This window comes from Callithrix jacchus, chromosome 4, assembly GCF_049354715.1.
Source record: "Callithrix jacchus isolate 240 chromosome 4, calJac240_pri, whole genome shotgun sequence".
NCBI classification, from domain to species: domain Eukaryota; kingdom Metazoa; phylum Chordata; class Mammalia; order Primates; family Cebidae; genus Callithrix; species Callithrix jacchus.
This window is the reverse complement of record NC_133505.1, coordinates 101,928,896-102,217,253: the sequence shown is the minus strand read 5'-3', so window position 1 is coordinate 102,217,253 and position 288,358 is coordinate 101,928,896. Positions and strand designations below refer to the sequence as shown.

General features: G+C 35.1%; 1 protein-coding gene and 1 pseudogene across 8 annotated transcripts; one reads left to right on the top strand and one right to left on the bottom strand.

The window, feature by feature from the left end:
• Window positions 1–50,988: 50,988 nt before the first annotated feature.
• FUT9 (fucosyltransferase 9) lies at window positions 50,989–238,863 on the bottom strand. Of its 8 annotated transcripts, XM_054254274.2 has the most exons (6): window positions 238,646–238,863; window positions 150,656–150,871; window positions 144,903–144,982; window positions 144,427–144,515; window positions 73,375–73,561; window positions 50,989–54,124 (listed from the first exon to the last, which is right to left on the bottom strand). In XM_054254274.2, the coding sequence occupies exon 6, from the start codon at window positions 54,114–54,116 to the stop codon at window positions 53,037–53,039; it is 1,080 nt and encodes a 359-aa protein (XP_054110249.1). In that variant the 5' UTR covers window positions 54,117–54,124; window positions 73,375–73,561; window positions 144,427–144,515; window positions 144,903–144,982; window positions 150,656–150,871; window positions 238,646–238,863; the 3' UTR covers window positions 50,989–53,036. The 8 variants fall into 8 exon arrangements, 7 of the variants coding, with proteins under 7 accessions (XP_054110249.1, XP_054110247.1, XP_054110248.1 ...); XM_054254272.2 differs by lacking the exon at window positions 150,656–150,871; XM_054254273.2 differs by lacking the exons at window positions 73,375–73,561; window positions 150,656–150,871.
• Window positions 238,864–267,531: 28,668 nt separating this feature from the next.
• LOC100405344 (small nuclear ribonucleoprotein D2 polypeptide 16.5kDa pseudogene) lies at window positions 267,532–267,907 on the top strand (annotated as a pseudogene).
• Window positions 267,908–288,358: the final 20,451 nt, after the last annotated feature.

Genomic DNA, 288,358 nt, shown 5'->3' with positions numbered 1-288,358 from the left:
AAACTTTATTTCTAGATCAACTGTCTACCATCTAGTAGTCAGATGGCTAGTGTCAGATGGCTGACCACTAGCAGCTCAGGCTTGTAGCTCCCAGTGAAAGCACAGAGAACGAGAAGACGCCACACTTTCAGACGAATTTTTGTTGCTCAAGGACCAGGAGATTCCCAGTGGAGGAGCCCCACAGGTCGCCAGTGCGACTCTTGCAGCGGGTGCTGTGGTTTTTCTGGTGCCCTGGCGCAGCAGTTCTTGGTGCAGAGTAAACAGGACTGGTTCTCCTTTTGGCCAACGTTTAGAGCTGATTGAAGAAGGGATTCAACCGGGCACGGTGGCTCAAGCCTGTAATCCCAGCACTTTGGGAGGCTGAGGCGGGTGGATCATGAGGTCAGGATATCAAGACCATCATGGTCAAAATGGTGAAACCCCATCTCTGCTAAAGATACAAAAAATTAGCTGGGCATGGTGGCGTGTGCCTGTAGTCCCAGCTACTCAGGAGGCTGAGGCAGGAGAATTGCCTGAACCCAGGAGGCAGAGGTTGCTGTGAGCCAAGATTGCACCATTGCACTCCAGCCTGGGTAACAAGAGCGAAACTCTGTCTCAAAAAAAAAAAAAGAAAGAAAGAAAGAATGAAGAAGGGATTCAGGAGGGAAGCCAGACGGGAGACTCCCAGACAGAAAAGCACCAAGAATCTTAATGCCGCTGCTTTAGCCGGAGCATTGGGTTGCTCAGATTTCAGCCCTGGGATTTAACAAGTTGGACATCCACTAAGAGACCTAATTTCAAAGCTGGTAATTACAAAGATGACAGGTGGATAAATTTACCATGATGGGAAGAAACCAGCATAAAAAGGCTGAGAATACTCAAAATCAGAATGCCTCTCCTTCTACAGAGGATCACAGTTCCTCATCAACAGGGGAACAAGGCCTGATGGAGAACAAATGCATTCCATTAACAGAATCAGGCTTCAGAAGGTAGACAATAAGAAACTTCTGTGAGTTTAAAGAACATGTTCTAGCCCAATGTAAAGAAACTAAGAACTTTGAAAAAAGATTTGATGAAATCCTAACAAGAATAGACAATTTAGAGAGGAATATAAGTGAATTAATGGAAATGAAGAATACTGTACGAGAACTCCGAGAAGTATGCACAGGTTTTAACACTCGAATTGATCAAGCAGAAGAAAGGATATCAGAGGTCGAAGACCAACTTAATGAAATGAGAAGACAAGATTAGAGAAGAAAAAGTAAAAAGGAATGAGCAAAGTCTCCGAGAAATATGAGACTATGTGAAAAGACCTAATTTACATTTGATAGGTGTACCTGAATGTCATGAAGAGAATGAATCCAAGCTGGAAAATATTCTTCAGGATATTATTCAGGAAAACTTTCCTAACCTAGTAAGGTGGGACAATACTCATCTCCAGGTAATACAGAGAACACCACAAAGATATTCCTCAAGTAGAGCAACTCCAAGACACATAATTGTTAGATTCACCAGGGTTGAAATAAAGGAGAAAATTCTAAGGGCAGCTAGAGAGAAAGGTCTGGTTATCCATAAAGGGAAGCCTATCAGACTTACAGCAGATCTCTCAGTAGAAACCCTACAAGCTAGAAGAGAGTGGGGGTTAATATTCAATATCCTCAAAGAAAAGAATTTTCAACCCAGAATCTCATATCCAGCCATACTAAGCTTTATAAATGAAGGAAAAATACAATTTTTTACGAACAAGCAAGCACTCAGAGATTTCATCACCACCAGGCATGCTTTACAAGAGCTTCTGAAAGAAGCACTACACACAGAAAGGAACAACCAGTATCAGTCATCCCAAAAACTTACCAAAACATAAAGAGTATCTCCATAATGAAGTATTTATATCAACTAATGGGCAAAATAGCCAGCCAGCATTAAATGACAATATTAAACTCACAAATATCAATATTAATCTTGAATTTAAATGGATTAAGTGCCCCAATCAAAGACACAGACAAGCAAACTGAATAAAAAGTCAAAACACAGTGGCACTCTGTATCCAGATCCATCTCATAAGCAAGGACACACAAAGACTAAAAACAAAAGGTTGGAGGAAGACTCACCAATTAAATGGAGAGGAAAGAAAAACAAAACAAACAACAACAACAACAACAAAAAAAACCAGGAGTTGTAACTTTCATCTCTGACAAAATAGACTACAATAGTAACCAAGACTAAAAGAAACAAAGAAGGATATTACATAATGATAAAAAAAATCAATGCAACAATAGGAGTCAATGATCATAAATATATATGTACCCAATATAGGGGCACCCAGATATATAAGACAAGTTTTCAATGACTTATAAAGAGGCTTGGACTCCCACACTAATAGTGGGAGACTTTGACACCACATTGTTAATATTCGACGGATCAACGAGATAGAAAATTAACAGACATTTATGATTTGTTCCAAGTTATGGAGCAACTGTGATCTGCACTCTAGTTGAATAAATCAGAAACTTTTTTTTTTGAGACGCAGTTTGCTCAGTGAATAATGATAGAATTCTTCACCCCAGGTCCACAGAACATACATTTTTTTTAGTATCACATTATACCTATTTTGAAAGTGACCACATAAATGGAAGCAAATCACTCTTCACCACTTGCACAGCATTTCACAGATTTAAACGAAATATTGGTTGGCTGTTTGTTTGTTATTTTCTTTCCCTATTCCTTCCTGTCTCCACTGTTAAGCACAATCATCACCATAAAAGAAGTTTTTAATACCTATTTCTAGATTGCATTCCAGTCTGGGCAATAGAGCAAGACTTCTGTTCTCTCTCCCTCTTTTCTCTTTCTCTTTCTTTCTTTCTTTAAAAAAAAAAAAAAGATAACTTTGCTGGGCACGGTGGCTCTTGCCTGTAATCCTAGCAGTTTGGGAGGCTGAGGTGGGTGGATCACCTGATGTCAGGAGTTCAAGACCAGCCTGGCCATCATGGAGAAACCCCATCTTTTTTTTTTTTTTTTTAAAGATATTAAAAACAAAACAAAAAAGAACTGACTATTAGTTAATTTTACATGATTTGCTTTCTATTCCTTCAAGTACAATATGTCTAATGGCAAGTACCATCTCCTTTTTCCAAACCTGACCCTCAACTAGCCTTACATTTCAACTCATGCCTTGCTTGCTTCATGATTTTCTCTGACCTGTGTCCTAGCTCCACTATCTAATTCTGGGACCATATTTGACTTCTACCTGAATCTTGGGACTTATTCTCTACTTTAAATCACACTGAGAGAAATTTAATGCTTCATTTGTTTCCAGTGCCCATCTCATCTTGCTCTTCCTATTACCCCATATCCTTGGAGAATGAAGTTCTGTCTTAATGGCTGAAATCTGGCAGTTTACAGATAGTCTTCCGTGGTCCATCTGATCTGCCTGGGTCTCTGAAGAGACCTATTCTTAAAGCCTCAACTGTCTTGCTCTGCCTATCTTTTAGAGCACCTTCTGGGTGGGATTTTCCCCATGTCGAATCCGTGTCAGGGTGCCTTCTGGGTTAGTATTAGTCTCCAGATTTAGTGTTGTGTTTGCTAGACTAATATGCAAATCTGTGATCCCTAGTGCCTGCCTCTTCTTACAGGCAAGTATAATTCTAGGTGCTAGTCCTTCCCATGTGGAAGAGTTAACTGTGTTGTTCCAAGTTATGGAGCAACTGTGATCTGCACTCTAGTTGAATAAATCAGAAACTTTTTTTTTTGAGACGCAGTTTTGCTTTTGTTGCCTGGGCTAGAGTGCAGCGGCATGATCTAGGCTTGCTGCAACCTCCGCCTCTCAGGTTCAAGTGATTCTCCTGCCTCAGCCTTCTGAGTAGCTGGGATTACAAGCACCTACCACCATGCCTGACTAATTTTTGTAATTTTAGTAGAGAAGGGGTTTCACCATGTTGGCCAGGCTGGTCTCAAGCTCCGGACCTCAGGGGATCCACCTGCCTCGATCTCTCAAAGTACTGGGATTACAGGTGTGAGCCACTGTACTCGGCCCTTTTCAACTATATTTTTCCTATCTAAAAAACACGCTGCCATATATATATATATATATATATATATATATATATATATATATATACATACATATATATATATATATGTATATATGTCATATATACATACATATATATGATATCTTCAAGGTATATATATATGATATCTTCAAGATATATATATATATATATACGCATATGTACATCACATATTATAAGAACCCTTGTTCCAAAAGTTTTTGTATCACAGTATCTATGAAAAGGATTTAGAACAAAGATTCCATATAGTTAGCATATAGTAATTCAAAACTTAACTGTGAAGTGATTCTGATGTATCTAGCACATCAAAGTTTTGAATTACTATATGCTAACTGTATAGAATCTTTGTTCTAAATCCTTTTCATAGACATTGTGATACAGAAACTTTTGGAACAAGCGTTCTTATAATAAAAGGGTTCTTATAATATGTCATATAAGTATGAGTGGATTGTTATTTCATTATATTGAAAACAATGAATCTTTCATGTGAGAATTTATAAGGTAAGATATTTGTCACCATGACAAATCAAAGTTAAGACAAAGCACTAAATATTTATCTTAGTCTAAATAAGAGCTCAAAAATATATTCTTCTTGTGTTGTTAATTCCCATTTTTCTCTGTCATTAGCTTTGTACTACTTCTTATCAATTTCACACTGGGAAGTAGTGCAAAACAAGTGGAGAATAGTTTCTGGCCTCCCCTCTCTTTTAAAAAACATTAAAAAGGAAAAGAGAAATACCAACTGAAAATAACATTTAAATCAAGCTTACACCTTTTGATATTAAAAAATATTTGCTAGTTGGAGACTGAAAACATGGATCTAATCAAAAGCTTCTTTTCTCATTAATTTCAATTTTCTTTTAGAGGCATTTGCCCCTTTTCAAAGGTGAGCTAATAATTTCCTTTATGTCCGAGAACTTTTATCTTGAACAAAAATATCTTAGAAAGAATCTATACCTAACACTTTAATCTTTTTTATCAGTTTTTCTGTACCAAGTCTGAGAACCCTTATCTTGAACAAAAATATCTTAGAAAAAATCTATACCTAACACTTAAATCCTTTCAATCAGTTTTTTTTTGTACCATGTGTAGTGAATTTTGTCCTTCTTGAATTCCTAATTAGAGAAGGGAGCACATGGCTGAGACTTAATGTAAAATTATGTACCTATTAAACAGTAACTTATGCATTCTCAGTGACTATTCTCTGTAGTGAGGTAAGCCAGATATTTAAATGATTTTTAAAGGATGAAACAAAATACACTTTCTTTTACAGATTAATGTGCTCAATACATTAGAATCACTTTACAGTTGAGTTTTGAATAACTATGCTTACTGTATGGAATCTTTGTTCTAAATCTTTTTCATAGATATTGTGATACAGAAACTTTTGGAACAAGGGTTCTTATAATACAACCAGAAATTTTATCCCTTTCCACTAGATTTTCAAACCCTTCCTTTATGATGATTGTATTCAAAGGTATTTGACCTACATCAAAGCTATTTTACTGTTTCTTTTTATGAAGATACATTTGAGCATGGGGGTTATGGATGAAGAGAGATGATTCAGCCCATCATTTTCTGATTTTGTTCTAATTGTACCCAGAAGAGGTGCTGAGAGTGGTAGCTGTCAGAGGTGTTCCTATATATCCTAGTGTTATCCACACATTCACAACCCCAGCCCAGTGATACACACACTCATTCTTTCTTACAGCACACACACATCACACACACTACTTGAACACCTGTGTTTACCAAGGACTTTCTGCTTTCTATGTAAATTTTGATTACCTCCTGCTAGCTGTAGCTGAAAAAAGCATTTTAATTTTATGAGAAATAAAATGTAAGAATAGTCAAGTACAATGCTTTTGAGGACAACATGATTATACCTTAAACATTTAACTGTCAATTGGCAGAATTGTTAAACTTAAAACATAGCAGTGGCATTAGAGAGGCTATACTGTTGGAAGAAAGTTTTTGGATTGACTTCTATTCTGTCTAAACATGTTTTTATTGGTATTTTAGCTTCCTTTTTTTCTGATTAAAATATTCTTTCAGACAAACTATAGGACCACACTTGGTGACTGAGTAAGGCAGGAATTAAATGAATACATTTATTTTTTCATTTCTGCTTTGTGTTTCATGTTTTGTAATGAATAATTATACTTTTTGTCTAAAATTACATGGAAATTTGGGAAATCTCTGCCTTGGCATTTGGTAAAATATATATACAGACACATAATCTTATGTAAAACATGTATGAATCTGGAAACCATCATTCTCAGTAAACTGACACAAGAACAGAAAATCAATCACTGCATGTTCTCACTCATGGGTGGGTGTTGAACAATGAGAACACATGGACACAGGGAGGGGAGCATCACACACTGGGATCTGTTGGGGGAGACTAGGGGAGGGACAGCGGGTGGTAGGGAGTTGGGGAGGGATAATATGGGGAGAAATGCCAGATATAGGTGACGGGGGGATGGAGGCAGCAAACCACATTGCCATGTATATACCTAAGCAACAATCCTGCATATGTACCCCAGAACCTAAAGTGCAATAAAATATATATATACAAAAGGAAAAAAAAGAATCCAGAGAGAGAGAGAAAAAAATCATGTTAACAAAAAGAGGTACTCAAAATGATGGTGGGTATAATTAATATTTTCTTGACCAAGAAACCATACCTTGTTTGCAAAGATTTTAAAAATATGTTACATGTGTTTTATTGAGAAAAAGGTATTTCCAGGTACCTGGAGATACCAGGCAGATGATGAAAGAAATACAGAAAATGGAGTGATATTATGTTTTCAATGAAGCCTGGCTGCGCCTCACTGGTATTCTTAGTTGTAACAATTGTTGTATTTTTAGGGTTAACTCTTTAACAGATTGGCTCTGAAACCAGATATACCTGGAGGGCCTCCAAACTGGTCTCACTTCAGACCTCATTGGGCTGTCTTATTCTAGACCTTTTTTATTATCTTTGAGAATTCCAGTGTTTAAAGAACAACCAAAAAGTCTAAGAGCTATGGACTCTAGTAGGGTTAGGATCCTGCTATATATTTAATTCAGGTTCAGAATCCTAAACTTTGACCAAAGGTTTTTCTTCTACAGTCTCAGACATCTGGGTTGACCATACCATGCACATAGGACTTGGGTTGCTCCTAGGGAGTATTTTAGGATTTTAGATCAGGATTCTTTGCTCCTATATTTCTGTGGGTCCCCATTTTAATAAAGTATGTAATGAGAAATTTTAGTAGAAATGGCACATCTTTTTCTTGCTTGATCTAATTGGTTACTTTTATTATGGGAAGTATATACCTCAGAATGATACAGCTTTTGCTGTATTTGATATGTAGGATTTGGTCCATGAGTTAAAAGCGTCCTTGAATGCCATGAAGAATGAGGGTGGCACATTGCAGACCAGCAACAGTGACTGGTGTCCAGGAGGACATGTGAATAAGTTGTGTTGACTTTGTATAGGCATATACTTTTCATTAGTTATTTCAGTATGTGAAAGTACTACATATATTTGTGTTTGTGTGTGTATATATATGCACCGATATAATAATAATATAGACTCTTCAATTCTAATCACCCTTGCCACTCATGCACTGTAATCAGAATATTGCATGCCTTACGATAGTGATGTATTATTTTGGACTTTTAAATTTGACTCACTATTCTTCGTTAAGATTCTGTGATTTTTCTCTTTGGTTTTTATATGTATATGTATATGTATATATATATATGGAGATATACATAGATACACACACAGACACACACACACACTCTCTCTCTCTCTCTCTCTTTCTCTCTCTCTCTGTCATTCCAGATAGTTCATGGAGAAATGGAATGAAAAAATAAAAGTAAAAAATATAAACTTTATTTTTCAACATAAGTTCCATCAAGTTTAAGACCTTTTGTAAGCAGTGATGTCAATTATTTAGTCTATCCCTAAAGAACTGAAGGTCTTTGGAATTTAACCATGTTGATGCAGTCTTTTAAACATTATTAAATGAAGAAAAATAGGTAACCTTTACAGATTTTTTAAGAATAATGATATAATTTGGATATGACCCACCCAAATCTCATCTTGAATTGTAGTTCCCATAATCCCTACACGTCTTGGGAGGAACCCAGTGAGAAATGATTGGAGCATGAGGATGGTTTTCCCCATTCTGCTCTCATGATAGTGAGTGAGTGCTCATGAGATCTGATGGTTTTATAACTGTCTGGCAATTCCCCTGCTTCACCTTCCTGCTGCCCTGTGAAGAAACTGCCTTTCTTCCCCTTCATCTTCCACCTTGACAGTGTTTCCTGAGGCCTTCCCAGCCATAAAACTTGTGAGTCAATTAAACCTATTTTCTTTATAAATTACCAGTCTCGGGTACCTCTTCATAGCAGTGTGAGAATGGACTAATATAATTAGGAGACAAAAAGGAGCCAGAAGGAGCCAATTCAGGATCAAAAGTGGATGCCTAATAAGTTTCCATTGAAATTCTCACAGAATTATGCTTGTTTAATGAAATAAATGACCAGGAGCATTATGGTGGTGAAAGACTCCCTGTTAAAGCTTTCTGGGATATTTTTATGCTACAGCTTTGGCTTTCTTAAAATAAACAAACAAAAACAAATAAACCGAGACCCGCAGGTGGGGTCCAAGGTAGGGCTGGGCACAAGTCACCTTAGCGAAACCTTGGATCTGGCAGCCCAGAGGAGGACTGCAGCAAGGGAGTGTAGTAAGGATGGGGCCAAGGATTGAGGCCTGCCCTTGTGTGAACCTTATCTGCACTCACCTTGGAGAAGCTCAGAGCAAGAACCCTGGCTACATCAAACTTCGCAAGATCCGGGCAGCCCAGAATAGCTCCAAGATGATCACCACATCACAGAATTGCATCTATCTCACTGCTGACAACCTTGTGCTGAACCTACAGGATGAAAATTTCACCCGAGAAAGTGACAGCCTCATTAAGGGTAAGAAATGAGCCTAGTCACCAAGAACTCCATCCCCAGAGGAAGTGGATCTGCCTCTCCTGTTTTTGAGGAGCCAACCTGGGGTACAGCACAGCCCTACCCCACCCCAGTATCATGCGATCCCCCACACCAGTCCCCTGAGCCCCTCTTGTCTTAAGGAAGACTGAAGACCAGCCCCTTTTCTGGGGAATTACTTTCCTCCTCCCTGTGTCAGCCAGGGATGTTGGAACAGTGTGTGATTTCTCACTGATTTCCTACAGTGTTGTTCTCTCCCTCAAGGCTGGGAAGAGATAACCACCAACCCAGGAATTCTCAATAAATTTTTATTACTTAAGCTCAATAAACAAACAAACAAACCAAGAGATGTGACTGTTCTTTGGCCCTCCAGAAAGATAACAAGCAAAAAACCTTACCTTGAGCACCACAAAAACTGTTCCAAATGATTCGCTCTTGACTGGTCTGCTTTTGCTTTGACTGGACCACCTCCACCTAGTGGTAGCCATTGCTTTGATTGTGTTTTGTTTTCAGGATGATACTTAGCAAAACCATGTTTCATCTCCTGTTACAATTGCTTGAAGAAATGCTTCAAGATCTTGATCCCATTTGTGTAAAATTTTCACTTAAAGCTCTGCTCTTTCCTGCAGCCGATCTGGGCACAAGAGTTTTGTCACCCATCAAGCAGAAAGTTTGCTCAACCTTAACTTTTCAGTGAGAAGTGTGCAAGTTGAACCAATTGAGATGTCTATGGTTTTGACTGTTGTTTCTGTGGTTAATCATTGTTCCTCCTTAATTATGGCATGGACAAGATTACTTTTTCTCAAAAATTGATGTGAATAACCTGTAGGCTTCTTCTTCAACATACTCTTGTCCCTTCTTTTTTTTTTTTTTTTTTTTGAGATGGAGTTTCGCTCTTGTTACCCAGGCTGGAGTGAAATGGCGTGAATCACCGCAACCTCCGCCTCCTGCGTTCAGGCAATTCTCCTGCCTCAGCCTCCTGAATAGCTTGGATTACAGGCATGCTCCACCGTGCCCAGCTAATTTTTTGTATTTTTAGTAGAGATGGGGTTTCACCATGTTGACTAGGATGGTCTCGATCTCTTGACTTCGTGATCCCCCCGCCTCTGCCTCCCAAAGTGCTGGGATTACAGGCTTGAGTCACCGCGCCCGGCCTACTCTTGTCCCTTCTTAAAGTGAGTTATCTCTTTGTAAACTGTTGATTTCTTATGGAGCATTTTTCCCCACAAACTTTTCATAAAGCATCACTGATCTCACTATTCTTCACCTAAGCTTCACCAAAAACTTGATGTTTTTGCTTCAATGTTACCAGAATTTATGTTGCTCTGATAGGAACTCCTTTTGAACTGATGTCTTATCCTTCATAGTGCCTCAGTCTGGATTCTGTTCAGATATTTTATAAGAAGTTAGGAAGAGTTTATTTTGGCACAAACTATTTTTAAAATTCATGGATTTTTTTATAATATGCATTTTCCATTATTATTTTTACGAGACAGTGTCTTATCTGTGGCTCAAGCTGGAGTGCAGTGGCATGATCATGACTCATTGCAGCCTCCAGTTCCTGGGCTCGAATGATCCTTCCACCTCAGCTTCCTGTGTATCTAGGACTATAGGTGCACACCACCATACCTGGCTAATTATTTACATTTTATTTTGTAGAGACAGGTTATTGCTGTGTTGCCCAAGCTGGTCTTGAACTCCTGGCCTCAAGCTATTTTTCCAAAGAGCTGAGATTACAGACATGAGCTACCATGCCAAGCCTCCATGAACATTTTTAAAACCTCTTTGGTATCTCCAAAAATTTTTCTTAAATCCTTCAGAAATTGATACTATCTTTTCCTCATTTCATTGCCTCTAATAGACTACAACTATTACAGTAAGTTAGCCAATATATAATTAGATTTTATCTTCCCTTTTTAATTCTTTTCAAATTTCTATGGGAATTCATGAAAAATTGAATCTAGGTTAAATAGTATACAGTAAAAACATTCAGTGTGAAGTATGTTATTGAGGAGTTTTTCTCTCCCGGTAGTGTAAATGTGAAATTTGTCTGAAATAGTGTTGAATACTGGGGAAGGTAATTTGATACTAGTTTCATGGGAAGTAACATGGAATTTAGACATCATTTAAATCACCTTCCAGCAGAAGCAACTTAGAATGTTCAGCTAAAACAAACAAACAAAAAATACTTTATCTAGAGATTGATTTTTAAAATAGTAGCATAGGTATTATCATTTATCAGTGCTATGTCCTCAGTTGGAGTATTCATCATATGAACTTGTTTCTGTTAAATATGTCATTAGTGCATGATTTTCTAGTAAACACCAGACTAAGCGATAAGGTAAGAGATTATCCACTTCCATTGTGCTTGAAAATATGGATTTCAAGAAAATGTTTATTAAAAAAAAGTCTCTATTAGATACAAACTATTAAAAATAACTGCCTAAACAAAGATTTTGCTTTCTCCCTGGGAATTCCTGACTTTCTGGATTTCTCAGAATTCAGCAGAATTCCCATTTCTGGGTTCTCTCCTTGTGCTGGGCACTATAATAATGAGAAGTGTATCTTAGATTCCCCAACTTGATGTCCAGATCCAAAAGTGGGGTTCAAAGCCTGTTTTCTCAGTCTTGGTTTCAGTTTCAGAACTTATTCCTTCTCTATATAATGTTTATTCAAGTATTAATGAGCATCAAGTTACTCATTAATTTTTTTCTTTTTTTTTAAGACAGAGTCTCACTTTGTTGCCCAGGCTGGAGTGCAGTAGCACAATCTCTGTTTATGGCAACCTCCACTTCCTGGGTTCAAGCGATTCTCCTGCCACAGCCTACCTAGTAGTTGGAATTATAGGCACATGGCATAAAGCCCGGCTAATAGTTGTATTTTTAGTAAAGATGTGTTGGCCAGTCTGGTCTTGAACTCCTGACCTCAAGTAATCCACCTGCCTTAGCCTCCCAACGGGCTGGGATTACTGATATGAGCCACCACACCTGGCCTTTTAGAAAATATATAGATGAAATCCAGAGGAAATTTACAAAATACATGCAAAATTTTAAAAAATTGAAAAAAATTCAATCACTTTGTGTGATTATATATAGTAACATAGATATAACACCCAAATTAGAAAAGTATTTACTCTCATGCAATCACCTGTTCTGCTCTCTGAGTCCCTGCCCTACTTCATTCACCCTCAGATATAACCATTATAATGAGTTTTGAATTTATTATTTTTTTTGCTTTTCTATATAGCTTAATTTTACATTTGTATGCTAAATAATATGTAGATTAATAAATTGTTGAAGTGCATGTGATTAAATTTGAATTATAATTATACTGTATGTATTCTGAAACTTTTTGTCACTTAAAATTATTTTCTTAAGATCCATTCATGTTGTTATATCTAGCTGTAATTCATCTATTTTCTCTGCTGTATCCGATTTCATTTACAACCATTTGCAACCATTTATTTGCAAATTCAACTGTTGATAAATGCATGCCATTTTTACCAGGTAATTTTGATGTCTACTTTTCTATATAGGAAATTTTTTCATTTTCATTTTGTGTATCTTCAAACACAAAGTGATTGAATTTTGAACGTTAAAAAAATTTCAATTTAACTGCCATCTCTAACATCACACCTTCCCTGATTCCTTTCTGGTCTGAGCTTTTTCCATTCCAGGCATACACTTTATCTCACCTCTCTATGTAGTGCTGTGAGCAATGATGTAAAAGAAGATTGAATGTAAAGAAAAGATTCGTAGTCAGGAATGAGTCTGGACAATTAATTGATAACTTTTAAGAGAGTAAAATGTTCTGCTTTTTTATTTTCATAACATGTGTTCAAGGAAATAAAATGCCTTGGTAATAAACCATTACAATTCACTTAGGCTGATGTCCTTTTCATATATAAACACACAAATCTTAGATATTACCATTTGATTTACTATATAATTTCCTGTAGGTTGATATGCCTGGCTGTTAGTATGTGAATTTTGTTCTTCGTATCACTCCTATTTAATGGAAAAAAATTGCTATTGCCACCAAAAGAGGAAAATCAACAGCCTTTTCCTTCTCTATTTTCAATGATTTTCTGAAAAGGGAGTTAATTCCCCTAGGATGATAATACTTTATAAAATGTGTAAGAGCTTATTGTGGTTCAGGGAAATGCAGTCTTGGGAAGAAAGTGATGGAAATTTATGTAGGAGATTAGAAGAGGAGCTGAGATTGTAGCCAAAAAGTAATTAACTTCACAGGAGAGATAGCATGGCTCATATCTTAAGGCCTTATTAGGAATTTATTATTTTTACTCTTTGGTTGATTTAGTGCATTGTGTATGTCAGAAATAAATACAACCAAACTTAAAATGAAACTTTCTTACGTTGCACATTGAGTAATTTTAATTAACACTTTTATACTACTCACGTTTTAAAAGCACAAGTTAAAACTTATATTAGGGAATCAAAGGCCATCAAACCGCACTCAATGAATCTGTAGCATATACGCTTTACTTCTGCAGTTATTCACATTTCATTGTAAGAAGATAAACAAGGCAACATTTTGATGATTTTCATGAGAAACACTAGCCTGCTTTCCCCATCCAATTCCGATATCTTCCTTTTATAGCATTGCATCTGTTAAAATTTAATAACTTATAATTTTAAGAGTATATATATTTTTTTACTTCTAGCTTTCTTTCTGACATACTGGCAAATTTCTCTCTCTTTGAAATTTAGAATGTGGTATTGGAAAGTATAAACTTGAAAATAGAGTTAATGTATTAACTTTTCACAAATGAAGAACTTAAAATTAATAAATATTCAAACTGAAGTGCAATCCATGTTATAAATTTAAGTTTGCTAAATTTATACACAAGTGGGCAATGGAGCTCATTCACATTCTCAGGAGGGAACTAAAGCTGAACAGGAAAGAGACATTTATCTTTGGTGAAAATTCCTTTGGCTAGACAAATAGGCCTGAGCAACATGCAGAGGGACAGTTTTGTGCAAACCAGATTGGTAAGGCATGTGTTTATAGAAATGCCCTGGTCCTATGGCTATGCCACTCTATTGACTAGGTTACATTGACCTTGGATTAATAATAACCTCTTTCTTTTATTTCCTCATCTGAAAAATGCTGAAAGCTATACCTAGCTACTTCACAGTATTATTATAATAATTAAATAGAGAAATATATATATGAAACATGCATGAATTTCTAACATTGTACTCATTTAAAAAATGATAATAGTGTTTGTGTTCACTTGCTCTTCACAATGGTAGAAAGTATGGTTCATATGTTTTTTAGTTGGAAGCAAAGCTTAGAAAGTTTCTAACTTGTCAAATGCCACCTGCAATAATGCTATTAATATATATGGAATTCCATTATAGGATACCATATGGCCATTATTTTAAAGATGTTTAAAAATAGAGCAGGTTTTATGCTTTGTTTTGTTTTCATGTAGAGGACTTCGTTGGTGATTATATTTTAGGTTAAACTTGACTTTGGCTGACAGTGACAGAGTGTAAAACGTATTAGTTTATGAGATAAAATTAAAAGGATTGTATATATGTTAATACAACTGCAGCAGTCAATGTCAAATGACTATCCCAATGTTCCCCTGCTCATTATGTTTTTCTAAATGGTGCACATTTTTTCTTGATCATTTCTTCCTTCTTAAGTAGATTTTTTAGAATATTTTTTATAAAGATATTGTAGTAAAATCCCTTTTTAAGAGGGTCTGAAAATATTTACATTTCAATCTTGCTATTGAAAGGTTGTTTTTCAGTATACAGAATTCTAGTTAGACAATTAGTTTCTTTCATATCTTAAAATAGCATTCTTTCATTTTCTCTTATAGGCATTGATAAATCATCTATGTCTAATTATATTTGCTTTGTTTATGATACATGTAAAAATTGATAGCTGCTCATAATACCCTTTTCCTTTTGTGTTTTGCATTTTGGCTTGTCTCCTACGTCTTAGTAAATAGTCATTGTGAACTCACTTTTTTTGAAATTCTATGGAAATTATTTGAATTCTGAGTTCTATGTGTTTTCATTTATTTGTTTCAGCCTGGTGCATGGAAAAAGCTAGAAACATGGTGATAAATTTTCAGCTTGTGCTTTTTTGGGGACGGTTTGACTAGTATGAAATCAGAGTCAAACCTGTGTGAATGTGAACTTGTCATTTCAATGAGTACTTTCTTTTTCTTTGTTGCCACAACACCCAGAGTCAAATTCAGGTCTTCGTCTTGACTCCATAGTCTCTTTTATTTGAGGGTTCATTTCCTGGCTGAGGCATTGAGTGAGTTGCACTACTGTGCCTCCATGTTATCAGTGATCTCCAAGTAGGCTTCCTCAGTTTTTTGGTCCTGTCATCAGTGCACTCAGCTGGTTAAAGCCCAAGCTCTAATCTACTAGATAGGCAGGCAATTCAAGAGTAAGGGCAGCACCAAAGCACAGAATACAGATTTTTATTATTTCTGACATTTGCAATTTCTTTTACTTTGCACCTAGCTTTCTTTCAAAAAGTGTATTGTACCTGAATGTACTTCTCTTTATGTTTTTTTCTGCCATTATGTTAGAAATGAAAGAACACTAGTGATTCTGTAAAAAAGTAATTAGGTCATGTCACTCTCCTGCTGAAGACACTTCATTATGACCCATAATACTTTCAATGAAATTTAAAACTTTTCATCTCATCTGTATTTTACATTGCTGGGCCTCTGGTTACTTCTCCTTCACATTATGACTGTCACCCTTGTTCTCTTTACTTCAGCCTGTATTTCTCTTCTACAATAGGACTTCTTGATTTTTCTCCAAAATACTGAACTAACACCAGCCTTGGGGTTTTAATCTGCTTTTCTTGAATTTGAATGCTTTCAGAAAACCATGATTTGCTTCCTTAATTCATTCTGGACAGACATTTAGTGTGTAAATGTCACCTTACATAATTTTCTCTGTATAATGTAATATAGCATCCTCTACTGCTGTCTCTTTAACCTGGTTGCTGTATTTTTCTTCATTGTATTCATGACACACACACACACACACACACACACACATGCGCACATATTTTCAGTTTCATATTAGAATGTAAATTTTGTAGAGCCAATATGGAATGCCTCACACCAATTTCTGGCACAAAACAGTCATTCAATAATTACATGTTGAATTAATAAGTGAGTGCTTTCAATTCTGTTAGTTTTATCTTATGTGAATTCTTAGTCTCTCATGTCAAGTTGGTCTGCTGTATTTTCTTCTTATTTATTTTATAATTTTATTCAGCAAACTTTTATTGAGTTCTTACTCTAAGTTAAACATGCACATGCATTATCTCAATCTGAAAACCAACTCTGCATTGTGGATTATCATTGTTATTTCACAAATGAGGAATCTAAAGCTCATGGAAGTCAATAAATTCTTTAAAGTCACACACAGCCAGTATGAATAAAAATTAATGCCAGTTTGAATTATACTTTTCTGACTCTAAAATTTTTTTCTTCCCAATTGATCGCTAGAGTGGTCAGTTGATTTTAATGAAAAACTTGTGAAATTCAAATAAAGCCTGACATTTTGCTAATTTTCAAAAAATTAACTACTAATATAAGCAATGTCATAGATTAATCTCACAAGAAATTCTATGTGAAAAAAGTCAAAGTACATTCAAATAATTCCATTTATTTGAAATTCATAAATAAGCAAAAACTATTCTACAATGACAGAAGACAGATGAGTGTCACTTGAACTCAAAAAGTGGAGTGGGTATTGACTGAAAAGGGGTCTGATGAAAGGTTTTGGTGAGAGCAAAATGCTCTATATCATCTTACGGTAGCTACACAGCTGCTTACATTTTCAAAACATTTAGAAATTTATAATCACATTGGATGTAAGTTACATCACATAAATTATACCTCAATAAAGTTGTGGGGTTTCTTTCCCAGAAAAAGAAATATGGGTTGGGCACAGTGGCTCATGCCTATAATCCAGGCACTTTTGGAGGCCAAGGCAGGCAGCTCGCTTGAGTCTAGGAATTGAGACCAGCCTAGGTAACATAGTGAAACCCCATCTCTACTAGAAATACAAAAAATTAGCCTGGCATGCTGGTATACGCCTGTAGTCCTAGCTAGGGAGTTGTGGCCACAGTGAGCCCTGACTGTGCTACTGTACTCCAGCCTGGGCTACAGAGTAAGACACTGTCCTCAAAAAAAAGTGTGCATATATGTGTGTGTGTGTGTGTGTGTGTGTGTGTAAAACCAAATATTTCTGATTTGTGGAACTATTTTCCTGAGTTATTGAAATCAACATGGTATATTTTATAAATATCAGACATTTTAGGGCAGCAGATTGGAAGTCAGGATTCCTGATTTCATCATCGAATAACAGGCACTTCTTTATGTTCTGGCTTTGGTTATATCATCTACAAACCTAAGAGGTTGTCACACAGTTCCCAAGGTTCCTATCGGTTCTGAAGTATTTGAATACAGTGTTTCAAGTACTTTTAGATAATTGTTGGGTTTCTAATCTCTATTCCGCAATTAATCAAACAACTTAGTCAACAATCCAGAAGGTGAACAGAAGTATGAACATGTCAGAGGGGGGAGGGCCAATAATCTAGACAGCAGTCTAGCTTGACTACAGCTTAATGTTCTGAATGTTTTTTGAGGTGTGTGTGTGCACGTGCGTGCGCATGTGTGTGTGGATATTCAGAATTTAGGGTGGGCTAAATTCACTACTGTAGGCACTATGTGAAGACAATAAAGAATTTAGCTATCCTCAAAATAACTATATTGTCATTTTCATTATAGACTGTTTTTCCAAAGTCATATAGATAAGTCATACAGTTATAAACAAGAAGACAAATGTGTGGCTGTATAGAATTAGATCCTTAAGATAGAAGTTCTACAAGTCAATAAATATTGTCTTAGTACACTGTAGTCTCATCACAGTATAGTCTTAGTACACTAATTACACTTCCCTGTGTTGGGGGAAGGTGGCAAAGTACCTTTGTGACCTTCAGGAATTTTGTTATACAGTGAATAGAGGAGACAGGACACATTTCTAATATGTCACTCTGGAATAAGTATAATAGTAGAGAGAAAAGTTTCATGGGAGGATAGGGAGAAAAAATCATTCTAAGTAGGACATCTGGGAAGCTTCCTAAAATATTTATTATTTACACTGGACCTTAAGGAATGAGGAAACCTTTCAGAAATATCTATAAGAAAGAAGGTCATTTTAGTGAAAGCATTAATCTGGAGACTGAGAGGTAGTAGGAGAGTCTCCAGAGGAGTTCAAACAATGAGTCTGAAGCACCTTAGGTCATGATCCCAACACTCCTGTGCTGCACTTTAGAAGACATTTAACATTTCTTTCAAGGAATTTTTATATAAGTTAGGATATGGGTCTTTTATAAACACTTTTATGTTAGTTTTGTGAGATATTAGAAATCTCCATATAAATGAGCCACATTTCCTAGATCAAACTTATTTGTATTGCAAGGATAAATGAATGTATTCTAGCAGGTGCACAGTTGCACTATCTCACTTGGAATATTTGCAGCTACATCTACTTTTACTGACATAGTTACTTGGCATTTGTTTGGGTTTCTAGTCTGCAAGAATTTGAGAGAATGCCAATGAAACTGTCAGCATTCCCTGGGACTCAGGTGATTTGAATGAACCTTTCAAAGGTGTGCATTGAGTTGGAGTTTAGAATGAAAAAAGAAGAGACAAGGCTTGATATGTTTATCAAATTCACATCCAAGGGTTATTTCACATCAGTGATACTGTTGAAAAATGATTTGTACTTTTAATAGATTCTTCATCTTTTGGCTCCTGTCATTTCAAGAAAATTTTCAGTGGAGCCCTGTCACAAAGTTCGTAATCAGTTTTGAAAAGTTTTAGATGATGGTCACCTGAGTATGATTTTCTAAAACAGCTTGCCTAAAAGGCAAATTCTGAGGCAGCGCAGTGTGGTGACAACATGCTTACTTTCAGATGAAGCAGTCTCCAATTCAACTCAGCCCTTCTGCTTCCTGGTTCAGGGACTGGACAGTCATTGTAATTTCCATCTCCACATGGCTAAGATGAGACCAATAATTTATCCTTCTAAACACACTCGTGAGGGTTGATGGTGTGGGTTAATGTCAGCAGCCTGAATTCCTGATTCATAGCAGGGCTCTGTTTGCTCCTGTGGCACGTCCTTCTCTATTCCTGACTGCATGCATGCTTTTGCTCTGCCTCATCTTGTCCCAGAATAGCCTTGGTCACCGAGCGTTTTCCATTCATTGAAGATACATTTCACCCCACTGCACCAGGGATGTTGCAAATACCTATCTTCCTGAAAAACACATACTCTCTTTGCATAGCACTTGTCCCAGCTGGCAATTTCTATTTATTTGTGTGATTATGGGTTGGTGAACTTCACTAGGGTAGGAATCAGGTCTGTTTTTCTCTTCATTGCACCACCTGTCTCTACTTCTTGCCTGGCACTTAGGAATCTCAGAAAATACTTGAATTTATAATTAAATGAAGTGGAGAAACAGAGTTCTCAAATCCTAATATAAGAGACTCCAAAACTTTTGTGGACAGATTCAGCATTGCTCAATAAATAGGATGCCGTCTTTGGAGTCAGGTGAAGCTGGGTTCTATTCTGTCAGTCAATCAACCAATTTTCTTTAGACAACCTCTCTGAAACTCAGTTTCTAACTCTGAAAAATGGGGCTAAAATATTCAGCACAGAGTTTTGACTTTTGACTATTAATTAGGATACCATAAATGAAAGACCTACTCTAGTACATGTATGTGATAGTCACAGAATAAATGATAGTGTTAAATACAGATAGTAATTATAATAATACATTAAATAATTTTCCATATTATGTATAAAATCTTCATTCTATGTTAAAGTTAAATGAAATCTTCTTATACTCATTAAAATTTAATACAAGGCAATGGCACATTTTTCCTCTAGAGCATCTAGAAAGAAAGACAGCAGTGTTTATATCTGAATAATTCAAGAGAATGCAGCCTAGGAGTACACTTTGAACCAGTTACCAGTAGAGCCAACAAGTAAAATACTTTAGTAGTTGACAAAGCATGATGTCTTAAGCATTTTGGAGTAAAGAGTATTTGAAGAAAATAGCTGAGTTATGAATTTATGGTGAAAGATACAAGTATTAATTCCATTTTACCAAAGATGCTTCTGAGAAATGGAAAGGCAGATTGCAAATGCATTTGAGAGCTGAAGACAGACCTGTTTCTTCTCTATATGACCCTGCTTTATATAGGTTTATGAAGGTTCAAGTGCATAGAAAGGATTAATCTACTTGATGCTTTTGTCCCTATATCAGAGCCTCTTGTATAAGAAGGCGCCGTTGTTCAATTCTCTCCTTCTGCTGACTTCTATCATCACAGGTGAAGTGCTGTGAGTGACAAAGAAGGCCTTTGAAATTTATAAATAAGTCCATGAGAATTTTTAATAACAGAAAGGCTTGTGGTCTGGGCAAGATGTCGCTAGCCGAAAACGTCACTTAAAAGCTACATGGGAATTGCTTCTTGGCGTTTTGGCTAAGATCAAGTGTAAAAGATACATGGGAAATGTTTGATCATGTTGTGGCTTGGGTTACCCATACCAGAGGCGGAACATGCATGGTACACGAGTTAGTGGCCAACTCCCTAATGAAGAGAAAACATTTATTGTGGAAAAGCTGCAGGCAAGAGAACACTTTAATACTTCTTGGTATGCAGCATGCCTTGCAGTCTTCCAATGGCAGAGGAGACACTTTAGAATTTATTATATACGTTAATTTGATTGCATAGTGATGTATTTGTTAGACAAATTACCACAGGTCTAATTATAGGCGGTCCTAAAGCCACCTGATTACTGATTTACATTACATTTATTTGATTTCAATGTATTTGTGGAGATAAATTAGATGTAATTTCCAGGTAATAAAACTTAAGTGGTGTAAAATCTCAAGGTTACTAGATCAAAAACAAATGGAGAAACTCAGCCATGTCACTGAACAACGTGAGCCACTGAATGAAGTATTGTGTACCAGTATTACTATATGCAATGTAGAGGAATCAGAAGACTGTTTCTTTTTTCCTTTTATATTTAGTCGACACATAATAATTGTACATATTTATGGAATTTATTGTATGTAAATGTACATATTTATGGGATTTATTGTATTTAAAAGGCTAGAAAAAAAGATTTTGAATGTCCACAACACAAAGAAGATTGTTTTCAATTTATTTATGTTGTTGACTTGTGCGGGCCTCTAGTTAGAGGTCACAGTTTCTCATCTGAAAATCAGTTGTTTGGATTTACTCACCATGGTTGCTTTTAGGAAAACTAATAAGATGGGAAGACATTCAATTTTCAATGATGTGCAATGAATGATAGATGATGAAAGCTATTTCTTGTGAATGATGTTGTGTACTGTAGGCTATCCTGAGCCCAAGAAGAAGCAATCCACTACATCAGAATGTAGGTGTTTCCATGTTGTTTATCCTGTAACCTTAATGTGAAGACAATATGTATGTATATGAATTATAATTTAATTCACCATAATATCATTGAACATCTGGCTGAAATATGTTTATTAACTCCAGGCCAATGATTAAACTTAGTAGGAAAAATCCTTACTACTTATATATCTGAAAACAAATTAATTTCCAGTCATTCCAAATTTAATAATCCTTAGATTCTGATATTAAATACTCTTTTTTTTTTTTTTTCGAGACGGAGTTTCGCTCTTGTTACCCAGACTGGAATGCAATGGTGCAATCTTGGCTCACTGCAACCTCTGCCTCCTGGGTTCAAGCAATTCTCCTGTCTCAGCCTCCCAAGTAGCTGGGACTACAGGCACGCGCCACCATGCCCAGATAATTTTTGTATTTTTAGTAGAGATGGGGTTTCACCATGTTGACCAGGATGGTCTTGATCTCTTGACCTCGTAATCTACCCACCTCGGCCTCCCAATTAAATACTCTTTATTTGGAGTTAGAAAGATAACTTTGGTGGATGTATGGATATCTCTCAATATTTGCTATGTTTTTTTTTTTTTTCATTTTGGCCCGTTAGTGAAGTTTCTCTTCACTTCTTTTAATTCTGTGACACTGACAGTTTTAAACTAATCTACTGGAAAAGGACAGATTTTTAGAATCCTAAACCACTAGTCCATGAAGGAGTGGATGGAAATGGAATCAGGAAGAAGCCTGGATTAGAAGAAGGTAGATGATGACTGTTGGGAGCTCTAGAAACAGGAGACCATCCTAGGGAACTAATTCATTGTTAGTAATGGGAATGTGTACAATGTCTCTGTCTATGACTCTCCTCTGCCTTTCAAATTGTGTATGCATGTGTGGGAGGGTGTGCATGTGTGCACCTATGCTTGTGCATGTGTATGTACGTGTGTGTGTGAGTCACTAACCCAAGTTGCTTATAGAGGACTTTTTCCCTCATCTTACTCTACCTACGGTGGTGGGAGCCCTAGGTGTATGGGAAGTTCTATGCTTGCTGATTTTGCAATCTGGCATTTAAGCAAAAAAATGACTTTCCTTATCTTTTATTAAAGATGTATTTTTATGCTTATATCTCTTTCCCACCAGAACCTCCATGCTAATTATATGCATGAAAAAAGATTCTTCTTCTGTCAGTGGTTAAATATGTCTTTGTGTTTTGTTTCTAGTAAATTATGCTTCTTGAGTTTCTTTTTAATCCATTATAACCACCCACCTTCATAATATATTTATTCGTTCTCAAATGACACTTCTATTTTTGCACATTAAGCTTCTTTTAAAATAATTATTTTTTCCTATCCTCCTATTTTTATTATTGCTTTCTGTTTTATTTCAATCATTGGGTATGTTTTTTCTTCTTGGATGGGACCTGGCTTTTGACATATATTAGCAAATTCAGTAAATGCAGTTTAAGGTGGAAAGCTGAGATAAGCTTGGCTGCAAGTGTCTAAGATCCTATTTTATTTGGTACTAATAATTTATTTTTATTTCTAAAGATAGATTAGAATTGAAAACACTGTCAATAGAATTATTCTGGGCTTATAGTCTTGCAGTTATCAACTTGAGAACCCAATCCTGGGGCTTTAAATTTTTAGATACTTATCTTAAGATATATTCAACCATCTCTAGAAAGAATAAGGAAGACATAAGAAGTGTATTTCTGTTCTTGCCATAATGGCCCTACAATTGTGCATAATCTCTGTGTTATAGTGCCAGATGTAGGTGATGGGGAGGAAGGCAGAAAATCACACTGCCATGTGTGTACCTATGCAACAATCTTGCATGTTCTTCACATGTACCCCAAAACCTAAAATGCAATTAAAAAAAGAAAAAAAAGACACTGAAACTCAATAATTCATATAATCTCTTCTAATTCTGAAAAAAAGATAGTTGGATTAATACTTTGAGCTTATCACTTTATTTTTCAGTTTCTGCTGAAGATATTTTTGCAATGAAGAATTAAATAATATTTCCTAATTAAATAAAAGTGTAATTTTTACCCATACTACCATATGTAATACAAATGTAAGACCTACTGCTTTAATAACCAAAACATGGAAGATGAATGAAGATGAATTAAAACATTGTGTTGATTGAAATGGCAAATGCTTAAAAATAATTGCTGTAGTTTGGATATTTGTTGCATACAATTCTAATGTGAATTGTAATCCCCAATGCTAGAGGTGGGGCCTGGTGGGAGGTATTTGGATTATGGAGGCAAAGCCCTCATGGCTTGGTGCCATCTTCACAATAGTGAGTGAGTTCTCGTGAGATCTGGCCCTTTAAAAGTGTGTGCCCATCATCCCTTTGCTTGCTCCTGCATTTGCCAAGTAACATGCCTGTTCCTCTTTTGCCTTATGCCATGATTAGAATCTTTCTGAGGCTTCTCCAGAAGCAGATGCTGCTCTGGTTTCTGTACAGCCTGCAATACCATGAGCCAACTAAATCTATTTTCTCATAAATTACTCAGAGTCTCAGGTATTTCTTTACAGTAATTATTTACAGTGTTAGTTTCTTGTTACAATTACATTCACGTGAAGGGCAAGAATAATAATGGTGGTTAACATTTAATAAATCAGATATTTTAATTTGCCTCTAGTTACTTATAAGTAAGTGATGTCCTAACTAATGAAGGGGAGAAAAAATTTTAAAATACCTTTTTTGCTTTGGTATATAAGTGACATTTTAGTCTTGATTATTGCATATATGTTTGTAGCATGTTTCTTTGAGTGCTTTTTTTTAATTGGACATAATATAGAAGCATGCTATCACAGATGGATGGATACAACATTGGGAATTAAGATTCTGCCAATCATGAGCTGTGTAAACTTGAGAATGTCATTTGACTTCTATGAACTCCAATTTATTTATAAAATGAAGGAATTCAATTAGATGGCTGAAACTATGTCTTGCTTTTTGAAGCAGTAAATCTACTTCTCTTTGAATGTAACCATTCAATATTGTTTACTCGGTTCGTCTCTGCTTGCATGTTTGTTTCATGATAACTTTTGAAGGAGATGAATTAGTGAACATCGAAGTATTCCTTAAGTGTGCCAAGAATTTCCCTAGATTCCATGGTAGTACAGACTCTATTCTTGGCTCCAAATTAAAGTTGAGCAATTTTTTTCTGTTTTTGTTTTGTATATTTGAAATGGTTTTTAGCTTATTTGAATAATAATTTTTGAATCATAACTTTGTGTCAGGCGCTAAAAGATAAGCAATCGTGTTAGCATTAGTTTAGGGTCGACACATTCCCCTCAAAAGTAGACTTCTTTCAAATACTGAAACAAATGATTTAGTGTTAAATATTATATTTCATACAAAGGCAAACTAATAATGTTGGTGATGAAAACATAAATTCATGATACAATGTTTTCCATCATGTTTCCAGAGCAACATGTGTTTAAAGTAGCTACTTACATGTGACAGGTTTGGTTTACCTAGAAATCTGTCTTTCCATTACAGAAGTTAATGATTATTATAATAAATATTTTACTAAATTTATTGTAAACATCTGTACTCACTTAATTCTCATAGTAATTATCACTTATCCTCTTAGGTAACTTCTAAAATGTTTCTACATTTACAAATGGGGAGATTTAAGAAACGCATGAAATCTGCAAAAAGAATCATGGACTTATAATGTAGTATAGTATAGGATGTTGAGATAGATAACCTAACAAATAGCTGAAGGGATTTAAATATGTATTTCTATAATGCCAGTTAGGTTATAAATGATGAGAAAATAAGAAAATTATGTCAAAATATAAATAGAAAAGTAGAGTTGGTTCCTAAGTGTTTTTGCCTAATGTAGAAACATGTTTGAAATATGCAGAAGCAAACTTTTATGCAGTTAAAGAGAGAATTTTAGGAATATGTAGAGGTAATGGATATTTTGTGGTTTCCTGATTTATCAAGTTTTCTCCAAAGTTAAGCTATTTGGTGAAGCTGCTATGAGTGTAGCTCATAAAAACTCTGAAGAGAAAGAGAGAGAGAAATGAAAAATAAAAGCTACAACTTGAGACCAGTTTTCACCTTTACCCAAGCATGATTGTATCTGAAGCAAATGCATTCAAGGATCTGTATCTCCAAGAAGGATCAACTGACCAAGATGCAGGAGGCAAATTTCTGTGAATATTTGTGCAAATATTTTTTAGTATTGTTACTGCTTTTGTTAGTATTTGTCATAAGCCTTATTAGTTTTAGTGCACAATATAGAATCACAACAGAAATGTCCTTACTCAGTCTCTCCGTTACGTTCATATTCATAACCACTTAGCTCAGCTATGAATGTCTGAGGTTATGAACTGCTTTAGAGCTTCACACTATTCCATGACTGTAGTCTGTACTTCGGTTCTCTGATGAAATCAGGAGGAAAAAAAAAGAAGAATATAGACAAATTAGTACAAATTAGTTATTACTAATAGGAAACTATTTTAAGAATTAGTAACTTGGAAGATAATCTACATTGGAAGAAACATTTAGATCAAGTCAAGTGCCTTTTGTTCCCGTTAAAACTAATGTAAGAACATGATTTTGATTCTTTTTTTACAGAGTCGACAATATTGTCCCCACCATAATAAAACTATTTTTACTTTGAAGTATTACATCCAGACTTTGTTGTCTCACTCATTCAAAAACACACACTTAAAAATGGTTGTAGTTATGACATATGCATAATATTGACATCTGTGTTTTCAGTTGTTTGACCATTTACTCTTTTTTTTTCACTTACAAGGAGTTTCACAATGTATCAGCAACATAATTTATAAAACCTCTTTTACTCTTTAGTATTTGGAATGTTTCCATGTTTGTTTTTTCCAGTTTGGTTGCCGTTTATTTTTTAATTTTTAAAATTTTTAAATTGTATTAGGTTCTGGAGTACATGTGCAGATCATGCAGGATTGTTGTATGGGTAAATACATGACAAGGTGGTTTGCTGCCTCCATTCCTCTGTCACCTATATCTGGCATTTCTCCCTGTGTTATCCCTCCCCAACCACCCCACCACCCGCTGTCCCTCCCCCAACCCTTTCCCAACAGACCCCAGTGTTTGGTGCTCCCCTCCCTGTGTCCATGTGTTCTCATTGTTCAACACCCACCTATGAGTGAAAACATGCAGTGTTTGATTTTCTGTTCTTGTGTCAGTTTGCTGATAATGATAGTTTCCAGATTCATCCATGTCCCTACAAAGGACATGAATTCATCATTTTTTATAGCTGCATAGTATTCCACAGTGTATATGTGCCACATTTTCCTTGTCCAGTCTATCATCGATGGGCATTTGGGTTGGTTCCAAGTCTTTGCTATTGTAAACAGTGCCGCAATGAACATATGTGTGCATGTGTCTTCATAATGGAAGGATTTATAATCCTTTGGGTACATAACCAGTAATGGGATTGCTGGGACAAATGGAATTTATATTTCTAGGTCCTTGAGGAATCACCACACTGTCTTCTACAATGGTTGAACTAATTTACACTCCCCAAAACAGGGTAAAAGTGTTCCTATTTCTCTATATCCTCTCCAGCATCTGTTGTCTCCATATTTTTTAATGATCTCCCTTCTAACTGGTGTGAGATGGTAACTCAATGTGGTTTTGATTTGCATTTATCTAATGACCAGGAATGATGAGCATCTTTTCATTCATTTGTTGGCCTCATATATGTCTTCTTTTGAAAAGTGTCTGTTCATGTCCTTCACTGACTTTTGAATGAGTTTGTTTGTTTGTTTTTTTCTTGTGAATCTGTTTTAGTTCTTTGTAGATTCTGGATATTAGTCCTTTATCAGATGGGTAGATTGCAAAACTTTTTTCCCATTCTGTTGGTTGCTGGTTCACTCTCATGATTGTTTCTTTTGCGGTATAGAAGCTCTGGAGTTTAATTAGATCCCATTCATCTATTTTGGCTTTTGTTGCCAATGCTTTTGGTGTTTTAGTCATGAAGTTCTTGCCTATGCCTATGTCCTGAATGGTTCTGCCTCGGTTTTCTTCTTGGGTTTTATGGTGTTAGGTCTTAAGTTTAAGTCTTTTTAATTCATACCACCCTGAACGCACCTGATCTCATCTGTTTCCATTTTTTAAATATTCTATATAATGAAGTAAACATCTTGATCCAGTTAAAATCATTTTCTTAAAATATAACAAAAGCAAGTTTATTGGAAAAATGAGTATCAAATTATTTACAACAGCTGAAATACATACATACACATATACACACATATATCTCATACATTACTACATTCCTCACTTTGTAGATAAGTTCTTGAAAATTATGGCTTTAAGCAAAATGACATATAGCAGGTTCTAGAATAAAGTTGTTTCATTCAATGTACTTTTGTTATAATCTAGATGAGAAACCAAATGTTCTTGTTATATGTCATTTTACTTAACGTTGCAATTTCCAAGAAACTATTGATGAATATATTTCTATATTACTTTTTGTATGGGTAAAAAAAGCTTATAATTCCACCAGCAGTATCTTAATATGCCAGTGCTATCACAACTTTCGGAGCATTTATTTGATTTTTTAAAAATTGGTGAGAGGGGCTGTGTGCAGTGGCTCATGCCTGTAATCCCAGCACTTTGGGAGGTCAAGGCTGGCAGATCACAAGGTCAGGAGATCAAGACCATCCTGACTAGCATGGTGAAACCCCATCTCTGCTAAAAATAAAAAAGATAAGCTGGATGTGGTAGTACATTCCTGTAGTTCCAGCTACTCCAGAGGTTGAGGCAGGAGAATCCCTTGAACCCAGGAAGTGGAGGTTGCAGTGAGCCGAGATTATGCCACTGCACTCCAGCCTGGGTGACAGAGTGAGACTCCATTAAAAAAAAAAAAACATGGTGAGAGCTATAAAATAATTTTTCAATATTATTTTATTTGCATTTTCTTAATAAATGTTGGCTATATTTTTATGGAAATTATCCATTGCTCATTTACTGGAAACATTTTTTTAAAACCTTTATAAACAGATTATTGAGGTATAACTGACATTTTTACAGTGTTTAATTTCATATGTTCTGATGTATGTATACACGTGTGAAGCCTTCATTGCAATAAAGGCAGTAAACATATCCTTTGTAATTTCTGAAAATGTTTGCTTAGTTTGCCAGTAAGCCATCAGGTCTGGAAATGCCTTTGTGGGAAGGTTTTAAACGACAAACTTAAAATTTGAAAACAGATATTGGCTTATTATTTTTTTCTTTTGAATGAGCCTTGGTGGTTTGTGTCTTTGAAAAATATTTTTCTATTTCATCTAAGTTGGCAAGTTTATTGGCTTAGAATTGTCCATAATATTCCCTCATTAGCCTTTTAATACCCCTAGAATATGTAATCCTATAATTTCCCTCATTTCTGGTGTCGTAAATTTATGTCTTCTTTCCTTTTCCATGGCCATTCTAGCCAAAAATCTATTAATTTTATTAATCATCTCTAAGAATCTGTTTTTGTTTTCATTGATTTTCTCTACAAATTTTCCATTTTCTGTTTCTTTTATTCTCGTTTTTATTATTTATTTTCTCTTGCTTAATTTGAATTTAATTCTTGACTTGATGCCAGAGATTAAATATTTTATCTTGTTGAATAATATATACATTTTAAGCCTGTCAATATTTTTGAACTTTAGTTTGGACACAGTTAAAGTACTTGGAAATGCTTTCGTTCTGTTAATTGTTTTTAAGCTTTAGGCAGAATCAGAGCAGCCTGTACTCTAGGGCTAATGTTTCTTCCTACCAAGGCAATATGTTTTGAAACCTTTACTGAAAGTCCAGTTAATTTCAAGGTTTTTCCTTACTGACTAGTAGGAACGCAAACTAGTCCCAGCCCTGTATTATTTCCACCGATTGTACCTATGTACCCATGAATCCTTTGAGGTTGTTCTTTCCCTACCTCAGGTGATTTCCCCACATACATGTTTTAAAGAGCCTCAACCAATTCCTCAGCCGAATACTGGGAACCCCCTCCAGATCTTCAGATCTCAGTCTCTCTCTCCCCCTTTTTCTCTCTGTCTCTGTTTGTCTCTGTCTCTCCTGCTATTTGGTGCTGTGCTTTGCAAATATGGCTGGTTGCCTTTTCCTCTCCAGACTACCAACTCTGTGTCTTCAATGCAGTGATCTTTTGAATCTATTTCTGTGGACTTTTCAGAAGTGGTTTTACTTGCTTTTCACTAATGATTAGTTTCCTCATTTATCTGTTTATTTTTGCATAATAGACAATGTTTCAAGAAGATAATTTACAGAAAATAATCAGGACCTCAGGATTACTTATCATTTAAAGAAGGTTTGTATTGCTTCTACTGGGTACCTGAGGTCACTGTTAGGCTACATACTCCAAGCTGTGTTCCGGGATGGGGTTTCCTGGTCTACTCAGATGATCTGATTGCAGCCTGTACAAGGAAGTTCCTTCTTTCCTCCTAACACTGCTGTGTGGCTCTTTGGATTCCGCCTCAAAGCAGACAGTGAAGTGTAGCAGGTTTACATTGCTTATTGGTCCTGAATGCTGACTTTTGCCACCCAAGACTAGTCATAATGGTAAAAATTCACAAAATAAGAACTCAGCCTTTAGTGGTGACCAGTTATGATTAGATAACGTAACAGAGCAAAATATTTCCAATCGTCATGTTAAAATCACTGGATTCACATTCTTTCCAGTGCCTTGGCCTTTTAATTCTTTTTCATTAAGCTATTTGTTTTCAGAAGATGATAGTTACAGTTCACTCAGCTTCTTAACGTTCAACAGAAAAGTTTTTCTGAACCATTTAGTTCATTGAATTCAGAAATGAAAGTTATGGTATTTTTTCCTTTAAATGTCAGTAAGCAGTGTGTCGTAGCTATAATGTCACTGTCTTAAATGTTAAATGTAGTATTACTTTGGATCTTCTAAATTATCTCACTATTAAATATTAAGTAGTACATTAAATAGTTATGACAACTAAAAAATGTCTCCAGAATTTGCCAGATGTCCCATGGAAAGCAAAATTACTCCTAGTGAGAACCATTGCTACTGAAAGCAGAAAGGCATTTTCCAGGCTTTGCAGCCCATGCTGGTAAGCATGATATGGCCCTGTCTACTTGGTACGTTCTGCCCTAAAGAATACAGTAGTTTCCACTCACTCTGTATCTCACTGCTTATTTCTCATTTTACAGACAAAATTCTATAATTAAACTGAATTACTTCTTTTTCTTCTCTGTATTTTACCTTTTCTTTTTTTTTTTTTTTCCTAGAATCTTGCCCTGTTGCCAGGCTGGAGTGCAGTGGCGAGATCTTGGCTCACTGCAACCTCCACCTTCTGGGTTCAAATGATTCCCCTGCCTCAGCCTCCCGAGTAGCTGGGACTACAGGTGTGCACCAGAATGCTCAGCTAATTTTTGTATTTTGAGTAGAGAAGGGATTTCACCGTGTTGGCCAGGATGGTCTTGATCTCTTGGCTTTGTGATGCACCCACCTCGGCTTCCCAAAGTGCTGGAGTTACAGGCGTGATCCACTGCACCCAGCCCTGTATTTTACCTTTTCTACATGTCACTTTCCTTACAAGTCACTTATTTCTTGTCTTAACACCTGCCTTGTCCATTCTGTTCAGTTTAAATGCCATGTACTTCCTGTAATCTTTCCTCATCATCTCATGTGCATTTCTCCCTCCTTTGAATGTGGTTACTGCCCTGCATGTGTGAATTAAATATATCAAGATATATCATGAAAGGCGTGAGGACAGAATTTATATTGTACTAATCTATTGCCTTCTAAAAATACAGGAGAGTTCCCTGCGTTCAGTAGGGACTAACTAAATGTTAGTTAAATGAGTTAATTGCTTTGTGAGAGGAGAAACTGATTGTCTTTCCTAAACTACTTCTAGAAAGAAACTGCTTCTTTAGATTCAACTTTGGATTCATTATCAATTTATTATCCATGAATTTAACTAAATTGTACCCTTCGTAAGTTACTATTTCTGTGAACCACAAATTCATATAGCATTATGCCCCGTATATGGACTAGTTAACATTTTGCTTCCAGTTATTTGTCTGAAAAATGAGCTGCTTTCTTTCTTCATTCTTGACTTTTTGAATAATTTTAGGAGTTGGGTTGTTTGCACAAAATTTGATTTTGTCTGCCAATGTTGACATATTTGTTAATTTTAGAATCTATGAGAAGAGAATTTCATAACTAATTAAAATTAAACCTGAAAATAAATATACTTAATTTTTGTTCAGTTTTTCTTATGACACATATTTTATGTATTATTTTATTAACTCAGAAAAAAAAGTAAATTATAGCCATATTTCCCAAGGAATCATCTACTAGTGCCTTTCAGTAGTCCATAAAAATGATTTTTAAAATGATTATATAAGTTTTGGAGACTTTATGGTATATCCTGCTCTGGGAAAGTCATAATTCACTGTATCATATTAAATGTCAGAAGAAATCCTACAACAAATTAATCAATTACTTAATGAAATATTGATTCAACCTCATTTAATCCAGTGTTTCCAAACAGTAGAGTTCAGTGGTTGAGCATTGAGATCCTGGAGCCGGATGACATGCTCCAACACTCCAGTTCTCCCACTTTGTACCTGTGTAAAGCTGGATGAGGTTCCAAACTTTTTGGTTGGGGAAAAATAGAGGTAGTGCTAGAAATGTAGTGTTGTGAGGATTAAATGAAATAATACTTGTGAAGTACTTAGAATACAGCCTTGCCCTCTGAAAACCCTCAGTGTATATTTGCTATTATAATCATTTGCATATGACCAGGATTTATTTCTTTATTCTGGAGAAAGAACTACTGGTATCACTATGGTATACAAACTTGGGGAGGACTGTTACAGGGATTTTGATCCAGTAGCCAATAGAAGGAAGTCTGCCCAGACAAACTACTTTCTGTCTCTGAGTACTTACTTGGGGGAAAGATAACTGACCTAAGCAGGAAACAGTTAATGCCCATATATGGCTGGAAGCAAGTTGTAAACTCAGGACTGCAGAGCTGAGTTTTCATTGCTCTCCATGTACACTGAGAAACATAACAATTATATGTCCAGAGAGAAGAATAAGGTGTGAAGATAAGAAAAAGTAAAGAAGCTAACACCCCTCACCCATGCACAACACAGATACACACAATAACACAAGAGCATGTGCAAGTCCACACACACACACACACACACACAGATGCACCACCCCACACATCAAAACACATTATGCAGACATCCACACTTGTTCACTTAATTCATACCCACACCTGTAGAGCACTGTGGTTATTTCTGCAGGCTTCCCTGTTCCAAGTCTAGAACTCTCAGAAAGCTTCCATGTTCTAAGTCCAGAACTCTCAGAAGGCTTCCATGTTACAAGTCTAGAACTCTCAGAAGTCTTCCATGTTCCAAGTCTATAACTCTCAGAAGGCCTGGCAGCTTGAGTTCTCTAAGTCACTTAAGAATAATTTCACTAAGCCCCTTTTTGCTTATTTTAGTTTATCTTGATTTATCTTATTAGCATTTATTCAGCAATATCTCAATCACAAATTTTATTACAACAAAAGAACTTGGTAAAATCTCACATTCTCATATTTCAAAAGTAGAAACCAATAAATCAATATGAACTTGAGATTTCTTATAACTGGATTAAACAAATGGCTTTTAGTTTAGAAAAACTTATCTTCACCCCACAAGCACAGGCAACCAAAGCAAAAATGGACAAATAGAATCACATTAAGTTAAAAGTGTCTGCACAGTAAACACTTTATGAAACAATAAAGTGAAGGTACAATCCACAGAGTGGGGGAAAATATTTACAAACTACCCAGCTGACAAGGGATTAGAAACTAGAATATATAAGAAACTCAAACAACTCTGTAGGAAAAAATATCTATAAAAATGGGCAAAAGATTTGAATGGACATTTCTCAAAAGAAGACGTACAAATGGTGAACAGGCATATGAAAAGGTGCCATCAGAGAAATGCAAATCAAAACTACAATGAGATATCATTTCACCCCAGTTAAATGGCTTTTATCCAAAAGACAGGCAATAACAAATGCTGATGAGAATATGGAGAAAAGGAAACCCTCATGGACTGTTGGTGTGAGTGTAATATAGTAACGACTATAGAGAACACTTTGAAGGCTCCTCAAAAAAACTAAACATAGAGCTACCCTATGATCCCTCTCCTAAGTATATACCCCAAAGAAAGGAAATCAATATACCAAAGAGATACCTACTCCCATGTTTATTATAGCACTATTCACAATACACAAGATTTTTTTTTTCTTCTTTCTGTTTTTGAGAAAGGGTCACATTCTGTCACCAAGGCTGGAGTGCTGTGGCATGAACACGTCTCACTGCAGCCTTGACCTCTCAACCTGATCCACCCTCCTTAGCCTCTTGAGTAGCTGGATACAGGTGTGCACCACTATGCCTGGCTAATTTTTTTTTTTTTTTGGACAGATGAGGTTTGCCATGTTGCCCAGGATGGTCTCAAACTCCTGAGGGAGTGAGCCACCGTGCCAAATTTGGAAGCAACCTAAGCATTCATCAACAGATGAATGGATAAAGAAAATGGGATACGTATACACAATGAACTACTATTCAACCATAAGAAAGAATGGGATCCTGTTATTTGCAAAAACATGGGTGGAACTGGAGGTCATTAACCGAAATAAGCTAGGCACAGAAGATAAACTTTGCATATTCTTACTTATTTGAAGGAGCTAAAAATTTGAACTCATGGAGATTGTGGAAGGATTGTTATCAGACGCTGGGAAGAGTGGGGGCAGGGCCTGGGGAGGGCACTTAGGGATGGTTAATGGGTACAAACTATAGAAAGAATAAGACCTAGTATTTGCTAACACAACAGGATGGCTATAGTAAAAATAATTTAATGGTACATTTAAAAATAACTAAAATATTACAATCGGATTGTTTGTAACACAAATATAAACACCTGAGGTGATGCATACCCTGTTTGCCTTGATGTGATTATTACACATTGCATGCCTGTATCAAAATATCTCACATATTCCATAAATACATACACCTACTATGTAAAAATAGAAATTTAAAAATTTAAAAATCCTTTATTTAGACATTTAGCTAGAAACACGACACACTTACGTATCATGTTTAAAAGTTGTAAATCAGAAAATAGCTTTAGTCACAAAACCAGAGATAGTGTCAACAGAGATTATTAATGTGCTTGCTTAACCTATTTTAATGAAATGGTAATTTTTTATTTTATCTTAAAATTTTATAAATAAATTAATGATATGGCTGATAATGACATAATTAGAAAATTTTAACTGACTGATAAAAATTAAATAAGATGATTCTGAGGTGAATTTTTTGAGTTAGAAAATTCACGTGATATCACATTGCCAGCCAAACTGGAAATATTTTGCCATCAAATTAAGTGACTGTAAATAAAGCATCTCTTATGAAATTATCTAGACATGAATCCATAGTGATTAATTACAAAAATCTGTATAAAGTGTTCTGAATAATTCAGGTGAAATAAATGTTATAACATAAAATCAATGTCTACTCTTACTTTTAGGTAGAATAAAGATTTTCATCTGCATGTTTCCAGTTACTAAGAAACTATTGATGGTCTAGGGTGGCAATATTGGGGAATTTTAAGTTTCAGACTTACTAAAAATTATCTTACTGTGTCTTAATCCATTGGAAACTCTAAACAATGATTCTATAGGCTTCCAAGACACCCAGTGAAAAGTATATTAACATTTGTATTTCTAGATCTGATGGAAGATACAGCATTTTCTCATTGACCACTTTAGAAAGTAGACTTAAATGAGGCCAGGCATGGTCCTGCACTCCTATAGTCCCAGCTATTCATTAGGTTGAGGTGGGACTATCCCTTGAGCCCAGGTGTTAAGGTCAGCCTGGGCAAAAGAGCAAGACCTCATTTATAATAAATGAATGAATGAATGAATAAATAAATAAATAAATAGATTTGAATGACTACCTTACAAGCTACAAAATTCCTTACCATTTAAATGTGGATCCTCTCCAGCATCTGTTGCTTCCTGACTTTGTGTAATGATCGCTATTCTAACTGGCATGAGATGGTATCTCATTGTGGTTTTGATTTGCATTTCTTTAATGACCAGTGATAATGAGCCTTTTAAATGTTTGTTGGCCACGCGAATGTCTTGTTTTGAGAGGTGTCTATTCATATACTTTGCCAACTTTTTGATGGGGTTGTTTTCTTCTTGTAAATTTGTTTAACTTCCTTGTAGATTCTGGATATTAGCCCTTTGTCAGATGGATAGATTGCAAAAATTTTCTCCCTTTCTGTGGGTTGCCTCTTCACTCTGATGATTTTGCTGTGCAGAAGCTAAGTAGGAATGCTTTTACACTGTTTGTGGGAGTGTAAATTAGTTCAACCATTGTTGAAGACAGTGTGGCAACTCCTTAAGGATCTAGAACCAGAAATACCATTTGACCCAGCAATCCCATTACTGGGTATGTCCCCAGAGGATTATAAATTATTCAAGACACATGCACACATATGTTTATTGCAGCACTATTTACAATAACAAAGACTTGGAACCAACCCAAATGCCCATCAATGATAAACTGAATAAAGAAAATGTGGCACATATACATCATGGAATACTGTACAGCCACAAAAAAGATTGAGTTCATGTTCTTGACAGGGACATGGATGAAACTAGAAACCATCATTCTCAGCAAGTTAATACAGGAATAGAAAATCAAATACTGCATGTTCTTACTCATAAGTGGGAGTTGCATAATGAGAACGCATGAACACAGGGAGGGGAATATCATATAATGGTACCTGTTGGGAAATGGAGGGAAAGGAGGGGGAGAACATTAGGAAAAATACCTAATGCATGCAGGGCTTTAAAACATAGATGATGGGTTGATGGGTGCAGCAAACCACCATGGCACATGTATACTTATGTAACAAATCTGCACATTCTGCACATGCATCACAGAACTTTAAGTATAATAAAAAGAAGAACAAAAAGGAATATTCTACAAAATAACTTGCCAATGCGCTTCTAAATTATCAGCCATAAAAGACGGTTTGTGGAACTGTCTCAGAATGGAAGAAACTAGAAGGAATGACAACCAAATGCAGTGTGAACTTGGTTTAGATCCTGATCCCAATAAAGGCCATTTGTGGGGCAATTGGTTAAAATTCAGGTTAAACCTATATATTAATGATATTGAATGAAGGTTTTGTTTCTGATCTTTATACTATGTTAACATTTAACAAGATGTTAACAGTTAAAGAAACTTGGATGAGGGTTATAGCAGAACCCTGAAAAAATTTTTAATTTTTTAAATAATTCTAAATTTCTTATAAAATGAAAAGTTAAAACATTTTTTTAAAATGTGGAACTGAATTTCTTAAAGACAGAATTAAGAAATTAGCAATATCTTGTGTCATTTTAGTTCTAACCTGACACATACACACATTCACACATACACACAGACATGCACACAGAACAGATATAGTCTGATTTTATGTCCACAGTTCATTTTTACACTAAAATGATCATGGCTATTTTGATCATGGTAAGGATCAAAATGTTACTTTTTCTTATTCATGAAGTAAGAGAAACAGTTATCTTTTTTTTTTAATTGTTCAGTCTGAGGAAATCTTTTATTTATTTCTTTCTTTTTTGAGGCAGTCTCACTCTGTCACCCAGGATGGAGTGCAGTGGCCCAATCTTAGCTCACTGCAACCTCCATCTCCCGGGGTCAAGTGATTCTTCTACTTCAGCCTCCCAAGTATCTGGGATTACAGGTGCCTGTCACCACATCAAGCTAATTTTTGTATTTTTAGTAGAAGTGTGGTCTCACCATGTTGGTCTGGCTGATCTTGAACTCCTGACCTCAAATAATTCACCTGCCTTGGTCTCACAAAGTGCTGGGATTACAGGCATGAGCCACTGTGCCTGGCCTGAGGTAATCTTTTAAAAATAGACATCCGAAAGTGCATTTAGCACAGAATATAAAACTTATATGTCAGTAGCATCCACAACTGCACTTGATGAACCTTCTTTCAGATGAATGTGATCCCAGCCACTCACTCTCCCCTTCTTCTCTTCTTTCTGCCATCTACTCCTACCTTTTCTGCCATGTTCCGTTACCCTTTTCTGCTACTGCATTTACATGTATGCATGTGTGTGTGTATGTATTTGCTTCTCTGTTATCCTTTTCTCCTACTGCATTTCATATATATGTGTGTGTATGTATGTATGTATGTATGTATGTATTTGTTTCTCTTTTCCACTTTTATTTGTTGCCTATTGCCCTAACTTGTGGAAATCACATTAATATTTACCTTTGTAGAATGAACTTTCTTTTAGCACCTATAGCTTGGGTCTACTTCTCTACTACCTGCCCTGCTTCACTTGGCAGAACTAATTCTAGGTCACAGTTTCTTCTATTTTTGTCCTGTTTCATTACACTGAACTAGACCATATTGGAAAGACATTTGAGCCTGGAGATGATTAGGTTGAGGGCAAGGAGAAAGAAGTAAGATCAAAAACTTTGGCACTAGTGTAATTTGGGACATAGACTTAAGGGACAGCATTTGATGCAGTGTTAGGTCTGAGTGATCATTTGCAAACACAGTCATTTACGAAAGTAAATAACATGTACTGACATTTAATAGATGGCTAAATGGCCATACATATATATTTTTTGTAATTCTAAACTCATAGACTCTAAAATTAGAATTTAGGCTTTACATAATTGTGCTTTGAATAATGAAAATCCTGAGTTTTAGGTCTGCCTCTAGCTTTTGGGCGTAATATTTAACATTTTGGCAGGATCTGGCAATTAGATGGACACTGAACCTTCAAGAATAATCTATTTGATCTTTTCTTAACAGATTGTATGTTGTACGTATTCATGTCCTTGCTGGTTTTTGGTAATTGGGCATATTTTCCTCCTGAATTATGACAACCTATCCATTGATTAAGGTATTCCAATTTTTAAAAAATCCCTTTTACAGTGTAATATAGAGTGAAAACAAAAGACAAAGAAGGCAAAACTCCATCATCCATCTGGAAAGGAGTTTCAGCTTCTCTCAAGGCAGTTCTATGCTCAAAAAAGTTTGTTGGACTGTTTACAATATGAGAAATTCTGAGTTATCACTATTGTCATCTTACTTCACACGTAATTCCCAATTCAGAGTCTGTTCTGTGTGGAATTTTTTGTTTCAGAGTACCTGACCACTGTGCATAGGCTATCAAAAATTTATATTCTTGTTTGTAGGAGGCATCCAGTCATGTTCTAGGGCTCTTCTCTGTGATGAAAACCACCTTCTGTCTAGAATAGACAGAATAGAGCAGTAATGTGAAGACATATATTTTGTTTGGTTTGATTTGGTTTGGTTTTGTTTTTTTCAGACTGGGTCTTGCTCTATCACTAAGGCTGGAGTACAGTGGTCCAATAATCACAGCCCAGTGCAACCTGGAACTCCTGGACTCAAGCAATCTACCTGCTTCAACCTCCTGAGTAGTTAGTACTGCAGGTACATGCCAGCATGCTAGGCCTGAATATCTACGTTTTTAACAACCAAAAAAAATGTGTTAGAAGACAGTGATTTAATAGTGACTGGGGGAACTGAAGAAAAGATGCATTGTGAAAGTATTTGTGTTGCTTTTAAAATAATAGCTAAGCTATTCGTAAGTGCTTGTAGTGCCAGATAATGTTATAAATAATTTACATGCATTAACTCATTTAACATTTACAACAATTTTAAGTAAGGTGTCATTATTCCTGCTTTTTATACAAGAAAATTAAAATGAAGAGAGGTGAAATAACCTCCACAAGACCGCACCACTGGAAGTGGAAATAACCTCCCTGAGGCCACACCACTGGACTCAGCCTCAGAACCCACACTTAGAGCCACCATATCACATGGTTTCTTTCAGCCAAAGAGAGACACTGTTCACTGAAACACACCGGAACTGGCCATCAGGATGGATAAGATGTTATAATACTAGTTGACATTTTTTAATGATTTAGAGTTTTAAAAAGATGCTTTTCATGGCTTTGCACACTCCGTACATCTGCTCATAATGTTTCAGACTTTAAATCATGCAGCAGTATGAATCAAATCAAATTAACTCATTTCGAATCAACAAACCTAGTTAACATTTATCAGTCTGAGTGTCAAGCTCCCCATATTCTGACCTTTTCATTTTTAAATCACTAATGCCTTATCTAATGCTATTCTTCTTCATGAACATACAATTAAAAGGAGCCATATTTATTAAACATATCCTGTATCCCAGACTTGATCATATCCTCATTGGAAGGTCTATCCACATGCTCTCGCTGCTTGTTTTTTTTTTTTTTGAGATGGAGTTTCGCTCTTGTTACCCAGGCTGGAGTGCAATGGCACGATCTTGGCTTACTGCAACCTCTGCCTCCTGGGTTCAAGTGATTCTCCTGCCTCAGCCTCCCAAGTAGCTGGGACTACAGGCGCGTGCCATCATGCCCAGCCAATTTTTTGTATTTTTAGTAAAGACTGGATTTCACCATGTTGACCAGGGTGGTCTTGATCTTTTGACCTCATGATCCATTCACCTCAGCCTCCCAAGTGCTGGGATTATAGGCATGAGGCACCACGCCCGGCCCTCTCTCTGCTTGTTTAACTAAATTCTTCCTTGAAGGTCTGTCTCACAACTCATTTCTTCCAGGATAATGCTAATAACCTTACTTGCCTCTTGGTCTTTAAACACCTCTGAAATCTTTTACATTTGAAATTTATTTTGTATGATACTGAATATGACCGTTGATTATAATCTTAAGGATGCTGAGAGTTCACTGGACAGAAAAGCTGTCTGAGCTCTTGGTGGTGTGAGAGGTATCACAGATGAGGAAACGGCATAGGGCAATACAAGGGAGCAAAAAGAGAACCTTTAATAGAAGTCAAATGTTAAAGGACAGTACATGATCTGCTATCAAATAAATGATTCATTCTAAAAACTATGAGGAACCAATGAAAAATCCTAATAAGTGTGTGACTTTGGGGAAAAACTACTGGTGAATCAACACTCGAAGCTGAATTGTCTCTGTATCACCTTTCCTCTGTTTTTCCATTGGTGACAGTGTCGCGTGTAGATTTTTGAGACTTTAAGAAGTTATTGCTTTGCTTCAGGTAGGAAATATTGAAGGCTCTACTGACTGAATAAAGCCATGCAATGGACCAGGAGAAAGATGACATATTTAAAAGAAATTTCCCCAACTCAATGTGGGGAAAAGGAAAAAGAAGAATCAAGGATAATTCTAAGTTTTTGACTTAGGCAACATAATTTATAATAGTGCCCTTACGTGAATAAAAGTTTATAGGGAATTAGGTGTTCCATCCCCTTATAGTGAGCTATCCCTGTCAATGGATCTGCGGGAAGTTAGATGACAGTAGGAAATTGGATATAAACATGTGGGATCTTAGCACACTGGTGATTGTTGATTCTATAGGCCTGAGTATAAACAATCAAAAAAGCATGTAAAATAGAAGATAATTTAGAAAGCAAGATCAGACATTTCCAAAGCTAAGATCAAGGCAGAATAGAGAAGGTTGGGTAGATTTCACTATTCCCCATGCATACAAGCCCAAATCATTAACCGATCTAATTGTAGCCCTGAATCCATTAAAGCAATGCAAGAGTAAGGAAACAAAGCAATGTAGAACATTTTATATATGAACACTGACTGTCTCTTTTGATGCAATATTTGTAATGAGTGTCTAATCTGGATAATATATTTATGTAGTTTAAAAATTTTAATTCAACATATATAGAATCTAGATTTGCATCTAAGTAGAAATGAATCTTCTCAAGTGAATAATTTTGAATGTAAGAATTATAAATAACCAGTACTAGCTAGTATACATTTAAGTTGAAGTCTTTTATTTTAAATTTTCACATTACAGGAATTCATTAGGTCAGAATAGAACATCATTATTTACACATTCAAGGAATAACTCCGGTGCTAAATCAGCGAGATGCTTACACTGAATTTAGGAAATATGAGTGAAGAAAGAGTTTCTTCTTACACATACAGGCTCAAATCCTTTATACATTTATTTCTGTCTTGGAATATTAGCACATATTGCTGAAGTAACTATTAATTGCTGAACAAAATTTCACAAAATTATAGCAATCACACCATATATTTATAAGCCTAGAAAGACATTCATGTACAGGAATCCATGTTGTGACAGCATTTTTTAAGGGAAGAAAATTTAAAATGACATCTCCAGTTTAATTTGTGGAAAACATGAGTTCTCCAAATAGCTGAATATACAGATTTACTCTGGCATCTTGCCTTTCATGGCTTATTAAAATATTTGCTTAGCTGCCTTAAAGTGTTATGTTATTTACAGTTTCAATCAATGAAGGGAACAATGTGGTAGCAAACTAAGTGCCCAGATCAATGTCAGCTGAATGTCACACACATACAATATCTTGGTTGGTAAAGCAGGCCTCTACAGTGCTAGGACTGGCTACTCCTCATTTGAATTAATCCTTTACTCCCAGGATGCAGCAAGACTCAGCTGCATGATTTTCAGTTGGAATAACAGCTAGAGTCAATTTTTCTTATCATTATACTAACTTCATGGAAGCTGTTAAAATGAACTGGAAGAAACCAATCTTCTGTAAATAAATAAATAAATAAATAAATGTATAAATAAGATTCCCATCATTTTAATAACATAGCAATGAAATTACCTTCCAACACTGTAAATGCTTATAATAGTGTTTTAAGTCACTAAGAGCTGTGTTCTAGCCTTAATATATTACTTTGAATGATTAATTTCATGGGAGGAGGAATGATTGATTCACACATATTACCTGTTTGGAGTTAAGCCCTTTCAAAAGCACAAGTGTGTTTTCGGAATAAAAGAGAAAAGCTAAACAAAACAAACCCTTCATTAAATGGAGTCATTTTTGTTATTTGCAAAGACTTCTGTAAATTATCTGCATATAACGTCACCTCTGCAGCCAACATTCATATTTTTATACATTTTTTTATTACTTAAGTTACCAAGTAAAGGCTAGGCCTACTTTTTCTTCCTCTAGTGATTACACTGGTTGACTGTCAAGACTGCCTTGCTGTTCTACATTATTGCCCAATTTAGTATTGTGCAGACCTGACCTCAGGTGACTGGCAGTAGTACTGATTTTGGCTGTGTATAAAAAGATATACTATTCTCAGTTATAGAAAAAACTGCCAGAATATTACGTTCATAGAATGAAACTGGTTAAGGTGATATTTTCACATCTTCATGCTTTATAATATTAAGTTGCTATACAGTAAATTGTATCACTAGCCAACAAATAATTTGTTGTATTTATTGCCAACGATAACTCCAAAAATAAAATTTTGGGAGCAAATTTACCACAATATGCTGCAAAGTTAGAAAAAAAGAAATGCAGCATTGTTTATTGGCTCATGAGCACTAAGAATAACATTTTCACTTTACCAAATGTTGAAAAAGGATTTTTGAAAGGACATGAATCATGCCTAAGGATTGAGAAAGAGCCTGTGTGCAAATGGCAGTGTAGATGTCCCCCAAAGCGGCATGATTCACCAATTACATGCATTTTTTCACTTAATATAAACATAACCTTAATATAGTCCTATACTTTCTATCACATCTATTTCAAACATGCATTAGCTACTAAAATAAGATTTTAAAGAAAAGCTGATGTTTGATATAAAATAATCATGTTTTTTTTTCAAGTGTGGAAAAATACTCTACAAAAAAATAAGTAGAAAAATGATTTCTGATCAATGTGTGATTTTATCTATAAAAATCCAAATGACTAATTAGTGTGCTTAAAGTAACCCTATTGGGTCTGCATCGCAATGATACATACACAGAAATTTAGCAATAAACAACTATTAGCACAATGCAATTAAATTCTTATCAGAAAGAACATGAACCTATAAACTGTACATTTGGCATTAAGTTTCAGGGCATTTTTAAGAGTTTGATTAAATATGACAATAAAATAGTGCAAAATTACATTACATTAATAAAACATACAATTACTGTCCAAATAGTTTATGGATTACTGACCCTTACAATGCACATATTGGCTAGAATTGGCACATTTTGTTTCAGCATAATAGTCTTGACCTTCCTTGAGTGTAAGTCATCTCAAAGTTATACTTTAACTACACAAAAAGATATTGGCATATGGGTGTGTCTATGTGCATTCTTGAGGGAATGAGACAAAGAAAAAGCGTGTAAAGTCCTCACTCTTCATTTGCAGAACCTCATTGCAGTTTTTTGCTTCATCAACCTTTTAATCAGAATTCCTAACAAAATTACATGTTAACTTCTTCCCCACCCCTTGTAGAGTAGTGACATAACCACATGGAAAGGAGGAGTAAGAAAAGAAGAAAAAATCTACAAGAATATATGGCAACTTGTACACTGTGCCAGGCTAATTAAATTAGAATTTCTAACCAATTCATCAAGATTTATTAAAAGCTTCTCAGGGACTTCTAATGTATAGAAGTACCTGTCCTCAGGTACTTCTAACATATAGTTCATCACACTCCTTTTACAGATAAAAAAATCTGTGGCCCAGCAATATTAGCGAATTATACAGTAGATTGTGAACACTGGAACTTGGGCTTCGATCTTTAGTTTACTACTCCCTTTCTTGTTTCTCATTGACACTTTTTTCCTTTTTGCTTTGTGAACTTGAATCTAGATACAGCCTTGTTAGCTCTTTACTTTTTTCATTTAAAAATCTCTTCTCTACATTCATGTTGTTTTGGAATCAGAATAAGACACATTATTATAATGAAGATGTTTAATCTCAACAATTGCATTCAAGTGATTTTCTGCAAGCATACATTACTTCCTACCTTCATCTCATACATTATTTACCTCTTAGGAATTTTATAACAATGCTATTCTTTATACTGTCACAATTACTCCCTTAACCCTAATTCCTACCAAACCCAATCTTTTTTTTAAGCACATGAATGTATATTGTTTTGAAAGCTGCCATAATGATGATAGCTCTGAAGATTTGCATTTTTATTTAAAGATAAAAAGGCATCATTCTTTCCATAACTTTCTTCCCATCTACATTTCCAATGACGGGTAGCCTGTTAGACTTCCGGAGCAAGAACTTTCATTGATTTGAATGTAGAGCATGTACAAGCTGAAAGTTCTTTTTTTCCCTTCTAAGTAAAACCTTCTCAAATATGATTGTCTTTGTCGTTTGATTATTTTAAAATCATACATGAAATATTTGAGATAGATTATCTTTTATCTAAAAAGTAGACTACTTCCAGTTTTATATAGACAATCAGAGAATCGTCATTTATTTAAGGACTCTTGAGGAAGAAAACCAGTAAATGAAAAGCCTGATCTCACTGCAGTCCTTGGAGACACGTATTCCACCCTAGATGAGCTCATATCCTCTGGCAGTCTCAGCTTGGATGAGGATGGCATCTTTAGGGTTATCTCATTTGAGGAACTGAAGGTGGCTAATGAGGCCAGTCTGAGACTGGAGATGTGATATTGTCACTCTGGCCCATATTTCTCACATAATGAGTAGTAGTCCCGGGTTGTTGATTTAGTCTTTGGATACTGCTTCTGCAGAGACTACCTTTCTATTTCCTGAACCTCATTAATCAAAATGTAATGCAGCCATGTATAGCGTAGAATGTTAGGACGTTAGCATAACTTTCTGTAGAAATGGCCCCTAAATTTTTCAGATAAAACCTATATTTGTTTTCCACAATAAAATTTCAGCAAGCTATAACTTAACTTACTTTACATGCACAACTAATTCAAAATTATTTGCTTGCCAGAGAACTCAGAAAAATAATCAGTTTTTGGAGTTTTCTAATGTTACTGACATAGCAGACATTTTTAGTGCTCTTTAAAGGAACACAGTTAGAAACTACTTAAAATACTATTTTGAATCTCATTCTCTTTTCACATATGAAAATATAAATTTTCTTTGAGCCTACTTTTTTGTTCTACACAATACAGCTCTGAAATTGTACATATGAACAACTGAGATTATTCATGTCAAAATTATTTATTAGCAATTAAGGTAGCCTTAATCACAATCTGGCTAATCATTGTTTTCTTTCTGTAGCACTAGACAAATATTCCTGTTTGTTGAAGTTATACCCTAACATTTAAAAAGTGACTTTCAGCTTTTTTAAAACCAGTTTTAGGAAAAGTAGATGGAGACTTCCTAACAAATCATTAACTAGTCCTGTGTCAAAACTAGTTGATCAACTGAAGTGATGGATTAAGTCAAATTGTTAAATATTCCTAGGCCTTTTTCTTGACCAGAAAATGATCTCTGAGAACCTTCTTGCTATTCTATTCTGTGAAATGAGCTATACCAACTGATAATAAGCTAAATTGACTGTTAATTTATTGATTGCTCATAACAGGGAGAGAAAATTAGGCCTGCTTGAATTCCAGTTATTTTAAGAAATGGTATATTTGTTTAGCAATGCAAACAATGCCTATTCACCACCACTGCCAGCTCCTCACACCCCTTTCATTACTTAGTAATTACAGGAAACTGAATATATGCTTCTACGCTGTATTTATTTGTTTCCCTTTTGCTGAATGTTGCTCCTTCAGCTTGTATAAAATTTCAACGATTCTTACAAGCTGCCTGTTTAACATCTTCAAATTTTTCAAACTAAAATTGTGAAAATAGTCCTGGATCCTCACAATTATCTTTTATAAAGATAAAAGATAATTGAAAACATATATAAGTCACTTGAATATAATTTCTCAGAAGTATGCTACCTCTACAGGTGCTAAATCTGAGCGTAAAATAAATTGAGTAGCTTGCATATAGCTAGTGAATGGCAGGGCTTGGATCCAATCCTAAATTGATAGTTGTCAAAATTTCATATGCTATACAACTTCTTGCCATATCTCAGTTGCAAATTTCCTTTCTGTCTATCAGGCAAGGAGACTTTGGAACCCAAGAAAGTGCTCTCCTAAACACATATAATAGAAAAGCGGAAAACAGAAGCATATATCCTAGTAATTGTCTAGACCAGTCTTTCCTGTTGCAAATATAAACATTGAGTTAGAAACTAGAAAGAGAATGAGAGACATTTTTTTTTCAAGATATATAATCTTTTATTTTCCTAATAGATCTTCTAGGCCAAGAACTGATGATTTCCTGAGGTATGTCCACATTAGTATTACCTGTGGAGTCTTTACACCTGTTAGACTTCTGGGTTTTTCCTCAAACTAAATAGATCAGCTCTCTGAAGGTAGAGATTGGACATCTGCAATTTTAAAGCCTCTCCAGATTGTTCTAATGTGCATTCAGGTTCGTGAACTACTATAAGCAACTTGCAACTGAGAGAATGTCTGGAGACTATAAATAACCTGCCCTAAATCACAAGACTGGTGAATTCCATGCTCATGTGTGAAATAATTAGGCAAAGAAAATGTCTTGGATCTTGAAGTAGAATACTTTCCCGATGTATTTAAGAAGATTCCAGGTGAACTAACGAATGGTAATACCTCATAAGTAATAGAATACTTTCCATCTAAACAGGTGGGATGCAAACCTCAAAACTAACAGGACATCAGAACCATCTAGGGAGGTTTTTAAAATAAAGATTCCTGGTCCCATCTCATACCCAGATACTCAAAAGCTGTGTATTATGTATTATTAACAATCTTTCAAGGGATTTTTATGAAGATGATCTAGGAAGTTTCAAAGACATATGCATGTTTGAGAATGCTAGTTTAGGACAGGATAGTTCACCAACTATAGCAGAAACAGAATAATTTTGGAAATGTATTGAAAGCATGAACCTTTTTTGGGTGGGAGAAAGGGAGCATGGATTATTTGAAGAAATTCTAATTGCATGTATCAGAGCCCAGAAATTGGTATTGTTAACCCTTCTGGTGATGATTCTAGGTCAGCTGACCTAGGAAACATACTTTGAGTAAAACTGACAGAAAGCAACTGGTGTTGGAGATGTTATTTTTAAATAAAATATTTTTAAAGTAAATCAAGTGCATGAACATATGTTAACTATAAGTTTAAAAATAACTAAATGTTCTAATTGAATTCAATCTAGCTTACTTAAAATTATGTTATTTTATTGTTAGTTGGGTATTGCCTTAGGTATTTCAAGTGACTCCCTAATTTTTTTTGCATCAATAAATATCTTTGGATTTTTGGAATATAATAAGAATTCAAATAGAACAGAAACTCTAAAATATTTTAAATAATGCCCAAAATATGATTGTGTTTTCTTCAGGCAATTAAAGTGTTTGTTTGTAGAGAGTTCAAAAGATATAGACAACTAGGGGGAGGGAGGAAATACAGGAGGAATGTCAGTTAATTGAGCACTTTCTATATTCCAGTCTCTGGATTAGGTTCTTTCCACATGTTATTTAAAATAATCAGTTTCATACTTTAAATATCTACACAGATAAATGAGAATAAAATATGCAATATTCTAAAAAATTATTTTGAGATGGTCATTGAAATTCGATTTGCAATTTCATGCATATATTAACTTTGATCTTAGATAAGAGTAACAGTGCTAGAAGGACCCTTACAAGGAAGGTCCAGAGAGGCTAAGTGACCTTCTCAATATTAGTTTGTGGAACTAAAGACCTAGGGTAGCACTCATATTTCTGGTTTAGCAGGGATCTCTTACTTAGGTTCTGCTGTTTTACAAAATACATATTAATATGGATACATTCAATATGAATTACTAAAGGGAGGAACACTTTGAATAGTAGTGAAGCATGCCCCTTTGCAAAGTTCTACAAAATTTCTAGATGAGAGACATCCAGAAAAAAAAAAATCACCTTAACTGACTGATTGAAATACCGTGGAATGAAGTTAGGAGGAAAATATACCAAACCTAACATGCGATTTGGTAATAAATATCTGCTCTTCACAGTGCTCGCACTTTATACTCTCCTTAAATACTAATTTTCTTTTCTATTAGAAACAGTTGATATGTTATTAATATTTGGGTAGAATGTTAACGTGATGCAAATCCTTTCTAATCTTTCTGGCAACGTGACTTTTGGGACTTTACTATGTGGTAAGATAGGAAGGAGTTAAAATGCTTTCCTTCTGCATCCAGGCAACAAACTGACTAATAAAATAAATATAAAATATCATCTCCAATTGATACCAATAAACACTGTCACTACACTTAAAAAATATTTTACACAGTCACAAATGACATTCATTTATTTACTCAATAGGTGTTTGATATGACCCTCCTGTACATTAGGCACTGTGCTTATCCTTTAGATTCTGTTGTTTGTTACATTTAACAGCTGGATAGTAATTGTTAAGAAGTTTCCCAAAATGAGATCAGAGTTCAAGGGAACTCAAAGATTTGGTCAAACACAAAGTCATAAGATAAAAACCTAAAAATTGTGGTAACTTTAGTTCATGCAAAAAAAATTATTTTCTAGGTGATTACCTTGAGACTCATGGAATCTAGTTTAAAAATAGGCTGACAAAAAATATCAGAGGCATAGTTTCCTATTCTTTTCATATTTAACCTCCAATTGGAGGCAATAATTTAAAGGCTCAGCAAATAATTCCTAAATATTCTGTTGCTTTACACATCAAATGCTCCAAGTTTTTTAAGCTCCTCATAATAAAAACATTTCTGCACAATCTAAGGTTGTCAGGAGTTTTACAGTAAATATAAAAATTTTAAGCATATATTTGTTTCCTACTAAGATGATTTTTTTCAGTTTCTACTTTATATAATGATATACGGCTGTTATAATACATAAGACTGTCCTGACTCTCATGTCTTTCTTCTTCAGGGTGTAATTCTATGGATGTGGACAATTCAGTATATATTCTTACTAGTAAGGCCCATGATGATTAATATTTATATATTCTTACTAATGTCTACAATAACTAATATTTAAATATTTAGAGTATTGAAGGTAATAGCTTTTTGATATTTTGAAATAAAACATTTTAAATGGTCTGTTATCTTTTTGAATCCACAATTTGATTCCAGGCATAATTATTTGTTTTTATAATCAACAGCAATCCCATTTTGTTGAATCAATATATCTTTTCCATGAGTTCCTTACAAGAATTGCAATCCACAGGATTAATTAAAGGAGTGAATGAGAACCATACACTTTCTTGAGGGCTGCATTTCACTTAAATGTAGTGATAGACCATTTTCTTCTGCTAAACTCCACTCCTAAAATATTTAAACCAGAACGAATGCTAACAAGTTTGATGTTTTATTCATTGTATACCTTCAAAACTCAGAGTTCTTTTACATGAGATACACTGTTGTATAGGCCCTAAATAATACCAATAAGACATTCACGTTAATAAAAATTGAGACATAATTCCATATAGAGTAGGAATGTGATTGAAAACAAAGTGGAATTAAGAGAGATAGGATTCTTAAATTTTAGTCTTAACTATTGTCACTAGCTGTGGTGTGTCTGTGCATGTGTGTTTGTGTGTGCATGTGTGAATGTGTGTCTTGAATAAATACCTCTGGATCTAGTTAATTCATAAATAGAAAGAAAATCAATTATAATTTCTATATTATAGTAATTATAAACCACAAAATTATAATTCCTTCTAGCCTTAAAATTCACAGATCAATGGATCCTGAGCTGAAGGGTTCCACTAAGTCATTTAATTCCTGCACTTCAAATGTGGGCGACAGTCTCCTGGGATTTAGTAATGAGGTTTAAAGTCACTTAGTTGCACTGCCTTGACTTGGGTCATATTATCAGTTCTGATTATAGTCATAGTCCAACAAAGAGCCTAAATTTGTAGTCAACAAGAGAGACACTACCTTTAGGTCTTTCAGTTCTTTCAAATCATGAACATCCACTAGAGCCAAGGCAAACTGAAATGATATTGAATGCTTTTCTGCCTTCAAAAAAAAAAAGCAGGTGGGCGGACACCTTGGCTCACACCTGCAATTCCAGCACTTTGGGAGGCTGAGGCAGGTGGATCACTTGAGGTCTGGAGTTTAAGACCAGCCTCGCCAATATGGTGAAATTCGTCTCCACTAAAAACACAAAAAATTAGCCAGTCATGGTGGTACACACCTGTAACCCCAGCTACTCGGAAGGCTGATGGAGGATAATCACTTGAAGCCAGGAGGCCAAGGTTGCAGTGAGCCAAGATTGCATCACTGCACTGCAGCCTGGGCTACAGAGCAAGACTTCATCACATACACACACAAAAGAAGCAGGCACTTTCTAAACGTGTAGCAGTGTATCCTCTTTAGATCCCTATACTTTTTATAGGGCACAAAATTTGACAAAGTAAATGTAAATGTATGAATTTGACTGTCTTATCAATTAATTAAATATGGATGGAGATCTTTGCTTATCGAGGAGGACATCCAGATAAAAATATTATTTCTTAATGTATTGTGGTTAGAAGAGATAATATGGAGAGAATAACATGTTGGGTCAAAAGAGTTGACTAAATGTGTAGCTCAGAAACATGTCAAATAGCTAAGCAATTGGAGAAATTTGCTGCTTTTCTTCCCCATTAAATCAGCATTGACCCATATAAACCTCATTGAGAGTAGCACACGTATATAAACGGTTTCAGTCTGAATTGAAAGGACACTTTCATGTGCCTGTCCACTTAATTGTAAATTCATTTTAGGTAGTGATAATACTTTGTTCATCTTATCTCTGTGGGTGTTAAGGCAGTATCTGACACTGCATTCAATCTTGGCTGAAGAAATATACCTGAGAATCAAACAATCCTCTATTAAATACAGGAATATTCCTCTGCTCAAATATTTCTGGTGCTAGGGTGAGCTTGTTCCCTCACAAGATAGTCTGGATAGTTGGACATATGTCCTTTTTACTGAATTCTATTTGAGTTTGGCTGATGCCAACACGTAATAGGATTACTGGAATAAGTCACAAATAGACCCAAATGGATGTCGTCAGAACATTCTAATTTTTTGACAAAATTTTGCCCTGAATGGAATAAAGACACTAGATATCTATTTTAAGAAATGCTTTCCTTGAAGAATCCTTAGTGTTCCCTCTTTTCTTCACCTACTGTTTCTGCTTTTATCCAGCTCTCCCCTTCTCTGGCCTTACGGAGGAGAATGCTGAAGGCAGCTGCAAGCTCAAGAATATACCCTTCAAAATTTTAATGTAATGGTAGGTTTATTTAGCTCTGTAAAGCCCTGAACATCATGGTCCTATGTGCTATGTATTAATAAGTTCCAAAATGGAATATAGAAGTCATCCCCAATTAGTACTGCTAAAGTAGAACTGTCACTTCCTTGAAACAAACACTTTCCTATGAATTTAATGGCATTTATTTACTCATTCAACAAATATGCATTGAGATCCTACTCTGTGTTAACACTGTGTGTGTTGCTATATATCCCCACTTTATTATATTTAACATATTATATTTAACACCTTGATGATAACTGTATTTAGGCTTTCTTAAATGATAGAACTCAAATCAAATTATAGGCTTTATCATTATGAGCCAAATCTTATATCCATATAATAAAATAAGACCATTTTAAATATTAGGGCTTCAGAGAAATAATCTTAAATTGATAAGTAATTAAACATTGTTCATAAATGATGCCATTTAGAAATATATTTATAGATATTATTTTTCTTTGTTATATGAGAAAATTGTTTTATTATGACAATAAATGTTATCAGTAACAGAAGGAGAACTGCTTTAGATTTGCTAAAGTATTAATGGGATTACTTCCCAGGTGCTGAAAATCACAACAAATTGGATATTTAAAAATACCTGAATAATTTAACTTAAGATGATGAGAATAAGTAGCTGTAAATCAGCTTAATGAAAATAGATGAGAAGTCTAATGGCTTCCTAAACAGAACAGTTCTGCTTCATATCTTTCTTATTCACTCCATGAATAATTCCACCTTCACAAATGTGGTAAATAGGTAAAAAATAGGTCAAATAGAGACAGTTTACACTTTCTTCGACTTTGGAGTCAAAGAGATTAGAATTCAATTGCAATATATTCTAACTTTGTTATAGTATGCAAACTTGGAAGTAGACATTATAACACTTAGTGAAAATTTTTCATACTTTAAGATGTACATCTTCATTTCCCAAATGGATTAAACAGCTGATCAGTGTAGAAACAATAATCAAATCACAAGCTTACACTATGGACAACTACAAAAATGTGAAAAAACAATGTTTACAAATGATAATGAAGAATAAATTACTCTCCAGTGCACATAATTAGGTATATACAGGATAATTTAAAACCAAATTGAATGATTACTCATGCTGAGCTTTTAAAAATCTCCATCAAAATATACATGTTACCCAAGAGAGGGTAATAAAAATAAATTGTGACACAAAAGTAGGATGTTGTTTCTCTTCTAATCCTCAATACTTGGAGATATCTCATCAAAATATTTATCAAGTATGCAAGTGATGCAAGATTTTAATTCCAAAACCATTTCTCTAAATTACCAACAGACTTATATTCTTGATGTCTTTTCACATGATCACAAGCCAAGCATGCATGTGATTCCCAAAATCGTGGAAGATTTACAGTGAAATCCTTCCTCCAGTTAAAGTAACTAAGGTATAACTTATTGTTTTTGTCGACTTCCTTCAGATACTTTGCTAGCTCGCTGGGAGAGTTATAATCTTCCACATGAATGAATGAATCTGCTGGAATATAATTCTCATAGTTTTCCCTAGATGGCCCCAGAACGACAGGTACAGAGCCAGCCAGAAAAGCATTGTAGAGCTTTTCCGTGATGTAATCCTTGTGGATTGAATTTTCAAAGGAAAGATAAAATTTACAAGTAGATATGGTAGGAATTAAATTTTTATCATTGACATATTCTCCAAATGCTTGCCCATAAGTATGGATTTCAATACTTTTGCTTAGCTCATTGTAATACTTGACCCTGGCATGCTCAGGGTTCCAGTTACTCACAACCCAGCACACCAACTTCTCTTTGCTTGGCACTTCAAACACGAAGGGATTTGTGCTCACCGTCAAGAAGCCATAAGGCACTTGGATATCTGAGTCGCGGCGGTAAGTCAGAGTCAGGTTAAACAAGTGCTCAATGCCACTCTTTTGGGGAGTATGAGTTGGTGATTCCAAATTCATCCAAATCCATTTCTGGAAGGGTGGCCTAGCTTGCTGAGGTAAATTTGTCAGATCCCAACTGATGTCTCGGTGATGGATCAAAACTGCATGAGATTTGTTGTACAGTGAACGGTCTGTTGTGAGATGGCATCCTTGGATGTTGAACATTGCTTGGCAGGATGTAAGGTCAAAGGTCTGCCCAAATGGCCACACCCACACCAGAATAGTAGTTTCATTAAAATAATCAGTTTTGGTGGAGAAGAAGTTTTTCATTTTCAGCACAGAGCTGGCTGATTCCATTGGACTGAAGATCCAGCTGTTGGTAGGCTTGATGTAAATGAGAAGACATGCCATGAAACAGCCCAGGATAATGCAGACAATTAAAAATGGGCGAAGAATTCCTTTGGATGTTGATGTCATAATTTTTTCTATGAGACAGAGAAAGACAGAAGAGTAAGTAGGAGCAGGAATGAAGAGATAGTAATAAACATATTTGAGATATATTTAAAATCATAAAAATGACATAAACAGGTAATAATCAACTGCATTTTCCTTTTCAGTGTTATCAAACCATTGAGAGAAATACAACTTTCCTCAAAGCCAAGAAACTGCTTTCAACAGAGTTTACCAAAAACTTCAAACCAAGTAACTTTCTTTTTCAATGCTATCCTTACTTGTTCTATTTTTATTTGCTTGTAGGAAAGTGGCACAACCTAGACAGTCATCACCAAAACCATGACTAAAATTTGCATATTTTTTCTTACAATTTTCTTTGTTTACTTTTAATAATTTGTTAGTACATCCAATGTTTACCAAGATGTAATAATCAAATGTTCTATTTGTATTAGAACAGCATTCTCATGTAGCATAGGGGCTTAAAAAAGTTTTTCTTTATATTAAGATGATACTTATAATAAAAATAAACACAAATGAATTCTCAAAAAAGGGCTATATTTAATGAAGAACAATTTTGATCTCATGAATTTTAGCAGATTGTGGCTAAAAAGATGAGTCAAGTCTTATTTTTTAAAGTGTCTTCAAGTTTTTTTCTTTTTCGGTATTCATGCCTCTTTATGGTTATGAACACAAAAATATATTTGCAAAAAATGTTTCTTGATAAAATTCTCACTGATCCTTTGAAATTCATATTGTTTCTCTTACAAAAATAATATGGCCTATCAATTTCAAGCTCATTAAAGTATTTTGAAATTGTGATAGAAACTAGTATAGAAACATTAGGTGTCTCCTTCTCAAAAAGGGGAGCAATTGTCCTCCATTTAGTTGCCAAAATTTATGTGAACATTAAAAAAAAAACACATTCTTTTGCTATGTGGTTTTTCTTAAAGCATATGATACTCTCTGAGTAACAAAGCTGGACCGTAAGTCCAAAGATTTTGAGCATTGCATTCTAGAGCACTCTCAGAACTACATTCTTGGAATCAAAGACTGCAGTTTGCTGTCAAAGTTAGCTTGAGTTGTACATTCAACAAGAAAATGAAAACAAAAAGTATATATTAAATATATCTAGGAGCTAAATTATTAACCAACCCTTGGAATACAGAGAAAATCAGGAAAGAATTATGAAGCAAATCTCAGTTATTCTTAACTAACATTGAAGTTTCTACATGCCATATTTTGTTGTATATTTAAACAGAAGGAAATTTAAACAGTTAGGTTTGCACATTTTTCAGATTAATTAACAGTCAACTCAAGAAGATAGACAAAGAATAATAATTAAAAAGCTAAAGAAATAAGAAAAAAAATGTTAAGGTAAGGACTAGAAATGTGAAATGAATAATAATATTACAAGCTTTGAACATACTGAAACTTTACCCAAGAATAATTAAGAAAAATTAAATTCAAATTTAATATCAAAAATAGCAAATATTTTTTATTTAGCATAGATAAAAATTTAAATAACTATTTGGAGTAATTTTTATGTCGAAAAATTTGAAATATGACTGAATAAATGGTTGTATTTTGCACAAATACAGAAATACCAATGTTTGTAAAAGAAAATCGTATTCTGATTCAACAGATAACTGTTAAAGAAATGGAATTAATAAACAACAACAACTAAAAACAAATAGGAGGTCTAAATGGCTTTCCAATAGTATCAACATTTCAACTGGAAATACGACCCACATTAAAAAAAAATCATTTTAGAAAATACAAAAATAAAGAAAGAAGCTTAACCCATGCTATAAGCTCAATTATAATCTTGTTGCCCAAACAAGATATGACTTTTAAAAAAATCACTTGTGCTTATGAACATAGATGCAAAAATACAAAAATTTAGCAATAATGAGTATTAGAAATAGATCATGATGTGATTCAAGAGTAGGTTTGTGGAAGTATAGTTGCATTGGATCCTAAGTATAAATTTAACTAATTGAACAATCTCTCAATTCTATATAGACTCCCGAATTTACAGATTGAAAAATCTTACTGGAAGGGTCTCTCTTTTCATTGGAAAAATATTAACTTTTAATAAGCACGATTTGACTATTGCAGCATTTTCTTCCTGTGAGACCAATACTTAATGGTTTTTAGAAACACTCTCATTGAAAGTTTTCTTAAATCCTTTCAAACTGAAAAGCAATGGCAAAAGCTATTAAATAAATGATGTCCACTCAATATAATCAGGTTACAACTGTAATAGCCACCGTTTAATAAATGCTTACCCTTCGACAGGCCTTGTGCCAAGTACTTTACACACATAATTTCCTTTAATCCTTCTAGAACCCCTAAAAAGTACATCTTTTCTCATTCCTTCACAGATAAGGAAATTGCAGGCTGAGCTACCAGTAAATAGCTTAACCACTGGATTGTGATCTTTCTTGCCTTCTATAATCTTCTTTTTAAAAATACTACAAACATGAATCATCCATTTGCTTTTGGTATCTCAAGTTTTGTTGTCTTGATTTCCCTGGTCTCTATCTTTTATTCTGTAATTAAGAACTACTTATCTATGACTTAAATTTAGATTGATAATAATAAGTGCCTTCTTAACAAGAAGGGTATCTGACACATATATATGGCACTTATTAGCATCAATCACTGATCTGAGCACTTATATTAACTTATACACACACATATACACACGCACACACACACATGTTAATTTATTATATCCCCATTTTATTGATAAAAAAACCGAGGCCCAAAATGATTAAGTAACTTGTTCAAAGCCACACATAGTTAACGGCACAGAATAATTTTCAAGCCCAGATCACCTTGCTTTAGAATCTGGACACTTGATCATTAACAATTTAGATCCCTGATTCCCCAGGTTGCAGCCAGAATGTGTAATCATTTTAGTGATACCAGAATGTAAACTTTATGAGGGGCTTTGTTTTCTTCACTGCTGTATCCTTATCACCAGAATGTAGCAGGTGCTTAATAAATGCTGTATATCTCGTATGAATGAATGGGTGGATTGCTGAGTCTCAACTATGTACAGGTACTATGCTTATCAGGTAACCAGATACACAAAAATGAACCAAATGTGAATGAATAAATATGTACTTTGTCTCTTCCTCTGTGCATTTAGCATGGAGCTCTCTATGGAATAAATCCCATTAAAATTGACATATGACTATTCCTACCACTAGATGAGCAAAATCTCCCAGTTTTGCCTCTCTTGGTTTTGTCTCAAGGTTAGCATCTACCCAGAACATTTTAATTCCATCTCTCTCGCGCATGCCAAAGAGAGATTGAGAGAGTCTCAATCTCTTGCGCGTGCACTCTCTCTCTCTCAGCCAAATAAGGAGGAATTGGTCACTGGGAAGAAACAGCGCTCCTTCTATTACGTGGCTTCCAATTTTCATGCTTCCTGGATATTTTATATTACTCGAGGTTCTTGTTATCTCTCCGCACACCTCCTCCCCTCAATTTTTCTTTGCTGTCAGGATCAGTTACTAAATAATAGGAGTAGTTACTCAGTATAAACCCCTACTTTATACAGAACTATCAAAAAAGTTTGCTTCTTGGGGCCAAATTGACATCTCCTTGACAGAATCCTTTTCATCAGTTCCTCATAACTAAAGTTCAGTTGGATACTGAACATGTCTTATACTGTTAATCAATACAACCTATTTTAAAAATACCTGCAGCAGTGTTATTATAGCTCACCAAAGATAGCAATAAACTTATAGCACAAAGCAAATTGTAACAGTAAATAGGATAATTAAACCTTTTCAATTATTTTTAGTAGTTTCAAGTACTATGAAAGAATGTAACTTAAAGACTTTGCCATCAAAAACAAGGCTAAAAGTACTGCTTGACAAGACTTGGTATGCATGATTCAATTTTCCGTTAAAAGATTACCTCCAGTCATTCTTTAAAAATACTCTACTGAATGTTAAAGAATGGAAGATAGCTTGAAATAGAAAAATATTAGAGTTGTAATTCTCAAACCACAAATACGTATCAAGGTATCAGGGAGACAAATGTGAAACTAAGGAGAGCAGGAGTTTCCCTCAGGAGAGGCAGTCCGACTCTAAGTTTTGTTTCTTTAGGGAGGTAGGTGTTGAATCTTTATTTCAAATGGAAAGAAACAGGAGCAGACTATAGAACCAGATTCAATACTTGCTTAAAACGTGGAGCTGGAACAGGATAGCTGGGCTTGTAATTTGTCACTTGGGGCATTATTCCCAGATTGCAGCCATTACCTACCTCTTCAAACCACCTCCTCTATCTGGAATTAGCAGGGTGGTGGGGTTGGAAGTGATTTTCTCTTATGCCATTAGGAGTTGTTGGATCATCACATTTGACAATCACTGTATAGTACACTTACTATTAGTGTGTGTGTGTGTGCACTATCAAACCATTCCTAATAACACTTTTTGATAGCTGATATAAATATGTGAAATACATAGACCATTTGAAAAGAACTTTAGGTCAACCTGAGGATCTTCAAGATAAATTCACACCAACTCTAAAGACCAGAAATGAGTCACTGACAAATTGAAGGGTGAATTAAGGTTCGCAAAGGCCTCAGAAGCAGCCTCAGAAACAAGTTTCTGTCTGACTTTCTTCTGCCCTCCTTCCTGTCTGTCACCACTCATTATCTCCTTAAACAAGCAGTAGAAACTAGAATTCCACTTTCTCAAGGCACTCATAGAAACAAGAACCCCTTTTACCAAGGCCAGCTATAAAACCCAAAAATATTACTACAATTTTCACTCATCTTTCTGTGTAAGAACTGGCCATGAAGAAATTTTCTGACCTACCTTGTTTGATTTTAGATCATAAGACCTCCATTCCAGAGAAGGTCTTGCCTCTTACCAGAAGAAAGGAATGCTACAGAGAAGCTAAGAAGAATCTTAACAGACTGGTCTTGCTGGGTTTCTCCCCTCTGTTTGATCTATTATTAGATCAGATCATTTTGTTCTATTGCATTTCTGTATGACTGTTTGCTCTTCATTAAACCCAAGCACAAAAATTAATAGTTCATCTTGGGCATTTGAGTCTTAATGCTGAAGGCTCCCATGTAACATAAAGTTATGATCAAATACATTTCTTGTGCTGTTAGTTTTTAAATTAATCTGTCTATTCTGTTAGACCATTCTTTGATTAATCTGTCTTTCTTAGAGGGCTGTTGGCCATGACCCTTATGCTGGGGAGGAAAGAGGTCACCACCTTTCTATTCCCACACCGGCAATCACTTCTCCTTCTTCTTCCCCTAATATACCAGGATCCAAAGTATGTATCTTGAATCCTTCAAAATATATCCATAATTATCTGTATTTTCAAATAAGCCAAAAACACCCCACAGCAACATGATATGTAAATTCTCAAAACTAGAAAGAAATTTCTTTGTTTCATGTAAGTCATTGGTGTTATCTGACTCTCAACTATCTGTTTATGCAGGCTCAAAGGATAATTTGCTCCCCATATAATCATTGTGACCTTCCCCATCAAAGTATTAGTACCGGATTCTGCAAAAATCAGAATACTATACTGAATGCTTATAATTTAAACTGGGTGGCTTATCTTTTTAGTTTTTTAGGTTACTGTTTTATTTTGCTTTTGCCTCTGACTATAATTTTTATGCTATGAACACGTGCAAAATTCAAAACAAAAGTTTTACGCTTTAGCTGTTACATACCAAATTATATTCTGTCTCAAAGTCCTACAAACTTTACACATTCATCACTGTGTTTTCAAAACTTCCGTTGAAACTTCAAATTCTATTGAACCTTTCTAATGGGCATTCCTCCTCTTAAGTTCCCACAATTTTCCCATTCAATTCTGAGCCAAATGCCTCTTGCCTTTGGGAGAAATGCCATTTACTTTGTGGCACAAAGACACTGGTTGATCTCTGGAATGCTATAAAATTTGTGTTGGTGAACCTTTCTCAAAGATCCTTAGATATAATCTCTGGTATTTCCAAGGGTAAGCCTTGTTTTATTTCTTCATGTCCTGAGGAAGTTGCCACCAAATGACACCAATTTTGATCACCAACAATTTTCCTAAATATTCCTCAGAACCTTCTCTGGTACATAGTAAGAGTCCTTGATTCATTTCTGCAGTGGGTTTGCCTTTAGACAGTCCAAATGAATGTCTTTTTAAAATTCTTTTTATTCTTTCATTTTTGTCTCAGACATTTTGGTTCTACTGGCAAGAGAGCTGCCAGCTACTTTTCCTGTACTGAATTTTTTTTTGTATTTTGAGCACTTTCTATATTCTCTGTCTTTGAAATTTTCTTTTCAAATTGAGGGATTAGCCTCTTTTAGTCTGATCTTTCATCTGCTCTCTCTCCTCTCTGCCTTCATCACTGCCTTCATTAACTTTAGAAGCTTTATTTACTGGCTTCAGCTGCAGCTAGAGCCATGAGATCTGACACTGAGCCCAAGTGGAACCTGGCTCATGCTCCACGTGCCCTTGGGGAATGCCACACACAGGGCCAGGAGGTGCCTTGCTGGCATTTTCTCAGAACAAGCTTTCTGGCACCCTTTGAGGCCAGCAGTCTTTCATAACTCAGCTGTCAGCACCAGCACTTTCTATGATTATTGTCAGGTTTTAGTCCCTTGCAGCCAACCAGTGAAAGCCAGAATAACTTTTGTTAAAAATCCAAAACTCTCATTTTGAGCTGATACATTACTAGCCTTTTGGACTTTATAAATGAGAATATCTTCCTTCCAGATGATAAGGTAGGGCAACTAACCCACTGACACTTTGACATATCCGTGTTCTTCATATCCATACCTAACCTAGCACCAAATCCTGCCAATTTTACCTCCTAAATATTCCTTACATTAGTAGACTTCTCTCCATTTCCATAGGTCAAATGTCTATCAAGTTTTGTATGGAAGACTGACATTTCTTTCTAAGTGGTCCACCTGGCACTCCCTTTTGATCCTTTCAATTTGTTTACAGTGCAGTAGATAAGTGGTCCTCAAAGAATGGCTCCAGATCAGCAGCATCAGCATCAGTATCATCTGGGATCCTGTTAGAAAGGCAAATTCTCCTACCTGAACTCAGACATACGGAATCAGAAACTTTGGAAAGAGGCCCAGCAATGTGCTTTAAAGAGCCCTCCAAGTGGTTCTGATGTACATTAAAATCCAAGAATCCCTCCAATTGAGTGATGTTTCAAACCATAGATCACATGTTACCATTCTGTTTTAGGCCCATTGATGAATTCCAATCGCTTTCAAGATTTAAAAAAAATTTAAGTCTTCATGTGGCTTAAGGAGCCCTGGAAGACGGGGACACAGCTTTTGTCTTTGGCCTCAGTACATGCCATTGTTGCATTCCTTCCATGGCCATGCTTGTCCCTCTCACAGAGCTGCTCCACCAGCCTTCACCTCTCCCTAGAGTAGATTCCCTCCTCTCTTTTCACTTTTCAGCTCTCAGTTCTACTGTCAGTGCTTATGGAACAATTCCTGACAGTCTCTCAACCTTCCCCCCACACATTAAATCAAAGTACACATTTTATAGTACCATGTGTCATTTTTTTGCACAGCATTTGCCATGGTAGCAAGTCTACCTAGATTTGTGTAAGTATATGATTAATGTTGTCACCTTTGTTCAACTGTAACTGGACTCATAAGACAAACATTGGGTGTTTTTACTCATACGTGACATATTTTTGCTCTTAGCATATGTTTTATGACTGACCAAAGAGCTAGCAATTATTCAGCATTTACAATGTTTAAACCACTAGGCTAAGATTTTTATTTTTTATATTTTTTCTAATTTAATAATATTGTAGTGATTTGTATAATTTGCTACATTGCCAGTTATTTAAAACTTGATTAGATGTGTATTACAGTTTATTTCAAGGTCAATTTTTATAAATATCCCACATGTGCTTGGAAAATAAATTAGCTGCTCTCCAGTTTTGCCATTCTAGGTTCAATATATGTTTATGTGAGCAAACTTATTAACTGCGTTGTTCAGATCTTCCATATATTCAGTAAGTTTGGTTTTAGAACTCTTAATAGTTAGAAACAATCTCTCCGTGTGCTGGTAGATTTATTAAGGTCTCTCTATCGTGTGTTAATTTCTTTATGTATCTTTGAATATGTTATTAGGTATAAAAATGTAGAATTCCTCTATTTTCCTCATATTAATGGAAAGTCTTTATCTCAAATAATGGTTTTACCTTTAAGTTCAATTTTGTCTCAACTTCAGCTCTAGCCTGCTTGGTGATTCTATTTCTTTTTCTTTTTTTTTGAAAGAAAGAAAAAAAAAGGAGTGAAGGAGAGGAAGAAAGAGGGAGAAAGAACGGGAATGTAGCTTTATTCTAAAAATGGGTATTAATAATGGCCAATCAATATTATGTGTATTTAAGGTGGAGAATCTATATTTTGTGTATTTAAGGTGGAGAGTTCTATAAATATTTATTGAGTTTACCTGTTCCGGATCTGAGTTCAAGTCCTGGATATCCTTATTAATTCTCTGTCTCGTTGAGTCTAAATCTCTTTATGAGTCTTATGCATCTGGGTGTTAGGATTGTTAATTCTTACTGTTGCATTGATCCTTTTACCACTATATCTTTGTTGCTTTGAAATCTATTTTATCAGATGTGAGAATTGCAACTCCTGCTTTTTATTTATTTTATTTATTTATTTATTTATTTATTTATTTATTTATTTATTTTTGCTCTTCATTTGGTTGGCAAATCTTTCTCCATCCCTTTGTTTTAGATCTTTGTGTATCTTCGGATATAAAATGGGTCTGGATGTAGCATACCTTTAGGTTTTGGCTGTATCTTTTTATTGGGGTATTTAGTCAACTTAAATTTAGGGTTCTGCCATTTGATGTTAACTGGCTATTTTATCCATTCGTTGATGTAAATTCTTCTTTATGTTGATGCTCTTTACTTTTTGGTATATTTTTAGAAAGGCTAATACTGGTTTTTCCTTTCTATGTATAATGCTTCTTTCAGAAGCTCTTGTAAAGCCGGCCTGGTGGTAATAAAATCTCTGAGTACTTGCTTGTTCATAAAAGATTTTATTTTTCCTTCAATTGTGAAGCTTAGTTTGGCAGGATATGAAATTCTGGGCTGAAAGTTCTGTTCTTTAAGGATGTTGAATATCGGCCCCCACTCTCTTCTGGCTTGTAGGGTTTCTGCTGAGAGATCTGCTGTAAGTCTAATAGGCTTTCCTTTGTGGGTAACCTGACCTTTCTTTCTGGCTGCCCTCAGTATTTTCTCCTTCATTTCATCCCTGGGGAATCTAACGATTATGTGCCTTGGGGTTGCTTTTCTTGAGGAATATCTTTGTGGTGTTCTCTGTATTACCTGGGGATGAATATTGTCCTGCTTTGCTAGATTCGGAAAGTTTTCCTGAATAATATCCTGAAGAGTATTTTCCAGCCTAGATTCATTCTCTTCGTCATATTCAGGTACACCTATCAAATGTAAATTAGGTCTTTTCACATAGTCCCATATTTCTTGGAGAATTTGCTCATTCCTTTTTATCCTTTTTTCCCTATTCTTGTCTTCTCATTTTATCTCATTAAGTAGGTCTTCATCCTCTGATATCCTTTCTTCTGCTTGATCAATTCAGCTATTCAAACTTGTGCATATTTTGCTAAGTTTTTGTGTTGTGTTTTTCAACTCCGTTAGTTCATTTATATTCCTCTCTATATTGTCTATTCTGTTAGCATTTCGTCAAACCTTTTTTCAAAGTTCTTAGTTTCTTTACATTGGGTTAGAACAAGTTCTTTTAACTCCCAAAAGTTTCTTATCATCCTCCTTCTGAAGCCTACTTCTGTTAATGGCACACAATCCTTTTCCATCAGGGCTTGTTCCATTGCTGATGAGGAACTGTAATCTCCTGTAGAGGGAGAGGGGTTCTGATTTTGGGTATTCTCAGCATTTTTAGGCTGGTTTCTTCCCTTTGTTATAAATTGATCCATCTGTCGTCTTTACGATTACTGCCTTTCTAGTTGGGTTTCTGAGTGGACGCCCAGTTTGTTGATTCCCAGTGCTGGAATCCGAGCAACCCACTGCGCTGGCCAAAACAGCAGTGATAAGACTGATAGTGCTCTTCTGCCCAGGAATCTCCTCCCATTTACTCTGCACGAAGAGCTGCAGTGCCGAGGCACCGGCAAAACTGCTGCGCTAGCCAAAAGAGTTGCACTCGTGATCCGTGGGGCCCCTCCACTGGGAATCTTCTGGTCCATGAGTGACGAAAATTCATCTGAAAGTGTGGCGTCCTCTCGTTCTCTGTGCTTTCACTGGGAGCTACAATCCCGAGCTGTTAGCAATCAGCCATCTTGGATCTCTCCAAGATTTTTATATAAATTTTACCATTTAATCTTCAGAAAAAATATATTTCTTATTGTTCATTTAATATATATATATATTTGTGTGTATGCATATATATAGCAAATAATATATATTTGTTAAATGAACACTATATGTACATGTGTTTATATATATCTATATATGTATACACACACACACACATGCACACACACACTCACACACTCTCACACTCCTTTCTATGAGGCAAGCATGATTCCAAGCATTTGCAGGTGATAATTCTTTTAAATCTCACAACCAGGTGGAATGAGTTAGAATTACATCAATTTTTCCAAATGACAGAACTGATGTATATCTTTCTGTCTAAGGTCACACAGTAAGTGTTCAATTAAGATTTAGGCACTGGTGTCTTGATTCCAAATGTGTTGCTTTAAGAATAAATGTTGACAACTGAGTGCAGTGGCTCATGCCTGTAATCTCAGTGCTTTGGAAGGCCAAAGCAGGATTGCTTGAGTCCAGTAGCTGAGACCAGCCTGGGCACCACAGAGTGACACCTTCCTTACAAAAATAAGAAAAATTAGCTAGTTATAATGGCAATCCCTGTAGTCTGAACTACTTAGGAGACTGAGACAGGAAAATTGCTTGAACCCAAGGGTTTGAGGCTGCAGTGAGCCACACACTCCAGCCTGAGCAACAGGTCAGACCCCAGCACTAAAAATTCTATACATACATACATACATACACACAGACACACACACACACAAGAAAGAGAGAGAGAGAGAATATTAAGATTCCAGTTAACAGTTGCAAACATTTCTATGAATTATATGAATGAAAATTTATTTTATGATACATATTTCCCTGGAGTCATTGATAATTAGAACAAATAGATTCACCAACACTTCCCTATCGGTTCTCTTTCTAGATGCCAAAGTCCAGGAACAGTAGCCAAGTGCTGTTAGGAAAGTGTAGAAAGGTGAATCAGAACAGTGAAGGAGTCTAGATTTGTTTTATTATTGGTGTGTTTATGAAGCAATTCAAGGAACATAAAAGATTAATGATACATTAATTGCTGATCCAAGGCCTTTGTGATTGTTGTATTCCCTGCTAGCCACATTCTCTTTCAGATAAATCCCTTATGTGCCTTATGTGCTTTGAAAATCAACTAACTTCAAAGAACCAAGTTGCCTAAAAACAATAAGGGAAGAAAAAAGGGAAAATGAAAGTAAAAATTTCAATTATGTCCCAGAGTTTTCCCCACAACACCATCAGATGATATTTCTAAAATATTTACAAGTACTAATTTTAATTACTTAAAACAAAATAAGAATTCCCTCTCTGTAAATTTTTATAATCCAAATTCCCTGAATCTCACCAAACTACTACATAAGGTCAGTTATTTACTCCATATTGTGACAGTTTGATCCTTCGTTGATCTTACCTCTGGGAATTTCCCTTCTTTCCCCAGTTGTTTCTGTAAATGACCATAGGTGTTTTATATGGATTCCAAACCTTTCTAGCAATTGCAGTCTGCACCCACTCTACTCATCTTTTATCATTTGGCTGTCACTAGTCTGCAAATCTGATGCAAGCTCACTTTTGATCCTTCCTATTGGATGTGTGGGCCCAGAATCCCAAATTCAGTGGTTCCTTGACCTCGAATCCTACAGTTGTCATTCTGGCTTCATTTTGCAGTTGGAAAACTGACTATCTGAATCAAACTTTGTTGCCTATTTTAGTGGCTTTGAATTTAGTGAAATGCTCATAGCATTGCTTCCAGAAGATTTCCCTTAATTTCTGGTCCTTTATCTGCTAATGATAGAGGTTTTAGTCCAGTTCACGGGTCAAGGTAGAGAATCCATGGAAAACCAACTGCTTTATTCTCCATGGCTCTTTTCTACACCCCCTTTTCTAACATTAAGCCAGGCTGGTAACCTGGTCTAATATTTTGTTATTATGTTTACATAAAATTCTTGCTCTTCCAGTTTATAATGGTTAATTTTATGTGTTAACTTGCTTGGGCTGAGAAAATGGTTAAACATTCTTAATTTTATGTGTTAACTTGCTTGGGCCTGGATAAATGGTTAAACATTCTTTCTGGGTGTGTCTCAGAGTGTTTCTGGAAAACATTAGCAATTAAATTGGAGGAGTTAGTAAAGCAGAAGATAGCCCTTTCTAAAGTGAGTAGCCATCATTCAATCCATTTAGGGCCTTAATAAAGCAAAAAGGCAGAGAAAGGCTGAACTTGCTGTCTTCCTGACAGGTTGAGTTGGAGCATGGATCTTCTGCCCTCAGTGTTCCTGGTTCCTAACCCTTAGATCTGAACTGAAATCGACACCATTGGTTGTCTGGTTTTCAGGCCTTCAAACCACTCCCAGCTTCCCTGGGGCTCCAGGTTGCAGATGGTAGATTGTGAAACTGTTTAGCTTCCATAATCATGTAAGCCAATATCCTATAATAAATTTTTTACTATACACATAAATGTCTCTTATATGTATTCTGTATATATGATAAATCTCTTTCCTATTTGTTCTGTTTCTTTGGAGAACTCTATTACACAGTTACAAAACAAACACTGTCTTGCATATCAAGGGATATTAACACACTAAGAAGAAGGCTGCAAGAATGAAGGAGAGAGTATCTACCTTAGATAGGGCATTGCTATGACAACAGTTTCTGGATCAGACCAAATTTTGCAGGCTGATCATCTTTTGAACTCATGGGAAACTAATTAGCACCAGCTTTGCTGAGATGAAATAGAAACATATCACTGTAGTTAATGAGGAGCTCTGAAACCTTAAGTCCAATTTACCAAAAGAGAACAAACTAGTAAGAACTAAAATAGAAAGAATAAGCCACAAAGAAGTCAACAGCCTGAGAAATAATATGATAAAAGTGTAGCTAAAGAGATTTTTAGAAAGAGGACAAGTTTAATCAACTTGCAGCTGAGTGATCTGAAAATGAACTAATTAACATACTTTTTAGACAATTGTGCTATTAGAAGAAGGGTGGAAAGGCAGAGTTTAGAAGTAAAAAATCCAAGAATGAGAAATCATTAATCTTAGAGAGGCAAATTTCTTGAACCTTGGAGGAGAAAACTTTTCTTATAACAAGAAATTTATTTGGCTCCATTTCTTTTTGTATAGTCTGAATGAAACATCTCCAAGGGTCATCTTATAATTTGCTCTGATTTCATTCCTAATAACCAATCTTGTCAATATTTAGTGTACCAAGTGTCTAATACTGAGAAGAAAGGTCCAAATTTTGTGAACATAATAGAGAAAATGAAGGCCACTAGAAGAGAATACATCAAATGAGAACCTTCTTGTTTTTTTTCCTTCTACCAGAGTGGACAGATATCTATCTCTCATCTAAGGCTGATCCCTCCTCATTAAATTCTGGAATCTAAATGGGTAAAGTGACCTCATTCCATGGATTATCCAAGATTTTTCCGACATCATCCATTTCTATGTTTCTACTGGTTGTTGTCTATCAGAATTTAAATAAAATTAAAATTCTCTTATCTTCTATTAAAGAACCTCCATCTTCCCACACATTGCTCCTCTGTTTTCTCTATGGCCATAAATAGCCACATTATTCATATACTTGCCTCAGCCTCTAACTGGAAATCATTATTTATTTCTTTAACTCCCTAAACCCTAGATCAAGTCAATTACTATACTGAATTAATTAAAATGCTGTGGTCTTAAATCTCGCCCCCTTTCTACATCTTATTTTTACTTCATTGTTTTGGCTTATATTATTTTCTAGATTATTATAATGAACCCTTCATATAACTAACATATAAATGATGTTAGTCTTGCTTTCCTCCAATTCAAAACAAACACTGTGGTTTGAGTGTTCCCCCACCCCACACTTTCATTGCCTCTGTTAAAAAAAATTTCTAAATGTTGAGGAGTAAGGAGTTAAAGCAGCTAGCCTGTGACTCCTCCTGATTACCAAGGTATTCCCCTAGGGAGTGGAGAAGGAAGGTTGGTGACCTAGTCTAATCTCTTTGTAAACATAATAACAGGGTCCTCAGGACAACAGACTAAGAATGTATGCTGGAAATCGCATTTTTATCTATGAGCTACTTTGAGGAAAGTATTCTTGGTTTAGGATTGCTTACTTTAAGCAAACCTAAACTTTGATGGATTTATGAGACATGGTTCCCTAGAGAATGTGACATAATTTATACAATGATGTTAAGTATAAAATAGAGATGCTTCTCTTTCAGACCACAGTAGAATAAAACTGGAAATTAAATCCAAAAGGAACCTTCAAAACCATGCAAATACATGGAAATTAAATAACCTACTCCTGATGATAATTGGGTCAACAATGAAATCAAGATGGAAATCAAAAAATTCTTTGAACTGAGTGACAATAGTGACACAACCTATCAAGCTTCTGGGATACAGCAAAGGCGCTGCTAAGAGGAAAGTTCATAGCTCTAAATGCCTACACCGAAAAGTCTGAAGAGCACAAATGAGCAATCTAATGTCACAAATGAGCAATCTAATGTCACACCTTGAGGAACTAGAGAAACCAGAACAAACCTATGCAGCAGAAGAAAGGAAATAACCAAGATCAGAGCAGAACTAAATGAAATTGAAACAAACAAACAAACACCAAAAGATATATAAAACAAAAAGCTGCTTCTTTGAAAAGATAAATAAAATTGATAGACCATTATCAAGATTAACCAAGAAGAGAGAAAAATCTAAATAAGCTCAATCAGAATCAAAGAGGGAGATATTACAACTTATACCACAGAAATACAAATACAAAGAACATCCTTACATGCATAAACTGGGAAAGCTGGAGGAGAAGGATACATTCCTGGAAAGACACCACCCCCGCTAGTTTAAATCACAATGAATTAGATACCCTGAACAGACCCAAAACAAGCAGTGAGATTGAAATGGTAATAATAAAAAAATTACCAACAACAAAACAAAGTCCAGGACCAGATGGAATCACAGCAGAATTTCACCAGACATGCAAAGAAGAATTGATACCAATCCTATTGACACCGTTTCACAGGATAGAGAAAGAAGTAATCTTCCCTAAATCATTCTATGAAGCTAGCATCACCCTAATACCAAAACCAGAAAAATATATAACAACAACAACAAAAAAGAAAACTATAGCCCAGTGTCCCTGATGAACATAGATGCAAAATTCCTTAACAAAATACTAGCTAACTGAATCCAACAACATAGCAAAAAGATAATCCACCATGATCACGTGGGTTTTATACCAGGGATGCAGGGATTCAAGTCAACAAATGTGATACACCACATAACCAGAATTAAAAACAAAAATCACACGATCATCTTAATAGACACAGAAAATGCATTCAACAAAAGCCAGCATTAGTTTATGATTAAAACTCTCAGCAAAGTCAGCATAGAAAGGACATACCTCAATGTAATAAAAGCCATCTATGACCAACCCACAGCCAATATAATACTGAATGGGGAAAAGTTGTAAGCATTCCCTCTGAGAACTGGAACAAGACAAGGATGTCCACTGTCACCACCTCTCCTCAACATAGTACTGGAAGTCCTAGCCAGAGCAATCAGACAGCACAAAGAAATAAATGGCATCCAAATTGGTAAACAGGAAGTCAAACTGTCACTGTTTGCTGATGATATGATTGTACACCTAGAAAAGCCTAAAGACTCCTGCAGAAAGTTTCTAAAACTGATAAAAGAATTGAGCAAAGTTTCTGGATACAAAATTGTTGTACACAAATGAGTAGCTCTCCTATACAACAACAGTGACCAAGCTGAGAATCAAATCTAGAATTCAACACCTTTTACAATAGCTGCAGAAAGTTTTTTTAAAAAGTAGGAATATACCTAACCAAGGAGGTGGAAGACCTCTACAAGGAAAACTGCAAAACACTGCTGAAAGAAATCATAGATCACACAAATAAATAGAAGCACATTTCATGCTCATGGATGGGTATTATCAATATTGTAATCAATATTGTGAAAATGAGCAGACTGCCAAAAGCAATCTACAAATTAAATGCAATTCAAAATACCACCATTATTATTCACAGAACTAGAAAAAAACAATAATAAAATGCATATTAATTCAAAAGAGATCCCACATAGCCAAAGCAAGGCTAAGCATAAAGAAAACACCTAGAGGCACCATATTACCTGATTTTAAACTGTGCTAAAGGCCATAGTCACCAAAACAGCATGGTACTAGTATAAAGATAGGGATATAGACCAATGGAATAGAATAGAAAACCCAGAATAAAGCCAAATACTTACAGCCAACTGATCTTTGACAAAGCAAACAGAAACATAAAGTGGGGGAAAGACACCCTATTCAACAGATTGTGCTGGGATAATTGGCTAGCCACATGTCCAAGAATGAAATTGGATTTTCATCTCTTGCCTTACACAAGATGGATCCAGGACTTAAATCTGAGTTTAAGATGGATCCAGGGCTTCAATCTAAGATCTGAAACTTTAAAAATTATAGAAGATAACAGCAGAAAAATCCTTCTAGACATTGGCTTAGGCAAGAATTTCATGATCAAGAAGCCAAAAGCAAATCCAATAAAAACAAAGATAAATAGCTGGGACTTAATTAAATTAAAGACTTTTGCATGGCACAAAGAACAGTTAGTAAACAGACAACCCACAGGGTGGGAGAACATCTTCACAATCTATACATCTGACAAAGGACAAATATACAGAATCAACAACGAACTTGAACGAATTAGCAAGAAAAAAATGATCGCATCAAAAAGTGACCTAAGGACATAAATAGACAATTCTCAAAAGAAGATATACAAATGGCCAACAAACATATGAAATAATGCTCAACATCACTAATAATCAGGGAAATGCAAATCAAAACCAGAATTCTTACTCCTGCAAGAATGACCATCATCAAAAAATCAAAAACTAATAGAAGTTGGCATGGATGTGGTGAATAGGAAACACTTCTACAATGAGGGTGGGAATGTAAATTAGTACAACCACTATGGAAAACAGTGTGGAGATTCCCTAATGAACTAAAAGTAAGGCCGGGTGCAGTGGCTCATGCCTGTAAACCCAGCACTTTGGGATGCTGGGGTGGGTGGAGTACCTGAGGTCAGGAGTTCCAGACCAGCTTAACCAACATGGTGAAACCACATTTCTACTAAAAATGCAAAAATTAGCCAGGTGTGGTAGTTCATGCCTGTAATCCCAGCTACTTGGGAGGCTGAAGCAGGAGAATCACTTGAACAAAGAGGCAAAGGTGGCAGTGAGCTGAGATACTGCCATTGCACTCCAGGCTGGGCAACAAGAATAAAACTCCATCTTAAAAGAAAGAAAGAAAAAGAACTAAAAGTAGGATGTCCAGCAATCCTACTACTGGGTATCTACCTAGAGGAAAAGAAGTCATTATATCAGAAAGATACTTGCACATGCACAATTCAGAATAGCAAAAATGTGGAACCAGTCCAAATGCTTATCAATCAATGAGTGGATAAACTGTGGTATATATATGGATAAACTGTGGTATATGTATATATATATATACCACAGTTTATATATATATAAAGATATATATATTTCAGTATATATATATTCATATATATATCCATATATGTGTATATAAATATACACACACACACACACACACACAATGAAATACTACTCAGTCATAAAATGGAATAAAATAATGGCATCTTCAGCAACCTAGATGAGATTTGAGACTATTATTCTAAGTAAAGTAACTCAGGAATGGAAAATCAAACATTGCATGTTCTCACTCATAAGTAGAAGCTAAGATATATGGATGCAAAGGCAATGAACTTTGGGGACTGAGAGGGAAAGGCAGGGAAGGGGTGAGGTATAAAAGACTACAAATAGGGTGTAGTGTATACTGGTTGGTGATTTATACACCAAAATCTCACAAATCAGCACAAAAGAACTTACTCATGTAACCAACACCACCTGTTCCCGAATAACCTATGGAAACAAATTTTTTTAAAATAAACTATGAAGAAAAAAATAAAATGGAGTTGCTTTATAACATAAATTTTTCTCATTGGGTGAGGTGACATTGTAGACATCTATTATTCTGAACCAGATACTGTGTGTCTAATGTGAAAAGGAGGGCTGTGGAGGCTCGTGGAAAGTTTCAGACCTTTTCCTGCCTCTTCATTGATTGTGTCCTTAAACCACAGGTAAAGCTTGATACTGGACACAGTCTCTCACTGAAGTGAGATATGACAATGTGATTTTTATATTAGCTTAATGTTTATTGTGTACAATTCTGAAATACACACATGAGTAAATGAAAGCAGTCTATATTGCAACTCCGAGAATTAATAACAGTTTCTAGTCTTTATTGTATAGCTCTATTTCCTTATCTTAACTACATACTTACCTATCTAGTTTCAATTGCTAACTCTGTGTGCTATTTTTAAAAACAATAATGAGAACCAGTAGGTATTCATCTCTTTTCTCCTGCTTTTCTTTTCTTTTTTTTACTTAACAGTAAGTTGGGAGCATTTGTTTAAGTCATCAAGAAAAAAATTTCATTATTATTTACAATAACCAGGATATGGAATTAACCTAAGTGTCCATCAACAAATGAATGGATAAAGAAAATATACACAATAAAATACTGTTTAGCCATAGAAAAGAACAAATTCTCAGTTTGGAGGACCTTGAGTGATGTAAGTCTGGCACCAAAAGACAAATACTGTATGTTCTCATTCATATGTAGCAGCTAAGAAAGTTGTTCATATATAAGCAGAGAGCAGAATGATGGTTACTAGAGGTAGGGAAGGGATGGTGGCAGGAAGATAGTCAAAGGTTGGTTAACTGATACGAAAGTATGCATGTGTTAAAATATCATACTGTACCCCATAAATATGTACAATTAATGTATGTTAATTAAAAATGGTAAATCAAAAAACCCTTCACTTACATTTAAAAAATGTAAACAGGAAGACCATCCACTGGTTTCTGGACTATGTGGGACACATGGCACATTGTTCTGTCTGAAAACACTCACTCTGGACACAGCAATCCTGGTTTCAAATCATGGATCTATATCTGGCTCGCTGTGAAACTTTTGGTCAACATCCCCAACCTTCCAAGTCTCAGCTATTCATCTAAAAAATGAGAAAAATGCCCCATAATAGATTTGGTCATGTAAAATGAATTAACACAGGCAAATTAGCTGGTAGAGTCCCTGGACATAGCAAACACTCAGTAAACATGACCTGGAATGACCGTTGCACTTACACATACATGGCTTAAGATGTGTACTTTCTTCATTATTGAATATAAAATTGCCACCAAGAGCAGTAGCAATAATAAACTTTGCATTTCCTCTGAGAGACAGGATTGCAGAAGATTTTCCATGAAGTAACCTACTTAACCATAGAGCAACTGGTCACCTCTCACAAAAAGAAAGTGGTATTTTATAGCATGAATGTATCACTAATTGTCATTGGCCACAATGCAAAAGGCAATTTGCTCCATTTTAACTTGATTTTGTCTCATCTTTTAGAGCAATTACTGTGCAATTATTTTGTCATAAGCTGTATGTTCAGTAAGCAAATCTGTCTGTACAAGATTAAGAAACTCACTTCTCTGACGTGCTTTGCCCCTCTTTGACCTTCAATTTCTGAAAACACATTGTTTCAGGTATTCTCTTTGGGAACAAATGATTTTTCATTTATTATCATTTTCTTGATTTTTACTGTGCTTATGTATAGAAATTCCATTTTTTATTTCAGCCAGCAAGCTAACTTATCCAAAGCTTTGCATATAACAAATGCTCATTAGATATTTTTAAGTTCATGTATTTATGTGATGTAGTGCTTTGAATAAAATCTCTCTTAAAGAATGCATAAGCAAAAAAAAATTGTTAAAGTAACATATAAATCCTGTTGAATAATAAATACCTTTGAAAGATTTTATCTTCATAAGAAAGATGTTCCTCCTCCATACTCCCATGGGTGCTGTGCATCTCTTTGACACAGCATTTGCATTATAATGACACCATAATTGATTTGCCCATGTTCCTCCCCTATTAGACCATAAGCTCCATGGAGGCATGAACCAAATTTGTTTTGACTTTCTATTCCTTGTACTTAGCATAATTTCTGGTATACGGGAGACATAAATATCTACTGAATGAGTAAATACATATTGAACAAATAAGTATAAATAATGAATGAATGAAAATTCAGTCAAACATACTAACCTGACAGTTTTCTTCTTTCTTTGTTTGGAATGAAGGACAAATCTCCTATGGTCATATACAGTATGGGATGTATGTACAGTATGGGATGACTATAAGTTTACAGTGATAACTATAAGTTACAGTGATAACAATTTCAGTGCACTGAGAGGTTTCTGCTCCTTGTGGCATAAAATAAGACCCACATTCATCTAGAAATACCAAAATGAGGGAAACTACAAAATGTGGGTTTTTTCTTGTAGTTGATAACTGTGAAATCCAAGTATTAATGAGATCTTTAAAAGCAAAAGAACATACTTTTTTTTTCCATGTGATTCTATGAATTGCAAATAGTGAATGCTGATGTGAAGCAAATACTGGTACAGTTCAAAAGGGAGATGGGAAATGGGTATCTCTGTGTTTATTATATTAAATTATCAGCATAAAGATAGGTAAAGAAAACCCTTAGTTATAGTTCATATTCCTCCCATCTATATTTCAGTTATAAAGAATATCAAATGGGGAACTGAAATACACAAATAATTCTAAAAATGATGGATTATTCAAAGCCTGGAGCTAGTTTCTTCTCAACTAATAATTGTGAGGTGGTTATCATTGGAAACAATTTTAAGTCTTTCGTTGACTAAAGATGAAGAGATTCATCAGCATTTGTGCTGAGGATAATAGAAAATATTCAAAACACAATTTTTCTCTGGGAGGTATCTTTGTGAACATCTAGTCTTATAGCCTTACATAGTTTGATTGTGTTTTCAAATAGATACATATAATTTTGATTAGGGCTAATATCACATATTTAGTGACACAATAGAAATAACAAACCACATATATTAGCTTCAGGTCCAAGGCTTTTTCCATAGTACAATGTCTCCCCTCTTCATGAAATGAGGAAATAAAGTTGTGATATTAAGAATTCAAAATGGAAACTGTCCAAATTGAATTAATCAAGTGGGTTAGGATTAAAATTTAAACAAATGTAAGTTCAAAAGGGAAAAGTCTTGCCCGGATTTTGAATTCACCCAGTGGCTTATCTTGGCTCTCCTGGTACACATCCTTTCCTATCCTTCTGCTTTCAACACTGCCTTTATGTGCTGGGGCTCTGCACCCAGCAAGGTCTAGCATCATGGGTGCTGAGGAGAATGGCAATGTATGTGGACACCAGAATTTGTTCTTAAGTGTGATGCTCTTTTAGTCCTTTTAAGAATGGGAGTCTTCACACTATGAGCAAATAAAGGCTGCCTATCAAAGACTGTTTCTGCTCTGGAAAGAAAGCTGTCTGTATAAATATTCTTGGTGGGTGTAATTCTAATGGAAGAGTAATAATTTTAAGAATAATTAGTTCTTACTAAGCATTTACTAGTAGCAGAATCTATGCTGAGGACCTTAGTAACATTAACTAAAAAATGAGAGTAATTTTAATACCTTATAGTATTGTTTTAATAATTAAATGAGACAATATCTTTAAATGTTTAGAAACTGCCTGTGTCACACGTGGGCTGGATGAAAGATAGCTGTTACTATATTTATCTCATTTAATCCCAATGAGTCCATGCAAAGGTGGAGAGAAATTCATTGATTTGAAGGATTTGGGACTGGAACCCAAACCATGCCCTTTACCAGGAGTTAACTTCCTGTCTTCCAGGAACTATAGTTGAATGGGAATTAGGAGTGTAGACAGAAACAGATACGTCTTCTGATTTGTTAAATAGCAGCTTGTCAAGCTTTATTTAGCAAATTCTGTCAACCTTAATTTTTTTATTCTAGATGAGTGCAACAATACCTACCTAGGAGGACGGTTGTAGGGAAAATGTAACATAACATGTAACAGAGTAAAAGTTTGAAAACTAAATTATTTTCCTTTCTGAACTTTCTCAATGCAGACCTTTATCCCAGCTGGCCTGTCACCTAATCTACCTTGGGAGTGGGTAGGATAAGTAAATTCAGATTTATTAGAGAAGGACTAAGATGAGGAATAAGATTGTAATTTTTAGCTTCTGACATATAGTAGAAGATGCAAACTCATTTATTATTAGAGAAAAAAATTTAGTGCTTTTAAACATATTAAAGTTTAAGATTGAGAGAAGTTCTCTGGCTTTGACCTAAGTGGGTAGTATCACATAATTCGGCGTAATATTTAAAAGAGGGAAGCATGAGGATCTCTCGCAAACCACAGGAACAGCCAACAATATAGTCACACACCTGAGATCTTGAGACAGTTCCCCAAATTGCCTTTGTTTACATATGGTATGGGTGGGATGAAGATGTGGTTGAGAAGCTTGTCAGAGATTTCCATAATGTGACGAAGTGGTCATGGGAACTGCAGAGGCTAAGTGGCAGCCCCAGCCAGACACTTGAAAAGTCATAGCACCAAAGGACCTGAGGAGAACCAAGGCAGCCAGGCAGCTCCACATAGTGCTCTTACTGGAGAGTTCCAGACGACAAATTATCCGGACCTCAGAACTTAAGCCAGCAGGACAAGCCAGAAGCATGACCCTGAGGCTGGCAAATGAGAAGTTGCCTCTACTCATTCTCTTGAACTTCAACTGAGCGAAAAAAATACTTGAAAGGAGAGAATATCTGACAGAATATAAACAAGTTTCCAAAAGGGAAATGTTTAAATCACCAGTCAGCAAACTACAGGCCTGGTGGCCAAATCTACCTACTGCCTAATTTTTAAATAACATTTTACTAGAAAACAGCCAAACTCACCCATTTATATATTGTCTATGACTGTTTTTGTTCTACAATGACAGAGTTGAGTAGTTGCAATATAGATTGTATATTAGGGTTCCCCATAAAAATAGAACCAATAGGATATATATATATATATATATATATATATATATATATATCATTACATGTTATATATTATATGATATAAAATATTTCAAATACATATTTTATATATGTAGAGAGAGAAGAAGAGAAAGATAGATATAAATAGGAGGGTATTAGAGGAGTTGGCTTATGTGATTTTGAGGGTTGAACCCCTACCTTTTGTTCTCTCTGGGCCTTCAGCTAGTTTGTTAGCACCCACTCACAATGGTGATAGCAGATAGACATTACTGAGTCCACTGATCAAATGCCAGTTTCTTCTGAAAACACCTTCAGAACAGACAGGCCCAGAAATGATGCTTTACCATCAATGTGAGTATCCCTCAATCCTATTAAGATGACATCTAAAATTAACCCTTACAGACTGAATGGCCAACGAAGCCGAAAATATTTGCTGTCTGGTCCTCTATAGAAAGTTTGCAATCCCTGGTTTATAGCACCAGGTAAAATTTATTTTTAAGTGTAATGTGCATTTATTTATTTATTCATAATATTTGATGACTCCGATAGAAAGAGTAGTTTTAAACAAGAAACTCTATTTTCAATTTACATAGCTGTTAAATCTACATTAAACTACCTGCTCTATTGCATTTGTATTTGTATAATTACCACAGCTAGCCACAGAATAGGTACAGTATTTGGTGTTTGATTTATATATTTAGCATCGAGATCATTAATTTTTCTCTTTCTTTCAAAGAGACTGTATAGCTTATATATTTATTAGCAAACAATATTGTACTGGGGATGTATTTTATTGAGACAAAAGATGGAATGAGACAGATAGGAAACAAAAATATGATGCCTTACCTTTACTCAATAAAGACAGAGCTGAATGTGCTCTCTGGGAAAGAGAACCAGGTGACGAGACATAGACTTGGAGAAACATTCTTTCTCTTTCATGAGCTCCAAGATTTTTCTCCTAAATTGTAATGTCAGGTAAATGGGAGACACAGGGTATTTCTTTAGCTTTAAATAGTCCCTGAAAAACACTTGATGCCTTGCTAAGGACATTTTCTCAGTCCACATCCAGAAAAAAAAAAAAAAGTCTTCAATCTAGCTAATGCCAAATTGTTAAGGCAAAGTTGTGATTGGAATAGCAACACAATTAATTACTCCACAGCAATGTTTAGTTTAAGATCCTGAAACTTTTTGAAATCAGCCACCCCTTTAGAATAGATTAATGTTTTAGAATCTCATTAGTTTTTCTAAATGCACATATATGAAATTGATTGCATTGAATTTCAATGAGTTTTGGTTTGTGATGTTTTCTAGGTCACCTGTTTAGGACTTCAGAACTGGTATGTATTGGAAAAAGTCCTTGGGTTTACTATTATCTACTTTCCAACTGTGCATTTTTAATCTTCCCTCATTTATTTCCATCTTCTTCAACCTTTCTAATCTAGTTACACTTTCTTGGTTCACTTTCTTGTTTCTTTTCCTGGTTCCAAATGAAAGTACAATGATGAACTGGGGACAGACAAGACCCTAATATGTGTATCTTGTTATTGTGGTAATAGTGAGCCTCTTATTTGGAGACTCCTGTGTGTATTTCTCCCAGAAGAAAAATCCTGGTAGTACTGTCTCTTTATTCTCTGCCTGCAAGTATTGCTGTACTTAACTCATGAAAGACAACTGTGCCATTTCTATAACCTTATCCAGGGGAGATGCTTTTTTTTTTTTTTAGGTGTAATTTACGTCTTTCTTGTTATAATTTGCCATCATTTAATTTGATTCTGTCTCCATGTAGATGGAAAACATCTGGTCAAACTTTTTTACAGCACTTTTTGTATGCTTGAAAACAGTTACTAACAACCCTCAGTTCACATTTCTTTAGTAATAATCTAAGTTTCTTTGACATCGCTATAATAATGGGCTGTCCTTTAAATACAAAGCTGGAATTGCTAGGACCTTAACTTTGAGTCATTTTACAGGAGTGGTAAAAAGTTTGTATTTATTTAATCACATCTCTTTTACTTTAATGTGTTGCTTGTGGATTTTTATTTTTTTTTTTTTGACAGAGTTTCGCTCTTGTCGCCCAGGCTGGACTGCATTGGTGCGATCTTGGCTCACTGCAACCTCTGTCTCCCAGGTTCAAGCGATTCTCCTGCCTCAGCCTCATGAAGTAGCTGGGATTATGGACACCTGCCACCATGCCCAGCTAAGTTTTTTGTATTTTTAGTTGAGGCGGGGTTTCAGCATGCTGGCCAGGCTGGTCTTGAACTCTTGACCTTAGGTGATCCACCTGACTTGGCCTCTCAAAGTAACTGAGATTACAGTGGTCTGTGACTGCAAAACCCATGAGGAATTACTGGGCCATAGGATTCCATATTTTCTGTCTCAAGCAATGAAGGAAATTCCTCATTTTAGAAGTCCTAAATACTTCTCATATTTCTCTTAATCTTAATCCATAAAATAAAATGTCACATTCCTTTTGATAAAAACTTAAACAATCAACACAAATAAATTAACTGTTTTGTTATGCAAAAGGATTTTTTAAATACAAAATTTTAATGACAACCATATGGGTATCATATTTAATTTAAAACTCAAAACTCTTTTAGCAATGCTATAAGAATATAGCAAATCTTATGAGACAGACAGTATTAGAGAAAACAAAATAAAATCTGAGTGATTTTTGTTTTAAACATCCATAATACATTTTAAATTATCATATTTATCATACTGTAAATATAAAACACCCGATGTTTCATCTTTCCAAATTCATACCTTTATAAGACAGATGTAAGAATAGTTTATCTGATAAAATATTCATGTTTTTTCTTTTTTATTGTTGAATAGATTTTAAATGAAGCAAGAATGTGAATCATGAAACCTCTAGTTAGTAGAGAGACTGAGAAAAGAACATACTGAAGTCCCAGTTCTTGTCATGAAAGAGGCAAGGTCATATGATTATGTGTGATGCATTCTTCAACTTATCCAAGAAATACAATTAGTTGTGAACTTTATGTTAAATACTGTTCAGATTGCTGTTGAATAGCAGGTAAAGAAGATGGACAAATTCTTTTCTCTCATGTAGCTAACATTTTAGTGGAGGATGGAAGAAAAAATAAACATAAATAAGTAAACGAGACAATATCAGGTAAGGCAAGTTCTTTGAAGAAAATAAAATAAGACCTAATTCTACAGAGAGACTAGAGCATACATAAGTAAGATGATATAAGCATTCTTAAGGCAAGTTTAAATGACCAGTGGGAGCCAGCGCCTCAAATATCTGAATAGAAAGCAGCAAAGAGGAACTTAGGGAAATGGAAAAATGAACTTGTAAGTGGACAGAATCATGTGTGTCTGGGAATTACTCAACTACTATTCCTCACAAGAAATGCATTTTCTGCCCTTTTCCACCAGTCCAAATTCAAACTTCCCATTTTCTGCAAGTCCTCCTTTAAATGCATAAAACCATTTTGACTCCAGCCTTATATAAATTTTTCCATTTAAAAAAATTTTTCAGTGGTACAAGGGACCTTCACACTTAATTCTATGTTATGTAAATGTATGTACATGATTCTCTTATGTCCTCAGCGTATACGGCGCTCCCTTCAAGAATGAGAACTGTATCTCTTTATTTTGCCCTCCATAGGGCCAGTATTTTTGGACAAATGGTATTAACAAATGAGAATTTTGTGTATGTTTATCAATGCATTATACAATCTTGGTTGTGCTGAAGAATTTGCTTGCTTGCTGCTACTTGTCAGCTTTAACTTTCAGTGTCTGTCCACGTTTTCTCAACAATGGGCTTCCTTCCCTCCTTGTCTTGACTTTTGGCAGCAATCTGTAAACACTGGTGGTATGATGCAGAAACCGACACTGTACTAAGACCCTGAGCTTCAAGAAAGGGGCAAAAATTACAGGGGTCAAGTATCTAAAAACTAAACATCGCTCAGTGTAGTAGTGATGCTTTCCAAAAACATACAACAATAATCACCTGAAATTGTATTCAGACCCATATAGAATCATTACTAAGTATTTTGGCAAGAATAAAATGATATGAAAAATGTGTATTGTAGTAAATAGCAGTGTTTCCAAGAAAAATGTTAAAAGGAATCTTTTATTCGAGTTATCTCACACAGACTACAATGGACTGAATGATTGTATCCCACTCTCCCAAATTTATATGCTTAAATCCTGACCCCAGTGTTTTGGTACTAGGAGGTCAGGATTTGGGCAACCATTATTAGGTCATGAGAGTGAAGCCCCCTCTCCCATGAATAGGATTAATGCCTTTTGATAAGGATCCCAGAGAACTCTTTCCACCATATGAGTATACAAACAGAAGAGCTCCTCCACCAGAACCTGGCCAAGCTCACACCCTGATCTTGAATTTCTCCCCTAGAACTCTTAAAAATAAATTTCTGTTATTTAAGTCCCCCCAGTCCATGATAGTTTGTTACAGCAGCCTGAACTAAGACACTGGTTTTGGAGGTAATACATTCTATCATAAGAAATGTCAAATCGTAGTGCATCAGAAAAAGTCTTAGACATTAGAAAAATTATTTGTTCTGCTAGATATTTCAAGACACGGGTAGGATGGATTTCAGGACACTTGACTAACAAGGGTTAGGATGAATGAAGGGAACCAAGAGTAGAAATCCTTTGAGGTGGTGGAAAGTCTTGAATAAGGTAGAGGGATTCAAAGTTTTGCTGCATGGGCCCTTTCTAAAGCTGCTTGAGGGACTATGTTAACTTCTTTTCCCTGGTCCACAAGGGGCGTGGTTTCAAAGGCAAGAATTTCCCAGCACCAGGCCTCCATCCACCTCCCCATCCGGGAACCTAGAGTTCTTTGTCTAACTTTCCTGTGCATGGACAAGATAAAATTTCAGGTGTGCTCCCTTGTTTAAAAAAGCCCTGGAAAAGCACTGGGAGAAAGGGCCTCTGTTCTGGGCCCGTCAATCCAGCATCAGAGTCAAATATCAATCACTCCAGAGGAAGTTTGAAAGAACTCCTCTAATTGGACAAGAATATGAATGAGACAGGAATAACTTCAAAGTTAAAACTCCACTGCATCTTACCTGCATGGATTTCACTTTCTGGGATCCCCTCCCACAACAACGTGGGAGCTGTTTTTCCCGCTCTACCTGTGCAGAAATCCCCTTCGGATGCCCCTCCCGTGGCAGAGTGGGAGCTTTCTCTCTTTCTCTTCTCTCTCTGCCTAATAAATAGCTTTCTGCTAAACTCTTTGGGTCCGATATTTGCTTGAATAGAAAGCACACGGTGCCACTAGGGCCCCTTCCCCATTCTTGGAGCAAAGAGAAGCCAAGAATCTCAGGCACACCAAATCAAGGAGGGAGCTGAGCCCTGTCCCGTCCCGCGACAGGTTACATGCTGTTTAGAATTTTTACATAAGGTTAAAAATACCGCTATTTTGTTTTTATCCTGCTTCAGAAAACTAAGTCAGGCATTTGAGATAAAATCACTTTGGTATGTACAGAGCAGCAACAAAAACAAAATTTTTGTGAGCCATAAGTGGGGGAGCTTAAAGGAGTCTAGATTACAAGAGGAGGAAGAGCATCTCAGACAACTACTGTGTTCCATTTTGCCATGCTCTAAACCTTACTGGCAGCCCCTGTTTCTGTGGTGTGACTGCCTCCATTCAGCCCTCCACTAGCTGTGGCCGTTGCAACCCAACAGTGCCTTTCCTTGGGTTGCAAACTAACTGCTTACTACCTTGAGTATAGAACATTATTGAGCTCCTGCAACGTACTCATGCATGAGCAACCCAAAAGAGCAGGGCCGTTAATATCTGAGGAGTCAGTCTTATCCAAATGAGGGTTGGAACTGACAGATAAATGCAGTTATCGCTCCTTTTCATTTTCACTTGCCCTGTTCTGTACTTCCTTTTCTTAGGATTGCATGCTCCCCCAAATGATCGGCAATCAAGTCTTTGTCTCCGGCCCGATGTCAAAAGTGCTAAAGCTAAAACCGTGAGAATTTAGGGAAAGAAAGGGAGAAAAAAGCAGAATGAGTGAACTATATTTTGTCCTCAAAACAGTAGACAGTTATTTCATTTATGTACTAAATCACTGCTATGAGTAACTTAGAGAAAGTGAGACAGTTTTTCTGATCACTGCAATTTTCTTTGAATTTCTGCTTGACTCAGAGCACAATCCCCAAATGTTCCATTCTCCAGGGCCTAAAATGTGTTTGAATGGAGTGTTAGGAAAAAATATTTCGTTCTAATCCTCGGACAGTGGCTCTTTTGTCATTATTATATACTTTATTGATTTTTATTAACTTATAAAGATACCACAAGAAAGCCATTGTTTTCAACCTAGAAGGCAATGATTCTAAATGACAATAACATTATTTTCTTATTACTATTCAATTGTGTGTGTGTGTGTGTGTGTGTGTGTGTGTGTGTGTGTGTATGAAAGAGATTTTATTCTGGTTTAACTAGCTCTAACTAGTTCATCAGCTATTCTTTTGGGAAAAAAAAGGACAGTTTGATTTTAATATACTGTCATGCATGATTGTAACTTATTAATATGGGTTTTTTTCAGTTTATGGTTAGAATAAATCCCTGCTGTTAGCATTAAATCTTATTTATAACTTATTTTAAACTTCTGTTAGAGTTAAATTTGAGTTTCTGCATTTATCAAATAAAGACTTTAACTCTAAGGATCACAATATCAATTTGTCCTAGTGCATATTACAAACTACTTTCTACTTAGCAACCTCATGAAATTTGGGTTGAAACGCAATTTTCCTGAATTATTTCATATCACCTACTTATAGATAAGAAACGTTGTAAGTGGCAAAGTGAATTTGAGCTTCTTTTTAAGCTATCTATGCATGTTTCCTTCACTGAAATATTATATTTATAATTTCATTAGACTTTTCAAAACATCAGAATGCAAGCATTTTTCAGTATCTAATTCAGTTACAACTGCAAAGGAGTCCTATTTGTTTTCAGGGTTGGTTTTATTTCATTAAGTCAGAATTACTTGTTTTGTTATTACATGTGGAAACAGATAACCTGCTGACAGGCTAATGAAAGAAATCACTTACTCAAGTTTTCTCCAAATTTCTTTGGTTGGCAAAATTAAACTCTCACTCATCTTTGCAATAAGAAATTATCTTTCTTTTCAACAAGAGAACATTTGTTTCTTTAAATGTCCTCAAATAAGTTAAAATAATAAACAATTTTAAAGAGCAAAAGAGAGAAATTTGGTAAACACACAGCATTTAAGAGATTTAAATATGAGAGAAGCAAAGTCTTTTTTTTTTTTTTTTTGCCAATCAGTTTGAGCTTATGAGGTTGCTCAGGTTAGCCTTGAACTGATGACCTCACCTTTGCAAGCGCCATGACCTCCGGCGGGAGCCACTTTGGACCCCCAAAGCAAAGTCTTAATTAAAATGCCTAAGTAGTTCAGAATAGATTTTCAATTTAAAAAACCTAAAGAGAGAAAGACTTAAATTTAAAATGATTATGCACATCTCCAATAAATACAGCTTCTTCCTGAGGGATATCTAATTCTGATCTTCAGTAGAGACCTCCCCCAATACAAAAACAAAACACTATTAGCAACAAAACCACCCCCTCCACACCTAGTAATAATGAAAAATAAATTATTACTTTCTGAGAATTATGATTGTTTCATTTAACTAACACCTGACATTCATTGAGTACTTACTATGCGCAATAACTGTGCTGAATTCTTTATTTGAATGATTTCATTGAATTCTCAATAACCTTATCCTCCATGATAATGGCATTATTTAACCATATTGAATTGGGAAATTAATTTAAAATACTACTGAAATCGTCAGCACAGTGTACTTCAAAGTTAGAACTGAAATCAGCATATTTGCTTCATATTCATCAGAATTTCCGTAGGCAATATTAAATCGCCCATCAGCAGATTAGTTACTCACTACTTGGTGAGTCACTGTAGTGGACACTGTAGGGCATTACCCAGCTCCCTCCTCAGGGCCTTGGTACTCATTTGTTTCCCCCATTCCTGGTCATGTTGATTGCTATGGATATATGTAAAGGAGAGAAAGTCAACCCACTTTTATTCCATATATGTGCTTCTACTCCCTTCTGTTCAGACCTAGCAGCATCTGTACAGGTATGCCATGCTTTCCTGTCTGTTGCCATAGATTGGATAAATTTTATTCCTATGAGTCAATTCCTTGATTTGTACAGTAAGTCCCATCACCTCTTGACTAATAAAAAATATTGAGCCCCATTCTATTATCTTTTTTCACTTTCTATTGGATTATTCCCATCCCAATACAAAGACATCTCCCATCTTAAAATAAGTCATTAAACTTCTCGACTTCACTTCCCTGCCAGCTACCAATTCACTCCTGTATTTCACTTTGCAGAAAAGCTCTCTGAACCAGCTTTCCACATGTTCACTTTCTTCACTTTTCTACTTCTATTCCTATTACATACATCCCAATCAGCCATCTCCCCTTACTGCTTTGTAAAACTCTTCTATTTCCCAAGTTTAATGGTCAATTCTCAGTCTTCATCTTATTCCCTTTTCCTTTACTTATGAATGGTGTTTGAGGCAATTGCTTCTCCCCTTGTCCTTCATAAACTTTCTGCTCTTAGATCAAAATACTACCTTCTCTTAGTTTTCTCCCTTCTGGTCACTTTTTCTCTGCTCCATTCCTAGTAATGCCCAAATTTAGCAGTCACGGTTCAAGTGTCCCAGAGCTTAGTACCTGGTTCTCATACTCAATTTTGTTCCACGTATATGTACAAAGTTACCAATTATGTGTCTCCAGAGAAGATCACTCTTGAACTCTAGACTCATATATCAAGATGTCTACTTGATCTTTCCAATTGGATTTCCCACAGACATCTCAAATTCATGAAAAATTATCACATAAAGCTAATCAAACCTCAAATTTATTTTGAGATAAAAGAAAAATTGAAATTCAATGTTCTACCCAGTCTTCTCCATCTGTTTTTTTCTCCTATATTACCTGATAGGAATTTCATCGTTTCAGTTGCTCAAGCTATAATCTTGGGATATATGGCAGACTCCATTCCTTCTCTGGCATGTGTATCCAATTAGCAAGAAATCCGGTTGGCTCTATCTTCAACGTATATTTATAGTCTCATCTTCCATGATTTCTCTGACCTTTTTACTTCACTCTCTTTCCCCTCAATTCCCTGGTGACTCCTTTATGGACACAATGGCTTCCATGTAGCATCTCGAGCAGAGTAGCACTCTCCATCCTAGGTAACTGTACCAGCTATTGTCTACCTGGAGCACTCTTCAGGTAGACAACACTTCTGTTCAAATGTTACCTTCTCAATGAGGCCCACAGATTTCAAGTTGCAGCTACTCTTCTTTACTCGGCACCTCCAAAAACCTTACTCTACTCTTTTTATTTTCCTTAGTAGTGTTGACATCACTATTTACTTATTTATGTGGCTTCTAGTAAAATAGAAATGGCAAGAGGACAGAAAACCTTGTCTGTTTTGTTCATCTATAGTATTCCACGTGTCTAGGCAGTTTCAGTGATTCATAAATATTTGCTGTGTGAATGAATGAATAATTAGTTAGGTGCCTGATACATGTAATGATTAATAGACATTAGCTATATTTGCAATTTCTACATTACCCCTCCAACCGTGTGATGCTGCAAGTGGAGGGAGGAGATCTTATGATACTACTGTTGTTTCCTTTTTTGCATCCTTGCCCATTACTGGCTTTATTGATTTCTATGAATAGCTGCCATCAGGTTGGCCCAGGAATTTGATTTGTAAATTTTCAAGATCTTTATTATTATTTTCAGTTTTCAATATTTGAGGATACATAGTTGCTTATTAGGGATTAATGATCATATCCAGTAACTTCGAGCCCTAGAAATAGTCTTTACATTATTCTTAATTACATTGGTTCTGTAAAACTTAAAATAACCATTTTACATTTTCAGGAATTTATTTTGGGAACTCTCAGTAATGAAAGCATTTAATCAAAAAGTTAAAAAGTTGCAAAGTTAATGTAAAGTCAACTTTCCGTATCCATAGGTTCTGCATCTATGGATTCAACTGACTGTGGATTGAAAATATATTTTTTAAATGCATCTGTACTGAACACTACAGACGTTTATCCTTATCATCATTCCCTAAACAATGCAGTATAATAGCTATTCACATAGCATTTACATGGTGTTAGGTATTATACGTAATCTAAAGATAATTTAAAGTGTATGAGAGGATGTGCAGGGGTTATCTGTCAATGTATACAATGACAAATACTATACCATTTTACATCAGACACTTGAGCATGCATAGATTTTGATATCAGTGGGACATCCTGAAACCAAGCTCCAAGAGATACCAAGGGACAACTATGTAGTGCAACATACATATATCAGCTCTTATTAATAAATATCACATTTTGTGCAAATATCATAGTTTAAAAATAGCATAGGAAATATTTTATTTATTTCAACCAATGGCATTTCAGAATTAATGGCTCTTATTTTCTGATAAAAGTAAAAGATCAAAGGCAAAATGGTAAACCTCTAATTTTAACCTTCAATTTAAGAAACAGATTGCTTAAAGTAGAAACTTGTGGCTTCTGTGAGGAACTCAGAACAGTATATTAGAATATAGCATTATTCAGAAAAAATATAAAAAGATATTTTTAATTGCTGTATTATACTAGTAAGATAATTTTTGATCAACTGACAATGTACAGATTATGCCAGCATTACTATGCTTCTCTGGTCTAATATTACATTATCATATTTAACTGTCCTGGCACTATAATCACCTCAAAGGTTTCAGCCATTAAGCCTGTCACTTACATGACATTCTTTAATATTAAAAGTACCGAAGATCTCATTTTTTTTTTTTTTTTTTTTTTAGTTTCTGAAGCAAATGAATTGTGTGGATGCTCTCTCTCTCTCCCTTTCTTTTTAAAAGTTTTTACTTTTATTCTGGGTTATATGTTTTTGAAATTAATTTCTAAATAATTCCTGAGGCTAAATCAGCATATATCCTTGGGGATTTTTTTACACACTCAAAATCACAAGCCAAAGCTAGCATTTTAATAGCTAATTCTCAGACTTTTGTCTGACTGGAAAAATATACAGAATAATATAAAAACAAGGCCGAGTGTGTGACTCACACCTATAATCCTAGCACTCTGGGAGGCTAGGGGTTTGGATCACTTGAGGTCAGGAGTTCAAGACCAACCTGGGCAACATGACAAAACCCTGTCTCTTCTAAAAATACAAAAATTAACCAGGCATGATGGTACACACCTGTAATCCCAGCTACTCAGGAGGCTGAGGCATGAGAATCACTTGAACCTGGGAGTTGGAGGTTGCAGTGAGCCGAGATCCTGCCACTGCACTTCAGCCTGAGTGACAGATGACAGAGTGAGACTGTGTCTCAAAAAAAATGAAAAGGAACAACAACAATAACAAAAACATAGCCATAGAAAAACACTTTTAAATCTAGATATAAAAGTCTAGATATGACAGTCACTTGCAGAAAATCCAAGATTGGCTTTAGCTATACTATGGAAATGTAAAGGTCTTTGTCTTGGTTGGGTCGTTTTCTTTGGGGGGGTTTTTTTTGCCTTAGGCTAATTGCTATAATAGGGTAGAGATCACTTCTTATCTTTATTACTGCAGACTATTGTGAGTCAACTCTTTAGTTATCCTCTATTGTGAATTTTCTCTCTTAGTGAACCTGAGACAAAGATTCACATTACTCTAAAAGATTTTACTTTGACCCATTTTGTCTTGTGATTCTAGTTGCCTCATGAGATTTCTTTAGGGAATTCCTTTAGCCTATCTCTGACTAACAAAAGTTCCTGTGATGATGAAAATATTCTACATGGGTGCTATCTCATACAGAAATCACTAGCTACACATGGCTATTGAACACTTGAAATATGGTTAGTGTGACCAAGAAACAAACTTTTAAATTTCGTTTAACTTTACGTAGTTTGGTAAACCCAAAATAAAATTTAAGTGCACCCAGACAACTGAATGGGCCGCTCCTCTTGGCCAAGGGCATTCTAAAATAAACCCGAAACACTAGTTCAGGCCATAGTCGGAATGGGTTGTTGGATATGTCTCATTTGACCTTCCTTTATTTGGAATTTGGGCACAGCTGACCAACATTAACATTAAAACGGAGACCTTAAGACTGACAGAGCAGACTCTTCAGATCTGATAAGAAACTTTTACAGTCTATTCTCAATAAGAACCTTGGTCTCGAAAACTGCTTATCTTAACCCAGAAACTCTCTTCTATTGATTCCGGGTCTTTAGATAATCTCTTTCATCCAATTGCCAATCAGAAAATCTTTGAATACACTTAAGACCTGAAAGGCCACCCCTCACCCTCAACATAGAATTGCCCTGCCATTCTGGATCCTGAACCAATGCACATTTTACGTGTAGTGATTGATGTCATCTGTCTCTCTAAAATGTATAAAACCAAACTGTAGCCTGACCACCTTGGGCATATGTTGTCAGGATCTCCTGAGGTTGTGTCATGGCATGTCATTAACCTTGGCAAAATAAGCTCCTAAATTGATTGAGACTTGTCTCAGGTATGTTTTGATTTACAATTTAAATTTAAATAGCCACATATGAAAATTCTGCTTCAGCTACAATATGTAAAGGGCTTAGCTGGGCACAGTGGCTTGTGCCTGTAATCCTAGCTACTCAGGAGGCTGAAAAGGGAGGATTACTTGAGGTTTGGTGTTAAAAGAGAAACTTCAGCCAAATTAAATTTAAAGGAGCTTAAATGAGCAATGAGTGATTCACAAATCAGGCAAGCCGCAGAATCACAGCAGATTCAGAGAGACTCCAGAGATGCCTCCTGGTCAGAACTAATTTATAAACAAAAAATATAAATAAATAAATAAATAAATAAAGTGACAGAGAAATCGGTGGTGAGGTACAGAAACCAGAAACAGCTAGATTGGTTACAAGCTGGTGTTCGCCTTATTTGAACACAATTTGAACATTTAGCAGTCTATGAGTGGTTGAAGTATGGCAACTGGGATTGGCCAAGACTCAGCTATTGTTGCAGGCGCATACTCTTAGGTTAGGTTTTCCATCTTGTCTGCTTATTAAGCTAGGTTACAGTTTGTCCAAAAGGACTCAAATACAGAATTATGGAGTCCTTCTCAGGTCATATTCAGTTTGCTTTAACACTGGTAAACATAGCAAGACCCTCTTTCTCTTAAAAAAACAAAAGAAAAAACAAAAACTTGGAAGTGGTTACTGCTGTTTTTGAAACAAGAAAACGCTGAACAACTTGTAATTCATCACTTTTCTTGGAGCCATAAACTGGTAGGAACATTTCAATTGGTAACTTTTATGAAATATTGAAAATGATTGTGAACTAGCATGGGAGTGAAAAACTTGTAAAGGATGCAATCTTGGAGGACCTCTCACATTTTCTTGGGATTTCCAAAAGAATCTCACAGTGAAGAGCCAAAATCTTCTCCAGGCTCTGACAGGGAGAGAAGATAATAACCTTTGTGAAATACACCTGCAGCAATCTCCATGACAAAGACCTCCACTCAAAGGGAAAAGACTTTACCTGAGGCTTATCTGGCCTACAGGAAAGGAAGTCCCTAACGTCCTCTAGCATTCCTGAATGATCTAAGAAGAAATCAAAAGCTAAGAAAGACCTACCATGGTCCTAGACTACTTAACCCATTAAAAGAATGAAATTTAATCATAAGATCAAAGAACTCTTCTCTACCACCTATACCTTAATGTCAGGCTAAAAGGGCTTCAGTATAATAGCAGTGGATTACAATGGAAAGAGTGCAAGATGTAGGCGCTATTTAAGGAAGACTTGTTAAGGAAGCACAAAAACAACACTGGAGACAAAACAAGGACACTAGTTAATGTTGGTTTCAGACCCATACTACTATAACAATTATTGAATGTTAATATGTGGTTTTATGTTAGTTTGGCTAGGAGTTAGATTATGTATAAGGCCTATTCACTTCAGTTAGTAACTGATGCACTGCTACTGGCTTTCAAGAAAAAATTACAAGGAAGTAGAATAGTAGTTAGTAGAGACTGGAAAGGGTAAGGTAACAGCCTGATAGGAAGTATAAGTACTGATGTTCTATAGTCTGTAGGTTAACTATAGGTAACAATAATTTAGTAAATTTGCCAATAGCTAGAAAAGAGGATTTTGAATGTTTCCAACACAAGGAAATTATAAGTGTGTGTTTGAAGTGATGGATATGCTAATTACCCTGATTTGACACATGGCATACATACTTAAATATTACACTGTACTCCATAAATATGTACAATGATTAGATGTCAACTAAAAATATTAATCAATAAAAATATAAGACATGCTAAAAGGCAACAACAAAATAACACGTTATGAAGAGAAAAAGCACTCATCAGAGCAAGACTCAGCTATGACACAGATTTTGGAATTAGTAGACAGAATTTAAAATAACAACGATTGATATGTTCAGGGCTCTATAGAAAACATGCAAGAACAGATGAGAAGTTTAAGCAGAAAAATGAAAGAGCTAAAAAAGAATAAAGTGGAAATGGTAAAGATCAAAACCGTTGTAACAGAAATGAAAAATGCCTTTGATGGGTTCATCAGTAGAGTGGACACAGATAAGGAAAGAATCAGTGTTTGAAGATATGTCGTTATAAATTTCCCAAACTGAAACACAAATAAAAAAATGAAAAAAAAAAGAACAGAACATCCAAGAACTATAGAACAATCTCAAACAGAGTGACATACACATACTTGAAATATCAGATGAAGTAACAGAAAATGAAGAGGAAGAAACATTTGAAGTACCAATGGTTATGTTTTTTCAAAATTAATAACAGAAATCAAACCACAGATCCATGAAGTTCAGAGCAAGGCAAATAAGATAAAATGCCAATAGTTTTATATCTAAGCAGTTTCCATATTCAAACCACAGAAAACCAAAGACAGAGCAAAAAGTCTTTAAAGAAGGCAGAAGGAGTAAAAACTGCCCACAAAATCCCTACTTAAATATAAAGACAAGCTAGTTTAAATGTAAAGGGATGCACCAATACATACCATGTTAATTATAATTAAAAGAAGGCTGGATAGCTAGCTATCTTAGTTTCAGAAACAGCCTATTTCAGAAAAAGAAAATTTACCAGGGGAAAGGATAAACACCATATAATGATAGAGGATTCAACTGTTCAAGAAGTGAAATAACAATCCTTAATATGTGTATGCCTAACATTAAATTAGTATCAAAACACATGAGATAATAACTGATAGAATTGCAGAAAGAAATAGACAAATCCATGTTTATAGTTGGAGACTTCAACACTTTTGTTTCAATAATTGATAGATCAAGCAGGCAGAAAATCAGTAAAATACTGTTGACTTGAATAGCACCATAAATCGCCATGTGTGGCTAATGGCGTCTATATTGACCCTACTCTCTTGCAATTCAATGTATGGTCTTTGGACCATCAGCATTGTTTTCCTTTTGAGCATGTTAGAAATCCAGAATCTCAGGTCACACCCCAGACTTACTCTGAATCAGAATTTTCATCTTTAGCAAAACATCCAGTTAATTTGTATGCATATTAAAGTTTCAAAAACATTATACTAGATCATCAGAATAAACAAAAATATTCTCCAGAGTTTGATTGAAATGTCTACTCCTAATATCTTTTGTCTTTGATTATTAGCACTAGCTATTGCTAAATATCCTTGGATCATATCTGGAGACAGGAGATAAAAACAGTGTGGATGGTATTGGTATCCTCCAGAAGCTACAAGAGAAGCAATTCATTTTTACTTCTTAGGGCAGTCATTCTCCAAGCTCCTAAACACACCTTCCACCAAACACCAGCTATGACTGGGTCTGTAGCAGATTATGCACAGATTTTTTTTTTTTTTTTGAGACGGAGTTTGGCTCTTGTTACCCAGGCTGGAGTGCAATGGCGCGATCTCGGCTCACTGTAACCTCCGCCTCCTGGGTTCAGGCAATTCTCCTGCCTCAGCCTCCTGAGTAGCTGGGATTACAGGCACGCGCCACCATGCCCAGCTAATTTTTTGTATTTTTAGTAGAGACGGGGTTTCACCATGTTGACCAGGATGGTCTCGATCTCTTGAGCTCGTGATCCACCCGCCTCAGCCTCCCAAAGTGCTGGGATTACAGGCTTGAGCCACCGCACCCGGCCTATGCACAGATTTTTATATGCATTCTTCATGTTCAAACCATAAGTTTATGTGTGGTAGTGGCTCAAATATATGGATTGTGTCTTCTAGATAATTTCACATATCCAGAAGAGCACTAGAATCAGAGAAGAGAAGGTTTAGGGCTGTGAAAAATAGCCCTCTCTCTCTATGTGATTATTTATATAATCCAGAAATGTAAAAGAATGGATGACCCAGATACTATTCATGTGACATCAGTGGGAAATTTTCCCCTAAAAGAGTGACTGGTTCTTACTAAAATGCCAAGACCGTCAGTGAGAAGGAACAAGAGAGAATGGGATCATAAGAGATAAGGAGCAGGAAAGAGTAAAGGAATTGAGGCATTTAGCTTTTCCTAACAGGTACAACTACAGGAAAGAATGAGAAGCAGGCATACTGAAGAAAAGAGGTGGAAGGAGACATGAGAAAACTTGAAAAGTTTTGCAGTAGAGCAAATTGTCTGGGCAACCCCAGCAGGCATCTTCAGAGGAATGACAGAATCTTAGACACAACATTATACCATACCTAAAGGATCCTGAAAATATTTGGTGAAATGTACAAAGTACATTCTGTAACTTGACTTGCCTCAATGTCCACATAGGAAAATCCAGTGGACTCTCTAGCAATTCAGGGGCGCTGGCTTTTTTCCCCAGTGAACAGATCAAAAAGCACCCTCATCTTTGATATACTGTCACAACTTTTGCCAAAAGTTTTAATTAACAAATAACATTGACTAACCATGAGACTATTCCAGTGGATCTTGATAGCTCTTGTATTTTACATTGAGACTTTCCACAGTGTGCTGAATGTACCCGCTAAGAAACCATTACCAAATAATGATACCACAGAATTATATTAAAGCTTATTACACAAAACTCGTTTCTGAACACAAAATCCATGAACAGCAGTATAACGCCAAAGACCCTAGTCTAGGAAAAAAAAAAAAAAAAAAAAAGATTTAAACATTCTACCTTAGCAAAGATCTGTGAATCAATTGCTATTAGTTTAAGCAGGATTAGTTGACTTTTAACATGCTAATACTGTTTGTCATCAAAGAAAACATTTGACTGGAAACATTTTATCATTCTGGATTTTTGCCATATTTTATCTGAAGTGTGGTAAATACAAGTAAATTGTTTGAAAGATAAAGATACTGCTTTCTAACTGGAATTGCCCCTCAGTAAAAGATTCTGTCATTAAAATGCTCTTATTTTAGTTTGACAAGGCCACTCTTTGGCTGCTTCCATGATGAACTTGCCCCAAGGAAGTAATGCTAGTACTTTGTGATATTTCACTATATTGCTGTATCTCATCATTGTCTGGGCTGTGGATCTGGATGTTTCTGATAATATATGTGCTATTACAGAGATTTAATAAGAAATGCAATTCGTTATTCAGATAGCATATAAAAATTTAGGACATTAAAGGTACAATCTTTAAATATTGCTTGTACCTGGGATTTTGTCTAAAGTCAAGTATGAAAAGTCTGGAGAATCTTTTGATCTCTTAGGATGTCACTTAGTCATAAAATTGTGATTTTTATGACTAAGAAAGTGGACAAATTGGAAGAAAAGATGCAGAATTTTAAGAATTGGAACAGATGAAAAAGAAGCAAATGAATATTCTAGAAGTGAGAATATATTGTCTGAAATTAAAAACTCATTTGATGGGCTTAAGAGTAGACTGTATTTGGAGCAGTGTTTTGAGTTGTGAATCCAAAAGTATCTGAGACAGAACTCAGGAACAATGAGAACACATGGACACAGGGAGGGGCACATCACACACTGGGGCCTATTGGGGAGTAAGGGGCTGGGGAGCAAGCACAGGGTTTGGGGGAATTGGGGAGGGACAGCATTAGGAGAAATACCTAATGTAGATGATGGGGCAATGGATAAAGCAAACCACCACCATGGCACATGTATACCTATGTAGCAAACCTGCATGATCTGCATATGTACCCCAGAATTTATAATTTAAAAAAAACTTATGCTCATTTTAAAAAAATTAGAAAGTTTGCTTTGTCAAGGTAAAGATGCACCCATGACACAACCTTGGGAGTTCCTGCAAATATGTACCCAAGGTAGATGGGACACAGGTTGGTGTATACATTTTAGGGAGACATGAGACATCAGTCAAATACACTCAAGATATACATTGGTTTGGTCCTGAAAGGGGACAACTCAAGGCTAGGTAGGTGGCTTCCAGATTGTAGATAGAATAAAAACTTCTTTGATTGGCAATTGGTTGAAAGAGTTATTATCAATAGAAAGAAATTTCTGAGTTATAATAAGAGGTTGTGGAGACCAAAGTTTTATCATGCAGATGAAACCTCCAGGTAGCAGGATTAAGAGAGAATAGCATGTAAATGTTTCTTATCATAGTTATGTTCTATGTTTACATTAAACACTGGCCAGTTTTCCTGAATTCCAAAACAGAGGAGGAGATAATGAGGCATTCCCCACCCTCTACCATCCTGCCATGGTCTGAACCAATTTTTCAGGTTAACTGTGGAATACCCTGGCTGAGAGGAGCGAGTCCCTTTAGATAGTTGTAGGGGGGCTTAGAATTTTATTTTCAGTTTACAGAGGAAAGAAGTCAAAATCCACTAGCATAAATTTTTGGAATGGTGATTGTCACTCCTTCACTTCTCATGGTAAAAGGCAGAATGAGGTAGGTGTATTTTTTTGGGGGATAGCCGGCATTCACATATTAGTAATGAAGAAGTTATATGTACTGATTTAAAAATCTACATAATGTATAATACAGCTTTTATTGAACAGAAAATATAAACTCAGAGGATAAAGGTGTGAAATTGTATTCTAGATCCCATAAATATTTGTGTGGTCTGTAGATATTCACATCCAAATTCAGGCAGCCACCTCTAAATCTGAAACTATTTATATTCTTCAAAAGATGTCAAAATAAACCTGGTTACCTATCTATCTATATCTACCTATATCTATATTTATTTGCTGTATCTATGTTTCTTAATCCATTCAAGCTGTTACAACAACATATCATAAACTGGGTGGCTTATCAACAACAAATATTTATTTCTCACAGCTCTGAAGGCTGGGAATTCCAAGATTAAGGTGCTGAGAGATTTGGTGTCTGGGGAGCACCTGTTCTTCATAGAAGATGTCTTCTAGCTGTGTCCACTTGTGGTGGAAGAAGCCAATGATATTCCTCGATTCTTTTATAAGGGTACTTATCCTATCCAGGAGAGCTCTGTACTCATGATTTAATCACCCACCAAAGGGCTCACCTCTTAATATCATCACATTTGGGATTAGGTTTTGACATAAATTTGGGGCAGACATAAACATTCAGATGATAGTAAATTTCTAGCTATAAAGCTTTTCCCTGAGCTTGGTCTTATGCCAATTACTATTTCTACTCTGGTGTTGCAGAATGAATTCAGATTTTCCTCTATTGAGGAATATAACCCCTCCTAATTGACCCTATGAAAGTAGATGGAGGTTAACCAGTAATTACAATTCACCTTTTCATAATCATAGTTTAAAAATGGATACTGTCTTTCATTCTTTCTGTCACCCATACTCTCTTTCTCTCAATTGTTAGCACCTTCTCATTATTATTTCTACTACTTCAAGTAAATAATAAGCAATAGAAAATTCCAAATGTGACAATTTCGCTTTGTAAAAAGATTATATTTTCAATCAAAATGCATTTATGGATAGATGTGCATTTTCATTTTCTCATGTTATAACCAAAGCCTATTTCCATAGATAAGAGCTAGTTATCTATGACAGAGAATTTGTAAAAGCTATCAGTATCTATTATTAGCTCCTCTTTTGTACATTGTTTGACTGATTTGGAAAAATTTAGTGAATCATCAAGTTGGATAAATTTTTTACATTGCATCTAACAATTTAATAAATAATGCCTTGATTGTTTATAGCATTTACTTTTTAAAAAACTTTCATACATATTATTCTAACTACACTTACCAATTATTTCACTGGATTGGCCAGGGTAAGTATTCCAAGTAAACCAGTCCAGTAAACCAAGTCTTCGTTATTCAAATGGAAGCTCAGTTAGTAATGGAAATTAAAGCTATTTATTCTGCAAACTCAAACAGCATGACTGGTATTTTTCATCAGCACAAGTTATTAGGTGCTGAAAGATTGGGCAATGGAGAACTTTACTCACAGTTTCCTCCCCATTCTTTCCCCAGACTCTTCATCAAAGCCACAATTCCATCATTGACACAGATTTCAGAATTCCTAGTTTGAATTCAGTGTGCCAAAAATTAAATCAGTGGTGTGCATGCCATGTGTGGCTTTGAGCCATCTTCTTATTTGAAAACACAGGGAATGGCAGTATGTTTTAAAGCTCAATGAAAATGTCTGTAGGTAAAAGTACAAAACATTTTATTTTAATCTAACTAATAAGTGTCCTGAAAATTCTCCTATCCCCTGATTTTATCTGTTAGCCTAATTAATTTCTTGTTTCTTTGGTAATATAAATTTAAGCTAATGAAAAATAATATTAAAGGTATAATCAATGAATATAAAGTAGAATAGCAGAAAGTAGCTGTGGCCATAATTAAAATTTGACATGGTTAACTTTATCACTGATAATGCATGGATCACGGATGCAGTTTATCACAATAATTTATTACCTCCACTGCTAAAATAATAAATGTTTTTGGAATCTTGTCTATATAAGACTCATATAGGAAATTGTAATGCTTGATTCATTCAGTCATGTTTAACAGTTACTAGATACCATGCTAAGGACTAAAATGGGAGAAAAATGAATGGAACCTGGATCCTGACTCCAGCAGAAACAGTTTAAAGAATAAAGAGGGCTTTGAAGCACCATAGGCAGACTTTATATGAGAAAAAAAAAACAAGTCAAAAAGATTTAGTCAGTGTAATTAGCCTGGCTCTGAAAGCTTATTTTGGGAGATGTTTCTACAAATTACACTTTAAAAAATTTTTAAAATCATTTTACAGACATAGAAGTTTACCAGTACATTTAGTCTTGTAGAATCCATCTTAATAATTTATGTTCTAATTTATCATGTCTTATTTAATTCTTTCATTTTTGGAGGGAAGTTCTAGAGAAAAGATGCTTTCAATTATTTTTTTCTTTGGCTCAACTTAATAGTATATCACCATTCAGAGGACAACAATGGGGATGCAGCAGATAATCTATGAGCAATTTCCTATAAATAAATTTAACAAATTATGTTAAAGTTCTGAAGATGCAAGCCTAGGCGGTTGATTCGGGAAAAAGAAACGAGAGCTTAAATTTTAGTCATTAATGGTATAGAGGAAAGTTATGGGTAATTTGGGTGATGAAGCAACAACTCTAATACTATGGAAGTGGAAGAGATGATTGGAGATTCTTTAAGTCTCCCCAGAATACTTGATCATTAAAAGAACAGAGCACGTTTCTTATCTGAGAACTGATTAATGAGTGTCTGTCCCTAGAATTACTGAAGGAGTGATTAGAAATTAGGGACCAATTTGTTTTGCCCTGTTGCAAAGCGGTTTCCATCTAAGAGAAGTTAATAATTCCCCTTGTCAGATCATAAATTCAGATAGATTAATATTTGATATTTCATAAAATGCTCCTGAAAAAGGAATTGCTAGTCTCAGGAAGTGCATCCACATGCACACACACACGCGCACACGCACACACACACTCACATCATATATATTATAGATAATTTAACTTACATTGCATAGTGTTTATTGCTTTAATATCATACACCTACATAGTGGGGAAAATCTTTCTCCACTGTTTGTCCATTATGATGTCAAGATGAGTTAAAGATCATTAAACCACCACCTTGCTTTAAAAAAGTACATATAAGAAATGGAATCTTTGAGAGTGTGTCCCTTTATTCATTTATGTGTTTATTTACAAAAATGACACAAAAGTCAAGCTCAGATAAATGACATTGTAAAAATTATAGTAACCACTAATCATATTTTCTTCAGCAAATCATATTACAAAAGTGCTAATTAAAAATCATCATAGTTGAGGCCTTATCTAATCATCTTTTCTAATAATGCTTGTTCTATTAGTGATTGTAAAAGACTGGATAATATAATTGATATTCACAGATAAAATTTTAGAGTTAGAGAAAAAAATAGCTAGATAAATTATATTTTATAAATGTATTCTTTTTATTTGCATCATATCATTAAGCAAAAATTTCTGTGTTTCTGGAATGAGACTGTCTCTAAAGAAAAGACAGTAGATTTGAAGACAAGTGATTTTTGAAGCAACAGATAAAAAAATGCAAGGCAGTGTTGCGGTTTATTAATATGATATTGATTCAAATTGTAATTGCTGGACTGAGTAGCTTCTGTTGAGGGGTGTTTTTATTCCTGTTTTATAAAATGTGTATATAAAGAGATCAAATAAGATTTTGAAATCATTAACTGAATTAGCTTTAGAGTCTTCTTTGGCATTTCTGAGGTTTAAATGTTTAAATTTTCCTAAATTGTTTTTGCTTGATTCAGAGAACTATTAAAACCATGGTTGCCTTTAAATGTCATTATTTGTCTAGAATAAATTATAAACTGGGACTTTCTTTATAATTAAAATAAACACTTGCAAATCCAGGAGTATTGTTCACTCTGACTCAGTGTACATTTTTCAAGTCATTTTATCAGGCGTTCTCTTTCAAAGGAAAAGCACAAAAGCTAGCTCACCAAAATAATAAAAGATTATGAAAAGACTCAGAATCTTTACAGTTTACCTCATTGAATACTTATTTAACATATTCTGAGGAGCTCAAGGTCCTCCTTTGTGATGTTTTTAGTGACTTTGGTAACAGGCTCTGAGATATCCTGGGCAGAACTGTCACACCCGTCTCACAATTAAAGAGAAAATGAAAGTGAAGATACTGATCATATTATATAGACACAAAGAATATAAGAAGAAATCCTAGTAAACACACACATCTTGGTTAGCCTTTTTAGCCAGTCATAATTTAATGTCTTTCTCTTGGACTAGGTACAGTTAACTCAATTCCTTTGGGGATAAGTTTCTGGGCAATAGCATTGCACTTTCTTTCTTTCTCTTTCCTCTAACAAAGAACCAACCCAAATTTAATAGGAACAGAGGGGAAAAAGAACATTTCAAACTAACATTGTCTGCCCATTATTTTATTTAATGGCAACATACTTCTGTTCTTTATATGTAGGCAGCCATAATTTGTACATTTGAGTTCCAAACCTCAGCACACAATAAAAACGAGATATTTCATTTAGACATTATAAGAACTGGATTTATAATAAAATAAAATGAAAAGAGATAGTGCTTAGAGAAACAACAACAAAATCTTCAAAACCGGTTAAAGGAGTTAGCCAGCGTGCTTTAGGCAGACAGTAAGGGAAGGGTCCCTGGAGAACACCCAACCTGCCCCACAAGTGCCTACACCAGATATTTTGAGCAGATAAGAGAACTTGCATAGGGTACAGCCTAAACATGCCTGCAGAAGATTAAGGGTCCACATGCATACAGGGGGGGATGGAATGGATCCACCTGGAATTCGTGCCTTATACAATCAAAGAACCAGCTCCATCAGCTTATAAAAGCTCTTGTACTCAGCTATGAAGGGCAACTGGAAACCTGCTTTCAGGACCTCCCTTTTTGATGAGAGTTTTTCTTTTCACTTAATAAATTCTACTCCACTCACTCTTCGAGTGTCCTCATGCCTGATTTTTCCTGGTTGTTAGACAAGAACCTGGACCTAGCTGAGCTAAGGACATAAAATCCTGCATCACCAGAAATCACCCCAAGGCTCCAAGGGGAAACGTTGTGTTCATAAACACCAACAAGAAAATTAGAAAGTGACCATGGTGTTAATTGCACTGGCTCACAGCTCTCCTCCTCAAAGTATTCGCCACTTGGAAAAAAAATTACCAGTCCTGGACCAGTGTGAAATTTGAAAACTTTCCTGTAGCATTAGACTTCACTGGTGAAGAGAAATGCATCAACCTCAACAAGTACCAGCAGTATCATATATATATATATATATATATATATATATATATATATACCAGTTTACCAGTTACAGGAGAAAGTCCTAGACCAAAAATAGAGTGCACCTAACAAATATATGTTAAGAAATGATACTAGAAATTGTTTCAGCAATCAGATATTTATTGATACAAAAAGCAAACAAACTACGTTGTGTATTAGTTTGCTAGGGATTCATAACAAAATACCACAAACTGGGTAGATTAAGCAGAAGAAATTTATTTCCTCACAGTTCTAGAGGCTGGAAGTCTGAGATCAAGGGGTCATGAGGATTGGGTCCTGCTGAAACTCTTTCTTGGCTTGCACGTGGCTGCCCTCTCTCTGCCTCTTCACTTGGTCATTCCTTCCTGTGCTCTCATCTCTGGTAGCTCTTGCTTTTCTTAAAGGGACACCAGCCATTTTAGATTGGGGCCAAACACGAGAGGCCTTTTAATCTAATCATCTCTTTAACGACCTTATCTCCAAAAATGTACTGGAGATTGGGACTTTGATGTGAATTTGACAACACATTTCAGACAATAACACTCTCTTCCTTCCCAAACAGATAAAAAAGACCTTTTACAATAAATCATTTGACACTGAGTTTTTTACCCCCTTTCTAACTCCCAATTAGTAACTCTCTGGATTTCAAAGAATCAGATTTTATTTATTTATTTATTTATTTATTTTTGAGATGGAGTTTCGCTGTTGTTACCCAGACTGGAGTGCAATGGCACGATCTCAGCTCACCACAACCTCCTTCTTCTGGGTTCAAGCAATTCTCCTGCCTCAGCCTCCCAAAGAGCTGGGACTACAGGCGTGCACCACCATGCCCAGCTAATTTTTTCTATTTTTAGTAGAGACGGGGTTTCACCTTGTTGACCCGTCTCCATCTCTTGACCTCGTGATCCACCCGCCTCGGCCTCCTAAAGTGCTGGGATTATAGGCATGAGCCACCGCGCGCGGCAGAATCAGTTTTTAAAATTGCTTTGAAGCTTGCTAAGAGCATTTAAATAAAGACAGGCATCACAGGGAAATAAACCTTAACTGCTGTGGAATTGCGAGAATCTTTGCTGATTGGGAGTCATTTTTCTGTACGCTAGAGAGAATGCTTTTGTGATTTAAGAGCCAACGGAAATGTGAAGTTTGGGTAACTGCAGGGACTGTCATTGCCTCCTTGACATATGCTCTACCCCTCTCCTATTGTACAGCAGCAAGTACTTTGAAGGACCAGTGCTTGCTGCTGGTTCCAGCCCATGGGACCTCATCCACTGCCTATGCCTGTCTTCCAATCTGCATACAGGAGCTGTCAGCTACACTGATTGGTTCAGAAGTATATACGTGAAATACTTTGCTTCAAACGAGATAAAGCCAAAAACTTTTGACTATTGGGAAAAAAGGTAATTATCTTTTTACTTAATCTAAGACATTCTGTTTATAATTGGAGAATATTATAGGAAGATGTGATACTTACAAATGCAATCACTGTTTGTAGGCATAGGAAAAGTTAAGTCACAGAATGAAGCTTTCCATGGAATAAAAAAAGAGCCAATAGAACTGTAAAAAAATAGAGTGATTTGACCAGATTATACCCAATGTCCATCAATCTCTGAACTCTTAAATTAATAAATGTGTTTTCCTTTAGAGAGCTTAAGAAGTACATTCTGTGTCATACGACCAAAAATATGTCTACTTTTATAGCTTATAATTTTCAACTAATGTGTTATGTAACTAAATACTGTTTGATTGCTTTTATATTACTCTTAGAATTTAAGAAAAATAGTATTTTTAAAAAATAAAATTTGACCAGATAAGTTGGCTAGACAACTAAATAACTAAAAACTCAACATTAACAGAGGATCACCATTTGTGAAAATGATTTTGCTACTCTGTGCTCATGTATTTCTTTCACTTTTGCTAATATACAACTTTTAGAAGCACAATGAATATTATTAATTTGATACTATAAAACATGTCTTGAGCTCTGATTTAATGAGTGATATAAACTACCACTACCTATTTTGTGAAGGCAAAGGTTATTTCAAACAGATTAACCACTGGATTGAAAGCATCTCTTCTACTTTTTTTCCCTCACTCACATTGAAAACTCCTGCTAAAATGAGGTTAATGTGGCAGAAATATACAGTCTGATGATCAAATCCAGAAACAAAAGATAAATATAGTAGATCCCCCTCCAGGAGAATTAAGATTTTAATCATTTCCTCTTCAGATTGAGATTGGCTGCTGGCCATTACTTAGCAAAAGAAATGTCTCTGAAAGGGGCAGGAAATTAAAATGCAAATGGTATAAAGAAATAAAGACATTCCATTTTTAAAATGACAGCAGTGATCCTAGCATTCGTAATTGAAAACTATAAGGAAATTGGAGAAGTGAGAATCAAGACAAAGTGATAAATGAGAGACCTCAGGAGGTTGGTAGCATTTCCCATAGTCTTATTTAACAAATTACTGTTTTTGTCTTGCCTGAGTGAAGACCTTTGTAAAGATCTGAGATTTAATGGTCATTATATTGATGCAGATACCTTTGTAGCAGAAATCATAGGATTTGTATTTTCTTAGCTAAATTCAGTCTAACTCTGACTTTTCAGGGCATTTCTCAATTTCATACTTGGGAAGAGATCTGAGAAGTATTTATAGCATTTTCTCACACTGTCTACTCATAGGGAATCCCGCACACTTAGAAGAAATGTCAGCTTTTCTACTATCACCCAATATAAATTAGTTCACAGCAACCCTTAATGCCAAACGTCCTTTTGTGATTTTAAGGAAAAGAGAGCAGGGAAAAATGAAGCAGCTGGCTGAGGGAGGGCACGGAGCACATCCAGATAAGTTAAAGTGAATCAAGTCCCAGACGGTCTGATATGCTTTTTAACTTTTGATGCTCTTCCAAAATTGTTTATATGTATTTCTTTACCATATTTGGATCCTCAAACATTTATCTTGCTCACTACCCATGACGACTAAATACTTTTTGTAAGTACCCCAATTTTATATTTATGTATTAAACAGGAGAAATGGAAGGGCTTTTTTAAAAGGCACTTCATTCCTTTTACTGATGGGCATAATTACTGGCTCCTCTATCATACCTAAGCAATCGGAGTTCATTTAGGACAGTTCCTGATTAGATTTTTATAGTTTTCCAAGGTTTCCAGATTCAATTTGCCTATTCTCTGTGAGGCAAAGCTCAGCTTTCATTGAACTGTGTTGTGGGACTGCAAACACTTTTTATATTATGCTTCTCAGGTATTGTTTTGAATACATATGCATTTTTAGCAACTTTCTTCTGGAGGGCAATCATTATCTATTTACAACTTTATCAACTGAATGGTCGATAATTTTAAATTATTTGTACTTGGCAGAATAGTCATAGGCCAAGTCATACAACAAATCATAGTCCAAAATGACTACATAGCAAATCAGTGAGCTGTGACCCTAAGTAGGCAGGCACTTAAGTAAGTCCTAATGGAGTCCCTTCATCTTAAATAGCAGTGGCTGGAGAGAGGATTGTGCAAAAAGGACATTTTATAAAATTATAATTATCCAGAATTTTTCAAGCCTCATTCCAATAATCCATTTTATTCAGAAAATACCTATTGAACAATTGCTATGTACCAGGAGCAAGGCTTTTATTTATGAACAAAACAGACATCACCCTGACCTTCCCAGTGCTTTTGGTTCAGTGGAAGAGATAGGCAGTGCCAAGCACTTAGAACTCAATACAAGGAGTTCTATGAGAGAGGACAGGGCACTCTAGAAGACAGGATGGGTGCCAGATGCCTGTGGGAGGGATACCCACATATAAATGTAGGTCATTACACAAATCTTCAAATCTGAACCTCAGGGATTAGGTCTGGGCTGAATTTTTAGACTTGGATCTCACAAGCATGTACAGTGTGTAATAAGTAAAACTATGACAGGTAAGAGATGACCCATTAGATGAGCCTATGACCAAAGACAGAATCCTGAGTAGCACTGGACATTAAAAGACAGGCTCCTTCTCTATGGTATCTCAAAATATAATGCTAATCTCTCCCTATGTAAAGATGGGAACTGTTTCAATGGCACTAAATATATCTCTAAGTTTTTTTCTATAAGCTCTGGAATCAAGTGGACCTGGGCATAGATGTGTCCTCTGATCCCTTTTTGAATGCTTCTCTACTTTATCTCTCTGATATCCTTGCTGGAACTTCTTCAAGATTGCCATTGTTTTCTATCCCAAATTATGATGCTTTACAAATCATTTTATGGTAAGAAGTAGGCTCTGGCAATTAAAAATAGTTTCAAAGCTCACAGTTGTGTCTTCATTATATAACTCCTTTTATACTGAATTGTTGCTTCCTGGAGAAAGAGAAAGGGTAAAATATTCCTTAGGTTCAAAATATCCTGGCTGAAATGCAAAGCTCATGAGAGACACAGATAGTGAATCTGAATATAACAAAATTCAGCTCACAGCTTTGTGTAACTGGTCTCTTGAGAATTTAGGGGAGTTTTATTCTGCAAAACTTTGCACAATGATTCCTCCCATTGAACTAGCATAAAGATGTGCTCTGAAGCCATTTGTAGTGCCCTGAAGCAAGGAGGAAGGCAGAACTGATGTCTTTACCTGATAAAATCTTTAAGGAAGGCTGGTCTCTTAAAGTATGTCTGCACTTGGCCTGATAACAGAAAAACAATTTCATTTCACTTCAGGCGGTACAGACAAGAAAGGCAAGTAGGATTTCTTCATTCTCTTTGACAGATTTTCTTTTCTCTATGTTAAAAAGTGATTATCTCCTTCAGACATTGTAATGTATTTTGGAAAAAAATTCTATTATACATAATTACAATGGCCTGCCCATGGAATGAAGCTCATATTGAAGTAGAAGTTAACCTAAAGATAACCCACTATCAAGTTTAATCAAAGCATTAAAGCCTCAAGCAGGATTCTCCTCACTTTCCCTTCCAGTTTAAATTTAACATCTATTTTAGCTTTCCAAATGATTTCAGGTTGAAACATTTTTCTTGCTGTTACCCACTCTGCTAAGTTTGAAAATCATATTTCCAAAATGTCAATTAGCATTCTATTTGCTATCTGCAAATCTAAATTGTGAAATCACACTTTTCCTTTCTGTAGCCAAGTTGATAAAGATAATTAGAAAGCTTATATCAGTGGTACAGCTCAAATCTCAAGACAAATTAAGTAACTTACTATTATAAAACTTCAAAAGCTAAAACGGGAACAAAGTAGGAGTGTTAGAGTGTTATATCGCCCTTACCCCTAGTCCTAGGGAATGATATATATCTTTTATTATAATTATCCCTGTCAGGTTAGCTCCACATAGCTCATATGATAGATTTTAACTGTTCACAGATCCATGGTATTCTGGAAAGAGGCAGAGAGTCTTCAAATTGGTGCTGCAGGTGAAACACAGGGCAATTTTCAGTGGCACGTGGGTTAGTCTCTACTGCGGCTGTGCCTTTTCTCCACTTTAAGGAATTGTTGAGCATGAGCTGGCATCACCTCCTTCAATCCATCCTACACACTGCTGCCAGAATAAATCTCCAAAAGCACAATTCTGGTTCTGTCATTCTCCTTCTTAAAACCCTTTATGCCTGGTCCAAGCCTGATGATTAAAGTGCCCGTCAGACATTCAAAGCTTTGCACCATCTACCACCTCACAGCCCATTGTTCTCTTTCATATACTAGAGACTCAGGAAGATCAAGTCCTCTTTTCAATTGGTGCCTCACACCTCCTTCTCCCATTGCTTTTTCCTTGGAATGCTGGATTCATCACCCTCCCTACTAATTTCCATATTTTAACGTCAAGGTCTATCAAAAATGCCACTTTGCTTACAATGACTTTCCTGATTCCTAATTGCTCCAGCTGGAGTAACTTCCTTCTTCTGAATTCTAAGGTCATTTTATCTGAAACTGACACCATTTAGTATAGCATGAAAGTATAGTATATAACATCATACTACTGACACCATTTTCTCTTGTTGTATTGTATTCTTGGACACGACTTATCCCTCCTAAGAGAATCAAGACCCAAGTAGGCAGAGTTTATCTTTTGCTCTAGAAATATAATTATTACAAATTCATAGAGAATAAAGTGATGGTTGCCACAGGCTGGGAAGGGTAATGGAGAAGAGGGATAAGTAAAGGAGGATTAATGAGTACAAAAATACAGTTAGATAAAGTAAAATCTAGTGTTCGGTGGCACAATAGGGTGACTATAGCTAACAATAACTTATTGTATATTTCAAAATAACTATAAGAGTGGAATTGAAACATTCCTAACACAAAAAATGATAAAAGCTTAAAGTGATGGATACCTCAATTACCCTGATTTGATCATTACAGATTATATACTGTATCCAAACATCACATGTGCATTTAGGTACAACTATTATGTGTCCACAATAATTAGAAATAAAGCAATTTTTTAGAATTTAGGCAAAGAAATTCTTATGATGGAGCACAAGATATATTTTTTTTCACAATGTTCATGTTTCAATAAGGCTTATTCTCAGTTCTGCTGACAATGACAAATAAGTGAGTTTTTTGATGTTGATAATACGCACACACCTGATCTAAGGCAATGGGAGTTCTATGAGTTAGTGAAATTACAGTACTTCTTTAGAAGGGTATCCTGAGAAAACATTTGTTTCAGGGTTTAAAATTATTCACTCCTTTGGGCTAAAAGGGATGGAGGAATACATTTTAAGTTAATATTTTCATTTTATCCCCAAAATGTTTCATTGTGTTTCTAATACAGACATTTTTTTGTCTGTCTTAAACTTGGTTACATGTCATCTAAATTAATAATTATGTTCCTCATTAAAAATGCACTCTGGCGATAGAAGAATTGAATTTAATTTAACAAAATTGCATGGATAAAGGCAGTCTATCATTTTCATTCAGCTGGTGCAGTGGCATGATCTCAGCTCACAGCTTACTGAAACCTCCGCTTCCCAGGTTCAAGTGATTCTTCTGCTTCAGCCTCCCAAGTAGCTGGGATTACAGGCACATGCCACCACACCCAGATGATTTTTGTATTTTTAGTTAGAGATAACATTTCACCATATTGTCCAAACTTGTCTCAAACTCCTCACCTCAGGTAATCCACCTGCTTCAACCTCCCAAAGTACTGGAATTATAGGCATGAGCTACCATGCCTGGCTTCAAGTAGTTCAAAATCTTACAGCCCATAGTTTAAGTCAGAGTCATATAAAACTAGTTAGAGAACATTTTGCTGGAATTTGTGTACATGTACAGACTCAGAATAGCAACAACTCATTTGTTTAAATTTTCATGTGTTTACACTACTATATGAGTGGTCACTTAAAAAATTATGGTCTTTTCAACCCTTTTACAAAATATATACTATCTGGAGTAATATAAACCTCAGGCGGTACAAAACTTTTACAACTTGAGCTTCTCCAGGGCCACTCCAGACTTTGGATTATTTAAGGGTTTGATAGGGTCAATGAAAGTATCAAGAACTCAGGAATAAATAGTCTTCAGAACACATTTCCACAGTTCGACTGATTATACCACGTAGTTTTTAACTGAAAGCAAAATTGTAAATTTGAAAAAGCCAGCAATCTGAATCTGTTTTGATGCACTACAGTGTACTCACTCATTTTAATTATCCACCTTAATGGGATACTTGCTTGATGATTAAATTCCCCAGAGCTTCATGGAGCTGTTAAAATCAAATCGTTGTGGAGATAGAAGGGACTTTGCAATCTTTCCAGATCCAATTTCCTATTTTCTAAGTTAGAATCTGAGACCCTGAGTGGTAATTATATGAGATCATTTAATCAACTAGAACTTAGATTTTTACATTCCTAGCTTAGTGATAAGTCTATTGCACTAAACAGTTGGAAAGATTTTTAGTTGCCATCAGCTTTGTGAGATATTTGCTGTGTTAGATAGGGTTTTTAATGAAGGACTGGACTTCAATTAATTGCACACGGGCTGCCCAGTTTCAACACTTCTTTTCTTCCTAACATAAATGTTGCTTTTAAAGTCTTTGCTTTGCAGTGTTTCTAAAACTAATTTTCTCTTTGGTGCTCTTTATCCCATGTTCAGTTCTTTTGCCTCTTAAAGGTTCTTTTACCTTTATCTCTGATATAGCACCATATCAAACACACTTTTTCACCCTGAAATATTAACTATATCGTACTCCCAGAGCATCTTTTATCTAGTGTGACTGCGATATCTTCAAAGAACTCCTACAGATTATTTATGCAAGCCTGAATCCATCATGGCTGGCCATGATCAAGTGATGCTTTAGCACTGTGTATGAGATTGTTTGAAAAAAAACCCTGGGGTCTTCATTCAATTAGCATGCAAAGGATAAAGAGTTAAGAAATCTTCCCTCTAGATCCCACTAGTAGCAAATGTTCACATTGCTTCTAGATATATGAAGATTTACTTCTTTCTTTGGGTTTAATAATTACAGTTATAGGCTTCTGAAGCTTAAGTTTTTCAGAAAACACATAGCTTTAGTATTTTTATTTTCCACAGTTGCTCATCTTTATCTTTTGCCTTAACAAAAACATGAGGATAATACAAATCTGGAACTGTGCACAGTGGCTCACGCCTGTAATCCCAGGACTTTCGGACTGCAAGGTGGGCAGATCACCTAAAGTCAGGAGTTTGAGACCAGCCTGGCCAACATGATGAAACTGCCCTGTCCACTAAAAATGCAAAAATTAGCCAGTTGTCATGGGGCATGCCTGTAATCCCAGGTACTCAGGAATCTGAGGTAGGAGAATCCCTTAAACCAGGAAGACAAAGGTTGCAGTGGGCCAAGATCATGCCACTGCACTCCAGCCTGGGCAACAGAGGGAGACTCTATCTCAAAAAAAAAAAAAAAAATGGACAGGTGCAGAGAAAAGATCATGCTATTCTAAAATTCGATGAAAAAAGGGGAGAATTGCTTTATCTTGTATGTGAGAAGGTAATTGTGTTTGCACAGTTTTTGTTACTCTTTGGCCTGTTAATTCTTTTCTTTCTATTTAATTTCTGGAAGAGAAGCATCTGTGTGTAAGGTATTTTATATTTCATTATGAAATAATAAAGAAGCTAAAACAAGCTTGATTAAATTACAGCTATTCAAAGACAGGGAATTTTCAGTTCCAGATTTGGTGTTGTACAATTGGGCTTGTCAATTACCAGCAATAAAACCTTGGCTTGAGCAGATCCATGAGTATATTTAGCTGGCTCCTGGATGCACCCTTTGAAATAAATTTAAACTCCATTTTACCATTTTGCAATAAAAGAAAACTTCCAACAAGTAGTAATACTATTTTGTGGTGATATGGGAAAGAATGAGAAGGTACATAAACTAGAAATTTAGAGATATCCCTTTGGCTTTCTTCTGTGACAAAGTGCCACTCTAGAGTTAATTTATTTCTCTTTAAATGTAGTTCTAAAAATGAAAAGCAAAGAACATTTGCCATATGCATAATAAATAAAGAGGGCTTTTTTTTTTTTAAATCTTACCAAATTACTCAATTCTTAGAAAGTACAGGCCTTTACCCTGGACTATAAACATATAACCCCTCATATTTTCCTTGTAGTTTGCAATTTTTTTAATGTTTAAATTAGACCCATATTTTAAATTTTGTGTTTAAATTGTGTAGTTTGCAAACTGTTTATTTTTATGTTTAAATTAGACCCATATTTAAAATTTTGTGTTTAAAAGATAACTAGCATCATTAATAAATACATTCCAGTATTCAATGTGTACCAAATTATAAAGTAGATACAAAGGTTCTTGAGCTATCCACAACCTAGTAGAGTGACAGGATATCACTTAGGGACTTGTACAAAGCTGCATGGCCAAAAGCAGCCTCTGCAGTTGAGAAGCTCACGTCTGATAAAATAAGGTAGATCACATCTCTTCCATTCAATTCTACCAGTCCTTTCCATCTCACTTTGGAGTCAAAATCTGGCCAGGTATGGTAGCTCATGCCTACAATTCCAACACTCTGGGAGGTTTAGGTGCGGTCCCTTGAGCCCAGGAGTTTGAGACTAGCGCTGGCAACCTAATAAGACCATCTCTACAAATAATTAGTGGAGCTGGTGGCATGTGCCTGTAGTCCCAGCTACTTGGGAGGCTGAGGTGGGAGGATCACTTGAGCCTGGGAGGTTGAGGCTGCAGTGAGCAGTGGTCATGCCACTACATGCCAGCCTGGGTGACAGAGTAAGATTGTGGCTAAAAAAAAAAAATGATGTAATGAAATAAAGCAATTAAAATAGAAGTCCAAATCCTTACTGTGACCTTGTGACCTACAACTTGTGAGGGCCTTCCTCCCAGCCCTTGCCTAGATGTACTCTGTCAACACCATTTCTTACTGTTGCCCCAACAAGCCATGCACAATCCTGTCTCAGGGCCTTTGCACATCTGTCTGGAAGCTTTCTTAAGGTATCAGCAAGGTCGGTTCCTTCACTTTATTCAAATCTTCACTCAAGTTACCATAGTGAAGCCTTCTTTGACCACCATCCCTAAAAAACTCACTCTTCCATTTCATATTTATCTTTTTTAGCATTAATTACCATCCAACATACCATGCATTGTACTTATTTGTCTTTTGCATTGTCTCTTTTGAAACACAATGCAAGATTCTTGATAGTAGGAAATTTTGACTCCTTCATTCTCTGCTGTATCCTCTGTGCCTGAAACAGTGACCGCTACATAGTAGCTGCTCAGTAAATGTCTGTTCAATGGATGGATAAATAAGACAAAAGGATGTATCCACTAATAGCTATGATATAATAAAGAAATTAAATAGTATAGAGAATGGATACAGTTCTTAAATTATTACTACATATCTATGTTTCAGGATAGTTTTTGGCAAGTAAAATTCTTGCAATTTGTTTTCTTGTCAGTAAAATGGACTTATATGGTTAATAAAATACCTTCTCTCTCCTCATAAATACTGATGATACACTGTTGTTTTTTCTTTAGTTTTTCTTTTTTTTACTTTAAAGTGGAACTAGGAATATATCTGTTCTTTTCTGAGAGTAATTATTAAAGTGCATCTTTAATTGTTATGAATCATTCCACTTAAAATAGGCGGTGTTTAATAATAGGTCCTAAATATGAAATCAATTCTTATTTTCTTTTATAATTAACCTCCTCCCATTTGGAATCTTAATAGCTGAAATCACAGAGATCCATAGTGTTTTTAATCAAATTAGCAAGCAGATTTCCTCCTTTATTGCCCTTCCATAAAAATCTGTTTAGCATAAAATGAGGATGCTGTAGCATTTCCAGGCAATATTTGATTATGTACAGACTTAAATGCTTTCAATTCTACCCAATTATTGGATGGTGAATCTAATTATATCTTCACTTCTAATTTAGCAATCTGTTTTTCCAGTTGTTTCAATCTGGAATATCACTCTTTTCTCCTATAAGCAGAAAAAAGATATAATAGCCCTGCATAGCATTGATCAAGCAATTTCCCTAAATGAATAACTGCTGTTCCTTATGGGCAGCACTGGAAGCTGCAAACAAATGCCATCATTCGTTCAACTAATTGCAAAAAAAAAAAATCACTAAGGAAGAAAGAAGATTTAGAAACTAACTTCCCACAAAAGCAGGAGTCACAGATGCTATAATAAAGTTTGCATTACTCTATGTATATGTGTGTGTGCAGCTGAAGGCTTCATGTCAAGAAAAAATATCCAGGAGAGAGTACTGAACAAGAGCAGGGTAAACGGGAGGCCCAGTTTGGAGAGGAAGAGCACAGGAATTAAGGGGTACAATTCACTGTTTTATCTGGGAAGACTCATCTCTTCACTTGCTGAGTTGGGGCTCTCTAAGTACCCGACCAGAGTTACTTATTTTCAAGTGGCAAAAATTAAAAGCAGCTGAGTGATATGGAAAAAGCAAGGGTGATCTGCTTAAATTATTTAAATGGACATCTCTCTGTCCTCTGTTAGCATCTTACGGGGTAGTACATTCCCACTTACGTTTGTGCAAAGACAGTGACTAGGCCATCTTACCTAAAATTTCAATCCAGCCAATGATTTTATATTATTATATTTTAAAATAATCTTATTGGACAAATACTGGTAGTAAACAGTTGCAAATGGCCCTGTACCTGTACCTAACACATACGTATTGAGGATGTGGTATTTCTGAGAATTGCGAGTTGAGATATGGAGAAAGGGTATATTAAAAACAAGAAGAAGGAAAGGACAAAAGGGAGGGAATGGTAGGAAAGGGGAGAAGGATAAAGAAAGAGGAGGAGGCCGGACGCGGTGGTTCGTGCCTGTAATCCAAGTATTTTGGGAGGCCGAGGTGGGTGGATCACGAGGTCAAGAGATCACGACAATCCTGGCCAACATGGTGAAACCTCGTCTCTACTGAAAATTCAAAAATTAGTTGGGTGTGGTGGTGCACGCCTGTAGTACCAATTACTCAGGAGGCTGAGGCAGAAGAATTGTTTGAATTAGTGAGGCAGAGATTCCAGTGAGCCAAGATCATACCACTGTGCTCTAGCCTGAATGACAGAGCAAGATTCCTTCTCAAAAAAAAAAAAAAAAAGTAAGATGAGGAGATGAAAGAAAGGAAAGCATGAAGGAAGGAACCATCTGAACTACCTGTGTTAAGAAACTACCTCCTTATTTAACTGTTAGTTCCTGTCTGGGTTCTTATCATCCTTACTCTTTAGCCATACTGAAAGGCTTATAGTTTCCTAAGCACACTAAGTTTCATTCCAGTCATTGCCTCTGCTCATATTCCTCCCTATCTGGAATGCACATTCTAGGAAATAGTTTCTAAACCTCTAGACCTTTCCTGACCACCACTCTGCTTGAGTCCTACACCGCTGTTCCTTACTCAGTGATTGAAATGCTTTTGGCAAATATTAATTTGTATGAACACTTGCCTTCCTTGGGCCAGAAACCACTTAAGGCAAGGAGGTATGTTTAACCTCTGGTTTTTCTAGAACCTAGCACAGTGCCTGGCATACGTACACTCAATGAATGCGTATGAAATGAATGCCTGTGAAGGAATCCTCAACTTGTCAATATTGTTTTCCTCCTACTGCACAGAAGAAATAACACACATAGCATTTATGTGCGATTCATGATTCATGCAGGAATAGCATTCATGTATGATCAAACTCCTGATTTCTTATGTTATTTCATCCTTATCACAAAACTTACAAGGCCAATGGTGTTTGTATTAGCATTTTCCAGGTAGAGAACTAAGGTATAAAGAGGTTAAGTAACTCGTCCAAGTCCACGTCCAAGGTCATGCAATCACATGAATTTGGTCTGAAAGAGATAGTAGATAAGAACACATTCTTGGGAGTTGAAATGGTCTTGGCTTCATCTCTTGCCATGACATTGATGAGTTACACTTAGGGAAAAACTCGTGTCTTAGTTCTTTTGGTCTGTGTAACAAACACCATCAACTGAGTGGCTTATGTACAACAAAAATTTATGTGTCATCATTTTGGAAGCAGAGAAGTCCAAGATCATGGTGCCAACACGTTAGGTATCTGGTGAGGGCCATCTTCTCACTGTGTTCTCACATAGCAGAAAAGGGTGAGGCAGCTCTTTAGGGCTTCTTTCATAAGGGTACTAATACCATTAATGAGGGTTCTGCCCTCCTGACCTAATTACTTCTTCTACCTAATTCCATCGAGTTGATGATTAGGTTTTCAACATAGGAATTTTGGGAGGGGCACAAACATTCAGACCACAGCAACTCTAAAGTTCACTAAAATTCTAATTTTCTTTCTAAAATGTAGACAAAATATTTACCTTATCAAAACCACAGGCTTTTGTGAAGATAACATGATATAATCTATGTAAAAATAGTTTTGAAAATTATATATTGCTATCACTTTATTTTATAATAGTGACAAAATATTGATAATCCTATATATATCTTCCCTATAGCTATGCCCTTTCTTGGGTTAAAAAAAAAAGAAACCTTTATTGGCATAAAATATAGTGTCAAAAACTGTTTATATGTAAATACTACTCCCTATACATAGTATGTGTATTTTAAAGAAATTTTTGAGAATGCATAAACAAAATAATGTATCATGATCCTTCTGTTTGCTATTTCTCTCTGAAATTTTTGTTAACAACCTGTAATACTGACCTCATAATAGACTTGCACACAGAAAAAAAAAATGAACTTCTCAGGTAAGGGTGGGACATACACAAAAGAGAGTGAAAATACAGCCTTTGATATAGGATCAGATTCACTTAGTTATGGTATCTTAATTAACAATGAACTATTAAATAGCATTTCATCCAAGTCTGTCCTGAGTCTGATCATTTCTTCCTTTATAGATCTCCTGGTATTTGGCCTCTTGTTCACTTTTGGTAAGATGGACCAGCTTGGTCTCTCTGATTACTATTGTAGAACTGACATTAACATAGTCCAGACCTCTGCTGGCAAGGAGGAGTATTCATAACTGGAATGTGCCTCATTTATTTTTCCATTTATAGCCAAAGGGAATAAAATTGAGTACTTCTCAAGATAGGAGATTAATCTTATCTTTAGTTATCCCTTACTACTTGTTAATATAAGAAGCAGCTATACTGATGAATTAGGGAGCTAGAAACTTGCCTTAGGACTAAAAATTTAAATGGGATTGATTTTCTTTGCCACATTCCTGTACCCTGTTCAACCTCTGAAATTGTTAGGCTTTAGAAGAATTGTACAGTTTCTTAGCAATATTCACCAGTAAAACATTCCAGTGTGTAAGCTGTTGGTCTTATTCCTGACACTGCATATTAAAATATCTTTTCACTGCCTGTAATCCCAGCACTTTGGGAGACCAAAGCTGGCAGATCACGAGGTCAAGAGATCAAGATGATACTGACCAACATGGTGAAACCCAGCCCCTATTAAAAATACAAAAATTAGCTGGGCATGGTGGCATATGCCTGTAGTCCCAGCTACTGGAAGGCTGAGGCAGGAGAATTGCTAGAACCTGGGAGATGGAGGTTGCAGTGAGCTGAGATTGTGCAGCTGAGATTGTGCCATTGCACTCCAGCCTGGCAATAGAGTGAGACTCCATCTAAAAAAAAATTTTTTTTCACCAATATACATATGTTGTATACATGTGTTTGGAATAAGTAATCCCTTCAGAGGGCTGGGATGTAAAATGGAGAAAGGATAAAATTAGAATTGGAAGATGGGTACACAGCAGACAAGAAGAGAGAAATTATAAACTATAGCAAAGAAAAGCAGCCAAGCCATAGCTAGGAAAGTCTCAAAGGCAACAGCCAGAATCTGGAGAAGTAGTAGTGTGCCAGTGAGGTAAGTCCTAGTGAGGACTGGTTTATCACTGCCACATTCCCCAGATCTCCCACAATCCCCAGATTCTCAGCTTGCAACATACTTCTTGAGGTCTCTTTAAAAATCTGAAGGGAGTTAATTCGTTATGTTCCCATTCCCACTGTTGTAGCTTATGACACAAAGTGCAACCCTCTGAATACCTGCCCTCTCCTTCCCATTCAACTCTACACTGCTCTGCTGCTCTGCTTTCCTCTCTTTTGACCCAAATCCCAGCTTCTCTGATCCCGCTAGAACCCTCCACTTTCTTGCTTTAATTTCCTCATTCTCCCTTGAGGCTTTTCATTCTCCTACATCCCACCTGATTCAGTCTTTTTTGCAGAACTTACCAGAACATTTTGTATGTTAATAGAAAGATGCAGAGGGGACCATAATTGGCAACATTTCTGAAACCTATTTGATCATGGAACACTTTCTCTTTTTTCATAGAATAGTTAATAACAATCTCTGATAACTAGTAGTATTCCCAATTTTGGAAAATGATACAAAAGCCTATATATTCTGTCTAGATTTTATCATTAAGATTAATATTGTAAAAGTATAAAAAAAGTAATAAAAATGCATTTCAGAAAAAACTTATCATTAAAGGATAGCTTCCATATTATGTTATAGATAACCTGTCACAACCATAATGCCTTTGAGATAATTTCAAAAATTTCATTAATTTTAATTAAAGAAATAAAAACAATCCCATGTCTAGCTATATTTAGTAAAAATTGAATATTCTATCCAAATTCCTCTTTATAACCAACAAATTGAAGTGTTAAGGTCAATATAACATAAAACAAGTGTTTATCATTCAAATGTAACTGCATTTTTGTGAAAATTTTAGGTACATAATGCATGGCATACTTAGATATTTGAACATTATACTTGAAGAATATGAATATTCCCAGTGGTAAGAGTAGATCAAAGGCAGAAGACTTGCCCAACACTGTGATGTGGTTTGGCTATATCTCCACCCAAATCCCATCCCATAATCTCAGAGAGTCATGGATGGGATGCAGTGGGAGGTAATTGAATCATGGGGATGGGTTTTTCTGTGCTATTCTTGTGACAGCAAATATGTCTCATGAGATCTGATGGCTTCATAAATGACAATTGCTTGGCATACACTATTTTGTCTGCCACCATGTAAGATGTGGCTTTGCTCCTCCTTCACTTTCTGCCATGTTTGTAAACCCTCCCCTACCAGGTGGAAATGTAACTTGATTAAATCTCTTTTTCTTTATAAATTACCCAGCCTCAGGTATTTATTCATAGCAGTATGAAAATGGACTAATACAGTAGTTTGTACCACTTAATGGGGTGCTGCTATCAAGATATATGAAAATTTAGAAGCGACTTTCAAACTGGGTAACAGCGTAGGTTGGAATAGTTTGGAGGTCTCAGAAGAAGAGAGGAAGATGTAGGAAAGTGTGCAATGTCCTATAGACTTGAAGGGCTCAGAAGACAGATGTGGAAACATTGGGAACTTTATTTAGAGACTTGAATGCCTTTGACCAAAATGCGGATAGTGATATGGACAGTAATGTCTAGACTGAGGTGGTCTCAGATGGAGATGTGGAACTTATTGGAAACTGGAGTAAAGATCTCTCTTGCTATGCAAAGAGACTGATGGTATTTTGCCCCTGACCCAGAGATCCATAAAACTTTGAAATTTAAAGAGATAATTTAGGGTATCTGGAAGAAGAAATTTATAAGTGGCAAAGCATGCAAGAGGAATCAGAGAATAAAAGCTTGGAAAACTTGCAGCCTGATAGTGTGATAGAAAAGAAAACTCCATTTTTGGGGGAGAAATTCAAACTGGTTGCAGAAATTTTCATAAGTAATGAGAAGCCACATGTTAATCACCATGACAATAGGAAAAATGTCTCCAGGAAATGTCAGAAACCTTCACAGCAGCCCTTCCCATCACAGGCATGGAAGCCCCACTTTATGCAGCCTCAGGACATGGTGTCCCCTGTGTCTCAGCTGCTTCAGCTTCAGACATGTTTAAAAGGGGTCAATGTAGAGCTCAGGCTGTTGCTTTAGAGTGTGCAAGCTCCAAGCCTTGGCAGCTTACAAGTGATGTTGAGTCTGTGGGTCCATAGCAGTCAAGAATTGAAGGTTAGAGACCTAAGATTTGATTTCAGAGGGTGTATGGAAATGCCTGGATGTTGAGGCAGAATTTTGCTGCAAGGGTGGAGCCCTCATGGAAAACCTCTGCTAGGATAGTGCAGAAGGAATGTGTGGGATGAGAACCCCCACAAAGTGCTCCCACTGGGGAACTGCCTATGGAGTTGCTAGAAGAGGGCCACTATCCTGCAGACCTCAGAGAGATAGATACACTAACAGTTTGCACCATGAACCTGGAAAAGCTTCTGGCACTCAACACCAGAGTGTTGAAAGCAGCCAGGAGAAGGCCTCTGCAAACACAGGGGCAGAACTGCACAAGATCATGGGAACCCACCTTTTGCATCAGCATGACCTGGATTTGAGACATGGAGTCAAAGGAGACCTTTTGAAGCTTTAAGATTTGAATGCCCTGCTGGATTTTGAATTTGAATGGGCCTGTAGGGCTTTCATTTTGGTCATTTTCTCCAACTTGCAACAGGTATATTTACACCATGCATGTTCTCCTATTTTATCTAGGAAGTAGCTAACTTGCTTTTGATTTTACAGGCTCATAGGTGGAAGGTACTTTCCTTGCCTCAGATGAGAAATTGGACTATGGACTTTTGAGGTAATGCTGAAATTAGTTAAGACTTTGGGGGACTGTTGAGAATGCATGATTGGTTTTGAAATGGGAGTATATGAGATATGGGAGGGGCCAGGAGCAGTATGATATGGTTTGGCTGTGTCCCCACCCAAATCTCATCTTGAATTATAGCTTCCATAATCCCCATATGTCATTGGATGACCTGGTGGGAGGTATTTGAATCATAAGGGCAGGTGTTCCCATGGTATTCTGAAGACAGTGAATAAGCCTCATGAGATGTGATGGTTTTATAAAGGGCACTTCCCCTGTAAACACTCTCTTGCCTACTGCCATGTAAGATGTGCCTATGCTTCTTTCTTCTTCACTTTCTGCCATGATTGTGAGGCCTCCCTAGTCATGTGAAACTGTAAATCATTAAACCTCTTTCTCTTTATAAATTACCCAGTCTCAGATATTTCTTCATAGCAGTATAAAAATGGCCTCGAATACACCTGTAATGTTAATTTATAGCTACTCATCATTTTTAAACATGGGTATTAAATTGAGATTTGCATTATGTGCATTTAAAGCAATCAATAAGTAATTGATATATTTTTCCAAAAGGGTGATCTCTGCCTTGCTGGTGCCTAATTCTTGTGACACTTTTTGTTTGAGAGTTTTACCTAAAAGCTGCATTTAAGTATTTCTAAAAGGGAAATTTCTACTTTAAAATAAATAACACATGCTGCAGAAAAGATAAGCTTCTGGTATCAAATTCATTTGCAGATACTTAAAAAAACTGTCTGTTATAGTTACAATTGATGTAAGAGTTAAAAAGGAAATAAAAAGATGCCTTATTAATAAGCCAATTCAGTCCTGAATGCAGTTGCCCAGGTTTGGAGTTGCTGACAGACTATACAATCATATAATTTCAGACTGTTAATTGTGTCCTCAACCTTGTTGCTAACCATATGTGTTAAGAGTTTTTGCTCTCTTTTTTGCATGAAGTGCCATTTTTAAATTTCACTTCCCCTGTAAAATTGAAGTGTCAAAAAAAAAAAAAGGAAGGAACACATAGGTGCTTGTATTTTTTAATTCAAGAATATTCCTTCACATATTCTTTTTTGAAAGCCATAATTTTTGTCAGCATTCTGATCTATTTTTATAATAAAACAAAGAAAAAAAGGAAGTGCATAAAAGAAAGAGTAACAAATAAAAATCAAGCAAAAATTGCCCTTCGCCTTTGCTAAGATTATCTTGACTCATTCATCCAAAGACCCATAATTCCTCTTTCCTTGTCTACAAAGTCATTTTCTCTAAAGATATAGAAAAACCCAGCTCTGTATTGGAAAACCATTGCTTCCCTAGTTTTTAATCAAGAGAGGACCTGAGTAACTCGGAACTAGGGTTTATGCCTTCTAGTAGCTTGTCATGGAAAGAAGCAACATGAATGTGGAAAAGTATGTAGAATGTCTATCAAAATAATAAACAGAGAACAATCCAGCAGTTCAACAGATGAGCACTATGAGCACACAGATACAAGTTAGGCTTCTTGAAATTGTAAGTGAGATACTCCATAGGCCCCTCTTAGGCTAAACCTTCTGGTATCCCTTAATATGTAACTTTTAAATAAACTTTTAATTTCAGAATAGCTTTAAATGTACAGGAAATTTACAAAGAGAGTGGAGAAAGTTGTGTATTCTAAACCCAGTTTCCTCTATTTTTAACTTCTTATACTACTGTGGTTCTTCCATCAAAACAAATGAGTCAATAATGATATATTATTATTCACTGAACCCAAGATTTTATTCATATTTTCCTTTTTACTCATTTTCTTAGTTTTTATTTTTTCAATCTGTCTTATGTTGCTGATATTCATATTTTCTTAGCGTTTACTTAATGTCTTTTTTCTGTTCCTGTACTTCATTCAGGATGTGACATTACATTTAGTCATTATGTCTTAGCATCATTTGCTGTGACAGTTTCTCAGACCTTCCTTGTTTTCAGTGGCCTTGACATTATTGAGGGTAGTGGTCAGATATTTTGTAGACTATCCCTCAATTTGGATTGTTTGATACTATTCTCTTGGTTAAAGTGAAGTCATGGGGTTTTGGAAGGAAGACAAAAATGATGTAATGTCATTCTCATCACATCACATAATATCAAGGTATTATTGGCTGTTAATACAACTTTTGATGTTAACTTTTATTGCCTGGCTGAGGCAATGTTTATCAGATTTCTCCACTGTAAAGTTCCTCTTTTTCTCCATTTCTATACTGTACTATTTGGGAGGAGGCTATTATGTACAGCTCACAATTAAGGACTTGGAAGTTACACTTCTTCTCCTTGAGGGTGAAGCATCCACATAAATTGTTGTTAATTCTTCTGTACAGGACATTACCTTTCTCCTTCATTTATTTATATAACTATGCACTCATGGATACTCGTTCTCTACATTGCAGTATAATATCATACTACAATATTTATTTTGTTTATCAAATCACTCCCTTATGTGTAACTCAAAATTGGCCATTGGGAACTCTTCCAGTTGGCTCATTCTTTTTTCTTTCGGTAGGCTCCCATCCTTTTGCTTTTTAAAACACTTCGTTGTTGTGTCTCATGATGTCCATGCCTTAAAGTACCTCACCATATGCCTGGAATTAATAAAATTTTAATAAATATTTGCTTATAGATCTCAGATAACCATGAATCTAAATTTTTATTTGATATGTATATAGAAGACAAGAAAAGGTAAATGTCAAAGATTTATAAACTCTGTCTAAAGGTTTCCATTTTCTCATATGCTATTCTACTTTGGGGGGATGCAGTATGCATGCTGTAAAGATCAAGTTTGATTCATACATCATTAAAAGTTGATATTCATAAAAAATACTAAAATTATATCAAATTCATTATTTGTGAAATGTGTTTAGGAATAGCATTTGGGTTGAGAGTAGCCTCACAATTATTATTTTTTTTTTGCTATTGTTTTAAATCCCACAATACCCCTACCCCCTCACACACAGAACTTTGACACACTTGTGACTCTCTACATTTCTTTGGAATAAAGTTTGCTGTCTTCTGTGCATAAAAGGGATTGTGATAACATACAAATGCCGTGGAGAATACATTCCTAAGAATGATATAAATCTTTCTGCATCTGCTGATCACTTAATGGATACTTAGTATTCAAAAGGATTGCCAATGTGAGGTACATTAAAATGTTTATTGTAATTAAAATATAATGATAAAATATAATAAACATAAAATTATTTCATAACTGCAAGAAGGACGATGCTGTTTATATCTGACCTAAGCACAAGTATGTTTGGTAAAATTAAGTCAAAACTTTTCATTGTATCTGTAAAGATTTTCAGGAAGCATTCAGAGCCTCTTTAGATCATTTTGAATACTGATATTTCTCATTGAATCCAACTTCTGGTGTTCCATCACATACCAACATATTATGTTCAAAGCTAAAAGGTTAAATGATTCTACTCACTCAACTATTAGAAAGTCAAGATAAATGACTTTCTAATTACTCCTGGTGACATTTTACTCAAATGCGTTTCTTAATGATCTAATGCAGTATATGGAGGTGATTTTAAAATAAGCCCACTGTTATTCCATCAATATATTTCTCAGGCAAGTAGGAGATAAAGGCAATCATTATGGATTAGAGAAAAAAATCAATCTATAAGCCATCAGTTCTTTTACATGATTTCCTTTTGATTTTGTTAAGGAATCCTATTACCTTCATCTCAGAAAAGTCATTTCTTTGGCAATGGGTAATTGATTAAGGCTGTAGTAGATATTGAATTTATCATTAAGATATGCTGCTTGAGAAACCCACTTAAAATCACAAACATGACAGTGTTAGTCTTGGAAAGAAATGTTTGTTTCCCACTTTCTTATTTCAAAAGTACCTTTCCTTTTACTTTAAATTGAAAAAAATTGTGGTAAGAACATGTAATAAATTTAAACTTTTACCAAATTTTCAAGTGCACAGTACAGTATTTGTTCACTATTAGCACAATATTATACACCAAATATCCAGAACTCCTTCATCTTTTATAACAGACACTTTATGCCCATTGAACAGCAACTCCTCCTGCCACTTCCCTCTCGCCCAGTACCTTTCCTTTCTCCAACTGGTAGTTTTGCATTTGCTGTGCATATCTTTATGTAATATATACTTAGCAGCCATAATATTATTATATTCCCAATGCTCATTATTTCCTTTTATGTTGATGTGAATCATGATAAGGAATAATTAAATTGGCTGGGCAACTGGTTTCCAGCATGAAGCAGTTTGAGTATTGGCACTAAGGTGCAAACCCTGCCATTCCCTCTATAACACCTTTCCCTGGAGCCCAGTAAGTGGTGCTTTCATTTATAATCCCAACAGGACATTGTCTGAGGCTACAATAGTGTTCAAAATAATAATAAGCAGTAACTAAAGAAGTATCTCTACCAGGACAAATTTTTGGTGAACAAAATGTCCCTCATGTATGTATGTATATATATATATATATATATATATATATATATATATATATATATTAGTACATATACTAACATTTGATTATACTATACAAAGTCAAACTTTTGTAATATTTTAGAGAAAAAAAATCATCCATAATACTCATAATAATTTCTCTTCCACATTGTCTCCCATTCATATTATGTGACATTCAATAAAGTATTCATTGATAGAGTAATTTTCCTTCCAAGCAACATATTTATTAGTCCTTACCTCTACAATGAATTTTTGCAACAATAGAGGAACTTGTACCTTTTTGAAATGCCATGTAATTTGAATGTGTCATGCAACTACATGACAAGGTTACATATTAGACGATGCATGGAGGACCAACCAAATAGATTGCAGTTGGTCCTGGAAAGTAGAATTTAGATTATTCATCAAAAATAATTTAAGTTATCTGGAAACTAGGTAAGACTAATAAAAAATTAAAATATGCACACTACAGTGGAGACGTAGTATAGTATGGTGGTTATACACATGAGTTTTGGAATCAGTTGTTCCTGCTTATAATTTCTGCTTTCTATGAACTTTTGGCAAATGATTCAAATTTATTAATGTTCAGTTCAGGAAACTGAAATGGGATTATTATTGTAATTATCCCATGAAATAGTGTATATAAAATGTTCAACACTATAATTGTCAAATAGCATTCAATAATTGGTGATTACTTTTAAGAACTGAAAGAGAAATGTATCTTATTGAAATATTTGGAGAAAACCAGGAGTTTTGAAAAACAATAGAGCATTGTTTGCAATTTCTAAATATCAGATATTAGATAAATGTTCCTGAATAAGTAATTGCTTTAAAAGTTATGGTCTGAACAAAGAACGGAATACTATACTTCTCTTAAAAACAGTACTATTGACTTTTATGTGTTGACATGGGAAACATCCATGATATAGTCACAGGACAAAAGGAACATATAAAATTATGTATGGCATAATTTCATTCCGTGAAAAAATGTTATTAGCTGTATATGTGCACAGCAACTGCATTTGAAACTCATACATCTAAGTAGTAATATTGTTCTATTTGTCTTTGGCAATTACCTAAATTTTTATAATTAATGGTATTAATTTTATAATAGAAAACTACTTTATTTTAAAACTAATTTTTTTCTATTCACATATCTTCTCTTTATTTTTCTCATTTAACTCATTCCCAAACTTATATGTCTGAAAAATTATTATTATGGTAACTTCTTCTATACTTAGGAGTCAACAAAAGAAATACTTAAGGATATCTCTTCAAAATTATTTTTAAAAATTATGCCTACCTACTTTACCTATTAATATCCTATAGTAAAACATTAAACAAAGTGAAACTATTCTCATTCAATAGTTAGAAAACTGTAGGATCTTACAAATAAATAATATATCTTCGAAGGCCAAAAAGCAAAATTTAATATTTACTTGAGAGACTACTAAGTCAGCAAGTAATTTTAGCAAAGTATAAACTATACAAACATACGGAACAAAAACACTTTAGGTTAGTCTGTAAATTAGCACTTTGTGATCTCTCCAGCAGAGCTGTTGACCCACCCAATAGTTTGCAGTTACTGAAAATTCATTCTATGTGGGGCAGTAAGTTCAACGTATGAATTATACACCATCATTTAGTTAACTGCCTGAGGAGACAGAGGATAGTTTCATCCTCATTTTATAGAAGAAAATGTGGAGCCCAGTGTGGTTAAATAATTTTGGTCAGGGTTCCTTAACCAACCAGTTGTAGAGCTGAGGTCTGAACTCAATATTTTTAGCTGAATTTTAAGATCTGTTTTATCATTCAAAAATTAAAAGCCAATTGATTACTCAGATGTTCATAACAATTTCACTACTGTTTTCCTTTTTTGGTTTTACTTCATCCCTGTATTCTACTCCGAGCTGCTTTCAGTTATGTAAGTGAAGCACCACAGATGTGGCTTTTGGCTGTGGAAAAATTTCTTAAAAGTCCTACCGCTCTAGAGCTATATATATATATATTTTTTTTTTTTGGCAATGACATTTAGTTTTTGAGTATGACCCACAATAAGAAATACATGTTGTACCTTTACCCGGTACACATTCATACAAATGGTCCATGCCTTCCCTAAAACACAAGAATATTATTGTTAGTTTTTAAAGTGCTCTGGGGACTCCAGGGAATGGGTGGGAGGGGGTGGGAGATAAAAGACTACACATTGGGCACAGTGTACACTGCTCAGGTAATGGGTACACCAAGATCTCATAAATCACTAATAAAGAGCATATCCACATAACCTAACACCACCTATTCCCCCAAAACCTATTAAAACAATAAAAAAATAAATAAATGTCTAAAGCTACATAAAGTCCTGTGAATTGAACAGAATACTATGCTTTTTGTGTATTTGCTTTGAAAGTTACAATAAAAGTCTGCAAATAGGTTTTTGCTTGGATAATTGTATTTCATAAAGATTTTAAGAAAGCTTATAACAACTGTTATATGCTTTTTACATTTTAGCAGAAATTCCATTACAGTATATCGAAATTATAAAATATTTTCTCATAAAAAATGAGTGTGTCCAAATCACCAAAAGCAGAACATAACAAAACATACTGAAGTTGAGTAGGTGTAAATGTCTGGCAAGAGGTAGATAGCTTAGTGCTAACAAGTCCCCCTAGACGGTCATCTTTTCTCCTTTGCTGTCAGTCCAGGGAAAGTTTTCAGCATTTTAGTGAAGAAAAATATTCCTCTATATTATGTACTTACTACAGTCTAGTTAGTCTTCCTACATCATCCAAACCCTCATGTTTCTGCTATGGAATGCATGCTTACACACAGTAACGACCATAATCTACAGCCGAGACCAGTGGATGATTTCTGCCGGGGGAAGAAATACTGACATTTTGCTCATTTTCAGGAGTAGCTTATAAAGGCTTTTAAGAAAAGAACAGCAGATATGTGTGTTCTTTCAACCTTTGTTTTTCAGTTAGTTGTTTGGAATGATGTTGAGTACCAATAAAAACTTTCACGGAGAGGAAAATAATTCCTATGTCCCATAAAGTATTGGCATTTATTTGAAAAAAAAAAGTAACATAAAAAACAAATGGCTTTTGGTTTCATTCAAATATCAAGTGATGTAAATGTCAAGGTGAAAAAACACAATGTGTCATGGGAAACATGGAAATTTTGTAGGGGAGCGGGAAGAAATACAATTGATAAATGGCACCCTTTGCATCTGGTGCATTTTATGCTGGGACTCTGGAAAATCTCTAACTTCTCTGAGACTCGTTTGTATGAGAAATGAAGACTATAATATCCTCTTCATAGAACTGTGATGATAGAAAAAATAACTTGCAATTTACTGCCATGTTTTAGGCAATTTAGTAAATTTTAGATTATCTCCCTTTCCTAATCCCTCTCCACATATTAGAGAAATAGTTTACTTGTTTCAGAAGAGGCAAGAAATTTTTTGTATACTAGGTGAAGAGGAAAGGTTACTTCTTTTGGTTTCTATAATGTCTGCAAAGTAATAGAAAACTTTTTCTGAATCTCGATTTCTTTGGGCTATTTATGAGAATGACTCCCAGAGAAATCGCTGAATATATGTGTGGAAGCTGGGATTCCCTAAAGCATCTTGAAGTTACGAAACAACTACCCATCTCCTAGAAGCAGTAGAATGTGAAGAAGCTGTCTGTAAAATGTTCTTCTCAGAGGTAGGGATTTGTAGCCTGAATTCCTCCTGTTGGTTAAACAATTATGATTAAGGTTAACAATGATTTAAAACAAAAGTGTTTGTGTTCACGAGTATGTGTGTGTTTGGAGGAGTATGACAACACTACATTTGTAGCCTGGATAACTGCATTGTTAGGTGCTGGCAACCATTTAAAATATAAATATGGAAAAAGAAGGAAAGAAAACAAGTTGAAAATGAGAAAAATCAAGCTACTCTTCAAGGTATTATTGTTCAATGTTAGATAGTTGAATTTACAGAAATATTCATAATATGTTCTTTTTTTTCACTTTTCTTCATGCAGGTGGTTACCACAAAATTTATTTTTGATAATAAGTAATGTGTAGCCTATTGTGATGATAATTTAGAATAAAAGAGCAATAGGAACTCCTAGAAGAAAAAATAATGCCAGCAGCACTTATTTAGAAAGGGAGCCATACACGCCAGTTACTGGGTCCTGCACGTAAGAAATACATACTATCTTGTGTCATTCTCAAGCCAGTAATGAAGTTGGTAATATTTTTAATCCAGTTTTTTAAGCAGGGATGACCACCATGGTATACTGATTCCTCAAAAAAGATCAGAAGAAAATGTTAAATATTAAAGAATTTCTAAAATGATTTGAGTTCAGAAATGGCTACAGAGTACAGAGTAGTTAGTAACAAGTTTGCACTGCCATCGTAGAGACAAGCAAACTTCCAATAGTTTCCTCTCACACTCTAAGAGTTTTAGAATGAGGGGAAAGATAATGATCACATTTTCTATTGCCACATGAAGTTGTAAAACGTGTATGTAATTCAATTAAAATTGTGTTAAAGAAAATAAATTTTACTGTATTATCTTGAAAGAGGGAAAGACTTGCTTTTGCATCCTTTAATAATAATATGTAAAAGCAGGTTGGCTATGCATAATTGTAGCAGTAATTAAAGTGATTGAAAGTGTCACTCAGGCTCATGAATTGCAGTGAATCTACAGAATTTCTATAATGTCCAAGAGCCATTTTTCTACTTTTTAGAGAGATATTTTCACAAAAGGATGGGAGTTTATTTAATTTTTCAAGTACTAAATGGAGACCATGTTATTGTGTTACTGAGACATTCAAGATGATAGTGTGGCAAGAATGTAACTAATGGTGTTATTCATTAGCATTTGCACCAGGTTTCATTTTTACTCCATCTTATTTAATACAAGTGCTATAAACACATGAAGGTAGGTTAAGTCTCTTATAATATTTATAAAATTATATAACCACAATACCTTTCATAGCAGAGAAAGTCAAATTTTAACTTCTTTTCCTTTTTAAAATTTACTTTTTAAATTATTTTCTCTCACACTTACTTGTCTAAGATTCTTTTTCTTTTTAATTGCCAAATTAAAAAATACTTTTAAAATATAAAGTTAAAAAATTGGACTTCCAAAAACCATGCTGAGATTCATACCACCTTTCCCACCTCCCAGTGTTTCACTGAGGAGGTCCTGATTATTTGTTTCCAACTGATGTCTAATTTATCTAAAATTTTGATTCTAGCCAAAGCTAAGCTCTATAAATGTGACAAAATTAAATTTTTTGAAATTTAGCTGAAAAATTTAAAGCTTAAATAAACAAGAACAATGTTCGAAAATGCCCGCTCTTAAGAACCCTATTACTAATTGACTGATAATTCATCAAGTCTTTTCTGAAAACATTTATAACTTCAATTATAGTACTAGTATTTGCCTGACTTATAAGAAGTATAAAAGTAATAGAAGAATATATTTTTATTATTAAAATGTGAATAATTCAAGAATATATAAAATAAATAATTAATACCAAATTTTAACACTAAATACCAAATTAATACCAATTACCACTCTTTCAACCCATTCTCTTCCCAAACAGGTAACCACTTACGTCTCAGTGTGTCATATATCCGTTTAGAATTTTTTCAAAACTTTATACATATTCATATATATATACATATATATACATTATATATATACATATATATGATATACATACATAATATATATATTTATGAAAGATAGTTGAGACTCCATTTATTTTATTCTGAGACTTGCTTTTTATAGTAGAGTTTGATAACTTTTTTTTATGTTTTTTGTTTTTATTTTTTGAGACAGGTTCTCACTCTGTCACCCAAATTGGAGTGCAGTGGTACAACTGCAGCCTTTAACTTTATAGGTTTAGGTGCCCTCCTTCCACCTCTGCCTCCTGGATAGCTGGGACCACAGGCAAGTGCCACCATGCCTGGCTATGTATACATATATATGTATATCTATTTGTATTTTTTTGTGAAGATGAGGTTTCATCATGTTGAGCAGGCTGATCTTGAATTCCAGGGTTCAAGAGATCCTCCCTAGTTGGCTTCAAATGCTGGAATTACAGGTGTGAGCCCCTGTGCGTGGCTCTTTAGTTTGATATATTAATCTGTCTTTACATATTCACCAAAATATATTCAATAGTTGCTTAGCACTGATTGGTAAGACTATACCATTATATAGTTTACTTTTCTCATATTAATGGACGTTTTGATTGTTTTTAATACTTTGTCATTCCAAATTTGCAGTAAACATTTTGGTGAAGGCTTCCTGGTGGTGCATACAAATGTTTTTGATGAATAAGTTACCACATGTTGAATTACTGGGTCAAACAATATATGTTTTGAACATTTTTATAAATATCACCACTATGTTATCCAAAAGGGCTCAACTTGCTTCACCCAGAATCAAATTTTCCACAACCCTAAATAGCAATAAATGTTATAAACTACAGAATACAATGCAAATTTTAAAAAGTCTCATTAGGCCACAAAATTGTATTTGCCTGTTTATTAATTGGTAAGGTTGGACATTATTATCTTTATTGGGATAATTTTTATTTCCTTTGTGAAATGATTATTCATATTTTATTTGCCTCTTTTATTATGTCATTTTGCATAATTAATTTGTGAATCCTCTTTATACATTACAGAATGAAGCTTTTGTCTAATTTGGGGAAGGAATATTTTCTCTCAGGTTTTTAAATGTAAAGACATAATAAATTTTGCTTGTAATATCTTCTGTTGTTATACTAAAGTTTTGATAATTATGTAGTTGAATCCGTTACTTTAAAAAATGTATTGCTTGTTAAATTTGGCTTAAAAAGCTCTTTACGATTTTCTTTTTTAAAAAAGCAGTTTCAAAAACTGACAAATGAAATCTAATTAAAATAAAGAGATTCTACACAGCAAAAGAAACTATCAACAGAGTAAACAGATAAAACCTAAGAATAGGAGAAAAATATTTAAAAAGTATGCATCTGATAAAATTATAATACCCAGAATCTATAAGAACTCAAACAGACTAATAGGCAAAAAATAAACAACCCCATTAAAAGTAGGCAAAGGACATGAACATACACTTTTCAAAAGAAGATATACACATGGCCAATAAATATATGAAAAAAAGGCTCTACATCACATTAGAGAAATGCAAATTAAAACCACCATGAGATACCATCTCATACCCATCAGAATGGCTACTATTAAAAAGTCAAAAAATAACAGATGCTGACAAGGTTGAGGAGAAAAGAGAACACATACACTACTGACAGGAATGTAAATTATTTCAGCCGTTATTGAAAGCAGTTTGGAGATTTCTCAAAGAAGTTAAAACTACCATTAGACCCAGCAATCCCATTATTGGATATATAACTAAAGAAGGATAAATCATTCTACCATAAATACACATGCACACGTATGTTCATTGCACTATTCACAATAGCAAAGACACAGAATAAATCTAAATGCCCATCAATGATAGACTGTTAAAAGAAAATGTGGTACATATGCACGATGGAATACTATGTGACCATAAAAAAGAATGAGATCACATTATTTGCAGCAACATGTATGTAGCTGGAGGTTACATTAGGCTATCATCCTAAGCAAACTAATGCAGGAACAGTTAACCAGATATCATATGTTCTCACTTGTAAGTGGGAGATAAACATTAAATACACAGGTACACAAGAAGGGAAGGACAGCCAGCCACTGTGGCCTACTTGAGGATGGAAGATAGGAGGAGGGTGAAGATTGAAAAACTACCTATTGGATACTATGCTTATTACCTAGGTAAAGAAATAATCTATCCATCAAACCCCTGAGATATGCAATTTACCTGTCTAATAAATCTGCACGTGTACCCCTAAAATAAAAGTTTTAAAAAAGTAGTTTTTAGCAAAAGAAATTATTAATCCTCAGAGCAGTAATAACCTGAAACCATTCCTAATAATAGTTTTTTATGAATTATTATTTTGGTTGATAAGCCTTAACATCTAGATTGAAATTTTCTGCTCAGTTATTTAACATTATTACAGATGGTTCATTTCCATTTTAATCATCACTTTATATTCTCTACAGCACAGTTGAGGAATTCAGGAATGGTATTGTCTTTATTTCCATTGAACTTATTTAGATGAAACAAGTATGTTTACAGTAGCAAATGACAAGAATTGAAGTTTTAGTTTGAATTATTTACAAATTTGTGTATATAAAGACCAACTCAATCTCTTAGTCTGAAACAGAGGCAGAGAATCCTTTGCCTTTGATATTTTGATAAAATATCAATTATGCATGTAATTAATAATTTGCAATAGGTCCTGGATCTACAGAATAGCATAACTATGGTATAAACACTTTTCTGCTTTGTTGAGTGAGTACTTTGAAGACCTGAGAACTTTAGGGAAGCATAGAATAACATCTTGTTGGAGGTGGGGACTGAAGGAAGGTGTCTGGGGTCATGGGGGCAGATCTCTCATGAACAGTTTGGTGCCTTCATGGCAGTAATGTCTGACTTCTTGCTCTGGAGCTGGTTGTTTAAAAGAGCCTGGAACCCCTTCACCTTGCTTGCTCCCTCTTGCCATGTGACACACAGGCTCTGCTTGCCTTCCTCCATGAGTAAAATCTTCCTGAGACCTCACCAGAAGCTGAGCAGACAATAGTGCCATGGTTCTTACACAACCTGCCATACCATAAATTTCTTTTCTTCATCAATTACTATATCTCAGGTATTCCTTTACAGCAATATAAAACAGACTAATGAAACATCCAAAGGCTGTGGATGAATTTTAACCTGCACTGACATAAGAGAGGTTTAAGCACTACTGGAATGCGGGAGGAGAGAGACACATCAGCCCTGAAGACAGCACAAACAGTGAGGGAAAACAGGAACTGAGGTCAACCTTCACTGGGTGAAAAGCTTAAATATTGTGTGGATGTGTTTTTAATGCCCTAGAACACTTAGTGGAGAACCTGATAGTAAAATTACAAAAGAGAAGCATGAATTAATGACATAGAAAAGAAAGCAGCTATAAGGAAAATAAATGAAAGCAGGATGTAGCTCTAAAATGCCTTTAGGAGAGTTAACAGTAGCCTTTGAATGGAGCTGGGTAGTAATGGAACATGGTTCAAGTAGTGGCCGAGGAGCATTTTTAATGAAAGGTAACTGAATGCATTTGATCATTCACTGTTGTATGGGGCTCTGAGGGTGCAGGTGGAGATTCAGAAGACTCCAGTTCTAGCCCTGTTCCCTCCTACCTATGTATCCTTGATCCAGCTACTTCACCTTTCTGAGCTGTAGTTTCCTCACACAAGCATTAGAAATAATACAAATCCCTGTTAGATAATTGTAAAGACTGAGCTTACATATATTAAGTGCCAGCACAGTGACTTACACATAGATAATACCAAATTTTAAAAATGCTAACAGTAATTATTATAATAATTAAGTACTTTTGTAACCAATAACACATTTCAATCCACCATTGCCACAATGTGATTAAGGTAGAGGAGGAGTTCTTATTATCCCTAAATGAACAAGATGAGATAAACTCACTTGCCTCATAAAATAACAAAGACATTGAGCTTTTGATATTAGGTCTCATGAATCTTTTGGTTATGCAATTTGGAAGAACAGTCAACATCATAAGAGACAGTAAGAAATAAACACAAGATTTAGCAGTTACATAGCTCCTCCTGGGTAGAAAGAGTTTGCTATTTACGTGTTTTCTATTCATTATTTTCCTACATCATCATTATCATCCCATGTACTAGAATTCCCATTTTACAGATAAAGGAGGTGAGGCCCCTATAGCTTAAGTTACTCGGCGGGCCGTGGTGGCTCACGCCTGTATTCCCAGCATTTTGGGAGGCCGAGGCGGGCAGATCACAAGGTCAGGAGATTAAGACCATCCTTGTTAAAATGGTGAAAACTCATCTCTACCAAAAATACAAAAACTTTTCTGGGCGTGGTGGCATGAGCCTGTAGTCCCAGCTACTTGGGAGGCTGAGGCAGGAGAATCACTTGAACCCAGGAGGCAGAGGTTGCAGTGAGCCAAGATCGCGCCACTGCATTCCAGCCTGAGCGACAGAGTGAGGCTCTATCTAAAAAAAAAAAAAAAGCCAAAAAAAAAAAAAAACCTACTTATTTAAGATTACATCAGCCAACAAATGGTAAAAATAGAAGTCTCTTGTTATTCTGTCTGATCCTAGAATGCAAGCTTTTTCATGAGGTCAGGCTGAGCTGAGTCATTTGTTGGTGGTGCTGGGATAGGTTGTAGACTAGTAAGACAGATTGGAAGATAGAGACATCATCTGGAATGCGTTAACCTGGACGTATATCACTAACGCATTTCTTTTTGGAAAGTTTAGCCAAAAAAAGAAGAGAAGAGTTATTTTTTGCATAGTGGAAGAATGGGGGTGGAAGTAAAATGAGAGAAGCCAATATTTCAGAAACTGAATGTCATATAGAAAAAGAAGAGGAGGTGTTCAAAATTGTCGACTATAGAAGAGAGGAAAATTCAGGAGGATGAGAGTCAGAAAAAAAAATTTTAATTGGCAGGGTGAGGCTTCTGGGAGGAGACTAGAAGCCATTCTAGAATGGAATATAAGCAAATAAGAACACAATTTATATTAAAAAGAGAGAAAACGCAAAAAATAAAAATAAAGATTATTAAGTGATCTATGTAAGTACAAATTTAGAGAAAATCAGCCTTATGAACTAAAAAGTTTAATAAAAAGACATTTATGATTCTACAAAATGTATATATGATTTATTGACAATAAAATAGGAAATGAGTTTTCTTTAACAATATTATTAAGTTACATAAAATGTTCTTACCTTTCCATCCTAGTTCTACTCTTCTGTTCAATGGGTACTACCTTTCCACATCTATTTCACTGTTGGATACTGGTGTAGTATTTCTCAAGAAGAAGATTGTATTAAAAACAAACTTCAAGTTATTTCCCCCTCTTCCTCATGAAGAGCCCTTGGCATTTTCCATCATTTCCTCTGTATTTTTTTTTTCTCATTATTTATTTCAACTATAGCTTGAGAATAAAATGTTCCCGCACCCTTAGGAAATGACTGGTATTTATCTGTAACTGTGGTAGCAAGTAGTCATCAGAAGTGATTTTAAAACTGCTTAATTAATGGCAGTTCCAGAAACTATGAGAACTGATTTTACACAAAGTTGAAGAATTAATGGCACTGCATCTAAGTGAACATGCATTTGCAAGTCAACCAACTAGTGACAATGCTGTCTTTCTAAATTAATCCAAAAAAGACCCACTTCAGTGAACATAGTTCGGGAAGTTAATGAATCAAAGAAATTCTCACCTGAAGAACCATATTTCTACAAATGACATCAATACACTTTTGCCTCCAGAAGTCTACCAATCACTGAACTCTACTCCTCCTCAAAGCCCTCTAAAATATTAGCAATCTTCTCTGCTCTGAGAGACTGCGCCTGACAAGTATATATTTTCCCTTTTTAAAATAAGTGATCACTTCAGCATTGAATGTTTTTTTGTTTAAGATATTGACAGTCAATTTTATTCTTTTGGCAGCTGAATACTCTGGAAGTTAATAATTCGTGCAACAGCCTAGGAAAGGATATATAGTCATATTCTTTGCATCAATAATTTGATTTCTAGAAACTGGTCCAAACTGACACTATACATTATCTTTATTGTGCATTTTTGCATTTAATTCTCACAACAGCCCCACAATATAAGCTTGTTTTTATTCTCAGTTTTCATTTGATGAAAGCAAAACATTTGATGACAAAATATTTAACAAATATTTAAACTGAAATGTTAATTTACATGAAAACTCAAGTACACTCCAATACTCAAGAAAAGGATTAGGCAAATAGTCATTATAAGGGCACCTAAAAGAATGAACATATTAAAATGTTTATGGCTTGACACTGAGTACAAAATCAAAAAATATATAACTATATCATGTAAAAATATGTGTGCATATGGATTAGAAATAAAAGGAAACATGGGCAAATAATTTTGTGAATTTCTGTGTTGTTGGATTCTGAGTGGATTGGCCTTTTAAATATTATTCTAATGTTCGTGTGATAACAAAGGTAACCTAGATATAAAGTGTAGTTTCTGCTTTTGAGCATTTCAGCCACCCATCCCATATTCTATTGAAAATTCTAATGTCCCATAAGATTTCTGATAATTAAAGGGGTTCGAGAAACTCCTGCTTATTCAGGGTCCTGAACTCCTACACTAGAGGTTTCCAAATTATATTCATGTGTTATCTACCATAAATGTTCTTTTTCCTCTGATTGCTTTGTCCTGGGTGTGAAACTGAGTCTCTTTAATTTCTTCTAAAATTTCACACAAGGCACATGTAATATTAGCAGATACTTCTGCAGTTTTAGATGGAGGGCTGTTATATCATAGCAAAGTACACAAGCTAATAGTGAACACAGACCACCACTTTACTAAAATTCTTTTGGCTTACCAGCACAGCTCTCATCTCCTTGAAGACTTACTGATACATTTCTCTCACTATATCATATAAGACAGCTTTCCATCTTCAATGTAAGCTCTGGGTATAATGAAAATTTGATCTTGTGCTCTCATAAAATCAAGGGACATATTCTAGGTTTTACTTTTTAGCAACATAAAGATTTATTTTGAGGCAGATTATATTTCAAACATCAAAATGGATGAATCACTATATTCATTTGGGGGGTTTAAATGACATGTATTTAAGGTCACAAATTTTATTTTATTTTTATTTATTTTTATTGCATTTTAGGTTTTGGGGTACATGTGAAGAACATGCAAGATAGTTGCATAGGCACACACATGGCAGTGTGATTTGCTGCCTTCCTCCCCTTCACCTATATCTGGCATTTCTCCCCATGCTGTCTCTCCCCAACTCCCCACCCCCTACTGTCCCTCCCCTATTTCCCCCAAAAGACCCCAGTGTGTAGTGCTCCCCTCCCTGAAGGTCACAAATTTTAAATTAGCATCCTACGGTGTTTCGAGTACAAAAGTGACATAAATTAAAAATGAATGATGGGACATAAAAAGTAAAAGGGAAGATTAATTTTTAATACTAATATATAAAATAAAGATAGCCTTAAAAAACTAAAATTAAAATTCAAAACATATAGGATGATAATTGACTTTATAAGGATATCAAGAAAGCCCAGAGGGTTAATATGCATGGTTTTAAATAAAAGTTTAGGGTATATTTTATCTGTCTCTACTTATTCTAACTACTTGATAACATAAATATTCACTCCACAGTGTTTTTCCTAGGGGGACTAGTTCACTGTAGAGTGTTTTCTTGTTCTTTGTAGAGTAGCTTTAGGGAAATCATAGTCTCTAAAAATAAAATTTAAGAACAATTTGAAAATAATAAATTCAGATTTCTTGACATCTTTGTTGACTAATTCTTTCCCCAGAGCATATAATTTGAAGCATAGACTTAGAACGGCTTACATCTTCATTTTGAAAGTAAGGACATATCATTGTAAGGGATAAGAAGAGAAAACAATATAGTCACTATTATAGGCGGTCTTCCATGGACATTGATTTTGACAATACTATCAAGGCAAAAGTAAACTAATGTTATTTTTTTAGTTACCAGAATAAAGCAGTAAGTTCTCCTGGGTACAGAGGGTAAAAATACTGTATCCCAATTTTCTCTGAAATTATTGAAGTTCCATAGGATTCTATATTACCAACTATGGTCCTTAGTTCCTAGAAACAAGTAAGGATAAAACATTGTCCATGGTATGGAAGATACTGGACGGTATGTAAAAGAGCAATCTATCTATTTTTCTATCTGTTTGTCCTACTTCATCCACTCATGCATCTGTCTATATTCCATCTACTTCTCCCTGTGGAGGAGAAAGATATTGAGACACCACCAAGACTCATTTTATGTTGCATATGGAATGGTCATAGTAAACAGTGGGACTCGGGAGCATTTCCCATATGTGATCCCTTACAGGGTACCCCAATTACTCATAAAATTAACTGAAAAAATGTGCTCAATGTTATTTTGTTGAGAAATCAATATCACAAACATTTTAAGTACCTGTTATTCACCAGGCAGAATAGTAGAAAGTCTTAGTATAGAAAAGGTAGGTGGTTTTCTAAAAAGGAACTCTTCTGAGTAGTCTTTTAAACAAAAACAAAACAAAATAGACTTTTACTATAGTAGAAGGACTTTAAATCAGAAAAATATAAAATAATGAGAATTCTGAACATTCAAATATAGTAGAAAATTCGAACACATTTGAGAATATTCTTTTCAAAACATATGTATGCATTGTAATAGATAACAAATGAGGGTTAAATATGTAATGAATCACACTGATTTTGCATTTGCCTCCTATACCTACTATATTATTATTTGAATGTATAAAAATAGTTTTTCCACTGGGTGTATCTTCTTTTACTATTCATAATCCCCTCATATTCAAGAAGCTTCTCAAATGGCCTAATAAAGTATTTTAGAATTACCTAATAAAATAAGCTCCCTTAGAAGCCATCATTCTGATTGGAAAGCAATAGGGAGAAAGCTTGATTTATTGATGAGTAAGTATATACTATAAATTTTCTTCATATTAAAACTGTGTGGATTATGAGATCACACTTACTTAGAGAAATTGCAGCAGATAGGCATAGTGATGAAGGTATTAAAAGAAAGGATCACAGGTTAGGCTGGTTTTATCAAATGACTTTATATCCTCTGAGATACTATGTATAAATCTAACAACATTGCAGCAGGGAGGATTGTTATCTAAGAAAATACATGATGAACGTTTTGTGAGACATAATTATTTCACAGTAAAAAGCACTTTGCATACAGTCATGTGTCACTTAAAGATGGGGATATGTTCTCCATCTAAAGATGGAGAAATGTGACTTTAGGTGATTTCATTGTAGTGCAAATAACAATCAGAGTGTGTATTACACAAACCTAGATGGTATTGCCTGCTACACACTTAGGCTATTGCTTCTAGGCTACAAACCTATAGCATGTTACTATACTGAAGACTGTAGGAAATTTCCACACGATGGTATTTGTATATCTAAACATAGAAAAGGTACAGTGAAAATACAGTATAAAAGATGGAAAATGGTACACCCGCATAAAGCACTTATGATGAATGGAGCTTGCAGGACTGAAGTTGTTCTGGGTGACTTAGTAGTGAGTGGTGAGTGAATGTGAAAGCCTAGGGCATTACTATACACTACTGTAGACTTTATAAACACTGTACAAATGCTATATTGAACCCATAAAAAGATTATTCTGTCTACAAGAATGTAACCTTAACTCACTGTAACTTTTTTTACTTTACAGACTTCAAAAATATTTTTAACTTTTTAGATTTTTTGTGATAACACAGCTTAAAACACAAACACATTGTATAGCTGTACAAAATAATTTCTTTTTTAATCCTTTTCTATAAGCTTTTTTTCTATTTTTAAATATTTTTTTTAATTCTACCTTTGAAATTTGTAAAAACTAAGATACAAACCCACACATTAGCCTAGGTCTACACAGGGTGAAGATCATCAGTATAACTGTTTTCCACCTCTATATCTTGTCTTGCTGGAAGGTCTTCAGGGGCATTAACATGCACGGAACTGTCATCACCTATGATAATAATCCCTTCTTCTGGAATACCTCCTGAAAGATCGGCCTGAGCTGTTTAATAATTAAATTTTTAAAAAATGAATAGAAGTAAGCTCTAAATAATACAAATATGGTAAACACATAAACAATAACATAATCATTTATTATCACTGTTATGTACCTTAAGTAATTTTACAGTATGCACTATGCCTTTATACAACTGGAAGTGCAATAGGGTTTGTTTACACCAGCATCATCACAAACATGTGAGTTATGTGCTACTAAGTTCTGATGGCTATAATGTTACTAGGACGTAAGAACTTTTCAGCTCTGTTATAATCTTATGGGACCACTGTAGTATATGTGGTCAATTATTGTCTGCAATGTCATGCATGCATGGCTGTATTTTGTTCCTTAAAGTGAAAGTATATGTTTGTCCAATATAGCAGAAATAAATGAGCAGTAACGACTTATTTCCCAATCTAGTCGAAATTTTTTTTTTGAGACAGTCTCACTCTGTCACCAGGCTGGAGTGCAGTGGATCCATCCCTGCTCACTTCAACTTCCATTTTTCAGTTTCAAGACATTCTCCTGCCTCAGCCTCCCGAGTAGCTGGTACTGCAAGCATGCATCACCACACCAGCTGATTTTTGCATTTTTACCAGAGATGGGGTTTCATTGTGTTAACCAGGCTGGTCTTGAACTCCTGACCTCAAGTGATCTGCCTGCCTTACCCTCCCAATATGCTGGGATTACAGCAGTGAGTCACTGCCCACGGTCTCTAGATGGGACTTTGAAGCTCAACAGGAAACTGACATTTCAGGTAAGAATTTTGACTATAAATGTGAATAACATAATCGTATAAAAAATGCTAGAATTTCATTTAAATTAAAGAAAAGTGCTTGATTATTTCTGGACATTAAGAACAAAGAATTTAACAAATGAGATTATTTCCATATTGTATAGACTTCTTGATGTGGTACAAAATTAGGATTCAGAATGAAGTAAGATGTGTTGGGTGTAGATGCTCAATTCTTTTCAAGCTGCTATTCTAGGCAAGTCACTTAAACTCTAAAGACTTTTCTTTTGCATAAATAAAGAACATTATTTTAATTCTCTACTTTCCATTTTCACTCTACAATTGAAACATGATATATATACAGAAACCTCTAAATTCTGAGCATGAAACTAAAATTTGGGCTTGAGGCATGTTCATTGCTAATGTGGTGTCACTGCTTCTAGAACTTTTCAGTAGATAGAGCTAATAAATGTTAGGTATATAGACCCATTTCTGTATCTATGTATTTTAAAATAAAAATGAGTTTACAAATTAATATCTACATCTCTAATCTAGCAATACAGGATTAATTTTAGCTATCTTTCCTTGCTGATTATAATTTCTTTCTCTAGCAATATAAAACCTACCTCCCAATATCAATAATTTATTTACTTATGCACTTCTAGTCTAATATACATGCAAAGCAATGTCATATTTGCTAATCTGCACTTCTGTGAAAAAATATCAACTAAAGTACAATGTCCATGTATAGTTATTTTTACAGTTAGCCTCATTCTTTGCAGGTTTAGTCCATTCAAAATACTGTTTTCCAAAATATAAGCTAGATCTTTTGACCACATCACCTTCAGTAAGCTTATATATTACATTCCTAATGTGGCCTGATTCACTTGTCAGTTTCCACCCCATTTTGGGATAATGCATCCTATTTGTTTTCTTATTTTTTTTTATTTGCTTGCTGCAGAGTTTATTCATTGTGTGTACAGTTCTATTGGTTTTGATGAGCACAGTAATTTGTCTAGCACCATGGACAGTTCTGTCAGCATTAAAATTTCCTCAGGTAATCAATGATTTTGTAGTCCACCCTCCTATATCTCTAACTTGGGCAACCATTAATCTGTTTTCCATTGCTGTCTTTTCCAGAATTTAAGATATGTTAAATTATATATCTTAAATACGTAGTCATTTGGGCCTGCCTTCTTTCACTTAGCAAGATGCACTAAAACATTTTTCTATGATGTGCATGAATCAATAATTCTTTTTAAAAATTATTTGAATCATATTCCCTTTTATAGATCTACCACAGACTGTTCATTCATTTACCAGCTGAAGACAACATATTGGTTATTTCCATATTTTGGCAATTGAAGACAAAGTTTCTGTAAATATTTCCATATTGCTTTTTTGTGTCAAAAAATGTTTCTCAATTCACTTGGGTAAATACCTAGAAATGGGATCACTGGATCATATATGAAGTAAGCATTTAACTTCATAGGAAACTTGCACACACTTTTTCAAAGTGGCTGTACCATTTTGAATTGCCAACAGTAATGAAAGTAATGAATGAGTGTCCCTGTGGCTTGGCATGCTTAGCAATATTTGCTATTGTTAGATTTTTAATTGGTTTTTCCATTTTAACCCATATGTTCTGGTAGCTTATTGTGGTTTTCATTTGTATCTCCCTAGTGAACATCTCCTCATATTCTTATTAGTCATCCACACATCTTCTTTTGTAAAGCTCAGATATTTTACCAGGAAAACTGGGTTTACTTTTTTATTAAATTTTAAGAGTTATTTTATATATTATGAAAACAAATTTTTTATCATATATATGATTTACAAATTTAGTGCCCATATTTTCATCCTTTTAAGAATGTTGTGACAAAATAAGTTTTTAAAAATGTTAGACTTTTTTTCTGCTGATTTACTCATTGTAATGAGGAGGGCTGAGATGAGCAAATTACTTTAGTTACAACAAAGCAAGTACATGAAAGCAAACAAAAAGCCCCCAAATTCCAGCATGTATTATGGCTTAGAAGTATGCATCTGATATATTTTCTTCTCTACAATTTATTGTACACATAGGGTAATATAAAACTCCATTTTAAGTAAGAAGTTTAGGATTTGATTTTTTTCTCATTGAACTTTTAAAGTCATATGCTCCTTTGATGTGGTCTGAGGTTGGCCTTCAAAATTCATTAGGTAGCAGAACTGATGCATTGTTTCAGCAGTTCCCTGGAGCAGAGTTTTCAGTATGGCAGCTACTAGCCACATGAGACAACTGAGCACTTGAAATAATGCTAGTTCCATTGAGAAGAGGATAATTAATTTAAATTAAAAAGCTGACACTTGACTTAGTTATTGGAAAACTTTTAAATATTTGTAGGAAAATTTGGGTTTGTGAATCCACTTTTTCAACTGTAAATTTTATGAAGTCTAAATATAGATCAAGTATATTCAACAAAACTTTGGTATCTGAATTGAGATGTGTTATAAGTACACAATAGATTTCAAAGAATTAGTGTGAAAAAAAGAAAATTTTCTTATTCAATTTTTTACATTAATCATATGTTAAAATAGCTATATTTGGAATGTTAGGGCAAAATAAATAAAATACATCATTAAGATTTATTTCACCTGCTCCTTTTTACTTTTTAAAAATGTGGCCAAAAGAAAAATGTAAATAACATATGCAGTTCACATTATATTTTTTTAGATAGCACCGCTATAGAATATGATAATATTTATTATATCATATTTTGTGTCATAATGCACTCAGAGTTCTGAAATAGGAGTGTCAATAACCTATCCACCACCTCCTCCAATTCTCTGAAAGCTTTATATCCTCAGACAGGAGTTCAGCAAAACAAGAGCTTGAAATGGGATTCTAGGTCTGACAGTATTAAGTGTTAAGAAACAGCATCTCCTGATGCGCTAACATGCTGTAAATTGTAGGGACACTACTGATTCCTTATGGGTTTCAGTTCATAGCTTGCTTTCATCCAAGGAAAAGGGATTGCGCTATATTCTTTCTTTCTCATTGACATGAGTAGCACTAATGCTTTGCAATATTTCTTAACTCAAAAACGAAGCACATTTTCCCAGGATTTTACCTCCTGTCTTATTTTTCAGTAATGTGAAATGAACAGTAAGAGGTTCACATCTGTGCAAGACTACTTTTATTCTTTCTTAAATTTAACTTATTAAATAAATTACATATATATGTAATATATACTCAATATATTCTTATATTCTTATATAAGAATGATTTAGTGGTATAGGCATTATCTACCCAAAATTAAAGCCCATTTTCAGAAGATAGCTAATATAAAAAAAATCGAACTAAATTTAAAATTAGATTGCAAATTGAATTTTTAAAAAGACATGTTGAGAACATAAAATTTTCCATGTCTAACATTTATTTTTTTCTAGAAAACAAGAGTATAGAAAATTTAAGATTAACTATAAGATTTATTTTAAAATATGACTAAACATGCTGAATATATTAATCTACCGTGACAGAAAATTATTTTAAACTTTAACCTTGATAGAACGTTAAAACTAAGTTTATAGAAGATTTCCTCATAGAAGCTAACCTCCTGAAACTATTCTGTACCTTGGATGAGTTTTAGTTCAAAATTTTCTGAAACAGTATAAATCATATATAAGTTCTAATTGAGCGTATTTCTCCCACAATCAAGCTAGATTGAGAAAGTAAATATATACTTACAATATAGAGAACATATCATGGGAAGCACATAGACAGTTGTTAAACTACTTCACTGTATTATCAAATCCTTGAATTATTACATTCTAAACCTGATGAGAAACAGAAATAAAGAAGTATGTTAATTAAATGCACTGGGTGTACTATATATGTAGCTAGAAAACCAAGAGAAATCAAAAAGAAATAATGCATGATAAAAACATAAATCTTTTTGTATTATTGTGTTCTTTGCTGATATCAATTTGTCATTTCTAATGAACTTTAAAAAAATGTTATTGAAGGCCAGGTACAGTGGCTCACACCTGGGATTCTAGCACTTTGGGATGCCAAGGCAGGTGGATCACTTGAAGTCAGGAGTTCAAGACCAGACTAGACAACATGGTGAAACCCCGTCTCTACTAAAAATACAAATATTAGCTGGACATAGTGGCAGGCACCTGTAATCCCAGCTACTGGGGAGGCTGAGGCAGGAGACTTACTTGAACCTGGAAGATGGAGGTTGCAGTAAGCCAAGATCACACCACTGTACTCCAGCCTTGGTGACAGAACAAGACTCAGTCTCAAAAAAAAAAAAAAAAAAGAAAGAAAGAAAGAAAAAAAAAGTTATTGAATAGCTTAAATCGTTACAACATATAATAATGGAAATATCATTAAAAAGAATGAATGCTATAGGTTATAGTTGAAACTCTAAGAAAGTGAGTATAAGATAGCTTGGTAATTAAATATATTTAAAGTTTTCCACTTACAGAATAAATTGTGCTCATGGCACAAACAAACAAACAAAAGTTGCTAAATGATCTGGATGTTTACAACTATCTGAATGCTTAGCAAAATAAAGATCAAATAATTTGATGATTTATCTAAACATCTTTCATTTTCATGCTAATGTGTGTCAGCCATCATACATGACTGGTATAAACAGAAGTAAGTGCTTTCAAATTGTATCGAATTAAGTGCTCCTTCATCAATAAGGATTAGATTTACTACAAACTGGGAAACTGATCTACCGGCATTCACTTACCCTAATCAAGAACACATATTTTTAAATTATGAAATAATTTAAAATATTATAAAGGGCAGATTCAGTTTTCTCTTTAAGCTAATGCCCCCACAAATATGCTATATAAACTGTCAAAAAACGCATTTTTGCTGTAGAACAGATCCAAGGGACTTCTTACACGTAGCACTAACCAAAAATACTTGCTAGGTATCCTGTACTCATTACATACACCAATGTGCACATTCTTACGCACACCTAAACACATTTTGTTCTGATTTTATCTCCCTCAAACACTTGCATTATTTTTTCTTTCCTAAAGAAGTAGACTTTAAAACAAAATTCAGTCTGATTTATTTGTGGGTATTTTTACATAGCCTTGGATTATGCTTGAAGGAAAAATAATTTACTTTTCCACTGAATTTAATACCTATCCCCCTTATACTTTGATAATGGATTTAAACACATTTAGAGATAATACAAATATGAAGGAATGGATCTGTCTTGCCTTTAAAAAGTCAAATATCACCTAATTTTTCTTTTATCAAATATATAACAAATTGTAAATGAACTTTGTCTATATTTTATAACATTTGCTTAGTGTTTTTGTGAGTGTGTTTGATTGTCATGCAATTATCAAAGCACTATTGTAAGGTAGGTTTTAATTTTCTCATTTTACAAAGTTCTGATAACTCAGACAACTGGTACATATTAAGAAGCTGGAAGGTATTGTAGCTGTGGATCAAATCCAAACCTAACTTCAAAGTATCTACTCTTTCTTATTACAATCTTCACTTGCACATGCCTTCCCGGATATTGTTTGTAAGACGATTCTGCCTAACTATCTACTTTCAATGCTATTAGAGCTCCAGATTAAAAAAAACCAACAAAATGCTTTATAGAGTAAATTAATTTCTTTGTTGAAACTGTGTATAGCTGTCTTAGGATTGTTAAACAAGTAAAACCACAAACACAATTTTTGTATGTAAAGTATGCAGTGTATTGGTTATAATTCTTCACATAAAAAATCAAAATAATCACTTAATAAAAACTAGAGAAGAGGCATAGACATCTATATAAACTGGCTCTCAAGCATCTGTTTTATAGATACATATAACTATTTTCTTTCTCAACATTTGCTTTCACTGTACCAGTGTCTCCTTTTTTTTGTTTTTGTTTTTACCATCCAACCTCTGATTTGATGCTTTCTAAAATACCATGGCTGAAAAGTCAGAAAAATCAAGCCTTTAGAGTTCTTTCTAGAATGAGAGCAAATAATGAGGGCAAGGAAGTGTCTTGAGTTCTTTTATCTATTTGGTAACTCAGGTGTGTGTGTGTGTGTGTGTGTGTGTGTGTGTGTCTGTGTCTGTGTTATGTTTGTGTGTATTTCTCAAATCATGGCTGTAATTTAATGGCTCAGCATGCTGAATAAATTACACTTACATAATTGAGCTACTCTTGTGATTATTTTTGATGATAATGCTTTATTTGAACTTAGTTTTTGTTATATCTCCCTCCCTTTTTCTATTATGTGTAGGAAGAAAATCATTTCTCCATTCCCTTTATTTGTGCCTAAGCCAGTCAAATGATAGCACATTTTTCTCTCTTGCTTTTCTACATGTCTTTCTTCCTACAGTGGTAAGGCATCTGCCTGCCATGGGGTGGAGGTGAGAAACAGACACTCCATTTCTGTTACTTAAAGCAGTATTTTAAAAACATAGTTTAGCATCATTCTTTAGAAAGCCCTTCAGTTTCTTGTTCCATATCAAGACCAGGCTTGATGGGTTAGTCTATTATTTGGATGTTTTGCCAAGACCCAGATGCTCAGTAACTTAAAGATGAAACATTAAGATGAATCACCAAGTGTTTTCACTTTTCATCTTGATGTTTGTCAACAAACATAAATGCCTGGGTTTGCATGGAATTTTATATAAAGGAGTTTCAAATCATGTAGAAGGAGCAGACCAAGCACTGTAGCTAATGCCTGTGATCAAGTACTTTGAGAGGTCCAGTCAGGAGGACCTCTTAAAGCCAGGAGTTTGAGACCAGCTTGGCTAACATAATGAGACCCTATTTCTACAAAAAAAAAAAATTAAAAAAAATAGGCAGTCACATTTGTGCACATCTGTAGTTCCAGCTACTCAGGAAGTTGAGGTGGGAAGATTGCTTGAACCTAGGCATTTGAGGTTACAGATGATTATGCCACTGCGCTCCAACCTTGATAACAGAATAAGACCCTTAAAAAACTAAAGTAGGAAAAATGTCCTCAGGCATTCTTTTGAGGAATGCCAGAAGAGGTGGAGAGAAAGAGTACAGTGGTAGAGAAAAGTGGCTGCCACAGCTTTTGTTTTTCCTTTCTGGCTTTTCCAGGTCAATCCTCTAGGGGGTGCAGCTTTAGAAATTCTTAATTAAGTTGAGGAGATGCTCAGGGTTTTTGTGCTCAAGTTTTCCAGGACATTACTGTGCTGAGTAATCCTAAGTCAACATGTGGTTCCCAAGTAATAGTCAAGAAGGCCCTGTGGCATGACAGACTCACTTTCCCTTGGCTATCATGCAACATGGAAACTGAGTTGAGGGGAATAAATGGGCCTTCTAAGAGCAAAATGGCTTAGCCCAAAGGGTTTATGAGGCTCACAGGTTTAACCAGGCATTGCAAGAGAAAAGTATTGGAGACTTTGAGGAATCTGAGCACCAAGATCAAGGGCAGACTGAATTAGCAAGGACATTAGAAGAGACAGAGCTGAGAAAGAACTGAATGTGAGAGATGTCAGCAGCTGAATGGGACTATAAAGGCCCAGTGAAGAGAAGGAGCAATAAAAGGTCATGTAGGAGGTCATGTTTGAGCTGAAGACAGTGACTCAACCTTATGTTCAAGATCTAGCATTACAAGGAGAGTAGACATAATGTGTAAAGACCCAGGACACTGCGTGTTCAAACAAAAAAGAAAATCATCCCAGTATACCTGTAGTTGTAGTGACCCAGAGCACTATGGATGTGGTGGGGGTGAGAGGAAGGGTAAGACAGCCAAGCAGCGACAGGTCATGATGGGCCTCAAAGACCATTGTAAAGAGTTTAGACTTAATAGTGCAATGGATACAAGAGGATTTTGGTTGGGGACTGGCATGATCTGAATACAATTTTAAATGATTGCTTCACCTATCCTGTTGATAATAGAGGGGCAAGTCTGAAAGCAGTAGCCAGTTCAAAGGCTATTGCTGTCCCTGAATTGAGAGACAATAGTGGTTGTTAAGTTTGGTGGAAATAAGTGTTTGGATTTGGAATACATTTGATACATTTGAATAAAGCATTAAATTCAATTCCTTAGTATTGCCATTTCACAAATACAAATGCATCATTGAGCTACTGTTTTTGAGTCATTGCTGAGTAATTTTTTTTGTAGAGAAGGGTCAGTTCAAATAATAAAAATTAGATATTTATGCAATATATGTCAGTAAATTTGGGGCAAAATTCACCAAAGGTGAAAAATACGGAGACACACTAGTTTTATATAACTGTTTTCCATTGCTGTTGAATTAAAGATAGTGAAAATGATTAAGAAAAATACTACATGATCTATTAACATATAAAAACAAAAAAATGGTCAAATAGAGCATTATTTATTTTAAAAAGCAAGCTTCAGGCCGGGCGCGGTGGCTCACGCCTGTAATCCCAGCACTTTGGGAGGCCGAGGCGGGTGGATCACGAGGTCAAGAGATTGAGACCATCCTGGTCAACATGGTGAAACCCCGTCTCTACTAAAAATGCAAAAATTAGCTGGGCGTGGTGGCGTTCGCCTGTAGTCCCAGCTACTCGGGAGGCTGAGGCAGGAGAATTGCTTGAACCCGGGAGGCGGAGGTTGCGGTGAGCCGAGATCGCGCCATTGCACTCCAGCCTGGGGAACAAGAGCGAAACTCGGTCTCAAAAAACAAAAACAAGCCTCAGAGAACTCTGGATGATATTGTTAGAAACACCTCAGATATACTGAAAACTGAATTCCATTAATAGAAGCAAATTTCTTAATTCAGTTGACCAGATGAGATTAAAGGACACTTGAATTTTGAAAAAATAATGACAAGTACTATGAGCTGTTTATGGTAATAAGTGAAACTTGCTGCCAAAAGAGGTCATGGGCCAAATCCTGTGACTGTGCTTTAAGTAGAATTTTATGGCTTCAAAATTTTATGACTGGGTCTTTAAGCTTTTTTTTTATCCAACATACATTTTCTAAATGTCTTCTATATAACAGAGAGTTGCTAGGGGTTATGGCCATGGGTTTCCTAACACACTCTCTCTGCGCTTGAAATCTTCACAGCCTAGAAGTGCAAGGGGAGGAAGAGAAATGAATTACATGTGTATAAAATATCTGGCTTGGTGTACACATGTCATGGCATTCTATTTTACAAGGTGGAAGCTTAATATAAAATAGGCTATGCAAAGTGAATGTTGAATAATGACAAGGCAGTTCGGCATGAACAAAGGTAAGCATAATAAGAATATTACTTGGGACTAAAAAGTAATTTGGTCTCAGTGGAACAAAGTAATAGAGAGTGTCATGGAGGATATGCACAAGGCAGAGGTGAGCTGGAGGGCCCCTGGCTCATGCTGAGAGCTTGATTCTCATCAGCGCTAATAATAACATCCAGTCACAAAAGAGTGTTCACTATATACAGGCACAATTTTAAGGGTTATATACATATATGTTCTCATTCACACTTATAAGGTAGCACTATTATATGTATATAGCACTTATGTACATATAAGTCCTCTCAACACACTTATAAGGTAGCACTATTCCTGCTTTAGAGAGAAGTTATATGAAGCACAGAGAAGTTAAGCAATTTGTCCTAGATAATTCAGCTTGTAAGTGGTACAGCTGGACCGGAACCCAGACAGATTGATTCGAGTCCCATTCTTGGTGTGACATGGGACGATTTGGCTCTAAAGAATTTCTTTTTCATAATTATATGTGGAAAAGAAAAATTTCCCCCTCCTACTCCGAAAAATGTTGGCTGGCTCTCTACAGTAGGTAGAAATATGAATAAGAATCCTAGACCTAAAAGCACAAAGCCAAGTGAGAATGAATGGGAAGAAGGGAGGGAAATAATGAACATTTCTTAAGCATTTTATTGTGGAACAAATTCTGGGCTAGATGATTTAAAGATCATCTCCCCAGGTCCATATCTCTGAGAAAAAAAAAAAAAAAGAGTGGCCACGAGAGACGTGTATGATTCGTACTTGCTTCTACAGCTCTTGTTTATTTTCATCATCTGAAATCTGTCAAGGGTTGTGCTTTCTTCTCCATGCCTTCTCTCTTAGTAAGCTGGCTTGAATGATCTGTCTTGACCTTATGGTTAAAGTGAATAGGATGTGGATCCTCATGGGTTGGACAGGGCTGGAGGTTCTGTAGAAAGCTAGCCTTGAATGATGTAGACTCTTCTACATGCTGAGTTGCTGCAGGTGATAGAATTAATGACATTTAGGACCACTGACAAACATCATATCTTAAGAACTTAAAATACACTTATGCTTAGAATAGAGATTAGTAATTGTTATAATAGATGTTTAAAATTGATTTGTCCAAATGTATACATATATTTTATCAATAGAAATATTTTCAACATGTACTTCAGGGAAGGGAAAGCTGCTTTGTTCTTTTAAAACTTGAACACTTCAGGACAAATTCTTGGGTTTCTCCCCTGAGCTTTAAGCAGTACTAGAAACCTCATTGTACCTTCTTCCTGAAGCATCTATTGTACTCAAAGATTTGAGAAAATAAAATTTATTCTAAAACAGATGGCATATCATAAATAAAATGCAGAATGTACACATATTTTAAAGACTTATTTAATCAAAACATTTATGGAATGGAATCCCTATTATGATAGGTGCTGCTGTGATTGTCGGGGCTAAGGCTGTTTTTTCTATACATTACGGTTGTCTTATGTTGGGTGGTATGAAAATAAAATATGCAAGTTTTAAGACATGTATGAATACATTTTTAATGGAATACAGTAGATGAATATTTTGCCTTCAGAGGCTGGAGAAAATAAATTATGATGTTTTGATTTAGACCAGAGGTTAGCAAAGTTATGCACTAGGGAGCCATATGGTAAACATTTTAGGCATTGCAGGCCAGGAGGCAAAGTCAAAGATGTCCTATAAGTGCCCATATATTATACAATTTAAGTTGCATCTGCTCCACTCTGCTTTTGTAATGTGAAGGCAGACATATATAACTACGTGCTATAGTTTACCAAATTATTATTTAGACCATAATGAATTTTTTTATTTTTAAATTTCACTGAGACATATGTCTAAAAACGGCTTGATACTTTGTGTCTTTCAGTTGAATAAATCAAGTTTAAGCACTCCATCTTTTCATTTCTCTAGCTCTAAGGGGTCTTGGAATAATTAAACTAATGAAAAATAAGCCCTGATTTTTCCTGTAACAGGCCTGGGAGAGACAGACCAGTTCATAGCCCAGGAGCTTCTGATGAATAGGATAAAGCTTGGGCTGAGTTCTAGGTACTGCTCTCAACGACTGAAATGCACTTCATACTTATTCAGATGGTGTTTTAATTCCTTATGCTACATGTTAAGATTCTCCCAGGAAGAAGGACCTGAAGATAGGAGATAAGAGGTAGTCAGACAAAGATTGTATAACACTTGTATCTATCATCAATCATAGCCACCAAGAGGGAGATGCCTCTTGAAAACTGGGTTGGGAAAGTAGGCCAGGAACAGACAGTTAGTTGGTGACACTTCTTACTTCCTTATTAATTTTTTTGTCTATGGCAATAACAAGAAAAAATTGAATACTTCCTTTTAAAAGCACATGTCTTTAAGAGTGTTCAGTGAGGTCAAGATAAGATAAAGCAGGTTTTGATATGCTGTTGCTCTTCTCCCAACAACCCTTCCTTCTCATTCTTCTGATAAAATTGGAGGAAGCATTAAGAATAAAAAGGAGAAGATGGCTGATCGCTAACATCTCGGGATTGCAGCTCCCAGTGAAAGCGCAGAGAACGAGAGGACCCCACACGATCAGACAAATTTTGGTCGCTCATGGAGCAGAAGATTCCCAGTGGAGGAGCACACGGGTCGCCAGCGCGATTCTTGTGGCCGGCGCAGTGGTTTTGCTGGCACCTTGGCACGGCAGCTCTTGGTGCAGAGTAAACAAGACTGGTTCCCTTCTGACGAGGTTTGGAGCTCCGGGAAGGCAGAGTAGCCTATTACGGACTCAAGAAGGAAGCCAGACTGGAGATTCCTGGGCAGAAAAGTACCATCAGTCTTAAAGCTGCTGTTTTCGGCCAGCGCAGTGGGTTGCTCATATTTCGGCCCTGGGAATTAACAACTTGGACGTCCACTCAGAGACCTAATTTGAAAGTTGGTAATTACAAAGATGACAGGTGGATAAATTTACAATGTTGGGAAGAAACCAGCATAAAAAGGCTGAGAATACTCAAAATCAGAATGCCTCTCCCTCTATAGAGGATCACAGTTCCTCATTAACAAGGGAACAAGGCTTGATGGAGAACGAGCACATCCCATTAACAGAATCAGGCTTCAGAAGATGGATAATAAGAAACTTCTGTGAGTTAAAAGAACATGTTGTAGCCCAATGTAAAGAAACTAAGAACTTTGAAAAAAGGTTTGATGGAATCCCAATGAGAATAGACAACTTAGAGAGAAATATAAGTGAATTAATGGAACTGAAGAATACAATACAGGAACTCCGAGAAGTATGCACAGGTTTAAACACTCAAATTGTTCAAGCAGAAGAAAGGATATCAGAGGTCAAAGACCAACTTAATGAAATAAAATGAGAAGACAAGATTAGAGAAAAAAGGATAAAAAGGAATGAGCAAAGTCTCCAAGAAATGTGGGACTATGTGAAAAGACCAAATTTACGTTTGATAGGTGTACCTGAATGCAACGGAGAGAATGAATCCAAGCTGGAAAATACCCTTCAGGATATTATTCAAGAAAATTTTCCTAAACTAGCAAAGCAGGACAATATTCAATCCCAGGTAATACAAAGAACACCACAAAGATATTCCTCAAGAAGAGCAACCCCAAGGCACATAATCGTTAGATTCACCAGGGTTGAAACGAAGTAGAAAATACTAAGGGCAGCCAGAGAGAAAGGTCAGGTTACCCACAAAGGCAAGCCTAACAGACTTACAGCAGATCTCTCAGCAGAAACTCTACAAGCCAGAAGAGAGTGGGGGCTGATATTCAACATACTTAAAGAACAGAACTTTCAGCCCACAATTTCACATCCAGCCAAACTAAGCTTCACAATGGAAGGAAAAATAAAATCTTTTATGAACAAGCAAGTACTCAGAGATTTTATTACCACCAGGCTGGCTTTACAAGAGCTTCTGAAAGAGGCATTACACACAGAAAGAAACAACCAGTATTAGCCTTTCTAAAAATATACCAAAAAGTAAAGAGCATCAACATAAAGAAGAATTTACATCAATGAACGGATAAAACAGCCAGTTAACATCAAATGGCAGTAATCCTAAATTTAAATCGACTAAACCCCCCAATCAAAAGATACAGCCAAAACCCAATGGTATGCTACATCCAGACCCACTTCACATGCAAGGATACACAAAGACTCAAAACAAAGTGATGGAGAAAGATTTACCAACCAAATGAAGAGCAAAAATAAACAAATAAATAAAAAGCAGGAGTTGCAATTTTCGTAGCTGATAAAATAGATTTTAAAGCGACAAAGATACAGTGGTAAAAGGATCAATGCAACAACAAGAGCTAACGATCCTAACACCCAAATACATAGAGACTTAGACTCAATGAGACAGAAAATTAGTAAGGATATCAAGGACTTGAACTCAGATCCAGAACAAGTAAACTTAATAAATATTTATAGAGCTCTCCACTTTAAATAAACAAAATATACATTCTTGTCAATACCACATCACACTTACTCATAGGTTTAAATGAAACATTGATTGGCCATTATTAATACCCATTTTTTTTAGAATAAAGCAACATTTCCGTTCTCTCTCCCTCTTCTTCTTCCTCTCCTTCACTCCTTCTTTTCTTTCCTTCTCTCAAAAAAAGAAAAAAAGAAATCAACTTGTGGACCTCTAGATCCAGGTCAGCAATGTCTCTCTCATTGTCTGATTTCCTTCCTTCCCTTCTCTCTCTCCCTCCCTCCCTCCCTCCCTCCCTCCCTCCCTCCCTCCCTCCCTCCCTTCCTCCTTTCCTCCCTTCCTGCCTTCCTCCCTTCCAAAAAAGAAAATACTAAAAAGGAAGGAAGGAAGGAAGGAAGGTCTGTGACAATTTATCTTGGGCTCACTGACATTGACATAGCTCTATATATGCTGCCTGGTATCTTCAGTCAGACTCCCAGAACTCCAGAACTCTAGGGGTAGTAAGAGATGTTCAGGCTTTCTCTCTTCCCTGACCCCTGGATGATTTCCTCTACAAGAAGCTGGCATTCATTGAACAGGTTCTCCCAGCATACTACAGAGCCTAGAGATCACTAGTTTTGGAAAGGTTAGGATCCACTGATTTGTTCTCTTTAATACTGGGTTCTTAAAATTTAATGGGCCTAAGAGTCATCTAATGGCTTATTAGAAACACATATTTATGAAGTATATTTCCAGAGATGCTGATAATAGGTATGTGTAAGATCCTGAATTTCCATATCTAACAATTTGCCTAATTTTTAGAGGAATTTGTTGCAGATGTTTGAGGATCATGCTATGAAAAATAACGGATCAGCTGCAGAGTGCTAAAAAAAACTGAATGGAAAAAGACTGTAGAAACTTATCATTATCTAAATAACCATTAAAATTTTTCTTGAGTATAAATTAGCTGCATGAAAAATAATTGTATCACTATATATTTTAATTAGAAAACTTAAGACACAGCTTTTCATTTGGACCAAAGGCTCTTGGGAAATCAATGATCAAATGATGAAATTTAGCATAGTACATTTTATGTTCTTTGTAGTCAACAAAGAAGACATTCCATTCCTAGAAAAAAATGTTAAATGGCTATTTTATAAATTGCTATAGCAATTGAATTTAGAATAATATAATCTTTATTTTTTAAAGATGTGCTTACACTGCAATGAGGTAATTTTAAGAATCAGAATTCCTTATTAAATTCTCCTCAAATAATGAATGTTCTGGGAAAGAAAAAGAGTCCACTCCAATTTTAACTGCAATTTCTATATTAAATACAATGGTTTGAGCTATGTGTTAATAGTACATGGCTTATAAATACACTGTTATTAAAAAAATGAAATACATTATACTTTTCAGAACATAGGGCAATTTATCACAAAGCAGTACTCTGACTCACTGCATACAAAGAAATGCATTTTGTTTTGAAACAGATTTATCTCCTTTTGAATAATTTTAAAACTTGAATTTCAGGATTTTAGTAGCCTAAATAAAAGTACCACATCCTTTTGAACTTATTCCTTCCAAGGGTGAGCATTCCACCACTGTGAATAAATTTGACTCTACTGAGTAAGCACAGAAGAACCCAGGCTGCCTGATACGAAGCCTTGAGAAGACTCTTTAACTTTGTTTTTATTTGTTCTTCTAATTCACACTTAGAATGTATTGTGAAAAAAAATTAAATCATACTTGGCAAAAAAAATCTGTGCTTGCCTTCTATTTTGTGTAGAAAACTACACAAAAACACACACACACACACACACACAAATAATTTACAATTGTGTAGTTTTCTACTGCTAACATTTTTCATCAATGTCCTTCATATATTTTATATTTGTCCTTCTTATATGGACCATGTATGGCAAATATGCAGATATGAATTCATCTTAACATGGAAAAACTGAAATAAAGTATCAAGCTATTTTTCATATAATTTGGTCAAACAATATTAAAATATTTACTAAAAAGTGAAAACCTGACTACAGAGAAAGGAAATAAAATACATAACCTAAATTTTCTGCATAAGTATCTTTTCCATTTCATAGCTAATCTACTGTGGCAAATGGGTAGAGAAATACAACCTTAGCCTTGAGTTTACTGAAGGTGGAGTGTTGAAAGCTCTGGACAGAAAGCAGGTACCAGGAATCCTCTTATCCTTAACAGTGTATACATTATTCTATACATTTGTGTTACAAAATTCTGCTTTAGAAAGGCAGTGTTATTCTTTTATATACACTGTTTTGATCAGATGATCTGGTTGTCCTTCTAAACACCCAGCTAAGATTAGCTCCCTGTTATGCATTGAATTATGGCACTCCTAAAAGACATGTTAAAGTTTTAACCCCCAGTACCTGTGAATGGGACCATAGTTGGAAATACATTATTTGCAGATGTAATCAAGAGGGATCCATGAATTAACTTTATTATAGCAATTATTTTACAATGTGTATGTATATAAAGACCATGCTGTATGTCTTAAATATATACATTGATTTTTTCTTGTTTTAAAATTATACTTTAATTTCTGGAGTAAATGTGAAGATCGTGCAGGATTGTTACATAGGTATACACATGCCATAGTGGTTTGCTGCATACGTCACCCCGTCATCTACATTAGGTATTTCTCCTAATGCTATCCCTCCCCTAGCCCCCCACCCCCCAACAGGCCCTGGTGTGTGATGTTCCCCTCCCTGTGTCCATGTGTCCTCATTGTTCAACTACCACTTATGAGTGAGAACATGCAGTGTTTGATTTTCTGTTCTTATGTTAGTTTGCTGAAAATCATGGCTTCTAGCTTAATCCATATCCCTGCAAAGGACATGAACTCATTTTTTTTATGGCTGCATAGTATTCCATGGTGTATATGTGCCATATTTTCCTTATCCAGTCTATCATCGATGGGCATTTGGGCTGGTTCCAAGTCTTTGCTATTGTGAACAGTGCCACAATAAACATATGTGTGCACGTTCTTTATAATAGAAGGATTTATAATCCTTTGGATATACCCAGTAATAAGATTGCTGGGTCAAATGGTATTTCTGTTACCATTGTGGAAGGCAGTGTGTTGATTCTTCAAGGATCTAGAAATACAATTTTTATCCATCAAATATACCTCAGTAAAGAAAAGAGGAAATAAAAGATGAAAATCACAAGGGAGCAGGATAGGCCCTAAATCCAATGACTGGTGTTAACAGAGAGCTTTGGAGATACAGAGTCACAGAAAGAAGTCTATCAAAGAAGAAGCAGAGATTGAAGTTATGTAACCACAACCAAGAAACTTGCTAGCAACCACCAGAAGATAGAGGGACCAAGAAAAGATTCTTTTTGGAGCCGTTTGAGAGAGCCCAGCACTATTGACACCATCAGTTTGGACTTCCAGCCTCCAGAATTGTGAAAGATTAAATGTCTGTTGTTTGAAGACACCTAGTTTGTGGTTATTTATTATGGCAGCCCTATGAAATTTATACACTCCTCACAGATTTAATTTGAATTTGGGTAAGGAGAGTAGTTGGGATAATGATGGGATGCTCTAGTGTTGAGTTGTTGGATATAAAAAAGGCAGCATAAGAGTTCTATTCGCCTGAGAGATGGAAATTGAGGGCAAAGAGGAAGAAGGAAAGAGTCTAGAAAATACATACATATGCATACACATACGTGAATGTGTTTGTGTGTGTGCGTGTGCATATTTGCCTTGACTGAACTTAAAATCATCTTAAATAATGCTGTTGCATGATAATAATTTTTGAAATATTCACTGCTCTCCTCCCCTACTCCCCATTCAAGCATTTGGCCCTGACTTATTCACTTAGCTGATGTTGCATGGCTGAAAGTCTATTTCTAACTGTTATTTTCCAATAGCCCAAGGTCAAGGCAGTCTGTATGAACCTACTACTTTCTTGACTTTGTTCAGTCTGTCCTCATCACTCTAGCCTTCTGTCAGCTCTTCAAAGTGCTCTCCAATATGTAACATCTATTGGCATAACATGTCACACATTCTAATGTAGCGTGATGCATGGGAGGAAAGTAAGTTTAAACTATTCTCTCTAGTATAATGGGAAGGTGTTTTCTCTTCAAATTTGGTATACGAAGGCGGGGTGGTGAATATACAATTTCTACATGCTATCGAGTGTGGGTGTCAAACTCAACTACACCTAGAGCTTAAGATTTTACAACCTGAGAAAGCTGATTTAAAAAAGAAAATTAAGTGGCCTGAGCTTCAAATCCAGTGAATCATAGGTGATTATAAGTAGAGTTATAGGTTTAAGGCTGTTTACACATATGGCCCTAAGATAAGATAACCATGTTGTAGGAAAATGTGTCTCAAAAGGGGACTCATAGCTCATTTAGGTCAGATTTGAGAGAAAAAAATTAATAACACCTCTTAGAAAAGCACCTGACATGAAAATTTTATTGGCCAAAAAAATTCAAGGCAATTACAAAACCTAGGACTCAGATGAAAGGAAACAGAATTAAGAATGAGAAAATTATCTCAGTTAAAAATGAAACATAATTATTAGTTTAATTGATGGCTATGACCTAATAATAAATTTTTTTAACTTAGGTAAATTTAGTGCTTTATTTATATGTAAAATTTCTGATATATTATTCTTACTTGTCATTGTAATAAATGTTTACAATATATGCCATATTTTGAATACCTACACCTACATACATATGAACATCTACTTTAGCATATATGATTTTTAAGAAGTAACAATCTCTGCAAGAACATTGTTACCTACTTCTGTGTAAAGACGTGATATTAGAAAGCTTTTATCTGCATACAGTTGTGATGACAAATCAGGAAAGTTTTATTGAAGTGCCCACTGATTGTTTTTTAAGACTTTACACACATATTTTGACACACACATGGACACACGCATGCATACATATCCATATATGATATCAAATGAGCTAAAACAACTGTTAAATATATCTTTATATGTAAACATTTTCTAATCATCATAGGATAAAAAGATACAAATCCCTGGTTACATTACCAGACAGAAAAGGAGAATGTGAGCCTGTGCAACATAGCAAGAACTTGTCTGTAGTGAAAAAAAAAAAAAATAGCTGGGCGTGGTAGTGCACACCTGTCATTACAGTTACTCCAGAGGTTGAGGTGGAAGGATTGCTGGAGCCTAGGAAGTCAAGGTTGTAGTGAGCTGTGATTCCACCACTGCACTCCAACCTGGGTAACAGAATGAAATCTTGTCTCTAAAATTGGAGTGTGTAAAAGAATAAAGACTTCCCCTTCTCCTGTAGTAGAAAACTTGTGATCTCTTTAATAAAATATTTGAACATGTGATAAAATATACATTTTTGTTTTAATTTAGTTTATTTCTGAGACAAAATTTCACTCTTGTTGCCTAGGCTGGAGTGCAGTGGCGCCATCTGTCTCACTGCAACCTTTGTCTCCCGGGTTCAAGGGATTCTCCTGCCTCAGCCTCCCAAGTAGGTGGGATTACAGGCACCTCCCAGCATGCCCAGCTAATTTTTTGTATTTTTACTAGAGATGGGGCTTCATCATGTTGGCCTAGATGGTTTCAAACTCCTGACCTCAGGTGATCCACCCGCCTCGGTCTCCCAGAGTGCTAGGATTACAGGCATGAGCCACCGTGCCTGGCCCATTTTTATGTTCTTAGTATTTTTTTCCCTAAAAAAATTATTCTTGAAGATACTCTCGTAAAACAAGACACCCACGCAAATATCCGCACACATATATATTTAAATGAACTGAAAAAGATTACTTAAGCGTTTTAAATTTAGAATTCTTTGCAGAATTAAGAACACTTAGGTTAAAAATATTAAGTAGTAATTACAAAATCAGATATAAAATATTTAGTTATGTTTAATAATTTACACCTGATTAACAGGCATGCAAAGTACTAAGTAAAAATCCTGATGCCATCTTTAACTTCCTAAACTTCCATTTTCATTCAAACACTGAGTCCTAATTCTAACTTTTAATGTATCTTTCCCTCCTTTTAACTCACTGTCACAGCCAAGAGTATCTTCACATGTATTAGAGAAATTATAGATTTTACACCTCCTGTGTTGTCACAAATGAGTTATAGCTTTCAAAAACATAGACACTCAGGTTTAACTCAACCCATTCCAAAGTTCAAACTGTTCTGTAGTACCTTGCCACCTGACAACTTAACATGGAAAGGAAAGGTGGTTCTTCAAATTCTAACCTGCATCTTTACATCTCGGCTTATTGATCATCATACCTCACTATATCTCAGTCATACAGCTCTGTTCTCCATATCCCAGTAATTTTATTTCTTTAGCTATTTCCAGATTTCTTGCATATATTTTGGCTTTTGCTTAGTATCGCCATTAAAACTTGTGAAATTCTGCTAATCATCTAAGATACAGTGAAATCTTTCTTGCTTTATAAAATTTTATCTTTAAATCCTCTGTACTCCCATAGATAATTTCATATTGATATCAAAATATTTCCTTTACCTTGGACGCTAATGAATAATTTCTCGAATTTCTCTTTCCTCATTAGGTTGTGAGTTTTATTAGGACCTTGACTATTTTATTTATGTTGTATCCTTGGAGCCTAGAACAGCACTTTAAGCATATATATATATATAAAATGTTATATATATAACATTATGTATATAATGTTTAAAGTTTTATATATATACATATATATGTACATATTTATGTATATATACACACATATATATAAAATTGATGAGTGTCTCCTTATATAAATTCGTCTTTGGAAAAAATTGATGAGTGTCTAGCCATCAAAAGGGAGACATAAAATGATGACATTTTATATTATATATATATATATATATATACACGTGTGTGTGTGTGTGTTTAATTCAAAGTAATAATTCCTTTGAAGACATTTTTTGATAATTTTAAGAAATGGTATAAAATGAGAAACATGGTCGACCTCTAGTATGATCATTGCTATTACAAATGTTCCTTCTGATTTCCCTTGGGAATGTTATTTTCCATGTAAATCTAAATGAATACAATGAATAAGAAGAGCATTACTTTCCCCCCTTTGGTATTGGATCACAAATAAATAGAATCAATTCTCACCCAACATTAGCATTTGAAAATGAACTAATAAATACCAGAGGATTCATTGCCATTCCATTGACCTTTTTGTTGCAGATTGCATAAAAATCTCAAGGGCTAGTTTAAAGTTCAATTAATAAAGATTGCACATAATGTACAAGGTTATTTTGTTCTCCACACATTGAGTTTTCCAGTTTGTGGTAGAAACTAACTACTCAACCTGGGTGCTGGAACACTGGATATTTTATAGATGAGTGTCTCTTTATAGAAATTTGGCTTTGAAAAAAAATGATGTGTGGCCGTCAAAAAGCAGGCATAAAATAATGACTTTTTATATTTCAAATACACTAATAAATTTATTACTACAAGCAGGCAGCAGAAAGTCCAAAGTAAATTTGATATACGAGAGTACAAAAATATTTGAGAACATTGTGATTTTGTTGCATTTTATCATTTTCATATGATTTTAGAGGAGACACTCCAAGTATGAGGTCTGTGAATGGAAACATTGGCAACTATTTTTTCTGCAGTGTTAATGAGATACTGTTTCTGACCTTTTAAAAAGAAATAGCAAAGGTGAGGTATAAAAGGAGGAAAACAGAAATAATCATAATAGCATGTACAGTTTTAGCTTAAAAAGGATGAAGTTATCTTTCTGTTATAAAACGAAGTCACACATTCCATATGTGCCAGAAGCTAAAATAGTGAGAGTGCTGTAAGTGAGGTACTAAGAAATGAACTGGCTCCTCTATTCTCCCAAATTGTTGTGAGTCATCTTTGGTGATTTGCTTCCCAGAATAAGTCCAGAGAAAATTGTGATCTTTATACAGATTTTCACATCCTATGGCAAAATATGAGACTCCTATTTACTCATTTGTTTGACAAATATTAAGTACTACACATAAGATTCTGATAAAGAGATAGAGAAGGCACAGATTAATCCTCCAAGGACTTTACAGTACTTGAAGAGACAGATGCCAAAAAAAAATAGGGTACATTGTGGTAAGGACTATGATAGAAACATGCACAAAATTTTATGAGAGCACAAAGGAGGGGTATACAATAGTATCTCAGGGAAAAGTTACAATAAAAGACTTCCATGCATTATCTAAATCCTCTGGATTTCAACAACACATTTGAAATTTCCTAAGATTTCCTTGTAGATATTATGAAGATATGTGGGCTGAATAGCTAAGTAGTTCGATGAGTCTGTAGTTGATAGCTCTTTCCTACCAAACAGTATTGGTTAATGGCTCACCGTAAAACTGCAGGAGGACTCTGGGCTTCTGTTATTCTTAAGATAATTTTTAATGAACTATTTGGTGACACATAAGACATATTGTATACATTTGGAAATGACTCTAACTGGGAGTTCTGGCTACTATGTTGTGTAATATTCAGAAGATTCACAGGCTACAACAATTGGTTGAAACTGACAATAGAATTTAATGGTAAAAATATAGAGTTAAATTCAAAGGTCCACTAGGGCAGTAGAGTGATAGAAGGAACTGACTATAGTCTTTTGGTTGAAAATAATCTAGCGTTTTAGCTAAATAAAAGATCACTGTGAATCGTGAGTGATTAAAGAAATGTTGCCTGGGACATTAGATGAATCTGAAATGATAACAGGAACTATATATTTGAGTTTGGGGGCATGAGGCAATAGCTTGACTTTCTCTAAAATCAAGAATATTGAGAATAAGAGGAAGGTGATCCAGAAGTTATACATTTTACAAAACATACTTTATAAACTGTAGTTGACCAGATTGGAGGTGTTTAGAAAAGGAGAAGATCTAAAAGGCAACTAAAATAACTATTCATTCCATCCACTTATTCAATCTGCAAATCTTATTTTTTTCTTTTTTTTAAGTGTCACTATGTCAGACATATGCTGGGAATAGACAAATAACCTTACCCTAGGATCCTCTAATTCAAGTGCAGAATTCTTAACCTGGGGCCTGTTGGTAGGGGTGGTAGTGGGGGCACAGTATTTTGAAGATCTATGCTCCTCTGGAAATTGTATGCATATTTTGTTGTATGCTTACCTTTTTATATGAAGGTGACTTTCTTAAAATAAATGGTAATTTAAAAATATTTAAGAAGGATTTGTCTAGTGGAAAGTCATGTGTATTCACAGACATATAATGATAAAATATAAAATAAGAATATGTTATGTGGGATACTATACTTGAGAGGAAATATGAGCCTTATGTTTTATTATTCCATAGGAAAGACAGAGATATATATCACTAGGGCTCATGGAGTAAGAAATTGAACTGTTCTATATGAAAGATTTTATATGTTATTGTTTGTTTTTGTAATGTTTAGTGAAAGTTATTGATCAACAGTTTTCACCTTCTTTTCACCTTATCTACAGCACCAGTATGCTAAAAGATGCTTTGGATTATATAATCTTTCCCTTATACATTGTACTCATGAATTCATTCATTCATAGAGCAATATAAAGTTTTTTACTATTTTCTATGCAGTGTTTTTCAGGTAAATATTTAACAAGCCCTGACTTGTTTGCCAATTTCCCTGGTATAAATAGTCTCAGTAAGGCCAATTCTAAGCTATTAAATCATGTCACAAAAAGCAGGATTGGAAGAGAGCACACAACCCACTCTTCTGAGATTGGGTAGCTTACTCCAGCACACATCTGCTTCTGTGATTCCCACACTACATTAGGTGCCAGGGGTATAGAGATGACTAAAACTGTTCCTTTTCTCAAGGAAATCCCTTCTAGCAGGAAGAGTATGCATTTGGTTATTCTATTACTATCTCCTACAAATTACATATTCCCTTAATATGTGTAGCTTAGATGCTGACCTGTGTCTTCTAATTCGGTGCTTTGACTTTGGATTCCTTGGGGAAATTTTAGATGGTCTGGGAAAATGACTCATCTCTACGAGCCTTACTTTCTTTATCCCTTATAAGAAGGAGTAATTTATTCTATGAATATTGATTAAGTGCCTACTATATGCTGGATGCTCTAACACCAGAGAAATGCAATGAACAGATGAAATAAAAATTTGTCTTTTTGTTGAGCTTATGCTCTAGAACTAAGAGTTGAAGAAACAAGAAACAAATAAAAACCATATTGTGTTAGATCATTTTGAGCTCCAGAGGAAAATAAATAAAGGGGAAAAGGGGGCTGGGGTAGAGTGGAGTTGCAATTTTCAATAGAGTAGTCAGGGGCCTTGGAAAGGTGAATTTTAAGTAAAGATCTGAAAGAACCAGACATACACACAGACACACACACACACACACACACACACACACACACACAGAGGGAGAGAGACATGGGTGCCTTACATTAGGAGGAGGGATGGCAAGCACATGGCTGAGGGAAGATCATGCCTGGATCTCTACAGGACCTGTGAGGGAACCAGATCAGTGAGAGTGGAATTAAAGAGGTGAAAATTGTAGATGAGTAAGGGAATGGTTTGACAGATTAGGTAAATTCTTATAAGCCTGTGTAAGAACCCAAGCTTTTAATCAGTGGGGTAAGATATCACAGAAGCCTAGAAGCAGAGGAGTAATATGATCTGATTTATATTTTAAAATAACCACTTTGCTATGTTGAATGTAGTCCACAGGGGAGCAAGTAAGCTAGTGCAATAATTGAGATGAGGGATCCTAGGGGCTTGGATTGGAATGGTTGAGGTGAGAAGTAGCAAGATTCTGGAAAACTTGAAGGCAGAACAGTCTAGATTTGACAGATAGATCAATGGTCTGAGAGCAAAGGATTCAACTAAGCATCCAAGTCTCTTATCATCTGCAACTGAGTGTACTTGCCATTTACCAAGCATATCTGGTTTAAGAGTCGTGGTAAGACTTTCCATTTTATATGTAATAAATGTGAGATATATATCAGACTTCCAGGTAGGAACATTGTATAGGTAGTTGGAAATATGATTCACAAGTTTGTAGCAGAAATCTCAGCTAGATAGATTTTATGAGTCATTATATTATATGTAATATCAGGAAAAACATAAAGTGCTGGACATTATTCTATGCACTTTGCAGACATTAAATCACGTGACGTGACTATAGTTCTATAACATAAGTACTGCTATAATCCCTATTTTTACCAATGAGGTAAGAGATAGGTAGATACAGAAAGATAGAGATAGATGACTAGCCCATGGTTACACATCTAACAAACTAGTTGAGCTGCAATTCAAAGCTAGACAGCCTGGTGCAAGGGTCTGTACTCTTTGCCATAATGTTCAACATGAAATTTGATGAAATCACCAATGGAATTGCTGCAAAAGGCTGGGGCAGGCCAACATTTAAAAATTGTAAAGATGAGAAGAACCGTAAAAGCAGACCACAAAAAAATTGCCTGCGATGTACAGGAAAATCAGAAATGTACAGTATACTAATAGAAAAGTGAAGAGTGGGTTTGAACTTCTAAAAAGGGACCAACTTTGTCAAATCCTGCCGATAATTCAAATAAATGAGGATTGAGACTTTGTCTGAAATTCATTCACGTAGCAGTTGTTGCTACGTTAGACGGGAAAAGCTTTGGTGAAGGTGGGGCAAACCTCGTTGGATGTATTCAAGTGAAAGTTGAGGAAAGGAGTCAGTCAGGCAATGGAGGAGTTTTCTGGAAAGAGAATCTGAGAATGATATGTGAACTGGAAGGAAATGAGATAATAATAAATAATTGTTGTAAGTATTAAATGAGAAATTATATTTGTAATGTTTAGACCTGGGTCTAAACGTAGGAGAGGCTTGTTAAAGGTAAGTGGTCATTCACATTATTTTATGACATTATAGCTCATTAGTGCTTATTCTGTGTATATGAGCATGTGGGTGAAGGGTTAATAGATGGCTTTACAGATGATTGACATTTAAACTAGTGGGTAAATAAGAATTTACCATATATCCCAAAGAGGACATAGGTGTTCCTGGCAAAGAGAACAGCCTGAGCAGAAACATGATGTGAGAGAAGACACAGATTGTCATCAAAATTGTCCAACACTTTGGGTATAGTGTGCACTGCTTAGGAGACGCGTGCACAAAAATCTCAGAAATCACCAATAAAGAACTTACTCATGTTACCAAACACCACTTGTTTCCCAAAAACCTATTGAAATAACAACAGCAGCAACATGGCAACACAAAAACTTGTCTTCCTAGGACACAGGTTTGCATTAGAAAAAAAAAAAAAAGGAAGAAAAAATATTATAGTTCCCTCTTGTCTAAAATTGTTCCCCAGAATAGCTTCCCTATTCAGGTATGCTTTGGGAAATGCTGTTAAGCAATACAAAAAGCTATTTCTTTACTAAAAACTTTTTCAGAACTTTTTGAGTACAGTAGTACGTACTTACTGATGAGAGATACATTCGAAGACCCCCCAGTGGATGCCTGAAACCACTGATAGCACCAACCCAACATGTGCTATGCATGAATTACTTTTTCCTTCTTCACAGTTTCATGGATAGCAGAGTCGTTCTCATTATAGATTGCACCCTCAGCATACGATTTTTAAAATTTCCTTATTTAGTACAGAACTTTCGCTTTTTCATTAAAGAGAGTGCTTTATGTATTTTCTCTGCCATATCTGAATTGCCAGCATCCTTGTGCTTTGGGGCCATTGTTAAGTAAAAGCACAGTTACCTGAACACAAGCACTGAGATACTGTGAGAACTATGAGATACTGTGACAGGTTAGCTCTGATAACTAAGCCAGCTACAAAATGACTAACACAGTGTGAATACGCTAGACAAAGGGATGGCATGAGATTTTGTCATGCTACTCACAACAGTGCACAATTTAAAATCTGTGAGTTGTTTATTTCTGGAATTTTGCTTTTAATCTTTTAAGACCACTGGGGACTACAGGCAACTGAATCCACAGAAAATGAAAACACAAATAAGGGAGGAGTATTGCCTACGATATGAAGCATTTCAAAACTTGTTTGATTTTGGAAACTTTCACAGAGCAGCATCAAATTTGAAGAAACACTGACTTCGATTAAAAAGTGACATATACAATTCTAGCCTCATTATTTTCAGCAAAACTTTCATATCCTTGGCTCACAGTGTACAAAACTGGGGCTCAGTAGTCATGCAAATGTGGATTTCATTTTTGACTCTGCTGCTGTATAACCTGAGGGAATTTTTCAACTCCTCTGTCCCTTAATTTATTCATTTGTAAACATTGTAACAGTAATATATACCTTCCTCTGAAGGACTATTACACAGATGAAGATAGTGTGTATAAGGTTCTAGGTCACATTTTTAAAGTTCACTTTTTTTTTGTATGTATGTGGATCCATATACATACAATAACTTTGAAGCCATTTTTATGCCTGGAAAAGTGATGATTGTATGCACATAATTAATAAGGGCATGGAGAAATGCGTATTTCAATTCTAATTTTTGTAGCAGAGATACTTTCTGTTAAATGTTCTATTTCTTAATACAATTTAATTTATTAACTCTTCAGCGAAATTTCTTAACATCCATTGATATATACATTGGCCAAGATTAGCATATCCCTTCCTCTTCTCTAAAATGCTCCATTCAATGCCCATACTTCTAGAGGATACTCTCAATCATAGTATCTATATCCTGCTATTCAGCTAGAGATGCCCAAACCACATAAAACTGCATTAGTAATAGGGGAAAGATAAATGAAAGTGCAGAATTATTAAGAGAAGTCTGTTTCAACAGAGACATGATCAAAATAAGAGAATCCTATGAAAGAAATTACTTTGCCAATTTATTCACCAATTAAGTAAATATTTTGTAGATACCTTTAATGCATCAAGAACTATGCAAGGTACTGAGGATATGATGCTTAGCGAAACAGATGTCATCTCTGATTTTATGTGGGGAGATAGAAGCCTAATGGGAGGATAGATATTAATCACAAAACCTCATAAGTGAATGAGAAATAACTGATATAGTGCCCTCAAAGGAAGGAATAGAGGCTGGGTATGGTGGCTCATGCCTGTAATTCCAGTACTTTGGGAGACCAAGGCAGGAGGATTGCTTGAACTGAGGACTTTGAGACCAGCCTGGGGAACATAACAAGACTCTGCCTCTACATTTTTTTTTCTTTTTCTTTCTTTCTTTCTTTCTTTTTTTTTTTTTTTTTGAGGAACAAAGCACAATTTCCTTACTTACTTATTTAATTACTTACTTATAATAATAGCTGTATTGAGATGCAATTCACATACTATAAAGTTCACTCTTTTAAAGTATGCAATTCTGGATTTTTAGTACTTTCATAGAGTTGTGCATCCATCTCCATTATCTAATTCCAGAATCTGTTCATTACCCCCAAAAGAAATTCCCATACCCAGAGCAGTCACTCCTCTCTACAATTTTCTTTTAATTAGCCAGGAATGGTGGAGGTGGGGGGATTGTTTTAGCCCAGAAGGTTGAGCTATGATTGTGCCACTGCATTCCAGTCTGGGAGAAAGAGAAGGACGCTGTTTCGAAAAAAAAAAAAAAAGGAAAAGAACGTCATGAAATGTTAAAAATAAAAATGAGGAAACTTGACCTCAAGTCTCCTGAATATGGGATGAGAGCTAAAAGATAAGTATAAGTTACTTAGGAGGAAGAATAGGGCTAGAATATTCCAGAAAGAGGAAATGGTACATTTAAAGTTTCAATTGTGAGTTGTAACACGACACATTCAAGTGTATGAATGAAGAACCCAGGTAAGGCTGGAGCACAGAGAGCTGGAAGTATATTTGACAATTCTAGAAATGACAGCAAAAATCAGATGACGCAGATTCCTATAGTCTGTAGTAAAGAATCTGATATTAATATTAGCAGTTATAGGAAGCCATTAGAATGTTGTATTTATAAAATATACTTTAAACATTCATTTTTTTGTTATGAATATATATACATCAGAAAACAAAATATAAAGTTTTCTTTATTTTTGATTTCACACAAGTGTGTCATAGGATATCATTAGCCAGTTGATTGGTGCACTCAGCATTATGTTTCAGAGATATTCCCATAAAGATGCATACAGATCTAGTTCATTCATTTTACCTGCTGTTCAGTTCTATATTATAAAAATATTGAAAATTTTAGTTGATCACAAGGTTTCTCTCTAATTGATTAATTTGGCAGACGTGTCAATCAATGTTCTACTGTTAAAATATTATTGTCCATTTGGGATACACCCTACTTGGTCATAGTATATTATTTTTATTGCACTATTGGTTGTAATTTGACAATATTTTATCGAATATCATTTTTGTATCAATGTTTATTATAGTATACTTAAATTTGAATTTCTCAAACTGTCCTGATCTAATCAAGTTTTAAAGTTATGCTCACATTATAAAGTTAGTATGAAAACTTTGTTTCTGAGAATATTTTCTCACTCAAAAATCCTTAAAGATTCAATAAAACATGCTTGTAAAACCATATGGACTTGGCAAAGCCTCTCCCCATCAACTTTAGACCACATAACATACAGGTATTAGGGGTTCCGAAAAAATGTGGGAAGACAAAAATGTTTAAATAAATGAATGTTTAAAATGTTTCCAATTTGATGAAAGCTATAAATCTAAAGAACTAAGAAGTTCAATAAACTCCAAGCACAAGCAATATTTGGAAACTATACCACAACATATCATATTAAAATTTCTTTAAAAATGAGATATGAACATTTTAAAGCAGCCAAAGAAGACATATCATGTAATATAGGAAATAAAGATAAGAACGACAGTATATTTCTCATCAGAAACAATGGAAGCCAAACAACAGCAGGGAAACATGATTAAAGTACCAAAAAAACAGAATTGTACAACCAGTGAAAATATCTTTGAAAAATAGAGACTTTCTCAGACTCATGCAAGAGCTAAAAGACATTGGCAGGTCTCTAATGCCAGATATGCTAAAGGAAGTTCTTCAGAAGAAAATGATCCTTGTGGAAACATGGATCTACACCAAAGAGTGATAAGCACTGGAAATGGTAAATAGGTGTTAAAAGCAGAAAAAGCATTTTCTGTATATCAGAACACTTACTGCTTAGAGCAAAACAAAAAACTGTATTGTGGGGTTTACAACTTCTACGTAACATATGTAGAGGTAAAATGTATGACAATAGCACAAACATTTGTGGGAGTGGCCGGGCATGATGGCTTACATCTGTAATTCCAGCATTTTGAGAGGCTTATGCGGGTGGGTGGATCATGAGGTCAAGAGATTGAGACCATCCTGGCCAACATGGTGAAACCCAATCTTTATTAAAGGTACAAAAATCAGGGCGTTGTGGTGTGCACCTGTAGTCCCAGCTACTCAGGAGGCTGAGACAGGAGAATTGCTTGAAACAGGAGGCAGAGATTGCAGTGAGCCAAGATCACACCACTACACTCCAGCCTGGTGACAGAGTGAAACTCTGTCTAAAGAAAAAAATGTGTGGAAAATATAAACCTATTTCAGTTTATATGTAGAGTGCTATGTTACTCAGAGGTAGACTATGATAAGTTGAAAATATACACTACAAATCTGAAAGCAACAACAAATAATTTTAGGTAATAAGCCAATAGAGATTACAGAGATAAAGAAAATATTCAAATAATCCAAAATAAGGCAACTCTTGAACATTCCTTTTCGGTTCTGTAAGAGTGTCATTTTTCTTTATCTAAAAAGGAGGTCTAGATTTTTTAAAACAAGTATAACAGGAAGTAAAAAGCTAAGAACCGGTCTTCACCCACATGCATAATGTTTGTCTCCTTGCTGATCCCCATGTACTGAGATGGCATGTGTCCCACTGACTATATAGGAGGCACAGGTGCTAACCCAAAATTGGCAGGCTACACACTCCTGAATTGCGGGAAACCTATTCTCTGTGACAGCAGGGTCCTGATGTCATCTTGTGCCTTTTAATACCTTAGTGCAGATAGTATATTCCTTTAGTGTGAGGACAAAAAAGAGAGGCCAAGCAGTGGAAAATATTAACTAACTGAGAAAAATCACAGGTTCATGGTAGAAAATGAGTTCTTAGTTACGATTAAGAATTACAAACAAAGGCAACAACTCTGCGGTCAAAACCAGGGTTTTGATGTGAAGAAAAAAAATAAATGGGTTTCTATTTCATGTTGATTACAGAATGAAAGTCAGGTATATTCCTGACTATGAAAGGGAAAATGATATAGTCAATGGAAGAAAATATATGGGAATATCTTCGTGACTTTAAGAAGGAAAATATAGGAGAATATATTTGTGCCTTTAAGATGGGGAAATATTTTTTAAACATTACATATAGTACAATTTAAAGACAAAATGAGTTGTTTCACTGTATCAAAATTAAGCATTACTGGTAAAAGACAAAGTTAATGAATAGTGGACAAACTGAAGGAAATAATTGCTAGATGTAAAGCTGAAAATCAATTGATAAGCAAAAAAAAAAAAAAAAAACCAAAGCTTTGAATCAAAAATTAAAAGGAAGGAAGACTGCATAGCTAGCAAATACGTGGAGATAAATGCAAATGGAAAGAACACTGTGTGCCAAATTTCAAAACTGGAAATTTGAAATCACAAAGTATTCGCAATAAAGTGTATAAACAGGTACATTTATGTGGTCTGGAGAAGTGTTTGGTTGTGTTATGTGGATATGTGAAGCCTGTGATTCAGAGTACTATATGCCTTGATTTATCCAGACTGTGGTTCATGAAGTTGTCATAGCATAATTATTAATAATACCCTCTTCCATTCTCAAAATTAGTTCAGTGTAGATGATAAATTATACAATTGCCCTATTGATGAGTCAGTAATTTTACAACTAATTTTCACAGAGAAACTTTCATATGGGCTCACAAAAGGACACTTACCAGTAAATGTAACAATTCTGTTTGAGTGAGTTGGAAAGCTCGGTATCTACTTCTAGAGGAATGACTAATGCTTGAAGGTGCAAGGCATGAAATACTGTAAAGCAGTTAGAAATAATAGAGTACATTGTGGAGATAAAATTAATTTATAACTATGCTGAAAAACTCTATATTTCCAGGGAATTTGAGTGTTTGCATTTGACTCTTGGCCAAGACAAGGGAAGTTGAATTTACGATGTGCTGAGAACCTGCAGGGTAATTTTTGTTTTCCTGATGATTGCAACTAGTCCACTGGAGTTTGACAAACCTGGCTTGTTTATTTGGCCAAAAGGACAAAGAAAGACTTCCCAGGCAACTTACATTTTGCCATAAGTTGAATGTGTCCTCTCAAAATGTTGAAATCCTAAACCTCAAGATAATGGTATTAGAAGGTGGAGCCTTGGAAAGGTGATTAGATCGTGAGTGCTCTATACTTCGGAATATCATCAGTGCCCTTATAAAAGAGACCACAAAGAGCTAGCTAACCCCTTCCGCCATGTAAGGATGTAGCTAGAAGCTGCCATCTATGAGACATCAACTCTGCTGCTGTCTTGATCTTGAAAGTCTTAGCCTCCTGAAGCATAAGAAATACATTCTTATTGTTTATATGCTACATCGTTTATGCTATTTTGTTGCAGCAGCCCAAAGGAACGACAACATCTTTGAGCTATCCCAGAAATGGTGCCTTGTACATGGCATATCTTTGGAAACTCTAATGTTTGTCTGTACTCTTTCTTTTGCTGTACTGTATCATTTTTAAATTTAAATAAAAGCCTTATAGGAGTATGCTCTGTGGAGTCTGGTAAGTCCTTTCAAATAGCCAAACTGGGAAATACATACGTTTATCAATGTGGATAGATACTATTCAGTAAAACAAGAAACTGAACAAAATAACACTCGTGACACTTTATGCATCATAATATCCTTTATATGAAATAATTGAATAATAAACACACAAAACACAGTATATTTTGCAAGGAGATAGATAGATAGATAGATAGATAGATAGATAGATAGATAATATAAAACCAGGGATGTATATCAAACATTAGAATAAATGTCTATGGGGAGTGGAGAGATACAAATGGGAATGAGTAATAAGAACTTTATAGGGACTAAAGACCATAGTGTGCTGAGTAATGCAACTCTCAGTATCCAAGACTTCAAAATAATTTCTATAGCCTACAGGTCAAGATCTTATCCACAGGATTTATAAGTTTTATGGCTCCTGTACAGCTAGTCACCTTAATCCAATTTCTATGGGACATGTTTGCTGCGTGGCTAATTTGCTGATAACTGAGTATTTGAGCAGTCAGTCACAAATGTGTGTGATAAAATTAACTTGGCACTCTGAGAAACTACTAGTCACCTTTAAGGTGAATCATTTAGGCACTAGCTTTGATAGATTTAGAGATAAACCTGGGACATTTAGACATATATTTGTAATTGACAAAAATGATTTGAGACAAAATTGAAAACTAAATTTTTTTGTTTTAGGTTTTATCCAAAAATGCTTTCTTTTTAGACTGATTTCCATAGCTTAACAAAATACATAACACTTATGAAATGTGCCAGATGGTCTTTCAAGGAAACTTAAGATCTTCCCTTTGACAGAATTCTTTGGAGAATCAATCCAAAATTACTTTAGTTGTTAAAGGAAAATAAAGAGATATGATCTTCTAGGCAGTCTGACTTTTAGTGTGATAAATCACTTTAGTCTCTCTCTCTCTCTCTCTCTCTCTCTCTCTCTCTCTCTCTCTCTCTCTTTCTCTCTCTTAATTTTCAAGGTTGCTAATTACCTTCTTGTTAAAATAGTCCATAGTTATGGCTAGAATTAAGAAGAAGCCCCAAATCTCCACTAAATATCTATTCAATTGACAAGTACAAGGTTAAGTCTTAACTCAGGGAGTTATCATATAATGACATGTGAGAAGGAATGTTTTCTCAAATTATTAATGCTCACCTTTGCTATGCTTGACACATGGAATACACTCAAGAAATAGTAGATGAAAGAATGCATGCATTAAAATAAACAGATGCTTAGATTAAATAAAAGAAACACTATTTTACCAGAGTACTTAAAATATTTGAAGGGCTATTATGCTAAAAGAGGGTGAATTTCTGCTTTATTTATTTATAATTTGGAGCATCTGGCAGTCAGAGTTCAGATCAATAAATGGTAACTCAAGAAAAGCAGAGCTTAGTTCAGTATGAGAAACTGTACTTGAAAATGGAATGGAAATCTGAGAAGAGGGTGTGCTGCCAGCTGTGGAGGTAGTTTAAGTGGAACTCTTAAGGCCACTCAAGAAAGATGCAATAGAGTGGCCAGAACACTGGATGAAAGGTAGAACTAGGTGTCCTGTGATCAACAATATCATTCTACTCTGTGTTCAATAATAACTTGTAAGTCAATGAATCCAGAGAACAGAATAGAGTAAGTAAATGCTCAGCAGTCCCTTTCATATTATCTGCTACTCATCAATATTCTTTGTTTTGCAACTGCAAACTTTTGGCTTATGCTGGTTAATTACTACCTGAGACTATTTATTTATGAGAAAGACAGAGTCCTTGTCTGGACTTACACATTCTGAAATATTAACGATATATGTGACTTGCCTCTTCATTCATTCATTCAAGTTTTTTAAGTGCCTATTTTATTTTAGACATTGGTGACTCAGTGTTGATAAGAAAACACAAAGTTTCTACTCTTAGAAAACTGAATTCTGGTGAGAAAATGTAGGTCACCAACACATCAAAGAATAAGGAAATAGAAAATGTCCAGTGTGTGCTAGTGAGAAGAATGGACTTCAGGGAGACAAAAGTAAAACAGATAACCCAGTTAAAAAGCTACTGTCATTTTCCAGCTAAAACAATTTTGGAAGAATTCTCATTTCTAACACTATGGTAAGCAAAGCAACCACAAAATATATCCCTTCTGGTTAATGTAAGCAAGAACATAAAGTATCTAGAAACAAAAAATAAATAAGTAGGTAAACACAATAAAGAAAGCCCTGTCGGAGAAAATGATAACAATTTATAAAAGATATTAAAGAAATCACCAATAAGTTAGAGTTGGAGAAGTATAACATGTTTTTCAGTGGAAAGGCTGAATATATTAAAGATGCAATTTCTCCAAAAAAAAATACTAGATAAGTTCAATGTAATTGTTTAAAGATTAGGGTTTTTAAAGAAAATTGAAAACTAATTTAAAAATGTATACAAAAGAATAAAGGAACAATAGCCAATACTCTATACAAGTATCAGATGAAGAAATTTGCTAGATGAAACATCAAAGACATATTATAAAGCTATTGTTACATAATTCAGACAATGTGGTGTTTAGAGTAAGCAAATAGCCAATGGCAGATATAGTTTTACAATAGAGCCACACATGTATGGAATCTCAGTTTCTTGCACTGTTGGTCACCAGGAAAGAGTATATACTATTTAAGGTGCTGAGATCTGGAAAAAAAATGAAAGTATATCTCTACATGTGTCATTTTCAAAACTTGTTTTAAGAGGTACTAAATATTTAAACATGAAAGGTAAACTTTAAAGGCTTTAGAAGAAAATGTAAGAAAATTGTGCTTCAAGGATTGATGTTTCTCCTAAAGAATAATAAAAAAAAATCCGAACTCAAAAGGAAAATGTTGATAAATTTACTTAAAATAAATATTTTGTTAACTGAATATGCCATAAAAAAATAAAAAGACAAGACCTTAACTGGAATAAGATATTTATAAAAGTGGACTAAACAAATGACCATAGTGTTAAGAATACAAAATTTCTCCATAATTACAAAAGAATAAAAAAATTATACTTAAATGAGCAAACATACGTTTCAGAGGAGAGGGAACATAAGTAGCCATTAAATAAAAGAAAAGATGCTCAGTTGCATTAGTAACCAGGAAAGCAAAAATTTTTAATAACAAAGAGAAGCCTCCTTACACCCTACAGATGGTCAAAAATTAAAAGTCAGAAATAATGAGTATTGGTGAGGGAATGGAGAAATGGTAATGTTCATCCATTGCTAACGGGAGTGTAAAAATCTCAACTTTCTTATTCTACTCTAGAGATGTACTTTGTAGAACTTCTAGCACATTATTTACAATAGACTGTTACCAGAATGTTTGTAGTAGCATTGTTTTTAATCAAGAAAGACAACAATGAAACATCAAAGAACCACAACCACCACCACTTTGGAAGCCATCCAAATATTTACCCATATTAGAATATATCATAAAATATTAAGACAATTGTCTACTATACAGCAGTAAAAACAAATGAACTACAAATAGACACATCAATATAGGTGAATCTCACAATGCAGATGTAGAGAGGCAAAAGTAAATTGCATAAAAATATGTGCCATACTACTTTAAGAAAAGTTCAAAGACAATCAAAACTAAAAAATGTATTATCCAAGAGATGTGTGTGTGTGTGTGTATGAAAGAATACTTTTAAAAAGTAAGAAAATGAAGAACATGAAACTTTGCAAGAAATGAAGGCAATTTAATCAGCATTTAAGGAGCCTTAAGAGTATTGCTATTGTTTTATTTCTGATGTTGGATGTTCATTGAAAATACTCCTTAAACTTTACATATACATTTCATGTTTCTTTCATAAAATATTTTACAGATATTTTAATTAGTAAAAATAAATCCTAGTTTGAATAGGATTTTAGCAATGGAGATGGAAAGAATAAACATATTCTATACAATTTGTTGTCATTATTGATAAGATTTTATGATGCATTGCATGTACAAAATGAATGAAAACTTGATATTGCAAATGAATCTCAGAATTTTGCTTTCAAAAAACAGAGTACATGTTGTTGCTAATTCTTCAAATAAGAAATATGTTTACCAATGAAATAAGAGTTCTAATCAAGACTTGCCATTTTTAACATGTATAATAGACATATCCAAGAACATGTTAAGTTGACAGATATATGAGTTTTGAGATAAGAAGATATACCAAGGCTGGTGATACAAATTTAGGCATAAATGGCATATAGAGGGCATCCATTTTAAACCAGGGAACTGGATATGTCCAGTTTAAGAAAGACTGTGGATTGAAAGGGAAGAGGGTGCATGGTCAAGACATGATTCTTCAAGTACTGAAGTTTGAACAAATGAGTTATTTCCATTTTAATCATCATTGGAACAATTAAGTATCTTATTTTTTATCATAATGTTCCCAATATAGTGTTTTATTTATAATAATTTACTTCAAATTCAGCTTTAAAATAGGCAGAGTATATTTACATTTAATAAGTAGGCAAATACATTTTTGTGGTTTGCTTTTGCTTCACTTCAGTTCTTTCTTCTTTCACTAAATTGCCTAAGGCATGGAAAACTGTACCTTAAAATTTCATTTTATTGATCTCTTCACTCCTCTTATGTAAAGTCTACTAAAATAAGTCCTAGATTCTACATTAGTATTAAAGAAGTTATTCATAGCTACACTTTTATATCCTCTTACAAATAACCATTTAGAAAAATTATTATGTCATTCTTTCTGGCTTTTTCTTTAGAAACACAATTAAGCTTTATTCGTGGGAATTGCTGAGAAATAGATCACAGAAACCAGCAAAAATGAAATGTTGAATATTCGTTTGATGGATATTTTATTCATCATGATTTGTTCAAATATAATTCTTTAAAAAGTGCAAAGTCACAAGTATATATAAATTTGTATTTCTTTTGATATTTAATGTCCTGAGTTTATTCTCCTTCTTCAAGTACAAAGCAGTAACATTGTCAGATACATTGTTGTAAAGGCAAAGGCATTCTTTTTGGTGAGAATCCTTATTGTTTCTTCATTTTTTAAAAGCTGATCTATTTTTATTTTCCCCTATTAAACTTATATTTCCTTAGAGTTTATTAAAATTAGCAGGTAGGTTTTCCTAAGCTATTCAAATACATCATTGTCTTCCCAATGGACTTTGATAGCTAACATTGTAGTACAGTTCTTAATGTTTTTACCAAACTATTAAAAAAATGAAAGTTTCCAGTTCTCATTATCTGGCTTTTTCTGGTGGAGATGATGTTCTTTACACTAGATATATATTGTAGAATAACAGAATTTGTATCTTAAATGTCCTCAGAAACATTTTGTCTCTGTACATTAGAAACAAACTGGTGATGCTAATCTCTGGAAGATTAATAAAATAATAATCCATTAAAAGTGGTAGATTCATCTCATGCATTTATTTTCTTGCCTTTCAAGAACTTTACCAAAATAAGTGTTAAGGAATAACATGTATTTAAATACTCAAGAAGAATGAGAAACAGAGAGGAAAATCAACAGCAGAAAGATTTCAATAATTTCAGGAGTCAGAAAGCAAATAAAAGAATAACAACTGACTTAACTTCAAGAGTAGTAACTGACTTCAGATGCCACCTTAATACCAAGAGAGAAGGAGAGTGACAAGAAACTAGTCAATATAGCTGCGGTGTCCTGGAAAAGCTCAGTATTTGAAGGCACTGAGTGTTGTGGAAATTTAAAGTTGTTGAAAATGGAAGGTTGGTTGAAAGAATGCATATAGATCTGGTGTTTTCTAGTCTCCCTTCCCCACCTTTAAAAATGTACAGGGAAAAAATCTTGAATACCTATTTTCAAGAGAAATTAGAGCACGGTGCCTCTGAACATGAGCATATATGAAGAACAGTGAAGAAATAAAGTGCAGGTCAAAGGTAAATACAGGAAGACAGCAAGGATCTGAAAATGAAATGGTGGAACTCTTTGACCTCAAAACTCTAGCCACAGTATAATATCTTTAGATAAGAAGATTAAGGAGTCTTCTTTTCAGAAACAGAATTGTTGGGGGAGGGGCAAGGAAAAGCAAGATCCTAAATGCTGACATCTCTCAATGAAAAGACTAACTCATCAATTAATTACTGTAAATGAAATATATCTAACAAATTCAATCTTATGAATAAAGAGCTTCAATTAGCTTTGATCTTTGTTTAATTATGAATGCATAATTCACAATCATGATAAAGTTGGTTAAGACTCTAATATGAAAGAAAGATCAAAACAAGCAGACTGCAAGAAGGATCATAAGAGAAACAGTATATTGAATATCTGAGCTATAAAAGAAGATTTATCTCTGAAACAAATGCAGAATTATATGAAGCCAGAGCACCCAGAGAGCAAGAAAAAGCTCCTGGAAATATAACCAAAACTAAAATTCCAATAGAAAGTTTGAAAAACACAGTTGAGAAAATTTCCCAGGATGTAGAAAAAAAATGAAAGGGAAAAAAGTTATAATGAGGAAAAATTAAAACAATTGGGACCAATTCTGAAGGTCCAACATCTCATTTATATGCATCTCAGATATAGAACACAGAGGAAACTAGTTTTAAATTATTTTAAAAAACAAGAATAAAATAACTAAAATCACGATTGCAGGTGCTCACTGAGTACCTAAGACAGTAGCATTATAAAGACACTCTTTCAGTGTGCATCACCTTGAAATTTTAAAACACTAGGGATAAAGAATAAATAATGGAGACTACAAAGTTGATGTGGAAGCAGACAACATAAAAAGGAACAACAAAAGAAATATTTCAAAATTCTTAACCGAAAACACTGGCTATTAATAGACTATGAAATCTAAGGGAATATGATCGTCAACAGAGGATTCTGCAACCAACTACATTATTAGCTGAGTGTGAGGTTAGAATGCAGAAAAAGTTGATATCATACAAAGACTCTGAAGTGGATTTTCATGTGTTCTTTCAGACATTATTGTAGAATTTGCTCCAAAGGAGCAGGAGAGAAAACCCAAAAGATAACTCAGGAAACAATAATGCAGCCAACAAAGAGCTATAGGGCATCTACAGAATGATCACTCTTTGCTCAGACTACAGAACAATTAATCCAGATGGAAAATGGGTAGAGAGCTCCAGTAGGAGAGTTTACAAGGTAAGAGGAGAGAGAAGAAGCTGATAGATTACCAGATAATTTTGAGTTTTTAAAAATTCCATTAAAAGGCTTTTGATAGGTTGGATAAACTATAAAAAAAAATAGAAACAGTTACATAGAAAACCATGCACATTAATAAAGAAAAGGAAATGGTTAACTCCAGAAACAATACAAAGTTGTATAAGAAAGGATAGTAGAGAATTTAGATAAAAAATGAGTACCTACCCAATTATAATAATATAAAAGTGAACTGAAGTTTCTAATATTCTTAGTTTATGAGGTTGGGTAAAAGGGATGTGTATGTGCGTGTGTGGTGGTAAGGGAGAGAATGTGAGGATCCTAACCTCATTACCATAACACAAAGGCAAAAAATAACAATAGCATTGATTAATGAAGTCACAGCAACATAAGAAAATTATACCAGAACCATGTCGAGGTTTGTGTATTTATGAGTATTGTGTCTCTGAGGAGTCACTCTGGGGAAAGGCAAGGGCTGGGGAAGTGTTTCTTTACTAGACTTTTTGTATTATTTAGTAGTTTTATGCTTTGTGAGCATATTGCTCTGATAAAAATTTTGCCTATTCATAAAATAATGAAGAGAGCCATCAGTGGACTAATAATCAAGGTTTTCTTATTACAGTCTATTTGTTTATCTTATATATAAACTCTACAAAAGCATTCCAATTTGTAATACAAGGTCAACAATATTTGCAGCTGGGCACTTCATGTGGTGTATTTGAGAACTAAATAATATTCTTAGAAACAAGTCAACTGCCCAGGGAAAATAACACTGCAAACATAAAACAATGTTACAACATGCCTATTTTAAATTTTAATTTTACTATAAGTTTACATTTCTATATCAAACAGTATAAAACATTGATAATAATTTAAATTATTTACTTTATTCTTAGGAAGTCAATGCCAAGTATATATGTTGTTCTCAGCAGTTCCATTTTCAAATGAAATAAATCATATGACTTTGTCAGTTTTATCACACACAGCAAAATGCTAAATAAATTATTTTAATGGCCCTAACTATTTTAGGTGAAAAGTCGAAAAGCATGTGGATATTTGTCTCCTTGAATGAAGGAAGGCTGCAATGTATAATCATAAAGCAATGTAAATTAATTCGACAGCCACATGAAAGCCCTCAGGTAATTCCCAGATTACCAGCAAGGCTGACTATCAAGTGAACTTGCAGTCCTTAATATTTTGTAATATTAAGATATCTTAATAATCACTATTAATATTTCCCCCTTCATGTCCCAGCCCAAAATAGTCTTCCTATGTTTCCTTAAATCTTGACATCAAGTTATAAAGTAGCATTTGGTGTAGAAAATGCAAACCCGAAAGCATTTTTAGGTAGAGTATCAGCTCTTAAGGAAAGGTTCTGAAAATCTGGGCTATTTCTGAATCCCATGGATATGTTATCCACCAAGAAACTGACTGCCCTGAGTCACAGCTCACTTCAGACCATTTGCCCAGTTATTTCATTATGTATAGTAAATAATAGGCCAGTGACATAGTCTGAACAATGCGGCTTGTGTAACTACCCTCTCTGGTATGTTTGAGAGGTAGAAAAACAAAGCCCTCTCTAACAACAGGCTATTTGGGGATATAAATATTTGTTAATACCTACTGCAAAATATGTAGGAGGGGAAAAGAAATGTCATTCTCTTATTATGTATATATTAAACTTTAGAATCCTACATAGTTCTTTCATTGATCCACTTTCAAATCAGTCAGTGAACTTAACGACATAAAATTCAAAAATTGGCTGATATTAATATTCATCTGATGAAGAACTAGCCTGAATAAGACAGGGAGTTTTAAACATCTAAAGGTGTAAAGTGTGTATTAATTCCCATTAGATTCAGTTACACATTCGTATTATAAGAAGATCCTAGTCTGTATAATATTTGGTCCATTGATTTTCCTTTTAAATATAATAAAATAAATGAATTACTAAAAGTTAAGGAAATAAAAAGTTATACATAAGTAACTTGAGTTTGTATGTATGTGAAACCTGCTTTTGTAAGAAGGAGAACTAGTATATATATATATTTGTCAGGAAAGTGAGGTTCATTTCCGAAGTGCAAAGTTTCCATTCTTTTCTTCTGGGTGCTAAATATGAATGGTATAAAATCAAAATTTAGGATTCCATGGTTTCTCAAGCCTTCTTGGTATCAAACCCTGTTCAAAGGTTTTGTTTCTGATGTATCCAAAAGGAACATGAAACTTGTTTCCCTGCTGTCTAAAGTCTTCACCATTATTAGTTTCAAACCAACTTTTTGCTGTATTTCTGATTTGTGTGATACAGTAGCTTTGTGGTAGTAACTGAGAAGGCAGAAATACACACACACACACACACACACACACACACACACACACACACACACGTATATAAAATATAGATGTACTGCCTAAAAAATAAAATTGGGCCAGGTGCGGTGGCTCATGCTGGCAATCCCAGTGCTTTGGGAGGACGAGGTGGAAGGATGGCTTGAATCCAGGAGTTTCTAACGAGCCCGGACAACACAGTGAGATTGCCATCTTTACAAATAATTTTTTAAAAATTAGCTGGGCATGGTGGTGTGGGCCTGTACTCTTTGCTACTCAGGAGACTGATCACTTGACGAGGAAGACCACTTGAGCCCGGGAGTTCAAGGATGAAGTGAGCTATGTTCCTATCACAGAACTCCAGCCTGGGAGACAGAATGAGACCCTGTCTCTTATAAAAATTAATCAATTAATTAAATTACAACTAAAACAATCTAATTACTTTATTGGCTATATTTTATACAGTGGCAATATTTGATTTGATTACAATAGCAAATTTTTAGAGATAAAGGTAATTTTTCTTCCAAAAATTATTTATATAGGTAAGGATATTGCTTTTAAATGATATTGTTTTGAACCCCAACATTCAAAAGAACAAAGAGATTCTAAAACATTCTTTAGAAAATGGCCATGAAGTGTGAAGTGAGAGCAGTTTTGATCCTATTCCTTTCACAAAGAAGAAAAGGGACATTCCAGAAGGCTAATTATAGTTTCTTTCAAAAGCCTTAAAATTAAAAAAAAATCTGACTACTAACTGTATATTAATAAGCTTGGCTTCTTCAGGAAATTCATATCCAAAACTCAATCTTACTTTCATTATACCATTCGCTTTCTTCCCAAGAAATGACTGGGAAGAAAATCATTGCAAGACCCTGTTCTTCTAGCTCTGTTTGCAAGTGCCGTGTTTTATTTTATAACAAACCAAAGAAAACAGAGATCATCATATTTTATGTAAATGACTGTGCTAATGGGTGACGTGTAGCTTCCAGGCAGGCTACAGTCTCAGGGATGGGGACAGTGTGAATGTTGTTTGGTGCAGTACAAATTTTATGCTAAAAACCAACTACTGCTAATATTCACTGAGATAAAATAACAGCAGGTTTTCAGAACTGGAAGGGACTCAAGTAACCATCTGGACTAATGGTTTGCAATCCTTTCACTAGTAGATATTTTTTTATTATTTTAATTGCAGGCTCTAAATTCTAAAAGATTTTAAATCAGAAAACAAGCCACAGTTATTTTGTAACATTGAAAATCTAAATGGAATTTTAGTTTAGTTTGAAGAATTCCGTTACTACCTATGGGTATTCAAGTTCGGAATGAATAAATAAGTCTTTCTTCATTATACAGATGACAGAAATTGTGTCAGGATGAGGGTTGTCCAAGGTTACACAGTTAATGAGAGACAGTCCTGGATATACACAGATTTATAAGGAGGGAAACAATTTGTTAAAGCACTATCTTGGGCCCCTCATTAGCATCTCTTCCTTAGCAGGCCCCTTTAATGTTTCTGTTCCCCATCATCCTTTCAAGCCTCTATTCTTCTAGCTCTGCTTCTCATGCTGTGCAAGGTTTTAATTAATAGCAAGATATTGATAATGTTCAATCAATTTCTCAACCTTACCTCACTCTTGATATTTAGACCTACATATCCTATGTCCTATTGAATACTATACACTCACAGGCCTTTAGGCTTTTGCTTGCCCTGTGTGTTTATCAGTAATACCATCCTTTATCTTTTCAATGTTTCTTCTAATGATAGTTCAAATCTCATCTTCTCTATGAGACATCTAATTTCCATCCTTTCACTATATCCAGGTAGAAATAGCATGCTATTCCCTGTGCTCACATTACAAGTAAGAACATTTACTCTGTTTTCTGATTGTTTGCTCCTGTGTATCTCTCCAGCTAGACCAAAAGACTCCTAAAGGTAGGAAAAGTGTCTGCTTCTTCTCAATGACTCCAGTGCCCTACATACACTGGCTCTGACATGTGCCTGTGAAATAAGGCTTTATGTGTGGTGCATAATTACTATCTGCTCAAAATACTAGAAAGCATCCATTAGCCACATTTACTCATACTTAGAGTAACTATAAAATTTACTTAGCTACGTTTGTGCAATTTTTATTTACATGAAAGTACTTCAGTTAAAATATAGTGCAAAATGATAAACTTCAAAAAAATCTGCTTTCACTAATGAATTAACCTATGAAATTCATTATCCAGATAGAAGAAAAATGTGCCCTTCTTCTAAAAATGTAAGGACTGCAAAGACATTATAAAAATAACCATGTGCATACCATGTAGAGGTATGTGCTAGGTCTAGTGAATTGTTTACATCATCAGGGACTAGTAATTTTAAACACGATCCTCTCTTGTTTTATTTTTAAAGATCCCAACAATTGAGTATATAGAGAGGAAAAAAATGCTCTTTCAGTTTATTCGACAAAGATATATTTCTGATGCAATCTACAAGGTGCTGCAGAGAGTAATAGGAGAAAGATACAATTTTTTGCATCATCAGTGTTTTTAATGCACATATTTCATATTTATAAGCAGCCATTCCTATGTTCTGGCTGCTTAGAAACAAGGTGGTACGAAATAAGAAATATAAAGGAAGGGTAGGGTAGTGGTTCTGAGTCTGGGATTTAATAGTTATGGGTTTGAATCCTGACTCTGCTACTTGCACCTATATGACCTCAGCAAGTTAATTAACATCTCTAAACCCCTAGTTTCCCATTAGAAATGGAACATATGATAGAACCTATTTCTTTTCTTCTTAAATAGAGATAAGGTCTCACTATATTTCCTAGGAATCCAGCCTATAGAACCTATTTCATAAAGTCATTTCAAGAATTAAAAAGAATAATTCATATATTTTGCACCACACCTAGTTTAATAGTAATAACAAGTAGTGGTTCACGCCTCTAATCCAGGTACTTTGGGAGGCTGAGATGAGAGCATGGCTTGAGCTCAGGAGTTCGAGATGAGCCTGGGAAACATAGTGAAACTCTGTCTCTACAAAAGAAAAAAAATTAAATTTAAATTAAAAAAAGTAACTATTGTCATTACCATAATTATTGAAAAGTCTGTTGTTAAAATTTTGGTCATAGATGTTTAGGGATAGAAGAGATCTTAGTGACAATTTTTTCAAATGCCTTATTCTTGCTATTTTGTTTATGTAGTAATAGTAAAACTGTCATAGCTTCCAGGTTTGCAGATTTGCAGTCCGTTGCTCTTTATACTCTTCATTAAAAGGACATTTAAATCTCATTTTAAAAATAATTAATTTTCCATAAGCAAACCAAATTACTTCCAGAATTATTTTCTCTGTGATCATTTATTGGAATGAATAATAGAGGCAGAAAATTAATAATCATATCTGGGCAAATGTGTAAAAATTGTTATAAATTCTTAATTTTGTATCATATTTTTCAGCTTTATTTTCTCTGTAATAAATACCTCCCAGAACATACTATCCCTTACCAGATAACTAGAACAAATCCTATATAAGGTAAATTGCTCCCAGAGATAGCCACTCATACTTCCTCATTTGTGGAAGTTTGTTTTAATGAGTGCCCCTGCAGAACAGCACCTATGACCTGCAATCAACTTCCAGCTGCAGACACATCTGCTGTCAGAATTCCGTCCTAATTCTAAAAAGTCCTCTACTATATTTGAAATTTCTTTTCCTTTAATTAGTTCATAAAATGCAAAATTAGATTTCAAAGAATTTTTATCCAATATGTATTAGCTACCCAAATAGACTGAGATTGTTTTAATATCACTTTTGATCAACTTATTTTGAAAGTCCTCAAATTTATTTTTGTCAGGCAGTAATATTAAATATAATTGCTGTATGTAAACAGGAAGACTAACATCTATCTGATAAGCCCCTACTTACATACTCTTCAATGTTTCTATTTAGATTACTGCACCTTTAGCAAAGCAATGCATAAATCAGATTCCAAGAGAAAAATGGTTGAAATAAAATCCAGGATATATTATATATACACATATACATTCTGGTGTGTAACTCAAACTGCATACATATTTTCATATTCGAGTTTTTATTCAAAATTTTATGATTTTTATGTAGTTTTAATTAAATTAATTAATTAATTAATTTGAAAAGGAGTTTTTCTCTGTCACCCAGGCTGGAGTGCAGTGGCACAATCTTGGCTCACTGTAATCTCTGCTTCCCAGGCTCAAGCAATCCTCCCACTTCAGCCTCGAAGTAGCTGGAACTACAGGTGTGCCCCATCACACTTGGCTAACTTTTTGTATTTTTTGTAGAGACAGGGTTTCCCTATGTTGACCAAGCTCATCTTCATACTCCTGAGCTCAAGCAATCAGGCCACCTTGGCGTCCTAGAGCACTGGAATTACAGGCATAATTACAGTTTCAAGGCTTGCATAGTATTACACAATATGAATTGCCATAATTAGCTTTTCTCATTTTGTGGGACATTTACATTGACCCCCATGTTTTATCATAAATAGTGCTTTAATAAATGTATTTATATAAATATATTTTTTTCTATATTCCAATTTTGTTCAAGTAGCTTCATGGAAATATCAATTCCTGGCAAAGACATTTTAAGTATGTAATTATTTTTATCAAACATAGTAGGATAGATGCCCCCTCACTTATCAGCTTATTGATAAGGTAAGAGAATATTTCTCATGTGCTTTTTCTTTGCATATTTTTATTATTAAGAAAGTTAACTATTCTGTAATTTACTCACTAGTGTTTGTAAATTTATGAATAATTTATTATTCATGAATTGTGTCCATTAATATTTTTTCTTTAACCAATTTCTGTCTTATTATTTTGTGTTTTTAAAAACTGTGTTTTAGTAATTTGCTCTGCTGGCAGGGTGCGGTGCCTCACTCCTGCAATCCCAGCATTTTGGAAGACCTAATTGGGCCTATTACAAGGTTTGGAGCTCTAGACCATCCTGGCTAACACAGTGAAATCCCATCTCTACTAAAAATACAAAAAATTAGCCGGGGGTCGTGGTGCGTGCCTGTAGTTCCAGCTACTAGGGAGGCTGAGGCAGAAGAATCACTTGAACCCAGGAGGCAGAGGTTGCAGTGAGCCAAGATCACTGCCACTACACTCCAGCCTGGGCGACAGAGAAAGACTCCGTCTCAAACAAATAAAATAACAATTTGCTCTGTTTAGCTACTTATTAATCTTTCTTAAAATTATCTTACCAAATATTATCATTTATCTGAATTTTAAAATTGATTTTTAAATTTCCTAAAGGTATTCTATTGAGATTTTCATTAAAATTAAATTAACTATATTTAAAAAAATCTTATAACTAAGTTTTTTCCAATCTTCTCATTAGGCAGTCTGATTACTCACTCCTTTAAGCCCAGCAAAATATGGTAGATCTCATTTATTTCTTGGTAAGATAATTACTTTTCTTTTATCTTTTTTTTTTTGAGATGGAGTCTGCTCTGTAGCCCAGGCCGAAGTGCAGTGGCATGATCTCAGCTCACTGCAACCTCCGCCTCCCAGGTCCTGGCTCAAGCAATTCTCCTGCCTCAGTTTCCCAAGTAGCTCAGATTACAGGAACATACCCAGCTTATTTTTGTATTTTTAGTAGAGACCGGGTTTCACCATGTTGGCCAGGCTGGTCTCGAACTCCTGACCTCGTGATCCACTCACCATGTTCTCCTAAAGAGCTGGGATTACAGGCGTGAGCCGCCGCTCCCAGCCGATGATGCTTAACTACTGAATTTTACATTTGTTTCTGCAAATAGTATCATAATTTCTTTATATGTTTAATCAGTTATTATCTGTGTACATATTTTAACTTGCTCGTTTCCAGACAGTTTATTTGACTTTACAGTTTACTTCTTTTTTTCTCCAATTAATTTTCTTAGATTCTCCATATATGGGTGGTTTATTTTCAAAGTCCATGGACAAAATTTACAAATGCCAGTTTCACAATGGTATGAAGATTAGCAAATTTAAGTAGCATATAATTCATTTTAAGAGGAAACATTATCTACAATTATATTTTTACCAAAGTATAGCTTTTCTCATTTTTCCAGTAACAACTTAGCCCACTGAAATCTGAAGATCATACCTAACATTACTTAAACTGTTTTAGGTCTCACATTTATTTTTCAGTTTACTCAGATGCTAATCAGTGTGAAAGAAGCAGGATAAAAATAGCGTGCTATGTCACCAATGATGTCACAATTATCAACTTAATTGCTTCATTCAAAGCAATTAATTGTTGAATTCCAATGAACACTCTTTAGGCTAAGTCATACTATTACTATAGAATTTGAAAATGCAGTTTTCTTCATCTTCATATTGGGTATTTTTGGTTAAGTCACCCATCTTTCCATAGTCTTCTAGCATCTCTCTGATCTTCAGGCTACTATGATGATTATCTTCTACCCATTGCTTAAATACTGATATTTCTAGAAGGGTTGTTTTTTTTCTCAATGTTACTCTCTTTTCTTCTTTGCTTATACTTTCCCCTTGGGCAGGTCAAACTATTTCATAGCCTCAAATATGACCTGTAGATATCCAAGTTTGTATATTGGCTGTCACCTCTTTTCAGAACTGCATTTCAAATATTTACTTGTCACTTCTACCTGGATGACTAAAATGATAATCCAAAGTCAGATTCATTATATTAAAATCATCCTTTCTGTTGGAATTCATTAGTTCAGAAAATGGCATAATGATAATGATAAAAATAATGTATAGTGACATTATAGTAATAATAAAAAGCTAGAAACATTTATTCAACTAATTACACTCCAGAACCATTTTAAGAGCTTTACATGTGCTAACTCATTGTCACAACAATACTATAAAATAAACATATGGATTATATATTTTATAAGTAAGAATATTAAGTGCAAAATTTGAGGAAATTGCCCAATTTCATATTGATAAATAAAAGGTAGAAAAACTAGCTTTATGGTCTCCACATAAAATTTTTTTCTCTTAAAAAAAATAGAAAGAAAGAAACACATACACAATTCTATTCTTCCAACCACAATTCTATACTTCTAAGCTGAAAGTTAAAAACGTCAGAGTTATACTTTAGTCATTCTTTCCTCTTTTATCCCTAAGTAATTTACCAAGACCTGTCAGACTGGTCTTTTGCATAGTTAATGCCCTTCTCATCACCTCTCTACTCTTTGCTTTTTCAAGCAACCACCAACTCTTATTTAAAGTGTAGCAAACACTTCCTACTTCCAATATTGTATACTTTCATGATGCCTCCCACACAATCAGGTGTGACTCCGTCATTCTTATGTTTAAAGCATTTCTGTTTTCTGTTTAAAATCTTTCTGTTCCATGCAGAATTAAATTCAAACTTCTTGGCAAAGTACTCAAGGTCTTTTATATTTTGAAGTTGTGTTACATTTCTGAACATTCCTCGCTTGCTCCTCAACCCTATCTAAAACCTATATTCCCTGTTGTAATGATTACTTATTATTACCTAAACATGAGTGTGTGTGTATACAAAATATTTTATATATTCATAGTCCAGTGAATATATATATCCATAGCCTAATAAATATATATGTAAATATATATGTGTGTGTACATATATATATGTGTGTGTGTGTGTGTATATATATATATATATATATATATGTATATATATATACATGAATAGCCTTAGGAATATATAGATAGGAATTACTCAATGGAGATATCATTACTTACTCATCTGTATTTTTTAACCTTAACAATATACAGTACTCTGCACATGACAGCTATTCGATATGTTTTGGCTCAACATGTGAATGAATGAAGAAATAAACTAATATAAAGCTTTTAGGCAACCATATTTTAGGATCCTTTATGTTCATTTGAAAAAATTCTGCCTCTTCCCCAACTGAAAGAAACTGAGTGTGCAAGATCCAGGAATAGGGCAAGATTCTGGAAGAGGTATACCACACACCATTTCTCTGAATATTCAGGGAGGAGAATGAGGAAAATCTTTATTGTGTCTATTCTGCAAATAATGCCATTCTCAAGTAGTTCTGGAAATAAAGTATATCTACTTACATTTGTATAGTTATACAAAGATTTTTATGTACTTTATCAGCTTACTAATTACAGGGGGCTTGCTTTCCATTTGAGGAAGCTGGCCTATGGTCCTATTGCTTTAAGAAGATAAATGGATTACAGAATCACCATAATAGTTGGAATGTGGAAGAACATGTTAAATTAGGAGAACAGTGGCCTCTTTTTTTTTTACAGTAATTTATGAGTGGTGACAGAAATAAATGGCTTTGGATGACAATAGGGCCGTCAGTACCAAATGATAATATCACACTTGTGGTTAAATAAGCGACATCTGTCAGGGAGTAAGATGTGCAGAGCAATCAGTATACTTGTTAGAATCATAATGCTCATATTAAAATAATTCTCGTTATCATTTTCCTTAGTTCTAGCTTTTTATTTAAATTGCTATCCTATTGATATATTAAATATCCATTTTAATGTGAACCATACTAAATCACTTTAAATAAATAGATGAGCGTGTGAAGAATTCTAAATAGAAAGAAAAAAGAAACTAAAACTGAGCCCAATCAATGTCTTAACTATTTCCTTACAATAAGGAAAATAGTGTGGTTATTGGGATAAACACAATAACCACTCAAAAATCAAGGTTATATAACTCTAAACAATGCAATGGTGACCTGAGTCATTTAGCTGCACAAATACCTGGCAGGTGAAATGACAGCATCTAAATCATAGATTACTGGGAAAATAAAAATAAAATATTTATACTAGAACAGTTGCTTGATAAATGTATCTTACTTTTCTTCAGTGTTTATTTTTGAATAATGGCTAGGCTTGTCAATGACTTTGCCTTGACAAATTTATCTCACAGTCAGCAGCCATTATCTTGAGACAACAATCTATTCCTTTACATTATCTTGCAGATCGTAACTGTTTAGTATTCTCACTGAAAATTTCCTATCAATTTTGTTATTTGTGTCATAGAGTGCCAAACTTTCTAATAAAGTATATTGGCATATGGCTTGCAACTAAAAATTCAAAAGAATAGGTATATAGTAGTTTTGTGGCTGCTGTTTACATATATATCCCAAAGGAGGAAATGTTATGAAAAGCAAAGCAAATGCTAAAGATTTTTTTTAATTCCAATTTCTTTAGATTGCATATAAACTCCTGAGAAAGTTCATAGAGTTGCAGCTTAAAGAGATATAACAATATTTTACTTATTAACATACCAGTCACATCCCATCATATTAGATGGAGTAGCCACAGGGCCAGTTACTTAGGGAACTGAGTAAGTTGCCAGGAATTTGTAACCATTGGCCATTTTCTCACTAAACATATTTTTTTCCAAGTGTTGTTGCTCCTGTGGCTACAGGAGGCTTCTCAAATCATACAAACAAAGGAAAAATTCAAAGGCAAATCCTTTAAGGGAGCATTGTTTGTATGGCTAGTTCATTTCAAAACATTCATACTGAACAGTTAGACAAGGAATTATACTAGTTAGACCTTGACTGCCCCTCCATGAGCATTCAGTTTAATTGACTCATCTAAAGCTCAGAGCATTTTTATAATTTGCCCAAGTCTACCTAGACAGGAAAAGAGGAAAAACAATCATATGATACTAGTAACTCTTCCAGAAACATCTAATCTAGTATTCTTTTTACTAACCATTGTTCTTAAAATTCACATGAAACATTTACTAAAAATACATATTTCTTGGTCCCTACCCCAAATGTGGAGTGAAGCCAAGGGAATTTTCATTTTTCCTGTCTAGAGTATTGTGATGTAGCAACCTAAAAACATGTTTTGAGACATAATTTTCTATGCTACAATAGTTCTTCATAAACATAAAATAATTGTTCATTGCTTTGGCTGACATGGTAGCTTTCTCAACAGATTTCTTAGACATTCAGTTCTAGAATAGCTAATGAAGACTAAGGTGGGGAGAAAATTAAATGGGGTGTGTGTGTGTGTGTGTGTGTGTGTGTGTGTGTGTATTAAGGTGAAAGCTGAAAGTAAAGAATGGTTTGGATAGTGCCTACTTACAAATAAGCCAAGAGTAGAAGACACATCAATCTGATTCAAGATCCACCCACTTTTCTATATTAGGTCCACTTTAATGTTTGTATTTTTTTCAGTGTAGATCGGTATGTGCGCTGAGAGCCAAAGAAAAGTGATTTCAAAGTAGAAGTTTGGTGCCAACTTCTCCCATAGGGAATGAGAAGACTCTAAGAGCTCCTTGCCCTAATGATGGCATCAGCCCCTCATTTTTTTTCTTTGCTGTCCTTACTATGCACCTGCAAGTCAGTCACATTCTGTTTGTACATTGCCAGTGCAGTGTGATTAATGCTCAAAGGAAACACATCATTTTCCACATGATCCAGTACTCTCTAGGCCCCTCATTCAGTTCTCCTTCTCAACAGGGAGTTCCAGGCTGGGTCTCAGTACTTAACTCATAGGTAGCCAGTTTCTGATGAAGATAAGAGACTATTGGTTGAATACCATGGCAATAACATTAATAATGAGATGCAAGATGAGGTATTTGTCACAGAAAGCCAGGATGATCAAGCAACTTATCCAATAGTGGTTAACCCCAGGCTAACAAAAATGAGGTAATTGTTCTACCCCAATGTGAGTCGTTCTGGATCCCCTTACACTAACTCACCTGTGAGCTTTGGTAGCAATTGTGCCATTGCAAGTTCTAAATTGATGGTGATATCTGCTAACCCTAATAGTGTAACCAAGAGATCTCTGATTCAAATATTCAAGTCATTGTCTGATTTTGAATCTTTTCCGGTGAGTTTAAATAACAGAAACAATTACTTAAGATTTTAATTCAATTATAAATAGTTTTCCAAGAACTTCTTGCCTGAATCTCAGTGAAACTGGCTGATATACTTTGGCGCACCTGCCTGGTGCACCGGGTACAGACGGCATCTTCAGGATCCTTCCCCAAATCCTCTCTTCAAAGATAAAACTTACTGCTTCCCACTTAATGTCCTCACTGGATTCAGTAACTTTATCCATCCATGACCCTGCAATGCTTCATTGCCTTTATTTATCTCACAAAACAGTGAAGCATGTTATTAAAATCCTGTATTTTATATTCTATGATATAGTTTGAATATTTGTCTGTGCCCAAATCTCATGTTGAAATGTAATCCCCAATATTGGAGGTGGGACCCAGTGGGAGGTGTCTGGATCATGGAGCGGATCCCCCAGAATGGCTTGAGCTATTCCCTTGGTAACAACTGAGCTTTTGCTCTGAGTTCGCACGAGATGTGATTGTTGTAAAGTGTACCCCCCATACTGTCTCTATTGTCTCTGCTTTTGCCATGTGATGCGCTTGTTCCCTTATTGCCTTCTGCCATGATTGTAAGCTTCTAGAGGCCTCCCCAGAAGTTGAGCAGATGTTGGCACCATACTTCCTGTAAAACCTACAGAACTGTGAGCCAATTAAATCTATTTTATTTATGAATTACCCAGCCTCTGGTATTTCTTTTTAGCAAGGAAAATTGGTCTAATACACCCTAAATAAATAGTCAGCTAGCTTGTACATTTCTCAATTTCCATAAATCCACAGATTCTGGGTTGATTTGTTATAAATAATCTTAAACCAGGAACATCCTGCTAAGAGCATTTCATAAATAAGGTATCTTTTTCTTGTAATACTATTAGTTCATTTACCAGGAGGTCCAGTATCTTTTCATAAGTAAATTATACCAAATTCCCTGCTTCACATCATTTCAGCAACACCCCCATTTCTGTTTCTTCAGAAAGCTAGTGAATGGATTAGAGGCCAACTACTTTAACTCTTTTTCTCTCCAGTATTATAAGAGATTGTTTAACTGAAGGCACTTTAAACAGTATCATATACTATACAAACTGTGAAATTGTTATAAGATAAAATATTCAGTTAATTAAGTCACTCCATGGGAATGATAAAGATCAAATTGGCTTCCAAAGTATGGCTCAAATAAGACAAAATAATATGTAATTGCGCTTCTGTTTTCTGTAACTCCATAATGGGATTGGTACACTTTTTCTCTTTAGCCTCCTCAGGAAAGAAGTACTCTGGGAGAATGCCTCTACATAAAACAGGAGAGACTAAGAGCTTTCTGAGTTTGCTGATTATTATTGTGATTGGGTAATTAGCACTGGAGATAAAAGGATTACAATAAAAATAACGTTAACAATGAAAAGTAGTTAGACACCACTAGAATGAAGAACAGGAATACAAGGCTTAGATGGGCAACCACGCGAACCTGAGAGGAAAAGGATCTTTGAATCATAGTGGAGATCAGTTTAACAAAATTAAATCAGAAAAAAAATATAAAGAGCATTAAAAAGTCCATGACACTTTGCATAACGGTAAGGTATTAAGAAGAAGTTTTACCAATCCCACTGGAAACAAGAAGAAAAAAGAGAAGCAGTGTGATGCTTTTTTGGGAAAGGCAAATATAAAATAAAAACCAATATGAAGAATGAAAGTGTTTGTAAAACTATACCTATGAGAAACTATGAATGCTAAAAATAAATCAAAAAGTGGACTCAGTGACTTCTAATAATCATGTGGTATGATTATTAGAATTTACACAACTTCAGAGAGAACAGAGACTAAGAAGTGTCTTGAGAGGTTTAAAGAATAAAGTGTGATAAAAATCATTCTTTACAGGAGATGTAGTTAAATACTAGAATGATAATATCATACTATGTGCTTCAATGACAACATTTTAAGTGGATTAATATTAATGTGCTATAATAGGAAAATCCTAAAATGAGTCAGAAATAAACTACAAGTTCTGTCCTATTCTTAAACTTCATAAGAAAATCCCATGGCATTACTAATAAACTTGACTTTTAATGTTCATTAAATATAAAATATATTTTAATGTGTAGTAATAGGCTTTTTATTTGGCAATTTATATTTGCTTTGTCAAAATAAAACAAAATAAAATAGCAACACATTTATTTTTTAAAGCTCCCTGTTTCAATATTATAAAAAGTCTTTTTTAAATAATTGAGTTCCATTCTTTAAATGCTGTAAATGTTCAGCTAAAAATGTCTCTGTAAAGGTTAAATATGCTATCTGGGCGCTATGGCTCATGCCTTTAATCCCAGCACTTTGGGAGGTCCAGGCAGGCAGATTACTAAAGGTCAGGAGTTTGAGACCAGCCTGGCCAACATGGTGAAAACCTGTCTCTACAAAAAATACCAAAAAATTAGCTGGGTGTGGTAGTGGGCACCTGTAATCCCAGCTACCGGGTAGGCTGAGGCAGGAGAATAGCTTGAGCCTGGCAGGCGGTGGTTGCAGTGAGCTCAAATAGCACTATTGTACTCCAGCCTGGGTGACAGACAAGATGAGACTTCACGTCAAAAAGAAAAAAAAAGAGAGAGACAAAAGAAAAAGAAAAAGGTTATGCTTAACATTACAGATAAACTTTAATATGAATAAAATATAAAACCTTACTTAAATGATTGCATCATTATTTCAAAAAAATGCCATGTCAATGATGTTAGAAGCACTTAACAAAAGAATTCAAATAATCGTTCTGTATTGAACGATTCTGAATGTTTTATGTTGTATAATTCAGTTGAATTTAGTATGTAAATGTTATTATTGAAATATTCTTTGGTACTTGAAATGAATTTAAGTAGGTATTCATATTCTGTGGAATATTCTGGGATTAGACAGTTATTGAATTAAAGAGTTTATTTCTGAGGGATGGCTTCTCATAAGTGAGTTTGCATCTGTTTAATTTGACACTAAACCGAAAGGTTTAATTCAGAGCAGGATCATTCCTTGTGTTCAGATAATTAGGTGAGAGCAAGATAAAATTTTGTGAGATGTAGCTTTCATAAAATGAGATATATTAATGAAGAAATTAGGCTATTGTTCTATCCAAATAATAGACACAATTTGTTTTTATGTATTCTCTTTTTTAGTATTAAATCACAGTCAACATGTGATTATAGATCTATGAGACTATAAAATGAGTACTGAAATACCATTCAGAAAATTCACCTTGATAAGCCTATTCTAAACATGCTTCCATGGCATGGAATATTTTGGCAACTCCAATTTAGGAACTGTGTTCAGAGACCGGATATGACTCATAAAAGAAAAACAGCCTCATTGCTTTATATTCACACTTTGCAAAGAAAAAGGAATAACATTTTTCTGTACAGAGCAGATATTATGGGGCAAGCTGAGAAATCATTCCACAAACTAAATTCAAAACAAGCACTAAAAATTAGTCATCTTCCAAGGTAACACCAGTTAGAAATGAGCCTCAGAGTGAGAAATGATGTAATGAAATGAATTGTTGGTCAAGATGATTTTTTAAATCCCCTCCAACCTTAAGATTCTGTTATTATTTTTCCTGATTCAGGATTCTGTCAAACTCCACGGTAAGTATCAGTTATCCCTTCTCTTTAGATGCTATGTACAAGCAACTATCATCCTTCTGCCACATACACATAGTCCGGAGTAAAATCAATGCTTCAAAGTAAAACGTTAACCTTCTGGTATGTGTGTATGGAGATGTGTGCACGAGTGGTTGGACTAACATTATTCTCTGACTGACCTCACATGGAGTCATCACAGATCAAGGTGGAGAAATGAGTCTAAAGAAAACTGGCACAAAGAAACAACTGGGATATTTAGGGAAGGATTGCATGCAGGTGATCTTATGTACTAAATACGTAACATTGTATACTCTATTTGGCAGAAAATACACCCTCTTTTAGTGTGTTATACACTCTTGGGTATTTTTTCCATTTCAGATCATATCTACACTATCCTCTCTACAGATTTGTTTTTATAGCAACATTCTTCAAATATCAATGGTTTCTATGCCTTTTTATTTAAAAACTCCACATACAGCAAGATATCCAAAACTGATTTTTTTTGTGTTCTATTAACAGAGCTAAAATCTACTGCTACATTTTCCTGGTAAATGCAACTGCCATTACTGTTTTTTTTCAAGTAATACATCAGATTGTTTAACATATCATTAGTCCCAATACAAAAGGGGAAAATTTATATAGTTAGAGAATTGTTGAACCTTTCTTCTTATGTTTAAAAATTCCATTTACAAGTACAAAAAATTCTCCTCAGTACAGATAATATCATCACTATAAACAGTCAAATTATACAAAGTACAAAATAGCATGGCATAAGATTACCAGGTTTTTAATTTGTCTCTTTCAAAGAACAGCATTGCTAATCTTTAACACACATTACCAAAGGTTGGTACTGCTTGGTCTCACTGTATTAAACATTTATAAATTCATTACTTAGTTCTTCAAACATTCATTTATATTTTCTTAACTGAAATTATTATGCATTTAACTTTTATTCATTTCAAAAAATTTTACTTCATTAGGTCTTCAAAGGGATTTCCAAAGTGTTCAATTACTTCTAACTGTGGCTTTTTTCTGGCCTTTTTTTTGGAATAAAGCCAGGTTCCCAGTCTTTGCACTTTTACTCTTACTCTCTTAATCCACTTGTTCCAGGGCTTGTGAAAAGGGGTTTTCTTTCATGACTTCCCCAACAGTGAGGGTTCCTTTCTAGCTTTAAAAAATTCAAGCTTAAAAAAATTTAAACTGGCATCATTATAATGCTGTTGCTTTTGCTCAGTGAGGAATCAAACCCTCTGAACAATGAATGCTTGTCTAAAGCAACTATTCATAGAAGTACTGCCTTCTGGGGAATGGGAAAAGTTTTTACCTACTGACAAACGGGAGTAGCATAACAGAATAGAACTGCACCCAACGCAAAGTGCCTTGTGTTTTCAGCTCTGAAATAGGAGATCAGTTACAGCCCTTCTGCTATTGACCCCTTATAAAAAGTAGAGTGCTGAAGAATATCAAACAAGATCAAGCAGCAGTCCAGATCAGATTGTGTGTCTTCCTTTTAAATGTCTTTAATTTACAGATTTTAAAAATGTTTGGAGAGGCTGGAGACTTATCTACATGTGTGAATTACAACTTGATGATGGAGTTTTAGTGAGAGTCTCAGAGACAAAAAGGACAAATCTTGAGAAAATTGTCTAGTACCTATAAATAGCTTTAGTGCTTACTTCAAATTTTTGTATTATATCATTTAGTTATCAAAACTTCCCAAGGCCTCTGAAAAGAAGCCAAACCTCCTGACGTCTCTTATTCAGCTTTCTCCAGCAGCAGCCTCCCATGCAGAAGATTGCTCTTCATTCTGCGCTCACACTAATTTTCTGTAGCAAAAATTGTGGCACAGATTTTTCCCTAATTCAGCATTTGAAAGCAGTAGGTTTTAATCCAGCTTCAGGGAGTGGCGAGAGAGAGCAATTTAGAATTTTAAAAAATAAGTTTATAAAATCAACATATATAAATGATGATCGTTATTACTGCTGATAATGTTGAGTTTCTTAGGAGTGGCAATACAAGTGCCTTAGCAATTTGGTTTCTATATTTCTTTCTGTCTCCTTATTATTCAAGGCCTGTGTCTGAAGCATATGGTTTACTGGGGCTTTCTCTCCTCCCTCTGCATTCCAGAATTATCTGGTTTCCCATGTTTTAGCACTTCCTAATGTTATATATAAAATAAAGAAGTAGACATTCAAACTGCAGTATTTTACCACTCTTCTAGGTGTTGAAGCATTAGAAAAATAAAAGACGGATAGTAAAACACGAAATGTAACTGTTTTCATTTCTCCAACCTCTCTTGTATTATTATTATTATCCACACTTAAGAATTACATACAGATGTCCCTTAATTTCTGATGGGATTATGTCCCAATAAACTCTTCATAAATTAAAAATATCATGAGTTGAAAATGCATTTAATACAATTAACCTACCAAGTAGTCTAGCTTGCTTAGCCAACCCTACCTTAAAGGTGTTCGGAGCACTTTTATTAGCGTACAGTGGACAAAATCATCTAACACAATGCCTGTTTTATAATCAAGTATTGAATACCTCATGTAAGTTATTGAACACTAAAAGTGAAAAATAAAATTGTTGTGCGGGTACTTGCAGTATGGTTTCTACTGAATGCGTATGGTTTTATGCCATCTTAAATAAAAAAAAACCTAAGTAGAACCAACATTGTCAGAGACTGTATATTGTAAATATTTAAGACATAATTATCATATTCAGTGGTTCATAAGATGATTAATTTTAAAAGCTTAGGTTTTTACTCTTTTATTTTTCATTTAAAGATGAAGTCTCGCTTTGTCATCCAGGCTGGAGTGCAGTGGAGCAATCATAGCTCACTGCCTACTCGAACTCCTGAACTCAGGCGATCTTCCTGCCTTAACCTCACAAGTACCTGGGACTACAGGCACATGCCACGCTGAGAGCTTATGTTGTTGGACACTAGATATATTTGCTTATATTAAGATTGTGTTTTCTTCTTTACTACTAACACCCTGACTGAATTAGTAATAGATGAAAAATGGTCTTGTAACTTCCTGCATGTTTTATTGATCTTGAGCAGTCTAGTATAAGTTACATAAACAATTAATAAAAGAAAACTAAAAGCAGATATGCATGTTTGTAGCGCCAATTTTCCACCTGCCATTTTAATGCCCTTGGCAAAAGAAAAATGTTTCTAGATCTCATGTGTATGACTTTGACATAGAGACTAACCAAATTCTATTTATCATTTTCTACGCCACTCAATGGAAAATAAGGATATGTGGGTATTTGAAAAGTTTAAAGCAGATATTGATCATTATTTTAGTATTAGACATGTTAGAGTCCAAGGCAGAAATCATTCAATAAGACACAAATCGTCATTTTATGTAGAAAAGACAATGTATAATGAAGGTATAACAGGCGTGAAACTTCAAGCAGCAGCAGAGACTCAGCCTATCTAAAATATAAATTCTTCTTAAAAAGTAAAACTTAAGCCAGACAGAACAGACAGAAATAGAAGACTTCAAACACAAGACTAGCATGCAAGACTTCAATATATGGCTTCAGATATTATTTTGATATTTTGATAAATTGTTTTGACATAGATTACAATTAATAATTTATATTAGAAATAGAATAACTGCATACTAAACTTTATGAAATAGAGTTGCAAATTTCTTTTCAAATATCTAGATCTGGCTAGGGCAGTGCCTCACACCCTTAATCCCAGCACTTTGGGAGGCTGAGGCAGGCAGACCACCTGAAGCCAGGAGTTTGAGACAAACCTGGCCAACATGACAAAATCCTATCTCTAGAAAAAAAAAAAAAAAGAAATAGAAAAAAAATCTACAGTCAGTGTAATTGAAACCAGACCACACCATAAAGAAATAACCTGCACACAAACCCCCATGACACACGTTTACCTATGTAACAAGCCGACATATTTACCCTTGAACATAATTATTTTTTTAAAAAAACAGAGGACTTTTTAAAAATAAAATCTAAATAAATTATCAAAGCAGAAGTTGCATATACTAAATATAATATTTGACAGGGATATACTAAAATTTGAAATTAATGTTTTCCAACCAGGAAAAAAGTAAAGAAAAAAAGCAGCCACTAACTAGAGATTTAAATTATTATCCTAGTTATTGGGTCAAATAAAAATTAAAAGTATAGTCACATCTTTTTATAAATTACTGAGAAGTATGCTGCACATCAAAATTGTATCACATCACTAAAGCTATATGCAAAGGTAAATTTGTAATATTAAACATTTTTAATATTAAAAAGAATGAAAAATCAATTAATGCACTAAGTACACCACTCATAATTTATAAATCAATTAATCAATAGAAAAAATACAGCATTAAATAAAAGCAGAATTTAATGAATTTGGAAATATGAAACAGTATGTTCATAGTTTTCGTGTTTGTTGCTGTAACCAATAAAACAATATATTTGATTACTAAATCAAGGGGCATAATTTTTGATATCATAAAAATTAATTTAAAGAATGCTGGTAAATCTAATGAAGAAAAGGGAAACAGGAACATAAAATCAGAAAAGGATAAAAATGAAAATGACCAATAATATTTCTTTAGTATGTAGTATGTGTCAGGCACTCTTATAAGAACATTACTTATATTATTACATTTGATCCTCACTTTTAAACCATATAATGTAGGTACTATTTTTTCTCGCTCTTTAAGATGTATGAAGCACTGAAATGCAAGGGGATTAGGACTGTGAACAAGGTCATGTGGGTAGGACTCCTCATGTACTGACATCAATATTTTTGCCTAAACTTCTAACTTCAAGTATGCTGAATTATTTCACATTTGAATCTGTTAGCTGCATTGCATTATGATGTTCATTGTATTGGTGTTACATATTCTTGGTTTATAATTTTGATGGTCATGTGTGTTTCCATTTTATTTAGACCGTAAATCCTTTAAGTGCACAGGATTTCTCTTTTATCTTTGTAGTAAGAAGAGTTAGCCGAGTGTTTGTATCATAATAGTTACTTAAAAAATTGCTGACTGAATACATGAATGAATTCTATAGGGCATATTTCACATTACACACTATCGCGTGGACTTGGTGTTGGGTAAAATTGTCCAATACTACAGTAAACAGGTGTTAGACTGTATGGTCCATAAAGACCAACACCATATCTATCTCTGTCATTTTTGTTATAACCCCAGCACTGGGAACAATAACCAGCTGAGTAAAGACGTAGTAAAGAAGAGTTGCTTGAAGGAGTGGATGGATCTGTCCACTCATCCTGACTAATAAGGTCAAGATCCCTGGGCCAAAAAGACCTCAAGAACTGTGGTCATTTGGTGAAGCTGACCCTGAAACAGCTGAAGATTTAGTCTTCTTGCTATCTGACTCACCACGACAACATTCTATGGCAATACCTTATAATATCCTATGCTTCTTTATTTAGCACTATTAAACATATCCAAAAAGTAGAAGTAAATGTGACTTATCTGAGTCATTTTATATCTTATCTTATATTATGTTCACGAACATAATTTCACAATTTCCTTAGACCAAAAATTTAATACTATAAATATTATATATAATTTATCCTACTAGAGTAGCCAACAAAACACTAACCAGCTTTCCATAAGAATCATGCAAAATTGATAAAAACCTGTAACACGTGATATTTTGGCCAGTGCTGTAATTATTATTTATTTAAATAATTATGTTAATCAATTTATTTTCTTCAGTTTGAATAGTTCAGGCTCAGGTTCAGTTGTTATGTTTGTTTCTTTATTTATTTATTCATTCATTCATTCAGAATAGAAAGACTCCTTTCTTCCATTTAATGTAGCCATAGTTCTAACAGTACTTTGGATAAAATAGCTATAAAGTTCCTAAATTACAAAAGTAAATGAAATGACCAAATGAACTAAAAAATGCATTGCTTTAATGCTTTTTAGACATGTAGAATCCTAAAATCTAAAATAACTCTGTATAAAATTAATTTCATTGTGATGAAAATAAGAATTATTTGACATCTTTCTCAGTAGACCAGGATAAAGACTTGCTAATTAACCTGATTCAGTTGTTGGATTCAAAAGAATTTTAAAATTACTTTACTTTTGGTATATTTTCAGTGATGATTGAGCTTTAGGGTGTGCATGGCTAGATGGTGATTGAATGAAGACAAAAAAAAACAGTAAGGTGAAGACATAATATTATTTTTGAGACTTTATTTTCATATTTTTATTTTTTGACCTTATTAAATATTAATTTGCTTTCTAAGTTTTCCCTTCTATTCTCTCCACATCACCTTCATGAGGAAAAGTTGACAAATATTTTTTCAGTGATGCTTTTTCTTGATGTTTCAAAAAGTATCTTGATTAGTAAAACAGCCAAAAACAAACAAACAAACAAAAAGAAACTCTTCATTATAGTATAGTCAGTCATTTCCCCAACATCTTTATGGCACTTGGCATCTGAGTATCTGTAGGGTAGCCAAGTTGGTTCCATTGGAAAATTCTCTGATATTCTCTTTCCTAATCCAATTTCCTTTGTGCCACAACCTGGCCAGGTTAGGGAGCATATGTGACTTAGCTGTCCAGCTTTCTTTTTGTTTCTACCTTGACTTAACCAATGAGAGTTAAGGAAAAGAAACTGTGCATAATAAATAAAAGAAATTGCTAAAAATTGGAACCCTGTGATTCATTTTTCAAGAAGCTATGGGGTAAAAGAATTAGGAAATAAAAAGCAGGGCACTCAGCAGAGAATAAAAGGAATGGAAAGAGTGACAATAGTGGCCAGACATTCATGTTCTTTATAGTAACACTTTCTGATACGATTTAACTCTGTCCCCACCAAAATGTCATCTTGAATTATAGTTCCCATAATCCCTATGTGTTGTAGGAGGGATTCAATGGGAAGTAATTGAATGTTGGGGGTAGTTAGCTACATACTGCTGTTCTCATGATAGTAAGTGAGTTCTCATGAAATCTGATGGTTTTATCAGGGGCTTTTCCCCCTTTTGCTCAGCCCTTTTCCTTCCTGCTGTCATGTGAGGAAGGATGTGTTTGCTTACCCTACCACCATGATTGTAAATTTCCTGAGGCCCCCCCAGCCATGCAGAACTGAGAGTCAATTAAACCTCTTTTCTTCATAAATTACCCAGTCTTGGGTATTCCTTCATAGCGGCTTAAGAAGGAAGTAATATACTTCCCAATCCAACTGCACTTCTCAAAGGGTTGTGGAAAACCACCAGTCCTTTTCAGAGACATCAAGTGAGTATGGATATTTGCTCTTCACCATCAGAATTATGGACAGAATAATCCAAGGACAAATCATGTATTTCATATATAATATTGATTTGCAAATTTCCAATTTACTAATTTCACTGTTATTTTATAGCTTTATTTTTTAATTTATTACTTATTATTATTACTACTTTTTAGAGATGGGGTCTTGCTCTGTTGCCAAGACTGGAATGCAGTGGCACAATCTCAGCTCATCGCAACCTTGACTTCCTGGGCTTGAGCAATCCTCCCACCTCTACCTCTTGAGTAGCTAGGAGTACAGGCACACACCACCATGCCCAGCTAATTTTATTCATTTTTTTGTTCAGATGGGATCACATTATATTGTCCAGGCTGATTTTGAACTCTTGGCTTCAAGCAGTTCTCTCACCTCAGCTTCTAAGTGCTGAGATTACGGGCGTGAGCCATCAAGGCTCTCGTATTTTATTGATTTTAAAAAGAATTTCAAGTCAGTTATGTAACAGTATCTATATTATCAATAATCAAGTTTTTAAAAATCCTTTATTACTCTTTCATAGGGTAAAAATGAAAAAGAGACATGACAGCTATATATCCCTCCATCATCCATAAATGAATTAAAAGACTAAGGTAATCTTTCTAAGTAGTCCCTTACTGAGATTAACATTAAAAAGTAATCTTTATAATTAAAATACAATTATAAGATATCTCTGAGATCAGTGCTACTCAAAGTGTGGTATGTAAACTATTTATTTCCAAGTCCCATTGAGATTAGTTCAGAAAGAGAGGATAGGCATTTAAATGTTTTTAAAGCAATTTAACAAGAGCAAGATATCCAACTGTGTGGTTTTGCATTTTGCCAAAATATCAGTTGGTAATGAATTGCGAGGAAAACAACTCTTCTGTTAGAATAGCTTGAAAAGCCCTGGGTTGGATAATGAAGAGAGCTGTTGCTCATAACTGAAAAACTAAACTACAAACTAAACAAGCATTGCATTTTTAATTAAATGGAATGATAGAAAACAGAACCCTATTTCTGTTCAAACATTTTTAAATGGTGATTTGAACATCTTAAAATACTGAATTTTACCTCAAATTAGTTGGAGTAAACACAGAGATAGATTGGTGGGTGTGTGACCTGTGGAGTCACACAGGTCCCTGCTCTCAGAAGGGCCCTAGACTTCATTGAATACTCTGCTGTTGATAACTGCAATTCTTAATAACTTTAACTTTTAAAGTGTGTTTTGAAATCTAGTGTGATGTTGGGGCATACATACGAGCAGAAGAGAGTTGAGAAATGTGCATAGGCACACATTCCTTCAGCCCTTTTTGCTCACAGCTTTCCAGATGCCTTGTGAGCAGAGAATTCTGGTAGACCCATTTCTATAAGGTGGGTTATTTTACTTTTCAGGTTTCTAATATTTAAGACGAGGATTCTATCTGCCCCATAGAATGATTATGAGAATAAGTGACAGATAGCATTTTTTATGCTGCCTGACACATGGTAACTATTTAGTCCATGTTAGCTAATCTCGGGTATCATGATTTTCACCCTTTCACCATCATCTTGTTATAATTATTCCACATTTCTGGTTCTCTGTTTTCTGTGAAGGAAAATAAATCACAGAGATGCTAAAAAAAATGCATAACCCAAAAGAAATAATTAAGATAAGCAAAACATAGTTCAAGAAGAAAAAAAGTCAAAATTGTTGTCCAATTTGTGTAACTTACTCCAGACACCATAAATTTGGGGGCGAACATGAGAGTCTGGTAGATTTCTCATTTATTTTCACGTTAACACAAATCCATAAGTATTAAAACTAACCACCTGTTCCTTTTCAAACCTCTCTCTGATGGTTTACCTTGGCCCCGGGCTTTGAAACAGTATGGCCTCATATGAGATATGAAAGATGTAAGAAAGAGTTGTTTACTCATTCAAGAAGGACAGGACTAAAGTATACTTACTTTATTAGAATGAGATATGTAAATTGTGTATAAATGTTTTTATTCTTCAATGTAAACACTGAATTGTATCAATGAGCAACGTGTGTTTTGTTATTTTAATGATTGGCATCCCAGGAGACTGAATGTTACTAGGTTGCATAATTCTTAGAAAGAGACTAGAAAAGCAGTCTGAGAACTAAGGATTCCAGAGGACAGCACCCAGAAGGCTACAACCTTGCAAGGAAGAGATGATTTGCTGACTCTGTGTCTCCCTCTAATTCCTATCCAATACTTACTGACTTAGATGAATCAAACTCTTACTTCAAGAGGATCCATTCTATAATTTTCCCTTGTCTCTTCATATTTATAAGTAGTATTTATTTAATATGTGTTATGCAGTTTTCAAAGAACTTTACATGTAGTAACTCACAACAAAACTATGAAGAAAACATTTTTATTATTATAACTATTTCAGAAGAAAGCAGTGTGAAGCACAATGACAGTAAATAATTTCCTAAGTAGAAGTAAGTTACCTAAGTAGAAAGTAGAAGAATCAGAATTCAAATGCAGAGAAGCTGACTATAGTGATCCTGTTCTTCCATACCGGGTTTTACTGCTAATGCATCACTCAGAAAAATCGCGTTGAATCCACTCCAATTGTACTTGGTAAGTTCCTCCTTCTCATTTCCCACAACTGGCACTTAGGACATGTCCAGGAACATTTGGTGAATCAGTGAACACATGCTAATCAAAGCATCCAGTGCAGGTCTCTTTGCTGAGTTTTCATTCCGTGAGAATATACTCATTTTCTCCCAGATGTAGCATTAAGTATCATTGGAACTTAAATCAATATGACAATATGAATTTGCTATCCATTATTCTCTCCTTCTAGCCCCAGCTTCGTGAATGGAAGTACCATTTATTCCTTTGTCCAGTTTGGAAACCTTGCTTCTCTTTGTCAATCCTTTCTTACGTCTTACATAGCCAATTCTTCTCAAGCTGCAAACACTTCTCATTGAGTAACAGTGGCAGGTGTGTAATGGTTTCCAATTTTATTGCTCACTTTTGCCAGATTTATCTTTCCAGCACTGATCATTCTACTTACTCACTGTGGTAGGCACAATGTCTCCCAAAAGATGTCTGGGTGGGAATCCCTGAAAGCTGTGAATATGTTACCTTATATGACAAAAGAGACTTTGCAAATATGATTAAGTTAAAGACCTTAAGATCAAGTGATACACTGGATTTTCTGGAGAGCCCAATATAATCACATGGGTCTCTAATAAATAGATACTCTTTACTTTCTGTGGTCAGAAGAAGGCATCTATAGCAGAAGGGTCAGAGCCACAAAGCTTGCTGACTTTGAATAATGAAGGAAGGAACCATGAGCCAAAGAATTTGGGCGGTGTCTAGAAGATAGGAAAGTCAAGGAAGCAAATTCTCCTCAAGAGCTTCTAGAAAGAGACATAACTCTGTTAACATCTCCATTTATCCCAGTAAGACCTGAGTTGGACTTCTGATATGGAGAACTATAAGATAATAAACTTATCTTACTTTAAGCTACCGTTTGTGGCAGTTTGTTACAGCTGCAGTAGAAAACTAATACATTCTTTATAAATCATCTACTGATTCCTTAGAGACTTCAGGAACTCTTTCTTAATTCTTGTTATCTTTCTTAGATCATCTTATATTTTCCCACATTGTACCTATGGTTTTTTGTTTCGTTTTGTTTTTCTATCATAGCCCCTGTTTTATTTGCATAGTAGTATCAGGGGCTAGAATAGACAAGGCAGGGGGACTGGAGGAGAGTGAGGCTCCTGCCATCTGTAATTGAAAAATGCATTTCGTTTCTGAAACTAAAATCACAAAGCACATATACAATGAATGAAATTAGCTACCTCAGGAACAAAACCAAAATTTTGGTTTTTAAGTGTATAAAGTAAGATTTGGGAAATAACCACAATTCTTATTAATTTGTTAGCAATCTCAAGAAGAAAGAAACAAGATTGAAACTCAGAAAACAGAAGCTGTAACAACTGTGCTTTACTTCAGGAAAAAAAAAATCTATTTCTATAACTAAATGTATACCTAGAAACAGAGACAAAAGTCCTGTGAATCCAGTGAAGCTTAAATACAGCTATTTTCGTGGCTCCTTCTAAAGTCCTGAGAGAGGCCTGAGAGGGTCACACATACTTATAAAATTTGCATAACTGAGCCGTTTCTACCATAACTGGTTAACACTACTGGTTCTTACCATTTCTCCATAACATTTTCCTTTCCATTTGGTGACACTGTGAGGACATGTAATTTCCTATTTGTCAATGGTGCCCCAAACCATATGAGCTTCAGGCCATGTAAAACTTGAATTCTGCTCTTGGATTTAGCATTTAAGCATGGTAGAAAGAAGAAAGTGTACAGTTTCAAAGACAGGATTTTTAGTCACTAGGGTATATTGCATTATTGAGGAGACATTCTTTTGGATGTCACTAAACTAAAAATACATGGTAATTTCCCTCACTCTGATAATTTTTTTTTAAATGTAGCATTCCTTTAGAGGAAAGCACAATGATCTGCTGACAACACTTCCCAGATTGAATAAAAATGTTCTTTTTCACTTTAAAATAATATTTTGGAATTTTAGAACAGATATGCATATATGATAGGCAAAACATAGATCTTCATTAATCACTGGCCATGTTGCCAGAAATTGTGGGAAGCAGCAGCGAAGAAGATGGGCTCTCTCCTCTTACAAAACTTGTACGTTCACATGCAGGAAGGGGGCATGAAATAAACAAATTAACAAACAAGTGAAGGAAATCATCGACCATAGAGTTAGGGTGAAGGTCTTGAGGATGGGTGATAATTCCAGGCTTCTTTGAAGCAGTGACCTTTGAGGAGAAACTTAGAAAGGGAGGAAGAGAATGGTGACCTCTTTGAGGTTCAATTAGCCATCTTCCTTGTGGAGGCACCCATACTGCATTAAGCTGCCTTGGGAAAACTGCAAAAAAGTGCCCCCCAGGAATGGACGAACTACAACAGGAGGTGCCTCCTCTGAGCTCTTGCAGCATGGTGATAACTTCCCCAGGGTGACCAGGCCACAAAGCTTGGCTTGGATCTCAAGCTGAGTTTCAGCCCCAGCTTTTCCCATCCAAGTACCCTTTACCCTCCAAAAACTACACAATCACATTCAGGGGCTGCTGCCCCACTTCCTGTGCTTTGTGCCTCACTGAATTTCAACAGTATTTGCTCTCTTGGATGATAATTGCTTACTTGTCAGTCTTAGGACACTTAGGTAATTTCAATACTTAACAGAGTGTCTGGCTTAAAAATTCATTTTTAATGAAGAAAGTCATTAAAAATTATCTAGGAATCAACAAAATGGTTATATTAGATGATAATGACAGAAACTAGATGTACTTGCACGTGGAACAACATAAAATAAAATCTATCTGACCAAATTTTGTCAGAGATTCTTTTATTCCATTATGCTTCAACTTACTCTTGTTTCTTGATTTTAGCTCTTGCTTTTCTCTAATACCCAGTTTTTTTTTTCTTCCAGTCTGATTGTTGCTGGTTCTTTAGGGCCTGCTCTGACATTTCCACCAGTCATTTTATTACAGCATTATTTGCCTTTTCTTTCCAATTCTTACCTCTTGGTTTGACACTTGAGTATAATGGTGGATCGATCACTTTAGCCCATCTTGTCCTGCTGAAGAATTCATCTGTGGTATGTTTAACTCCCTAAATCTTGACATTCTCCTGTCCAGTGAGCTTTGCCAATCTCTGCCCCTTTCACTGTCACCCAAATTAGATTGACTCCCAATATTATATCTAAATTTAACAAATGAAATTAGTCACATGGCAAATCAAGCATTTTGAAATATTTATATGACAGGTAGAACATACAAGGCTATAGATATCAGCAATAATTAATGTTAGAAAACAGTGTAGATTCACTTACACTAAGACTGTCATCATTACTTAATTAAAATGATTAATTTATGTAGTACTCTCATACCTAGCATAATAAAAGATTACTTAGAATTCATATGACTCATTGAGTACTATAATTAGAGAATTAAAAAGAGTATTTATAAAAAATAATTTTTATTATGAAGACTTAGCACAGATTGTGGCTCTAAATAATGTAATTTCAGCTAGCTGTGTTTAAATCAGAACGAAAAAGCACAGAACAAACTGTTGATCAAGATTCCAGTTCCTAGTCTGAGTTTCAATTATTACAGGTTTGCTGGTTGAGAAATTCTATGTCAATACAGTTATCAAGTAACATAAGAAGAAAGTAAGCCACATATTTGATTCAGCAGCACTGTTAGAAAACACAATGTGTTTTTTATATGTTTGATATTTAGTTTACCAGACATGGTGGAGTTTTTTCATAGGATATGGATTCTTAGAATATTTCCACTCAAATCTGAGCAATTGCAAATGCAAATGGATCTGCTATTTAGGTCTGTCTGTTTGTGTCAACAAAAGTTAAATGATTAAATTCAGAAAATTCAATGAGAAATCAGTCAGGTTTAAGGACAATTATTTAGGTCATGCTGTCTTTGCTCAAGGAATCACTCTTTCAGTGTAGAGGCAATATAGGTTAGGGAAAAATCACCAAAAATAAAGACTTTCATTTGTGTACATATACATTGATTTTTTTGAATGTGGGACATGCACAAAAATTTTGTCAGTTACAATGCCTATGTTATTTTTGTTCTTTCTTTTCACTCACAGCCACTTACCCAAATGCACATGTGAATACAGCTACTGTTACGTATATTTTAAATCAAGCATTACTTTTGAAAGTGTGCCCCTGAGCCAAAGTGACACTTGGTCAACAAAATCAAATAAAGTCAGAGGCCACAAGGTGGTTCAAGTGGTTGAAACCTGAACTTGTATTGACCAGCAACTGCTGATCAGATTTGATCTGATCAGATAGCAACATGTTGGTTTTTAAAAGATTACTATTTTACTGATCCTGATTTTCCTATTCCCTATTCCATTTAAAAATGTATTTCCAGCTTCTCTATTTTATGCTTTTTAAAAAATATCCCATAAATATCAGAGAGTCAAGTGTCTAAAGAGGCACCTTGGAGACTATCCGGCTTAAGTCCTTCGAGATTACAAAAATCCCTGTGGGAGCATATTTTCCCAACTATTAAAAAAGAATATGGTATTCAAAAAGATTAATCATTCAGAGCAATTGTGCTGTTGAATAACTAATAATTAAATTTTATAAATTTTCTTAAATGAAAAGTTAAATGTGTAAGACATTTAATAATTTATTTCTAGTATAAATCTACAGTTTATAAACAGAAAATGCTCAAATAAAATGACATTGATATTTTCCCAGTAAAAGCAGTAAAACAATTAAACAAAAACAACCAAACTAGTAAGTATGACTGCCTTCTATTGTAACTATAACTTAACAAAAACAAAATGTTATCTGACATCAAATAATGTATAACAGTTATAACCTTAGAATAAACAACAATCCTGTGAATTGATCAAATCTAAGTTCATGAAATACCACAGTTAAAATATATTTTATTTTGCCACACTTATAAAAATTTAGTCAGGAACCACATTGGTCAAAAGATTGATATCAGATAACTACCATTATATAGGCTTTTAAATGCCAAGTACATATTTTATTGGCACAAAGGGAGCTTAATAAATTAAGTCTTAATGATCATATGCTCTAAACTCTAATTTCCTTATGTGTGAAATGAACACAATGATGGCAACTATCTCATAGAGGTGTTGTGAGAATTCAATGGGTTAATATATCTATAAAACTCAATGGAATAATACACCTAAACCCACTGGGTTAATACAAGACCAAAAAAGGAGGGTTTGGGGTTCCATTGTTTCTGAGATTTGATTCAAGTCTAGAATATTCATCTTTCAAGTCTGCATTAAATAGCTCGAAAAGAAAGCTATAACAATATTGATCTCTAGTTTATCATATGTATGCTGGAGTGTACAGGGGAAGTATACAGCAATTTACTATGCCTAAAAATGAATTTACAGATGAATACAGAAATAAATAGATGTATATTTCAGCATAAAACAAATGTAATATAATGGTAGTTACAGAATTTAAGTAGTGGGGACATTTTAAACTATTTTAAATTTTCCATGTGTTTTAAATTTTTAATAGTAAGACTGAAAAACTGGACACTACCTACTACTTGTTCAGCCAGAAAAAAAATTAGTTAAAATAGGAAGCAACCAGATGCAGTCATCATTACTAACACTTACCTGGGAGTACCCATGGTTATATTTAAGGTTAGGATTTCTGCTGCTTGCCTCCATGTCCACAGTTACTAGCTGTGATGGTACCCCAATAGACATAACCATCCTGCCCTAACTCCCACTTCAGCCATGCATCAGAGGCTGAGGGAGGCTCTGGTGACTGCAGGCACAACTTGACATCCAGTTCTGCCTGACTTGACCTGGCTGAATCTGGCAATGTCGGGGTGGTGGGGAGTGAACTGAGCAGAGAGTCTGGAAATAACTGAAAGTTATAAGAGGGTTTCTATTCTGGAGGCAAGTACTTGAAGACAAAGATTGGTGCAATTTGATGATAAAGTTCAGGAGAAAAGGGTCATGAGTTGCAAAAACATGAGAGAGAACAAAAATGTGCTGATTACATAACTTGCTAAAAAACACTTGGTCTGGTAGTTTTATTCTGTGTTTAAAAAAGTAATTTTTTTAATGTGTGTATATATGTATGTATATGTGTACATGCGTATGTGTGTGTGTGTATAGATTTATATTTTGAACTAATGGCTCGGTGAAACAATAAAATGTTTTTATAAGATGGTGCTATTTTTCATAATTCTGTGTTCCCTTTAATCTCAGACAAAACAAGATTTGTAAAAAGTATTTTTAACCTGTGTTTGTGATATGTTATGGCAATTAAACCACAAACAATAACTCCATGTGAAACCAAAGCAGGCCTTTGTGGGAATGATCATACTATTATTTATTTATTTATTATAAAGAATTATTATTTATTTCAGAAATAAAGAAAAAATAATTCAGATGTCTAAACAAACCAATTTTCAAAAAAGGAAAAAATGAAAGTCAATTGTATACATATTTGGCACTCTGTAGAAAAGTTTGAGATGTTTTAGTGATACGACTTCTCCTGGAGTCCAACTATTATTACTTTTGAGAAGGCTCTCAAAATGTGAAATACAACTATATAGTAATTACTTTCCTATGCACGTATAATAAAATGAAGATCAGTTTCAGACAAAATAAATTCTGCTTTAATCACCTGAATATTTCCAGTAAATCTTTCTTTCTGTTAATTCAGATAATAATTGTAATTATCTTCTTATTTCTGTATAAGCACAATATCAGAAAAAGTACTATTCTTCAGTAATATTTTTTCATGAAAGGATTAGGCCATAACAAGAAGACTCATCGAGATTACCAGGAGGTAGAAATGGTGACTATAAATGTATCAACAGATTGTTTAATGTCCTAAATAGAATTTCAAAAATAGAAAAAAAACACACACTTAGATCAAAGAATTTTGAAGTTGCAGATGCCTTTAGACATATGCTTTTATGAATGAAAAAATAATGTCCAAAACAGCTAAATGTGTCACATCACAAGTTCATTTCAGGGCCAGTTAAATGATAGTCAGCTGGTTGAGTAAAATTTCTGCACACCACACCCCAGTTGCTCCAAAACGCTGCCATTATTTTCCTACACAGAGACAGGATGTCGGAAGGAAATCCATATGTAAAATCATTTACCTTAATATGGGTAGATATCTGTTTACATTCAGGGAACAGCAAAAGATTATATTTAATTTTGAATTGTTTACACAAGGCTTATCAAGTTTACATATAGATTATAAATTATATGTATTCTACCAAGCACAACAGGGAAGAATTTGAGTAATAGAGAATCCATCACTCTGATTTTCTTGGCTTCAGAACACTTAAATAAAAATTCAGTACATAAAACATTTTATTTTGTGTTAGGCATTCTGCTGGTTGCTTTGTGATACATATAAACCCTGTCCTCAAGAAGTCAGCAGATGGGGAAGATACTGATATGTAAATATATTTACAAAGTTGTGTTTTTTGCAAGATGGGTCACAGGAGAGAAAAACTGGGGAAAGGCACACGTGGAAAGGCACACTGGCTAAGCCTAGAGAAAAAGCAGAACGAATAAGAGATGGGGCAGCTAAATGCAAGGAAAGGTGGCAGGCAGTTGCAGGTAAAGAAACACTTAGGCTTATGCCTGAGAATTCTGATGTATCAGTTCCTCTTCCTTTCCCATCCTCTCATCAAACCCTCTAAACACCAGCAAAAACAAATAAAAGTGGTAAAAAGTCCAGGCGCAAAGAAACTGCTGTAACATCAACCTGAATAAACTTGGCCGTCTTCCAGTGTCTTGGTGAATGTTACCTCTAAGCCGAATCCAGGGATTCATCCTAGATTGCTCCTTGTCCTTCAATGCCCACATTCCATCATTCAAGTTCTAATAATGCTTCCTCCAAAACAGGTACCTTTTACACGGATTCCGCTCTATGCTCACGGCTCCATTCTCACCCTCCTCATCTCTTTCCTTTGAACTATGGTATCCGAGTTTAGGCTCTCCAACCTTTTACTCCATTGCCAGGATCCTACAGAGTAGGATCACCAACAAAATAAAATGCCAGTTCAATTGCCTGTCACAAAAACTATTCTGTAATCTGATACTTATCAATATCACATTACTTCTTACTTCTTTCTTCCCTTTTGTACTTCCAGCTTTATTCTGTAAGAATATTGAAGATTTCTAGTTCTAGGAATGTGCCATGGTTTTGCATGCCTGTGCCTTTTTACTTGTGGAATACTAGCTAATAGGCAGGGGTCTTTTTAGACCACATGACTGCACTATTTGATGGATAAATAAATGAATTTATTGTAGTCCTGGGTTGAAATTTCCAGTGCCTCAAATAGAATGTGTTTTATTCTCCTAAATGGTTCTCAAATAGATGGACCATTTAAACAACTATGCACTGGCACTATGTTAGGCAGTGGGATAACAAGGGCAATCACTTATAATCTCTGCAAACAAGATAGTGTTCAATACTCAGAACAAGTTAGAAATTTAAACATTCTATATAATGTTATAGTTCACATATATGGTATGATAAATTAGTTATTGCTACTTAACATGTAGTGAGAGCCTAATAAATATTTGAAACAAGAGGAAAGCCAAAAAGCAAGCAAGAAAGAGAAGGAAAGAGACAGAAAAAAATACTTTGAACTTCAAGTCCTAGAGATAAAGGCTTCTAACATATTTTAAGCCAAGAAAGTCTTGTAGTAACATTTTATAAGAAAACTCCACATTAAAAGGAAGTGTATTATTCATTTCATTATGACTATATGACTTATTGTTCATTGCTAAATGCTTGGACTCTTGAGGTGAAGGAGACATAGTAAAGAGCAAGATAAATAAGGTCTCTGTCCTTACCGAACTTCACTGTTAGCAGAGAAGATAGATAATAAGCAACAAGACAGATTTTTAGATGGTATAAATAATAGGAAAGCAAGGGTTTGGCTACTTATAATAGGGTGACTGAGGAAGCCTCTGTGAGGAGGAGGTAATGCTTGAGTTGAGATCTAGATAAATGAAGAGCAATCCAGGCACAAAAAAATACCACATGCACAAACACTGAAGTGGGAACAAACTTGCCAAGTTCTAGAGACAGAATGAAGAAAAATGAGATAGAGGGTGCACAGTGCAAAATAAAGACAAAATGATAGGCTCAGTAGAAACTTACAGTCATTTTTATAAATTGGTGAGGATCTAATGGAGAGTAGGTAGTAAGCACGAATGTGATTGTTGTTTATCACCGTAAACATACTCTGAGGACTGTGAAGCTCCTCCTTTGTCTCATGCCTGCATTCCACATAATTGGCACTGATAGGACTCCATTTCTTGTTTTTTACTAATGGTGTATGTGTGTGTGTGTGTGTGTGTGTGTGTGTGTGTGTGTACATATATATAACCGAATGATGCTCAGTTCAATTAAATAAATATTTGCTGAGTGTAAATTATATGTCCATCACTAAACTTAGTGATAGAAGTACAAAAATGAAAGTCATGCTTCTAGTCTTAGAGATTATTCAATGCAAAAAGAAAGGCAGGTTCACTAACATAATTTTAGAATAATACACTAAGTGCTAATGTAGAAATATTGAAGGATTGAAGAGAGGCCTAATTATTTCAGGCTGGTTGTTTGGGGGAAGTTTCCTGGAAGAGGTGACACCTAGTTTTGGGTTAATTAACCAGGCCAAAGAGGATATTCTGTGCAGAATGAAAGCCTAAGTTAAAAAGAGACATTTCTATGTAGATGGTGCAAAGAAGGTCATTCAGGTCAGTATCACTAAAGCTTAAAGTAGAAACTGAGGACCAGTATAAAATGAGATTTGTGAAATAAACAAGAAATCAATCAAGAAAGTTTTCAAAGCCATTTAAAATTATTCAAACACTATCCTGAGATGATTTGAAAGCCACTGATGGGTGTTGAAGAGTAGATTGGACCTAGTCAGATTTGCATTTCAAATAGATCTCTGGCAGCTGGTGGGGAACATACTGGATATATTTTTCCCCAGCTACCATTCTGGAAGAGAATTGCTTTTCTAGAAATGCCAAATCTCCTCTAAATTCTTTAAACATTTAAAAAAATCATAATAGAAAAAATTTAAAGGAAGTTACCTAATATTTTCCTTATAATCACCCACATTTTTCTTTTTCAAATTTACTTTATAGTTTTAATGCATAATGGCAAAAAAGAAGAATTAAAAATGGTTTTTGGTTTGTTTTCTTAGCCAGATATTCTGCTAATAGAAGCCTGAGATGGCATTACTCGTGTCTCACATTCCAAGATTGCAGTGAATTCATCTGACCCAGATATGACAGAAGTTTCTCTCTGATGAATATGTGCAACGTTTTGAACCTCTTTTTTGAAAACTTTGCTCTTCTTCTGATTTGATTCCATAATTGGAAATTAAATAGAAATTCATGTCTTCTTAAAAATCTTGTGATTACATATTTTGCATTTCTTTTACCTGAAGTTGTCAATTGTCATCTTATACATCTTACTTACAAGCCACTGACCTTTGGACAACGCTCTGAAGCACTGCATATTCTGTTCAAGGCACCACACACCTGCAGTGAGGATGCAGGGCTTGGGTGTATGTTTCTGGTGTCTTTCTTAGGCTCAGATTAGCTCATTAGTCTGGAAACTTCTAATACTTTCAGAATTTTAGCTCAGCTTAAAGTCTTAGCCAATATTTCTGTGCACGTTTCACTGGTATTACAAATCAATCACTGTCCCGTTTACCTCACCTATCATTGCAGTAATGATTTTAAGAACTTGTGCTTCTGCCATTTTGTATTCACAATTAGGCATAAAAGGCTAATGAAAATATGATATTATTTGTAACTACATTTCTCTGGAGAGAAGATAAAAAGGGTTTGTTTTTAGCATTCAAAAAATTTTTTTTCACACTAAAGACTAATGACCAAGCATTTGCAGAGTTTTATCCAGTAAAGATTAGAATAATCTGAATGTTTAATCTTTAAATTCCATTTTTGCTGCCCCTACTTTCCTCTTTCCAGCGTTTGCTGTTTCCACCTTCGTCCGTATCAAAGTCATTAAATACCAATACCATCAGTTCCTTCTTTAATCTAGGCCAAAATGTTCTTACGCATTTTCCTCAAAAGATTTTATGCATGAATGTATTCATACTGACTTGTTTATTTGTTCTTTCATTATTTACTTTATTTACTGAATTATTACATTTCTTTCTCTCAAATCAAAGTTTAAAAGAAAATCTAGTACTATTAAAAGACCCTGGATTAGGCACCAGAAACCTGAATGGAATTCCTAGGTTTGTAACAAACTGTGTGAACCTGGCAGATAATTTAGCCTCCTTGGACCTTAGTTTACTCATCTAAAGAAGGAATTGAATCAATCAGTAGCCACTTATTTTAATTAGGACTTCATAAGCCTCTTACACAAGCTGATAACTGTTAACTCTCCAGAAAACGAAACCAAAAAAATGCCCATATCCACATACATATACAATTTTTCATTTTATTTCTTGCGACTCATAGAATCCTAGAACTTGTGATTGAATGCCTCAGAGATTCATAGGCTCTTAGTTAAGAACCATAAACTAAAAGATCTCTACCTTTCTAGTTCCACAGACCTTTGCTTCTCAAAGTGTAGTTTCCAGAGTAGCAGTTTATTTAAGAGTTTGTTAGAAATCCCACATCCCAACCCAGACCTATTGAATAAGAATCTGCATTTTAACAATATCTTCAGATGATTCACATGAACATTAAAGTCTGGGAAGCACAGCTATAGGTGGGTTTACATAAACGTCATATGAAAGAAGAAAGCAAGGTAGATGCTTATTAGGATGAACCGGAGGTGCTTTCCTTTTCTTTGATCTCCTTTGAGACCCCGAAATACAGACAAACAACAGCAACAGTTTTTAATCTGGGACTCCGGTTCATGGATAAACTGAAGAGTTGTCCAATGAAAGAAATTTAAGGTACTGTAAGGAAGAAGGATTTATTTACATTATATTATATTTGAGTTAATAATAACCATGATTAAATATACATGTTATTTGGGGACACTATCACCACTAAAGGCCCTACTGACAAAATTGAAAGAAATAAAACCCGAAAGTTAGTTTAACTAAGTAGTTCTACTGATAGTCATTTATGTGAATCACTTAGCATTTACGCCTAATAATCATCGGCACCATCATGATTATGCAAACCATGAATAGACTCAATGTATCAGATTAACATTGCTCTTGGTTTTATTTAATTATAGAAGCAGATTTCATATATATATTTTACTCTTCATAATTTGTTACTGTTGCAGCATGGAAATCTGCTTAGAACCTTTCAAAATTAAGACAAATACTACTTTTAAAGAACATCTTGAAGATAAAAACTATATTTTAAATATTAAGCTATTCCATATTTATACAGAATCTCTATTTTGAAATGTAAATGTTTTGGCTCAAAATATATAAGTGAAATCTGAAACCAAAAGTATTTATTTGCAGATGGAAACTTTTATAATACAGCTACTTAAAATTAAGGTATCTTTTGAAATTTTCCTAGATAATAGATAAATATTACATTGGTCTACAAAACTGTGGGCCAATATTTCCAAAATTACCTTTTACAATGGAAAAAATTAAATGTATTAGATGCGTGGATTAAGGGATAAAAGGAAACTAAATGAAATATCAGAGAAAATAAGATTATGGGTGGCAAAGGAGGATGAAATGAAGAGTGAACTTCTTGTCTAAATACAGAGTGACATTTACTGTTCCAAGAAAAGAAACGGGAGGGAATAACTTGTTTTCAATGCATTTATGCACTTTTTTGTCATACCAATAATAGTAATTTAATAATGCTCCCAAAACAAATAGTATATCTTCTCTCTCTCTGACTTTCTCATTCTCTCTTTATCGCTCTTTTTTCCTTACTTCTTCTTTCCCTCTCTCTCTCCCTATCATCATATGTGTAATAGTGCCTTTTGGTTTTATGAAAAGGGCACAATCTATTACAGAAGATGGTTATATTATTTTTTTCTAATAAAGGTATCTTCTCTTTAGTAACTTCATGACCTTAAAGTGAGTTGAGTTGACGATTTTTTGTCCCTCTCTTACCAGAGCTTTTAGAAAAGTGTAGTTCATTTGTCTATGTCCTCTTATTTAAATCATTTGCTTATCTCTTCTTATCCAAACCACTGGTACCGTTTAGTTCCCAAACCACTTTTCTCATGCTTCTGCTTTGTAATAGGCCGTTGTCCCAAAATTCATCTTTCTTACAAAGTTAAAAGTTGAAAAAGCAAGAGAAATCATGGCTAATTTCTTTTTTTTTTTTCAATTCCAGTTAAGAATTTTGGGAACTTTCTTTGGACCTTTAAACAAGCACTCTGAGTTAATTGCAGGGATAAGTTTGGGGTCTGGAGAGGTGTAATTTAGGGCTTAAGGATGTAGGTGGTGGTTTTCGAAGCACAGAATTAAATTGCCCTCATTGTAGTAAGTGTGTGATAAAGAACCATTCTGGTCTGTTGAATCTCAAATGGAGTCACCCTGGTTGATTCATTTAGTAATCTAGAGCATTTATCTTGCATTAAAATATTTACACACTACTTTAATAGATGTATGTTGAATAAAGACAATAATTTTCAAAATAGTGTAAGAACAAGTACTGCTCCTTATTTGAATTATACTTTACAATCCATTTGGGTATTGCTTTATTATTTATTTTTTCTGCTTTTTTCTCTGCAGGTTCAATTTCATATTGGATATTGGATATAATCCTACATAAAACAGGGACAGTATAAGTGAGTAATAGCATTATAGTGCCTAACCATACCTCATATGCAATTATCTTTTAGTAACTGTTATAATAATAAAATTAGCTCCTCTACACCTTCTAACGATGATGTAGCTCTACCCATTCCTAAGTTGGTACAGAAATTGCCTCTGCTTCTGTGCCTGCTTCATTCAGAGGGGTGATGTGCTAGAGGAAGGAGCCAAAAGATAGGAAGAATCCACAAGAAGAGAATACTGCAAAAGTTCTACCAATGGGAAGTCGGATTGACCTTGCTTATCCAGGTCTGGATAGTATTTATATTTTCTGTCTTCTTGTTTCTCCTGTGGTTTCCCTTCCTAAGTTAAATATCTATATACCTTTTATTAACTTTTGGAGGTTTTTTTCCCCTGAATTTAGGGTGTTTAAGTTAAGGATGAATGTGTGGATTTGTGTATATATTTATGAATGTATTTATATGTAAGCAGATATGTATATGTGCATTTGTATGTGAGTATATTTGTATGTGTGTTTATATATTTGGTAGTTTGTATCTGTATGTGCATAAGAACAAATATGTGTTTGACTTTGAGTGTGTATATGAGTGTTTATATTTTGGTATATCAGAAGACAAATTTATAAAAGAAGACAGCTTTTCTATACAATTGTTTAGTTTGAAAAAGTGAGCTTTCTAACATAGTCTGTATGATTTATACACTTGGTTTAAGTCAATAAATTTTTATGTGCCTCAGGAAAATAATTTTAGGGTGAAGAAAATTTGACCTTGGACAGTTTTCCAAGGACTTGGACAATTTTCAGCCCATGCAATTAATTGTTTCTTCTTTGTTTTCTGGACCTGCTGTTTCAATTGAATGTGGAGTCATTTTCCTTTATAAGTAATTTTATTCTATCTGTGGATTGCTGTACCCCATTTTAATGGTGGCTGTGCCTCATCAACTAGGAAAATGCTTCTATTCGATACAAGTTCACTGTTTAGCAGCTTTAATTAATGATCAAAATGTTCTCAGTGAGACTTAGACGTAAGGTCTCATAAGTTGAAAAGTATTACAGTTACACTTTCTTCAGTGAAACTCAACCCAATATATTCAAAATCTTAGAACAAAGCTTGGCATTAGTTATGAAAATACTGATAACAAATAAGCTCTCAATTCTTTTTCATGCTTTTACTAGCAGAATGGTTTGCTTTTATACTTCCTTTCTTTTTATCTGCATAAGATGTAATTAATTATACAGAATTTCAACTCCTATTGTAGAGAGCTGGAAACCATATGTAATTGTTCTTAATAGCTTGGATTCTTTTCCTGGTTAGCAGCCTAGGAACTTCTTTCTGGGAATCAAAAAACTGTCATGCCGAGTTGAACAGGATGCAAATCTGGCCTGAAGTTTTCTCACAATTGCTCTATAACATGTACTGTTTCTCTACTCCTCAGGTTGCCATTAGGAATGAAAGCATATTATCTCAGTAGGATGCTGTTATCTCTCCGGTTACACAGCCTGCCTATAGACAGGGCCTGGCTTAAATCAGGAACCTGAAACAGTGTGAGACCACATGGACAGAGATAATAACGAAGGGACTCCCAGTTTACATAACCTGGTTAAAAATAGGTAGTTCTGAAAAGAAAATATGGTTAAATTTTACTACCTACTTTCATGTATAGAGAATTGTATTAAATGTCTCCCTACTACATGTATTTTTAACATTAAAATTTTCAAAGTTGTATTTTTCAAAGATTTTTTTCAACTATGTATTTAGGAGAATAAAATTTAAAGAAGTAATATATTCTAGAGTTACTCAGATATTTAATGTGCAATATACAAGCATATTTGAGTAATCCCTCCTTTCTTTTCTTTCCTTACTACTTATCATCTTTCTTTCTAGTGTCCTTTATTTTACTAAAAATTAACATGTATTATAAGAAAAAAATAATGATGGAATAAGATCAGAAACATAAAATTAAGCAAGAACATTCATAAATTAAGTTACATGATTTAAAAGTGCATATTATAGTCTCTCTGTAGTCATTAGGGATCGAAAATTGACACTGAGTTTCTTAGCAGCCATTAAAAAGAGGCTCATTTATTAAAATCAGTAACAAAATAAGTGCGACTCCTCCTGTACGACTTTCTCCTGTAGATTATCATAAAAGGACTCTGTATTATGTAGTAAGTGAACTGGATTTTTTAAAAATACCCTTATTTTAAATGTTACAATATGTTCTACAGGGATCAATGTAAACTAAAAATAGAATGCAGATAAATCAGTTCTGCAAAAGATGAGAAAATGCAGTCTTGATACAAAGGTCTCAAGTTAAGAATATAGAAGAAGAATTGCAAACTGGAAAGCCATAGGCCAAGTCTGGCAACAGATCTTTCAGTTGTCATTTTTGTTTAGTTAGTTTGAATGCCTGGGAATGAGTGTTTCCCAAACTAATTGAAGTAAAGCACTCGTTTTGTTTTAAAATTGTTATCCATCAATAATTTTGTAAAAAATACTGAGAAATAAATTACCACAAAGATGTATTTAAAAATAGTTAAAAATAGAAATAGGGTATTTAAATTTTGGGCCAATTTCCCTAAAGCAATGGTCAATTCTTTAAACTGTACCAATTAACATAACTAAGGTTTTTGATGAATAGTAGATGGAGCGGGTCAAAGGTATGCTTCCTTATAAGTTGCTGGGGAATAAATATTCTGTGGCTTTACTGAAGAATACACTCTCTGTTAAATAATTACTGTTCAGCTGTGGGCAGATAATCTTTTACTAGAGCAGTTTGTGACACTGGGCCATGATCTTGGGGGGCAGTCACCCTGAATCTACCTAAAGATAAGTTCTTTCAGTATGTGATTACTACTCTGACTCCAATGCTTAATAGCTCCAGCAAACCACGCAACCTCTCTGAATTACACTTTTCTTATCCACTAATCTGTCTCAAAAGCATTTGTCAATAACTCTTCAAAGTTAGGGTTAGACTAAGATTATGCAGTTTAATAAAGATTTCATTAATATGGACATGTGTCAATACTTTGGAATGATACAAAATGTTATTTGCCAAAATTAGATTGTTTACACACATATACTCCAATGTTCAAATTGCAAGGAATTAAAAATATGTGAAATAATCATCTCTAGACACCTAAAGTGCCTAATATGTAGACCTGCCTAATGGGACTTCTCTCATTCTTCCAGTCATAAATTTTTTAAATCAGGTTTATTGAGATGGGATTTGAAAACTGATTATTAATCTTTTTTAAATTGACAAGTTCTATGAATTTTGACAAAGGCCTACAAACCATCACTGTATCTCAAGATGTAGCACAGTTCCATCACCCCAAAATCTTCCTTCTTGTCACTTTAAAATTAGTCTCAACTTCACATCCTAACCCCTGGAAACCACTGATATGTTTTCTGTTCTTTTTTTATTTATTTTTTTAATGTAGTATAAATGTAATTGTGCAGCGTGTGGCTTTTTGAGTGCATTTTTTCACTGAGCAGTAGCTCAATCCTTTTATTTATTCAGCAGTTGATGGACATTTAGGTTGTTTCCAGCTTTTGGCAAGTATGAGTATTCATTCACACTTAAATATTCATTATAAGTTTGTATGTAGAAACACATGTTCATTCTACTTGAGTAAGTACCTAGAAATGTTATTGCTGGGTCATATGGTATTTGTATATTTAACTTTATAAGGAACTACAAAACAGTTTTCCAAAATGGTAGTACTGTTTTGCATCCCTTCCAGCAATGTACCCGTGTTCCAACTGCCCCACATTTTCACTCGGACTTGGTAAGGTCATGATTTTATTTGTTTGTTTTGTTTTTGTTATGTTCTATTAGTTCTGCAGTGGTATCTTGCTCTGATTTTAGTTTGCTTAATTTTTTTAATGATTACCAGTGTTGAACATCTTTTCACATATTTTTTTCTGTAAACCATACATCTCCATTGTTGTTCAAATCTTTGCAAGTTGTTTCATTGGGTTATTTGTTTTTTGATCATTGAATTGTGAGAATTCTTTATGTATCCTGTGTATCAGTAGTTTATCATATGTATTTTGAAAATTTTTTTTGATATTCTGCTGCTATTGGGTGGACTATCCTCTAATTATCAGTTACGTCAAATTAGTTGGTTATATTGTTCAGGCTTTGTATATAGTTACTGATTTCTACTTGTTCTATTAATTACAGACAGAGTAGTTCTGGTCATCAGAAAAACCCACAGTTGTAAATTTATCTTTCTATCCTTTCAGTTTGATCAATTTTTCTTCTTGGATTCTGAAACTCTGTTCTTAGCTGCACACATATTTGGAATTGTAGTTGGTAAATTTACCAACTTATTGTAGAATTTGTGATCTGTGATAATATTTCCTTTCACTTCTCACCTTCAACTTGATTTTTCCAGCACTTTCAATTATTCTGCTGTAATTCTCCATCCTTTCATGCAGATTCTCCACTATTTCCTATTAGGTTCTTTAATATATTAATCATAGTCCTTGTTTGATAATTTCAACTCCTGGATCATCTCTAAGTCTGATTTTGTTCATTGCTTGGACTCTTGAAAACGGTTTCTTTTTCCTTAAATTTTTATATATCTTATAATTTTTCAATTAAATGTCAAATACTGAGTGCCAAATAATTGGGAATGACGCCAATCATTTATACCTAGAAACAGTATACTTTTGCTACACTATACCCATTAGTATGGGCCTTGAGTTAATCTAGTCAAGAGCTGACCTTTAGGGTGCCAAAGACTTTACATTCCTATAGCCTAGTCCTTAGGAAATGGGATGGGAACTTGAATAGACTGAGATTTTGTGCTTTACCTGGTGTAGCCGCCAATCTATTACTCTGCACCTGCATTACTGAGGGGCTCCCTCTTGTCTCACACCCTGCTTCCAATATTTCTCATAAGTACCTGTGGAAGTCCACATAAATGCCCCAGTGGGTGACATCAAACTACCCTTGTGTCAGAGGTTACCAGAGTTTTAAACTGCTAGTCAGTCTTCAGCAATTTTTAATAATTTTAGATTTTTACAAAACTTCTTGTTAGATAATTTAGAAAATGATTTTTATCATCACTTGTATGATAGCCGGGTCCTATTCTATTCTCTGCCACATATGACGCCATCCCCATGATTCATTTCTCAGTGGAGAAACCTATCATTTCCTGAAAATCTAGATATTTGTTTGCCTGGTGAACTCAGTTTTACAACAGGTTTAACAAGAGTTATGGTTTTGTAGTTCATCTGGCTTTCTCTTTTTAGGGTGGGATTGACACCCCTTCCAGTTTTGTTCATCCTGGTTAAAAGAGGAACTCCTCTTGTTCATGAGTTTTAATTCTTGTGAAAATAATTTATACCACTCTGACTTAATAATTATTAAATAGCTTATTTTCTAAGTGTTTACTTTATATTGTCATGGAAAGTATGATTCTAATTAGATCTTCAGTGCTCATTATAAGCTTCTTCCTGCATTACTATACAATATTCTGAAGGATCCAAAATTCTCCTAGTTGCTGATTATCGAATTGGATTATCTAATTGTCACTTGCTAATTGTCTAATTCAGAAATAGACTCATTTTATTTGTTACAAACTGAAATGATTGTGTCTTCTTAAATTGTTAAGTATGGATAAATACACAACATTTATTGAATGAAAACAGTGCCAATGTTTAAGGATTTTTACATATTATCTAATTCCACATTCAAAATAATTATGCAAAATTTCAACATAATAGAAAATAAAGTCTTAGATATACTAAGAAATTGGACTTTTCTCTCAGCTAAATGGTTGATATTAAGACTTTGTTTAATTAAATACATTAAATGTTACTTAAAGTTTAATTAAGCATTACTTCGCCATTAAAAGTAATGGCCAAAACCACAATTAGTTTTGCACCAGTCTAATAGTTTAACTCAATAAACAGGTGAGAATTTTGAACTCAGTTATATTTGGTTACAACTCTGTGGTTTTTTTTTTCTCTATATAAGCAGTGTTTCCATGAAACTTTATTATAACATAGGTAAATATTTGTCTTTATTATTCTAGAACTTCCTACTTTGCCCCCCTTCTCTCTACAGTATTTATATGTTATCCTACTATCCAATAGCTTCCTCTTTTCTTCTGAACAAGATTGCCACTGTTATCCTCCAAGCAAGCCAGTTCTGACCTTCCATGCTTCCCATAAAAACATATCTGTCTTGCGTTTGTTCACTCTAAACTTTTTATTTTCTGAAATGACACATGTATTTTATAAGTTCTAAGGTATTCACCAGTTAATGTTGGTATTAAATAACAACACAATATAGGAACAAAACTGTTACCAAAAATCTGTGTTTTTATGAAGAAAACAGCAAAACATTGGTTAATAAAAATCCAAGAATTTAGAGTTGTTAAATTTCCAAAATGGCTCTGGAACAAAAGCAGAAAAATATGGCCCTTGAAATGAAGTGAAGATACAGCCAGCTCTTGAATAACTAACCAATAGAGAGTAAAAGCCAGAGAACCCATCACTTTATCTGATCCTTCAAGTTCACTGCACAGAAGGAAAGAGCAACTGTCCCTTAGAGATAGTCCTTTTGTTTATGTTTTTGTTGTTTTTAGAATATGAGTAAGCAATAAGAGTCAGAAGAAATTGGAAAGTTTGTGATAAAAGAAAGGGGAGAAGTGCACCAGATTTCCGGTTGGCAGCACTGGTGGTAACAATAATGATTAGGTGAGGTAGTGACAGAAACCGCAAAGGTAGGTAGGAGCAGCAGACATCTATCTGAACTCAAGAGAAAAAAAAAACTATAGAAATAAAGAAAGAACATCTGTACATCAGGGCAGAGGAAGGAACATGTATTCATCTTCAGTCTACCTCTTTGAAAAAGGGGAAAGGCGAGAAGCTTTGAAATTTCTAATGCAGGATTAGAATGGAAGTCAATTCTGGATAATATAAACCAGCGACTCCAGACCTTTTGATAATTAAACAAAGTCTTACATTTAATTTTGGGATCCTCTCTTCAATGACTAAAAGCAATATAAAATCTTAAGTTTTTACTATGAATGCAAAATTATAAATGTTTCAGGATGTCACAAAACTAGGAATAAGCATCAGGATTTGAATATTTACAAGACTATAAGTAAAACAATGGTCATTAAGAAATGTTATATATTATTCCATCCCAAATATTCTATACATCCTCCATTCAGTTATTCCTCATGGAACATAATTGTCTAAAATATCTGAAAGTAAATTCAAAATTAACAGACAATGTTACTTTCAGTTCCTCTCTACAAGCATTTATTGGATACTCACCATGCCTCAGGTGGAAAGCTAGGCACTAGAAGTACAAAGAGTAATAAGCAACATGGTTTGATTTCAGAGTAATCCAGTCAAGAAAACACATAAATATATAGGGCCAACGTGATGTTGTAAAGTAATAAAATGGTACAGAGAAACCTGGCAATACAGGAGATGCCTATTAGAGAAGATGACAATTATGCTCAGTCTTGAAAAAAATTAAACAAATTAGAGCAGCATTGCACTATTTTCTTTTGATTATTTAGGAAAATTTTGACACCCTGCAAACTGTAAAGTATTGGAGAAATACTACAGCCATGTGAAATGTGTAATAACATATTTTTGCTTAATAATTTTGATTTAAAATACACTACAACTACACAGAATATATCTTTCACATATTCTGTGATTTAGGCTCACATATTTAGTTCCCAAATGGAAATTCTCAATTTTTTAACATGCCCTATGCTGTAACCTATAAAGTCAGGAATAACTAATCAGGACTCTAATATTGCAGTTTAAATACAATATATTCACTCCAAAAGCTTCCTTCTCATCTTCTTAGTGAGAGGTTCATCAATCTCAGGTAACAAAAGTTTCATGTATTCCATTATTAGGAAATAGCAAGAATGAACATATATCATATCACAGATAAGAAGCCTATCCAAACAGTCACTTATTGAAGTCTTTTGTCACTATTGGGAGACAATTTCTCATGGGTCTTTCACATTTCTGCACATTTTATGAAAGAATCATTGGCTGCTTTTGTTCTGAATTATTTGAAAAGATATTTATAAAGCAGGCAGCCTTGGAACACAGAAATAGCATCTTCTGGAAGAAAGGGAGGCATGCTCATGGCCCATTATAAAAGATTGGCATTCTTTAAATTTGGGATCTTTTCATTTGTAATGTGAATACTTCATGTTGCCTTGTGGAAACTGGGGCCCACGGAACCAGGAGAAAAATGTTGATATTTTTGCTACCGCTATTGATGTGAAAAATAAATTTTCCTTCACCTCTGACCTAGGAATCTAATGTTTTTCACCACCATCCATTCAGCTGTGGCAGGCTTTCATGTTAACTTGTGAGGAGGGGAAAATCTCAGACCCTTCAGAGATTTTCATAATGTTAGTGATGGAGATGGGATGCTAACAAAGACATGGCTGTCTGGAAAAGAAATTGAAAGTTAATTTGTTTATGCCATGAACCACCACTATTTCACTTGAAACTGATAGTACATATGAAGTCTCTCTCCTTCCCTGCTCTCTGATTCCTCTCTGTCCCTTTATCATGACCTCACTTATTTAAACAGAAACATGACTATGGGTCAGGATATCTCTATCCCCAATAAGTATCAAAACACATATGCACCCATCAAGGAACGTTGACAAATTTTAGGAAGACAAGTATTTGAGAGAAGTCTGTGGGAATCAGTAGCAATGATGTTTACAAAATTATATGGGCCACTGGGCCATAGACAGTCCTTTACTTTTTTGCTTGTTAATGAGGAGGAATCAAGGAGGTCATTGCAAGCTAAATAACAACGACAAAAAAAAATAGGTAAAATACAGATGGCAGAATTTTCCTCTAAGTGGAACAAATTTTTTGCCAATCTGGAGTCCAGTCTCAGACTTGCAGCATTGTAACAACTAATATTAAGATTTGTACCGGGTAGGGAGAAGCTTCTACCCTCCTTCAGACAATAGTTAAGAGTGATGTGTACATATATTGAGTTTGAAAAGGGGAACTCCATAACCAGAAACCAGGTGAATCAGAACTTTGGCTCCCAGTGGAAAGGAGAGGTTATGGAACATATTGCTTATCAAGGAATAATGGGAAATGCTGGGTTATCTTACAGATAAATCTCTTCTCTGTTCTATCATGCCAACCTTAGATCCACTTGAAAGTAATAAAAACAAATCAATCAAAGTCTTTTTGTAGTGGGACTTTGCTGCAATAAGGAAGCTTTACCTCTTGAGGAGATTTTTGAAAGACAGAAAAACTCCTGTGGAAAATCATAGATGAGGCATTGACCAGTATTTAGGCTCTTACTGGCCTGGATTGCACCTAGAATTCTGATAAAATTGACCCACTAGGGAACTGAGAAAGCGATCTAAAGAAATTTAGATAAATTCTTGAGGTTATCAGCACTGTGCAGAGAAACTTCCCTATCCTTGATGCTGACACTGGGAGAACTTAAGGGATTTAAGATAATGGGGAAGCTAATGCCTCATATTAAGGTGAATTCCTTAAAGTCACCACTTTAAGGAATCACTTGGTGTGAACCAAGACTGAGTCCACCAGAGGTCACAAATCCCATGCCCTAGTAAAGACAGCAATGTGTCTGTGGCTTCTGAGTCAAGGGATTCCCAAGGATGAAATAGATGGTGCCAGCCACAGGAGTCCCGCTTCCATTACAGAGTATTGGGTGGGCAACAATATTCTAAATTAATTTGATTATGCCATGAGCCACTGCCGTATCACTGAAACTAGGATAGTACATATGAAGTCTCCCTCCTCCCTTGCTCTCTGATTCTTCTGTGCCCCTCTACCATAATCTCAGATTATTTAAAGAGAAACATGACTAGAGATCAAGTTATCCCTATTCCCAGAGGGTATCAAATGACATGTGCACGCATCCAACTACATTGAGGAATTTTAGGAAAATAAGGGAATCAAACTTTTAGGATACCCAAGTCACTTTTTAAACTGGATTTATAGAATGAAAATGATAGTCTGATTTAGGTAATTAGGTTTAGGCAGGGTTCACAGTGGGAAAGGCAAGCTACATGATGTCGTGAATGGAGCCCTTTGGGCCAATTCAATGTACTGTTGTTTTTTTCTACACACAATTGTATAGTAATTAATGTATTAAGTGCTTATACTTCATCATCAGTTAAGTGCCTGAGAAGATTATCACAATTGGGAAAGGCAAAATACAGTGAAGTGCTAATGGGACCCTAAATCACTTTCCTGTCTTCTGCTCTGTTTCATCCCAGATGGTCCAACAAAAACAATATAAAATCTCAGGAGAAAAGAAAATCGCAGCCTTGATTACGGATTTGAAGGGAACATGGGTGCTAAGAGATGCAATATTTTAGTACAACAGCACTGTATGACCAGCGAGACAGAGTAATGAGAGCTAGAAGCTTAGAATGGATTATCACCAATGAAATCAAGCTATTAATCCCATAATCCCAACAATTCATGTAATTGAATGCATTGCACAGGCTAAACTCTTGGTATGCTGTCTTGACTGTGCCAATATCAGCTTTTTTATACCACTGGCTTCTGAGGACAAAGACCAAGTCACATTCATGTGACTTAGTCAGCAGTATACATTTGTAGTAACCTCCCAAGTTACTAAAGGCTACTCTCAGAGGTGCCTGGATCCCTCTGCCTTTTGCCATCAGTAGTACATGGGTCATCATAAGAGTCGTTACTTTGTATGGTGCAAGGCTTTCTCTACATGGATGATGTCCTGTTAATGAGCCAGTCAGAATCTTGCATTGCAATGGTCTGACTGTGGTGTTATCACACCTCTATCAACCATGGCAGCTGATAAGTTCTGACAAAATTCAGGGTTCTGATCGTCAAATAAAGTTTCTTGGGACTCTATGAACAGATTCACAATGTTCAATTTTTCTGGTAGTCAAAGAAAAACTGCCGTCTCTTCATCCACAACAAACAAAAACAATGTTCAGCATCTTATTGAAACCTTTGGGTATTGGAGACGATATGTTCCTCACTTGAAAGTTCTACTAAGACTTCTGTATTCGTTGGTCCAAAAAATCAGCATAATTTGAATGAAGCATAAACCAACACACTGTATTAGCAGGCTGTGACCTTCTCTCTACATTTGGAGTCCCACATCCCTAATTAACCTGTGAGCTACTAGTTTTTGTGACTGATGATTTTTCTGATTGGAGCGCCGAGAAAATGTCAGCAGCTTTCATTCAGAGCCCTTTGGGATGTTGGACAGATCACTCACTTAACATTCAGGATATATCCCTACTAAGTACACCTCATTTGAAAAGCAGCTATTATCTCGCTCCTGGGCTCTTGTCAAAGCTGAATGCCTGACCCTGAAGACCTTATGAACGTCTGGCATGCTATTTTCATTGTGGGGTGTGCCAAATAAGATTCAATGGCTAACAAAGGTAAAAAGGGGTCATATGAACCTTGCTTATCAAAAGGAAAGAGTATATTCCAGCTTATAGCTCACCCAGCTTTCCAGTGGCATCTCAGCTTTACATGAAAAAATGGTTCACTCAACTGTTGCAAGTGCCTTAAATTTAACTCTCTGCCAGACCTGCCATCCCACACCAGACAGCTCTGACCATGATTTGATCTATATTCACCTTAACCATAGCAAAAATTCTGTTGGAAATAGCAGGAGATAATCTCAGCTTCTGCATTTCCCATACTATACCTGTCCACACCTCTAGATGTATTTCCCACTCCTATTTCTGTAACTCTTGCTTAACCAATCAGTGCAGACAAAACAAAAACAAAAACAAAAAACAAAACAAAAAAAACACCATTAAGCTGTTGGTGTAGACAAATAGGACAAGTTGGATTGACTGCCTTCACGCAGTCTCTTCAAAAGAAGGAATACAGCCAGTTAGCCAGTTACTCATACTTAACTTAGTGGGTTAAATTAATCTCAGACCCTTTAGGACTCTTGAAAGTTAGCAGGAATTGACTAGTAAAATAGCTCAGTTGTCTCCCTCCAGGTCAGAGCAGTGAAACCTCATTATCATTAATACCTATGTCTTGTAGCTCATCTCATGTCAAAGATTTCCCTATTTTACCCTGACGCTCTCTAATCATATAACTCAGTTACTTTATTTATGCAAAAAATCTCAGTCACTTTCTTTATACAAAGAATGTCATGAAAACATAAAGTAGTAAAGAATTCATAAAACAGTCAACAAGTTAGGTGGTATATTTTTCCCTCTCATGTAAAAATTGAATAGTTTAATTTTGTCTTTTGTTAAACCAACAATGACTATAGATGAACCAGATCCCTCATGGGCATAAGCTATTCCTACTATAGCATAATTCAGGCACCTTCAGGAGCTGTTTGGGGCCATTATTTTTGCAATAACATGAGTATAATAAACTTTGCCTGGGTATAAAAGTAATTGTCCAGTCCATGTTCTAGGTCAGATGACATGTAATACTTATTATTGAAATGCTGCCTCACACTTCTCCCAAATTACTTCATGAATATATGTTTTATCATTCCAACTATATGTCATCTTCCTTTTCTATCACTGAATTGCAACTATTCAATAAATATTCATCAGAGTAAATAAGATATAGATAATTAAAATTACTTTTTAAGGTGGTCTACCTTATTAACGTGGTTTTTAAGCTTTTGATTACAGAATAGATATTACATATGTTGTTTATAGCTTCCTTCCCTGCATCCTCTGCATGTACTTCCCTGTGAATATTCCTTGATGATACAAGTTTCTTAAAAGGTAAACATTTCCTACCTAATTAAAAGTATATACTTAGTTACATTTTCATTAAAAGATTTGCCCTATGACCTCCCAGGACTGAATCAACCACTGGATTTGTTAGTTTGGAAGTGTCTCTGTTCATTCTTCTAACGGGTTCCTGCATTGTTCAAAAAAAAAAAAAAAATCTCTGTCAAAGTTAAACATAATGTAGGGAGCAATGAAAACTTGCTTTTTAAAAGGAACTAAATGTTAAGGCTTAGCCACAGCATGTCCAGATCCATGTCACATAAGATAGATTTTTACTCATTTTGGTCTTCCTGAGTTTTTCTTGGACACCCTTGTTCAATAACAAGGTGACATCCCTAGGTTAAAGCAATTGGTATCTCATCGCATCTTTCTATTTGTTCTTACTGGTTTCTCCAGTTAAACTCTAAGCTGCTTGAGGTCAAACTTTAAATCATATTTATTCTTGTGCCTGCTATCATCACTTCAGTTCTTGCGCCATAGGCCATCAATAAAGGGAGGCTGAATTACACTTCGAAGAAACTATGTCATAGGAGCCTCAGAGATGTAGTTTTCCTTTCAGTCAAATCTGCATTTAATGCATTGTAAGAAGACTAGTGCCTAAGATCAATACCTCAGCTTTTGAACCGGCCACCCACCAGTACAAGATCAGATTCCCCTAGCTTACATCAACTCAGTCACGTTTGGATAATGCAGTGTTGTTTCAGAAAATGTAATTGAGATATCAAAATATGTCACCATGTTATTCTTCTTAGATGAAATGATGGTCATGAGCCACCATCACCAAGAATATATTTGAGAGCTTATTTTTTTACACAGTAATGATGATAGTTTCCCATTGATTTAGTCATTCTCTCTCATTGATCCCTCTGGCTATCAGTAAAGAGAAAGCCAAAATTGCCAGGATTTTCATGTCCGAGCTTGGAACTTTGTGAAACAAATTTACCTTCCCTGACCACCTGAGCTATTCACAGTCTATGGAGGTAAAAATTACAAAATAAGCATGTGAACAACACTTATTCTGTGATGACATAAATATCAGCATGGAGATGAAACTATAAGTGTATTTTGTTTACAGAAACTAAAATCTGTTTTTTAGGAATACTTTTCAGTCAATTGTCTACAAAAGTTTATATGGAAGTATCCATGGCACACTATTAACTTAAAAAACCTTACACTGCATAAGTGAGAAACGTATAATAAAAATTGTGCAAAAATGTTAAAAGATTTTTAGTTGGGCTAGTTGCAGTTAAATTTTTAAGTGTTTCCCAAGCTTTAACCTGAAGGTAGGAGTAAATGGAAAAGTCTGGTTGACTGGTTACCTTCAACTATGGCGTGTTGGAAGGCTAAGCATTGAGATGATCCTTGAAGAAGCACAGATCTTTTATTTTATTTTCGGATTTTTTAACATTAAAACTGATTTCTCCTTTATTAACATCTTAAAGAAAAGAAGTGGAAAATGGTTTTTATTTTATAGAAAGACAAATACAGCATCGAGTCAGGAGACTAGGATTTGAATTCTGTTTCTATGAACTACTTTGAAACCTTGAGCAAGTCATTGGTAGAGTTATAAAAATGGAATGTTCTCTATATGTTTAATCAACATCTGAATTCTGTGCATCCTTCTTTAAGAATGCCAAGCATTCCATTTGCAGCTAAATGAATACAATTGTATCTTACACATTCAGTTACAGGTAAAAATCACAGAATTTAAATGTTTCTCTTAGAAATTTTAATCATACATTAGAGTTTATTTATGAAAGTATTATTTTATAGTATTGTTATAAAACTTTGGATGAATTACCATGTTTGTTTCAAAATGTTCATTTTACATAGTTGCTCTTTGAGGATGCGTTTTGCTAAATACTCCTTCCTTAATGCAAGTTAGAAAGCAAAATTATGAACATTTATGTAATAACTTGATACTTACAAGTGTTATTTGGGGGTTATTTGAATTTATAAAATTTGTATTTTATAATACAGAGACAGGGATTTATCAATAAAATGCAAATATTTATAAAATGTAATAATATATCCACCACAATGAAAAAGAAAATATAAGAAATACATATTAAAGCATAAAAATATTGTATGTGGTTATTACTTGACTGAAACTTCTTGCCTTTGTAAGACACTAAATTGTTTAGCTCTTTATCTAATAATTTAATTTTAGGTATGTGTGAGGTGTATGTGTGCTTTTTTATTCAAGGTATTTTTTTTGTAAATTGGTGTAGAATTTTAATTTGTTCAATTCATCAATTAGATTACACAAAATAGTTTCCCTGTGATGCTCAGATTTTACTAAATAAAATCAATAAAAGACTTTACTTTTAAAAACTTGTATTTTTATTGCTATAATTAAGAAACTATTTCCTAAAATTCAAGTGGGAAAATACTTGTTTTTCCCAATGCCAAAATAATAGAACTTGTATTTTTATTGCTATAATTAAGAAACTATTTCCTAAAATTCAAGTGGGAAAATACTTGTTTTTCCCAACGCCAAAATAATGGAACTTGTATTTATTTACCTTAACTTGATTAAAGAATTTAAGCCAGTATCCGTGAGTCTGAAGCCTTTCCCTGTATCTCTTCCTTCCTGCAGCTTTCTCTTCCTCAGTCATTCTTACTTTTCATCACACGCAAGGTAAAACATGGTTTCACATGTAACAGTCAACTAATGGCAACTTGTTGATGGAATAATCCATAATTTTACACTTTTCCTTATAATGTTTATGTTTAACATTGAAAATATTTAATTTAAACCCATCATCCTCTAGGTGGCATATAATTATGAGCATTATAAGATACAGTTCAATGGTACTCAAACATATACCATTCCAGTATTGGTGTGCCTTATCTCCCATATTTTATATTTAACTGTTTAGCCTTTCTTACCAGTGACAATGACATTAAATCCTGACAGATATTCTTGACTTTCAGCTCACCAATAATTCCTTATAGAAATTCCTGCCATAATTTTTGGCAGACTAGTTATTTGCATTATCATTATCATAATTCTGAGACCTTGTTAATATTTTCATGTTAATTGGAATTATGTTAGAATTCATTGACTTTAATTTATCATTAACACAATTAAGGGCAAAAACTGATCAAAGTCAGTATAACTCCTTGCTTTCAATTTAGGATGTATCAATTCCGATACAGGTTAATAACTGTTGGACATAATGTACATAGTAATCACCCCACTGTTACCCAAATGTTAAACATAAGTAGGGAAACAATCAAATAACCTTTTGGTTCAGCTCCTGACTTATCTAGTAACCTCATGTCATGGCCACATATGAATATTTGCAGTAACTTCAAGTTTAAATACAGTTTTGAATGTTCTTAGTCAAGCCCTAAATTTAACTAAGTAAAATTTTCAAATTTAGAAAACCGACAATAAAGTCAGTATTCATAGCCCATCTTGATTTTTAATGTAGCTATCCGCATTTACTTAAAACCACCCCTTCTCAGTGGACTTGCTCAGTGTATTTCTGCCTATGTCTACACAAAAGGGAAATAAAAGCTCAGATACAGTTTGCATTAAAAGAAACCAACAAAAATTCCTGACACTGGAGAAGGTAAGATTTTAAGGCAATAAAGGCAATATTCACTGACAAATTCCCTAGATAATAGCTCAACTTTCCCTTTCTATTTCTTGTGTAGCCTGAGACTTGCTCCTCTAAGGTGAAGAAGCCTACATCTCTCTCCACCAACTGCAAGAGAAAAAACGACACTTTAATTTATATAGCCCTCAAATTATAGTAATAATAATATCAGAAAATTTATATCAACACACTACATTCCTAAATGGAGCATCTTTTAAAGTGTCTAACATTTATTTCTGGATATTCTTATTCACATTGCTTAGAACACAAGCCCTATGACCAAGGGTTCCATGTAGTAAAATGCCATGTTGAAATGAATGCATTTTCATTATTTCTCTAAAAAATTAAACCATAAATTTTGTGGGGTAGTTTTGAAGATTTCCACATATGGGAAATTGAGAATACACACTTTATTATTGAAATGCCCTCTCCTGATGGTCATTTATTTCTCCATCCCCCTTGTTCATATCCATTCATTGAACACAACTCTATTTTCTCTCACTCCAACTAGAAATAATAAAATGGTAAACATGGTTTCAGAAGAAACGGCTACTGCCCTAAGAAAACTTCTGCAGAAATACCGAACAGAAATAGCGTCTGGTGCTAAGATATTACACAACTCTGGAAGCACCCAGGTAGCGCAGGGGCTTCTTGGTACAACGTTTTCTAATCCTCCTATATCCCTCTCTTAGCCACTACACCTAAAGAAAAATAAGAGCTTTGGCTTATTGCAATTTCAAAGAAGATTTTAAAGAGTAAGTTCGGTGCTACTCTCATCTCCTTCAAGAAAAAGCTTCTTATCCTCAAGAGTTGCTGAGCTTTTGATAGTGTTGTTGCTGAAAGAGATTCACCACCCAGGCAGGTCCTCTGTTCTTAACCTGGAAGTAAGATAAATTCCGCAGGAACAGGTAAAATAGGTGTGCTTCCTGTACTCATCTAAGACGCCTCTCAATGAACAGAACAAACCTAAGCAATGCAAACAGTTCTGCGCTTTAAAACAACAATATCAAAAAGTTTGGTTCCCAAGGGTTTGCTTTTTGGTCTTTATTTTTCCATGCTTAATCATACCCTGAACAGCCCAGGTGCTGAGAACACACAAAGTAACTGTAAGAAGCCAGAATCACAGCGTGTCTGTGTCAATTTCCTGAGGTGACTGTCAGAAAATCTGGAAAGGCACCATTGTGTCGAGGGAATGAGGTCAGAATTCACTGGGAAGGAATACGACGGGACAGTGGGGAGCCTGGCTTTGGGAAAGGAGGGAAGGTGGGTCAGGGCGGACTTTGTGGGGAAGGCTTTGTCAGCGCGAGATCGGGTGAAGGGTGGCAGACTGGGGCGTTTGCGCACTGACATAGGGGGAAACGCAGGGACGGTAAGGGTAGAGATGATCCTGTTTGGAATGACCAGAGGGTCGGGGCCATCTACTGCTGCTAGTGTGGGAGCCTGGGGGCTGGAAGGTGAGGCGGGACCGCGAGCTCCAAGCAGCTGAGAGGGAGAGGGGTTCAGGTTGCCAGCAGGTGGAGTTGAAATCAAACATCCTCTTGGGGACCACGGAGCAGCACCCTCCCTAGACCCTCTGCCCGGAGGAAGGGGATTCACAGCAGGTGGTTTGGGGTGCCTCCCAAATCAAAGGAGGTTCTCTCCGCTCCAGGCTTTGACGCCCGACCCCCTGCACTCTCCCGCCTACTCACCGGTCCTAGGGGTAAAGCGCCATCCGGGGAGCGCGCTAGGGCTGCGCGGCGCAGGAGGCAGACAGGGCCAGGCGGCGGCGGCGGCGCTGGCGCTGTCCTAAGAGCGGGACTGGAGCTGGGGGACACCGAGGCGGCGACAGCGGCGGGGGCGCCGGGAGCTGCAGGAGGGAGCAGTGAATCTGTAGCTGCTGCGCCGCGCGCGCTCTCTGCCCATCTCCGGCTTCGCTGAAGCTGCTACAGCTACAGCCGCTGGAAGGGAGGGAGGCGAGGGGGAGGGGAGGAGGCACGCGGTAGGGAGGGACGGAAAAGCAGGGAGGGTGGGGGGTGAGCAAGGAGAGAGGGGGAGACGCTCGCCCAGAGTTAAGGCGGTGGGGAGGGAGGCGCACCCGAGCCCAGAAAGGTCCCCACCAGATGAGCTCGGGGAAGAGAAATCGGAGATGAGGCGATGGGTCTCTCCTCCGCCCTCCTTCCACTCCACCTTCCTTCCCCCTTCGCGCCCTTTCCTTGGGCTCTTCCTTTCGTGGCTCAGGCTGGGGGTTACCCAAGCTTGGCAGCAGCCGCGGCTTCACCGCGCGGGTGCAAGTGCTGAGTCCGGGAGGCAGCGGCTACCGCTCTCGGCGCCGCCGGCCTGTGGCACCTGTGCGCGCACCCCGCCGCCCGCTCCACTGCGGCGGCTCCTGGACCCGGATCCGTAGCCTGTCGCCCTCCTTCTCTCCCCTTTCTGGACAGATTAGTATCCTACATGTGCATCCATGGCATCTGTAGAGTCCCCCGTTGCTGTTTGTTTCCCTGGGCGCTCTTTGGCACCGGCTGTCCCACCAGAAGGCGCCAGCAGGGAGCTCAATGCCGGCAACCATCGCCTGCCCCTAGGAGCTGTTGCCTGGGCAGGGGTGGCCAGCTAAGGAGGTTAAAAAAAAAAAAAAGAAACATATACATATATCATTTTGACCAATTGCCTCAGACCGTGTCCTCAGTGATCTAGGAAGGTTGTAAGTGTGAAGGGCATAGTGACTGACAGTCCATTATCTTCTGTCTTGGTTTCCTTCCTCCCTTTTCCCTGCATCCTAAAAACCTGGGGATCTAAAGATCTCTGGATCTCGTTATCACAGAGCTTTTTATTTCCCTCTGCATTTCCCAGGGTTGGTCCCGCTTTCCTATTGTGGATTTTCGTTTGCTCTATTAGACTCTAAATAGATCCTGTATATTCGCAAACTACAAAGAGGCGCATGCAAATAGATACTGTACTGAGGGCAGGTACAGGCGTGAGATAGAGAAGGTGAATTAACACATATTCAGTAAATATAAAAACAACTGGGACATTATTAACTGATTTCCATGAGCCATAATTTTATTTTATAATTTTCACGTCATAATTGGGGATAGACAGGGAGCAAGTAGATTATGTGTCTAAAAAATATGACTAGAAAAAAAAGTCTAGTAAAACTCTCCTCAAATAACATAGCACATGAAGTGAGCTGATTACTCCCAGACATTCCTACGAGGGAAAGAAATTCTGATTTTGTTTGGCTGGTTGGTTGTGTTGCTTTAAAAATAAAATGAAGTAATCTTTCAGTTGGTGGATTCATTTTTTTCAAAAGCCTAAAGGATCATAGTCTTTAGAATAAATAAAGTAGGCATTTCACTTTACATAAGTGTGTCTTACATAACAAATGTTCTCATATTTTAAAAAGTGCTCTCTTGACTGTAAATGCAATGTAGAAAAACATTTTCAATGGAATAGGCCATACCTAAATATTGATGAAAACCTCTAGATTTTCCTATATACAGTCACATGAAGGAAAAAACAATGTAGGAGGTAAAGTATTACTTGATAAACTGGACATTATCAACTTGCTAGAATCTATCCTGTTGGGTATATCTGCTAAGGAAAATATTTGGTTCAACATCTACCTAATGATCTGAAATAGAGAAGCATCTCTTATTGAGCAAACAAATGTCTAGTTACTCAAATACGCCTCCCTTTTGAAAGGCATGTGTTACTGTCTCCAGAGATCCAAAGGTATCTCATGCTAATTCACCCACTGATATTCTTTCAAAAAAGACCATAGAAAAAAAAGGCTGGCAAAGACCTACTATCCATTCAGCTCCCTAAGTCTTCTCAATGGTGCCTATGTTACAGAGGTAAAAAATAAATTTTGCAAATGCCAGAGGCTACTTGGGCAGGGGATGGTTACCAAGAATTAATTAACTCTCCATTTTCTCATTTCTGTTTAGAATATTTATCATCCCCTCCTTATTAAAGTAATTTACCTTTGAGAGTTTTTACTATTTTCCTCCTACATTTAATTATGAAACTGCAAAGCAGTAGCTTGTAGTCTCATTTTATGGTTCTAAAATGGCAAAGACAAATATGCAAACTCTAAAACCTTAAAGCAAAGCAAAGGAAAGGGGTGATGTTTAAAGCAGAGCAAGCAAACTTCTAACTCCTCCCTCCAGCTTACATTCCCTACCACTTGGCCCACCAAAGACTAGAACAGGATGATAAGCAATGAAATGGCATCAAACTCTCCTGCTGAAGGACTTGCATTTCAATTTAGATTCTGAGACTGGGAGAAAACTTCTCTGTCACCTTTGCTACAGCATTCTCTCTCCCTTTCATATTTCTTTCCCCTTCTACATGTCTGTTACTGTTGTACTGTGTTATGCATTACACCATGGGAAAACGAATTAATTAATAAAATAAAAACTTAATATTAAACACTGACCCTTTGAATTTATTTAGTTTAAAACAAATTCTCATGCTGAAATTTTTCTAAAACAAGAAAGGTTCAAAACGCTGTCTTTGAACTGATACTGCGTGAGTGCCAGATACTGGTTAGCAAAGGAAATATAATCGCTCTATTTATTGGACACATATTCAATGAGCACTCCCTGTAGGCAGGCAATATGTTAGGCCCCAGGGATATCACAGTTAAGAAAATTGCTAACTGTGCCCTTGCGAGACTTAAGAGTCCAGTGATACAATAGAAAAGCTTTATCACTATGAAAGATGTTCTAGTAATAATGATGATCATGATCAATTTCAAGCTTAAAGAAGAAATACTTAATAATTAAATTATAGGCATTGAAAACATTAGGAATAAAGGAAGATAGATTCTGAACCTCTGCTATTACCAGTTCTTATATGATCTGTTGAAGAAAAGAGGAAAATTGAAGGGCTAGTTAAGAAAGTCACATTTGTTGTAGTAATGAAACACAATGGATGTTTTTCAGGCAAGTAAAAGTTTTGGTGAGCCTTAATTTTAAAAAATAAGCATCTGCTTTTATTCAAAGTGAGAAAAGTAGAGAATAATAAATGTTTCTGAGGTTGCAGACACTTCTGAAAAATTATACATATATACTATAAGATACGTATGAGTAGCACTGCTGAATACATGAACTGAATCTATTATGGAGAGGATGGCAAAAATCAGCAGTTTTCCTTCTTTCCTCCCAAAGAATGTACCAAAGGAACAAGAAAAGAATCAAAAGAAAAAGAAATCACAAATTTTTTTTTCAGTAAAATCTAAAGATAGATAATCTGTGGTTTCCAAAATTTGGATATGAGATCCCAGAACTGCTGAGATCAACCAGAAGTCTCAGAAGAGAAAGAAGGAAGGTCAGATAGTGGGCCAAATGACACCTAATTTGAGAATGAACCAAAAAACAAAACAAAAAACAGGTTTTGGAAAGCGAGACTTTGACTCAGAAGAACAAAATTGATTTCCATTGGTTACGACAGTGGATTCAGGAACTGAAGTTGGGGTATAGCTGCAAAAGGAGGAAAGAAAGAAACATGATAAGCGTAGAGGACTCAGTTGTGGCTGATCTCTGGAAACCAACAGAAATACAATTCCGAAAGGTCAGTTTCTTGCTGTAACTTATGAAACCTGTATTTCTTGTTTGCACCAATCAGTGTAGGAACTGGAATTTGCAACACTCAATGTGGCTAATGAAAGAAGCCCACTTGGATGTGTCTTGCAGGAAGTAATGGAGGGATACACAAAAATTAAACAGAGGAGTGAAATTTGTACAAAACAGTCTATCTCTGTGGCAGCAGTGAAGAGAAGCCTTTGAAAACTCTAGATGTTACTTTACCTCTTCTTTTCTGAAGAATCTAGATGAGAAAGATTTAACTCAGTTATATATGAGTAATTGAAAAAAGAATGGACACATTGTCAGTACAAAAGTAGTATAGGAAAAGTCTTGCAAAGGAGTAGTAAAACGTATTAATTGTTGAAGATCACACACCGTAAAAATGTTGTCATGGAGAAATTGAGAAATTTGTTCTAACCTTATGGCAGGAATTTTCAAAAAGGCATAATGAAGGAATTGCCTCTGTAAATGAAAAATACAAGGTACAAATACAAGAACTTGGGAAGGGATGATTAGAGACAATGGAACCTAGTGACACATAGCTGGGGGAACTCAGAAAAGAAGAGAAGAAAAAGATACTTTCATGAATTAAGAATAAAAATGGAAGAATTGCAAGGTAAAATGGACACTGAGATAGACACAGTAAGGAAAAGAAGAGACTGAAATAACAAAGGCTAACAAAATGAAATGCAAGTAAAGAGAAAATACAAAGGATTAGAGAGAATATGATAGATGGACAAGATAGGCAATGGGAATCCAGTAGATACATAATTAGAGAAAAGAAAGAACTGATGGGAAGAGAAACAGGTAAATACATTATTAAAGAAAGAAACATTCTTCAAATGTTAGATGACTTGAAATTTCACTTCGAAAACAAAAAATGATTACCAGGAAAAATGGCCCCAGAATCATCAACACTGAGAAGTGTCCTAGAACAGTAACTAGAGTTTAAATATAAAAAAGAAATTTTTAGGCATGCAGGCAAAAACAGTCAGTAACTTATAAAAAAAATACTGATACTGGCCTCAGAAGTCTCCACTGCAACTTTAGTTGGAATCAGGCCATTCAATATCAGTGGAACCAAGCTTCCAAGAAACCAAAGAAAATAGAGTGAGAACTACAGTTTTCTTTTCTTTCTTTCTTTCTTTCTTTCTTTCTTTCTTTCTTTCTTTCTTTCTTTCTTTCTTTCTTTCTTTTTTTTTAACTAAATAGTTCTTCAAGTATAATGGGAATAAGCAATGTTGCACATGCAAGAAAGAACTCAGGGACTATTACTCTCATGAAATCACCTTCAGGAAATCACTAGAATAATGAATGAAATTCAGCTTTCTAAGAAATAAATAAAAGAGACATGCTGAAACAAGGACTGATTTTCAAGCTAATGCATTCTGATAGAATATGAGAATTAAAGCAATAGAATATTTAAAAAGCAATATAATATAATATAAACCTTATTGAAAAAATAGACTCTGACAATATAAAAATGATATGAGATATAATGGCATTGATTGTCTAATGGCTGGGAGTCCAACAAAACCACTTAAAAGGAACAAGTAAGTAGCATGACATTTAGGAACACAAAGATTAAATGTAATCCAAATTATTTGATAAATTATCTAGTCAAGTAGGAAGGCATGGAAGAATGAGAAACACTAGTTTTTATCATTACTTTAACTAACGGAAACAGTCTATATATAATAGAGCAAGACAGATAAATAATTACAAAAGTAATTCAGAAGAAAATGAAAACCTTTGTAATATTAAGAATACATACATAGGATGGGAGCGGAGCTCACACCTCTAATCCCAGCACTTTAGCACTTTTAGAGGCTGAGATGGGCAGATCTTTTGAGTCCAGGAGTTTGAGATAGCCTGGGCAATGTGATGAAGCCCTATCTGTACAAAATATACAAAAATCAGCCATGTGCGGTGGCACACTCCTGTAATCCCAGCTACTTAAGGGAGCTGAGGCAGGAGGATTCCTTGAGCCTGGGAGACTGAGGTTGCAGTGAGCCATAATCGTGCCACTGCACTCCAAGCTGAGTGACAGAGCAAGACCTTATCTCACACACACACACACACACAAACACACACACACACAGAAATAAAACAGAACACAAAGTGAAGGAATTTTACAACGTAACAAGTGAAAACATAACATAACATGGCAGTACTAAAAGTAATATTTTCATTATATTAATAAATGTAAATAAAATCTTCTGTTCTATGGATAAAAGTAAAGATTTTTATATTTTAACACAGAAACTAGACTTCTGTGTTTTATACATACAACAGGAAAACTCAGAACACTTATAACACGTAAAAAATAAAAATATGAACAAACATATATCAGGGAAATGAAAACAAAGACTAAGCAGGCATTGCAATCTTTATCAGAGATATGGTGTCATAAAGTGTAAAACATGTTAAAGAAGATAAAGAAGGATGTTTTAAGATGATCATAGAACAGACATCTTCCTATTAAAATGAAGCAATTGTGAATATCTGTGTACAAGTTTATATATCACCAACATTCCTACAGCAGCAATTATAAGATATTCAAGGAGCTAGCATGAAGCCCACCATTAATAAGAGTCTTAATACTTTAACCCACATGTGTCCACACTGATAGACTATAAGTAAAGTTTTTGAAGACTAAATGTTATATACACGTTTTAAAAATATATATATATATTTTATTGCATTTTACGTTTTGGGGTATATGTGAAGACCATGCAAGATTGTTGCATAGGTATGTACATGGCAATGTGGTTTGCTGCCTTCCTCCCCATCACCTATATCTGGCATTTCTCCCCATGTTATCCTTCCCCAACTCCCTACTCCCCACTGTATCTCCCCTAGCTCCACCCCCCACAGACCCTAGTGTGTGATGCTCCCCTCCCTGTGTCCATGTGTTCTCATTGTTTGACACCCACCTATGAGTGAGAACATGCGGTGTTTTATTTTCTGTTCTTGCATCAGTTTGCTGAGAATGATGGTTTCCAGGTTCATCCATGTCCCTACAAAGGACATGAACTTATCATTTTTTATGGTTGCATAGTATTTCATGGTGCCACATTCTCCCCATCCAGTCTATCATCAATGGGCATTTGAGTTGGTTCCAAGTCTCTGCTATTGTAAACAATGCTGCAATGAACATTCGTGTGCATGTTTCCTTACAAGAGAATGATTTACTGTCCTTTGCATATATACCCAGTAGTGGGATTGCTGGGTCAAATGGAATTACTATTTCTAGGTCCTTGAGGAATTGCCACACTATCTTCCACAATGGATGAACTAATTTACCCTCCCACCAGCAGTGTAAAAGTGTTCCTATTTCTCCACATCCTCTCCAGCATCTGTTGTCTCCAGATTTTTTAATGATTGCCATTCTAACCTGCGTGAGATGGTATCTCAATGTAGTTTTGATTTGCATTTCTCTAATGACCAGTGATGATGAGGATTTTTTCATGTTTGTTGGCCTCATATATCTTTTTTTGAAAAGTGTCTGTTCATATCCTTCACTTACTTTTGAATGGGCTTGTTTGTTTTTTTCTTGTACATCTGTTTTAGTTCTTTGTAGATTCTGGATATCAGCTCTTTGTCAGATGATAGATTGCAAAAATTTTTTCCCACTCTGTTGGTTGCCGATTCCCTCTAATGACTGTTTCTTTTGCTGTGCAGAAACTCTGGAGTTTAATTGGTTCCCATTTGCCTATTAGGGCTTTTGTTGCCAATGCTTTTGGTGCTTTAGTCATGAAGTCCTTGCCTATGCCTATGTCTGGAATGACTTTGCCCAGAGTTTCTTTTAGGATTTGTATGGTGTTAGGTCTTATGTTTAAGTCTTTAATCCATCTGGAGTTAATTTTAGTGTAAGGTGTAAGGAAAGGATCCAGTTTCTGCTTTCTGCACATGGCTAGTGAGTTTTCCCAACACCATTTATTAAACAGGGAATCCTTTCCCCATTGCTTGCTTTTGTGAAGTTTGTCAAAGATCAGATGGTTGTAGATGTGTGGCTTTGCCTCCGAGGCCTCTGTTCTGTTCCATTGGTCTATATCTCTGTTTTGGTACCAGTACCACGCTGTTTTGACTTTTTTTAGACCAACCTCACTTAAGAGCATCTGTGCAAGTATCCTAATTAAAATATTAACAAATGAACCCTATTACACATTACTACATCATCATTAAATGTATTTTTCTATTTTTTCCGAGAAGGTAGGAATGTTACTAGATTAGAAAATCTATTAACATACTTCATCATTTTCCTTGTCTATAAAATGAAAGTGCAATATTAGTATCCACTTTATGGGATGATTTTTTTACAATGATTAAAAGAGTTATTGCATACCAAATCTTTAGCAAGAGTGCCTGGCATAGAGTGACCATTTCATAAATATTATCTGTTATGTTTATCAGTATTCATAAGAATAAAAGATGACTATGCTTACAATAGTAATATAAATCTTCTTATCATTTTCTTAAATAATAAATTCCTTGTGTGGTTTATTAATATTGTATTCTCATCTTTTATCCCTTCTCCTGATGGTTTTCATTATTGTCCTTTTAGGCCTCTGTTCTTTTGTATTTTCTTTAACATCCTAGAAAAATCAAAATCAATTTGTAAATTCAGAGAGTACTTAGGCTGACCACTTATTTAATGATAATTCCAAATGATAATAGTAGTATATAAGTGTGCTACTTCTGCTTTAAATAGACTTTAATTTTTAGTTTCACAGCAAACTTTAGCAAAGGTAGAGTTCTCACATAGTGTCCACCCATATCCATGCACAGCCTCCTCATTGTCAACATCTCTCATGAGAGGGGTATATTTGTTATAAGCAATAAAATTATATTGATACTTTATCATGACCCACTGTCTATAGTTTGCATTAGGGTTCACTCCATGTTGTACATTCTATGGATTTTGACAAATGTGTAATGACATGTATCTATCATTGCAGTATTATACAGTGTAATTTCACTGTCCTAAAAATTCTGTTTCACCTGTTTGTTCCTCCCTGCCCCCGCCAGCTGCTGACAACCACGGATATTTTTACTATCTCTGTAGTTAGAGATGTCTTAGAATGTCATACAGTTGAAATCATATATTATGTAGCCTTTTCAGACTGGCTTCTATCACTTAGTCATATGCATTTAAGTATCCTCTACATCTATTCGTGGCTTGATAGCTCATTATTTAGCACTGAACTTGAGACCATTCAGGGAGAGAAAGCAGATAGAGAAGAGCTGGGCCCTCCAACATTTAGAAGTCTGGAAAGAAAGTAGAAAACAGTAAAACAACGAAAAAATAAAACCTTGATGAGGTAGTAGAAAAAACAGAAATATGTAGAATCTCAGAACCACAGGAAGCAAAATATTTTTTAAGGCGGGGTAACCAAAAGTGTCAAACAGTGCTAAGAGTTGAACTACAGATTGTGAATAAATATAAGTTTTTCCTCTCTTCATGAGTTTTGCTGTGTAAAGGAACAAAAAAACAGGGTCTAAAGTTGGGGTTGAGAAAGTTTTGTTTGCTTGTTTCTAAAGATGGGCTATGAGAAAACATTCTTGTATCTCATTGGCAATGGTTAAGCAGCAAGGTCGAAACTGATTAGGTAATAAATCGGGGTGATAATTATCAAAGGGAAGTCTTTGACATGTCTAAAACAATGAAATTGGAGGGCTTGGCTTCAGATAGGAACAGAGGGTTTCACCCATTGTAAGAAGGAGAACACAATACATGGAACAGGAAGAGTAGAAGGTCAATTTGCAGAAAGATGAGAGGATTTTATTTGATTCCATCATTTCTTTTTTAAATGAAGCATATGGAAACGTAAGTTGCTGTACCAGCTATTTATTGTTGCAAAATGAATTGCCCCCAATTTTAAAGGCTTACAACTTAAAAATATTTTATTATTTCATGGTTCTGTGGGTCACTCTTCTGAGGCACATGATCTCAAGGCTTCAGTCAAGGTATTAGATGATGCTACAAGTCATCTCAATGCTTAACTTGGGTAGAATTTTCTTTCACTGTCACTCACATGACTATGGGCATATTTTAGATCCTTGCTGGATATTAGCTGGAGATAGCAGTTTCTTGTCACATAAACTTCTCCATAGCATTACTTGGAGCACTCAGAAGCTAATTTACTTTGGAGCAAATGATTATAGAGAGCAAGAGAGAGCGTTATAAGATGGAAGTTACTGTCTTTTACGAATGTAATGCTGAACAGTTATCCTATTACTTTTCCTGTATTCTGTTTGTTAAAAGCAAGTCTCTAAGTTCAGCAAACACTCAAGGGGAGGAATCATACAAAGGCATAAAAACCAGGAAGTGAAGATTATAGGAAGTGATTTTGAAGAATGCTTACCGCATTTGCTTAAGGCAAAGAGAGTGGAGGTTAGAGGAGAATGTGAAAGCTGGACACAGTATTCCACAAAGGAGAAAAGTAGAAGCATCAGTAAATTTAATCTTTATCATCTGGATTTGGGCTAATGAATAAAATTTTAGTGTAATTTGGTCAGAATAGCTTACTAAGGGGTAGCTCTGAGAAGAATAGTGGGGTGGTGGTTAGGTGTGTGCAATACAGGAGATCTTCATGCACTCATAGGTTTTATTTATTTATTATTTATTTGCTAAAAATACCCTTCTATTTTTTGCTAAGTTTTCTGTAGAAGAGCATAGAAGGTGGAGAAACTTGAAATGAGAAAAAGTATATTAGCAAGAGCCAAGATGGTTGACTACATGCAGCCAGGAGGAACATTTTCCACTGAGACAACAGAACATCAGGAAGACTGGAACACTCTCAGATCTTTGGAGGGAAGGCATTGAGTGTGGATAAGGGAAGATGCAGATGCTGAGCTGAAGAGCGAGGAAGCTGGGAACCCACTATGGGACTATGGAGCACCAGGATTGATTCCTGGCTCCCAGGGACTCCTGGGTAACGGCGAGTTGAACATGCAAGAACTGGTTTATTGTGGTCACAAGCCTCTGGGATCCTGGCAGCAAGTGACCCATCACTTCCACAGAAACTTGAGCTGGTAGGAAAAGGTGCTTAGAAAGATGCTTAGAGGAGCAGGACTCCAGCTTATTCAGAACCCAGAGGGTTTGAATGTCTACAATGGAAGATGGCCAAGGATGCCCATCCCCTAAGGTTTGCCATGCTCCTTTAGGATACTTTACACTTAGGGTGTCTGTCAGAGCGGGATGGAGCAGGGCAATCTTGCCTGTGAGACAGAGCCAGTCCAATCTGAGTGCCCCCGTCTGCTGGCCTCTCCTGTGGCCCCAACCTGGCTTGCCCACTTTCAACACAGCCTTGGATGCCCAAGCAGGGTGCTTCCTCGGGGCTCTCATCATAGCTCTTTCAGCAGCAGACCATGCTGACTGTCAGAGAGCTCCAGCAGACCAGTCCCCACCAACGTGCACAAGTCCACCCACACCTTCCCTCACTGCAGACGCCCCCATGCCACTTTGCTGGCATGCACTTGCCTGAAGCCACTCCCCCACTATTTTGCCAGTGTACATTCAGAGTGAAACCCCCTCCCCTTTCATGCCAGTACATGTGTACATGTGCATCCCACTGTTCCACTGCTACTGGAGCAAGTACACCCATTGCCTCTCCCCCATTTGACTTGCAGGCACCTGACTGCAGCACCATCATGGGTGTAAATGTGCACATGGAGGTTGCTAACCTGCTCCCCCCATAATGCCCTCTGATGCAAACATGCTCATAGATACCAGTGGCCCAATGCCTGCTGTGCCCCCACTACCATTGCCAGAATGCTCGCAGACATTGGCAGTCCCACCCTGGCCAGTGCTCCACCACTGCCCCCCTTGCTGCCAGTACAAGTGCAAGCACAGACATCAGCAACCCTACTGATGCCTTGCCACTATTGTGCTGCCACAAACTCTTGTGTAAGTGACATTGAAACCCTGCTCCTGCCGGTATCCCATCCCAGTCAATGTGCATGCGCACCACCTCATTGACATAGCTGCTAGCACACATGAGTGAGAACAGATCTCACTACTACTACCCCAGTGAAGCCCTTTAACTGGCACCATCCATTGGAGTGTTGTGGCCAGCACACTGGGAGCACCTCAGTTGCTGGTGCAATAGCTTCCTAATCTTGAGGGGCTAGAGAACAAAGACAGGGACCTAGTACCAGCCCCCTAGAGTTAGAGCATGCAGCCCAGGGGTGTTGAGCTAAGTCTTGGCCCCCTAAAATACTCTAGAAATGAAGCCAATCAACCAAACCCATCCTATACCACAAGCAAACCCCAAGGGCATCAAAGACATTAAAAGCAAAAAAAAAAAAAAAAAAGAAAAAAGAAAAAAAAATCCAAAAGACCGCATCTTCAATGTTAGTTCACACAAATGAGAAAGAACCAGTGCAAGAACTCTAGCAACTCAGAAAGTCAAGGTGTTTTCATACTCCCAAGTAATCATGCTATTCCCCAGCAATGGCTCTTAATCATGGCTGAAATGACATATATGAAAATCATGATGTTTCAGAATGCAGATCTTCAAAATTCAGAAGCAAGTTGAAATCTAAACCAATGAATATAAGGAATAGAAAAAAAAAAACATAAGAGATGAAAGAACAAAATGGCAATTTTAAGAAATAACCAAACTAGTCTGATAGAGCTGAAAAACTCACTACAAGAGTTTCATAATGAAATTGTAAGTATTGACAACAGAATCAACCAAGCCCTGGAAAGAATCTCAGAGTTCACAGACCAGTTCTCTGAAATAACACATTTAGAAATGTATAAAGCAAAAAGAATAAGGAAGAATGAATGAAACCTCTGATATGTATGGGATTTTGTAAAAAGACTAAATGATTCATTGGTGTCCTGAAAGAGAAGAAAAGAAAGCAGCAGATTGGAAAAAATATTTTAGGAATATAGTCCATGAAATTTTCCCCAACTTCAGTAGAGTGGTATATTAGTCTATTTTCATGCTGCTGGTAAAGACATACCTGAGACTGGGCAATTTACAAAAGAAAGAGGTTTAATGGACTTACAGTTCCACATGGCTTGAGAGGCCTCATGATCATAGCGGAAGGCAAGGAGGAGCAAGTCACATCTGATGTGGATGGCCGCAGGCAAAGAGAGAGAACTTGTGCAGGGGAGCTCCTCTTTACAAAACCGATAGATCTCATGAGACTCATTCACTAGCATGAGAACAGCACAGGGAAGACTTGCCCCCATGATTCAATTACCTCCCACCAGGTCCCTCCTTTCTTACAGATTCCACTTATTTCCAATGTCACATAGGTCAGCACCATTTTATCCCAACCAATCAGTAAGATAGTTCCATATATTTGCATTACAATTAGTGTTTTCTTGTCATTTTCTTTATTCCTTCCTGGGAAACCTGACCTCAGATGATTTTGTAAATTTCCATAAATTAAGGTTCAGTCTAGGCTGTAAAGTTCTTTGTGTTTTGACAAAACGCGTAATGTTATGTATGCACCATTACAGTATAATATATGATAGTTTCACCAGCCTAAAAATCTCATGTTTAAATTATTCAGTCCTTCCTGTCTCCTCCACAAACGCCGAGTAACCACTGGTCTTTTTATTCTCTATAGTTTTGTCTTTTCCAGAATTGGAATAAGATTGGCTTCTTTTACATAACAATATGTTACAGTTAAGGTCCCTCTTATGTCTTTATAACCCATAACTTGTTACCATTGAATAATAATCTATTGCATGGGCACACTACTGTTTATCCATTCATCTATTAAAGGACATCTTGATGGCTTCCAGTTCTTAGCGTTTATGAATACAGCTGCCATAAATAGCCATGTTTTTGAGTATTTACATGTTTTTAAATAAATTGGGTAAGTACTTAAGAGTGCAAATGTTGTATTGTGTGGTAAGACTCTGCTTCCGCTTTTATTTTTAAAGTTTTCTGTCTCCATTAGCCAACTGTACATGATGTTATAGGACATCTCAGGTTAATTTTTCTTAGTGGGAATTAAGGCTTCATTGGTTTTTACTATTTATGCCCATGGTTAAAGCACCCTTGAAAACAGTTAAGATTAAATATATCTGATAAAATATAACCAAGGAAAACTATTTTTATTCTGTTTTTCCCATCAATAGAAAGTCCATCAAAATAAACACAAAGAGAAAAAGTATCTACGATGCAACTAAGAAATGGCTACGATGAAAAAAAAAAATACTTGCTCTGAAAGTTAACTGCGAAAGACGAAACAGTTTGGACCAAATTAATTAAGTGTACTAGGAGATGATATGTACTATGAAGTTCCTTGAAAATTACAGATTTTCTTCAATGCAAATACCAGAGAACTGAGAAATCCAAATAATAACCTTTTTCTTTTTCTTTTTTACTTTTTGAACAAGGAAGAATGGTAAAAGAAAGTGGACAGACAATGGGGAAAAATAAACGTGTGAACCATTTTCACTACACAGAGCAAAGCATGTGTAAAGGAATACTCCCAAAAAGGGACAAAGAAGTAAAAATATGTGAAGGAAAATGATAAATATTTTAAAAATACGAGACAAGGTCTAAAATATGAAGAAGATAGAGTAAAAACGCAAAAATCAGTTTTAATGATGTAAATGACATTTGTTTTTAAAATTTAGTCAAAATGAAATACTATCTCAGAAAAAGATAATAATCGTGGTGAAGTTGCTGAACATCAAATATGAGCATCAAGAGAAAAAACTAACAAAATGCATTCACAAGAAGAATGAAAAATCAATTTGTTTAACAATATATGTTTATATTTTTAAGATACCAAGATGAAATGTAGCACTGATATGAATTCACTAGGAAAATAAATATATATTTTATATTTAAATTAATCCAACCAATTCATTATTATAAATAAAAAATTCTCTAACGGAGAATCTTTTCTATGTTAGTTTCAGGAAAAAAGGCATTGATAAATTTAATAATATAAGAATAAGAAGCAAAATTCTGGTATTTGAGGAGTAGAAGTCAAAAGTTATAGGTATATATGTACCAATACATGCACACCGTAGAATGTGGAATCAACAGAAACCATAATAAGGAGCTGAATCTTAAAAAGCAATTTATATTATTTTAATTTAGTATTACAAGGATTTTCAATGTGATAAAATCTTCCAATAAAGAAAACAAAAGAAAAAATAAATACAGACCCTGTGGTAAAAGCAAATAAAAGCAGCAGTACTAAAAGAAAATACAACATAAAGTTAGAGGACAGAATTTAAACAAAACTCACATGTTAAAACAAAAACATGTATATTTGTTACAAATTCCTCTAGAAAGAGAAAAGTGATTGCAGGGCTGTATTTTTAATATTCCCTATGAGACGCCATTTTTAAACAAAAGACTAAAGCATAGGGGACATGCTTGATGATGTCGTATGAGTAAAGGAGTTCTTTATATCCACTGAAGAATAACACAGACTGCGTGTGTGAATCTGAAGGGATACAGAATGGGTACATGAAAAAACCAAGTGGTAGTGAAGGATATACAATGTGATCTCATTTACAAAAATACAAAAGAGAACCATTTTAGGATCTCCATAGTATAAAAGAGTGACTGAGAAGCCAAGTATTGTTTTTTTTGTGCAGAAGCCAGATTTCAAAATAACTGAAATACTCACTTTGTTGAGGAAGGCAGTATGTGGCAATACCAGAACATTGCTTGCTATGCTTAAACATTAGACCAAAGTGGTACAGATGACCAAAAGCAAGTTTCCTCAAGCTATGATAGGTCAAAGCCCTGAAAAGCTGTATGTCCTCTATTCTGGGAAATTGCAGAAACCCATATTTTGTGCTCAAACACAAAAACACAGCAGATATATTTTCTGATGTCTTGTCAATGAGCTACCTGAGAGCTGTGACTATCCTTCACCCTAGTGAAATGGACTGCAAAGCTGTCAGCTCCCCCAGGCCTCCAGGTATTATCATTACTATATAAACAAGTCATTTAAACAAATAGTGTTTCAGGTCTTGGGAAGAAACCTCCCCCTGAAGAGCTGGTCCCTAATCTGACTACTGTTCCACCCCTTTTTAAACATTCTCTCACCACAGTCCTATAAAAAGTTAGAGGAAGAGGGGACAAGTTTCATTCCTGGAGAACAGCGTCCTTTACAACTTCCATTGTGTTTTCATCCCTACATGATTCTCCAAGGGAGCAAAGAATGTGGGCAACAGCATGCTGTATCTTACTGTTCCTCTGTTTATATATTTCCCCAATAGAGCCTTTTTTTTTTTTTGCAGACTAAGTGGCATTGTTACCTAACTCTCTGCAGGACTATAGGGAAAAAGAGACGAATTTGTATTGTTCTTTTAAAAATACTTATATTTGATTTAAGCACCACAGTTCTGTTAGTCACATAAAACAATTAATAAGGTCATAAATTCACTGGTCACATTCTAGTGCTTTTAATAAGATTTCCGAGAAACAACATTCTCATCAGCAATAAATCCACAAATCTTATTTCAGAATGTTGCTTCTGAAGGTAATACTTTCAATTTTTTATTGATTCTAATTGCATGCAATTTAAAAGAGCACAATTTTCTAATACTAACACCAAGCTCTAGAGGTGCACCAAATCTAGCCCTCAATCTCTCATATACTGTATGGGAAACTCTTCAGTTTCCCATCTGACACAGGAAACTTCCATCTGAGACTGAAAATTTTCTATAAGCATAAGATTTATAAAGTTAAGATGTAGAAATATGTGTGAGCTAAAAATATTACTATTATTTAAATAGTAGAAGTATAATATAGTGATTTACACAAATTTTGAATTATATTTACTGCAATAAATAATAATTATATAGAAGGTGGTGGACTTTAAATACTACATTAGCTAAGAGACCAAAGAATACAGTTATTCCGTCAAAAAACTGAAGCTTATTATTCTTTCTTACGTAATTTGCCTCAGGGATTTCAATTATCTCTTTCTTTTTGCTTTTTACTATAAGCAGTAAGGAGGAACCAAGATTCCCCTTCAACACTTTTCTTAGAAATCTCCTCAGCTAAATATGCAATTTTATTGCTTATAAGTTTTACCTTCCACAAAACACTAAAACACAGTTTAGCCATGTCTTTGCCATTTTGTAACAAGGATCACCTTTTTCATTTCCCATATTTTTATTTCCATTTGAAACCTCACAGGAATCACTCCTAGTGCATACATTTCTAACATGTACCTCAAAACTTTTTCAATCTCTACCCATTACCCAATTCCAAAACTACTTCCAAATTTTTTGATATTTGTTACAGCAGTACATCAGTCTTTGTATCAAAATCTGTATTAATCTGGTTCCCCAGAGAAATAGAACATAGTAGGAGTTCTTAATAGAAAGAAAACTTTTCAGAATGTTGCTTCTGAAGGTAATACTTTCAATTTTTTATTGATTCTAATTGCATGCAATTTAAAAGAGCACAATTTTCTAATACTAACACCAAGCTCTAGAGGTGCACCAAATCTAGCCCTCAATCTCTCATATACTGTATGGGAAACTCTTCAGTTTCCCATCTGACACAGGAACATTTTTATATATGTGTTTATAAAGAGATTTAATATAAAGAATTGATTCATGAAATTATGGAGGCTAAGAAGTTTCAAGATCTACAGTCTGCAAGATGGAGATCAAAGAGAATTGATGCAGTAGTCCCATTTTTTTCCCAAGGCATGAGAATCAAGAGAGCTAAATAAGTTCCACTTTAAGTGCAGGAAAAGGCCAGTGCTCAAGCTCAAGCAGCCAGGCTTCCTCTACTCTCAAGAGGGCTTTTTTGTTCTCTTTAAGCCTTTAGTTGATTGGATAGAGCCTGCCTAAACTAGAAAGAACAATTTGCTTTACCCGCTTGACTGATTCAATTGTTAATCTCATCTAAAAACGCTCTTATAAACAAATCCAAACTAATGTTTAACCAAATGTCTAGACACCCTGTGACCTGGTAAAGTGGAAAATAAAATTAACGGTGAAAAACTTCATTTTTAAAGTTTGTGAGCCTTCATAAGTTTGCAGAAACAACTTCCTTTCATGAGCTAGAATATAGTATACAGCTTTATCTATGTCTAAGGGAGGTCAGGAAATGTAGTCTGTAGCTGAGTGGAGATAAACTGACCTTAAACTTGGAGGTTTCTATTACTTCAAAGAAAAAGAGAAGAACTTATAGTAGAAACAATCTATCCCTGTCTGCATTCACATGCATGTGTGTTGCACATTGTTACGTTTTGCACCTACAGTAGCAATAAAGAGGTCTTCCATACAGATGTCTTCAAAAAAAATTTGAGGCCACTGACAAACTTAACCAGATAGATAGCAGAGTATTAAGTGTTTCATTATGTTCTCCCTCTCTAATTCCAATCATCTTCTTTTAGATACCTTCTCTTCTTTTTCCTTTTATTTTAGGCTTAGGAGTACAAGTGTGGGTTTGTTATGTAGGTGAATTATGAGTCATAGGGTTTGGTGTACAGATTATTTCATCACCCCGGTAATAGGCATAGTACCCAATAGGTAGTTTTTCAATCAACAGCCTCCTCTGAACCTCTTCTCTTAAGTAGGTACTGATGTCTCGTTTCCTTCTTTGTGCCCATGCGTGCTCATTGTGTAGCTCCCATGTATAAGTGATAACATGTGATATTTAGTTTTCTGTTCCTGCATTGGTTCACTTAAGATAACAGCCTTCAGCTCCATGCATGTTGCTGCAAAGGACATGATGTAATTCTTTACCATGGTGGTATATTATTCCATGGTGTAAAGGTACCCCATTTTCTATATTTAGTCTACCATTAATGAGCATTTAGGTTGATTCCATGTCTTTGCTCTTGTGAATAATAGTGCTGCAACGAATACATGAGTACATGTGTCCTTATGGTAGAACAATTCATATACCTTTGAGTATATACCCAATAATGGGATTTCTGGATCTATGGGTCATTCTAGGTTCTTTGAGAAATTGCCAAACTGATTTCCACAGTGGATGAACTAATTTCCATTCCCACCAGCAGTGTCAGCATTCCCTTTTTTTCCACTGCCTCACCAGTATCTGTTATTTTTTGACGTTTTAAGAACAGCCATTCTGACTGGTTGTGAGGCGCTATCTTGTAGTTTTGATTTCCATTTCTCTAATGATTAGTGATGTTGATCATTTTTTCCATTCGTTTATTGGCCATATGTATATCTTCATATGAAAAACGTCTGTTCATGTCTTTTGCCCACTTTTTAATGAGACTATCTGCTTATAAATTTGTATAAATTTCTTGTGATTCTGGATATTAGTCCTTTGTCAGATGCATACTTTGCAAATATTTTCTCTTATGTGGGTTTTCTGTTTACTGTATTGATAGGTTTTTTTGTTTCTTTGTATTTTTTTTTAACTATGCAGTAGCTCTTTAGTTTAATTAAGTCTCATTTGTCAATTTTTATTTTTGTCGTAATTGTTTTTGGCATCTTCATTCTAAAATCTTTGCCAAGTGCTATGTCCATCCAGAATGGTATTTCCTAGGTTACTTCCCAGGGTTTTTATAGTTTTAGGTTTTGCATGTAAGTCTTTAATCTATCTTGAGTTAATATTTGTATATGGTGTAAGTAAGGAGTCCAATTTCAATCCCTTATATATAACTAGCCAGTTATCTCAGCACCATTTATTGAATAGGGAATTCTTTCCCCATTGCTTCTTTTTGCCAACTCTGTTAAATATCAGATGATTGTAGGTGTATAGCTTTATTTGTAGATTCTCTATTTTGTTTAATCTGTTTATGGGTCTGTTTTTGTACCAGTATCATGTTGTTTTGATTACTATAGCCTTGTAGTATAGTTTGAAGTCTGGTAATGTGATGCCCTCAGATTTTTTTTTCCCTTAGAATTTATATGGCTGTTTAAATTATTTTGGTTTCATATAAATTTTAAAATAGTATTTTCTAATTCTGTGAAGAATGCCATTGGTAGTTTCATAGGAAAAGCATTGAGTCTGTAAATTTTTTGGGGCAGTATTGGCATTTTAACAATATTTATTCTTCCTCTCCATAAACATGAAATGCTTATCTATTTGTGTCATCTCTGAATTTTTTTCAGCAGTGTTTTGTAAATCTCATTGTAGAGATCTTTCACATCCTTGGTAAGATGAATTCCTGGGTATTTTATTCTTTTTGTGGCTATTATGAATTAGCTTGCATTCTTGATTTGGGCTCTCAGATTAGATGTTGTTGATATATAAAAATGCTACTCATTTTTGCATGTTGATTTTGCATCCTGAAACTTTGCTGAAGTTGTTTATTAGATATTGGAATTTTTGGGAAGAGACTATTAGGAGTTTTCTAGTTATAGAATTATATCATCTGCAAACAGTGATAATTTGACTTTCTCTCTTCCTATTTGGATACCTTTTATTTATTTCTCTTACGTGATATCTCTAGTTAAGACTTTCAGTACTATGTCAACTAGGACTAGTGAGAGTAGTAGGCATCCTTGTCTTGTCCTGGTTCTCAAGGACAATGCTTCTAGGTTTTGTTCATTCACTATGATGTTGGCTTCAGGTTGGTCATAGATGCTTCATTATTTTCAGGTATGTTGCTTCAGTGACTAGGTGTTGAGGGTTTTCAACGTGAAGGTGATGACAGCTGCTGGCTATCCAAAGCAACTGCTGCCATGGTATCAGCTGTGGTGGGGTGCAGATGGTGGGGTGTGGGTGCGAGCTATGGGTACTTAGGTGTGGATGCTGAGGTGAACCATCCCTGGAACCTGGTGCCCTGGGAGCTAACCCCTGGGAACCACTGCTATGGGGCCAAGCTGGGCTGAGTCACCCACTGGTAGGGAAATGGCATCATCAGGCATGGAGGGAACCCAAGGCCGAGTTTGACCCAGGGTGGTTCTGTGCTTGTGCATGGAGTGTGGGGGCTGTTCCTGAACATGGAGCAGTGGCCTCACTCCAGGGCCCTGGGGTGGGAAGTGGGAGTGGCTCTTCTGCGAGTGGGACCCGAACAGTGATGCAGCCATCATGCCCATCCTGCCGAAGGCACCAGGTTCCTGTGCCTACGTGGGAGGCTCAGCATGGGGCCACCCTAGAATAGTCCCCAGGATCCACCCCATGTTGGGGTAACAGTTGAATCTGCTTATCCCAGTGGCTGTGTCCAGGGCCCATGATCCACTCCTGGAGGCACCCTTAGGTCATGAGCTAAGCAAGGGGGAGCCCCCGGCTGTCACTGAGAGCCAGGGCTACAAGGGGAACTTCCAGATGTCATTCCTGCCCCAGACCCTGGAAAGGGCAGGGAACCCTATCCCAGGCTGCAAAGAGTCAGGCAGGGAAGCAGGAGCAGCTGCAGAAGGAGCAGAAATGGCAGTGTGTCCCCTGTGACCCATATCCCCAAGGCAGCCGACTGTGCCACATCCATCATCACATAGCCAGGCAGGACCTGCTCCCAGGTCAAGAGCCTTCACTGTAGCTTCAACCTTTCTCCCCACTGAATCCAGGGAGCCTACAAGCACCTAGCCAAAGGTCCAGCTGGCACTCACAGGACCAGACCAGGAAGCATGGAATTCATTTGTGTGGAGTTAACCAGGGCCACCACGCCACCTGCACCTTGCCAGCTTTCACTGTGGAGAGATGATGCAGAGAAGGGGCATGGCCTGGGACAGGGACAGATAAGAGCCCTGCCCTCCCAAGTTGGCAGGGTGGGAGCTCCCAAGGCATAGCTGCAGCCACCTAGGTTGTGGTTGTGGGCCCAGGCCTCTTGGCCTGGCAGGGTTAAGGCCAAGCCCCCCAGAGATGTTGCAGCTAGTCCTGGTGTGCAGCAGGGCTGACACACTGGTCCTCTGCTGCCTCAGCCCCTCCAGACTTTGGGCACCAACAACTGTGGGAAGGAGGCTGAGATGGGGCTAGGAGCAGTTTGTTCTGTGGGTGCCCCTTGGCCTGAGTGGCCTGGGAACCATGGGCAGTGGCAGAAGGCAGGCAGGCTCTTCAGCAGGGTGGGGCGGGTCTGGGTTAGGCATCACCTTCAGGTTAGGGAGGGCCTAACCCAGTAGTGCGATTGCTGGATCAAAAGTAAATCGATTTTTAGTTTTTTAAGGAATTTCCATATTGTTTTCTGTAATGGTTGTACAAGTTTACATTCTCACCGGCAGTGAGAAAGTATTCCCTATTTCTAGATGTTTAAAGAATAAGGGAATTGATATGTGAAGTAAAATATTCTGTCCCTTATAAAAAATTGCTAAAGCTTTCAAATGATTTTGTCGGGTTTCTCTGGTGGAAACAAAAAAAGATCATTGTACTAACCAAAAAATATAAAGAAATAAATAAAGATTGGACAAAATTTAATGACATTGAACCAAGTGACTGTGCCAACTGCTCAATTCCCATTTTTAGAATCCATTAGAAAAAACTTTGAAGATTTGATTATATTAAGTGATGAGAGAGAAAAGGGCTTTGGGGGCAATGCAAAAAAGTTCAAAAATTATTGATTTTTTACACTACTATTTAAACCTATCTAGAAAAGCAATGGGATTCACCAAAAAACTGACCTCTGAATAAGAAAACGTATTTCCTACACAAACACATATATAAACAGCTGCCAAGTGGCCTGCAAAAGAGAAAAGGAATGACCTCTGTTAATGAGTATCACACATTCTTCAAAAGTTTATAATATGCTATGCCTCGCAGCCCTATGCCATTTCACATACCAAAAAAACCCTGCTTGATCCAGTGCTGTGAACCTGCTGAAGCTTCAAGCAGACTTCAGTTGTCTGCTTGAACTTTCACAGTTCAATTTTAACAACCCTGAATGTCTCCATTATTTGCCAGAGAAAGAGTGACCAGAGGACTTCCTTTTCTCAACTACTCTTCTTCTTATTTCTACTTGGCTACCTTTATTACTTTGGGATCATAAAAAATGTATTATGTCACTTTAAAAAATTATCTTAAAATCAAATCTCAATAAAAATTTGTTAAACGATAATCATTAAAATTAATTTAACAAAAATAAAATATCACTAATTGAATTTGTTTTTGGTATTGTCTTTATTTTTATGTTTATTGTGTTGTATATTAGTGTTCTGTATTATTTCTATATAAATATATTTTAACAGTTTAATAAGATCATTCACGAATTTGAATCTCTTGAGCTCATATATTAGCTTCCCAAAAACAGATTCTTAATTTCTGCAATCAGTGATTATTCTACTGGTTTTCAAACCTAACCACGGTGTTTGGGGCGAACTCTTAAAATTCTGTTATAGATTCCATAAAAATTCCATAGTTATTTATTTTCCAAAAGTCTAGACATTTTACATAATGACTAGTCAATATCAGTTGTAAGGCTACTTGGTTTATTCTCATTTATTGATTATAATTAAAAGCATAAATAAAAATTTTAACCTAAGTTAAAAAAATCAGAGTAGCAACAGACATAAAACACAATGCTATGCTTTTTTTGCTATATCATTGTTTACTAGTTTTAGTTTTTAGTTATTTTTAATCCTGGCAAAATATGTAATATAATATTTCCTATTTTAGCCATTTCTTAAGTGTTCAATTCAGTGGTATTAATCACATTCACAACGTTGTACAACCATAATCACCGTTTTCAAAACATTTTCATCAACTCAAATAGAAACTCTGTGACCAGTATGCACCCTCTTCTCTCCTCTCCCAGGCCCTAGTAACCTCTAATCTACTCTCTGTTTCTGTGAAGTTGCCCATTCTAGATATTTCATATGAGTGGAATTACACATTATGTGTTTTTTGGTGTCTGGTTATTTAATCTAATAAAATGATTTCATGTTTCTTCCATGTTGTAGCATGTATCAGAACCTCATTCCTTTTAATGGATGAATAATATTTCAATATGTTCATATTATTATGAACATTATTATATACTGTATATTTTATATATATAAACATCATCATACACAAACATACATATATTTATATGTATGGAATATTATTATATATACAAACATACATATATAATATTTAATGGAAATTTTTGGAAAAAATCCTAGATTTGTTCAATGCAAAAGTTCCTTCTGTTGGAGTAAAAGTTAGTGATATATAATAAAAACATATATTTTATCATAATTACTTTTCTCCCCTTTTTAAAATGCATAGAGAAAATTATGAACTAACAGAGTCCAGATAATGAAATATTATTTCTGTATTTTTGCTGTTATTTTAATGTTTCTCTGCCTTTTCAGTATACATTTGCTATTGAAACATAAAACATACTAATTCAGTGAGATTAAATAGGACCAGAAAAGTTATATACCTCCTCCCTATGTTTAAGTTTTCTATGATAAACAAATATTTGTGGCATGTCATAACTCTTATACCTGACATGACTACAAAATTTTCTACTTAGGATGGATCATAGAATTTCAAACAGATCTATCATTCTGTATAGCTCAGTGTATCAACTAAACTGAGATATCTTCTGCACAGAGAATGCACTTCTAGGATTGATAGAAGATTGTGTGAAGTTGCCAGTTGTTTTTACTGTAATCAGTTTAAAACCAATAATATATTTTATTCCAAAGACAGTTTTGGTGAGCTGTTTAAAGCATGGAATATATTTCCCAATGATATAATGTTTGAAAAATTAGTTAGATTCCCTATCAATCCTGTTATTTGACATAGAGTTAAATCTAAAACTCCTGACATTTGGTGACCAAAACTGCTGTTCAATTTTTTTTGACCCCTGAACTTTTTATTGGTCTCCTGTTACCCAAAGGGTACCTTGCTTTTGCTGCTTCAACACCTCAGAACTTTAGAGTCATTGGTCTCAGATGCTAATTGTTGTCTACTATCCTGCAGGTCTTTTGGATAGTTTGCATTCAATTCCTGCTATCCAGGGCATCATAGGGATAGAAGTCCTTTTCATCTTCCAACAGGCAGTAGTAAGGTGGCAATTTCAGCTGACAGTTTGACTTTGATGTTCAGCAGGGGCTTCTCATACTCCTAGGTTTGGTACTGCCCCTCTGCCAGAGTCCGGGCCAGCTCTGACTTCAGGTGCAGCAGAGCCCCATTAAGCTGCTCCATCTGAATGGCATCGTGGGCTTCCATCTCCCTAGGGCTGTTCTCCAAGCTGGCCTTAAGATTTCTCATGGAGTCCAGGTTGATCTCCAAGCACTGGACTGTACCTTTTAGCTCCATGAGCATCATCTCAGCATCTCCGATCTTGTCAGACTGCATGGCAATGACTATGGTCCTCTCCTCAATCTCCTGGGACCAGTATTGTCCAGCTTCTCTTGGTTCTTCTGAGCCAGCTCATCACACTGACATGTCAGGATCTTGCTGGAGTCCTGAGATTTAGAGACATCTAAATCTCCATGGTCAACCAAAACTGGCAGACTGGGCTCCTTAGTCTTTTGTTTCCTCCTTGTGATTCTTCTTCATGAAGAGCAGCTCCTCCTTGAGAGCCAAGATCTGTCTTCAGCTGCAGCTGAGTGACATCAGTGACCTTGCTGAGCCCATGAATGTGGCTCTCCACAGATGAGCATGTGGCCAGCTTTGTCTCATACTTGCCTCTAAAATCATCAGCAGTAAGATGGGCATTGTCTATCTCCAGAACAATCTGGGCATTGTCCACAGAATTTACAAAAGTCTGAGTCACCAGGTCCTCTATGGTCTTAACGTATCCCCAGTCTTTGACCTGGGGCCCCTTCTTCTCCAGTTGTTCCCAGATTTTAGTCTCTAGCTTCTGATTCTCAGTCTCCAGACCACTCACTCTGTCCAGGTAGGAGGCTAGGCAGTTATTCAGGCCTTGCATGGCCTCGTTCTTGCTTTGCATGCCCCGCTATTTCTACCAGATCCCTGGTCATTCTCGCAGCCAGAATCCTGGTCCCTCAGCCAACCCAGAAGCTGGTGGAGCTGGAAGAGAAGATTCAGAAGCTAAACCCCCTGGCGCCTGCATAAAGGATAGCCAGGCTGCTGGCGAGCAACTGGATGAACCCCACAGACAGGCAGTTAGTAGAGAAGGTGGTCAAGTGAGTGATGAATCTCATGTCTCAGAGAAGGAAAGCAAGAGGACAGGATTCAGTTTCCTCTGAGCTGCGGTTAAATTTTGTTTTTCTAAGGATATTTCTATTGGCAATTTCAGAAACAACTTTCTTCCTATTTATTCCATTTGGGACTCCATTATATCTTGCCACCAGAATCCACATCTTATTCTTGAAAGGAAGAGCTTCTATCACCTAGGATTGCTGTGGAAACAGGGTTTTAGTGGCAGGTCAGAAGCAGACATATTGACTGAACTTAGATATTTGCTTAATTTAATTCAACAAAATATGGTAAAAATCATTTATATGAATTCTGAGATGCTAAGATATATAGAGAATATAGACAAATGAGACACAGTTCCAGACCTCAAGAAGCTTGCAGTTTACAGAGGAGCACAGAGGATATTAAGATCTCATGGATAAAAGACCTGGTCTGGAAAGCATCATATACAGATGTCAAACAAAATATATAAATGGAGATATGAGTACATCTCTTTGAGTAATCTTGGAATGTTCACAGAGCAGGCAACAGTAGAAATGGACATTGAATGACCTAGGGACTTTGGTAAATCTGAGTTGGTTTTGTGTCCCTTATGGGCAGGAATGCTTAGTAGTCATGTATAGGAGGTTTTGAAGTAAGATGCAGCTTTTTAGCTCCTGATTTTAGAAGATATTAGAAAATTAAAGATGAAAATTATAAAGGAGCAGGACATGGCGGCTCATGCTTATAATCCCAATGGTTTAGAAGGCTGAGGCAGGAGGATTGCTTGAGGCCAGAAATTCAAGATGCACCTGGGTAACATAGTAAGACCACATTTCTTAAAAAAAAAAAAAAAAAAATAGCCTGGCATGGTGGTACATGCATGTAGTCTCAGCTACTTGGGAAGCTAAGTGGAGAGGATTGCTTGAGACCAGGAGTTCAAGGTTATAGTGAGCTATAATCATGCCACTATACTAGAGCCTGCATGACAAAAATAAAAAAGAAAATTAAAAAGGGAGAACATCGTCTGAATGCATACTCTCTTGCCTATGTTTGTGAGTATGATAGGCCTGTACACACAGTTTTATTGAGCAATGAAGGCCAGTTTGGGAATAACAAACTTTTTCTTGGCAGTACCTGAACTTGAATTTAATTGAATTCAAAGTTTTAAATGACCACTAAGCTAAATATCTATTTTAACTTTGATATCTTTAACAAAACATTGTAGAATTTTCTTATTGAACATTACATAAGTAATTCGTTTGTTACAGAAAAATTAAAGAATACAAAGAAAACAAAAATAATAAATTATTTCAAATGAAAATGTTAGTAAAATATGTCAGTGTAAGAACAGGCATTCAGTGTTATTTTATTACACAATAGGAATGTCCACATAAAAGTAAGAAAATAAGAAACAATTTATCAACATTGAATCTTTGGGAAAGGGAAAACATTTTATATTTTGAACAATTTCTGTCTTATTACAGATTAGACTTCTTTTAAGAAATAGACTCCAGCTACTGAAAGCAGGCAGCATTTTGGGAAAGTAAATAAAAAGCACAGAAAACACCACAGAAGTCCTAATTTGAAGGGATAAAGGCCAGAGGAGAGGGTAGATAATGAAAGATGGAGACTGTATTGATGCTGAGTAGGCTGACATAATAGACCCAAAATTTTCAGTGCCCAAAACGAACGAAAAATGAAACTGTTTTATTTCTTTTCTTTTTTTTTCTTTTTTTTTGGCACTCTGTTGCCCAGCCTGGAGTGCAGTACAATCTTGACTCACTGCGACCGCTGCCTCCCAGGCTCAAGAGATCCTCCCACCTCAGCCTCCTGAGTATCTGGGACCACAGGTGCGTGCCATCACTCCCGGCTAATATTTCGTATTTTTGGTACAGACAGGGGTTTCACCATGTTGCCCGGGCTGGTCTCGAACTCCTAAGCTCAGGTGATCTTCCTACTCAGCCTCCTGAAATGCAGAGATTACAAGAGTGAGCCACCATGCCCGACCAATTTCTTTCTCAGTTAATTGTCCTGGCTGTTTATTCAGGTTGATAGCTGCATTTTCTCTATGCAGACATCTAGGGCAGACTGATGGCTACTTTGCCATCTTAAATATGTGGATTCCAAGGTCAGCAGGGGCATAACCAGCAGTCAGAAATAGGGAGTGGAGAGTATAGAAGGTGCCCATGGGAAGTATATATTATTAGTATAATGAAAAGCTTCATTTTTTAAATCAGCAAGATTACTATGACTCCAAATATTATGATCCGGAATACACCCAATGTTAATATTTATGCATATATATGTCCTTTTAGATCATCTATTTACCTATCATTTATCTGTTTATCTAATAATGCTCCATTGAATTTGTCAGATATTTTGGTTGTCTAGAATAAGGTGGGCCCTTGTCATAGTAAGTGAAAATAAATTTATTTTAAGATACCAGTTAGCTCACAGATTCAGTGAGAGATTCTAGAATACTAGGTTCTGTTGTTACCCAAATGGGAGCAATGCAGCCAGTGAAACTGCCCAATCACATGATAGAATTGTTTCTGTCATCAGCACGTGTTGCTCCACACCAACGATGGTTGGGGAACTGGATACAAAATTGCTACAACAGTTGTTCCAGAAAAACCAAATGCCTCTATCTCCATGCTTGCCAGAATATGTGACATCCCTGCAGGAAGAGAGCATCTCACAGCACTCATTTTGCATCTAAATCTTGCATACATGCATATGATTTTTAGAAACTAAATTACATACTTACATTGCTGATATCACACAATAAGGAGCATAAAAGTTTGCATTAGATTTTAAGCCTTTTTGGCACATAGGAAGGCAAATTAGGAGTTATTGAAATAAGAATTGAGTGAACCTATTTAAAATATTTGCCTGCTGTGAGCAGTGGCTCTCATCTGTAACCCCCGCACTTTGGGAGATTGAGGCAGTGGATCTCATGAACTCAGGAGTTCAAGACCAGCCTGGGCAACAAGGCAAAACCCGACCTCTAAATAAGCAACACAGAGGAAACGGGAGTGAACTGAGAGCGTAGTAACCATTATGAGCCTCCTCAACAAGCCCAAGAGTGAGATGACCTCAGAGGAGCTGCAGAAGCGAGAGGAGGAGGAATTTAACACAGGTCCACCTGTGCTCACGCAGTCCATCAAAAACAATACCCAAGTGCTCATCAACTGCCTTAACAATAAGAAACTCCTGGGCCACGTGAAAGCCTTCCATAGGTACTGCAACATGGTACTGGAGAACATGAAGGAGATGTGGACTGAGGTACCCAAGAGCAAGAAGTCCAAGCCAGTCAACAAAGACCACTACTTCTCCAAGATATTCCTGTGTGGGGCCTCGGTCATTGCAGTCCTGTGGAACCTGCTCATTGTTGGCCAGTAGGGGCCACCTATTCATCAACAGAACTCACTCCTCTATCCTATGAAGACAGGTGCCACTGATGTTGAGAATAAAAAAGCTCTCTCTTCTTTTTTTTTTTTTTCTAAAAAAAGGAGAAAAAGATACAAAATTTATCTGGGCATTGTGGTGTGCCCTTGTACTCCCAGCTACTTGGGAGGCTGAGGCAGGAGGATCCATTGAGCCTTGTGAGGTTGAGGCTACAGTGAGCAGTAATCATGCCACTGCACTCCAGCCTGGGCTACAGAATAGAATGCTGTCTCAAAAAATAGAACAGAATAAAATAAAATAATTCTCCAATGAGATTTGTCTCAAGTGTTTGTTTCTTACTGGTTATTTTAAAAGCGATTGTTGTTATATTTTTAACTAGCCATCTACTGAACAGTATTCTAGTTTCAAGAGTTTTTCAGTTTTTTTGTATGCTTTTTATATAGAGAATTATATTTGCAATAATGATATTTATCTTTTCATTTCTAATGTTTATACCCTTTATCATTTCTTTGCCTATGGCATTATTTTACCAAAGTTATACCAAGTAATACATGCTCTTTCAAGGCCTCTCTAAATAAAAGAAATAAATACTTGATGATACTTGTAAGGCATAACATTCATTTTAAGTAGATAGTTGATACTAAAAAAACATTACTGACTCTAAATGCTTTGCTGACCCTGTCTGCTTAAGGAATTATCTTTATGTTTTGTAAAGAGAGAATTAATAGTTCTAGGATTTCAGTGTAAAGCTAGTAATTAGACTAACTTACATAAAAATAATTTTAATTATAATAAAATTAGTTTAAAAGTAGATTAATATAGAAAAGAAAAGAAAATCACCAATGATTTCATTGCTCAAGATGATCTGATAACTATATATGCATCTCTGCACACACTTCCCAAAGTCTCTGCCAACACACACACACACACATGCACACACAACACACTTAAAAAAAACTGAATTATATGATTATTTTGAATATTTAATTATAAATGAAAAGTATATTATTTTGTCAATCATTTTCATTTTATTGCAAAATTTAAATAATTTATTTATTTACTCAAAAAAAATTTAACTCCAAACATAATGTTATAGGATACCTGATTTCCCCCACATCTAATCTACCTCTTTATTCTATTTCAGATTTTAAAAACTCTTCACTGAGATTTTAAAATTTTAGCAATCTTCAGGTTTGAAGTCCTTTAAGGACTAAACTTTCATTTTATTTAGAGTATTTTAAGTATTTTATTATGGATCAAATAAACAGTATTTTATAAATCAGGATGTGTCTATATTTTATCATATAGACTGATTAGCCAGTAAGAATAATTTATTATCTATATTTTTAATTTTTCTGACTTACAAGTAAAATGGCTAAACTAAATAAATTCCAAATTCATTCAGTCTATAGTAGAGTAATGATGTGCAAAGGAAAGATTAATAAACATAAGAAAAGATGCCAAAAAGTTTTTATTAGCTTCCCACAGCATACCACTTTTATAGAATTTTGTGAAAATTTTCCATTGTTGTGTTAAATGTTTGTGATGTAACATCAATTAATGATCCCTTGAGAATATGAATTAATAATAGAAGTCCACTTCTGTTTTAAAGATTTTAGATAATCTTGATGCGATTCTAGACAGGTAGAAGAAACTTCTGAGTCTGAGTAGATGATGCTGGGTATAGGCAGCCAATCTAAAGAACTTTCAGCAACAGTAGTAGAAACTTTATGTGTGTGTATGTGAAACATATCAGCAATTGTTGACATATTTTGAACAAAATTTTAACTATCCCTCCTCAAGGCCCCATTAAACTTTCTATTTGCATTAGTGTCATCTTAACACTCAGAGTAGACCGAATAGAACTTTAAAATTTTAGTTCTGTGTATTGTTTACATTAATATAGCTTTTAAAAAGCAATTTTTTTAAAAAACAAAAGTAATAATATTAGAAACTTAAAAAATACAGATAGATAAAATAAATGTAAATCATTCTCAGCATTATTATACAACAATTGTAGCATTTCAGAGTTTTGTCTTTTATATATACTAACAGAATGAAAACATACTAAATATATTCATTTTAGTATTTTCTTTTCACTTAATTTTTAAATGTCTTTCCATGTTATTAAATTTCTTTGAATCATGATTTTTAACTACAGTGATTTATTCTGTACTTTTTAATAACTCACATGAGCGTATTTTTCTGGACACTTTTCTGTTTATAAAGAAAATATATAGAAAGTTCTTATGACAAATCTTTGTGTATGTTCTCCATTGTTTTCTTACAATAGATTCCTAGAATTTAAGTTTTATCAAAAATGATGTAATGAAATTTTCCATATCAAAATTTTATTTTAAAATTATACTAAAATGCAAGCCTGACAAAAACAAGCAATGGGGAAAGGATTCCCTGTTTAAGAAATGGTGTTGGGTAAACTGGCTAGCCATATGCAGAAACCTGAAACTGCATCCCTTCCTTATACCTTATACAAAAATTAACTCCAGATAGATTAAAGATTTAAACATAAATCCTAACACCATAAAAACCCTAGAAGAAAACCTAGGCAATACCATTCAGGACATAGGCATAGGAAAGGACTTCATGACTAAAACACCAAAAGCAATGGCAACAAAAGTCAAAATAGACAAATAGGATCCAATTAAGTATAAGAGCTTCTGCACAGCAAAATAAACTATCATTAGAGTGAACCAGCAACCAACAGAATGGGAAAAAATTCTCTGACAAAGGTCTAATAACCCAAATCTACAAAGAACTTAAACAAATTTGCAAGAAAAAAAAACCAAACAACCCCATTAAAAAGTGGGGGAAGGATATAAACAGACACTTTTCAAAAGAAGACATTTATGCAGCCAACAAACATGAAGGAAAGCTCAGCATCACCGGTCATCAGAGAAATGCAAATCAAAACCACATTGTGATACCATCTCATGCTAGTTGCAATGGCAATCATTAAAAAGTTAGGAGACAACAGATGCTGGAGAGGATGTGGAGAAACAGGAACACTTTTACACTTTTGATGTGAGTATAAATTAGTTCAACCATTGTGGAAGCAGTGTGGCGATTCCTCAAGGATCTAGAAATAGACACCATTTGACCTAGCAATCCTATTATTGGGTATATACCCAAAGGATTATAAAACATTCATCTATAAAGACACATGTGCACTTATGTTTATTGTGGCACTGTTTACAATAGCAAAGACTTGGAACAAACCCAAATGTCCATCAATGATAGACTGGATAAAGAAAGTGTGGCACCATGGAATACTATGTAGCAATAAAAAATACACCATGGAATACTATGCAGCAATAAAAAAGGATGGGTTCATGTCCTTTGCAGGGACATGGATGAATCTGGGAACCATCATTCTCAGCAAACTGATACAAGAGCAGAAAACCAAACACTGCATGTTCTTACTCATAAGTGGGTGTTGAACAACGAGAACACGTGGATACAAGGAGGGGAACATCACACACTAGGGCCTGCTGGGGGTTAGGAAGGTTAAAGGAGGGATAGTGGGGGTGGGGGAATTGGGGAGGGCTAACATTAGGAGAAAAACCTAATGTAGATGTTGGGGGGATGGATGCAGCAAACCACCATGGCACCTGTGTAACTAACCTGCGCATTCTGCACATGTACTCCAGAACTTAAATTATAATTTAAGAAAAAGAAAAGAAAAATTTGATCAACAGCAAATAATTACATTTCTTTGATACCACACAATTATATTAAAAGTTAATAACAAGAAGACAAAAAAATCCCCTTATGTTCGAAAATTATAAAAATTAGACACCAAAGTACCTTAATTTAAGCTAAAATAGAAAGCATATAAAACATTTTATATCTTTCCTTTCTACAAAAAAGGTTGGACGTTAAATAAATAAATAAATAGAAGCTAAAACCTCATGGTATGATTTCAATTTCAGGTAGTCACTTTTAAAAAGCAATGACATTTAAAAAATGAGTTTGAAATCCTGGAAAAAGTAGAGGCTAAATTAAGAAAGATGCATATTGTAATCTAAATCTAAATCTAAATTTTTGGAAAACCTCTGACATGGCTGGTCTCACTGGCCCAGGAGGAATATTTCAGAAATCTAGGCAGGAATCAGATTACGTATTTCAGCTGAATGGGACCATTCGGTCTTATATCTATGAGATGCTTTTTAAACTGTACTGGGGCTATACTCTACTGTGTAAATATATACACTTTTTTTCTTGACTTTGGAATATTACAACATTTTCACTTATACTGATTTTTTTTATTACAGTTGCTATATCTAACAACCTTGGGAAAAGAGATCAGACTTTAAAGACTTAATTGTAATTTTAATTGACAAATAATAATGGTAAAATTCCACTTCTGGATATATGTCCAAAGAAGTTGAAATCAGTACCAAAGAGCTATCTGTACTGTCACGTTCACTGCAGCACTGTTTACAATGGCAAGTATCATTCTCTAATGGCCTGATTTACTTGTAGTTGTATAGATTTGGACAACTATTAATTCACCTGTAGCAGTAACTTTTAAATTGAATTTTGTTATGTTTTTCCTGTAATGAGGTTGAAAGAAAACCATAAATAAGTGGTAATCATAGAAATGAAAAAGCATGATTTCTATAGGGTGGGAAAGGTAATCTACTAAAAACTGGCTATTTGCTTTATTTATCTTGTTCATTTATCACTTTATTTGTTTGTTCTTTTATCAATAATTATGGATTTTGTATTCACATTACTGAATATACCCTGGAGGTTCCAATACAGAGACAATGCACTTCAGAAGAAAGAGAGAGGTTGATTTTTATGACAGTATGATATGCACTGCTATACAGGTGATGTAATTGAGGTGACAATACTATTTAGTATTTCAGAAATTTAGCTCTCAAATAATAATGTATGGATTCAAAGTCTGCTCCATATCTCATCAGCCAGGTGGTCTTGGACAAGTGTGTCTTTGATTTCAGTTTCCTCATCTGTTAAATAAGGATAATATCATTATCCATATTATGAAATTGTTTTGAGAAGTAAAAGAGATATTATCTATCTGTGTAATAGCCTGTGACACATAACTGTATGTTGATGTTAACTGTTGTTATTGGTGACCTTGATATTAAGAAATAATTGTGCTAAAAGGTGAAAGAGAGAGGTTGACTAATGCAAGATGAGAAGAAAAGGGCATCATGATTAAGCAGAGAAGGGAGGGAAAGGCACCCCAAGCGGGAGATGGAGAGAAAATATTTTAGAGTAGTAAGGTGTAGAGACGCAGAACAGGTTCAGGGAACAGTGACTTTTTATATTCAATTTGATGTGTAATGATGAGAAATTTGAACTTTATCTTGGAAACTTTTAAGCCTTACAAGAAGGAAGCAGCATGATTAGATTTGGATATCAGAAAAAAGGTATAGTAAATGACATAGAAATCAAATCTGAGTGTGAGTAGATGAGGTTAGAGAGACTTATGAGACAGATTTAATTGTCCAAGTGAGAAATGAAGACATAAATTAAAGATCAAACATTAAAGATTACACCAGGCATATGGTCTACAAATTATTTATGTCACATATGTGATGAAAAGGTGGAATTTAAAGCTGATCCTCAGATTTTCAGCTTGTGCAACTGAGTTGATGACAGTGCTATTAGCCAAGATAGGGAATATAATAAATGCTTATTATAATTTTAATATTACATAGTGCTTAGTTTTTGTCATGCTCAAGCTCTGCTACAAATACTTTTTTTTAAAGAGAGTCTCACTCTACTGCCCATGCTGGAGTGCAATGGTGCTATCATAGCTCCCTGTAAACTGGAACTCCTGGGCTCAAATGATCCTCCCAAGTTAGACTCCTGAGTAGCTATCCTGTTCACCATCATGTACAGCTAAGTTTTTTAGTATTTTGCAGAAACAGGGTCCCCTATATTGTCCAGGATGCTCTTGAATTCTTCTTGGCCTCAAAGGATCCTCCCACCTTGGCCTCTTAAAGTACTGAGATTCCAAATATCCTTAATGCAATTAACTCATTTAATTCTAAAACAATGCTACAAAATAATATTATTTCCTTTTTACAGATAAGGAACTGTAGAACATGGGAAATAATTTTCCAAGGTCACATAGCTAGTGAGCAGGAGAGTGAAATTGCAAATGTGGTTGAATAGTGGCAGAGCTTACTTTGAGCTCCATGCCACACAGCTCTGCCACTGAGAAGAGGAACAAATTTGAGGGGGGAAGTTGGCCTCTATGAAGATAGATGTTTTAATATGAAGATTTTGGTACTCTTTTGACAATATTCTATACAATTAGTATCAACACAGTGCTATATTAATTATTTTAATAACTAATCAACTTGACTGTGTTGTCCCTTTGTATATATAATGTAAATCAAATACATATGTATATATAAATGTATGTATGTAGACACACACACACACACACACACACACTTCCAAACAATGGACTAGTTACCACATCAAAAATATTGTGGGCTTAGTCTAGAATTACTTATTATTCATAGATATATGACTGTTTCTAGCAGTCATATATTTTATTTTAAAATGTCCATATTATCTATTATGCTGAGCTTTTCTTTATCTCCTCACGAATAGAGATTCTATTAACATTTCCCAGACATACAGCTAATTAGATATTTATTTACTTGTGTGGATCAGGTATGGAAACTAAATATAATCTTATACATCTTACACCTATGTCTCAAGAAACCATAAGCATCCTCTCAAATTCTATTGGCTTATTACTACACATTTGTGTTAATAAGATGAGTGTTATCTATAGTAATAAACTCTTAAATATGCTAAGGAACAGTTCTGTCTTTACATTATTTGATACTATCAGGGAACCCATTGATTACACGTTTCAAAGTGTAAAATGTTAGTGTGCCATTTTACTTAATAAATGACTGCATATATTGAAATAAACTTAAGGGCTAGGTAAATTGATAGATCTAATGGGAATTCCACTTTTTCTGGTTATGAAGCTTCTACAAGCTTTAACTCAGTGATTATACATTTCTAACTAGGCATGCAGATTTAGGACACCAGCAACATGAATACAATGTTAAGATGGCTATGATGTCACTAGGCAAGAAGAATGTTTCAGCTGCATTTTAATCTTAAGGAACTGTTATTGACCAAAATATTATTACTGCATATTTTCTTTTTATCTGAATGTTACTAAGATTTTCTTTTTGTTTTAATTTTTAGTGGTTTGATTATAGTGTGAAAAATTTGATTTTATTTGAATTTATTTTGTTTGGTTATTGATGCTTTAAATTCTTTCATCGGTTTTGAAAAATTTTTAGTTAGTACATCATTAAAAATTGCTACATTCCCCTGTACTTTTTCCTTCTGAGTTTCCAGTTGCACAAATATTAGAAATTTTATTTCTTTCGTAATGCCTTTTGTATCAGTTTTGAAATAATGCATGTTTTATGGTAATTAATTTGTATTTTAATTTCATTGTCACCAGAAAATAGCTGATATAATTATGCCTTTATATTTGTTGTCAACTTATTGTTTTGAATTTAAGTTTTTTATTAATTATGTAAGTTACAAAATGTGCATTCAGCAATTTCATGGTGCAGATTTTTATATATTTTCATTATATTAAGTGTGTTAGCTGTTCAAATGTCTTGAATCAACATTCAATTTTATAACTGTCAATGTATTTCTTATTCAGAGAAAAGTTTTACAATGTTTTGATTTCAGATTTGAAATTATTTGCATTGTAATTCTGTAAATGTTACTAATATATTTTGAGCTTATAATACTTGAAGAATACAAGCTTAAAACAATTGTATCAACTCTATCATTTATTTTATAAAATAAGCTTTACTTTTATATAATGTAGAACTTTTCCCCAATTACTCAAGTACTTTATTTACTTGAAAACATAGTTCCTACTAGAAAAAGAAAAGCTTACTTATTGTACTTTAGCCACCAATTTCCAAGTAAAGAAATGCTTTATCAAATCTTACTCTGTAAGATTTTTCTGGCTTTATTGTTTTTAAACACTGTTTTCAGATTTGAAAGTTATTTTATTCCACTGAAATTATTATTTTTTTTGGTACTCAACTTGTCACAACTTTAGTCCATGAGGGCTTTTTATATCTATTTGCTTGTTGTCTTAATGTCACTTTATTAACTTTGAAGGCAATTAAAATTTCTTGTAGAACACGATACTCCAGCTTCACATAATTCTTTCTTTGCCCCAGACCAGGAAGTACCCATTGCTCCAAGATGTTCTTGTTCTTTTGGTTTTTCCCAGATTATGTTTTTTTTTTTCTTCACATTAATTTATTTTTACCTTCCTTTATTTTCTTCTTTGCAAGATACATACTCATTTCAAACATAATTAGATTATACATATACAAAAGAAAGAGAATTCTGCAATTATTTGACGTTTAACAATAAAAAGTGGGAATGTTTTGACCAAAATTTCATTTCTTTCAATGATATATCTGACTTGTAACTAAAATGTGAATTTCATGTTGCTGAAATTTCAGATGTTATAAATAAGAAGTAAAAGATTAGACAAAGAATAAATCTGGTGGTGAGATTAGTTTTGGATTAATAAGCATCATGGCGGAATAAGACTAAGGATGTAAACAAACTGTTTTTATGTTGAATTTCTTTGTCTGACTATCCTTATGTTTCATGTTCTGTCCTGTATTATGACAAGCTTAAAAGAAAAGATAAACTTTTACTTTCTTAATATTTTTAAAAATTGTATATATCATTTTTAATTAATATAGCATCCAGCCTATTAAGGTTTTAATAGCAACCTCAGCTACTATGTAAACACAGTTTTTATTTCTCAAATCAACAAATTTGTTCAATTTTTAGATTAACAAAAATAATGAGTGTTTGCTTTGAAGTTAGTATTCAAAATTGGCCAATTTCAAAAAAAAATTAGAATGGTTTGTTGAGTCAAATTATTTATGTCCTGAAAAATAACCCTCCTTTATTATATAAAATAATTGTTTGCAAAATTCTCCTCTATTATATGTAAGTAGCTCTAAATCTAGTCATTTTAAAACATTGGTATTGTATACATTTTCTTTATACCTGGTGACTACATGAAGTTTGAATTGATTTATTATTGTTACTTGTATTGTGCCTAGATAAAAATAAATAACGATACCTTAGCATTTTTATTATCTTCACAAAATTCAGACATGTTATAGAAATTAATCATTATTTGAATTTAGCTAATGTGAAGTAAGAGTTTATAAAGAAACGATTACTCTTTTTTTTGGTAGTAACAAAAATGTGTTTTTCTTTTCTAAATAACTGTTTCAATGACAGTACTTATCTGCATAAGTTGCTGAGCTCATATTTAATCAAAAGAGTCATAATTAAGAGAGTCTTAAGCCTGGATTCTTATCTTTTTAAAACATTCTTCTATTTCAGTCTCTGAATGTCCACATAATTGCAGAGTGTCAGAGGAATAAATCAGAAAAAGAAATATATATATAACAAATATTTAGGAATGTCACATGAGAGATCCAGGTTTGGAATGGGGTTGTGTGAGAACATAAGTAGTAATGTCATCTTTAGTATGGACTTAGGGTGAATAAAGAGTGTTTTAGAGTGACACAAAATAGAAGCAATTATTCAATTAGAGACTTAGATTTTGCCAAAAGTGACAATGTCACAATAAAAGTGACATTACTGCTTATATTCTTGGCCTCCCCACTCCAAAATTTTCCTCATTTTTTTGTATATGGCCGCATTTTCTACCTAACAGGCTAAACCAAAAATTTGAAAAATAACTTAGTTTTTCTCTGTCCTTCACCCACTACATTGAGTAGATCACCAAATACTGTTGATTCTATCTTTAGAAAGCTCTTCATCTTTCCTCTGTGTGAACTCCATATAAAATTCAAATATTTATTTTTCTAGAGGATAACTAGTATATCAACAGTGTTATTTATAACTGTAGCTTTGCTCTATTCAAACATGTCCCACTAACTTTTCTCTGATTTATCTTTCTAAAGTAGAAAATGTTTTCTTATATTTCCCTTGCTTAAAATATTGCAATGGTGCTCAAGACTTTGTAACGGGGCAATAATTCATGAGTTTGCTTGGCTTTCCTCCTCAACGTTATTTCTCTCCAGTTCCTTTTTATCCGTATTACTGAAGTATTCACTCCAGCTATATTCAATAATTTACAGTAACTCACATATTCCTTTGCTTGACAGAAATGACTTCCCCAAATGCCCTCCAACGCAGACTAACTCCGACAAATCCTTTGAGACTTTGCTTACACGCTGCTAGGAGATTAGGTAGAAAATCTTGCTAAATTCCCCAATATGTTGTATGTCAAGGACTACTTCATTTATTGCAGATAAAATGGGAAACAAAAGTTATGGTTTTTGACTTTATGTTAGAGTCTAGTGACAAGGACAGAAAAAAGAAACAAAAATAAAAAGAATCACACATTTTGTTTAACATTTTACAGGAAACAAACAGAGAACTAAGAGCCAGTGACAGTGAATGTGTGGATGGGAGATCTACTTCGAATAGGCTGGTCATAAAGAAGTAATATTTTAACTGATACGTAAAAGCTAAGGAGAAGCACAGACATATGTTTTGAGTCCTTAGCATTTTATAGTCTACTTTCTCCACTCGCCATGAGCTTCGGAGATATCCAATCTCCATAACATTGAATAGTCTTAGAAATGTCTAAAAATGGAAAGGGTAAACACTGAATAATTAATTTTGGAGACTCATGACTATGTTGCTTATTATTTCTTACCTATTTTTTTTTTCATTCAGCATATAGTCTGAAGAATGGTATAGCACCATTTTTATAAGCCTTTCACAAGCTAGCTAGCATTTCACACACTGTTTTCCTCCAGCTTTGGGTAGTGTGCAGAAACAACTTCCATTCTAGCTTTGTGATTTTCTCTAATTTGCATTTAAGAGTCTTACAAATTACATCTATATTTTCAAATTACTTAAGTCTCATTTGAATAAATGTGTAGCATTCCAAAAGCCATCATCAAGAGTTTTGTTTGTTCATGCATTTGTTTGTTTTAATGCATACAGCCTCACACAGTGCACTCCATTTCACAGTATTCAAGAAGGAAATGGTTAATAAAAGGAATTTTAAAAGTGCTTAAGTGGGAATATTTAGAGCTGCATACATTTTCAGTAAAAATTTATTTTGTTTTAGATTTAGTCTCAGCCTCCACATTGCCTACTTTAGGGTCAGCAAGGATGGGAAACAGTCTCAAGGCAAGAGCAATAACATTTTGTAAGCTGGAAAAGGGACAGAAAAGTTTATAGAAGGAGACTAAATCTCTGAACCCCAAAATCACTAAGGCAAAGGGAAAAGTCAATCTAGAAGCTGCTTCAGGCAAACCTGCCTCCCATTCTATTCCTAAGTAAGATAGATGCAAAGACAAAAAAAATTTACATACCTCCCTCACAATTTGCCCACAAGGAAATTCCTTGTGGGTCTTAAGATCTTTACCCTGACACAGTTCTGTTGAATTTCTCCCTGGCAAGGTAAATTGATACCTTATCTTCACAGATATGGGAAAAGATGACAAAAGTGAAAGTTATCTCAGTTCATCTGAGACAATGCAAATCTGACTGCTTCTTCTGCCCTATTGTTCATGTGAAAAATACAGATTCACTGAGTCAGACTAAGGCATAAGTGACTATTCCTCCACCATCCTTCTCCACATTTAAATTGTGTGTTCTGTGAAAGGCTGATCAAGGAACACTTTTACACTATTGGTGGGAGTGTAAATTAGTTCAACCATTATGGAAAACAGTGTGATGATTCCTCAAGGATATAGAAATAGAAATTTCATTTGACCCAGCAATCCCATTACTGGGTATATGCCCAAAGAATTATAAATCGTTCTGTTATGAAGACACATACACACATATGTTCGTTGAGGTGCTGTTTAATAGCGAAAACCTGGAACCAACCCAAATGCCCATTAATAATAGACTGGAAAAAGAAAAAGTCACACATAGACACCATGAAATACTAGGCAGCTGTAAAAAATGATGAGTTTGTGTCCTTTGTAGAGACATGGATCTATCTAGAAACCATCATTCTCAGCAAACTGACACAAGAACAGAAAACAAAACACCGCATGTTTTCACTCATAGATGGGTGATGAACAATGAAAACACTTGGGCACAGGGAAAAGAAGAACACTCACTGTGTGGGTGTTGAACACTTCTAGGTGGGTGGTGGAGGGGAGGGGAGGGACGGTGGGAGCAGGGGGTGTGGGGAGGATGGGAAGGGATAACACCAGGAGAAATGCCTGGTGTAGGCGATGGAGGGAGGGATGGAGACAGCAAACCACCATGGCATATATGTACCTATGCAACAATCCTGCAGGATGCAGGATGTGCACATGTACCCCAGAGCCCAAAGTACAATATAAAATTAAAAAAAAAAAAAGAAAAAAAAGAATGCAATTTTTTGTCTCTTCTCTACCCATAATCTAAATGCCTGGAGCCAGCTTCCAGTTGTCTTGCCATTCTGGACCAAATCAATGTACATCTTACACACATTGATTGATGCCTTATGTCTCCCTAAAATGTATGAAATCAAACTGTATCCTGACCACCTGGGTCACATGTCATCAGATCGCCTAAGGCTATGTCACAAGTGTGTCCTCAACCTTGGCAAAGTCAACTTTCTAAGTTGATTGAGACCTGTCTCAGATACTTGGGGTTCACAAGTAGTAACAGGCATATCCATTAGAAAAAAGCCACATTCCAATCCTGACATGAGGAAATCTTAAGGCTGCACAATGTCTACTGAATAATTCTCAAGAACTACCAGAAATATCAAGAATCACGTTATCGTAAGTGAAGGGGAAGCCTAACATGAGGAAGACTGGCTAAAAGCCATTTACCTGCATTACTATTTCCAGATTCCCTAAAAAACCCTTCCCATTTGGTCAATTGCCTCTTTCTCAACCAAACAGAAATCTAAAAGTTTATGTTATGAATTGAGTAAAATAGAGAGGATTGGTAGAAACAAGTACAGGGAGGATATTCCCCAAAGGGACTAAATGGTGATTCCTATAGTGACTAATTAATTCAAAAATAACAGTTCTTCTCTACTATTGAAATTCTAGGTCCTTACCTTCCAAGCAGGAGATTGGAGGTCTCTATGGGAGACCAGACCAGTCTTTGAGAATAGGACTGAAATTCTGACATCAAGGGTTCTGTTGGTATTGATAAGAAAAAATAGATGCCCTTTAGAAGATCAAAGTAAACCAAGACAGAGGACAAAATGGAATACTTGAAACAAGAGATTTACCACAAGAAAGAAGTAAAGAGACCTCCTGGTAACGTTATGAAGAAAGATCCCTCAATGGCAACTGAGGTTTAGAATAGATTGGAATAGGCTCAAGAGACAAACTTGTTGAAGTCTGCTTTCAACAACCTCTCCACTGCTCTGTGCCATTATTATTAATCAAAGAGCAGAATTCCTAGGTGGCACCTGCCCCAGATTCTTACATGTACCTGGCTGAACTAAACCATGTGCTGATAAAGTTACTGCTTCTCTCTTCATGCTTTATTCCCGGAATTAATTGAGAATTCCTTAAGTGTTCTGCTTTGACCAATTCATGGAGCTAAAGTTGGGCTATGATGAGCTTAGGAGCAGAAGATGCAGAGCTGCTCACTTCCTCTCACCATACTTCTGACCATACTTGGATATTCCTCAGTATCTATTTTTCACTTCAACCTAGCTAAATGATCTAAGTGACATGAGCCCTACTTGTCAGAATTCTAATATCTGCACCCACTAACTTCACCTAAAAGTGCTCTTGTGCAGTCTCAGGGATCCTGCTGCTCAGCAGAGCTTTTCCTGAAAGCTTTCCACTAATAGTGCAACATTCTATTTTTATTTCCCATCTAGTTGTGTGCTTGCTACTTAGGGTTTCAAAACTAGACATAGATATTCAGACAGCTAAATAGATATGGAAAAAAGAATAATGAATCAAAAATTGACTGTAGAGGATGATAATTATAATTTTGTAGGAACTCACAACTTCTTAGGGACCAGTAGAGTTCTAACTCATTAACATGGTGTTGAGACAGTGATAATCACTTATTATTCTTTCAAAATATTCATATATTACAGATTTATATATTTGCCAATTAAACAATTAACTTCTTTCAAAATAATTTAGTATTGGCAGAATGTAAAAATAGGCCTATTTGTATGATGTTCATAGAATATTCTGTTGGTATAATATTTGACAAATGTACATTGTAGGTTTCAAAGGGATTATATTTCAAATAATTTACAGTGACAGTATGGACACTGACCATTGATATTCTTTAAGGTATATAACTTAGAAACACTTAGAAAAACTTTACACATTTATATAAGAAAATACACAAAAGACAGTTTGCTGCATATTTATTTAAAAACATTTAAAGCTTGATGTCTAAATATTCATCAATATGGAAAAGATAAACAGTGATTGATTGCGATGCAATTGTTAGAATAAATCAACTAGATTACAAGTGAAATTGTGAGAAGGAATTTGAAGAATAATTTCACAGTATGATACAATTGTAGGTCAACTTATAGTTAATGTTAATGGCTTATATATAATATGTATGCAGTAAAATAATTAAAAATGTTTGGCAGAGTATATATCAAGTTCACTAAGCAGTTGTCTCTAGCAAGGAAATAAGGACTGTGAGAATCGGAACTTAAGAATATTGCTCCTTTTTAGATAAGATGGTAACCTTTGTTACAGGTTACACTGTTTTCTAGATAGATAGATTAGATAGATAGATAGACAAATTTTCAAACCAAACAAACGTATGAGGATTAGATTGTGGGGGAAAATTGCACTTAATGTGACAGGCATGATTTAGTGGTTCAGCTAGAGGCTTTGAAATTAGACAGACTGATTTTGAGTTATGCTCCAAAACTGCTAGTTGTAATCCTGGGCAAGTTTCTTCACTTCTAAAACTCATTTTAACCTGTATGTCACATGGATATATAAACAAATTGCAGGAGGTTTTCTTTTTTCCTTTTTAGGTTAGAGCAGAGACAATGCTCAAATAATTTAAATAAGTTTTGTAATTATAGTTTATAGGTCAACTAAAGAGCATTGAGTTTAATCTCTACAGATTAAAATATATATGTATGAGTCACATATAGAATGATCTACCCACTAATTACAAGGCATATTAGAGACTATGCATAATGAATAACTTAAATTTATTCTTATCCTTTTTTCAAGTGGCTCAAAGTGCCTAGAATACCTCAACATAATATATCTTTGTTGATAGTCAATCATTATTTTTTCTGTGACATTGTATATTTCGATGACATAATGCATCCAGATACTCACTGTTGGTCTCCCTCCTAAAACAATAGTCCCATCTGTGGTGTCTTTTATTATTACACAGGCAGAGCAGTGTGCAACACTCAGTAACTGGCTAACTAGCTACAGTCTCTGCAATGCACTCATTTAAAGCTACTAAAACTCACAGATGGGTACATTGCTGTGATAATGTTGGACTGTGCTTCTCTCAGATGAACTGGAAAGTTGCCCTACCCATTGGTACCCAGAGAGCCATTCACTGTTATTCCGTGTCTGCACTATTAGCTCATACTTCAGAACTAGCCTATGTTTTGGACTGCAGTGTACAATCACTGTGTTTTAGATGCAAGTTCATGCTGTCACTTGGTTGGACAAAGTAGAACAATAGAAAAAATATAGCCCATTACTATAATTCCTTGTACTCAGCAGACTATGTTTATGACAATAACTAGCGAATTGCATTTTTAGCTCAACAGAAGTGATGACATAAATATAAAAATACAGAAGGCTGATCAAATTGCTTATGGTTTAGGGAGCTGTTCATATTAAATCACGAAGATAACCAATAACAGCATTACTGGACCACAAAACTCAATAGTACATTTTGTAAAAAAGACAAATATGGTTAGTTTAACTATCAGAGTGATGAGTATGTGATTATAATAACATCTCACCTAATGATATGCTACAGTGTTTATATAAATTTACCAAATTTGGTGAAACAAAAACTGTTTCATATGGTGTGCATTAATCTGTCATTTCTCTTTAGTAAATGCAGCTTTTGAGCAGATAAAGATGCTGGTCATTTATTGCTTTCTTTCCTGAAAGTACAGATTTTGGAATATTGTCTAGGGATGTTTTTCTTCTGACGTACACCAAATGGCAGCCTTCTCTCAGACAATAAAACATAATAACTCAGTCACTGTAATAAACATGCATGTGATGAGAGAAAATGCGACAAGGAAAAAACATTTGCAACCAGGGATTTTCAAACTATTTTTCTTAGAGTCCTAGAAGCTGTTTATTTGTAGTCGGGGTTGGCAGCTTTAACCATTGCAGGTCTACCTTGAAGGGACTTGCTTTTTAGACTCTAATCAAACTTTCATATGAAGATGGGGTTCCATTGCTAGATAATACCAATGTGCACAAAACAGTATTTTAGGTACAATTAATGTAGTACCCATTGACCTAACAAAGTACAAATGGTAATATTTATAAAAATTGGCAGACTGGTGCAAAAATTTATATGAAGCAGATATTGCAAAAAGATAGCTATTTTTTCAAAAGAAAATATAAAAGTGTTTATAATAATAGGATACACTTATAAAATATTTATAGTGGATACAGATCTAAGAACTTTATACACCTAAGTCATTTATAACAATTCTAAAAATAATCTTATAATTCTAATATTTCTCTAGTACTACTAATAATTCTATAGTCATGCAAGTTTTACAGATAAGGAATGGGAGGTAGTTCAACCAATATGCCAGCAGGCAGGAAGTATTGCTGCCAGAAATGGATCTGAAATCTCTGCTCCTAAAGTTTAGACCTCATTTCTTAGGTGGTAGGGGAATATTTTTTCTTTAATGTGTATACTTCAATACATCATAGTTCTAAAATATCACAGTATTGTTTCAAAAATACATCAAGTCCATTTAATAGGGAAAATAGAAATAGCTCCATTTCTATGTGGGAATTTATAATATAAAATGGGTTGTATTTAAAATTAGTAGGGAAAGTCAAAGCAAGCTTTTAATAAATTGGAATTGAACATCTATTTTAAAACAAAATTTGATTTCAATAGCTACCTCATGCTGTATAAAAAGTACCAATAGATTAAGATAGAAATATTTATGAAAGTAGTAGAAGAAAATATAGAAAAAATATTTTTCAAACTTAGGGGTTGAGATAGCTTTTTAAAATATAAAATGTAAAATATGTAAAGAATAGATTGAATGACTTTGCTACATAAAACATAAAACTCTTAATCAAACAGACATCATAAATATAGGCAAATGACAAGCTTGAGGCTCGAAGAAAGTATTTTTACAGTTTAGTTGCAACAAAGGAGTAATAAACATAATATACAGAAGGCTTTTATGTTTCAGTAAGAAAATGGCCAAGAGAAAAAAGAGCAAATGATATGTACAGATTTTACAGAAAAAAGTACAAATGATCAAAACATACACACAAAAACATTCAACCTCACTATTAATTTGTAAAATTTCAAACTAAGACAATAATAATATGCATAAGTTGAATAAAATGGAAAAGTTTAATATTAAATGATGAGGAGAATATCAAGAAAGTGGAACACTAATACACTGTTGAGAGTAATGATAAATTGATTCAGTTTTTAGGAGGCTATCTTTGTTCATTTTGTGCTGTTGTCACAAAATATCTGAGACTGGTTAATTTATAAAGAACAAAAATGTATTTCTTACACTTCTGGAGGCTGGGTAATACAAGATCAAGAAGTCAGCATTCGGTGTCTTGTAAGGGCTCTGCTCTGCTTCCTAGATGGAGCCTTGTTGCTGTATCCTCTTGAGGGAGGGAACACTATGTTCTCACATGGCAGGGGGATGAAGGGCAAAAGGGATGAGTGCTGTTCCCCCCAACTCTTTCATTAAATCACAAATTCTGTTTATGTGGGCTCAAACCAGTGGAAATAAACAGACAAACAAAAGTAATAAATAAACCATTTGTTGTTTTTGTGAACAAAAATAAGACTGATTGATTTTTAAATTTTGGCACTGTGTTAATGTACTCATAAATACCACCCAGAGATATTCTAAGTCTCTGCGGGACTAGGGATCTTTTAGATATTTAGACCTTATTAAGAAATGAAATTTAATATTATCAAGTGCAAAAAATAGGTTACATTAAATTTTATTTGAGAAACTGTCATCATCTTAAAATATGGCTGAATTAGTTTCTATTCATGCTTTAGATGTAGCAAAGCCACTATAGGACACTAGAGACTATTTTCTTATGTTCTTCTATCACTTTACTTCCCTTTTGATGGCCATAGAAATAGCATGACTTAGTGGTTAAGATCTTTTATTTTGCAGACAGATACAGTTTGGATTTTGTGTGCCCTGGTTTACACACCAACTGTGTGCCCTGGATCAAGATGCTTGATCCCTTTGTTTTATTTTCCAAATGAGAAAATGTAACAAACTCAGGATTATTGTGGGGATTAAATAAAGTAATGCATTCAAAGCACCTAAATAGTGCCAGCTTTTATCATCTGAATGTTTGTGTTGTCTCTAAATTCATATGTTGAAACTTAATCACCATGTGAGGATATTAAAATGTGTAGCCATTGGGAAGTGATTAAATCATGAGGGCGCAGCCTTCATGAATGAGATTAATTTCCCTTTATAAAATAGTCCCTAGAAAGCTGCCTTAACTTTTTGAACTATGTGAGGACATAGCCAGAAGTCACCATATATAAAACAGAAAATGGGCCTTCACTAGAAACCAAATATGTCAATGCCTTAATCTTGGATTTCCAAGTCTCCAGAATTGTGAGAAATAAATTTCTTTTCTTTATAAGCTACCCAGTTAATGGTATTTTACTACCACAGCCCAACAGACTAAGACTCCTGCTACAAAGTAGTCAATTAGCTAAATATTGATATCTCTATTTTCTGATTTATCACTCTATCACAAATAATTGTTGGTTTCTTATAATAGCTTACAAGTCAAAGAAAATAGATTTTTTTTCTACATGTTAAAGGTTTTCATAGATTTCTGAAAGTCTTCTGATATATTTAGATCAGGGAGCTACTAGACTTGCTTTAGTTTTGGAAATACAATAACCTAATCAAACTAAAGATACACAGATGTTTGTCTAATGCTCTAAGGATTCAACAGGTGTCAAAATAAATATGGAACAAAGAACTTACTAGTCACTCCTTTAAAATATAATGTCTAGACTTCTAATTATATACTTGCCCTTTCTCTTTTTGTAAAAATGACTTTATTGAAGTATAATTCACCCCATACAGTTAATTCATTTAAATTGTACAATTCAATTACTTTTAGTACATTCACAGATATATTTAAACCTTACCACAGAACATTTCATTGCCACCAAAAAAAACCTCTATACTTTTTAGCTGTCATTCTGCCATCCTCCCGCCCTTATCCATAAGCAATCATTAATTTACTTTCTGTCTCTGTAGATTTCCCTGCTCTGGTTGTTTCATACAAATGGAATAATAAAATAAGTGTGTGTGTATGTGTGTGTGTGATTGCGCGTGCGCGCGCTGCTTTCTTTCATTTAGCATAATGTTTTTCTTTTATTTTCAACTTTTAAGTTCAAGGGTACATGCGTAAGAGGTGAAGATTTGTTACATAGGTAAACATGTGCCATGATTCTTTGCTGCACAGATCATCCCATCACCCATGTATTAAGCCCAGCATTTATTAGCTGTTCTTCCTGATTCTCAACATGATGTGTTGTTTCCCCACTGTGCCCAAGTGTTCTGATGATTCAGCTTCCACTTATAAGTGAGACCACATGGTATTTGGTTTTCTGTTTCTTCTTTAGTTTGGTAAGGATAATGGCCTCCAGTTTCATCCATGTCCTTGCAAAGGATATCATCTCATTTTTTTATGGTTGCATAGTATTCCATGTTGTATATGTACCACATTTATTTTTCTAGGCTAACACTAATGAGCCTGTAGGTTGATTCTATGTCTTTAATCTTGCAAATAATTCTGCCAAGAGCAATTTCAACAAAAGCAAATTGACAAATGGGCTCTAACTAAGCTAAAGAGTTTCTGCACAGCAAAAAAATTATTAACAGAGTAAACAGACAACCTACAGAATGGAAGAAAACTTTTGCAATCTATTAGACAAAGGCCTAATAACCAGAGTCTGCAGGAACTTAAATAAATTTACAAGAAAAAATCCCATTAAAAAGTGGAAAAGGACATGGAACAGACACTTCTCAAAAGAAGACATACATGCACCCAACGACTATATGAAGAAAGCTCAACATCACTGATCATTAGAGAAACTCAAATCAAAACCACAGTGAGATACCATCTCACATCAGTCAGAATTGCTATTACTAAAAAGCCAAAAAACAACAGATGCTGGC

Excerpts from the sequence above, each read along its gene's own strand:
- FUT9 (XM_054254274.2), bottom strand. The coding sequence starts at position 54,116 with ATGACATCAACATCCAAAGGAATTCTTCGCCCATTTTTAATTGTCTGC.